The 203,723-nt window shown below is 41.7% G+C and overlaps 2 protein-coding genes and 1 non-coding gene across 5 annotated transcripts; 1 reads left to right on the top strand and 2 right to left on the bottom strand.

Annotated features, from left to right (window-relative positions):
- The first annotated feature begins 2,326 nt into the window (after positions 1-2,326).
- On the top strand, positions 2,327-115,555 carry Tshr (thyroid stimulating hormone receptor). 2 transcript variants are annotated; one of them, XM_041658690.1, is made up of 10 exons: positions 2,327-2,496; positions 68,526-68,597; positions 74,765-74,839; positions 78,310-78,384; positions 80,712-80,786; positions 83,671-83,748; positions 86,881-86,949; positions 93,052-93,129; positions 110,754-110,942; positions 114,142-115,555. In XM_041658690.1, exons 1-10 carry the CDS (start codon positions 2,327-2,329, stop codon positions 115,553-115,555), a joined length of 2,295 nt encoding a protein of 764 aa, XP_041514624.1. The 2 variants fall into 2 exon arrangements, with proteins under 2 accessions (XP_041514624.1, XP_041514626.1); XM_041658692.1 differs by lacking the exons at positions 110,754-110,942; positions 114,142-115,555 and adding an exon at positions 94,133-94,160.
- A 19,650-nt stretch (positions 115,556-135,205) lies between these two features.
- Gtf2a1 (general transcription factor IIA subunit 1) lies at positions 135,206-169,439 on the bottom strand. Of its 2 annotated transcripts, none has more exons than XM_041658322.1 (9): positions 168,975-169,439; positions 166,221-166,322; positions 154,947-155,151; positions 152,872-152,939; positions 150,227-150,302; positions 148,141-148,274; positions 147,536-147,856; positions 142,682-142,771; positions 135,206-139,790 (listed from the first exon to the last, which is right to left on the bottom strand). In XM_041658322.1, exons 1-9 carry the CDS (start codon positions 169,002-169,004, stop codon positions 139,683-139,685), a joined length of 1,134 nt encoding a protein of 377 aa, XP_041514256.1. In that variant the 5' UTR covers positions 169,005-169,439; the 3' UTR covers positions 135,206-139,682. The 2 variants fall into 2 exon arrangements, with proteins under 2 accessions (XP_041514256.1, XP_041514257.1); XM_041658323.1 differs by lacking the exon at positions 168,975-169,439 and adding an exon at positions 168,385-168,837.
- Positions 153,655-153,797, bottom strand: LOC121452610. The gene has a single exon (XR_005974859.1). It is a non-coding gene; the product is annotated as a small nucleolar RNA SNORA79 (small nucleolar RNA).
- Positions 169,440-203,723: the final 34,284 nt, after the last annotated feature.

Here is a 203,723-nt window from a genome sequence, read left to right as displayed (position 1 = left end):
ATGACAACACTAATTGACTATAATATGGGATATATGAGCCAAACATACACTGCCTTTAGAATATTAATGAAATTAGCAAAGCTCTAAATATGTCCGTGAGAAAAACAGAATGAAGACACAAAATGGCAATATCGGGTATGAAAGAATTAAGCATTATAACAGATTATGTACGTTCTTATAGTAATATAGAAACAATATTGTAAACAATTTTATGGCAATGGATACACCAATAGATAACTAATCCTTTATAAAATAAAAACTGCCAAACTGCTTCAAAGAGAATGAGAGAAACTATATAACATTACACTTTTGGAAGTTAAACTTGTAGTGAAAAACTCAATGTTTAAGTAATTTCACTGGTATATCCTACCAGATAATAACAAAATATTAAATTATATACAAACTAATATAAATGTAGACCGGAGGAAATATTTCTCAATTCATTCTGTTACTCTTGTCTTTAGTTTCTTTTGTATAGTAACAGATCACTTTCCCTTAGGGACATCTACACAAAACTCTCAAACAGAATTTCAGTCAAGTTACTGCAAGAATACATTCAGAACAGTCATAGGGCATTTATCCCTGGACTTTAGATGGGTCAGCATTCAAGATGCAAGCACTATAGTTCTTCACAGTTACAAACTGCCATGAGGCCACCACACTGAAGACTGAGAACAGTTTTATTTCCCAGAAAAAATCGCTGGGTGTCGGTAGCCAGCCTCTTTTGAGATTTTAGTCCTTCTAACTCTCACATAGCCCATGTGCCCTAGAACATGTTGTGTACCAGAGACCTTGGTCCTCCTGCCTCTGGTTCCCACATGTTGGGGTTACAGAAATATACCACCACACCAAGTTTGTGCTCTGCTGGGTTTGGAACCTCGGGCATGTTAGGAACCTTGAGCTTGCTAGGTGAGCACTCTACACTGAACTACAGTCCCAGATCTAATGTCACGTATATGAATGGTCACATATAAATACATGATTTTTGAATGTGGTTTCTTGCGCTTATCATTCATATTTAAGATTTGTATCTGTTGTGTAAACTAATGCTGGATTCATTTTACTGTGGAATGACATCTGTGAATGCACAATCTTCTTAAAGGACATGTGTGGCTGTTGGTCCTTTAGAATGATTATTAGTAAAGTTTCTATAAACACTGGGATGCATGTAGTCAATGGATCTTAATATTTGCCTGCCCTTTACCTCCAGCCTAATCAATCTTGTATTTTCAGAGTATTCTCTCTTCCTGTTTCCTTTAATTCTCAGCACCCTAGCCTTTCCATATATATATATACATACATACATATATATCCCTTGTGGCTTATCAAGATCCTAGGAGAATTTGTAAGCAGTTATATTTTCAAGAAGAAAATTGTCACAATCTAGTCTACATTTGCAATTAATACTTTTGGTTAGGGTGAGAAGAACCATGTAGCACTTAAATGTTCCTTTTACTCTTGTTTTCTGAAGAGGATGAAGGGGAACAAAAACACAATTTCTAGATTTCTAAGCAGGCTACCTCCCTTTGGCAAAAAACGGGACTTGCACCCGCAGTTCCCAGTTCTCCACAGCAGATGGCCCCAGAGCCCAGAGACTGACTTAACGGAGTAGCTCGGGTTAGGTGAGCCTCATCAGGACAGCGGGTTTTAGTGGCTCCAGCTTGAGAGCCACCAAGGCGCGAGACGGTCCCTGGCTGCTCCAGCGGGACAGCATCGAGAATCCTCCCGGAGTATCATATCCTCCTTCGGCTGCACCCTGAGCCTGGCCCCGGCTGTGCTGTCCGCTGTAGTTCTCAGCAAAGGTGACTTTAATTTGGAGAAGCCAAAGTTCCCGGGGGTGAAGACACTAGATTGTCCCACAACAGTCTCCGACTCCGGGGTGACATTAGACGAAGCCCATTTGGGTGGGTCTCTGGTCGCCACCGCTCTTAACGGCTGCTCAGCCAAGAAAGGTGGCTCCAGGAGCTTGGAGACAGGCGAAGAAGAGGGCGCGTCTATGAAGCTTTAGTAAAAGCTAATGGGTGGGACCGAGAGTACAGCTCCAGGACCGAAGTTGGGTGTCTCGGAACAGAAGGAGCTGAGAGGCTGATCGAGCATGACAAACTGGCTTGTTTGGATGGAGAGTTGCCTAGGCAAGCGGAGTACTTGAGAGCCTCTCCTGCCCTCTCTCCAGCATGCTTTCCAGAGATGAGGTCACAGCCCCTCGGAGCCCTCCTCCTCCCTCCCGTCCCTCTGGCTCCCGCTCTCCTCCAGCGTCAGGCGCTGGGCACTGAGAAATGAGGCGACAGTGCGCAAAGATGAAGTAGCGCAAGGGGTCCCTTGGAAAATGAGGCCAGGGTACCTGCTGCAGCTCGTGCTGCTGCTCGCCCTGCCCAGGAGCCAGTGGGGCAGAGGGTGTGTGTCTCCACCCTGTGAGTGCCACCAGGAGGACGACTTCAGAGTCACCTGCAAGGAACTCCACCGCATCCCCAGCCTACCACCCAGCACCCAGACTCTGTAAGTAGCCAAGGCCAAGACCCCTATAGAAACTCATGGTGTGTGGTGGAGTGCGCCGGTGTCTGGTCAGGCCCTGGACAAACTCAGTTGCTCATACTTGGGAAGGTTGTCTGTGCTGCTGACATAGAGAAACAGAACCTAAGTTGTGCTTTCTGAAGAGTTACTAGTCTGTCTACATTTTGCCAACTCCTAGTACCCGCTGGATTTTAGTTTCACTTCAAATGATAGTAAGACATAAAACAACTTAAGGACTAACTTTTAAAATTATCTTATATAGGGCTGGAGAGATGGCTCATAACCAAAAATTATCTTAGAAAATAAAATTGCTCCTCTCCCCCAATACCCCTTTCAATATCCCTAGGTGAAAAATTATCTTAATCATTTGACTCATCAGATAATAGTTTAAAACTTAATCAGAAATGGGCATAGTGGCTCTCACCTTCAATCCTAGCAGTCATGAGGCAAAGGCAGGAGGATCTCTCTGAGTTCTGGGCCAGCCTGGTCTACAGAGTGAGTTCTAGGACAGCCTGGGCTATGTAAAGAGAGTCTGCCTCAAAACAAAAACTTAATTAGGAGCCCATTTATAAATGTACCCTTGGACATGTTAGAACAAAGAAATGGGAGGGAATTAAGAGAAGGGAATAATGGAGAATATATATGTGTGTGTGTGAAATTATAAAAGAGTAAATTAAATTATTTTAAAATAATAAAAAATTGCAGTGTTCCCTTTATCCACTGTGTGTAGATCCTAACTTTGAACTGCCCAACCTGTATCACCATTTAGCATATCCAGAATTTCTTTTTAATATACATGAGGAAAAAGATGAAATTTCAAAAATCACATTTTAATCCTCGTGCTAAATGGTAGATTCTTAAGCAACATTTAATTTTTTTTTTTTTTTTGGATTTTTCGAGACAGGGTTTCTCCGTGGCTTTTTGGTTCCTGTCCTGGAACTAGCTCTTGTAGTCCAGGCTGGCCTCCAATTCACAGATATCCGTCTGCCTCTGCCTCCCGAGTGCTGGGATTAAAGGCATGCACCACCACTGCCCGGCTAGCAACATTTAAATTAAATCAGTTATTCCCTAAAACAGATTGGTTAAAAAATACTGCAGAAAGAACAGAAAGACAAAGTGACTAATTACCCCCAGAGGACATGGAGATAAAAAAAAAAAATGCAATCCTACAGAATTCACTGTGTAGGAGCAGTTGTCAGATGACTGACTCCCAGGTACACATTTCTGTACTGTTTCCACCGTTAGTTGAGACTCAGCCACCCACCCTTGCCTTTTTCCCCCAAGGATGTGTTACTGCAGTAACCTCTGAGTAGCGCTTCATTCTCAACACTGTCTTCACAGAATGAAACACACCCTTAGCACAGTGATGAAATCCCTACACTGGGTACAGATAGTCTCTAAAATAGAACTCTTGTACAAACTTCAAAATCCATAAGGACAACCTTGCTACCCTTAGTTCATCGGTTTGCATGCTTATCCAAGCAGGCTGGATACCTCCAACACAGGGACCCGACCCTGCCATGCAACCTCAGATTCCAAACCAGCCAGCTCTCACTCACACACAAACCAGCCTTAAGTGAATGGATAAATAAATACATATTCTTGTCTCGGGTTATGGGAAGCCCAGAGGCACTGCTTCTTCACAGAGTTACCAGTGAAGAGAGACAGCTTCTGTGAGTGCAAAGGAACTCATGAAACGTTGCCAAAGGGGAAGGCTGAAAGTGAGATCACTTTTTACTCCTAAGGGCTCAGTTTTTCTTCTACTAAAAGATGCTTCTGAGGCTGTGGTGCGGATGAAGACAGTGGCTGAATCACAGGGGATGACTGCTCAGGGATGGATGGATCTGACCTGGAGGGTAGTGGAGACCACGTGCAGGGTCCTGAAGAGTGAAGTTATTCTAAGATGAGGAAGATACAGCTGATGTTTGTTTTCAAGTGTGGGCAAATGGCATGCTCAAATAAGACTCGAGGGATGTTTGCTCACAAGATTTACATAGTTAGAGTGTATCTTGTCTTTCAACTTTCTTAGTGCTTTTTGTTGGCATAATAATTGCTTGTACATAATAAGAGATTTCATATGACATGTATGTAATGTATATGTATTTGATCATGGTCAAGCCCCATTGTCTCCTTCCCATTCCATCTGATCTCCTTTGTCTTCTGAACTAGTCTCCTACCTTCGCACACGTGTGTGTGTGTGTGTGTGTGTGTGTGTGTGTGAACAAGTTTAACTAGGCTTGCTTACAAAACATGAACGAGGAGTTATAGGAGCATGGATACCTTCCTATGATAAAACCCCTAAAGAAAATGTCTCTCCCTCCCAAAGTAACCATTAACCTCCTATAAATCCTCAGGTAGGGCTGGCGGCCTCATGATCCCCTATCCACTTGGTACCCATGCCAGGATGCTATGAGCCTCAATCAGGTCAGAGTCAGGTACAAGTAATCATAGCTTTTATTAATTCAAGAGCGCTCCAGCCATGTCATGCCCAGAGAGTGTTCTGCAATACCATCCTCTTATAGAACTGTTAAAAAGCCTTCTGGCTTAGGACGCAAAGCCTTGTGCACTTGCAGAGCTGTTTGTCTCAGTTTGCAGCATCCATCAGGATGCTGTACAAGAGGCGGGTGCCTGTTTAACGTGCTGCTAAGGTGCCGAGGGCTTGCGCTTTGGTGATGAGAGTGGAGCAGACCTCTTCTTTCTGCACTGCCCATGCTCCTGCACTATGGGCTAGGGATGGGAAGGAAAGAGTCACGGTGTGGCTCCGGATCTTTTCCTGACGTGCTTCTCCAGATGGGAACAGTGCACCCTCATTAAAGCAGAGGTGGTGACGAGGTTGGGGACACGCTGCTGTCCCTACTCTTTGTTTGCGGCATTCAGCTGTCTTTGAGACGCAAGAAACCTGGAAAACTTGACTCCTCTCAGCTGCCACTCACATGAGGGAACTCAGATGAAGCAGAAGAAGGGAATTAAGTATTTGGGCTCACAGGGACAGTGAGACGGCTTGGTGGGTAACACAGCACAGCAATCTGACACTCACAAGTTGTCCTCCGACCTCCACATGAGCACCAGAGCTCACTCACACATGCGTGCACACATTCTCTCACACACGCATGCGCGCGCACGCGCACACACACCTTGTAAATGAATGAATGAAAATTTACACTTCTGGAGGGGTTTGAAAAAAGTGGAAAGCTGAACAACAGCAAGATTTTGGCACATAATTATAGAGAATATTACTCTCAAGTCAAACAAGCCAAGCTGGGCGGGCCATCACTCTCTCCATTCAAAGGGTGTCCGTGTGTTGCCTCTCTGCATGAGAGAAAGCCATTTTGGGTTTTTACAATTTTTTTTTCTCCAGAAAAGTGCTGACTCATTTTGCCTTGCCCTTTAACCCAATAGCATGATAGAGCATGCTCCCTATCAGCTCATGATGGCAGCAATGACCGCCTGTACCTGCTACCACTTCTTACATTGTCTTGGAGCTTGGACTTCAGTGCAGTAAAGGGTTTCTCCACCTTGTGGGAGTATGTTCAGAAATGCTGTTGAGATGTTAAAGTTCCGGTCTTAACTGTTTGCAGGCCACACCTAAGGGTTTAATGAATGACTGTCTCTGAATTTTCTAAACCAAATGATCGTGTTCAGGATGTGGACTGCAGCTTCCCTTTGTGCCGTTTACCTTTGGGGATGCTTAACTTGTGGGTGGGCTATTCTCCACAAAGCCCCACAACCAAGGCCGCTTCTCTGACTGCCCAGGGCACTAGCATTTTTCTCCCAGGTACTGATGTGACACCTGAGGGGTTTGCACCCTTTTCACTCCTTGTCATTACTTCACATTTCATAAAACCATGTTCCAGAAACTTCGGACGTCCATCTCCTACAGCTATTGACTTCACTAGTGCTTTCTGAATGGGCTCTTTTGCTATAGTACTCCTAGGGGGAGAGATGGATCAGTGGTGATAAGGCCGGGCTGCTCTTCCAAAGCACCCAGGTTCAAATGCCAGCACCCACATGGTGGCTCACAACTGCCTGGTACAGTACTCCTCTGAGAAAGGAAAAAGTAGACACCCAACAATGGGGGCTCCTTAAAAGCAGCCAAAGAAAGTGGGACATTGCTTTGTCAACTCTGGTTTTTCTCCTTTTATTTTACAGAAAACTAACATTTTTTTGTGCTTCCCTCCCCCCCTCCCGCCCCATCACACAAATATTATATGATGCCATGCAGTTTCCGGGAGTAATGTTTCTGAACCTGTATGTTAACATAACTCCACTTCATCATCCCAGAACTTGACTCAAAGAGGTGACTTGAATGTCTAGAATGGCAGGCAGAGTGGGAGGACAGCAAGGTAGCTTGGGAGGCAGGACTAGGATTATTTACCAATCCAGTATCATCACAGATCAGGATACCTGGCATCGTCCTCTGGCTTCGGCAGGCATGTGAATGTGGACTTGAACCTGCACACGCATGCGCCCATGCACCAGATATGAGGTCCTGAGATGATGACTGGCCTACCTAGCTGGAGTTTTCTGTTGTAACTGGGCTCCTGTTTGTGTATGCTTATGTATGTGCGTGTGTGTTTGTGTGCACATGGATGTGCATGGGTACATGGGCCTTTGTATGTGCACAGGAAGCCAGTGGAGCTGGTCAGGTATCCTGCTTAGAGGCCTGAATCCACAGTTTTTAGTTTTTTCCATTTCATTTCTGCAGAAGAAGTGCTGGCTAGACTGGAGACTAATTCGATTTCCTTGTGTCACTTCTGACCAGGCAGTAAGCATAGAGAAAGCTAATTCCCAATGCGCAAAATACATCATTAAATAAAATACTCCTGTGTGAGTGTCACTGGACAGTCATCAAGGTGCTCTGTGTCCCTGTTAAAGCTCAGAAATTGCTTGTGCAGATCAACCTACTTGTTTTCTGATTGTACCGGTGTGTCATTTACACACATCAAATGAAAGCTTATTACTCAAAAGGTTCAGAGGTATCCGAGAAGTCTACCATGCTGCTGGGAACCTGGAATTGTATAAAATTTTATATTCACACAATCAGCAAATTTCTTAGATTTTTTTTCAAAGATATCCTTGACTGCCCAAATGTTGAGAAACCATGCATTGGACTAACCTGCCATTTCTTGTGGGGCTATACCTACACATTTGGAATACAGTATGACTCACTCTATTATGTTATGAGGAACGCAAAACTCGTGTTTTAGAAATAAACAAAACTGCCTGACCTCAGAATGTGATGCTTTTCCTTCTGAACACATCATGACGATGGTTACTTTGCTCACCTGTCTCTGAAAATACTTCCACATGGAAGTTCACCAAAGGCCCTCGGTCTTTTAAATCAGTGCTATGACAATATGTTTTGCACATGTCTGGTGCATTGTCTCTTAAATTCTTAATACTGGACTGGCAAGATGGCTCATCGGGTTAAGACTTGTAATTCAGCCTGGTAGCCTGACCACCATCTCTGGGATCCACAAAGAACCAACAACTCTGGCAAGTTGTCTACTGATTTCCACATATCCATGTAAGAGCCATGGTGCACACACGCGCGTGCGCACACACACACACACACACACACACACACACACACAAAACACAGAGGGGGGAGGGAGAGAGAGAGAGAGAGTTAAATTAACTATAGTAAGATATATTTAACGCAATATTTCCAAGTTTCCTGAAACAGATCTCTGTATTCAGTTACTCTTTGACTTTCATCACTGCCATTTGAAAATAACAGAGAAAATTATAAGAATGGACAAATAGTCCCACTTGTTCAAAACTAGAGGTTGGGTTTTAAAGCGTGTCACCGAGATGTCAGACTCAAGAATTTGTTTTGAAATTTTCTGGTGTTCTTGTTTAGATGTAAAGCGGGCTCTTGTGATTTGAAGGCATCCCGTTAATACAATTCTGCTATATGTGTACATCCAACCTGGATGTTTCTGATACAGTTTTAATGAAAATACTTTCTCATCAGAATACACCAGTAATTCAAATATTCTTTCATCGTCATAAAGTAAGCATCCCACATTGCTTTTGTGCATAAAAAACTCTCCCGAGGGTCCAGCTTTCTCTTCCAGTAGATATGACTTCTCCAGTTAGATAATACATTAAGATATGGGCTTACGATTGTCAGGCGTTAGTTTAATTTAACCCATTCCTGGTGTTACAAATACTCAGCTCCAAAGAGAGGACTGAACTAGTCTTTTATTATTTCTAGGTGTTGTCACATTGTGTCTTTTTATTTCTATCATTTTATAAGCTGAGAAACTAGAAAGCCAGTTTGGGGGAAAGTCTCTGCACACAGGATCTAGGGAACAAAGAGTGGCTCCTTGGGGCACGGCTGTAATGGACTCTTCAGCTGTGTTGTGTTTTTCTCAACTTCCTTCTGAAGTACTTCTGGGCCTATGGACATGGTCTACAGAGCTGAGAAAACCAGAAATTCAGCCTTTAAATAAACATATCTTTATTGTAGCTGATTCCCTCTCTCGCTTCCTCTCTTCCCCCTCCCCTCATCTTTCACTCCCTCACTCTCTCCTTCCCTCCCTTCGTCCCTCTTGTTTTTTCAGTAAATATTTATGCTAATCCTAGTATGGCATTGGTGAAACATAACAAATGACCCCCTTGACCTTACATTCAAACAGAGGAAAATTTCTAAAATGGACAGGGTAGACAGAGTAAAATACAAAGAATCCAAAGAATTGCAGGTAGAGGAGAGTACACTATCAGAGGAGAGAGAGAGAGAGAGAGAGAGAGAGAGAGAGAGAGAGAGAGAGAGAATAGGAATGCTGGAATTTGCCTTCATTGGTCAGATGTGATGGCTGCTGTCCTCTCCTTGGTTCATAAATGCCCATTTTCCTGTAACTCCGCATGGTAGAGATCTGAGCTCATCAGTCTTGCTTTTGTGAAGTTTTAGGACACTGACTTGGCCATGAAAGCAAAAGCATCACCCTTGTAACTTAATTACAATCCAAAAGACTCACTTCCTAAAAGTGCACATTGGAGATGCTGATTTCAACCAGGTAAATTTTCTGAAGGGGCTCAAATACTCAATCCAAAACAGAAGGCCTCATTGCAAAGTCGACACTCAAGCGGAGTGCTAAATGAAAGAAGTGAGGGAGAGTAGGCTAGCCCCACATCCAGAGGAGTAAAACTGTAAAGAAATGCAAAGACCCACAAGTGGGAGTGGCAATGGAGAAAAATGTACAGGTTATGGTCAGAAACAAAGAAAGCACAGTGACTGAAGTAGGGAGAGTAAAGGGGAATACAGTCCTAGGGAACACATCATGTTGTGTTTTGTAGGTCACTATATATGATCTACAGCATATGTAGAGTGTTTGTATGCAGTTCACATGCATACATACTAACACATACATGCATACATAATTATTTTCTGAATGGGTTAAGATGCTCATAAGCATTTTGAAGGACCCCCCTCCCCTGCCCAAAATAACGCAATGTCCGGTTTGCATTTTGCTAGAACTGCCTTGACTGATTTGCGTGTCAGTGAGGTTAAGAGGTAGCAACAGCTTGTACATGTTGATTAGAAGGAAGAGTGATGGAAAATGGTGGGATCCAAGGTTTATTGTCAAGGTCAACCCGACAGGATTTCCTAAGCGTGGCTGGTCTTAGCAAAAGGCAGTCGCTGGTGATGTCTACGCCCCAGTTCTCATGAAAGCAGATTGTGCATGAGAGTTTTTACTGGGGAGCTTGAGTCCATGGAACAGAAGAGCAGAAAGTGGGAATGAAGATGGCAGGATGGGGACTTGGCAGCTGGTGTGACCTGGTGGTTGCTGCATCCCACAAGGTCACATGTGCCAAGCATGTTGGAATTTTGACTATAGGAGGGAGGGTAAGGAAACGCACGTGCCCTGGTCCTTGTCGGGAGCAGGGAGTGGCACCAACTTTGCCAACCTTCCAGGTTTCTTGTTCACAGATGGTGAGCAATATGCTGGGCTACCCAATTCTTCAGTGATGCATTCATCTGTGATGAATTATTAGTTCAAGTAGACTCTCACTCATTTAACAGCTCTGTCTCTCTCTCTCTCTCTCTCTCTCTCTCTCTCTCTCTCTCTCTCGTGTGTGTGTGTGTGTGTGTGTGTGTGTGTGTGCGCGCGCGCACATGGAGGAGGCAAGGGTGGTTTCTTCAGTTACTCTATTTTAGGGATAGACTCTCTCACTGAAGCTGCAGCTCACTGACTCTACACAGCTAGCCTAACAGGTCACCAAACTCCAGTCACCCACCCCTGTCTCCACCTTCCCAGCAAGGGGATTATTGCTGTGTGACCCCCTTCCCAGATTTTTGTGTCGGTGCTGGGGATCTGAATGTGTGTTTGTACCACGACTCTTTACCAACTAAACCATCACCCCAGCCTCCATTCTTCATCATTTTTAGCTACAGCAAGGATTAAATGTCCTTTCTTGCCTGTCTTTACAACTCGCCAGCAGCATGTTTTCTGTGTTTCAATTATGTGTGCTGTGTCAACTCTGTACCCAGACTCATACTGTGTTTTCATAAACACATATGCCTCACTTGTTACTCAGGGGCTCTGGAAGGCCGGTGTTTGACTCTAGGTTACACTTTAAAAATAAAACCTAGAAAAACCATACACCCCTTTTATGTCATCACCACAGAGAAACTGTTAGTCCCCCTGGACAAGAATGAGACCCCTATCACAATTTTTGAGCAAAATTTGAAGTAAGATTTATTAAATACCGGCTAGGGCAATGGACACTGGCCAGGTCCATATCTGGAATTCCCAGAATATGACACCGAAATATGTTAGTCAGAGGCTTATAAAGGCAAAACGCACCCTCATCCAGTCAGGGGCAAGCATACATCCTGACTATGTGTACTTCATCAAGCACATCTTGTGCAGCTGGGGCTTGTTGTCTCACGTGAATGCATTCAGCATTCCAGGAAATTATCTGTCCTTGGGTAAGTGGGGCTTACAGGTTAGAGGCATTTTTATCACATTAATTTAAACTTCAAGCATAACTTTAGCCATCACAGAAGTAAGAATTCAAGCACAGACCTCCCCTCACGAATTCAAGGCTCGCTCTACTCTAAACCTATCTTCCTAAATCAAGCTCATTCTCTCCCCTTCCCTTTCTTCCCTCTCTTCTCCCCTCTTCACCAACTCTGTCCTCTGCCTGCCCTCAACTGTGAAATGCACACCACAAACCCTCTGAAATTTGGCGAGCAACAGCACTTGCTGAGTTAGCAAACCTCTCTGGTCATCATCTATCTTCATCTAGTTTCAAGTATTTGTCCAGCATCACAAAGGGAGATCTTAGGCTAATGAAACAGGCAATCCACAGCCCCTGCCCCTCTCAGCCTTTGGCAACTGCTAATTGGCTATCTTTTCCAATGTTTTACCACTCTTCAAAACTTTTTATGTAAATAGATATTGTGCATTTTGGGGGCTTGCTTCTCTTACTGAGAGTGTCACCACACTATAGGGATGGCCTGTGAGTGATTAGACAGTGGCCTGATGGAGAATTGAATGTGAAGAGGTCAATCTAAAGACTGCAAGACTTTCCAGGGCCCTTTAATTTTTAACATAGCAGTATAGAGAGCAAGCCCAAACTATTATTAATTTTTATTGAGCTCTACATTTTTCTTCTCTCCCTGCCTCTATCCTCCCCTTTAACCCTCTCCCATGGTCCCCATGCTCCTAATTTATTCAGAAGATCTTGTCTTTTTTTACTTCCCATGTAGATTAGATCCATGGATGTCTCTCTTAAGGTTTTCATTGTTGTCTAGATTCTCTAGGATTATGATTTGTAGGCTGGTTTTCTTTGCTTTGTGTTTAAAAACCACCTACGGGTGAGTACATGTGATAATTGTCTTTCTGGGTCTGGGTTACCTCACTCAAAATGATGTTTTCTAGCTCCATCCATTTGCCTGCAAATTTCAAGATGTCATTTTTTTCTGCTGTGTAATATTCCATTGTGTAAATGTACCACATTTTCCTTATTCATTTTTTGGTGGAGAGGCATTTAGGTTGTTTCTGGGTTCTAGCTATGACAAACAATGCTGCTATGAACATAGTTGAGCATATTTCCTTGTGGCATGATTGAGCATCCTTTTGATATAAACCCAAAAGTGGTATTGCCAGGTCTTGAGGAAGGTTGTTTCCTAATTTTCTGAGAAATCACCATACTGATATTCAAAAGGGCTATACCAGTTTGCACTCCTACCAGGAATGCAGGAGTGTTCCCTTTACTCTACAACCTCTCCAGCATAAGTAGTCATTAATCAGTGATTTTGATCTTAGCCATTCTTACAGGCGTAAGATGGAATCTCAGAATTGTTTTGATTTGCATTTCCCTGATGACTAAGGATGTTGAGCATTTCCATAAGTGTCTTTCAGCCATTTTAGAGTCCTCTGTTGAGAGTTCTCTGGTTAGGTCTGTACTCCATTTTTTTTATTGGATTATTTGTTCTTTTGATGATTTCAGAGGGATCGCTGGGAGTTTCTCTCCATTTCTGTTTGATGTTAGCTGTTGACTTGCTGTATATTGCTTTTTGTTATGTTTAGGTATGTTCCTTGTATCCCTGCTCTCTCCAAGACCTTTATCATGAGAGAATATTGTATTTTGTTGAAAGCGTTTTCGGCATCTAACGAGATGATTATGTGGTTTTTATTTTTCAGCTTGTTTATATGATGGATTACGCTGACAGATTTTCGTATGTTGAACCATCCCTGCATGTCTGGAATGAAGCCACCTTGATCATGGTGGATGATGGTTCTGATGTGTTCTTGGATTCAGTTTTCCAGTATTTTATTTAGTATTTTTGCACCAATGTTCATGAGTGAGATGGGTCTGTAATTCTCTTTCTTAGTAATGTCTTTCTGTGGCTTGGGTATCAGGGTAATTGTAGCCTCATAAAAAGAGTTTGGCAATGTTCCTTTTTTCCTAATATGTGGAACAATTTGAGGAGTATTGGTATTAGTTCTTCTTTAAAAATCTTGTAGAATTCTGAGCTGAAACCATCTGGTCCTGGGTTTTGTTTGTTTGTTTGTTTGTTTTTGGTTGGGAGACTTTTGATGACTGTTTCTATTTCTTTAGCAGTTAAATGTCTGTTTAATTTGCTTATCTGGTCTTGATTTAATTTTGGTAAGTCATATTTTTCTAGAAAGTTGTCTATTTTCTTTAAGTTTTCCTATTTTGTAGAGTAGAGGTTTTTGAACATGACCTGATGATCCTCTGGATTTTTATAGTGTCTGTTGTTACGTCCCCTTTTTCATTTCTGATTTTGTTAGTTTGGATATTCTCTCTCTGCCTTTTGGTTAGGTTTGTCTATTTTGTTGATTTTCTCCAAGAACCAACTCTTTGTCTCATTGATTCTTTGTATTGTTTTCTTTGTTTCCATTTTGTTGCTTTCAGCTCTTGATTTGATTTTTGCTGCCTTCTAATTCTCTTGGGTGAGTTTGCTTCTTTTTGCTGTAGAGTTTTAAAATAATGTCTTAATTCACTAGTGTGGGTTTTTCCAGCTTCTTTATGTAGGCATTTAGTGCTATGAACCTTCCTCTTAACACTGCTTTCATGGTGTCTCATAAATTTGAGTATGTTGTGTGGTCATTTTCATTGAATTTTAGAAAGTCTTTAATTTCTCGCTTTATTTCTTCCTTGACCCATTGATGATTCAGGTGAGCATTGTTTAATTTCCATCTGTTTGTGGGCTTTCTGGAATTAGTGTTGTTGTTGATTTCTAGTTTTAAGCCATGGTGATCTGATAAGATACATGGGGTTGTTCCAGTGTTTTTTTATCTGCTGAGATTTGTTTTGTTACTGAGTATGTGGTCAATTTTTGAGAAAGTTCCATGAGGTGCTGAGAAGAAGGTATATTCTTTTATGTTTGGATGAAATATTCTATAGATGTCTGCTAAGTCCATTTGAGTCATAACATCTGTTAGTTCCCTTATTTCTCTGTTAATTTTTTGTCTGACTGACGTGTCCAGTAGTGAGCATGGAGTGTTGAAGTCTTCCACTATTAGTGTGTAGGGTTTAATGTATGATTTAAGCTTTAGAAGTGTTATATCTCAGTTTCTTACCTTAGATTCTAAAAATACAAATACTGAAATAGTCATTCTTATTTTCCAAAGCTGAAGCAACAAACCCAAGAAAGTCTTGAGTGTCAACTTGCAAAGGACAGTATTTTTAGCCACTTGGCTGAAGAATAGTGTACGTTTGTTGCATCTGAGCTTCGTGGTGATGCTAGGCAAGACGATGACGTAAAATAAAGGCATATGTTATGGTATATAGTTCTTTAATGAGTCAACTTTTAAGTAAAATGCTTTTTCTGTTGTAGAGAAACTGAGAAATAACTCAACTGATATACCACTTCTACTGGGTTTTTCTTTAAAAGTTTTGACTTCTATACCTCATTTTATATCTCCATTAAGTATTTAGTCACTATGCAAAGAAAGGAATTATGCTACCTGGAGGTGGCACTGGAGGCATGCCTCCGAAGGGTGTACCTGCCCCTGGTCTACTCCTTTCACTTTGCTTCCCTTCCACCGGAACAGTTTCCTCTTCCACAGGATCCTGCTGCCATAATATTCTGCTTCGCCACAAACCCAGGATCAACAGAGTCAAGGACCCATGAACTAAAATATGGCCTTTTCCCATTAGATACCCTACATCAAGTGTTTTGTTACCTCACTGAGGAAAGCAACCGGATGACCTAGGACCTGCCTTGGTTACAGGTTAACTGCTGCCCCAAGAAGCAGCAGATCTGAGAAACTGTGCCATTCAAGTCTCATGGAACCTCGGATTATTTTATCATTTTATACAGAGCAAGCTTCCATGCGGAGACCATTCAGTATCTGCCTCCCATCAGGGCTGTGTCACTTGTTAGGAAAGTATCTGTCCGCCTTGCAAAAAAAGGCTTTGAAAAGATTAACAAGAACGAGGTTCCCCTTTCAAAGAACATCATCCCGAGAAGCTGCCATCAGCAGGGGACAGTGATTGGAATTATAATTTGCGGCTCTCTGTCCTAATAGAGCCCATAAATCTGGAAGAATTCACTGGCTCTGTGTCAGGGTTTGGCTAATAAGCCTGTTAGTATTTCCAGACCCTCCAGATGCCCGTATTTAATGCTTGGCTGGCCTTCTTATGTAGCATAACCAAACAGGCATTTCACAACCACCCTCGATCCCTTCAGTCTAAAACAACACAGCCAGAAGCTCTGAAATGTGTTCCATGAAACATGAAAGAATTCGTTAAGGTTCTGTCGGACTCGGTTCTGTGGAACAACACACGTCTGATGTTCTTATAAGGGTTCCTCTTGGCCCTTTACAGAGAATCTGTGTCTCACGACCAAAGCAAACAGGGTCACTTGGAGAGGCTATGGCTATTGTATTTTATATTATAGTTATATATTATATCCTATGTCTGACACATTCATTACTAATAGCAAAATGGGGAAGGAAAAATATCACACATAAATCTGACTTCTAGAAGTCCTGATGACAAGCGAGGACTGGTTTTCCACCTAAAAGCAAAAGTCATCTAGGAATATAGGAAAGTGTTACCAGTGAGGTGCCTAGGGCCAATCTGCCCTTCACAAATAGGAATGATGGGCAGATGAGGAAATTTTCTTCCAAAGACTGGCAATTATGAGCCCTTTGGTGCCCATGCCCTGGTGGCTGGACTGGGAGACGTAAAGACTTTCTAGTTACAAACCCGAAAAGTTAAGGGCTGATAGCTGCAGCTTTTGGGAAGTATAGGTACTCGAGTTGAAGGCTCATTGCTGCAGGCCTTGACTAGCAGCATGACCCATCGCGCACACCTCCCCCACAGGCACACCTAGCAGCTAGTATAATTCATTTCCAGGATCACAGAGCTGTAGCAGTAGGCCACAGCTAGCAGAATCAGGTATCACTTGCTTACATTACAGTTTTCCACCGGCCTCAGGCTCTGCGACTCTAAGCCTTGGAGTGTTCGCTCTTGAGATTGGTTAGTGTTCCGGTTCTCTGGCCAAGGGTATCTGGGACTCTCAGCCCTTCCAGTTTTGTAACTCACTGATTCTCTTCCAGTGACCAAGGCCCACGGTGTCTCTGCTCTGGTCCTTCACAGCCCTCTGTTTTTAGCCTCAGCTTTCTCTCGCGCGTGGTTTTTTTCCACTTCCATGTCTCTTGTAATCTCTGCTGCCTCTTCCGGCTGTGGTTTCCCTCCTGACTTCTCTCCACACTTCAGCTGCCCTCTCCTTTTTACTGCTACGCCTGTAGTTGTTAGGGTCAGAGCCTGGGCCTTGGCAATCCTAACGAGGTAGGCTCACCTACCCACTGAGAACACACCCATTAAACAGCTAGGCTTACCTACTTACTCAGAATACACCCATTAAACAGCTAGGTTCACCCACCCACTCAGAATACACCCATTAAACAGCTAGGTTCACCCACCCACTCAGAATACACCCATTAAACAAGGCAGCTAGGAGGGAGGAGCAGTGAAAGGAGATTTGTTCCGTGCAACCAGAGTGGAAGAAAAACAAAGATGTCTGTCTGGTGACCTCTCAAGTCCATTTTGGGGGTTCTAACATGGGGGCTGCAGACATCGCAGATGGTTTTGTGGTTAAGAGCTCTGGCTGCTCTGCCATGGACAAGGGTTCAATTCCCAACACCCACATGAAGGATCACAAGTCTGTAACTCCAGTTCCAAGAAATCTGATTCCCTCTTCTGGCTATTGCAGGAACTACACACACAAGCAGGCAAAACACTCATACACATGTAAATATGTAAATAAATATTTAAAAAATAAATGAAAGAAGGATGGATGGATGGATGGATGGATGGATGGTAGAGCAGTCCTGGCCAAGGTGAGGCCCCGTCCATCACTGACCCATCATTATCAGCTCCAGTCTCTCCTACATGGTGGTCTGACAAGCAGTTAGATCTGTGAAGACTCTTTTCTTGGCAGAAGTTTTTCCTCTTGCTGGCACAAGGGCTTCTGTCCTTTTCCTTCTCCCAGCAAGAGACTCCTGGGGAAATTCCAACTCCTTGGAATTTGTTGGTACAATAATCTGTTTGTCAAAGCGAAGGGCTCAAGTGTCCTGCCAGCGTGTTTACTCTGCCACTCAGCCACTGTCACTGCTGTTGTCCTCTGTGTTACCTCGTCGTCCTGTTTGCACTAATGCCAAGGACTAAGAGTGGGCAAGGAAAGCTCTTTCTGGGAAAGCCTTTTTCTGTGCTTTACTTAATGTTGCAACAGCAGGGGGCAGTGCAGGAGGGTGTCTCTCAGCCGACTCGAACAGCTAGCTCAACAGCCTGCAGAAGGGAGTGTGGCAAGGGTGTTTACACTGACTACAAAGGATCTACATGTGCATGAAGGACTGTGTTTTTATCCGTCACAGCATCGCCCTTCTGCAACGAAGTAGTGTATTTGCAGAAACTGACGTCTTCCGCTGGGCAGCTAGGGGAAGCATCTTCCCTCCTACACCTGGGTCAAAATGATGACGGACTTAGTTGTGTTGACTCAAAACACTGGTCCAAGATGCTTGAAACAACCATGGCTGCAATGTAGCTTGCTCAGGTTACTCACAAAGCTTCCAAAGCAACCAGGTCAGTCTGAGGGAGGGCAGTCCTACTCTAACTGCTTGGTCCTAGTCCTTCAATTTAAGTTATCAGAAACACCAGTGAGGGAATGGTCTAACAGCTGTCAATCAGTCCAGCCTCGAACATTAAAACTTATTTAAAGGAAACTACACAATTAAGAGGGTCCTAACAATAAAGGCTTATTATTAACAGTGCCATATCTATATTTAACGCTGCTCTAACAATGTTTAACTCTTGCCCTCATTGCTCCAGGGAGGAGTGGGTGGCCCCTTAATCTATCTCAAAGGGTAATTTACATATGGTTTTAATAGCAATGGGGGTTATGTCAGGAAAGCTTTAGGAAGTCACAAACCTTTACCAAAGCATTTAACCCTGCTGTGGCTGACCTTTGATGTCTGTTTACAAAAACTGTAAAGTGCTTCTGGTCTTCGAAGAACTCTTAAGCAAACCAACTAATTAGGGAAATATCCAGGATGCTTTTGACTCATCAAAGATGTAAAGTCATAATCTGATAAATATTTGGTTGTCTCTTGGTAGACCGAAAGAATAACCCAAACAGCCAGCTCTGCTAAAGACTGATTTTGAGAGATTTTGAGACTATAAAAAATGAAAAAGGCAACAAAAAAAAACCTGACTATTTGACCCCAAAGTCCCCAAGTTCATTTCTCCCTCCTCTACCGTTGTAATAACATACCCGTCATTTTCACTATCTGTCCTCTTCCCCTGCACACACTCACCAGGAATCTTTTCCTGAGCTGCTTTCTTGGAGCCTTTGTTTCCCATTCACCCCTTACCCAGTGTGATCTGGCTCTTGTCCCCATTACTCAACTGAAAACATTCTTGCTAAAGTCACTGCAATATTTGTTGCAAAATCCAGTGACCATTTTTAGATTCTGTTTCAGTTTGAATGTGTGGTGGCTTTGTCCTGCTAGTGGCATCCCTTGGTTTCATCCGCATCATTCCTCTCGCCTGCCTGGTGCCTCCGTGGGATTTGTCTGATCAGCACAGGAGGCACAGCTGCTGAGGCACAGCAAGGAACACGTTGAGCTTCTTCAGGGTGCCAACTACACCCTTGCAGCTGTCTAGTAAGCAGACTCCAGAAGAAAGCCCATCTTGATGACCGCCACAGTGCACTCCTTGCTAATAGAGATCGAATTCTTTGCATACATTTGAGAAAGGTTGTCCAGGATATCAGTTGGTTTCTCTTCCCTATGGGAATCTTCAAGGAGAGTGGCTGGGAAAAACAAAACAACAACAACCCCCTCCAAATTGCTGGGCAATTAGTTTTAAGGCCACAATTAGTAATTATCACCTCTTTCACACAAAGCTCATTCTAACTTCCCCCAGTTTCCACCTTTGGAAACATTGTGAAATGATCTGGTGATATGGTGAAGGCATTTCTTGCCAAGGATTCTGCAACCACAATTAGCATATGTTGTTTAAGCTGGGACTGTTGCAGTTGTCTATCTGCCGTAGAGTATAGTGGCATTCAATGCTTTTTCTATAGTGGTTGCTTTTGGGTGTTGGTTAAAATACAATCCAAAGGGGCTGGAGAGATGGCTCCGTGGTTTAGAGCACTGGCTGCTCTTCCAAAGGGCCTGCATTCAACCCCCACAGCTGATACAACTCTCTCAGAACCTGCATAAAGTTAGAAGTAAAGAGCGAATATCACAAAGTTTCTGCTCCGCCAGAAGACCAGAGTTCAACACCCAACACAGGCTCCCAACCACCTGGAACTCTAGCTCCAGAGAATCTGACACCCTCTCCTGGCCTCTGGGGATACCTGCGCACATGGCATGCACTCACAGATACACACACAGATAAAAATCAATGTAAACAAACCTCAAATCTCGAAGGACAGTTTTTACTGACTGTAGTTGCTTTTCCACCCTCGTAAGGTCAAAAATTATAAGTCAAACCATATTGTCACCACATGTAATTGCTGAGCACATGGCTTCAGAAGGTGAGCAGTAATTTCAGCTCTTCCTGAAAGCTCAATTATAAGTCTATGAGGTGCCCCGTCACTCAGGTACTTCCAGCTTTTCCTTGTTAGTGAGTTCATTCTTCTCCATTTGTTTTCTCAAGGGCCTTCTATCCTCAAAGCAACAATACTTCCCTGAGCCCCCCTAATAATGCCGCTCCATGCTTTCTCAGTCCAGCAGTTTATAGTTCGCCATGTCCTCAGCAGAGAAGTCCTAGCTTTCCCTGGTGTCAGTTCCAAATCAATACTGGTTGCACATAAAGCATTTTATTGTAGCCCTTTGACTCTTGCTTGCTGTCTGTGTTTATGATTGCTAGTTGTACTGATGGGTTTTTTTTCCTGGTGAGTCTTGGATCTTGTTTTTTTCTCTATACAGGCCTTGAAAATTGGCTCTGTTGTCTTCTATTAATTGATTCTTAACTCTGCTTCAAGTCTTTTGTGACATTCCACATCTTTTTGGAATACTAAATATGTAATATAATATAATAGCATCCTGTGCTTTAATTTGACAGGAATTGGGATTCCTCCACCAGGGGTCTGAAGTCTGGAGCTCTCTACTGCCCCCTGCTGAAAAGTGACAAACTCGCGGTTGGGTTATTTTAGGTTACTGGGGAAACAAGGTTACTGATGTAATTACCCTTCAGGTGCTCCCTGTACTCTCACCTCTCATGGCTACTGTTTCTTCATCTTCTAGTCATTTATCATCGTGTTTAGAATGACTTCTGAAGATCCTATACTTCTACCAAAACATGGGGTTCCATGGATACTAGGGTTTTGGTTTTTGATTTTTGTTTGGTGTAGTTTTTGGTTTTAGTTTTGTTTTTTTGGCTTTTTTGGTGGAGGGAGATTTTTTTGATCTGTGTGTGTATGTGTGTGTGTGTGTGTGTGTGTGTATTCTAGGTTATTGCTGTTTTTCATCTTCATTTACCCATGGTACAGTTGTTATAAGGACTAGAAGATAGTTTGGAAATTATGTGCTCTAAGGGCTTTCAAATCTGTTATTTTAAGATTTGAAATGATGTCTGGTACATACTCTTCAACATTCTTATATTGTATATCTGAGATACGTTCTAAATCTGGGCGCGGGAGACACTGCTCGGAGTTAACTGTGGCAACTGCTCTTACAAAGAACAAAACTTCAATTCCCAGCACCCCTGCTGGCCAGATACCAACCTCCCTTTAGTCCAGAGCCAAGGAATTCAACATCTCTGCTCTCCTCCACTCATGTGCGCATGCCACATGCCCCAATACATATAATAGAAAAGTAAACATTTTAAAAAAGAATTCTAAATCTGTATTCTAACCTATTTCTACAACCAGGTAAAACATGCTCTTGGTAAAACTTCAAACAATACTAAGGGAGAAATGCTAAATGTCAGCAATGGGGGCAGAAATAGAGCTTTATGGGCTCATTATTGGCAGCCTGGTGTGCCCCCTAATCTTTTAGCGGAATGACTGGGGGAAACCCCTGGCTTTGAAAAGAATCAGGTCTAGCCAGTTGGACGCAGAAATGAAGGTTTTCTTAAAGGTCCTTTAAAAAGGCTTTAAGCATGTGGCTGAAGAGAAAGAGGTGTTCAGAAATATAGACACACCCAAATGCTGCCACGTGGATCTCAGGAGTGAGTAGCAGAAAGGTACCCTCCCCTGTGAGTGTGGGCTCCCCAAGGTCAGCCACTTCACTGTGGGTGCACGCACGCATGCGTTAGCCATCTTCACCATTTTGATAGATCTCCTTACATCTCAAGAAGTTTTTAAGAAACGGTTTTCCATCCATTTGTATGCAAAATTCAAGAAGTCCTTGTTTTTTACTGCTGAGTAATACTCTAATATGTATATATTCCATACTTTCTTCATCCATTCTTCCGTTGAAGGGCATCTAGGTTGTTTCCAGGTTCTGGCTATTACAAACAATGCTGCCATGAACATAGTTTTTCTTTTTGGAAAAGTGGGAGTATAATGTGGCTCCCGAGATGCCCTGGATGGAATGATAATCTCACAAGGTGAGCTCAGTAGGTATAGACTTAGTACATGTTCTTTCTCTACAAAGGGGTTTCCAGTAAGAGCCCCAGAAAATTGCAGGCTGGTAGCTGGGAAGGGAGAAAGGCATCGGGCAACTGTAAATCATGCTGGAATTCTTACTTCACTGCTGGTGAGAGTCTTCAACCAGATTCAGGGGGAGGTCTTTCTTTCCTGCCTCAATGAGGAGTAAGTCTTACTCCCTCTGTTTCCACACTGCCTCCTCAAAGCACCCTCTTTTCAGGTCCTAGGGGATCCATACAGACAAGGAGTCAAGGCTTTTGTAAATCTTTCCACTGGTCTTATGGACCTGGCCCATCAGCCATGTGGTGCCTCTGATCTGATCCATTTTTCTTAAGGTTCTTTCTTCTCTTGACATGGTTTAAGCTCATTGTCCATTACCCTGCTAATCTTGATCCTTTTTTGATGGCTCATGCCTCTACCAACATGGGTATCACCTAAAGGCATTCCTCTTGATTTTTCTGTCTATATTTTTCTTCCTTGGCAGTTCTCCCAGACCTACAAGCTGCTCGTATAATACTGTCAAGCTCTCGCGAGATTTCAACCTAGCCTCAGCATTTGTCCACTTGTTAGGTATTTTTGCCTAGTTGGCTGGGAAATTCACTATCTAAAACAAATTCATTTTTTTGTCAATTTAAGATGTCCCTACTTCTTTGTGTTGCTCTCCTGCCGTTTTAAGTCTCCCACCGTCAGTTCTGCCCAGAACTATCCTACTTGTGTTTCATGTTGGTTTTCCTCGCTAGACTTTCTCACATCCACGCTACTCAGGACTCCCACACTCTGCTCACTGCTCATAAGCCCCGTGAGGGTTTCTTGAGAGCATAGACTCCATTACTATCCGTGTTCTTAGCACCTCACCCACTTTCTCTCCATAGTAAGAACTCTGAGTCTTAGATACAGATTGAAGGTTAGAATTTTCTTTTTTAAAAAAGGTGGAAAAAAACAAAAAAAAAAAAAAAAAAACAAAAAAAAAAAAAAAGGTGGCCAATGTTTTCCATTCTACTTTGTCAACCTCTTTCATTTAGGCACCTTCTTCTACTTGCTTGAGCCAAACTGAAATATTCACGGCTCTCTTTAGTGCACACCTACTTTTGGCTGAGGCTGGGGGATTGTTTTTTCTCCTGCTTGAAATGCCCACTAGCCCCGCAGCCGTCCATTACGCTCTTCCAAGTCCTTCTAGGCTTGGATCCAGTGTCTTATTCTTCACAAACAGCTCTTCCCAAATGCCACAGGTCCTGAGTTCCCATAGAATTTGAATAGCACCTCTCTTAAAAAAAAAAAAGGTTACAATCACAATCTTCTTTTGGACTAATATTAAATAGTAGGGCTTTGTTATGGAAGGCATTAAGAGTTTATCTAAGACAGCTCTGTGCTTAATGGCTAAAGACTAAATATCAGTCAGGCTTAGACTCCAATTCTTCCAAATCCCTGTCCAGGGCAATACTATTTCTGCAACTGTTCTACCTTTTTTTGTAGAGTGTAAGTACGGGGTTGAACTTTACTCAGGTCTGCTTCCTTCATGGTATCTACTGGGATCCCTTTCATATATATCCAAGGAACTTGGGGTGCTTTGAATAAGAATGCCCCCCATAAACTCATACATAGATGTGAATGCTTAGTCATTAGGGCACCGTGCTACTTGACAGAAATTAGGTGTGACTTTGATGGAGGAAGTGTGTCACTGGGTGTGGACTTTGAGATTTCAGATGCTCAAATCAGTCCTAATGTCTCTTTCTTCCAGCTTTCAACTTCTTCTCCAGCACCGTGTCTGCCTGTGTCTCCATGCTTCCTCCCATAATGATAGTGGACTAAACCTCTGAAGCTGTAAACAAGCCCCCAATTGAATGCTTTCCTTTATAAGTGTTGCCATGATCATGGTGTCTCATCACAGCAATAGAAACCCTAACTAAGCATAACTATACTTGTTTGAAATGAATATTTTATGTGTTAGTTAACTGATATTTTCAGTGGTATCCTAAATTCCCTGAAAAGCAGCATGAAGCAGAGATGTCTTCCTAATGAGTAAGTACCGAGGCAGGAATAAGAAGCACCAGCATCACCCCTGCTTCCCAGAAAACCACTGGAGACTCAGCAGGCAATGTGGAGAAAGTGTCTGCACACATAGACCAACTGTCTAGTAACAGGTCTTGTAGGAAAACCACGCCCTGGGCAGCCCCTGCATAAAGGAATTTGCATCCTTATTTCTTTTCACCGTTTGCTACTGATCAGAGCTCCACCCCTGTCACCTGGGTCTGTCCTTTGGTTCTTCAATGGCTCCCTGGAAAGACCTAGCCCATGTTCTGTAGGAAGGTTTCTATTGGAGTCCAGAGTGGAAGAGACTGCAGATAGACAGTGTCTGATAAAGCATCCCTGAAGTTAAGCCTGTTTCTTATACTTGTTACACAGGATTGTTGCTTGCTGAGTGTGGCAATGCTGATTTTGCAACATTAATCCAGTGGCATCTGTTTGGAGGAAACAGGCCTGATGAGGGCTGGAGATGGCTCAGCGGTTAAAAGCTCTTGTGGCTCTTGCAGAGGACCTGGGTTCATTTCCTAGTACTGACACAGCAGCTCACAACTGTCTATAACTATAGTCTCAGGGGATCCAATGCTCTTTTCTAACCTCTGCAGGCACCAGGCACACACATGGTGTACAGACATACATGCAGGCAAAACACCCATACATATAAAATTAAAAGTAAATAAATTATTGGTGCTAGTGCACGCCTTTAATCCCAGCACTCAGGAGACAGAGGCAGGTGGATCTCTGTGAGTTTGAGGCCAGCCTGGTCAACAGAGTGAGGTCCAGGACAACCAAGGCTACACTGAGAAACCCTGTCTTGAAAAAGCCCCCCAAATGGGGGGGGGGGAGGAAACAGTAAATAAATCTTTTTAAAACACAGACCTAATCAGAGGATATGTTTTAAATGTGCCATGCAAAAAAATTGCAAAATTCATGAATGATATCGAAAGACAGACTGAACAAGTTCTAACTTTTTGTCTCTTAAATAATTTGTAATTCCATATATGAGTTTCAAAAATAACTAAGTTTCAGTGCTTCATATTCTTCTTGTATCATGTTTCTACTTGAAAAAAATAAATTCTTCTCATTACTCAATAAAACGCAAATAAATCCATTCTTTTCTCTGTCTAATCTTTTTTTATAATTTTATTGAGCTTGTTTTTTTACAATTTCAGAATGCACATAGCACATACTGATTATTATAACTCCTGCCTCTCTCTCCCACCTCTTAATCCTTCCTTTAATCTGTGATGCTCCATCCTCAGATGGAACTCACGCTTCTAGTGTAAGTTATTCACCAGCACACCCTGAAGCAAGAAAGAGTGTTTCCTTTTCCCAGGGAAGTCATTTTACTACTCACAAGGTGGACTTGCGATCCCTCGTACACTTCCAGGCACCCTGAATACTTTAACAAAGATCCCAGTCCAGATGTTCAATAACCAGGTCGGGTCCATTTCAGAAGAGGAGGAAAAGAAACACATTTTGTAGATGGAGAAGGAACTTTGAAGGTAATTAGTAATGACAGGCCAGAAGATCGTGCTTCATTTTCTTGTTAGTGCTTCCCAGATTTTATTGTCAGACTCTTGAGAGGAGAGGGGAAAAGAAAAGGGTAGGAACGAAGGGTAAAGTTTAATGCGAGGGAGGCATTAAAAAGCCAAATGCAGAGCGGAGCAAGGACGATTTAAGGCTAATATGACACTAATATGTTCCAGAGGACACTGTCGAGTTAGCCAGTGATGACAAATGACTAATGTAGGCCAGGGAGACCCTCTGGACAGACTGCAAGCTGACAGGCATCCCATAGGCCGACAGCAGATGACACACAGCGTGGAATCTGTACTAAATGAACTACATGGGTTACAGCCCATAGTGCTACAGCGATCCAGTCCCAAGTCTGTAAGGGTACGACTATGTGGAATTCTGGGACTTTGGGGGAAATTGATGTGGGACCATAACACAGGAGCACTATATTATAGCTTGGGAATACAGGTTTAGTTTAGCCTAGATTTCTTGCTCCAATGTAGAAGATGTTTCATGAAACTCTTTTTTTAAATATAATAGCAAAGAAAGAAAAGTCACAAACTGAGGCACTTTTCAAATACATTTGTGGAAACGTTAAGTAGGTGGTTACTGCAAAGTGGAGAAAACCCAGTTATGGGCCTCAGGTATTGGCTGAGGACTCTTAGCAGTTTGGTCAGCAGAACCTATGGTGTGTCGCTACATTCCTAAAGGATTTTGTCTATTAGTCACTAGGTCTGCACAGAGGTAGCCGAGAAATGGCTATTTAGCAGGTGTCATGGTTAGAACATGAGTGTCCATCATAGGCTCAGATATCCGAATACTTGGTCCCTAGTTGATGGCACTCTTTGGGGAGGAGGTTCAGCCCTGGGGGCGGGCACTGAGGTCCTTCTAGCTTGCAAAAGTTTTCGACCAGAAGGTGCAGCTTCGTTCTGAGAACTTAGGTTCACAGGAACTATGGGTGCTTTCCTTCTGTGCAGGATTTTATCACAGCCGCCTCACTTGGCCAGATATTTTAGACCTTTCTTGGCTAACCAGCCCTCTATAAATCCCATGTGCTCTATCGCAAAGGAAGGAGCACAGTTTCCTGGAATTTCTATCTGTGTTTTGCAAGTCTTAAAGAAAACTATTCCAAAAGTCAGTTTCTTGCTGATTCTTCTTGACTTGCTCCAACTTCTCTACCTTCTATTTTATTATTTTTGACTAATAGTATAGTTTTTCATTTTCTTTTTATTTATTCTTTGTGTCTTTCACATCATGACTCTCCATGCCATTCATATCTACCCTCTGCCCTTGCAAGCTTTTACAAACTTCCCCCTAAATGAAATAAAATCAAATTTAAGAGGAAAAAAAAATGACACAAAGGAAAAATCAATTTCGCCATGGAAGCTGCAGTGTGACACCATGAGTCATGTAGTAAACCCTGTTATCCATTCTTCTATTTCAAAAAACCATATGCCATGCCCTTCTGAATACCCTACATTATATACAAGCAGTTGCTGTGTTCTGTTAGAAGGATAAAATTAAATGAAGACATCAGCAGGAATTGAATCAACAATCCTTGCTCTTTTCTCTGAAATTTCAATTAAATCCCAAGGCCCCAACGCAAATCTGGAACCCTTATTCGAGTATTCTGATGTTCTTTGCTTCACCAATAGGTTACCCCTTTCCTTTCAGATCTGAATCGCTTCTAAATGAATTATGGGGTTCACATGATGACACAAAGTCCCCGGCGTCTTTTCTCTCTATGTCCCTGACTTGTTAATTTGCAGAACATTCTGAAGGGCTTTGCTCTGCCGTATTAAGCGTTCGTCTCACCAGCAGAGGGAGTGCTGAGGATTCCGGGTCTCTTCCCAGGGCCTGGGTGTACCAGGAGCCCCTGCACATTCGGGTCTGCGCTCAGCAGGAAGAAGGGCTGGGCAAGCTGAAGTGGAATAAGGAAGAAAAGATCAACTATCAAATACAGATTTACTGATTTATTTGGTCATTTACTCAAAGCGCTGTTTGTGCTGCCCGTTTGCCGTGCATGACTTCCCTTGCTGCCTGGAGCAGAATGACCTGGAGAAACAGTTAAAACAATGGCCGTTGCCCTTAACAACCGGCCGATGGCTTCCGTGAAGTATTGCGTGCTTGCCTGCTCCACCGTATGGTTTTCCAAAGTGAGACTAGAGACCCGTCTCAGCACCAAAGCTGTCTCGGCTTCAGTTCCATGGTGACCTCTCCTCCCTTCCACTCCACTCTCACTGGTGTCGGAGAGCCTGTTCCAGAAAGATTTTCACAAGGAACTTTGGAGAAAGCTGGAGCTCTGTGTGTGGCACCGTCAGGAATCCATTCTCTTGCCTAAGCTCTTTAGAGGAGGGGGAAGTCTCTTTTGTGCAAGTTTGTCTTTACAGCTCGGTGGCTCTTGTTTTTTGAAACCCTAAATAAAGTGATTCTATGGCTCCCTGGAGGATTAATGAGAGGGAGAAAAAAAGAAACAAGCTCTCACCCAAGCTACTTGTTCTACGTAGCGTATTAAGATGATATTGGTTTGTAGAATCTCAAATTATTAAACTATCGAGTCTGTTTCTTCACCGTAAGAAATATGTAGTAATGATAGTAGTACTGTCCCCTGCCAACATTGTCGTGGACTCACTAATCTGTGTGCGTGTGTGTGCACGCACGTGTGTGTCTGTTTAATCTTTACATCATCCCTTAGAGGCAAGTCTCATCGTTCCTATCTGTAGAGGAAGAAAATACAGGCATAGGTCAATCAAGGTTACAAGCTAGAAAGGTCTTTCTGACTCCTAAACCCAATCAATATCCTCACCAGTGTTAAGGACAATGACACGGTCTCATAGGTGTTTGGGCTGTGCAGACTACTTTAACCACCACTATCCCCACCTCTGAGTCCACAAGGTGAACTGAAATAGTCGCATCCGACTCCCCCAACTCCTTCTTACCTCTTTAGCTTCTAATTTTAAAATTAGGTTGGAACCAAAAAAAAAAAAAAAAATGGCTCAGTGGTTAAGGGCATTGGCTGCTCTTACAAAGGCCCTGGGTACAGTTCCTAGGACCCACAGGGTGGTTTACAACCATCTGGAACTCTAGTAGCAGGGGATCTGACACCTTTTTCTCGCCTCTGTGGGCACCAGGCATGAGCCCAGCACACAGACATACATGCAGGCAAATACTCATACGCATAATTTTATTTTTAATCTTCTTAAAAATTAAAGAAACTAAAGCTCGCAAAACCAAAAGAAGTTTTCTAGCTTTACATAAAGAGTAGAGCTTGGCATAAGTAGGTGTTGTGTGATTGGGACATCACTCTGCTTTGGCCCCTACAGCTGAGGGGACTCGGTTTTGACCCCGACACCTTAATCCTAACATGACTATTTAAACCACGAGTTCTGTTTATAGAAATGAGAATTCTGTTATTTACAAAGATCAAATGAAATAATGTATGAATACATCTATCAGAGAAGTAAACAATATACAAACGCATGTGATCCTGTTATTAAGATGATCTCGGATTAGAGTCAGGAACCAAGTTAGGTGTATCTCCTGGAAAATGGCAACCAGAGCACATTCATCTTTTAATTGCTTCTTCAGGTTAGTGTTTAGTGTTACTCACCTTCTACTCTCTGTATCCCCAGTTAACCACCTTTCCTGCTCGCTGTCTTGCCTCCCAGGGAGGAATGCTGCTGGCAAAGGCATTAGAAGGCATTTAAGGGGCATGTTTATCCTACTTAATTGTTGATGCATCTGCTTGTCTGACTGTCCTATGAGGTACTATTCATGTATGTGGGAAGGCTATGAGGACATGTATGTGGGTCATGTATATTCATGAATGTAGGAAGCCATCCACTCCTCATTCTGTCCTCTATGAGCCTTGGGATCAGTCTTCATGTTCTTTGGAATGACACTCAAGAATCCGGTGCATTATCATCACCAATAGTTCCCAACTTCTATTGTAGCTACATCAACCCATCCACTGCAAGTCAAAAAGATCACAGTGGGAAATGCCCTTCACGTGTTCCCTACCAAACATCACAGTTCAGTGACACCAAGCTGCCGGTTACTGGGTGTTTCCCCATCGTGGCTCTCTGAGAGGAATTTTTGTCTTGCTACTCAGAATCAAAAAAGAAAAAGAAAAACGAGAGTGCTCAGTAGCCTGCAAAAAGACAAAAAGCAACAGTCTATTGAATAAATATTGCTTCTATACTGTCATAAAATCAAAAATTATAGGTCCAAACATCAGTAAGTCAAAGACAACCTGTGCATCATTATGAACTGCCCTTGTGCTCATTTGTTATACTTAAAACCAAGGAATTATGAAACAGCTTAAAAATGAAGAGCTGGAACCTTCACGCTGACCTCTGCACAGAAGCGTGAGACAGTAGTGCTTTTCTTCTGCAGTCTGTCTCAAAGAGTAGACTGCTTTTATCCTCCTGTGCGACCGTCCCCCCAAAGTGTGGCATGTGCCCTGTGATGTGGAGATATAGGAGGCACTGAATTAAGAGCACTGTGGGAGCAGACGCTCCGCACTTCCTACATCTATTTGTTCAATTCAGTGTTGTCTGAGTGCTAATATTGTTCTGGGCACCAGGAGTAAATACCAAGCAAGACAAATAGGTTGCTCACCCTTGTTCCTTACGTATGCATTCCAGACAGCTGCTCTTGAAGAAATTATTACGAGTTGGTGGGTGTCGTTAAGGTGAAAAATGACATTCTAGACAGCCGATGCTGATGCAATAATTGCAAGTTTGGTGAGTATGATAAAGGTGAAAAAAATAAGCTTCCAGTGACTCAAAGTTAATATTTGTAAAATCAGGTGAAAGCCTCTCTGTGAACTCCAAATGATTTACAACATCAAAGACTATTGACTTTCTATAACAGCAGCTGTTATAAAAAGAAACTAGACTGGCTAATCGTCACTCCATCTCTCCAGAACTAATAAAAGGAAATGGGGGTTGATAAGATGGCTCAGCAGGTAAAGGTGCTTGCTGCCAAGCCCGATGACCTAAGTTCAATTCTCAGGATTCACATGGAGAGAGTTCCCACAGATTGTCTTCAGGCCTCCATATGCCCACTGTGACACACGCCACACAACCAATGAGTGTAATGAAAGAGTTTTTAAAGTAAGAAAGCACAAATTACTTTTGAAAAAGATGTACAAAATGAGAGATTCCCTGTTTTGACCTCAGAGACAACTAAACAACCAAAAACAAATAAAATAAAATCCCAAAAATGCATGCAATAACCTAAGAGGAGATTCAAAGGGTACGTTCTATAAGAATGATGAATTCTGCTGACTTTTCCTCTGCTTGGCTGTAATAATTTTTGCTTCTTTTGTAATCATACCCTGTTGGAAACCCTCATGGCTTGAACAGATTTATGCCTACTAGAGATTTTGGTTTCCAAAAGTACGCGCCCATGAACTAAGTCAATGGGCAGTCTCAAGGCTGGCTAGCTTCATCAAGAACATTTGGACATTGCCTACAGAATCATATAACCAACTGGAATATCACATGACTTGGAGAAGGAACGCGTAGAGAATAATTCTCATGGATTCAGAGAATCCTGGAAGAGGAACTCATCAACTATTCCCTCTTCCTTCTCACTCTAAGAATATCCGGACGCCACTAGAAACCACTCTCCCTCTGGATGACTGTAGTGACAAGAGTTTACTCCTTTTGAGAATTCTGTTGTCAGGTTTTCTTTAAAAAAGAAAATCTTATGAGGGTGGAGGCAGCCACGCATGCGCAATAATACAAATGTGAAGGTCAAAAGGAAACCTGCAGTGGTGCCCTTGCCTTCCTTCTTTACTTTGGCAAGGTTTCTTTGTTCTGCTCTGAAAGGCACACGAGTTGCCTTTAGGCTTCCGGTGTTCCGGGTCCTCTTCCCATCTCCTCTTATGAGTGCAGAGTTTACAGACGCGTGCTACTATGCCCAGCTTACATAGATCCTAGGGATTTGAACTCAGATCCTCATCCTTAAAATGATACTCACTTTACCCATTGGGCCATCTCCCCAGCTCCTATTATGCTTCCTTACAGTAGAGAAAATGGGTAACTATTGGTCTTGGGTCTGTGAAAGCCCCATAGACAAAATCAGATGGAATCTCATTTCTTCTTAATGATCTTGCTCCTCTCCACCACTAACAAGTCCTCCTTTCCCAATCGTTCCAGTTTCCCCCATAATTCTTTTGTAACGTGATTCTCTAGACTGTAACCAGTTTGGGTATGGGAGATGGAAGAGGTGGAAGGAGAGCAAAGTGTTTGTGTCTGTTACCTAATGCATTTGCTCTTTCTCTCAGTCTTGTGACATTGTCAGATCTGATCAACACATCTTCTAATCTCTTCATGAATGTTGCCACATGAGGTGGCCCAACAACTCATTCTCTCAGTCTAGAAAATTTAAGATTATGTTAGTTGTAAAATTAAACCTGGGTTTGAAGATACTGCAATGATGTTGAGCCACAGAGATAAAGTATTGTTTTCATTTCTAACATACCATTATTTTGATAATACTGGCAAAGGAAATGTATGAACAAACAATCCACAGCTTACAGGGTTGTGTTCTAGATGCTGGTTACGTAGAATACATTTTACACAGATATTACATTTTCAGACCAGCTTACCAAAACCTTCTAACTCCTGAAATACCTGATGGTTCTAGAAATCAGTCAAAAAGCAAAACATAATCTTGGGCTTCTGTTTCGTTTTGATTTTTGGTTAACCTGTACCTTCCACATAACTAGAAATATTCTAGCATCCAGCACTCTGTGTAACAATGCTTTTCTGGGTTAATATGGTCAGCACCTCTCTAGAGGACTCCAGTGCTTCCCCCTCTTCTACCCAACTGGGTTAAAGCTGCCCTGGTTGTGTGCTCTGAACAAAAGTCCTAAGTTCCTTCCAACCTGAGCCCAGTGAGGGCAGGAAGATGGCTGCAGAGCCAGGTGCTTTAAATTTTATTTTATGTACAAAGGTGCCATTGGCTAGACAAGATGGCTCAGTGGGTAAAGGTGCTTGTTCTCAAGCCTGACAAAGTCGGACAGTATGTGTATGTGTTTAATTCTTGAACCCAAAATGGTGGACAAAGAGAATTGAGCCCACAAGTTGTCCTCCAAATGCCACACATATGCTAGCTCAAGCTGTGCGTCCACACACATGCACACACTCTAATAAAATATATCCATAAAGTTACATTTGCATTTATGTATATATTTTATTAGGTCTTCACTGGCTCTACTAAGGGTTATAATCTTCGTAACAGTTTTGGGATTTTTCTTTCTCTCTGTGTTTTTTTTTTTTTCTAGATAGGATTTTTTTTTAAGTAGTACTGGCTGGCCTGGAACTTGCTAAATAGACAAGGCTGGCCCACTGCTCACAGAGATCCACCTCTCTCTGACTTCTGAGTCCTGTAATTGAAGGCGCAAGAGATCATGTCTGCCCTTTCCTTCCCTATCAGCCCAAGTGGCAGTGTCTCACCCAAGCCGACTTACCTGTTTTCCTGAGAGTCGTGACCACATCTTCAGTTTCACATCACTTGTCCCGCAAACATTCTCCCAGACTCTAAAAGGCTTCTAATATGGTTCACGAATGATGAGCCCCAAGAACAAATAACTTCAAAGTGAACACTGCTAGCCACAGAGAACAAATGGAGCCGGAGAGCCTACCCAGTGGGAACTTGTGCCTCCATCCTCTGGCTATTCTTGGTGTGGCTGAAGCCTGGCAGAGAGAAGCCACCGGTGGGTCAAATTAAATTGCATTGACTTTTTGGAGGAAAAGCAAGAGCAAGCTTGTTCTGGACCTTAGAGGAAAGCTGAGGTCGACGTAGAACCTGACATTGGATAAGGGAGAAGAGCAGGGCTCCTCGTGGGACTGGGAATGAGGAGCTGAAGTCTCATCTGTTTGGTCTTTGACTTCTCTGTTCAGGAAGAAACAGTAATTTCAAAGGCCAACACATCACCCAGCCTCCTCCATCCAAGAAAGGCTCGGTTGTTGCAAGAACACAGCTCCTTATCTACAGTTTAAAAGCACTCTCAGCTCTGAACACGAATGATTTTTGGCAAGTCACATTGTAACGGAATTTGGCACAGGCTGTCATGAGATTATCTACAGTCTTTCTTCACTCTCATATTGACCCCAACAAGATCGCTTATCAATGTGATCATTTAGGAGCGATGCCCTAGATATTGATTGGGGCTGTATTAGTTACGTTCCTATTGCATGAAACAGCATGGGCAAGGAAATTTACAGAAGAAAAACTTTACATGGGCTTCTGGTTGCTAGGGGTTAGAGTTCAGTATGCTAAGTGTAGACAGCAGGCTGTGGGGGTGATGGCTCGAGCAGAAGCCGAGGGCTCACATCTTGAACTACAAGCAAGATGTAGAGAGACCAAGCAGAGAATGATATGAGGCTTTGAATCCCCACAGCTCACCCCAGTGACACACTTCCTCCAGCAACTCTACCTCCAAACCGTCCCCATACAGTGCCCCCATCTGGGGACCAAGTGTTCAGATAGCTAAACCTACAAGGGACATTCTCATTCAAACCATCAGAGATACAATAAAATTTACCTATATTAACTTTCTAAAATTTGTATCTCTCAGAGCATGTGTACTTGCAAGATTGTTGCCCTTTGTTTTCCATTGCTCTCCTTCTGGGAAAGTGAGTTAGAAGAGTTTGCAGTCTGGTGCTCTGAGCTGAATTCAAATCTTGTCTGTGGTCTGGCTCAGTGACCTTGCTCAATTGATTTAACCTCTCTGTGTAGTTGGTTGGCTTTTCTTCTTTTTACTCTTTGCCCTTTTGGGGGCCACCACCCAGCTCCCAAATAAATCACACAGAGGCTTATTATTTCTTCTAGATGCCCGGCCTTAGCTTGGCTTATTTCTAGCCAGCTTTTCTTTTCTTTTTTTTTTTTTATTTTTATTCAAAAAAAAAATTTCCGCCTCCTCCCAGCCTCCCATTTCCATCCCCCTCCCCCCACTCCTCTTCCCCTCCCTCTCCAGTCCGAACAGCAGTCAGGGTTCCCTGCCCTGTGGAAAGTCCAAGGTCCTCCCCCCTCCACCCAGGTCTAGGAAGGTGAGCATCCAAACTGGCTAGGCTCCCACAAAGCCATAACATGAAGTAGGATCAAAACCCCGTGCCATTGTCCTTGGCTTCTCATCAGCCCTCATTGTTCGCCATGTTCAGAGAGTCCGGTTTTATCCCATGCTTTTTCAGTCACAGTCCAGCTGGCCTTGGTGAGCTCCCAATAATGGCTCCCAGGTGCCCAGGGCGATGTCCCCAGTTAGTTCCTTGGGTGTAACACCCGATTTTGTGTTACTCCCTCGGTACAGTTCGCGTGCCACTGTACCGAACGCCAGTCGGGCAACGGCCTGGAGGTTGAAAAGAACACACAGGGAGACCAGGGTCATTCGAAAGGAGATCAGCCGAATGCCAGTTTATTCAGCATTCGGGGAGTCCTTATCTACCTAACTGCAGCACAAGGATCTCCGCCCAGGCTTGTGGGAAATTACCATATTAACAATGGAGTAAATGCCCTGTTGCTAACCACCAGGCGGGGCAGGGATAGCACAGAACCGCACAGGACGCTTAGTTAGTTGATCATAAACTGTCCCCGCGAATGCACTCCAGGAATAAGGGAAGACCAGGGCCCTACACTTGGGCACCTGAGGATAGGGAACCTGAAATGACCCTATCCTATAGCCATACTGATGAATATCTTGCATATCACCATAGAACCTTCATCTGGTGATGGATGGAGATAGAGACAGAGACCCACACTGGAGCACTGGACTGAGCTCCCAAGGTCCCAATGAGGAGCAGAAGGAGGGAGAACATGAGCAAGGAAGTCAGGACCACGAGGGGTGCACCCACCCACAGCTTTTCTTAATTTAAATGATCCCATCTACCTTTCGCCTCTGGGTTTTTCCTTTTCTTATTTCTGTGTATCTTGCTTTCACTCTTACTCCTTGGCTGGTTGTGTGGCTGTTTAGCTGGCCCCTAGCATCCTCCTCCTTTTTCTCATTGCTTGATAGTATTCTTCTCAGATTTCTCCTCCCATTTATTCTCTCTGTATGCCAGCCCCTCACATCCTTTCCCGCCAAGCTATTGGCCATTTCACGCCTCATCAGACCATCAGGTGTTTTAGACAGGCAAAGTATCACAGCTCCACAAAGTTAAACAAATGCAACATAAAAGAACAGCACATCTTTGCATCATTAAAACAAATGTTCCACAGCAGAAACAAATGTAACATATCTTAAAATAATATTCCACACCATCGCTGTGCCTCGTTTCCTCCTCTTGAAGATGGGGATAAACACAGCGGTTACCTCTGAGCTGTTAGAAAGATTAAGATAAATGAAGCTTATCTTCTTATTTTAGTTAGCGTACAAAGGAAAAGGCATCATTTTCATCTTCGTACCTATCTACCATTTTATTTTGCTCTCATTTTCCCCGACTGTCCTCCTTCATTCCCCATCCTTTCTGGGCTGGTTCCCTTCCTCTCCCCTGCTCTCACGTCACATGTATCCACCGCTCTCTCTGTTTGCCTCTCCTCCCTTTAGATCTCCTCCTCTCATTTTGTGCGTCCTACTTTTATGAATTACACATATTCATTTAAGCCTAGATTCCAGTTTTATAGAAGGCATTCACCGCTTTTGTTTCTGAATCTGGTTCATTCCGCTTAACGCCATGACTCCTGTTCGGACCATCACTTTCCTGTACCTGTTGCTATTTCACTCTTCTCCCCAGGAGAATAAAATCTGGTGTGTGTTTACACAACATTTTTTTTTTATCCATCATCTGCTACTCAATATCTAGGCTGATTTCAAATCTTGGCTGCTGTGACTAGTGCAGCAGTGAATCTGGTGTGCAAGCCTCTCTGGTGTGCTACTGGGATCCTATGGGTGCATTCAGGACTGAGTTAACTATTCAGGGTCTTTATGTTTCCATATGAATTAAGACTGCTTTTTTAATTCTAGAAAGAAATAAGATAGCATTTTTGATGGGGATTTTACTGAATCCATAGATCATTTTTGACAACATGCTATATTCATGTTATTAATTCTACCAGTGATGAGCATGGGAGGTCTTTCCATCTTCTAGTGTCCCATTCAATTCTCTAAAGTTTCAAATTTGATTGGAGAAATCTTTCACCTTTTTCATTAGGTTTATTCGTTGTCTTTTTAAAGATTTGTTTTATCTCTTGTTTTATGTGTATAACAACTACTGTAATTGCCTGCATGTATGTATACTGTGTGTATGCCTGGTACCTATAGAGTTCAGAATTTCCCCATTATAAATTTCCCCTAGTTCTTGACCCTATTTACCCAAAGTTAATCAATCCTCTACCAGCTTCCTTCTCTCTGTGCCTTAAAAAAATATTCTCAGTTCCTGCTTACTGTTCTATGATAGGTAAATGTGGTTTACTGTACTATTATTCAACTTTGTAGCAATTGCTTTTCAGTGAAGGTCCTGTAAGACTTAATTACCACCATAAAAGTCACTGTTTGGTTTGTATCCTGATTAATATTCTGCAACCTATGTGTGGTGGTTTGAAAGAAAATGGCCCCCAAAGGGAGTGACACTATTAGGAGGTGTGGCCTTGTTGGAGAAAGTGTGACACTGTGGGGGCAGGCTTTATGGTCTCTTTTGCTCAAGCTTCCCTCAGTGTGACACTAGTTCACTTCCTATTTCCTTCTCATCAAGAGCTAGCCAGCACCATGTCTGCCTGCACACTGCCATGCTCCCTGCCATGATGATAGTGGACTGAACCTCTGAAACTGTAAGTGAGCCATCCAAATTAAATGTTTTCTGTTATAAGAGTTGCCATGGTCGTGATGTCTCTTCACAGCATTAGAAACCCTAAGACAATATGTCAGTGACAAACTTAATTCTCTTTCTACTTAATCTCTATGTATTATTTTTATGACTTTCTCTATCATTAAAGACTGACCTGGAGACTACATCCTTTGTCTCTTTTATGAACTGCTCAGGCTTCTTAGAAACTTTCTTCTAATTTAGCATGTCTACTGTCACTCATCCTGAACTCTTCCTTGTGCTGCAGGCTACATTCCTCATTGCCTTCTGGACATTTTCACCTGGAAGGCTAACAGGAACTCAGATTCATCATATCTAACCAAATCATTTCACAGATACTCTGCCCCTTTTTCTCACTCAAAAAGAATTACACAGCCTAAATACTTCCTAATCCTTAATCTCAGTCACTGTCTACTAGCTTAAACCGAATAATTTGGTTCTTTCTTCTTTCTTTCTCTAACTTTTAAATGTGATTGTTCACTAAGTCCCACCAAAAATTAACCTGGGATGAGGATATTCCACCAGCCCTCCCTCTCCTATGCTTCTCACAGTGACTCAGTTCCTGAACACTTCAGAAGAATTTACAGGAATTCCCAAGGGTAGTAGCTATTTTTTTTATTTGACAAAAGAAATGTTCCCCATGAGGTGATTCTGCCAAACTGTATATATTCTATCCAGTTGTCAAAACAATTATGAATAGTTAGTTGGCATCTGATAGTCATAATCCAATACATGTGGCTTGTTGGTTTTGTATTTACATTAGCAATTAATAGAGTCCTCAAAGAACCTAACACTTCAGGTACTTTTACACCATTATACATTTACACATATTATTTTTCCTTCCTTTCATTAGGTAAATATTTACATTAACAAGTTAATAAAGATCTATTTTTTTCTAGGGGTGGTGGCACATACCTATAATCCCAGCATTAGGGAGACAGAGAAAGGTGAATCTCTGAGTCTGTGTGTTCAAGGCTAGCCTGGTCCACAAAGTAAGTTTCAGGAGAGCAGGGCTACATAAACCATCTTGTCTTTAAAAAAAAAAAAGTTTGTGTTTTCATGAGACTGTATTGGCAATAGTGGTACTGAGTCTTGTCCATGGGCCTCTCTAGCTATGCTGTTTTCTGGTTGACGTGGTCCTAAATAACAGAAATGGTTCCAAGCCAACCATTTCTGTCAGCTCACCTGCGTGACTTTTCACACAGTAGCCTGAACTCATTTTTCTCTGATTTGCTTTGACTCAGAGGTCTTGAAGTCATGATTTGTTAGACAAGGAGAAATTCGTACCTGCAACAAACAGCCTCAGTGAACACATGGCTTTCTGATTAAGAAAGTTTCTACCCTGGGGACTCTTCTAATTCTGCTCTTGAATGATGAGATAGTTATGGTAATGGCATCCTTAAGGATGAAGGAATTGAGATAGAGAGATGAAGTTACTCCTGTAAGTTACTCATAGCAAGTAGAAAAATCTCAGGATTTGAAAACAGCCCTTGAAATAAAACTGAGCTCTTGTCTCTGTCATTTTATTAAAGAAAAGAAGAATAAGACTCCAACTTAAGCCAGGCGGTGGTGGTGCACACCTTTAATCCCAGCACTTGGGAGGCAGAGGCAGACGGATCTCTGTGAGTTCGAGTCCAGCCTAGTCTACAAGAGCTAGTTCCAGGACAGGCTCCAAAACCAAAGAGAAACCCTGTCTCGAAAAACCAAAAAAAAAAAAAAAAAAAAAAAAAAAAAAAAAAAAAAAACTACAACTTAGTGCTTACCCAACTGCTATTTCCATTTCTCATTAATTCTAGTAATGTGCTCTCCAAATCATATGTGTGTACATATTTTGGGTTATCATAAAAAGAAACTAATTTCATCTTGGCATAGTCATACATATCAGTTACTTTTTCTTTATTCTCATGATCCCCCAGCCCTTTCTTCCTCCCACATACCTTTAACCTTTCTCTAGCTGGTTCCCTTTCTTCTCCCAGTTAAGTCTTCCCTTCTGCTTTCTTATTACATGTATTCCACAGCCCTCTCTCTACATTTCCTACCTCCATTAATATCCCTTCCTGTCCTCTTATGATTCTGTTTCTAGTGTTGTGATGACATCCCCCCATATATATCTAACTTTAAATCTTGGCTCCACATATAAGACAAATATGGTTTTCATCTTTCTCTGAACCTGGCCTTTTGTGCCTAACAATGATTTTCAGTGGCATCTGCTTTCCTGCAAACGTCATGGTTTAATTTTTCTTTAGAGGTGAAGAAAATTCTATGGTGAATTTTTCATAGTTCAATGTAAATCTTGGCTGGTTTCATTTTGAGTGTATCCCTGAGAACTAATAGGACAGGGTCATATGAGTAGCTCTGTTTTCTGGTGTTTGAGGAACCACTGTACTGATTTTATAGTCATTGTACAAATTTATACTCCTAACATCAGTGAACCAAGTTCCCTGTTTCCCTACATCCTGGCCAGCATTTGCTGTCATTTGCTGTCTTGATGGTGGCCATTGTAATGAGCTGAGATGGAATCTCCAAATAGCTCTAAGTTGCATTTCCTTGATTCCTAAAGATGTCGAATACCTGTTCAAGTATGTCTTGACCGAAAATTCGTATTTCATCCTTTGAAAATGCTCCTTAACTCAGCACATTTATTGATTGGACGATTTGGTTTTGGTGCTCGTTATGTATTTTTCTAAGTTTTGTGTTCTTCATATACTTTAGTTATTAGTTATTAATCTCCAATCTGATGTTTAGTTGGCAAAAATTTTTTTTCTATTCTGAAGGTTGTCTTTTCACTCTGGGATTTGTTTCCTTTGCTCTGTTTCCAAATCTTTTAATGTTTGTTTCCACTCTAAGATAATTTGAAACTTAAACAGTAAATCTATATATACATGTAGTATAGGCACATACTACTATAAGTGATACTACATTTATTTTATAAATTATAAACACCTAAAACATAAATTCAGAGAGTATAAATTTTCAAAATTGTTAGTGTATAAAACATAAATTCAGAGAGTATAAAACTTCAAAATTCTAACATTTTCTATACCACAGGCTATTGCTTTAGACATTATGTATTGGGAACTAACTGGGAAGTGTTATATTTAACAGGTAAAAAATATTTTCTTCTTCTATAGGAGTTACACTGATCCACCATCAATACTGTGTTGTTTACACCTTGTATCCTCCAGGACCTCACTGAAGACAAGCACTTGTAGTTTCAAACGGCTCAGCCTGGCTAGAAAGAACAGGCTGTCCCCAGATAGACTATGACTCCTACGGCCGTGGAAGCACTGGGTTAAAGAAGTCTTTATGTGGCCAGTCACGAGTGCCAGAACTGCACAAAGAGATGACAAGAATCCCTTTTAAAATCTCTACTCTTTGACAATTTCATACACGCTTGTAGTGAATTTGAGTGACCTCCATTACCCTCCCCTATCCCTTTCCCTCTCTGATTGAAATCCTTCACCTTCCCTGCAAGTCTTCACCCACTTTCATGTCTTCTTTGTATGTGATTCATTGAGTTTTGGGTTGCTTGCAGGGGCATGGGTAGGAGATTTACTGGATTATGGGTAATTTATTAATGGCTATACCACTGAGGAAACTGATACCTCCTCTCCTAGCAACCATTAGCTGTCAATAGTCTCTCATGGAGAGGATGTGTTTCCATGATAAAGTTAATTTTGGCAGGCTCAATCCTGTGGAGGTCTTTACATGGTAACGGTAGCCATAGTGAGGTCAGGAGTTCAATGACCATGTTAGGTCTAGAAGATACCTTTTTTTGAAGCATGCCTCCTCATCTACGGGCTCTTATATTCTTTCTGTCCCCCCTTCTGTAATGTTTCCTGAGCCTTGGAGTGGCTGATGTAGGCTGGGGCATTCCACTAAGAAGAAAGAGTTCTTGCCTTTTGACCCCTCTCTGCCAAAACTATGAGCCTTGCCAAGATATTTAATGGTAACAGATACTTTGATTAAATTGCTTTTGCCTGTATTAGTGTCACTGATACCATACAAACCCTGTGGAGTAAGTAGGGCACGTTCATTTTACAAATGAACAAATGTTTACGGGGGACAAATGGCCAGATAATCAGAGAGTTCAAGTTATCCATGGCACTTTTGACTCAGAGACTGTCTTGTTTGACCACCTTGGATTTCACTTCATTAAATTAAGTATTTTTATTTTTGGATAAATTTGATTTAAGAGAAAAATTGAGAAGTTAACAAAGGTATTATTACTCACATTTCTTGTGCTCTAGTTGATAACAGCTTCACAGAGATCGGGAGCCCTAAGCAATAGATACATACTTTTTCACTGTGCTGGAGGCTAAAGTTCCAAGATCAAGGTATAGGGAGAAATGGTTTCTTTTGACTCTTTCCTTTTTCTTTTGGACTTGTACTTTTTATGTTAGCATTGTACATTTGTTATAATCAGTATTGTTACTGATTGTCATAATCAGTATTGCTGATACTGTGTACTTAGATTCCTACATTTTTTTATCCAGTGACCATTATTTGTTTATAAAATGCTACCTAAAATACAGTTTTATATTTTTGTCATTGCTATGGACTGAATGTGTCTTTGCAAAATTTATATTGAAGACCTAAATAAAATATGATGGTGAGGGGCTGGAGCCTGTTAAGAGTATGTACTATTCAAATCTGAGTTTGGTTCCTAGGACCTGAGTTTAATTTAGTAGGACTGAGTTTAATTCCTAGGACCTGGGTTTGATTCCCAGGACCTGGGTTTGATTTCTAGGACATGAGCTTGATTATTATCACCCGTGTTGGGTGGTTCACAATTGCCTGTAACTTCAGCTTCAGGGGAATCCAATGTCTCTGGCTTCTGACGGCCCCTATACTCACAGGCACATACCTACACACATAGTAATTTTGTTAACAATTTGATATTTGGAGATGGGGTCTTTGGTAGATAATTAGTTTTACATGAAGCCATAAGGGTAAGGCCTCCATAATGAGATTTGTGTTCATATAAAAAGAGAAATAACAAACAGAACTCAACTTTCTCCACTATGTGAGGATGGAGAGTACAGAGGTTATAAGCAAAGGTGTGGACCATCTACAAGAGCCAAACATTCTTATATCTTGACTTTAACTTTCTGCCCTCCAACCCATGAGAAATAACTAAAGTTGGCTAATTCAGCCAGTCTTTGGAATTTTGTTTCGAGCTTGACAAGGATAGACTATCTAGACTTCTGACAAACTGAGAGTTTCCCAGACTTAATGGCTCCCATAATTTTTTTAAATATTTATTTATTTATTATGTATACAATATTCTGTCTGTGTGCATGTCTGCAGGCCAGAAGAGGGCACCAGACCTCTTTACAGATGGCTGTGAGCCACCATGTGGTTGCTGGGAATTGAACTCAGGACCTTTGGAAGAGCAGGCAATGCTCTTAACCACTGAGCCATCTCTCCATCTGGCTCCCATAATTTTAAGAAACACTGGTCTGGAATTTTTGTAGAAATACCCCCCAAGCAAAATATACAATGTTTCCTCATGATTAGACTAGGAGTATAGGGTTGGGCAGGGGCAGGACACATAAAATACCACTCGTCGCATCTTCCTAAGAATGCCTACTGTCAGTATGCTTTCTCACTGGTGATGCTAACCTGCATTGCCTGGTGGCAGTTGAGGGTTGTCAAGTTTCACCTGTCCCTTCCAGAAGGTTATTCTTTCCCCTTATTCTCCACATTCTACTCTTTATCAGTAAGTCACATTTGGTCCATGCTTCAGGAGGGGAAAGTTTCAAGGCTTCATAATTATTATCTATAAAACAAAAAGTTGAGTTCAGTTTTCCAACCCAGCCTAGTTTTTTTTTTTTCTTTCACCCTTGTAATTAGTGACAAGTACTTTCATGGATAAAAATAAAAGCTGGCTTCACAGAACAGAGAGAACATAATCACAGAGGTAATAGTTTTAAGCGTCTTCACAGCTACCCTGGGAGATACTGAGGACAGAAACATGATGGGAAAGTTCCATAGTTGGTGCTGAGAAAATTAATCAGCTCTGGGCAGAGCACGAATGCCCTCTGTTCAGACCCAACTCTGAAACTGTGTGGAAGAAATGGTGTGTGTTCATATTGGTGACATGGTTGTACATAAATTGGTTCTCCAAACTATGTGGATTTCTGCTGAGTTTTATCTGACAAATACAAGAAACAAAGATTATTTTCTAAAACAAAAAACATAAACTTTACTAGAATTTTTACTTTAGATATGAACTCCCTGTAATTTACATTGCTTTTTTTTTAAATATTTATTTATTATGTATACAATGTTCTGTCTGTCTGCAGGCCAGAAGAGGGCACCAGACCCCATTACAGATGGTTGTGAGCCACCATGTGGTTGCTGGGAATTGAACTCAGGACCTTTGGAAGAGCAGGCAATGCTCTTAACCACTGAGCCATCTCTCCAGCCCTTACATTGCTTTTTTAGCAAATGGCACAAACATTGAAATTCTACCCACACAAGAGTGTGAAGTGAAGCCAAACAATGACTCTCGAGTAGAAGCCCAAGTCCTTAATCATGCATGAATCATGCATGAGATGTGACGAATTGCTGTTTCATATATAACTTCATTATATTGTTATTGAAACACATAAAGAAACTTTTCCTAGAAGTTAATATATAACCAAATATTATCATTTATATTTCTTTTATACAGTAAATATAATAATACTATGTTTTAATACTACTTGACAAATAGCTATAAAAACTGATATATTGAAACAACTAATAGAATAAATGTCTAGCAAAATTGGTTGGTAAAAACAAAAAAGCACAATATATGTGTACAGATATGTGGGGGGGTGCATATAGTAATACATACATGTATAGATGTATGCACATCTATATACATCCATATGTAATAATAATTAATAAAAAAAGAGGCCATGAATTTGAGAATGAGTGAGGAGGAGTATATCGAAGTATTTAAAGGAAAGGAGGAAATTATGTAATGATATTATACTTTCAAAAAAAGGATTTTAAAAATTGGTGTATCTAGAAATAGATATAGAAAAACTTAATGAAAATAATAATTTCCATTCTCTCCCAGCCCCTTTCTCTCTGTCCTCATCCCTAAAAGAGCATTGGAAACACTGGAAAATACGAATTAAGGTATCTTTTCCTGTGTAAAATTTACTGCTAAACATTTTTAAGATACACGTGATTGTAAACAGATATAGTTGTGTTCCCCTCAACTAACATATGTTCGTATAAAGTGTATTACATAGGTGCCCTTGTGAGAAGCAGTGTTACTGTGAAGAAAGGCACACTTGTCTGTTCTCTAAGAATTTTCAAACCACTAGAAATACGTACCCACTCTTTATACTAATCTCTGCTGTGTGTTCCGGCTTTGTAAAGGAAGCTCTTACGGCTCAGTAGAGTAAATAAGTAACCAGCTAGGATCCACAGCCAGTTAGCCTGGGAGGTTGTGTTCTAAACCCAAAGGCACTCTTCATTTCAGACCATACACATGCCCAAGGGGAGGGATGTACTCTGAGGTTTTAGAATCCAGTGAAATATTGACCAGTGGTCTGGCATTATTTCTATTTACCTGGTCTGAATTAGTGTATTATATAACACAATCCTTATTGAAAAGATCTTCATGAATTAATCTTACGGAATTATTTTCACCCCTGAATGCTGCGTGTGGGAAATTGTGTTTTAATCCTTAATTTAGTATTAAAACAGATAGGCTATGAACCTATAATTTTAATCATAATTTGAGAAAGGAAACAAATAAATACTTCTATAATAACTTGATGACTCAATTATTTTAGTCCCAAAGTCAAATTGAGATCCCTTCTTTTGTCAAAGGTTCTGGGACCTCTTATGAGGTTTTTCATTTGGTTGCAGTCTGAAAGAACAGTGGGAGTGGTGCCAGAGATGGTCTCTGTGCAGCCTCAGAGGATCTGCTTGTGAGGGAATGATGTCATCGGAGGAGACATCAAAAGAGCTGAGCTTAGAGTTGTTCAAAAAGAGTGCTAGAAATCAACAATCAAAACACTACTACTTGCCAGGCGGTGGTGGCACACGCCTTTAATCCCAGCACTCAAGAGGCAGAGGCAGGCGGATCTCTGGGAGTTCGAGGCCAGCCTGGTCCACAAGAGCTAGTTCCGGGACAGGCACCAAAGCTACAGAGAAACCCTGTCTCGAAAAACCAAAAAACAAACAAACAAAAAAAAACACTACTACATTAAGGTGTCCTCATTGAATGACATGATGCCAAATGACAAAATTTCTGTGAATGATAAAATCTAGAATGGTGGAAGGTTGTGCCAAGCAGACGTAAAAGAGAATAAGTGGTGTGACTTATACGAAGACCCAGGTAGAATACCTGAAAACCCAGCCTTCGGTAGGTTCCTTTGCCGTGTTCTCCTTCCAATCTCAACTTTGGCATCCTCCTGGTCTTGTCTGTGAATGCTCAGGCTTTGAGTTGACAATGGAATCCTGCACTAATAAGGTCTTTCAATATGCCTCTGTTGCCACAGTTTCGCTGGGTGGGAACAAGGTGGCCGCCAAGATGAGGTGACTTTTGTCACCAAGTAGAAGTCATAGAATGTCTTGGAGCCTGAGTCATCTTTCCTGTCATTATTAGTCATGGTGCTTTAGTAGAACACAGTTGCAGAACACTATTGCCTAAAAGCTTTCAAAATACTTGACTCTTCACACAGATAGTTTAGCCAACTGTAACGACAGTAAGGAACCAAAGAGAATCCAAAAGAACAGAACTCATCCTTGAGTTTAACTTTGTTCTGGATTGACTCATCTTGCAAAATAAACCTTCAATCAGCTCCTTACCTTTAGTTCAATCCCATCACACACTGATGATCTGAGTGTTGGAGTCCTCAGACTCTGTTTATGTGATAGGAATTCAGAAATGGTCTGGTTTTGACTATTTGGGTCATGTTCAGAGTTTGAATATAAACTTTAAAACTCCTTTGGGTCATGTATAAATTTTTGAAGCATAAAAAAGAAACATTTCAGGCAACCTAAATTCCTTTGTCTGAGAAAATTTAAATAATCAAGTTTTCAAACCATGAAGTTCTGCACCATGTCAAGTTCTGAAAACCCAAGGCTAGCAAAGAAGTTGGCAGGTTGGAGAAAGTGATAGAGAGTTACTGTTGTGGTAAGTGGGAATGAAGAGAAGGAGAAGTGAGGAATTGATGTCAATTTAAAATTTTAGGTTAAACTTTTAGTGCATAGTAGTTGTCAAGACCAGCAAGAATTTTCTTTTATTCAAATACAGTTACAGCACTTTTAGATCTATGCTCAAAATCCAGCATGTGCATTTTAAATTATTTTAAATGACAAATAAGATTGTTTGTATTTTTGGCCCACCACATGGTTTTAAAATATGTATACATTTTGATAAGGTCAAAGTGAGTTAATGTATGCTTCATCTCAACATGTTTATACTTAAAACTCTCCTGTCAATAACTTCTACATTCATTGTTAATAACTGTAGTCACCACTTTGCATAAGGGATCTCCAGAACTCTTATTTAACTGAAGTTCTGTATCCTTAGTACATCTCCCCAGTATCCTCCCTGCCCCACCTCTTCCTCCAACCACTGGTACAAAAAACTCCATTTCCTGCTTCTAAGAGTTTATTTACCATTTTAGGTCTTTCTTTGTCTAAGTTGTTTCACGTCATATGCTATCATCCAGGCTCATCCGTGCTGTCACACCTGTTTTTGGAAAGCTGAATACCCTTCCCGTGTGTTCTCGGGGCACATCTGCTTTACCCATTCCTCTTTTGATAGCTATTAGGTTGCTTCCACGGCTTGCCCATCGTGAATTTTACTGCATTGAATATGGAAGGATAGCCGTCTTTACAAAATGCTGAGCTCATTCATTTGGTTCTATTCCAGAAGTAGGATTGACAGGCCATGTGGTATCTCTGTTGCTATGTATCTTTCTTTTAGGGACCTCTGTCCTTCTCCATAATTCTGCTTCCACTTTGTGGTTGCGCCCACAGTGCAGGCGGCTTCTCTCTAGCCCTTCCTTTCTCCGCCTTTGCTTTGTCAGCTCTTTCTCCTAAATGACGTCCGGACTAGTGTGGCTTTGATTTGCATTTTCTTGATAATAGAGAGAGCTGAGCATTCAGCCACACACCCTTGGCCTCCCTCTACGTCTGCTCTTGAGAAATGGCTGCTTTTGTGCTCTGCCCAGTCTCAGTCAGGCATACTTGCTGCTGAGTTCTCGAATTCCTTATACACTTCGAATATTAACCTATCAGATATACAGCCAGCAAATAACATCTTCCAATTTATAGACTGGCTTGCCATTCTGTTAATTATTCCTTTTGTTGAGCTTTTCAATGTAATTATTCCTATTCCCCCCCCACACACACACACACACTTTGTTTTCTTTTCTTCTCTGTCCTCCTAAGGTTATTTCAAAAACTCATTGTTAAGACTAGTTATCAAGAAATTTTCCATGATGTTTTCTTCCAGGGGTTGTGTTTAAAGTCTTAGCCTTGGATCTTTATCCATTTTGAGTTGGCGTCTGCATTTGAAATAAGAAAAGGACATTCCATTGTATCTGAATAGGGAGATAAAGTTTTCCCTAAACTATTTACTGGAAATACTATCTGTTTGCTTAAGAAGTTTGTCTATATCTTATGAAGACTTGGTCACAGCATTAGATATATGTCAGAAATGTAAAGTGTGGCTTTCCTCACATTTAAATAACTAAGGGGAAGGGACTAGCAAAGGGCTAATGGAAGAAACAGAGGATAAGATTTGACAGTCAATAAAACACGGAACATTAGATAGGTAAGGTAGGAAAATAAATGTATTTGGGTTATGTCTCCCCTTTACTTGTCTTTTTCTCTCTGATTAACAGAGACCTCAGTTTATCTTTCTGTTAAACATTCTTTGATAAATAATTTAATGCTTTTCTTCTTGTCCAAAATACATTTTTAAAAAAGATGTCTTTATTTTTATTTCATGTATATGCATGAGTACCTGTCTGTATGTGCACTGCAGGCATGCCTGCTGCACTCAGAGACCAGAACAGGGTGATGAAGCCTCTAAAATGGAGTTCAAAGGGTTTGTGAACTGCCATGTGGGTGCTAAGACTTGAACCTGCAAGTTCTCTTAACTATTGAGCCATCTCTCCAGATCCCCAAACATTTTAATCCACCTAAATAATTTAGCTTCACCTTGATTAAAATTCTACTCTGTGTAATTGAAATTTTGAGTTTAACTGTTACATTGGGCTGGAGAGACAGCGAAGTAGATGAAAATGCTAGCTGCACAAACATGAGGGCCTGACTGTGAATCCCCAGAGAGCCAGACATTTAGAGCAAGAGTCAGTAATCCCAGCATTCCTAGGGGGAGATAGAAAGCAGAAACTGGAGAACCCCCGGATACTCATGGGTCAGATAACTGGTGTCAAGGGTGGGAAAACAGCAGAGAGATCTTGTCTAAGACAAGGTGGAAGGTGAGGAGCAACATCTGAGGATGTCCTTGGATTTACATGCATGTGCTCTGGCAAGCACATACCCATATTCACATATATAAATGCGCACAGAACACGGAAACACACACACCAAATCAATCAATCAATCAATCAATCAATCAATCAATCAAATGAAATCAGGAGTCCTAGCCCTATGTTCTAGCTCCATGATGAAGTGTTCATTAAATTTGCATAAGGACCTTAGTCCAATCCCAGTACTGGAAATAATTAGTTAATTAAAATAAAGTGTGAAATCAGCAAATACTGTGAATGACTTTTGCTTTGGTTTGCACAGATCAGAACAGACATGCATGCAGAGAATGGGGGTGACATAATGTATCTAGTAGCATCTCAGCTAAATTTCTAGACAAGAGATCAAATCAGATGATAATGAAGGCAGAAAAGAGAGAAGAGAAATGGGGAAGAAGGGATAAAAAAGAAAGATGCTCTGATTGGTATGGTTACAGATCAATATCCCCTCTTTATATTCTAGGTACAGCTTTCAGACACATAGTAGACATCGATAATATTAAACAGAGTATCTGCAGAGAGTCAATATGTAAAAGTTATTAATATTTGTGTCTTCACGATATGTATATCTACATGTGTATACAGAATCTTATCATTCTTGAACAAGGCCTTTAAGGGGCTTCTTAACATTTTTAGCTCTCAGTTTCTTAGTCCAAAAGATACATTGCCATGGTACCTACTTCATATTGTCATGGGAATAACTAAATAAGAAAATGCATGTAACATTATTAGCTCAGAATCTGGGTCATAAAAGCATCCAAAGAATATTAACTATTACTTATAATTAAGATGGAGAGAAAAATGAAAATATGTATAACTTGATTTTAGGTTTCAAATTGTGCTGGTGAGGGAAAAAACCTCAAATTAATCTAGCTTCCTTTATGTACATTTTATGGAAATATACAATATCTAGGGGTTGGAAAATAACCCAGTGGTAGAATACTTGTCTAGCATGCAAAGTCCTGAGTTTATTTCTAACATGAAATGAGCATGAGCTATTCTTAAATTGGAAAACTATGCTTAAATTAGGGTACCTGATCACTTGTGAATTGATCAAGATCATTGTTAAGTATTTTCTGACCAAAAAGCCTCTCCGCCGATGCAATAATCCTAATCAGACCGAATTAGAAGAAACCCAGGTTTGATGGATTCCATTACTCCTGGGTGACACCCTGGGAAAACACAGAGAGGGGGAAAGGAGAACCAAAATGACCCCCCTCCAGAGGGGAAAAAGGGAGACCACGTGATCATTCTCTGGGTGGGCAGTTTAAATAGGCTGTGGGAGTGGTCTTGACTCTCCCTGGGAAGGGGTCATGTTTGGTGGGGTTTTTTGGAAGTGGCTGTTGAACTGAGGCAACTCCCAGGGGAGGAAGCTTTGAAATGGAACTTTTTACCCAACATTTCGAGATGGATGCCAGGGGGCTGGGTTAAGGCCCCCCAATCAAACATTCCAGACTTTTTTTGGATAAGGATTTTAAGGTCTGAGGTGATGCTTTTAACCAAACAATATTTGACATTTTCCTAAAGAAAAGAGGATTTTTTTAAAAACAAAAATACACTCAGGGACTCTACATCCTTGCCAGTTTATCTGTTGTGTAGTATATTGGGGCTTCTAAGCACTGTCTAGAATCTCCAAGCCTTGGATGTAAAATTCAGTAGAACGGCCTCCAAATATGTTTTTATTGTAGCCCAAAGTAGAAAACAGATGTTTTAGGAATTAATGGGATCAGCAGAAGCTGGGCAGAAACCTGATGTTGTGAGTAGCAGCCCTTGCTGACAAAAACTTAGTACCCACCATGAGGGCATGTTTACCGCAACATGGACAATAACCAAGGTGGTTACAAAAATAATAATGGCATTCCAATAGGAACCCTTTGGAGTTTTTGAGGAGAAAAAGGAAAAAACAAATCACTTTCACAGGGACCTTTCCACTGCCTGCTATCCCATACCCATGCAGCATGAAGCATGTTCAATGTCCTCCTCGTTTCTTGACGAGTAGAACACGACCCTTCCTTTAAAAAGAAAAAAAAAAAAAAAACGGATGCACAATGCATTACTTTTCATAGTTGGTTCATTGTTTTACTCAAGAATCAAGCTCAAGGTTGTCACATTAAACAAAATATATTTCGCTTTAAAACTCTCTAAAGTTTTGACTTGGATCTGGATACTAAAAGTAATTCTATTTGAATTGTGATACACTGTGAAGTATGCTCTTATGCATCTTTTCTATCTTTCTCAATGTATTGCGCAAATGTAAGCTCCTCTGAAAAGTCATGATGAGATGAATGTGAATTAAATTTCACATTTTTGTCAATGATTTTCCCTTTTTGTGAAACCAGATTGTCTAAGCCTAGTGCTATCACTCAGAAAGGACAGGTTATAAAAGTGCTTCTGAACGGAGCCAACAATGGCCTGCCAGAAGGTGATGGATATAACCATCCACCCGTTTAGATGATTCCACTCAAAACATAAAATCATATGGTTTCCTTATTATTTTTTTAAATGAGAAATGTGTTTGTCTTAGTTCTGGTTTTAGTGCTGCGAAGAGACACCATGACCATTGCAGTTCTTATAAAGGAAAACCTTTAATGGGGGCTAGCTTACAGTTCAGTGGTTTAGTCCATTATCATCATGGCAGGAAGCATAGCAGAGTGCAAGCAGTAGTGATGCTGGAGAGGGGCTGAGAGAGCTACAGCCTCAGGAAACAGGAAGTAAGAGTGAGCCAAGAGGCCTGGCTTGGACTTTTAAAACCTCAAAGCCCACCTCCCAGTGTCAAATTTCCTCTAACAAGGTCACACCTACTCCAATAAAGCCTCAGCTTTGATCGTGCTGTTCCATATGAACCTATGGGGGCTATTTTTATTCAGGCCACCATAGTGCTTTTACTGTTTTATTTTGTTTTTTGTTATAATCAAGATGATCAGTAGGCAATATGTTTTGGTTGTAGCACACGGAACAGATAAATGAACACGTTGCTGGTGGTAGTGTCCCTTTATGATAGTGGGGTATTTCCAGGGGAATACACCCATATTATAAAGCTATAACATCATGAGTCTGTGAAAGCTGATGTGTTTGGAGAAACAGGGAGCACTGGCTACTTACCTGGATGAATAAAATTATCAGGAAATGCTGCAGGTTTCCTGCTACAGAATTGAGAGTCCTAGGATTCCCTGCTGAAGTCTCCATCTTGCAAACCTCTATTCTTTTTCTCCAGGGGTAAAGGAGATGGAAACATAACCTGTATAGTCCATGAAGCTTTGTCTAGTTTGTGATCCTTCAGCTGTGCCTTGGAAGGAATTATACATCTGATTTCTTTTTCAGATGTCTTTTAGAGAAACTTTAAAGGCAGAATACTATTGCACTGAGTGGATGGGCCATCATTTACTCACATTCCCTTATCTGGATATTTCAGTTCTTTCTCCCTCCTTTTGTTTTGCTTAGCTATCAAGAATAAGCAATTTTTTTGCTTAGTTTTGCCGTTACAGGGGAAGAATTTTAAGAGATGTTACAAAGAATAGGAAAACTATAAATTACAGGCAACTAAACAATATTCAGTTGGCTAACTCTGTGGAAGACTTTCAAGTATTTAATTAAACATACATTAAAAATTTACAAGGAAAGTCAAGAAACTATACACATTATATCTGGAGACTGAATATATTCTGAATACTTTTTAATCTAATGAAAGAGAACAGTAATATTTACAGTCTCTCCTTTTCTTCCAAGTAGACATTCTGTAAGTAAGATTATAAATATAATCTCGCCTATGCCATTACCATCTTGGTGAATCAAACCCAATGAAAGCAAACTCAATAAATTCCACATCTTCTGAATGGCTCAGTAAGTTCAAAATGCAATGAGTAATTTAATGCAAACTGTCTATGTAAATAATGTTGGATGAAAAACATTTTTCTTGTCTATTACCACATAAAAAAATTTGCCTCAAAATGCTGAGATTTAAAATAAGAACTACTTCATTACCTTTACTTCTGTACTATGAAGGAGAGCTGGATTGTTCTCACGGTCTCAACAGCATTCTCTTTGTGGCATTCATGTGACAAATCGCCTTGGCTGGAGAACCAAAGATGGCTTCATTTACACGTTGGCAGCCGTGGTGACACTCATCTAAATGCCAGTCTCGGGTGGCACTTGGCAGCTCCTCCGAAGTTTCTCTGCACTGCGATCTCTGGGTAGTTATACTAACAGAACATAACCGAACTCTCAGAAGAAATTCCCCAAGGGACTCTCACAGAAGCTGCGCAGCTTCTTATCAAATCTCAAAAATCCCAGATCTTCACTTCCAGAACATCCTGTGGCCAAACAGCAATCAGAGCAATCCTGTTGCAAGGAGAGAGCCACTTGGTCGTTCCCGGCTGCTCAGTCCCAAAATAACCACACAGAAACTATATTAATTAAAACACTGCTTGACCCATTAGCTCTAGCATCTTATTGGCTAACTCTTACATTAATTTAACCATTTCTATTAATCTGTGTATCACCATGAGGTCGTGGCCTACCAGCAAAGTTTCAGCACATCTATCTCCCTCTGACTCTGCCTTCTTCCTCCCAGCATTCTGTTTAGCTTTCCCCACCTAGCTGTTCCCCTACAGGTCTGATATAGGCCTAAACAGTTCCTTTATTAGCCAATGAAAGCAACACATTGACAGAAGGACCTCCTACACCACAATCCCAGTTCAAAGAGAGATGAATTTGTGTCCATCTAACTCAGAAAGTCCCCTCTCAACGTTGTTTATCATACTGTCTTACATCTCAATCTAGGAGTGAAAAAGAAAAAAGTGATTCATAGGTAAGAGAAAATGCCATAACATCTCAACAAGCCCAGATGATGGCAATGACTTCACAAACCATGGCACCAAAACATCCACGCTAAGTCTTTCAAACAATAATAAAACAAATAAAGAATGATTATAATAAGAATAAAAAAGGAAACTCCATAGAAGACCTAAGTGACAGTTAGTAACATATAAAATCAAAACATAGACAGGATTTAGATGATTAAACACTCCAGAAAGAAAACGAATCAGAAGTTAGAAACTTAGGAACTGAAAGTAATCTAAAATGAACCATAAAGAGGAAAAGGGTTGAATATAAGAGGGCACAGCAGCTAAAAGCACTTGCTGCCAAGCCTCACGACAGGAGTTCTCTCCCTGGAACCCACGTGGGGAAAGAGAGAGGCAACTGCTCCAGGTTGTCCTGTGGCTTCCACATACGTGCTGTGCCATGCATGCACATGTATGTAAATGCACACATAAATAAATAAATGTAACTAGAAGAATTTCTTCATGAGTTGGTCTACACTCTAGTATGGAGGGGGAAGGGCTCCTGAGCTCCCATCTCGAACTAAGGAACTCTAGACCACTGATAGCATCTGGGGAGGAAGAGTCCACTTTTCTCTAAGGGTTTGGCTGCTGGTGGCTGCACCATACTCTAGTGGAAGGCCCTACATTCGTGAGTATGTGGGACACACAAGTTGTACACTCTAGGTTTTTTTTAAAGCACATGAAGTTGGGATTTTGTGAGATGACAGAGAGATAAGGATGGATCTGGAAGGAAGTGGAAGAGTGGAGGGTGTATATGAGCAAACATGTTTAAAATCCTCAAAGATTAATAAAAACTATTGTAGCCTTAAAAAATTAACAGTGTACCAGTGATCTGGGTGATGGTGTCTACCTACTGACCAAACTTCACTTAACTAGGTCTTTTTGTTTGTTTGGTTAGTTGGCTGGTTGGTTGGTTTCAGCACAGGGTTTTTCTGTGTAGCCCTGGCTGTTCTGGAACTCATTCTGTAGATCAGGCTGGCCTCAAACTAGGAGATCTGCCTGCCTCAGCTTCCTGAGTGCTAGGGTTAAAAGCATACACCACCACCATCTAGCACCACATAACTAGATCTTAAGAAGATGAGGAAGAAACAAAATAAAGGAAAAAGTTTAGAGTGATCTCAAATCAGTTTTCAAAATCTGGAAATTCTAAACTCACAAATTCAAAGATTCTACAAAATCTAAAAAAGAAGACATGTCAATAAAACTATAATGCAATATATACAATTGAGTTGCTGTGAATCAGTATAATGTGCTCTCAGTAGTAGCCAGGAAATACTATGCTCCCATTGTCTACCAAGAATAAAAACGTATGTTGTCAAAAAGCCCCATGAACTAAAATGTAACAGAGTTAAAAGCACTGAAGGAAAGTAAGTCTGTCTTTCTAGACTGTTCTATGCCCAGGGATGATGTCTTTCCCCATTGAAGCTAAAGAGAAACTCCTTCAAATGAGCAAAGACTTAGCAAAGTCACTGCCAGCCTACTTGTGTTTAAAAGGAAAAAGAGAAAGGGAGGAAGGAAGGGAGTGGGGAGAGAATCAAACCACATAAGAGGAAGTTCTTCTGCCAGAAAGAAAACAGAAACTTGAATTTGTATGCATGACTTGAAGAGCAATAGGAAATGTGGGTAAGAGGAGCATGTGGTTTGAGAGCCATGCCAAACAATTGAAACGCAAGAACAGTAACGAAAATTAATTTGTGCAGACCTGTTGACACTTGAAATGCAAATCAAGAATAAGAACTTTCCTCTTTGCCACCTTAAAATAACATTATTTTTCTCCCAAATAGCAACAGCGGCAACAACCAACCACACACCAGACGCACACACACCACACCACACACACTACCACCTACTTCCTCAACTGCTTGCTTCTGAGTAACCACATAGATGATAAATACATGCATGTTCTCTTGAATGATATCTAGCTCACTGTGTTGATCGATTTGAAAGGTCCTTAAGCCAAGCCTTTTCTCCCTGGACATAATTCGTGTGCGATCTTTTAAATTTCAACAAGAGGTGGTAAAGTTTCAAACTGCCAAGACACATGAGAACCAGGGGAGAAAATACAAGCCTGTGACAAACAAAGTCAATAGTGACATTTTTCTACAAGAAAACAGAATGCCAGCTGTATCTATGAGCAGGGTTGTCATTATTGTTATTGTTATGAAGATCAAGTTCGGGATTTGTGAGGGCAAGACAGTGCTCTGCCACCAACTACATCTTAAACCCTTGGTTTTCTGTGGAGAAAAGAAGTTGCTCTTTACTGCAGGCTAGCCCATGTAGATGAGACCAACCTTGAACGTGCAATTCTCCTGCCTCTACTCTCAGAGACTTAGATTGCAGGCACATTCCAGGATGCCCAGACGAACCCCATTTTAGATAAGATTACTTACATTATAATTCCTGATCATCATCAGGGTTTTGTATAATTTAATTCACTTTCATGTCTATTTTTCCATCTCAGGATATCTGATGAGAGGAGATAATATCACAACTCCTTAATTTCAATTTAGAAAATCTTGGCCTCCAGCTCATGATTCTGCACCATTTCTGGACCCTTCAGACCCTTCCAATAATCAGAAGCTTTCACTTCTTACCTGAAATAAATTGTTGATTTATCCTTTTATTAATTTTTTCATATACTATATTTTGATCATATTTTTCCCTCTTCCAATTCCTCTAAGATCCTACCCATCTCCCTACCCACCCAACTTTATGTTCTTTTTCTCAAAAAACAAAAATGAAAACAAAACAAAACCAAAAAACGCAAGCTGGGTGGTAAGGGTGAATGTCTTTATTCCCAGTACTCAAGAGGAAGAGACAGGTGGATCTCTGAATTTGAGACCAGCCTGGTCTACAGAACAAGTTCCAGGACATCCAGGGTTGCACAGAAAAACTCTGTCTAAAAAAAAAAAAAAAAAAAAAAGCCACAAAAGCAAACAAACAAAAAACCATAGAAGAACAAAAAATAAAAATAAAAGCAAGCAAGCAAAAGACCAATAAGACAAAAATGATAAGATAAAGTGAAGCAAAAAGTCCCCAGAAGTAGCTTTGTTTGTTTTGAGTCGGTCAGCTGCTCTTGGGCTTAGTGGTTGATACACGTGGCGACACTCCATTGGAGGAAACTGATTTTCCTTTTGTCAGTGGGTATCAACTGCAAATAGCTTCTTGGGATCCCCTGTCCACTTCCCCTTATTGAGCCAAGGCTTGGACCTGTGCAGGTCTTGTGCCTGTTGCCACAGTCTCTGTGAGCTCATACTGAATCAGCCCTGTTACATCAGAAAGATCCTGTTGCCTTGGAGTCACCCAATCACCTCTGACTTTTACAATCCTTCTGCCTCCTCTTTCACACAGATCCCTGAGTCTTGAGGGGAGAGTTTGGTGAAGACATTCCTTTAGGACTGAGTGCTCCAAAGTCTCTCACTCTGCACATTTTTTCCATTGGGGGTTTGCTGTGTTAATTCTCAACGACTGCTAGAACAAGATTCTCTGATGAGGACTGAACAAGGCACAGATCTATGAGTATTAACAGCATGCTCTTAGAAGCCATTGTATTGCTACATTCCTTTATCAGAATAATATTAAGTTTTCCCCTAGACCCACGACCAATCTAGTCTCAGGTTCACGGCTCCTTTATCAGTGTCAGGCATGGATTCTATCTCATGGAGTGGGCCTTAAGTCCATTTTTTGAAGCAGTTGGTTGATCCCATAACATTTATGCCATTATTGCACTAGAATATCTTGCAGGCACATCACCGTTGTAGTACACAGAGTTTGTAGTTGAGTGAATATTGATGATTGTCTTTCTCCCCCAGTAGTGTGCAAAACATGATCTAGTATCGTGGATGGGAATCAGGAGTAATGCTTCTACCTAAATACTAGCACAACTTCTTCCTTGGAGAAGATTTATACCACATAGATCTGTGGTCTTGTTCAAACCAATGACAGATGATAACTGCACAGTTATGATCACATATTAGTAAATATAATACATATTGCCTTCATAAAATTTTGTATTTTTTTCATATTTGGTTGATAAGTGGTCCAGAAGATGCCATTGCTAGTTGATGGAAGACTTGAACCAAGGAGCATGAGATCAAAGAAACAGAGACAAAAAGATTCAGGGTTTCAGGGTTCAATTGACTGAGAGAATTAGTAATTGAAGCACAGTCCTATGTGGCAGCATGACCATTTGAATCTCCATGATTTGGATTAGAAATCAGGCCAGTTTTAAGGGTTAGGGGAAAAGTGATTTTCTTCTAGCTGGAATATATCTGGATTATCCCTTTACCTGGGTATATCCCTAGAGCCAGAGTGTGATGCTTTGAATGAGAACAGCCCCCACAGGTTCATTTATTTGAGTCTTCGGCTCCCACTTGGTGGATTTAGAGGTGTGGCCTGATTGGAGGAAGTGTGTCACTGGGGGTGGGCTCTGAGGTTTCAGAAGCCCAAGCCAGGCTGTCTCTCTCTCCCTGTCTGTCTCCTTCTTATAGCTGAGAAGTAAGCTCTCCATGTAGCATGCCTACTTGCCTGCTGTCACACTTCCTGCAGGGATGGATTCACTCTCTGAAACTGTAAGCCAGCTCCCAATTCAATGCTTTCTCTTATAAGGTGCCTTGGTCATGGTGTCTCTTCACAACAATAGAAAAGTGACTAAGACAGAGAGGCTAGTTGTAAAGCCCCACGAAGCCCCAGATGGATTCTGTCCATGTGTTCTGGGAAGCTATGCAGGAGAATCTGGCTAATGTCACTCAAGGTCAACCACATTGGTTATGAGTCAAGGTGGTGACTGTTGTGTCAGGTTGTATCTGTAAACCCTGAAGCACACAAATTAAAATCTCCCTACCTTAATGTAAGTAACCAAGATGAACCATTTCAAATGTTACACTTACTAATGAACTAAAATTTGATATGTTCAGCAACCTGGAGAAATAAACCATGAGTTCTGAAAGAACAGCTCTTTCCCTGAGGGCCCTAAATTCAAAATTTCCCACAAGTCAAATCTATTGAACTCTCGCTGGTTTTCTAAGGGTCAAATCAACCTTAAAAGGAAACTCTGTCTGTCCCAAAATCATATCTCAGGCACACTTGAATTCTTAGTGGTCTATAGCTCCATTAAAGCTGCAATGTTATACTTTACACTGAAGTTATCTTAGTTTTTGTATTGTAATATAGTTCAGTCACAGCATGGAAATCCTACTTGCCTACCAGCATTTTAAAAAAAAGTTTAACAAAGTACAGATTTGAAATTTGTTCTTATTTAAAAGTAGTCTATATGCAAATCCTCCCAGGTGTTTGCTTGCATGATCTATCTTGGTCTGCAGTCCCGATCTGAAACCCCATGACGGGGCACAGCTTGCCACAGCATACCAAAATTGCACATTTAAACATATTCATCATTAAGAATTTCATCTCACAAAATAAACCCCAGGCAAACGGTAAATGTCACATCGAGACTACACTAATGTTGTCCAATCCAACTCCATAATATCTATATGAATTATTTGCACCAATTTCCTCTCTCTATTGGCAATATTTTCAGTGTTTGTGTGGACTAATTTAATGCTGGTTAGTAGATTGCCACAACTCAGAAGACCTTTGGGATACAGACCTTGCTACTAAACAAATAGATCTGATATAAAACTACAGAATATTCTCAGCTTCTTTGCCAAGAGATAAAGATATGCCGTATGACTGAGAAATCTGTTGTGACCAGACTACATAGGCTGAGCCATCCCAAAGAATATCTTTAGACTCAGGTACTGGCATCCACTCAGCCTGCACAGTCCTTACCAGGCAGTGATGTGGAGCACCAGTCAACTCAAATCCCCCGCAGGTGAGCCTATTCACACACACTATGCAATTGAAATTGTAGAAATTGTTGTAGGGTCCAAGAGTATGACATCCCAATATATCTTTAGCTGAACTTAGTTTGAGACAGGTATCCTGAGAAAGTGCAGGCACAAGGTTACCTTGGAAAAACTGTTGGCAGACTAGGGAGACAGCTCACTTGGCAGTCTGCTATGGAACCATCAGCTCCCGAGTTCAGTTTTCAGAGCTCACAAAGAAAGAAAAAAAGAAAGGAAGGAAGGAAGGAAGGAAGGAAGGAAGGAAGAGAAAGAGCAGTGTATGTTGGCATGTATTTGTAATCCCAGTTCTGGGAAATGGAGAAAGGTGGGTTCCTAGTACTCACTAGCCACCTAGCCTAGCCTACTGGCTACTTCAAGATCAGTGAGAGATCCTGTGGTTTTCTTCTAGAACACACACACACACAGAGAGAGAGAGAGAGAGAGAGAGAGAGAGAGAGAGAGAGAGAGAGAGAAGGCTGTTCATTTGTAAAAGAAATTTATGTCTACCTAAATCAGTGGAACAACAGCAGATTCAGGCAGAGACTTGCTTGTGAGAATCCCCTTAACTGCCCAGCAACTCACAAGAAGGTTATGAAAGACCACCCCTTGTCCAAAGACAGATCATCACCCACTACCAGGCACTATGTGAGCTGCTTTTTGAGATTTCGTCTATGTTAGGAGACATCTTCCCTTACTCCACCATAACCCTTGACCTTGCCTCTCCAAGAGCCCCTTAACTATCTTGCCTTCCTTTGAGTCCTGTACTTCATCTATGGCTTCCAAAGTTTTGTATGTTTGTGAATTTATATGCTTTTTCCCTGTTAGTCTTCCTCCTGCCAGTTTATCCCATGGATGAGAACTTCTGCACCTTCAGAAAGAACACACAAACTCCATAGTTTCTCTACATAAGAAGCATTAAATATGAGTCTTTTCTATGAAATACTATAAAATTTGTGTTTAAGACAAGTGTCTTGGCTACTATTCCAATGCTGTGATAAGACACCATGTCCAAGGCAATTTATAAAGGAAAGCTTTATTTGGGGCTTAAAGTTTCAGAGGGTTAGTGTCCACAGCCAGGATACTCTGGCATGGTGGTGGAGCTGTAGCTGAGAGCTCACATCTTGAGATACAACTACCAGGAAGTCAGAGAGTCAACGGGGAATGACACAAGTCATTTTTTCTCTTTAGTATTTTATTATTATTTTTCTTTTCTCGTTCCTTCCTTCCTTTCTTTCTTTCCTTCTTTCTTTCTTTCTTTCTTTCGTTTGTTTCTCAAGACAGGGTTTATCTGTTTAACCACCCTGGCTGTCCTGGAACTCCATCTATAGACCAGGCTGGCCTCAAACTCATGAAAATCTGACTGTCTGTGCCTCCTGAGAGCTGGAATTAGAGGCAAGTGCCACCACCACCTAGTGGTCCAGATCTTTTGAAACCTTTAAGCCTTCCTCCAGTGGCACAACTCCTGTAACTTGGCCGTACTTCCTAAGCCATCCAAAATGGTAACACCAACTGGGAACTAATTATCTAAATGTATGGGCTATGTGGCCATTATCATTCAAACCTCCATAACAATGATGCGAATCTTCATCTCTCTCCCAATTGATAACTGTTACACAGGTATTTCATTCTCCCCCACTTCCTTACTATTGTAAAAACCTTTGTTTTTTTTACAAAGTCCCTGCTCTGTTCTAGACATAAAGTGATTGATTTGTCCTTTCCCCCCTTGTTTTCTTTGTGCTAATTCTTTAAAAACTGACCAATCTTGAAAGAATGTGTGAGGTCAAATCCCAGCCAAACAAGAGAAAGACTCAGTCACCACCTTCATTAGAATAAAAATCTAAGTTCACTTGCTGCTTCTCTGTGCTTGCTCCTCCACTTTTGGGAGCAGTGTACCCTCTTGATCAAGACTAAAGTTTTTCCCTGTGGAGTCATTCAATTGGCCTCTCTCTCTCTCTCTCTCTCTCTCTCTCTCTCTCTCTCGTCTCTCTCATTCTGTGTGACCCCAAACTTACTTCTAAACACCTATCCTCCATAAGAAAGAAGATGTTAAGATTTTGATACTACTCATGTGTCAATGGAATTTCAGCGAGATGAACCCATGAGGGAGAATACTGTGAACAGTCTAACTGCACACACCTTTCTCATTTGGAGCATGGGTACAAGCAGGCCACCTCTATATCATTAGCTGGGTGAGTTTTCCCCATTGCTGCTGCTGCTGCAAAAAAAAAAGGACCCTTTTCAACTGGATCCCATTCTGCAAAATCTACAGGTCAAGCCATGGCATTTCCCATTGATTTCTGTTTTACATTTTATCCACATGAAGCAGACATTTGAGACATACATAGCTTGCCCCCCACCCCTAGTGCCTATCAGTTAAACTCAGAAACATGGAGGTTAAATGAGTGTTTGTTGGCCTTAGGAATTATGACTCAGGATCTGTTTAGATGGTTCTGAATCAGTACTCAGAAGGCAGGAAAGACAGGAAATTAAAGGGCAATTGGACCAGCAAAAGAAGCAGATAAACTGAACATCTGTAAGACATGAAACCCAAAATCTCTTGATATACATTGCAAGCCTCTGGGCACAACGTATTTGTACTTCTGGTCACTTCAAATATTTGTGACCAGAGGGCTATGACCAAAGTTCAAACTCCAAGTAGCAGTGGATCAAACATCTTGCCTCCAGGAGTTCCAATAAGCTAGACTTGACCGGCTGTCCCCAGCACACCAAGTCATGAAGAGTAATGGAGAAAAGAGATTTAGCTAATGCAGTTACATTGGGGAGGGTTCAGTGATGCTCCAACCTGTCTTTGAGGCACTAACAGGAACCTCATGAAGAACTGGTTGATCAGGAGTAGCTCATTTTCTACTTTTAGTTCTTCAAGATAGGTTAAAGAAAGTTTTTCCTTAGAGGGGTTCAGTCTGATTCCCATCGGGTGATTAGCTCAGGAGCGCAGCCTCACAGTGATAGATAACCACCTTCTATGTGAGGGTCATTTGTCTTGTGAAGCTAGCAGTGGCTCCTGTAGTTGGGCGCCAATCTGTAGTAGGAGGAGTGGGCTGCATCCCGCCACCCGGCTAGCTTAACCCCAAAATAACCACATAGAAATTGTATTAATTAAATTACTGCCTGGCCCATTATCTCTAGCCTCTTATTGGCTAACTCTCACATTTTGATTCAACCCATTTCTAATAATCTGTATGTCACCACGAGGTCGTAGCTTACAGGGAAAGATCCAGCATGTCTGACCTGGCAACTCCATGGTGGTAGCTCTGTCTGACTCTGCTTTCTCTCTCCCAGAATTCAGTTCTGTCTTCCCCACTTATGTTCTGCCCTATCAAAAGGCCAAGGCAGTTTTCTTTATTCAACCAATGAAAGCAACACAAATACAGAAGGACCTCCTACACCAGGCTCCATCTGCTTTTGTCCATTGTCATAAGGTCACTTATCCATCAGCCCTGAAAGGGGACTCCAAAGAAAAGGTACCAGGGACAACACCAGAGTCAGAGAAGGACAATGTGACAATTACACTAGTGACTAGCTTTGCCCATCACAGGCAGCAACGGGAATGATGCAGCATGCAGAACATACTCCTGTCTCCATTTTGAAAACTTTTATAGAGCTTTTTTCATACTGATTTTGAATCATACAAGAAGGCCCCAAGGAAACATTTGACTCTGTCACATGCTCAATGACCTTCCATTGTTAAGTGGATCGCAGAAAACTAAATTTAAATTGTACCACCAGCTTAGATTTCTTCACACTTGCAATTTCAATGTCTTACTGCCAGCTTAACTATGAAATTACAAAATTCACCGAGGGTATGAAGTGGTAGCACTGAACTTTTTCCCAGTGACTCCATATACACGGTGCTAAGATGGAATCATTAACAGTAGATGGTCGTACTTAGCAGAAAGGAAGTTTTCTGAGAGCTTTTTAACTCTATTTACAAAGAAACTATTTTTATTTTTGCTGACCCTTTTTGTTGAATTTATCCCAAATCATCAGAGGCAAATCAAAAGCAGGAATTCTTCAACACCTACGAAATGACAATCCAAAACAAATGGCTTGCTGTTGATTCTTTATAGAATACAAAAAAATATCCAGACGTTTTGTTAACACTCTTGGTATAAAGTACTTATATACTTCTTTTCCCACAAACAGTCAAAATAAATTCTGAAAATTAAGATAAAAAGTTTTGGCTACTCTCTACTCGTTCTTGGGGCTTTGTTGTTGTAGTTTGATTTTTTTTTTTAATTTTGTCTTGTTTTATCCTCCCTCTAAACTGTAACCACAGTGTCTGGAGATTCTTTGACTAGAAAGTTAGCTGTGGGGAATGTAGGCTATGGAGAGACCGACTAACCACTGAGCTCCAGCTGTGAACTGAGGTACAGAGAGCAGTCGTAAAGCAGCAATTAGACCCGATTTCACTCGCTAATGTGACCACTGGAGATCAATGTTCTTCCATTCCAACCTAAATTACTAATATTAACTGATATAGATATGAATAACTTGCATTGGTATGGATTTTAAGGTTATGTTAAAGTTAAAGCCTTTCTTTTTTGTTTAAACAGAAAAGGGGGAAATGATGTGGGAGTCTTCTGTTTTGTGTTGATTTCATTGCTTAAATAATGAAACTGCCTTTGCCCTTTAATAGAACATAAAATTAGGTAGGCAGAGTAGACAGACAGAATTCTGGGAGAAAGAAGCCAAGTCAGGCAGTCGCCATGATTCTCCCACTTCAGACAGACGCAGGTTATGATCTTTCCTGGTAAGCCAGCTCATGGTGCTACACAGAATATTAGAAATGGGTTAGATTAATATGTAAGAGCTAGCCAATAAGAGGTTAAAACTAATGGGCCAAGCAGTGTTTAAAAGAATACAGTTTCAGTGTAGTTATTTTGGATAGAGCTAGCTGGTGGCCGGGAGCTAAGCGGTGGGAAGCGGCCCGCAGCTCCATACAACAATTAACTCTCGGATCACACATCCCACTTCCCACAGAGATGCACAGGGTGGCTACAAAAGGGTAGTTTTTGTGGTCCACAGAAATTCTGTGAACTACGGAGCAAACAAGAGCTCCTGAAGGTACAGTGTTATCCAATGCGGTTCCTGATCCAAAAGACCTTTGGAGGGTCCGTTTGAAGTGGGCTGGTCTTTGAGGACAGGACAAACTGTTCTCAAGCTGGAGCCAGGGACTGAGGCAGCAATCCATCACTGTGGCAACGCTCTTGGAAAAGGCTCCCAAGTAGCCAGGTGACAAGTTCTTGTCTCCCCTGACTCAGGGCTAGGGCACTCCTTTTCTAGTTATAAGTGAGAGATTGTGTCTGGTGTGTTAGGTAAAGTCATGGACCTGGATTTTCTGATAGTGTTCATATGTTCTCAATGTACTTACCACCTTGTGTTCATAGAGGGTAGTTTTTGTTGTTGTTGTTTTGTTTTTTTACTTGTGTGAATAAGTTAGCACCTTGTGCCTTGTGGTGCATTCTGAATAGGTGGTGAACATCTATTTGCACAATCAGTGCAAATGAACAGTCACCCTGCGTTTGCACTCCCAAAGCCACTGTCCCACAATATGGAACTTCGGACAGGACAGCCACTTAGAACAGGACATAGCTTCATCTCTGGGCCTTTCTTATTAAGAGAATATGAGATCTGTTTGTAGATATTTTGTCTTCATTATTTCATTACTTCGATGCCACAGTTTCATCTATCCTTTTTATCTTTACCTGAAGAAATACAAATGTCTGGACAAGCACTGGGAAGCCATCCTTTCAAAGTGTTAATTGTAGTTCATCAAACTAACCACATTTCTCAGAAACAAAAGTGAATATGAGGTGAATTGTAGAGACATAACCAAGACTATTTAGACCAAAAGTAAAAGAATTCAAAGTTGCAGAGGTGTTTTGTATTTTATCTATATATTGTTGTGAATATGCACGCACGGCAAAAAAAAAAACTTGTAAATTACATTGTTATTGAATTTGAATTTATGTGATCATTTTTCACTCTGAAACTTCAGTAAATGTTATTGAAATCAGTCTCTTTTATGATTATCACTGCATTAAATTCACCCAACAAATAAGCTATTTGTTTTCATTTAATGCTAAGACGGCTGGCATCATCTTCACTCTAGAAGATTTATTGAGCCTATTTTATTGTTACAATAAGTACATAATTTGTATTGGTTGGTCTATACATGATGAGTAATCATGACAGATAAACAGACAGAAACAGAGGCAGCAGAAAGACACACTAAGAAAGAATAACTTGTTCAGCTTTAAGTGTATATAAGGTTTGATGTCTGAGAACAGAAATACTTTAAGAAACAGGTATTATGGGCCTGGAGAGATGGATCAGTGTTTAATAATAAGAGCATTGGCTGCTCTTGCAAAGGATCCAGGGATCAGTTCCCAACACCCACATGGTGGCTCACAACCATCTGTAAGTCTAGTTTCAGGGGAATCTCTTACCCCATTCTGACCTCCACAGGCTCCTGTGTGCACATGGTGCACATAAACTCACAATCACATACACATAATATTCTCTCTCTCTCTCTCTCTCTCTCTCTCTCTCTGTCTTTCTCTCTCTCTCTCTCTAGGAAAAATATAAATACAATTTGCATTTTAATTGAAAAATATTAAATTTTATTTATATGCTATTTCTTTTATCATCAAACTTCTAGAAACCCTTTTAATTTTATTATAACTTGCAATTTAATTTGACACAAATCATTTATTTTTAATCTTTTTATTATTATTACTATAATTATTATTATTATTATTTTGAACTCAATATGTACCCCAGGTGGGCTGGAACACACAACTGTCCTGCCCCATCTTCCTGGATACCAGAATTATAAATGTGCACCAGCAAGCCTGACCAATTTCTCTCCTTTGGAGAAGGCTGAGTGCCCTAATTTTTAGTCAGTGAAAGTTGCAGTTTAGTCCACATTACCTGCAGACAATGTGAAATCTTCTGAGAGTATGCCCTCAAAAGGCTTGCTGCCAAGCAGCTCTATAAGACCACCTTTGGACTCAAGAAACTCAACCTCTTTTCATAATACCCAACAGGTGTGCGTATTATCCCTTGTTTGCCTTCTGCATGGCCCATTTTTTACACAGAGATTTTAATAGAACGAGTTGTTCTCATATGTTTTTGACTCCAGAATCCTGGATCTGCATCAATAAGCCTTTAATCACCACAGTTAAGGGGATGTAACTTCAAGTGAAGGCAATTTACGGATCTGAGTTTCTTTCCTTTTCTTTTTCTTTGGTAAAAATAAAAATTGCATTATTATAATGAACACACAAACAAAAACACCACACAGCTAGATTAAGGTGCCACTCAAACACTGACTTTATCCCCCCCCCCACACACACACACACTCTCTCTCTTTTTGTTTTTGTTTTGGAGGGATTGAGACCGAGTTTCTCTCTGTCACCTGGGACATCCTGGAACTCACTCTGTAGGCCATTCTGGCCTACAACACAAAGATTCATCTGTCTCTGCCTCCCAGGTGCTCATATTAAAGGCATATTCTACTACCACTGCTTGAATTTCTTAATACTAAAGCAACATTGGATCTCATAGTCAAATACTCAGAGGTTGAGAAGGAGTAAAAGCTCTATCTCGTTCATCCACCTACCCCCTTTACATTTCACTAAAGTTCCTAAGTCCTTTTACAAACTAAGTTGGCCTACTGGTGCTTTGATCAAGCATGTTACAGATATTTTTTTAGTACTGTCAAAGGAAGTAGTGCAAAGTAAGCATAGGTAGAAGAAAGGGAGAAAAGAAATGAAGGGAAATAGTCTGCACTCTGGAAAGGAAGATATACAATATTATCTATTATCTATACGTAAGTTAGTAAGGACTGATGTGTGATTTCCAGTTCAGGGGCAAAACTAGACTTGGGCAGATGGGACACAACATTGCATTTTTTTTTTTTTGCAAAATGTGTTGGGATATTGGGCACATATTTTCCACATGGGATTCTATTCAAGTAATCACTATGTAAAGAGAGGAAGCCAAAAAATTGAATACCTGGATGAAGACCCATACTGAGATATTTGAAGATGTTTTCTTACTTATGAGGTGTCCCAGAAAGGAAAGTTGGGGAATGCCATAGTGTTGGCAGAGGCTGCTCATTCATTTCCCAGCTGCCCAGACCCAAAATAATCATACATAAACTATATTAATTATAAGATTGTTTGGCAGATAGTTTAAGTGTATTTCTAGCTAGTCCTTACATCTTAAATTAACCCATTTCCATTAATCTGTGTATCGCCATGTGGCTGTGGTCTACCAGTAAGTTTCTTTCAGGTCTTCTACGGTGGCTCCATGGCGTCTCTCTGACTCTGTCCTCTTTCTCCCAGCATTCAGTTTAGTTTTCCCACCTAGCTCTATTCTGCCCTTCCATAGGCAAAAGCCTATTTATTCATTAACCAATGATATTCCCAGCATTCAGAGGGGAATCCCACATCACCATACCTTCAATTTGCAGGTTCAACAAAGAATACTTATGGTTCTGAGAAAGTGTTGGCTGGTTATCAGCATCGATACTACAGTAGACCTGACATTCTCATGAATATACTATAGGAATACCCTACCTTCCTTTTCAGTGAGCAAATGCAGTGTGGTGGTAGAGAAAGCATATTGCTCTCCATTCAATTCATAGATGAAGTTTGAGGATTCATGTTCCGCATCTGAATCACATTCTCAGTTCTTATTTTCCCGAAGGAGAAATCATGATGGCTTTGTTGATTTTGTTTGTGTTTAAAGGTGAAACACTTCTGATAAGATATTCTTTTAATTAGATGAGTAATTAGGAAAGACCAGTGATGAGGACTCTAATCACATGACTGTCGTTTCCTTAGGAAGCTCATCGAGACTCACCTGAAGACCATCCCCAGTCTCGCGTTTTCAAACCTGCCCAATATTTCCAGGATGTAAGTAATTACCCTAGTATACAGAGAACTTTGCTGTTGTGACATACTTTCTAAATGGGGTCTGTCGAAAAAGCAATTTCTATTACACTTGCATATATCAGTGACATCTGCCTTTTTAGCATATTTGAAATTTATTTATCTAGTACTTACCTGCTTAGTCACACCTCCATGTTTTGCTTCCTTTAGGACCTTTTAAATCCAATGCAAACTTAAATTCATTTGGTCATGTCATATTCACCACTTATGTGTATTTTAATATATCCTAGGATGTGACAAAAACCTTAGCTAAGAATATTCAGACATTTCTGTGTCACTCTCTCTCTCCTACTCACTCATCCTAGATTTTTGTTGATTCACTTCCACCACTAATACAATGCAAACATTTACATTTTCTCCCAAATGCAGCCAATCATTTGAGATTTCTCTCGCTTAAACATGAATTTAAAACAATTCTAAGCCTGAGAAACAGAAATGTGGTATGAAAACAGATGAGAAAAGCAACTTACATGTTAGACTGATGATTACTGTCTGTGTGTAGATTTGTGACCAACGGTGAGTCACCAATAATTTGTGTCCCATTACGGAAAGAAATAAAAGTACTTTCCTCCTTAAAATCATGTAACCAAAAGCAAGTTTAGATTTGAAACTTCTACTTCATGCTTCCCATGTCTACCATCCTCTGTCTTCCTGTTGATTGAGTCTGAATCTGTGCCTGGTTGAAGGCTGTCTTGATCTGTTCCCGCGTTTTGTCTTCCATCTGTGTGCATCCATGAGTTCTGCTCTGTGGCTGTATGTATCTGTTTGTGTCTCCGTGTCTCTCTCTCTTCCCACAAAGAACTCTGCCCTGTATTTTCTGGACCACATAGAAATCATCCACGGGAAAGGGATGGAACACTTCTCAGAAATTTTGAACAGTGTTTTACAAGGATCAAATCACTAACTCCAACTGATCCCAGCGGACCCAGACAACAAACAGTTCTACAAAACCATTGTTTATCAACAAAAATCCATAAATGGATGCTTTTAACTTTTAAGGAAGGTTTTAGGAAGTTGCTTTCAACTTTGGTATTTACTATTTTCAGCAAATAACACATGTGTTCTTCTGGTTTGGGGCATAGAGAAGTACATGATTTAAGTTTACTACTACGGGTTAGCTTGGGTTGAAAAAGTTGACTACATGGGAAGTCCAAGGTAAGGTAAGGTTGATTGTTACATTGTTCTCTTAAAAGAAGATAAAACAGGTTGAAGACACAGTACCCTAGTGGTTAAAATCTCAAGTGACCTCAAGACGTATTATTACCTTTGGCTGTGGTGTCCAACAAAAATTCCAGTGTCTTAGAATGTAAGAGCCACTTTCGGGATTTCACATTGCCATATTCTGCACATGAGATGAGTGAGGTATTTGTCTTTTTTGGTGGCAGTTCAGGTTAACTCAAACACACCCAATAATACCAGGAGTGACCTGTACAGTGCATAACTCAACTTATTCCACTTCTGGCCATGTGTTGAACATCTGTTGCATCATTTCAATGATTCTCAGCCAGAATGAACTCTGACATTTGACTGTTTGCCAGAATTGCAGAGGAGAATGTTACTGGCCTCTAGAGTATGGAGGTAAAGGATGTGAAAGACATCCTCTCCTGCAGACACATGATATAGACATTTTTTATTCAGTCATCAAGCATTTGTTCCACTTTGGCTATGAACACTTACTAAAATTATATTCAGTTGGGAGGAGACAGATAATGAGTCAAACATAATAAAGTAAATTATATACTGATTCAGACAGAAAGAATGCACACGAGAAGGGGGAAATGCAAGGTATAATAAAGGATATTGGACGTTCTGGGCACGTGCATGGTCAGGGGAGTGATGTAAGTAGAAACTGAGGTTCTTGGAAGTCATAAAAACAGTCTCAAACTGAGTGATGGTGGCACACGCCTTTAATCCCAGTACTGCAGAGGCAGGTGGATCTCTTCGAGTTAGAGGCCAGCCTGGTCTACAAAGCGAGTTCCAGGATAGCCAGCGCTACACAGAAAAATCCTGTCTTTAAAAACAGTCTCAAGTACACGATGAAGATTGTAGAATGGGAGATGCTAAAGGACAAAGCAAGAACAACCTTAGAGCTTGTGGTCCTTGAGGAGGTGGAGGATCGCAGCCAAGCAGAATTAGGGATGTAAGAAAACAGTCCCTTTCTCCACTGTCACAAGAAAGTTATTGGTGGGGAGGGGAGTCCAAAGAATTCCTATCTCCTGCTTCAACGCTTTCTATAAAGTTTGTCTGCTAAGATTGGTGGTGAGCAACCAGAATTCAAAATATTATATAATCAAGAATAGGCAGTAGGAGGAGGGTGGCTGAGAAATAGACAATATTCGTGGAGATTTGAAAGTTTCCTTGCGGCAACCCCCAAGCAGCCCGCACTGGGTTTGCCAGCCTAAGATCTCCTGTACCGTCCAGAGCACTTAATACTTGCTGCACTAATCCCATCTGATAGTTTGAATCTCCTAATTCTGTGGGTTCCTTGAAGCTAAGGAAGAAGTCTGTTTTATCAATTTCCAGAAAGATACTGGTATAAAGTAAATGTTCAACAGATATCTGCTGGATGCATGGGCATACAGTAATAATAGTAAGATATCCCAGGGGAAGCAAGCGGAGATCACCAAGATGACCTAGGTTTGCCCAGGAAATTAAAAATCTCCACCAGTGACTCTGGCAAATGTTTCAACAGGAGAAAAGTACCCTAAATTTTATAAGAGGTTGTATAGTCATCATAGTAATTGAGTAACATTTACATGCAATAAAGAGATGTCTTAGTTTTAAAATGGAACAAAATAGAATCATTGCTTCAGTCCTGGTGAATAAATCATTCCTATATTTAAGCTTATAGCAAGCCCAGAGGTTAGAGAAACCAGAACTTCAGCTCAGTGTGGCGGGCAGAACGAACTTCTCTGAAAATTCAGTAGGAAATGTGGGGTAAAGGCTGTGAAGCAAACACAGGGAAGTAAGTCTCCAGCTTTCAGAATGACTCTTGCCCCACTTTCACCCATGAAAATTTCTCTATGGTCCCTAAACAGTAAACCGATCCTGTAAAAAGTGTTCTGAGATAATGTTCGGATGAAAACAATTTGCATGCTGTTGCTCAGCCACAAAGGACAAAGGGCTGGGAAACCTGATAAGTCAAAGGCTGTTTGTTCATAGAATAAATAATTCTAATCAGCATAGGACTACCAGAATAGCAATGAGCAACCCTGTTTAAAATAAAAAAAAAAGATAACCCTAAGTCTAACAATTACTATCCCTCTTATGAAGAATGTCATTCAATAAAAATTACCAAGGAAGCTTTTGAAAAAATATAAATGCTTGGCCCAGTCTTCATGATCCTGAATCAATGATCCTGGGATGGGTCTTGAACATCTATGTATCCCAGTTGTTCAATTCTAGGTTCAGGGCTGAGAATCTCTGTTACGACTATGCTAATCATTGATTTTCTAAAATGCCATAGAAATGCCTCTCAGTAGATGATGGTCATTGGATCTGTGTGGATTATTCTTGTTGCAAGAGAGATTTAGACAAAACCATCTAAAGCAACCTAGCTTACATACAAATCCACAACTGCTCATGCAATGGAGCTTGTCGTTTTCCCCTCTCTTAGTACCTAAAACGTTTATTTGCATGATATTTTTGCTTAATAATTTCAAGGCAAATCCTGGAACTTTTTAGTTTCATTCAAAATCAGAAAGATAGGTCTTAAGAGATAATGTAGTCTACATGAATAAAATGCATTAGTGATGATCTCTGATTGCCAAAGCATTGTGTCTTATTCAGGAAAGAAATAAAAGCTCTTCACCTTGGAACCATTTACCAAAAGGAGTTCAAATCTGGGTTCTTAACTTCATGTGCTCAATGTCTTACATCCTCTGTCTGTTGTTTGAGTCTTAATCTGGGCCCATCTGCACTGACTGTTGAGTCTGTGTACATATGTGTGTGTGCATGCGTGTATGTGCATGTCTTTGTTTGTGTCTCTGTCTGTTGTGTGTCTGCCTCTCACAAAAGGTTTCACTCTATTGAACAGCGCAGAAGGCATCACATGGGGAGCAATGGGCAACTCTACAAAAATCTTTAACTGAGTTTTACAAGGTATTCTCACTGGCCCCAGCTGATCCCAGCTGATCCAAATAACAAACATTATTTATCAACCAATATCCATGAATGGATACCTTCAACCTTCATGGTAGATTTTAGATTGCTTTCAACTTCTGTATCTGCTACTTTCAACAAATAATACACACGTATTGTTATAGGACAAAGGCAAGGAAAAGCACATAATATTTCTGTTGTTGTATGTTTGGGGTTTTTTGTTTGTTTGTTTTTCAAGGCAGGGTTTCTCTGTGTGATAGCTATGCTATCCTGGAACTCCCTTTGTAGACCAGCCTGGCCTCAAACTCATAGAGATCCACCTGCCTCTGCCTCCCAAGGGCTGGCATTAAAGATGTGTGCCACCACGCCCCGCTATAAAGCACATAATTTAAGGTTCCAGCTATTCATTAGCTTAGGTTGTAAAAGTTAATTACATGGGAAAGCCAAGGCAAGTAAGGTTGGTTGTTCCACTGCTCTCTTCAAAGCAGGCTAAGCAAATAGGCTGAGTACTCAGGAGGCTGGCCATCTTAAGTCTTAAGTGACTTCAAGGTGGGTTGTTAGCTTTGGCTGTGAAGCCCAGCAGAGGTTCCAGTTTCTTAGGAGTTAGGAGACATTTTCAAAATATTGCATCAGCACTGTAGTCACCGCCCTCTGGAATGCTCCACCAGGAGAATGCCCGTTAGTTCCTTGGAAGTTTCACTTCTATCCTCATGCTCTTAAGCCCACTATTAAAATGCTTCTTATTCTCTTTAGTGTTCTTTTGTGACACTTTCTGATTTTGATATTTATTTATGTATTCACTGAGCATGTATTTAGTGAGTCTGCTTAATGCTAAGAACTATGAGGACACTCAATTCGGTGGTCAAAAGCAGACACAAACCTCCACATTAGGTGACTGACAGCTTAGTGGTATGACATAAATCATGTGTGACATAAATCAAATGCTGTCCAAATAATTAGGAAGATGCACTGTGGTTATCCATGAAAGATGAATTCATATTGCTGTAATGATGTATCATGATAATGGTAGCATCTTTGGGAAGCTGGTCAAAAACTCCTGAAGAAAATGACATTTGAGGCCTGCAGAGAAATGAAACATAAAGGATTGGGAAGTTGTAGACATACTGGGATTTGGGGGGAGAGGGAATGTGGTTAGAGACTACATATGGGCTTTGTGCATGGTCCATGATTTGGGAAGGCCCTAACAAAGAAGTTATTAAAACATTGTGTTTGAAATTCAGGTGTAGTGGCACATATTTATAAATCCCAGCATTCTCGAGGTGGAAATGCATGCATATCTGGGGACAACTGGCCAGTCAACCTAGTCTACTTGGGTGTCCCACGCTAATGAGAGACCTCGTCTGTAAAAACAGTGTGGATGGCATTCTGAGTTATGAGAGCCAAAGTTTCCTCAAGTCTACACACACACACACACACCACACACACACACACACACACACACACACACACAAATACACTTGTTTGCCTGTTTACACATGAACACATGCATATATGTACATAAAAATATTGTGCTTATATCACAGATACTTGCACATCCATGGTTACTGTAGCACTTTTCACACTACTGAAATTAGAAAACCAACCTTGGCACTCATCAATAGGAATGGGTAAGAAAATGTGGTTTGCAGACACAATGGAATTTATTTCAGCCATAAAGAATGGGGGGTTAAAGCAACTGAAGACCATGTTGTTAAGTGAATTCAGGCAGTCTCAGAAAGACACATATTGCAAGTGTCCTCTCATTTATGGGTCCTAGGCTTTATAGATACCTAGAGCCACATATATACAGATGGTAGGAAGGTGGAAGCAATTCTGTGCAGGGGGACACAAGGACTAATGAGGAAGGGGTGGAGCAAGAGAAGAGAGAGCAGTGGACTGTGGGGGATATGTTGACAGCACAGTCTATGCGTGCATTGCAATGGCCTGTGTAAGCCAACGTGATAAAATAAAATAGAGTGCTTGGAACCCATTGCTAACTTCCTGCTGTGTCTTATTTCTATAATGCTCAGCTATTTATCTATAGATGCAACTCTGCAGCGGCTGGAGCCACACTCTTTCTACAACCTGAGCAAAATGACTCACATGTAAGTACAACGAAAAGTACCCAGTAGAGCCAGACCACAGCCACCAGTACAAAAGGTCGTTTACATTCATTTATTTTATTTTTGCGGTGTCTGGTGTGTCACAATATGCAAGAGGAGGTCAGAAGACAACCCGCAGAAGTCAGTTCTTCCCTTTCACCAAGTGAGTTTTGGGGATAGAACTCAGGTCATTAGACTGGGTAGCAAGTGACCTTCCAGGCTGAGTCATTTCTCCAAATCCACAAAGAAAGTTCTTGAGAACTTGTCAGCATTAGACTTAAAGTAAAAGAACTGCTCCAGGGAATGATTAGGAAAAAAAAATAAAAGATGACCCAATCCAGCCATATACTCTGTACTGAAGAAAATGAACAGAGGCAGAGGGGGTAAATGTGGAGGGAAATAGAAATAGATTTGACTGCACAGGAAAAAAAAAACAGTGGAATTTAAATAAGGGTAACCTATGCTCTGCATGGTAGCCTGGCACTCTAAAAATAAACAAACTGGAACTGGATGAAGAAACTCAACCATCAATGAGAAAAGTTTGAGTACTTTGTGACATTTAAAATTTTTGTCAAAACATTAAAATTTGTCTTACTGGTGCAAACATAGAAGAAAAGAAAAGATTTAAAAAGATTTAAAAATCTAATATTGTTTGAATGCACAATTTTAGGCATCAAAAATAATTAGAATTACAGTATTGGGGGAGGGGTTGTAAATGCTTCTTAAGAAGTTTAAACTGCCCTTGCCCATTTTTGCCTTTGTTACATGAGTTACAAGAAAGTATCTTTCTAATGTTTTGGAAAATTCTAGGTCTGGATGCTAACAATACTCAATCCTCTTTCTTTCGATATAATAAACTATCTCCAAGGATTTCTTTAATGTGGTTTTGTTTTGTTTTTGATTTTTTTTTTAAAGGAGATTGTTGGAGGTTGGGAAGCTTTACATAGTTGTTATGGTTTGATTTGGTTTAGTTCAGGATTTTGAGACCAAGTCTCCTTCTGTAGCCCAAGCTAGCCTCAAACTTACAACAATCTTCCCACCTCACTCTCCTAAATGTTCAGATTATAGGTATAAAACACCATGCCTTGCTTTGAGGTAGACTGTTGACTGGGGTAGTTTTCTGTCCTGCCTGGTTTCTGTCCTCCCACCAGGTCCCACAGCCATTTAGCCCCAAAGAAATCACACAGAGGTCTATATCAATGATAAACTGATTGATCCATTAGTAGAGAAGGGGTGGCTGAAACAGGGTTTCACTATATAATCCTGGCTGGTCAAGAACTGTGTGCTACAGGCTGGTCTTGAATATGTGTTCCTCCCACATCGGCCTCCATGTGCTAGGATTATAGCCGCATACCACAACTGGGCCCTGGCTTTTTATTCATTTCAAATACATCAATTCACTCTTTCATCTAACTCATGTCAAACGGATCTCTTACTAAGAAGCTCATAGGCAACACACTGTGTTCTTTATCGTCTGTGAGTAAAGTGAATTACGATGACAATTACCAGTGACTGAAAGAGTAATGAGATTGGTCACCTACTATGAGTCCCATCTGTTAGCCACCCAGTGATATGTGTGGTAAAGATCTGGCAGTAACGCTTGTAACTGGATTCTCTTATTCAGCTAGACTCCAGTAATAACCACATTTGAAACTGTTACTAAGGCTAATTGCTTGACTAGAACACAAAATTCACACCCGTGGTTCAATTAATTTTTTGGAAACTTGGTTTCCAAACGTGGTTCAATAATTCACAGGTCTGTGGTTCAATAATTTTTTGGAAACTTGCAGAATTGATTATCATAACAATCCGGTTTTAGAACACACATTACTATCAATGACAAAAGCATCATTGTGGATATTTGTAGTTTATCTCAACCTTCTCTTTTCTGCCAGATCTCCCCCTCCCCTCTCCTCCCCTTCCCTCTCTTCTCTCCTCTCCTCTCCTCCTTTCCCCTCCCCTCTCCTCCCCTTCCCTCTCTTCTCTCCTCTCCTCTCCTCCTTTCTCCTCCCCTCTCCCCTCCTCTTCTCTCTTCCCCTCTCCTCTCTTTACCTTTCTTTCTCTCTCCTCCCCTAGCCTCCCCTCCCCCTCCTCTTACCTCCTCTCTTTTCCTCTCCTTTCCTCTCTCCCCCTCTCCTCTCTTCTCCCCTCCTCCCTTCCCCCCCCCCCCCCATCCCTTCCTTAGGGCTAGGGATCAAACCCGAGTCTCTATGGCTGCTAAGTACTTGCTATGTCTCAGATCCTGCTCTAAAATATTGCTACAACTTTGTCTTACATGGACCTTTCCTATTAATGGATGCATATAGTAAGTGGCCTTTTTGTGTTTTACTTCTTTCAGTTAGCTTGATGCCTGTGAGATGCGGCTCATCTCCTTTATAGCACAGATCTGTAGTTTGTTCCTTTTATTGCTGAATAGCCAGGCTTGCTGTAGACTCTTGACTCTGTCACCTCTGGCCACATAACTTTGGATAAGGTCCCTGGAGTCATAGTTTCCTCATCTATAAATCCAGACAATAATAGCACTTCCTCCTTCTACAGGCTCTCATGAGGTACTGGATGTATCCTACAGCCGAAAGCTTCCCACAAATAATTATCCTAGAACAAAGACGCTTAAGTATTACAATGATCAGATTCCAAGCTTTCCAAATAATAGCATGGATGACTGGACACAGTACTCTCGGTGGCCAAGCCTCAGGGGACATCTGCAGAACAAAAGACTACAGACCTCAGTGGGTTCTCACTGACTTTCCTTGTAAGCACAGAGAGTGCTATGAACCTCTTCTAGCCAATCTAGGTGTGCCAAATTTTTAATTTTACTAGTTACGGCCCAGGTTTAACAGTTGTTATGACACTTATGTTAACTATTCCTGATGAGTGAATGCATGAACCTAATTATATAAGTTACAAACTCATATGATATCACAACATATCACATATGCTGAGTCTTAAATTATTGGCATCACAAAATAAACCCAAGCAAGCTGCTTAGGCTTCCTCTGTCCCTTTCACCTGAAACTGCAGTCAACAGACTCTTGGCCCTTTCTGCAATGCTGTCATTTGACACTTCACTTACCCCTCTAGTGCTCATCATCATGGCAGCATCACTGGCTCCTGTCACTATAAAGACGCCTGTGCTCATCAGTTTGTCAAACCACTAGAGGAGTTTTCTTTTCTACCAAAATCTAGGGAAAAAAAGCAAGGAAAATAAGAAACACAAACAACAGACAAACAAAGCTTTGAAACTACAGTTAAGAGAAAGGTGGTCCATAAATTCAAACTGACTGAGACCAAGTCCATGAGGAAAATCATGTCCAGGGGAGGAGCTAGGAATCAGTGGCTAAGGACATAGAGTTTCTGTCTTGCCATATAAATGTATCCTCATCTTTTCATGAACTTTTGTTAAACTTGATTTATCTTTAGTAAAAACTGGAAGGGCTGTATTTTGCTGACAGCACTCTCGTTAACTCTTGCAGAGAAATCCGCAACACCAGAAGCTTAACTTACATAGACCCTGATGCTCTAACAGAGCTGCCCTTGCTCAAATTCCTGTAAGTATTGACTCCTTCCTTGTTGGTGTGTGTGTGTGTGTGTGTGTGTGTGTGTGTGTTTTAGAGTTCTGATGCTGTTGTCTATCAAGAATCTCCTTAAGATGATATTGTCTAACATCATTTTAATGGTGTATGGCAAAATCAGATCGTTTCTTATGACTTTTCACCTTTCCCATTGGGCAAAGTGCCACATGAAACAGCTCACGTTTAAAGCCTACCCCAAAAAGTCAGCATATAGTTCTGGGACCAAAGAGCTGCTCCCAGAGCGAAGAGGAAGGAGACAGTAAAATATATACATGGTCTTATCCTGATAGCCAACTTGTCAATAATGTTTAGAAACAACAATTTTATATTTATTAACAAAAACAATATCAGAAATTTCAAAAGGCAAAGTCTCAATACAGAAGTGATACACTTCTACTTGGCTTTGGCAATGACTTATGAGCTGGCCATAAACTCCACCAGAGCAGGGGGCATATTGGTTCTATTTCATCCTTGCTGCCTATCACACAGTAGGTAGTCCAGGGAAATGTCTTGAATGGATGTGAATATTTGACCCAAAGCCCTTTACACACCAGCTGGAGGAGCCTTCTTTCCTGTTTAAATACAATTTTTAAAATTAGAAAAGCAACAGTATAATGAGAATAAAAATCAATCTTCAACCCTGTGCCTTGAAATAATCACTATTAACATGTAGTTTATTTACATCCAGACTTTTAAAATAAAAGTATATCTCACCGACATTTTAAGGCTGGATAGAAGTTATTCAAGAACTGCAGAGACATTATGTCAGAAGGAGCCTTAACTGGATAGGGTACCATGATAAAGACAGAAGCATGAAGCCACATGGCCCACTTGGGAGAACTAGAAACAGCCCCATGTCCAAGGGGTGGGAGTGGGAAATTCCATGTCTAATGGTGTGTGCGATTCAAAGGCTTCTTGTAGGACAAGGCAGTCAATCCTTTTATGGACTTGCTTTCAACTCAGTGGATGGTCAATCAAGTAATTAAGGAGGAGATCAAAGAAGAAAAGGACTCATTTAGTGGGTTTAGAGAGTAGAGAGGTCAAGGTTCCAGTCTCATTAATCCAACATTTATGGTCTCCACTGGACTCTCTGGCCTTTTTGTCCTACTCTTTGTCATGAACCCCAATCATGGCTGAACTGCTGCTATGTTTCGTAGACACCCATGGAACATCACTTCTCTCCTTCTGGATCATCCCCTTTATTCCTTTTTGAGTTCTCTGGCTCCTGCTGCCTCTTCAGTCCAATGTCTTTCCCTTTAGAAGGAGTCAAGACTGAATGGCCTTTGAACATGTCTCAGGGAAACATGAGTTGTTTCACACTAGAAGAGCTAGGTCGGGTCAAAGTCTCCCCTGCTCTGTACCAAGCCTTTCCAAACGTACTTTGTTTCCACTTCTATGGTCTTGTAGCTGAGGAATTAAATCCTGGAGGCATTCGGAGCCTCAAACTTTTGTGTTCGTGTTCTGTTTCACACATCTTTTAACCTTGACATACTCTTTCCTTGATGGCATGAATTTTGGAAGGAGAAGCTATCGTCTTTCAGATTTTCCTTTTTTTCTGCAAGTGTTGGTTAAAGACTGCTGTATACCCACAGGGTTGTTACTACAAAAAAGGAATTCTTAGCAAAATAATAATGCAGTAGGATGCAGATTTGGGGGTTATGGAAGGGACAGGGCCTCTCTGCTTAGTTCTGGCTGTCCTGGAATTCACTATGTAGACCAGGCTGGCCTCAAATTTATAGGGATTTTTCTGCCTCTTGAGTGCTGGGATTAATGGCACAAACCGCCATGCCACAATGTAAATCTGACAACAGGAAAGCTGACTTGGAGCTGGATAGTCATGTGTTCTTCTTCCACTGGACTTTGACAGCCCATCCCCCAACATACACATAACATGCGTGTACACCACACAGACACATACAGACGCACACACAGAGAGAGACACACATACAAAGATACATGCCACTTGCGCAAGCACATATGTCTTCCAATTAAAACAGGGAAATATCCACTCCCCCACCTCCTCTCCTCTCCCTTGTCTCTTCCTCTATTTCTAGGCATCTCACTGGGCTCAAATAATCCACATTTAATTCTAAGCAGGCCATCGATATCACTACTATTGACCAAATTAAATTATGCTTTGAAGAAATATCATCTCATGTCAGGGTTGGCACTTGCCACAGTCATGAGGTATTGGGTGGAGGACTTGGGATTTACCTCCTAGTCTCATGATTTCGGCCATTACACTATACTTCTTAGGTATTGATTTTCTTACCTAAACTTTCATTTCTTCTTTTTTAATATAGTGGCATTTTCAACACTGGACTCAGAATATTCCCTGACCTGACCAAAATTTATTCCACGGATGTATTCTTTATACTGTAAGTAAGCTCAACATGCAGTATTTGGTAAGAATTGGGGTGCAGTCATAGGAAGTAGTAGAAGCCAGGAAAAGCAATGGACTCCAAGAGAAAGCAGTAAGCAGGGTAACTGTGCTGAAGGATGGAGCGAGGCACAAGTAAGGAACGGCCAGAGTTCACAAGCTGTGGGCCACTGCTGATTCACACAACATCAGCTTGTATAGGATGGTGGTGGTAGGAAGCTGGATTGGAACGGGTGTGGACTGGCTAGTTTCATGTCCACTTGACACAAGCTAACGTCATCTGAGAAAAGGGAACCTCCATTAAGAAAATGCCTCCATAAAGTCAGGTGGAATGTGGATGTGGGATGCCCCTCTGTAGGTATCTGTAGGCTGTGAATATGTTTTATTACCATTGATTAATAAAGAAGCTGCTTTGGCCTATGAAAGGCCAAAATAAAGCCAGGTTGGAAATCCAGAGATAGAGAGAGAGAAAGTAGGTGGAGCCAGGGAGATGCCACAAAGCTCCTAAAGGAGACAGATGCCGGAACACCAAGACCAATAGGCCACACCCTGTGGTAATACATAGATTAATAGAAATGGGTTAATTTAAGATGTAAGAGCTACCTAGAAATATGCCTAAGACATTAGCCTAACAGTGTTGTAATTAATATAGTTTCTGTGTGATTATTTGGGTCTGGGTGGCCAGGAGATGAATGAGCAGTCTCTGTTTACAGTAGGCAGGCCTGTAAAGCATTTTTAAATTAGTGATTGATGGGGAAGGGCCCAGCCCATTGTGGGCAGGGCCATCTCTGGGCTGTGGTCTTGGGTTCTATAAGAAAGCAGGCTGAACAAGCCAAGAGGACAGTAAGCAGTATTCCACCATGGTCTCAGCTCAGCTCCTGCCTCCAGGTTCCTGCCATGCTGGAGTTCCTGTCCTGACTTCTTTTGATGACGAACTGTGACATGGAAGCACAGACTGAATAAATCCTTTCCTCCCCAAGTTTCTTTGGTCATGGTGTTTCATGACAACACTAGTAACCAAGACAGGGTTCAAAAGAGAATTTTGGGAGAGAATTTTAGAGAGAGAAGAAAGCCAACTCTTCAGGTTTACTCTTGTTTTAATTTCATTTCTGTTGTCAAAAGACAACAGTGGTGAGGGGGCTGGAAAAATGGATCAGAGGTTGAGAGCTCACTCTTGTGGAGGACCCGGGTTCTGTTCTCAGCAGCCATGTGGCAGCTCACAACGGTTCGTAACTCCCTTTCCAGGGCATCCTACACTTTTTTCTGATCTCCATGGGCATGAAGCATACATACTGGGGAGGGAATGATTTAATTGGCTACAATTTCAAGTTACTGGCCATCATTTCAGGGAAGCCAAAGTAGGCAGTCAATCAGCTGGTCCCGTCACACCCATTGTCAAGAGCTAAGTGACAGCAAACATATCCATGATTCCTTGCAACTCCGTGGGCTTCCTCCACTCACATAAGATTCTGAGTTCAGCCCATGAAATGGTGCCAACCACATTCAGGGAGGGTCTACCCACTGCACTTAGGTAGAATAATTTCTAGCCTGTTTTATTTCATGTTTTACACTTATTTAATATGTATGTATCTTATGTGGAATGTGGAGGTTAGAAGACAACACGCAGGAGTTGGTTCTCAGAACCACACTTAGGTTGTCAACCTTTACCCACAGAGCTGTCTCAAGACTCCCCCACCCACATTTAATTTTTAAATGGGAAAAATGATCAAATGATTTCCGAGGGGAATGGCCAAATGGGGAAGGGGGCTACTGATAACAGTGATACTTCATTTTTCATATTTTCTGATAGCTTTTTCTATACTTGCTTCACTCAAAATATAAAGGGAAGTTTTGTTTCAATGAATAGTGAAACAAAGGACTAGAAAAATCCAAATGAGTATGTGATCTGATGTCACAGAGCAATCAGGGTATGCTTTTGATTGACTGATGTTTTTGTTTATATTTTTGTTTTCCAAAAGCAGTGGCATAGACCAGCTGTCTTACCTAATCATGCAAATGAAAAAGTATGTATGCAGGAAAATTGCAAAGGTTGAGTTTGCGCTGCAGTCAGCAAAGTATAGAATGATTCTCCTCTCTCTCTTTTCTCTTCTCTCTTCTCTTTCTTCTCTCTCTCTCCTCTCTCTTTTCTCTTCTCTCTTCTCTTTCTTCTCTCTCTCTCCTCTCTCTTCTCTCTCCTTTCTCTGTCTCTCTCTCTCTATCTCTCTCTGTCTCTCTCTCAGTTTTCCTTTGAGACCAAGTTTCTCTGTGTAGCACTGGCTGTCCTAGAACTCACTGTGTAGACCAGACTCGCCTCTAACTCAAAGATCTGCTTGCCTCTGCCTCCCAAGGACTGGGATTAAAGATGTGTGCCACCGCCTGGCATGCTGCACACTCTTAATTTTTTTCTAGGAAAAAAAATGAGCATGTTTCTTTGCTACAGCTAAACTCTGTTTAAACATAAGCAGCCCTCTAGGAACACCTGCCTGGCAGCATTTTGCAAATAGACTTTCTAATGATCCTCATGAAATCCATTGATCCTTTTCCTTTCCCCTTATCCCTATATTGACAGAGAAAATTCTAGTTGCTATGGACATTGTGATACAGATTCAGAAGTCTCTGAGCTCCATCTGCTCTGAGATAAGGAGTAAGGCAGAGACCTCAGCTCACACTGGAGCTTGTTTGCCTGATGCAGACTGGACTGCGAATGTGTATCCACCTAGAGCAGCTCTCGTTACCTCAAATGGCCACCAGCGCTTAGAAGCAGGTCAAAGAAACAGCAAAAGCTGAGCTATCTTCCGGCCAGTCCTTTGAAGTGCACACATGCACCAAGAACCCATTTCCAGCATTCTTCTCTCAATTGCTTTCATCGTTTTCTCTTGCAGGGAAATCACAGACAACCCTTACATGACTTCGGTCCCTGAAAATGCATTTCAGGGACTGTGCAACGAAACCTTGACCCTGTGAGTATTCCCGGTTTCACTCTTGCCGGCACCTGACTTTTATCTGAGGCTATTGCCGTGGTTTTTCTGGCCAAAACTGTGTCGGAGTTTTACAGAAGCATGCCACCTTATAATGTGTACTCTATCTGGAAGGGTTTCACACAGATGAGTGCTGCCTTGTGGTGTGATATTCGGCACACCTCAAACAGATTGCGGTAATGAGAACTGCGTATTCTCTGTGGCAGGGGTTGGTCATTTGTTCCAAGAAGGGCCAGGTAGGCTGTAGACATTGCCTCGGAGCAACTGCCACTGCAAAGCAAAGGCAGCCAAACACATCCATAAGTCAGGGGGCAAGTCTGCGTCCCATTTAAGTCCCTTTATAGAAACAGAATGTGGATAGGATTTGGCCTGTCGGCTTTATGGTACATCATCCCGTATCCAAATGGCCCCGTTCTATCCAGGAAGAAACACCATGGAGTAAATGTGACTTTCAGAGTCACTGACAAGCGAGTGGTGCCACGGGGGGCTTTTCATGTTCTGTAATTGCACTTTTGCTCGGAGATCACAAGCTATAACACAGCTCCTGTAACTGCTTGTTCAGTAGAAAACACAGTGCTATTGTTCAGAAGTCATGACCTGCTCTTTGGTTCTTCAAAAGTAGATGCTGAAGGATGGGGATTGTTGTTCTGTCCGTGTAGTGTTGGCCTGGCCTGAGTTGGTCAATTATCTTTCCAGATGATATTTCTTTAAAATAATATTGTTATAAAAGCCCTTTCTTGCGCACGCCTTTAATCCCAGCACTCGGGAGGCAGAGGCAGGCGGATCTCTCTGGGAGTTCGAGGCCAGCCTGGTCTAAAAGAGCTAGTTCCAGGACAGGAACCAAAAGCTACGGAGAAACCCTGTCTCGAAAATCCAAAAAAAAAAAAAAAAAAAAAAAAAGCCCTTTCTTCTGTTAAGGTCAATCAGATTCAAAACTTTAAATGTGCAAGGAAAATGCCCAACAGCAGAGTGGGCGCCTCTTCCCTTCTCTGCCATTTGCATTTCTCTGGACCTATTCCTCCATGAAGTTTTATTTAGTCTCTAACCATAACTCAAACCAAGAAAACTTTTTAGTGTGTATGTACACGTGTGTGTGCATGTGTGTGCATGTATGTGTGTGGTGTTTGTGCTTGTCCGTGTAGAAATATGCACATATGCATGCAGATATATGCATGGATTGTAGAGGCTTACAGATGGGCATTGCTTTTCCTCGATCCTTCTCCACTCATATTCTTGGGGCCAGGGTCTCTGGCTGACCCTGAAGCTCATCGATTTGGCTAGGCTGGCTGCCCAGTGAACTTGAAGCATCCACCCATGTACACCCCACCCCCAGGACAAGGGTTCCAGGCACATGTTACTATGCTTGATGTTTTAAGTAGGTTCTAGGAATCTAAATTCAAGTCTTGTGCTTGCGTGGCTGGCATTTTACTGGCTGACCCATCTCTCCTGCCCATCAAGAACAAATTTGGAGAAAATGAAAAAGTGCATATTTTTCCACATATTTGTAAGAGTTGCAGTTCAGGAGAAGAGGACTTATCCACCAACACCAACATTTTTTATTCTCTGGACCTGAGTCCCTGGAAAATGGATTGCAGTCCACACTTATAATCCTTTAGGAACTACAAGTAAACTCAGCTGTTTAAAAAATATCTGCAAACAACAACAAAACCATGAGATCATTCCCCAGTTTCTCACAGCTATCTAGAATGGATTCAAAATTTAGCGTTCTCCTTTAACATGGTCATCTTTTAGCATTCATCGTTATTAGATATAGTGACTGGGTCTCCCGAGCAACCTGTAATGAGACATTAGCATCGTATTTCTAGAGATTAAAAAACAAGATAGAGGAGGATGTGAGAGTCTCAGGATCACCCAGCTACTGAGTGGCAGAGCCAGGCCTGGTTGTAAACTTGGAGACTCCCCTGTAGTTATTGTCCTATCAAGTCCATATGTAGTAGATTAAATTATTGTTGAAATTCACCCCACCTGTCCTGAGGAATTCCTGGGGCCTGCTGCTTCATTGTGCCAATAACTACCAATAGCCATGAGTGCCACACAGCTTGGAGTCCCAAAGACTCGGTTCCCTTCTCCTGCAGAGGTGTGTTTTTGGTAGATGAGAAAATTTGAGGTCAAGGATCCAGAACCCTAACAAGTTTAGACTAACAAGTTCTTGGCAAGCCACTCCCATATCCTCCGTAACTTCACCAGGAAGCAGGGGTGGTAATATTTTGAGGATGGCTCCTGGAAATCAAGGTAAAATTTAATAGATATTAAAACATTCAAAAAAATTGCCACAAAGGGGCATGGTCTCTCTACTTTTTAAAATTCATCTATGAGTATAATCATTAAGTATTTGCTTTATGGTTAAACAATAAAGACAAGTAGATGTTTTAAGAGAGAGACAGAGATGGGGACAAAATGGCAATCTATGCGTTCAGATGGGTGTCTTCTTATCTGGTTCTCTTAAAGTGTTGTAACTCCTCCAATGTTGGCATGAGCTTAAATGTCATCTGAAACTCCCTTCCCTTTAACATGTACACATCTTTTAAAAGAGTCTATGGGCTGGAGAGATGGCTCGGCAGTTAACAGTGCCTACCTATCTTGCAGAGGACCTGAGTTAGATTCCCAGCGTACACATAGGACAGCTCACAGCTGCCTATAACTCAGCTCCAGGAGATCCAGTGCCCTCCCTGTTCTACCTGGACATCTGCACCCACATGCATGTGCATGCGCATGTGTGTGCATACACACACACACATACCAAAAAAATAGCTTCTGCAGAAAGGCTGACTCACGGGCCCCTAAGTCCGGAGAATTAGGTTTCAAATTTGGAAACATCTTATGTCCCAAACAAGGCATACTATAAGGGATTTTGTCTTGAGGAATGCATATGGATGACGAGTGAAATTTTATGCACATTTCTGATACTAAAGAGATGAAGACCAACTATTTTAAAAAGGACAACATATATCCCACAGGTCATCAATTTTATTTACTTATTTACTCATTTTGGGGGATCCCGTGGCCCTGAGCCTTACATGTGCTAGGCGAGTACTCTACCACCGAGCTGCATGGCCACTGACTTTTCTCTCTCCCTCTTTCTCTTGATTTTAGGAAACTATACAACAATGGATTTACTTCAGTTCAAGGACATGCTTTTAATGGGACAAAGCTGGATGCTGTGTAAGTTTAGGGTAACCATGGAAACTGCCACCATTCCCGACATCGCATCCCTAGAAGGACCATCCAGAGAGTCTGAATTCTGTTGGGATCTATTTTAAGTATCTCAGGTCTTGAAAGTGATACTAAAGGAACTTGACATGGGCCATCAGAAGTGGACACAGTGTTGGCCCCAGTTCTAAATCCCAAAGCTCTCATCCTCAATAAAGTGAAGACATATACTGTCATCATCAGTTGTCTTATAGGGACACAGGTATGTTCGTGTGTGTGTGTGTGTGTGTGTGTGTGTGTGTGTGTGTGCCTTTGTGGTACTATGTGCATCTGACACTGATGATAATGTTTGAGAATCAGATCCTACCCTCCATCTTGTTGAGCTAGGATCTCTCCTGCTGTCTCCTTCCCTTGCTCAGTCTACTCTACCCTAGCTAGTGGTCCACAAGCTTCAGGTAGATTCTTGTATCTCTACTTCTGATCCCACCATAAAAATGCTGGGATAACAGAGTTGCACTACCACTCCAGTAAAAGCCTTTACTTGGGTTCCAGAAATCAAACTCAGGTAGTCAAGCTTATATGGGAAGTGCTCTTAGCCTGGGCCATCTCTCTAGACCCTCACTCTATACTTTTAGCACAGTTCCATCTTGACTGTGTTTTCAAACTAAGGAAAACATATTAATAATTCTTCTGTAATAATTACCCTTGCAGGGTTCAAAGATTAAAATAGCGTGATCTCTCTAGAACTGTGTTTACATATCTCTAGGTTCTAGTTGAAAGAATTTGTTATCCAAAACAGCAATCATCCCCTTCATGCTGATGTTCTGAAGTTATCGGGTCTGACCTCAATTACACTCTTTGTTTTAGCCTGGCTGAGTAGTGTTATTGCAGCCAGACTGGACCCATCCCACACTGCAGACAAGCATTGAAGCCAAGCAGCAGTTCTGGTGTTAGTTAGGGGGTTCTGAAAATCCTGGCAAGTGGGTAAAAGCTGTCGCTCCGTGGTTTCGCTGCGAGCCAAGCACATTGTCATCACTCAGGTGGCAGATCGTTGAATACGAGTGTCCTTGCTCAAGAGAAGTTGAGCTGCTCTCAATCATAAGTTCAGTCCCGTGTTCTTTCTCTGGACCTCTCTGCTCTCTCTTTATCCAGTCTTCTAGAACCGAGTGGCGTCTCACACAGTGTCTGATTCCCTGAGATGAATTCTCTATTGTTGGATTCTAGTTTCTAGGTTTCTACCTAACAGTAAACATTCAGACCCAAAATAAATACAACTTGGATGTGTTAAGGACTTACCAAGACAGTCATCGTTATGAGCAGAGAAGTCAGCACAAACAATGTGCTAATTAGCATCACACATGAGCTGATTAGAAGTAATTCAGCACAGCCTGGAGCCACTAGGGAAAGATGACAGTAGAGAAGATTATAGGATTAAGCAGGCTGCTATTTCTCACGGGGTAAGTATTTGAACAGCTTGTAGGATATGCTCCAAGGTTGGCGGCCTTCTGCAGTCTTGAACACTTTCTCACCTGTTACTGTCGATAAACAAGTGTCTCCATCTCTCAACCATCAAGATTTCCATGGGGCAACCCAGCTTCCATTTAGACTAATGTAAGAGCGAGGCGGTGGATCCCTATCAGTTTTTGAATAACAAGAGCTGTGTGGAAAAACAAAACAACAACAACAAAAAAAAAAAAAAAACATAAAAACCACGGTTCCCCATGTAAAGTACTCCCATGTGAATGTCACAGCCTAGCCAGAAGCCAACCCCACTTTCCCCTAAAGGAATTATGCAGGAATGAGCTGAAATTCGATCTTGGAACTGAAATGGATCCTTAAATTCCTCAGAGAACAAAACCCAGGAGCAACAGCAAATTTACTCTGTGCATCACACACCTCTCTGGGACACTGACTACTTCTGTCGCTGGGCAGAACCTGTCCTATCTGTGAGTTACCCAGAAACTGAGCTTTCATTTCTTGTCAAACAAGTCTTCACTGAATGGCTGCTGCGTGTCAAGAAGGAATCCAAGAGCTGGAAGGATGGCTCCGTGCTTAAGAGCGCCGACTGTTCTTGCCGAGGACTCAGGTTCAATTCCCAGCATCTATGTAGAATCTCACAACTGTCTACAATGCCAGGTCCAGGGAATCCGAAGACCTCTCTTGACCTCTGCACGCATCTACATGTGCATGGTACACAGACAAACGCGCAGGAAAAACACTCACACATATAAAATAAAAATAAGTCTCACAAAAGAAACTTTTCAAAAAATGAGTCCAAGCTGGGTGGTGGCGGCACACACCTTTAATCCCAGCACTGGGGAGGCAGAGGCAGGCGGATCTCTGAGTTTAAGGCCAACCTGGTCAACATAGTGAGTTCCAGGACAGTCAGAGATAGACGGAGAAACATTGTCTTGAAAAAGAAAAGGTGAGTTCAAGAAACTAAGCACACACACACACACACACACACACCTCACAGTACTGAGGCTGCCAATTAAATGTTTTTCCCCAGCTCATCGCTGTCTTCATTTTCCCGGCCCTACTGTTCAAAGTAAAGATTCTCAAGTCCTGAAATATGGAAAATTTGACAACTGTTTTCGAGGACAAGCTTAATTTCTTCACCAGCATCAAAAAGGCAGAACCCATGAAAATAATAAAGCATCGTTATCCAGGCAGAGATGGCAGCATCTTTTTCACTTTGGAAGGAACTATTGGAGCTTTTCTGGAAGCCTATCCCAGTACTCACATTAGCAATCTGACTTTTAGGAAATCTCTCCTTTCATCACTTCTTCAAGTCCTCCCAAACTTTTGGACCTTCTTTGCCTTCATCTTCTATTACCATTCGCACAAAAAGAGTCATTGTCTAGAATAGGTTCCCATCTGGCTTACCAAGATTTGTGACTGATTTAGCCAAGTCAGTGTACACAGCACAGACTCGGGATAAATCGTGATCAAGGAACCAGGTTGCAGAGAATGGCATTCCCAGACAGCAGCATGTGGCTAAAGAGGTTAGTGAAAGTTCTTCCTTTCTCTATGCTAATGTTTCTGGGTCTGTAATTCCTCACCATTAGCTTCTGCTGGAAGGAGAAATCAGAACCCAAGATTCAAAGCTAAGAGAGGCAGCCCCAAAAACGACCAGAGACTCTCAAGATGTGGGAATAAGAGGCTCACGAGTCCAAAGTCAGCCTGGGCTTCATACTGAGACCCTGGCTCAAGAAACCAACAGACTGAACAAGGAAGAGAGGCACATGCATTGTTATCACTCGATCATTTTCAGAGGGCAAGCAGCCAAACAACCATGCGTACTGTCCTTTAAGAACGGGGCCTCCATCAGGCTGGCTCATCTCCATTCACATTGGCTGTGCCTCCTGCTGTGCTCTTTCTTCCATTCTGGACTCTGGCTGCCTTCTCCAGTTTGAAGCCTCCCGCAACATTTCTGGTAAAGTGCTCTGCATGTGGACTGATCTCCTGGTCCTCGGGGATGTATTAAGTATCAGACGAAAACGCTACAAAATTGGACAAGTGATAATTTTGTTTTACAGTAATTTCTGATGATTAGAGCAAGCTGATTTTTGCTCTCAATCACTGGGAGTGAAGAGGAGGAGAGAGAGGAGCTCGGCAGAGCTCACTTGATTTGGCACAGCCTGGGAACTACATGTGACCTATAGTTACACTGGCCCAAGAATAAAGAGTTACAAGCCGCTATGGCCACTAAGCCCATCATAGTCGTTAGGATGTGCTCATCAAGAGCCTCTCTCCAGTTGTTGCTGTTTTCTCCTCAAGGTGGGTCTTACCCACTCTAGCTATAACCAAACAAAAGATCTTCATAAACATAATGGGTTTATGGCAGAATCAGTCTGTGAACACGAGAGTGCTTTGACCCAAGCCTTCTATGGCATTAACCCATTGGGAATGCCTACCAATGCTTTGGCATCTTACTCAGGAATCCGAACATATAGTGGACTGGTCTTTTCTATGGGAGACTTCAAAACACCCTCTGCTATAGACGTTATCTGGAATGCCCCGCAAGGCCCATGTGTTAAAGTCGACCAATTGTCAGCTTGGTGTTAGCGGGAAACAGTAGAACTTTTAAGATTAGTGGGGGGGCGGAGGGGGGTATTAGGAACATTCCTTTGAAGGGGACACGGTACCAGGTCCTTCTTTTCCTCTGTTACTGGCTTCTCAGAACCTGTAGAGAAAGTAGCTTCCTCTGCCTCATGCCCCTGCTGTGGTGAGCCATGGTACCACAAACCAAGAATACTGCAATCAGCTCCTCCCCATGACTGTGAACAGAAGTAATCCATTTCTCTTCTTACGCTGATTGTTTGTGTCCATTTTGTTATAACCGAGAGCTACCTAACACACGCCATGAGCTGTGTGCTCAGCCACCCCTTAAAGAGGCCTCGGGTGGGCCATTTGTAAACCAGCTGCGTCAGCATTCAGACGTCAGGAGGGTCAATTTCCCCAAGGCCACCATATCATATGCTGTCTTCTTTTATTTTTTTTCCTTATTTTTTTTTTAGACAGTCATATGCGTCACCCTCAAAGTTTAAAAGTATCAATATCACCATATTAAAGAAAAGATATATTTATTTGTTTGTTTGCTCTTTCACGGTTCCCACCCAGTGAGTATTCCTGGAGCCCTGAACTTAGCAGTGGGTACTCAGCAGTAAATACGGCGCAGAATTTCCATTCTGGCTGAAACTGGGTGATCACAGATTCTGATAATGTCAGGAGGAAACAGAGAGCACAGGCAAAAGGCGTGCTACTTTAGACCAATAGTCCCCGACCTCTATTTTAAAAAATAATCGAAAGACTCTAAACTGTATTCAAACATATAAGGCCTCCACTCATTGCCTGTTTAATCCCTTAGCGTGCTCAGAGAGGAGGGTGAGAAAACTCCTCCGCACTGGGGGTCGCTTGCTCTATTTTTATCCACGCGCTCCAGTAAAGACTCAGCTGGACCCAATCAGCTAAAGGGCCCTTTCTTTGTGAATGCTCTGGAGATGGAATTCTGACCGAAAGTCTTCAATTGCTCTACTATTATTAGCCCGCAGCCTTCAGCAATAACCACCCTGCAGCGAGAAACTCGCTGATACAACGCGAGAAGCATTTTCTATAATTAAGCAGACCTCCCAGCCGTCCCCACTGTATGTATCCTGCACCAAGTCACGGTCACTCACTAGTGTAAATTTCCTACGCTATGCTGCAAGTTATTGTAAATGCATAAATTGGGGTCATTTATGTCAAAGACGGATGTACTTTATTTCATTTTAGATGATTTTCCTCTCTAAAAAAGCTGTGCGGGGGAGGGAAGGACCAATTTCTAAATCCTTGGATGCTTTTGTTCACTTGGAGGAAATCTTATTTCAAAAGCACTCTGCAACTTAAATTGCCTAGGAAATATTATCCTTTCAAATGGCTAATGCATTATAAAAACGGAAAGATCAACACATTTTTCACAAAAGGTATAGCAATCTTACTTATACAAATATCCCTACACCAAAACTGGTGTTGTTGGATAAAATGCATGCCATTCAATTAACTTTGAATTTCAAATAAGCAACAGATAAATTTGCATGGGAAATATTTACTCTTGAAAATTATTCACTGCTTATCAGTGATTCGAATTAAACTGACATCATGTGTTTTAATTTGTTAAATCTGGCAACTCTGCTTTAAAAAAAAAGAACTGAGCCTCGCACCATTTTTGCCACCTCCCACCACCCTACCATCTCCATCCCACCTCTTAACTAAGTTCTAGCTTCAAAGCTATATGGGAGTAATGGTCAATTTTGAAAAGCAAACTTTGAGTCAAAGTAGAAAAAAAAAATGATTGCCAGGATATAGGAAATTTGGGCAACTTTGATAAAATGTAGATATGCAAACTAGGCCCAAAACATGATTAATTTTCAAATTCCTGCCACAATAAAACCTTGCATTCCTGACACACAGATTGGTGCTTAAGCCAAGAGAATATAAAGTGACTTTGAAATTGATGTGACCTTGGTTACAGTGTATTTTGATATTTGTTCTGTTGTGTGATGGCTAATTTTGCGTAATTCATATTCTCTCTCCCTCTCCCTCTCCTTCCTCCCCGCCCCCTCCCCTGTCTAGTTATCTAAACAAGAATAAGTTCCTGACAGCTATTGACAAAGATGCCTTTGGAGGAGTATACAGCGGACCAACCTTGCTGTGAGTAGCACAAATGAATGGCTGGTAGCTTTTTAGTAGTTTTCTCTTTTATTTTTCTGGAATGAAAGAGGTGTGAAGAGAGGCAATGTCAACTGTCTTAGTTAGGATTTCTATTGCTATGACAGAAGAGGCACCACAGCAACTATTACAAAAGAAAACATTTCATGGGAAGCTGGCTTAAAATTCAGAGGTTTAGTCCATTATCACCGGGGAGGCAAGCATGGTGAGTATAGACAGACATGGTGATAAAGAGGTCCCTGAGAGTTCTATATCTGGATCTGAGAGCTGGAGAGAGGGAGAGAGAGAGAGAGAGAGAGAGAGAGAGAGAGAGAGAGAGAGATATCCTGGCTTGAACATCTGAAATCCTCAAAACCCAGCCCCCAGTGACAGGCCCTCTGACTAGGCCACACCTCCCACCTCCCAAGGGCACCACTCCCTATGAGCCTATAGGTGTAGTTTTTATTTTTAATCTTTGCTCTTCGGGGGCCCGGCACCCAGCTTCCAAACAAACACATAGAGACTTATTCTTTCTTACAAGTGCCTGGCCTTAGCTTGGCTTTTTCTTGCCAGGTTTTCTAACTTAATTATCCTGTTTCTCTTTAACTACATTTGCCTCTGGGCTTTTTAACCTTTCTTTATTCTATATGTCTTTTTTCCCTTCTTATTCTGTGGCTGGCTGTGTGGCTGGGTGGCTGGCCCTGGGCATCTGCCTCTCCTTCTCCTTTTCCTCTCTCGAACCTCAATTTCTCCTATTTATTCTCTCTGCTGCCAGCTCTGCTTAGCCCAATCCTGCCTGGCTATTGGCCGCTCAGGTCTTCATTACACCAATCAGGTGTTAAAACAGACAGGCAAAGTTACACAGCTTTACAGTTAAACAAAGCAACATAAAAGAACGCCACACATATTTGCATCGCTATCAAATATTCCACAAGACATACAAATGTAACACATTCCACATCATATAGGGGCCGTTCTCATTCCGACCACCACACCAACATTCAAGACAAGAGAAAGCTGCTATCTTTGGGTAAGGCTTTTGCCACTATTCCCCACTTGACTGTATAGATTACCTCTTAGAAGAAAGAAGCCTTTGAGACTCAGAAGGCCCCAAGTTATAGGCCTTCTGTTTGTGGACCAGTGACTGCTTACGAAATTGTAAGATATGAGATTCCTAAGTAAGTTGAAAGTTAGGAAGTGCTCTGTCTTTACAGAGAAATTGTACATGAAGGCAACCCCCTGATGCCCAACACAAAGAAGAAAAACTATAAATTATAGTCTGATTCCTATCTGGAAGATCTTACATCTGAGGGAAGATGGATATACTTTTTTTAATAGTTAGCCAATGCACCTGTTTGTGCATCTATTCTAACCACACCCCCGACATGTAGTTGGCGATCATGTCCTACCAAGTCTATTTTCCTCAAGCTTCTGTATCATTGCCACCTTCTTCATTTCCTTGCTTTAAGAGCTCATCATCGACCATCTAATTAGTCCTTAGTGAAATAAAACCCAGTACCCTACAGATCCACAAGGCCATCCATTAGAAGTGAGAGGAAACATTTACTTGTAAAGCTAGAACAAATTAAATTGGATTAACACGTATACAGATGACAACGAAAACTGGTGGACAATAGGTGTATGCTAAGACGGTTGCCAGTCCAGACAGAAGAGCATGCAAGAGGTAACTGTTGCAATCATGAGCAGAGCATGCAAGGAGTACCATCTGGAATCATGAGCTCACACCAGTGATGGCTGTCTGCGCCGAGTCTTCACCACAGTGGCCCATCAGTGGTCAGGCTGGATGAGGAAGGAGCTTGGAGGCCAGCCCTCATAATTGAACATGGGGTTAGGGAGAGATTCCAGAAGACAAGCATTATTTCCCTCAGTCATCTAGGCACCGGTGAGCCTACTTATAGTCCAATGTTTTTTTTTTTTGCAAACCTGTGACCAAGTAGACAGCCCTGGTTAAGTGCAGTGTGTCATAAAATGAATAAAAGAGATGTAAATCTGAGAAAGGGAGGTGTAGGGAGGAGGGGGGAGTTGATAGGGATGGGAGGGGATGAAGGAGAGTAAACAGAATGCATTATATACATGTATGTATGACATTGTCTAGGAATAAGCTTAATTAATAAAAAACTAAAATGAGGAGCAATGCTGGTCTGGTTTGGGAGGTGTTTTATAAAACATTAGAGCACACAGGAGATTTAGCAAGAGGTCCCTTCAAGCCAAGATGTACAAATAAGAAAGAGGCAAAGACAGAAACAGCTCATTACAAAACGAAAAGCTATCGTTGGGGAACAATGAGGTTCCAACACACAGGGTAACCAGTCAAATCCTAGATGTGGCTTTGATTAAAGAGGTCCTGAAACTACTAGGCAAGTAGAGCTATATGAGGAAGGGGAGTGAGTGGGTAAAGGTGACAGAAGAGTGTATCACTCATGTTCTATAGAAGAAAACCAGCCGATGAACTCTAAAAGAAAGACACGAAGAAATGTTGACCGAATGGAAGGAAACAGGCCAAGCTGAAAGTGATCAACTTGGAGGCCTTAGAAACTAGATTGGAGATATGGATTACAGAGAAATTGGATGCTCAGATTATAAAGTTTCCAGGGTTTTCATTTACTTCTTAGAAAATGGGGGGGGGGGTGGGCACTGGAGAGATTGCTCTGGAATTTAGAGTGCTTGGTGTACAAACATGGTTTGTGCGCAGACCACAACCTCCGTGTAACTACTATAGGCAAGAGTACAGTAAAGGGATCACCAAGATGTCCACTCCATGATTTGGTGGGAAGAGTTTTATTGGAGGCACAAGAGGGAGAACATCCAGAGGCTTCTGGAAGAGTCCAGAGCAGAGAGAAAAAGAAGCAGACTGGACAGGGCCAATGCTATCTACGAAAGAAGTGAGAACAGCAGAAAATAGCAAGAGAGAGAATGGGGGAGAGGGGAATCATTATCATTTTAAAGAAATCAGGAAATGAGCTATAATCTAGAAGACATAGTTTATTGGAGGAGGAGAGGAGGAGATAAGAAGGGCCAGGAGGCCAGCAGGGGCTGGAAGATGTATAACAAATACAAGTGAATACAGACTTGAGAAGTCTAAACTTTAGCATTGGCTTTGGTATGTGTCAAATGGGAGCAAGATGCCTCATCTGCCAGAGAAAGGAAGAGACAGGGAAGTGGCTCTTCCGGGCAGACAGAAACCCGTTTCCCAGGTTCCCGAGAAATGCTGAAAGTATCCACCAGCAATCCTATAGTCCAGTGTGCGCTGAGCCGAGACTGCTATTTCTAGACATGTGCACTGTCCTTTGGAGTGTGAGACCTAGCAATAACCAGCCAGGTGTGTTTCCGTGCTGGCGTGTAAACCAGCGCTGAGGGAAGTAAGGACAAGAGGATCACTGCGCCTTACCAGTTTTCAGTCTAGATGGGGGAAATAAAACAAACAAACTGGGGGAGACCCCGCCTCAAAGCAACAAGACAAAGTGAAAAAGGAAGACACCTGAAGCCATCCGATGCCCTCCTCTGGTCTCTCAGAATACAGAGCTACACCCCCCGATATATACCACACATAGATAAACACACATGCACCCACATAAACTGTACTTACACAAATACATACCCACACATATACATACACAAAATAAAAAATAAAGTAGGGGTCAAGAGAGGACTCAGCAGTTATGACCACCTGTTGGTAGGGGACCTAGGTTAGTTCCCAAGCACCTATCTGGTGGTTTGAAACCATTTGTAACTCTATTTCCAGGGGATCTCTTCTAACTTCTGAGGGTTCCAGACACACATATGGTGCACTTATATACATACATGCAGGCAAAACACCCATACACATAAAACAAAATACATAATTTTTTAAATTTTTAATTAAAGAAATAGTACTGAATGAAAAAAATGGAATAAACGGACAAGTATTGCTGTGGAATAATCTTTTTGTACACTATGAAGATCTGTCACTCAGATTGGTATAATAAAAAGCTGTATAGCCAATAGCTAGGCAGGATTTTGGGAGCAGAGAGAAAGCTGGGAAGAGGATGGAGACTTGAGGAATTGCCAGGCAAACAGAGAGAAAACAGCATGTATAGAGTAAAGGTAATAAAGCCACGAGACAAAGGGTAGATTGATACAAATGAGTTAGTTTAAGTCATAAGAGCTAGTTAGAAATAAGCCTAAGCTATTGACTGAGTTTTCATAATTAATAATAAGTCTCTGTGTTGTGCTTTGGGAGCTGGCAGTCAGGACAGAGAAAAACTAGCTACAGAGTATGGAGAAAATTTTTATTGCAGATATAAAGGAGAACATGGCCAGTAGACTATACCACACCATGAGAGGAGAGAGGTAGAGGGAGGGGAGGAGAGGAGCTGCTAACCAAGAGAGATGGCTTAGGCCAAGAGAGGAGTAGCCAAAAGAGTTACTTAGGGCACAGGCTAAGGGAAGGAAGCAGAAGCCTATCCTTTAGGAGGGAGAGGTTTGGGGGGGGGGTGTGAGGAGTGCTGGGAGGAGCCACTGGTACTGAGTGGTGCTGAGAGCTGGGAGGAGTCTCAGGTACCCAGTGAGACCTGTCCTGGGTTTGAGACCTAACATATCCCATGCACTACATTAAGAAAAATTTTAATTGAACCAAATAAGATGCAATGAGAAAGTTAATGAAATTGTCAGCGCTTGAAGGTTCCATAAGAGCAAAAATAAGAAACAAACTATAGCATTCTCAAATGTGAAGCGTGAATATTCTTAAAATTGTGTAGGCACAACCTGTGACAGCTCTTAAGCCTGCCTGCATCAACACCTTCGTTTTCTTTCCCACAATCCTCCCCTAATTAGATTTGAAGATTCCCATAGGAAAAGGACTGTACTTCACAGTTTTGTGATATCCTCACCAAAACAGACATTAGCAAATAATCAAGGAACATCAGATGCCTTGTAATTGAGTGTCAGATAGCCATGGCATGGTTGCCATTTGGTGGACATGCTAAACTTGAAAAATCTACAAGAGCCATCTAAAGAAAAGGGGATTGTGTGTTGCGTATATTCTGCCCTGTGCAGTGTCTCGGTAAAGGAGTGCTCATCCCCACAGTCAACAGAGAACTTGCCTCTGCCTTGTCTTCTTTTTCAAGGTCGTTTCTACCAGAAGAGTCTGATTTCTACCAGGCACAAAATCGGAGATGCCATCTATTCTGCAGTCCTTAAGACCTTCTTTTTCTACGAAGGCTTTTTAATTTAGTTGGGAACTTAATAACATTTTATTGACTGATTGTTGTCACAGAGACAGTCCATCTCCCTTTCCATTTTTATACTTTCCATTTTTTGAGTGCCTTGTTTCTGCCCCACTTTATTTTGAAAGAGAAGCTCCTTGTGTTTATAACAGCAAAGCAAACCACCCGGCGAAATGCAATGCTTTCCATAATAATCAGGGCTCTCGAGATTCTAAATTATGTAACTCGCCTGAACAGCATTTAGCGAGCTGGTGATAATTACCATAACAGTGCCAATTACTATTATAAGTATGTCTTAAGAAGAGACCGTCTTTGTGTTTATATCCTTGAGTTCATATTACACTTATGAACTAGAATAAGCATTTGTTGATGTCATCTCTTTTCAAATTAGTCGTTTGAAAAACCCTAGGCATGGTACTGCCAACTTTTTTTGTTTGCATAGAATAGGTTTTTGTTTTCTTTGGCTCTTTATGATCACCCCAAGGTTATAGTCTTAGCAGAAATTTGTGACGAAGTTCTCTCTGGCATGCCTGAAACCCACAGGTGTATCAAATGCACTGTTTTCTAGGTAGATCATGTTTGAAAAATTTTTTTATTGAGGCATAATTGAAACAACAACCATTTTTAATTGTACCGCTTGATTACTCTACCCTGGCTAAGCCTGGGAACATTCTCATTCCCCGGGACCTTCTCTCAAGTCCTGATCTCTTATAAACAACCACGTATCTTTTGAATTTTCTAGCATAAAAATACAGAAGCAAAATTACCAGGCCACAGGGCAGATAAATGTTTAACTTTGTTGGATGTACTACCAAACTGTTTTCCAAAATGGTCTTCTCATCTTCTTTTCTTAAGATTTTTTTATTTTATGTGCATTGGTGTGTTGCCTGCATGTATGTCTGTGTGAGGGTGCCAGATCCCCTGGAACTGGAATTACAGTTATAAGCTGCCATGTGGGTGCTGGGAATTGAACCCAGGTCCTCTGGAAGAGCAGCCAGTGCTCTTAACTGCAGAGCCATCTCCCCAGCCCTGATTGTTTGTCTCATTTTTTATTCTCCATCAATAATAGATGAGAGCTTCATCCCAGTCAACTTTTTTTTTCATTCTAATCAATCATGTGTTTGTGTGTGTCTGTGTGTGTGCTGATGCAGACTGAAGCCAGGGCTTGCATGCACTGGACAAACATTCCACCACTCAGCTACATCCCAAGCCCTTAATTTTTTGAGACACAGTTTCACTGCGTAACTTAGGCTGGCCTCAAATTCAGGCTCCTGCTAGCAGCCAGCTCCCAAGTGCTGGGATTTCAGGCATATATCGCCACACCTAGGTTTACGGTCCTTTTGTTTGAGTCTAGTTATCACAGTGTGTATGAATGGAATCTTGGGTCTCAGTTTGTGCTTCCTTGGTATTAATGATGTTGATCAGCTTTTCATGTGCTTACTAGCATTTGCATAATTTCTTTTGAAACGTGTCTGCTCAAATCTTGTGTCCAGTTTTCTATTTGGGTAACAGCTGGTCCGAAAAGAAGTCAGTTGGAGTTCTACCTGCCGTCCCTCTGCCGTCACGAGTTTATACTCTGCCGTTTCCTTCCTTTCCTGAGGACAGCTGGCTGATCTAAGTGGCAGACGCTTGTTCACTCATTTTTGTCTTGGGCACTTTGTTGAACAAAGAGATGAGAACTCTTCTTTGAGAGAGGTCAAAACAAAATTTAAGAAAAGGTAAATAAGTGGCTATGGCATAAATTTAATGTCAAAGAGCCATAAGGAGGTGTTTCGAAAACCAAGGTACTAGCTCTTGTTAGTGTGGTTTAGCAATGACCTTATTAAAGGAGGCGGGCTTTAGGCGGGGGGGGGGGGGGGGGTGCTTAGCTGAGGAAGGGCAAAGGGTAGACTAGAAGTCCATGACAGCTAGGTTCAAAACATAGCATTTGAAAGACTCTCTGAGGTCATATTGTGGAGAACCTGATCTGATAAGGAAGAAGGGCTGAATGTAGGATGGCCGTGAAGACGTTAGAACCCTTTACAGGGTGTGACCTCTTCAATTCACCCCACGCCATCCTTTCTTTGCCTCTAACCCTGGCTTTATTAGGTATTCAGTTCTAGCTCTTCTGGATCTCCTAGCTTCTCATAAGGGATTGTACCTCCCTCAAAGGAGAGAACCTAGCTCTGAAAACCACATCGGCTTAGACCCCATCTTTCTTTCTGCGCTGCACAGAGGAACGCCTGTGGTGGTTGTCTTGGAAAGGGGAGCCTCCTAGGGATTCAAGGTTAGAGGATGTTAATCTGACAGGCCTCTGTGCTTACTGATTGTGGCAGTGTTGCAAGCCCAAGACCAACAGATCTGTTGCAGTGCCCGACTCAGAAGCCAAGTTGCTGAGGCAACAACTCGAGTACCTCATGCCTCTTAAGACGCAGCCCCACCTTCATGGTCACAGCAAAGGCATTGAAAGAGGCTCATGGAAGTCTGTGCAGAACTAATAGAGACAGTGAAACCTCCTGCGCTGTGTACTGGCTTCTGGACAAGATCCAGGATAAACAACATCAGCCCTAGAAATCGTCAGATCCTAGAAACTAAGGATACTGACTTTCCCCCCCCCAAATCCTCATTTATTAGTGAGATCTCTTACTACTGTAGTCACTGGCAAGGGGAAAAAATTAATACCTTAAATCACAGCCATCTATAATGCTAGCATTGCTTTTGTTGTTGTTGTTTTTGTATTGTTTTTGGAGACAGGGTTTCTCTGTGTAACAGCTCTGGTTGTCCTGGAACTAGTTCTGTATGCCAAGCTGACCTCAGACTCACAGAGAGGCACCTGACCTGCCTCTGCCTCCCGAGTGCTAGGATTAAAGACGTGCACCACCACCACCCGCAACTTGCATTACTTTTTAACAACTAGTGAGATATCATTCGCAAAGTGGACACTAGCTAGTGGCTTCCTTTGGGTAGGAGAGAGGTGACGGAGTTAGTCTGAAGATTCTCAGAGTCAGAAAAATACTTATTTTTCTTTAATCAACTAAAAATATAACCATTACCATTCTCCAAGAGGAAAGTTTTTGTTTTCTTGTTTGTTTTATATCTTAAATAAAGAAAAATTTCACTAAAATCTTGGGAATTCTGTCCTAAACCTAGAGATTCATTCAGAATAAATACTTTCATATATGCTAAGTACTAGTAGAATAAGGTTTTATCTCTAAGAAAATAATTTACAAGTCATAAGCTCTCTTAGAGCACAATTTAATCACAGTTTATTGTTCAAGCAAAGGGTGGTTCTGTGTTTGTCCTTTGGCATGTTAAAAAACATTTAGCCGGGCAGTGATAGCAAAAGCCAGGTGATGGTGGTGCACACCTTTAATCCTCGCACTTAGGAGGCAGAGGCAGGCGGATCTCTGTGAGTTCGAGACCAGCCTGACCTACAAAGCTGGTTTCAGGACAGAGAAATCCTGTCTTTAAAGAATGGGGGGAAAAAACGGAACATGAAAAGTTTTGTTGAATAAACCCCAGGAAAACAAAACTGGCAAAACGTCCTAAATGTCATATAAATTTATAGTTATTAGTCAACATTTTTTAAGATTTATTTATTTATTATATATAGTGTTCTGTCTGCATATATGCCTACTCACCAGAAGAGGGCACCAGACCTCATTACAGATGGTTATGAGTCACCATGTGGTTGCTGGGAATTGAACTCAGGACCTCTGAAAGAGCAGCCAGAAGCCAGTGCTCTTAACCTCTGAGCCATCTCTCCAGACCAACCAGTCAACATTTGTTAACCGTGATCTCTCCACAGTGATGAACCTGAAGAACAAACAGTACAGTTATGTTTTTCCTTCCCCTGTTTCATATCTTTAAATATAAAAAAATCTGCTTTTTGTGAATGCCAGTGAGACTCTGCTAAATATGTTCACACAAATTTTATCTTGTACTTTCAATTACAAAAAACTATGGCCTTTTCCATCACCATCCACTGCATAAGTTTTGATTTTTTATGCATATTGATTCAATGACTTATGTTTAACAGAATTGAGGATGCATAGGATTTGTAGCAAAGGTAAAACAATCAAGTGAATTACACTCTGCAACAGCATTTACTCAGGACACCACCATTAACCAGACAATCCTGGCAGGCTGTTAACTGACGGGGGATGTGGGTCTGTCTGGATATTATTATCTGTAATAATATTATTATTACAAATAAGCCACCAATGTAAGTACAACATGGAGGTTTTAGTTCATAGAATTATGCGCACGATTTGCCCCATGCAAACATGGGTAAATACCAACTTCTTTGTCTCTCTTGCAGTTCTATTACCACAGTAGTGGAAGGAAAGAGGAAGCTGTGGGCTGTCACGTGTGCACACTCTCTCTGACAGGACATAGAAATCTATCTTGTTCATTAAATTGTGACTCAGAGGCCCTGTGTTCTCATCTCCTTGTGGTAAAGCTCTTCTCTTGATTGATCCTGGCTTGTGAGAAATCCTTCATTGTAAGGTTCATAACGCAACAGGAAGCTTCATGAACTCTCGTGGCACAAATTATGGAACCCGTGGGCTTTAACTGTCAGCTGAATGCCTAGTTGTAAGTAAGAAATTACACTAAGGAAATCTAGGATGCAAAGTGATCAAATAAAAAAAAATGGTGTAAATAAGACAAGATACATATTCAAATTTATTAAAAGAACCCTAAGTTGTAAAGCTTGAGGATTTTCTTCAGACTAATGCTCTTTCTCCATCCACACCAGAGACGGGAGGCTGTCTGCTCTAGCTCGGCATTTGGCAGCATTGTCAAAGCTGTTGAAGAGTCCACATGCCCAGCAGAGTGGCGGCTAAAAGGAAAAGATGATAGGTTGAACCTATGCAAAGAAGACGGTAAGGGCGTGTCCACAGTCGGGAGAGTTATGAAAGAGAAAGGCAGGGGAAAAGGGAAGCAAAACGCAGAGATCTCCCAGGGAAAGACAGCCAGAGGCAACTGTCTTGCTCTGCCCAGGACCCTTTTAGTACGGGGTTTAGAGGTGATGTGTGTGGCCTGTTGTTGTCCCCGGGTTAGAGACAACATGGAACTAAACGGTGGAGGACTGGCTGAATGTGTCTGTCTGGTAACACTGAGCCTCTGTATTAGTTACTCTCCCTGTCGCTGAGATAAAATCCCCTGACAAGCAACCTAGGGAGAAAAGGTTTACTGTATTGCCTCCTGGTTCAAGGGTACCCTCCATCATGGCAGGGAAGGCGTGGAGATGGCAGCTGTTCACACCACATCTGTAGTCAGGAACCAGACAGAGATGACTATATGTGCTTGACTATATGTGTTTGTCAAGCTTTCTCGTTTTTTTTCTTTAGTTCAGGATCCTTTCCCATGGAATGGCAGGTTTTCTCACTTTTAGGTAGGATTTCTTACTTCATTTAACCCAAATCAATAATCCTTCACAGGCATACATATCCAGAGACTCGTCTCCTCAGTGATTTAGATCCTGACATGTTGACAATCAGCTTTGATCAGCATATTTGCTAACCCATTCATGCAAAATGCTGCCATCATAACGTATCCTTATTAGGAGTTCAGAACTTTAGATTTCAAGTCTCCTTTGTAAAGACATTAGAAAACAGGGAAACAAAAAATTAAATTAAATTAAATTAAAAAAAAAAAACAGGGAAGCAAAAACGGCACCATAACCTGACCTTTTATAAATACAATACTTTCGTTAATTCTTTGGCAATTTACTACACACATCCAATTATATTCATTCCCCACTTCTCCCCCTAACTCTTCCCAGAAACACTCCCTTCTCCCTGCCTCCCTCCCAACTCAGTGTCTTTTGTTTTTAAAAGTAATCCAGCGATCCCAATTCCTGCTGCCAAAATATCCCTGCATGTGGGCCGTTTGCTGGAGCGTGGAGATCTACGGAGGCCGGCCACACCCTTCCAGAGAGCTGATTCTCCTCACTCCAAAGCCACCAAGTATCAGTAGGTCATCAGCTGGGGTAGGGGCTCATGTGCCTCCCCCCCACCCCCCGCCCCATGCTGGAATATAACCTGACCATTTTGGAGTCCAGTAACACAATGGCCATCTTTCTTTGCAGCTGCCCAAAAACAAAGTCAGCTAGCGGCCAAGCTCACTTGTGTTAATGAGTAACCACGGGGCACCAGGGCAAAGAATGCTTCTACCAGGAGAGCTCAAAACACAGGGAAACAAATGGGAAAGTGAGTCTGAAGAATCAGACCCTGCAGAGAAGAGCAAGGCACTCACTTTTCACAGAGCAATTAGTGACCTGATAGATCTGATAAGACATTTCATCCCCACAACTCTGTTGAGGATGGTGATGGCTGCTGCTAAGCAACCGTGAGTAAATGAGGAAGCCAGAAACCATACCTGAATTTCAAACTTATCATCTGTATTTGTTCCTTTGCCTTTCTAAAATCCAGTGTGGTTATATCCACATTCATTAGCATTGCTGGGTTTCGCAGGTCATCCTGTTACCGGAAGAACGAAAGAACAAGAAAGGCTCAGAAAGATTCTCTTGCACTTGACAAACCATATCACCAGCCTGAAGTCTAAGTATCAAAAATACTGCTCTAAACAGGACAGAGTACAAGCTCTCTTGAAGCTAAAGTGAAAAACTCAGTGCAAGAGATGGGCAATACGGTGAAGGCATTCTACCAGAAGACTACAGAGCAGAAGGTGATAATCACAAGAAAAGAAGGACGTGTGTCTGGGGAATACAAGAGGTTCCTTTCCCACTTCCTGGAAACTCCAGAAAGGAGGAAGAGAAAATGGGAAAAATGAGTCTTCCCAAGAAGAGTTCCCAGAGAAGAACATGTTCTAATGGTTCAGACTAAGCAGGATCCAAACCCCTGTGACTAGAAGAAAAAAACGGTAAAAGGATTCACAGCATGGCACAGCTTTGAGAACTCTCACACTGAGGATAAAGAGACGTTTCTAAGGACTTCCGAGGCGGGGACTTAGAATGTCAGCTGTAGAGGGTTTAAAACTTGAGTTTAATCATCATCACGAACATATGGGCAGGTACACAAGCACACATGGCGGGGGCGAGCGAGAGAGAGACAGCAGACAGAGAGAGAGAGGGAGGGAGGGAGACAGACACACAGAGTTAAAGCTAGTCCATATCATAGGAACTTGAGTGGCATCTTATTTATGAAAAGCAACAGTGGTGTTAGACTATAATAAGACAAGTAATTTCAATTTTGAAAGAGGGATTTTTTTTAATAAAAGTTTGCAACCCAAAATACTAGCAAGGCAAAGAATGAAAATTGCAAGCAAGCTGAAAATCTCTTTTCTAGCTGGTCTTTCTAAGAAGTTGTTTGAAAGTGTGGTCTAACTGAACGAGAGCGAATATCAAGACAGATGACAGAGTTTAGGGACAGTCTCCCTGTGGAGGGAAGGGCAATACTCCTTGAGCAGCTGGATGTCCTGAGGGAACTGTGCCTCGCTCGCTGCTGCAGTAGTGTGGTAAGATTATGTTTTGGGGAGAGCATCCTATTCTAAGTGTTAAGACAGGGGGGATCATTAGATTTCCGGGAGACCTTCGTGACATTTTTGAAAAACTCAGATGAAGTGTAGTTGAGACCTAAGCTATGGTGGTAAGAAGGGTCACTGTAGTGCTATTAATAAAAACCCAGAGACCGATATTGGCGTTCAACCTGAAGGTCAGAAAAGCAAAACAAACAGCCAGACTCTGATTCTTACCTCTACCTCAGACAGATACGGCGATCCTGCCTCCAGGAATCTCAGAATGAGACTATGTTTGAGAGCTATCTCCTCCCATCCTTTATTCCTCTCTAGTGCACCACTACTGCCTGGTCTGTAAGGCTGGTTAGTGGAGCTGTTTTACTCTCTGATCTTCAGGCAAGCTTTATTTATTGAAATACAAATGAAATATCACTACAGGTCACAAGTATATGGGCACATGGACAACTGGGCTGGTATCTGATGGCTGGAGGGAGCTCAGTTTTATTTCACTATAGATCTTGAGGGCATGAATGTAGAACAGGGGCAAAGCAGACCATATGAAAGAACTGTAGCTTCAAACCCCGGAAGCTGGTGTATAAAAGGCAGGAAAGATTCCCTTTGATACTGGTAGGAAGGAAGGGAAGATCCATTCCAGTCGTACTATTTCCAGTAGAGATGACTCGTGGGGTCACCTGGGAAGTAGAAAGGAGCTGCTGCCTTTGTTTTTGATAACATTCTAGTGTCTGTTGAGAACTTCAGACCTCGGCAAGACAGGGTCAGCATAAAACACGGATGAGGAAAATAACAACAAACCCCACTCGACTCTGCCGCCTTGACCCCGTGAGTGTGAACCAGGGTGGGCGGAACAACCTGCTTCCTGAGAGTCACTCTGCCACCCCTCAGTTTCAGCTCTGTTTAGCTGGAGGTGTCTGCAAGGCATGCAGGTGAAGGTGTCAAATGAGCAGCCACACAGACTGCTTCAGCTCCAGGCTCGAGTTGTGTTGACCGCATCCTTTGCTTTGAGTTCAGATAAACTCAGAGTTGAAAAAGAGAATGAAGATTTATTGAGTTCCAGTAAATTCCAAACACACATCATGCCACAGAGGTTTCTCAGGTATATAACTCCTGCTCCAACACTGACTCTGTCCGCGCCTGCTGTTAAGAGTTACTATATGTTATGATGAAATATCATGACCAAAAGCACAGGAAGGATTTGGCTTATGCTCCCATATCATTGCTCATCATTGAAGATCGTCAGGACGGGAAGTCAAACAGGGAAGGAAACTGAAGACAGAAATTTAAGCAGATGCCGTGGAGGGGTGCTGCTTACTGGCTTGCTCCTCATGTCTTGCTTTCTTACAGAACCCAGGATCACCAGGCCAGCGATGGCACCACCCACAATGCAAAACCAAGTTATAAAAACAAAACAAAAAGAATCACACATCCACATCTCATAATATTTTCAGCACCTTTACAGTGTTTGTGTGGGTCCACATTCATATGCTATGCCAGGCACACTCGCCCGGAAGAGAGCAAGACAGGGCAAAGGAGCTAAAAGATGCTATCCTCCTTCAACATGACGGACAGATGGATGAACCACAGGGTAGAGATACCTAACTTGCTCCAAGAGAAGCTAGAACTGAAAGATAGCCTGACCTTGACGATAGAATGGCAGGGGGGAGGGTTGGGGGGCGGGGAGGTAAGGGGATGGGGGTGGGGAGTGAGGGGCATTCAAAGGACAGGAGAGGCCACACTTCACAGCTGTGCTAAAGGCGCTTTCTCCTCCCTCTGCTCCTTCCCCAGCTGCAGAATTATTTATGCCAATTTCCCAAACATCTTGTGCTGGTGTTAATCATCTGGAGAGCATTCAGGGACAAGTGCCAAAGTTCATTCTCGGTAACAGGCAAGGTTGGAGAACACAGAACCGTAAAATTTTAAATAGAAAACCAACCAAAATAACTAATATGACACCTTCTCCCACAAGAATCATAGCTCTATGGTGACAGCAAGGATAATATATATGAGCTTTATATTTGTTTAAAAAAAGAAAAAGAACAGGGGCTGGAGAGATGGCTCAGCAGTTAAGAGCACTGGCTGCTCTTCCAGAAGTCCTGAGTTCAATTCCCAACACCCACATGGCAGCTCACAACTGTGTGTAACTCCAGTTTCAGAACATATGACTCTCATACCAATGAACATAGAACAGTAAATAATAATACTAATAAAATAAATTTTAAAAAAGAACAGTAACAAGTTCTGGCAGTCTGGAACCTTGATGATAAAATCCCAGCTAAATCCAATTGTAATGGAAGAGTTGACAACAGTAGATTTTATTTGCTAAGCAGACACTACTAATTGTTTTTTCTTCTTGTTTTTCTGTAAATTTTTGAGATTATAATATGATTACATCATTTCCCCCCCTTCCTTTCCTCCCTGCAGACCCTCACATATGCCCTTTCTTGCTCTTTCAAACTCGCGACCTCTATTTTTCATTCAGTATTGTTACACGCATATATGCACAGGTACATACCTCTGTATTTGTAAACACATTAACTGTAACTTGCTCAGTCTCTATACTGTCACTCATATGTATGTTTTAGGGCTGGCTGTTTGGTATTACATACCTAGTTGGTGTGTGCTTTCCTGGGGAAGACGACTTCTTCCACTCCCAGCTTTCCCTAGTTGCCTGTAGTTCTTTGTGTAGGGCTGGGGCCTATGGGCCTTCCCTTTACCAACATCAGCATGTCCATTGTTGGTGTCCTTGTTCAGCTCACATTTAGGAAGTCTTGATGGTAAGACTTTATGGGTGTACTTCCTGACATTCCTAGAGACGCAAGCTTCCTGCTCCTCTCATTCGCAATCTCTCTGCCCCCTCTTCTGCAGTGATCCCTGAGCCTCGGGTTTAGGAATTGTTTTATAGCTATATATGTTGGGACTAAGCTTCACAACTCTGTACTTTAACTGGTTGTGGTCTTCTGTGCTGGTTTCCATTGGTTGCAAAGAGAGGATTCCCTAATGAGGAGTAAGGACTAGATTTATCTGTGGGTATAAGACAAGTATTAACAATATAGTTATGGATATGCTGGTTTAGTAGAGTGACATTGTGGGTTTTTCTCCAAGGTCCATGACTTCACTAGCCCTGTTAGTTGGCTAGATTTCCAGTAACAAGTATGGTTTCCCTCTTGTTAAGTCAGTCTTAAGTTCTATCAGAGAGCTATTGGTTACCACATAGGTATATGGACAGGGTTTCTTGTAGTCCAGGCTGGTTTGAACTCACTGTGTAGCCAAGGACGATGGCCTTGAACTCCTGATCCACCTGCCTCCAAATTCCAAGTGCTGATGTTACAGACATATGCCACCAAGCCAAGTTAATATTAATTTTTTTAAATTTAGTTTTGCCTTTTCTTTTTGAGACAATGCCTCGCTATGTAGTCTTCGCTATCCTGAAACCTGCTTTGTAAACCAGACTGGCCTAGAACTCTTAGAAATCCACCTGCTTTTGCCTCCCTTGTACTATGATTAAAGGCATATACCACCACACCCATCTTAATGTAAATATTTTAAGTATAAATATATGCCTTGGATAGGGAATGCATAGTGACTATTTAAAGAAGAGAGATGGCAGGTTAAATATTTATTGCTTTATTCAAGTTATTTTGCAATGCAAGAAAAATCATCAACAAGACATACAGTCTCTACTCTGTGTAGATATCATCTGTGTGTGTGTGTGTGTGTGTGTGTATATATATATATATATATATATATATACATCAACAAGACATACAATCTCTACTCTGTATAGACATTAATAAGACATGCAGTCTGTACTCTGTATAGACATCATCTCTGTGTGTGTGTATATATATATATATATACATACATACATCAATAGGACATTTAGTCTCTACTCTGTATAAGCATCATCTATATATATATGTATATACATCAACAAGACATATAGTCTTTACTCTTTGGGACTAGAGAAGAGATAATTGTTACTTAAAAGTCAAAACCATTCTACTTTAATAACTAACATTAATATTAACAACCCCTTGCCCCACCACATTTCCCTCCCACAGTTTGCAGAAGTAATGTTAGATTATTAATAAAATAATTGGCTTTTTAAAAATAGGAATATATTTACAGTTTTCTAAAAGAACTTGTGCTGGGGAGAGTTCTCTTAGCCATGACTCCCTATGTAACTATGTTCTGCATTTAATGGAGAGTATCTTCATAATATTGATCCTAATCCTACAAATGAGTACTTTATGTGTCTCCAGACATAAGCTCCCAACCCCCAACCCCAGAAAGTGATAATAGTTTAGGTGTCATTGACTTTGTTTGATTTTTTTTTTCTGGAGATCTTTTAGTAGTTGTATGATGTCATTTTACAAAATAACGTTCCTGTCCTCTCTGATTCCAAGAGTTTATCAAAAAGAATAAAATATTTATGGCGTTATGCTGATTAAATGCAAGACTTCCATGCAATAAAAACAGCAGTTCTAGGCTGGTAAGATGGCTCGCTAGGTACAAAGCACTTGCCACATAAGCACGAAGACCTGAGTTCCATCTCCAGGACCCACGTAAAGATGAAAAGAGAGCGCTAACTCCACAAATCTGCCCTCTGACTTCCACATGCACACCACGACATGTGTGTGCTGACACACACACAATAGGCATACACACAACAAAGATTGATGAAAACTTTTACAAAACGGGAGTTTCTTGTAACCTTGACTTGGACAGTCAATGTCTGCTGTGGACCAGTGGGTGCAGGTAATGAACTCAGATTACCTGTCAGTCCATGTCATCTGGAAAGGAGCGTGTCATCTGCCCATCAATCTCAGGACTGTGTGGTTTTGGGGAGGCGAGGGGTGGCAAAGACTAAAAGGCCCTGGCTGCTCACTGCCCGTCTGTGTCGTTTTGTCCCCGGAATCCCAGAGATGTGTCTTCCACCAGTGTCACCGCCCTTCCCTCCAAAGGCCTGGAGCACCTGAAGGAACTGATTGCCAAAGACACTTGGACTCTCAAGAAGCTCCCTCTGTCCTTGAGTCTCCTCCACCTCACGCGGGCTGACCTCTCTTACCCAAGCCACTGCTGTGCTTTTAAAAACCAGAAGAAAATCAGGGGGTAAGTACTAGAGGCCTGGAAGGAGCAAGGAGAGGCCATGACAGGAGTTGGATTCATTTTAGATTTGGAAATGAATGGGATTTAAAACTGAGGAGGGAAAGAACCGCAAGCTTCCCCCCACGAGCAGCAGGAAAGCCCTGGGCCTAGTGGCTGTGGGAGCAAAGTGGTTGCAGATAAGAAATAAGGCCAACATTGTTAGACTGTGGTGGGGGAGGGGAGACAATAAGAAATGATGATGTCATGGAGAGAGGGATCACTGCGCAGCTCATTTGTCCGGTGTGCAGGAACAGTGAAGCAGGTTCGGCTTGCATCCCAACCCTATCAGCTTCTAGCTGTATCATCTCGGTGTTCAGTGTACTCATTCAACTACCCCAAGTTTCTAAGGTTCGAGACCATCACCCATCATCCATAGGGGTTTTGAGAAGATAAAGCAGTTTACTGGAAACATCTGGGATTGAATTTCTAGAATGTCACAAGTAAAAGAAGGTACTAGCTATGACATGTATTATTTCAGTAGCTAGCTACTTGCAAGAGTGCCAAGGAGATACTCCATCACACTTCACACTTCAAGCTGTCCCTGACCTGTGACCTATTTCCTCTTTTGGCCTTGTGCCGCCTGCTCTAACTCCACCTTCGTTTGTCTATTTCCATTTCTTTTAGTTTCTACACAAGGATCTACTGGATGACTTTCTACACTCACAATTTTACCAGAAAAAAAAAAAAATCAGGACATACTCACAGAGGCAGATGCAAAGAGAAAGGTTGAAGAGCTAGGTGAAGGGGACTATCACAGCCATAATAGCTGCATGGGGCACAGGGTGTTGATATCGGGTGCTATACTAACACTACATGGCATTGAGTGGAAAGGGTCGGAGATGGAATGCATGGTTAGAGGCGACCTCGCTGGTGATGTAGTAAAAATATAAATCCTTCCAGTCCCAACAGATACATCTACAATATAACCCTTGCTCCTAAGGTCTAGAGATCACTGAGGAAGAAGCGATGGAAAGATTATAAGAGACAGAGGAACAGAGAGTCTACTGTGTTGTATCTCCTAGGAATGTCAGAAGCCACACCCATGGAGATTCACCAACATAACTACCAAAGCAGGAGCTGAACAAGGACAACAATAGACAGGCTGATGTTGGTACAGGGAGGGCCTGTAGGCCTCAACCCTACACAGAGAACAACAGGCAGCTAAGGGATGCTGAGAACAAGAGCTAATCTTCCCAGCGAAGAGCACACCAATTTGCTCTCCAATAACAAATGGTCAGCTCTGAAATCATAAACATACAAATAACACTAGACAGGCTGAAGAGGTTGTATTTATGTATTTAGGCATATACACACATAATAACAACTACAATTAATGAAAAAAGTCATGAAATTGAAAGAGAGGAAGGAGGGGTATCATGGAGGATTAGGAAGGAGAACACAGGAAGGGGAAATGATGTGATTATATTATAATCTCAAGAAAACAAAAAATAAATTGAAAACGTAAATCATTTCTATGAGTATACCCGTGTGCTGTGGCCATTTATTAATTTGTTAGCAAATATTTTGTGAGCATCTCCTGTGTACCTGGCATTATCCTAGCCACAGCAGGGGTATGAGGAAGTCAACAAACAGAAGGAAATGTCAGTCAGGGCTGGGAAGGGATGAGACAATGGGGTGGGGTGGTTTATTTAATAGACAAGGAAAGGCTCCCATGAAAAAATGCGGCTATGTCTAAAATTGAATAACCAGTAAATGTGGCCATGAGCTTCAAGGCAAAGGGAGTGTGGAGTTCTGGAGCTGGGAACAGGAATAGTATTTAACAGCACTCACAAACACATGTTCCTGGTCCTGCTGTAACAGCTCAGAAAAGCTACTCCTCTGTTCATTTAACGTTCTCACTCCACTCACAAGTGAACGGGTGTCACAGGTCTGCCCCACGTGGCACAGCTAGTAACCACGGGAGCCATATTCTAAGTGGGCTCCCGTGTCGTGATTTTCAATCATGATTCTTCTGCAAGTGGCTCAAGATGGTGAGAAATAAGATCAGTGTCCTTGGTCACAATAGCAGAGGGTGGGAAAGATGGCTCCAAGAGGCCTGAGTCCCATCCCCAGCACCCACATAGTAGGAGAAGAGAATCAACAACCACAAGTTGTCTTTTTGGAGAAAAGAAAAGAAAAAATAATAACAAGTATCATAGAGGATTTACCAATGTTTGCTGAGAAAATACTAAGCTACACAGTAGAATTTACCTGAAAAAGTACTGCCTCCAACACAACTCTAAGACAAATAGCATGCTAATCAAACTTAGAAAGTATACAATAAGGAAGGCAGAGGTGTACTAGTACAGTAAATTAGAATTCAGACTCCCCCAGGACATATTTCTTTAGAACTGGCTCATAGGGAGCCCCTCTTCTCATCAGAGGAACGCAAAGAGACAATGGCCTTGGCTGCCAGCTGTTCAGACAGCAAACCTTGTTTGTTTAACAGAGAACTGCATCTGTGCTGCTCAGTGTAATCTAAAGATAACCAAAAACTGCTGCTTCGTTTTGGTTCTAGAAAATCCACCTAATGAGCCGGGCCGTGGTGGTGCACGCCTTTAATCCCAGCAGAGGCAAGTGGATCTCTGTGAGTTTGAGGCCAGCCTGGTCTACAAGAGCTAGTTCCAGGACAGACTCCAAAGCTACAGAGAAACCCTGTCTTGAAAAAAAAAAAAAAAAAGGAAAGAAAAAAAAGAAGGAAGGAAGGAAGGAAGGAAGGAAAAGAAAACCCACCTAATTGCTCAGAAAATATAGCTTGGGATGGGAGCTTTAAAAGCCAACTCAATGCATATGTAAGGTTACCATATTAGAGCTCAAGACTCGGAGCTGTAGACAATTTCTGGTCATGGCTGGGATCCCATAGGCTTAACCAGAATCTGGATGCATGCTTTTATTAAAGTGTTCTCGTTGATCTTTGAAGTGCTTGGAGTGATTTCTGACTAGGAAGGTTTAATTCTGCCAGTGAAACTCTACGCCATGCTGTGGTGCATGCAACATAACAAAGTCAATGTTTTAAATGGCGTGGCAGAGGAGGGCCCATCCATATCACGGAGAATCAGTAGCACAATAACATCAGGAGAAGTAACTTGCATATCTTCCCAGAGTTTAAGGGGCTCCAAGGTGGACTTTAAGCAAGAGGTGACTCCTATCTGTTGCCTTACAGAATCCTGGAGTCCTTGATGTGTAACGAGAGCAGCATCCGGAATCTGCGCCAGAGAAAATCAGTGAATGTGCTGAGAGGTCCCCTCTACCAGGAGTACGAGGAAGATCTGAGTGACAACGGTGTTGGGTACAAACAAAATCCCAAGCTCCAGGAGAGCTCGGGCAACTCTCATTACTACGTATTCTTTGAAGAACAAGAGGATGAGATCCTCGGTTTCGGCCAAGAGCTCAAAAATCCTCAGGAAGAGACTCTGCTAGCCTTCGACAGCCACTATGACTACACTGTGTGTGGGGACAATGAAGACATGGTGTGCACTCCCAAGTCGGATGAGTTTAACCCCTGTGAAGACATCATGGGTTACAAGTTCCTGAGAATCGTGGTGTGGTTTGTCAGTCTGCTGGCTCTCCTGGGCAACATCTTTGTCCTGTTTATTCTCCTTACCAGCCACTATAAACTAACCGTGCCTCGCTTTCTTATGTGTAACTTGGCCTTTGCCGACTTCTGCATGGGGGTATACCTGCTTCTCATTGCCTCTGTGGACCTGTACACACAGTCCGAGTACTACAACCACGCCATCGACTGGCAGACTGGCCCTGGGTGCAACACGGCTGGCTTCTTCACCGTTTTTGCCAGCGAACTATCCGTGTACACGCTAACAGTCATCACCCTGGAGCGATGGTATGCCATCACCTTCGCCATGCGCCTGGACAGGAAGATCCGCCTCCGGCATGCGTACACCATCATGGCGGGGGGCTGGGTTTCCTGCTTCCTCCTGGCCCTGCTCCCCTTGGTGGGAATAAGCAGCTACGCCAAGGTCAGCATCTGCCTGCCGATGGACACTGACACGCCTCTTGCTCTAGCCTACATTGCCCTGGTTCTGCTGCTCAATATTGTCGCCTTTGTCATCGTCTGTTCCTGCTACGTGAAGATCTACGTCACGGTCCGGAATCCCCAGTACAACCCTCGCGATAAAGACACCAAGATTGCCAAGAGGATGGCCGTGCTGATCTTCACGGACTTCATGTGCATGGCCCCCATCTCCTTCTACGCCCTGTCAGCACTGCTGAACAAGCCCCTTATCACCGTCACTAACTCCAAAATCTTGCTGGTTCTCTTCTACCCCCTCAACTCCTGTGCCAATCCATTCCTCTATGCCATTTTCACTAAGGCCTTCCAGAGGGATGTGTTCATCCTGCTCAGCAAGTTTGGCATCTGCAAACGCCGGGCCCAGTCATACCAGGGTCAGAGAGTGTGCCCAAACAACAGCACCGGGATTCCGATTCAAAAGGTTCCCCAGGACATGAGACAGAGTCTCCCCAACATGCAAGATGCCTACGAACTCCTTGAAAACGCCCGCCTAACTCCAAAAATACAGGGGCAAGTTGCAGAAGAGGACAGGCAAACGGCCTTGTAAAGTGGCGCTGCACAAAAGTCTGGCTTCTTGAATGCACATTCTAATCTAGGGCACGTGGATGCGTAGCTTCAGGCAGGTGGTGTTTCATAGGGACACAGTTCATCTCTAGTATTGTCTCCAAGAAGGGAGAGAAGCTAGCAGCATATCCAAGTCCCAGGTAACATGGAAATAGTCCATGCTCTCCAGGAGACATGTCCGTCTATGACCCTGGGCGACATGCTCCACGGATACCAACAGAACCCTTCCCCATCTGCCTTCTCTGCTTGTGGAGTGTTGTTTAATACTGAAGATCGCCAGTGTTCAGTTACTTAAGCAGCTTCATGTTGGCTCCCCTGATATAACCAAAGAAAGCTTTTGTCCCTTAAAGCTAAAATGCCACACTTGAGAGGTAGAGGCAGGGCGGATCCAAAGTTCATCCTTAGCTACAGAGTGAGTTCCCAGCCTGTCTAGCCTACATGATATCCCATCTTGAGACCCAAAGAACCCTGGAAAGCCAAACACGACTAGATGTTACATAATTGCTTCCACTAAACATGAAAAGGGGGAAGCTTAGCTGGGAGAGGTTTTTTATTCCTTAGACTCTGAAACAAGTGTCTCTTCACCAGCATCTACCTGCTGTGACCTGGCTGTCCTGCATTGGCTGGAGAACCTGCTGAGATCCCATCTTTTATGGTTGAGCAATCTAAGAATTATCTTCTTGTAGAAGATGAGAGCTCCGGAAGACATGTCTAAGCAATACGTGAGAATGAGGTCAGAGCACACTTGTTAACACTGTTAACACTGTTAACTTGTTAACACTGTGACTACACACCAGTTAACTGCTGGGCTTCAAGCAAGTCCCTGGAACTCCAAACTGAAATGGAGGCGCTTGTTGCCTTTTCCATTTTAAAAACTCTAGATATATCTCATCTTTAAAGATACATTTTCATGTATCTTTAAATGTATCTTTAAACCTGGTTTTTCTATCTTGTGGAGCTGCTGTCTACTTCTTTTTGGAACCATGCTATGACCCAAGAAGATTTTCCTTTATTTTATTTTATTTTATTTTATTTTATTTTGATCATCATGTCTGAACCAAAAATTCTTCTGAGTGACTGACTATATGGAGAATGATCCTAACTATTCATCTAATTGTTATATCTATACTGCTGTTAAGTCCAAAACAGACTGTATGCAATAGACTAATAATACAGCCTGGCGTGGTGGCACACGCCTTTAATCCCAGCACTTGGGAGGCAGAGGTAGGTGGATCTCTGAGTTCAAGGCTACCCTGGTCTACAAAGCAAATTCCAAGACAGCCAGCGCTACACAGAGAAACTCTGTCTCAAACAAACAAAACAAAAAAATATAGACTAATAATAGAGTTATTATGTGACTGTGTAGACTCACTTCAAAGCATTTACCTCATCCTCACAGGTCGGCTTCTTAGCACTCAGCATCTCCTACCATACTAGCATTGTCAAAAGAGAAATCTTTTTCATCTAACGCTGCCAGATTCCTTCTAAGCCTGTCAGCCACTGACATAAAACATTTATGGCCAATAGTGAGCTTGCTTCAAACGGCCAGGAGTTCGTGTCTACAGGAGTACCTTCTGGGTTTCCTGACTGGATAGCTCCTTACTACACTGTTCTAGTGCCTCACCTCAACCTCCAAGCAGATCTGGCATTTGCTTCTCAGTGCTCATGACCCAAAGCATACAATAAAAACGTTTTGTCACTTTAAATCTGTGAAGTAGGGTTTTGTGGGTCATCTCACTCAGCCCTTCCATGACGGCCCTGGCGCTTTGTCCATTAGCACTGGCTTTCCCGACAGTTGACTCGTAACTACTGAAGTTAAGCAAATGTGTTACCCACGGCATGTGTTTCTCTCTTGTGATGTCTTGGTACCACATCTGGACAGACGATTGTGTTTCATCTTGAGTAGCTGATCTAGCACTTTGAAAGCAAAGTCCTAGAGGAGTGACTCAAACAAGATTGTTACCAAAATTCACATGGGCAAAAGGCAATACATTTTCTTCCTGTACTAAGGTATATGGTATTTTTTTTAATTTGTTGATTTCTTTTAAGATTAACATTATACGTGTATGTTAAAATCAAAGAGGAGAAAACACTGTGCACAGCTGCTGAGAAATCCACCTTGATTGATTAGCAACTCCAAGAATGTTAATTAGGATTCATTAGTAAGCATCTATGGATAAGAATAGAAAGATAGTAAAACAAATACAGATTGGAATTTCAGCATGGTGGAGAGGTGGGAATTTTGTAGGTTTAGAGACTCATTGCTTAACTTGGGCTTAGTTTTAGCCAATCTGGAACAGCCACTCTTTGTCCCACTCTGTATCTGAACTAACACCTTGTGGTAATAAATAAACATGTCTTAGAAGCTGTAACGTAGCAGAACACTGACTTCCACCAATCCAAGAGCAAAGAATGCAATCAGATGACCTCTGTGGTCTACAGAATGGTTCCTCCACCCCATTGCACCCCCCTCTCTGGTGGACCCACCAAGGGATTTTTAATTTACCTTGATTTATGGTTTTCTCTGTTCTGTAAAACTATTTTTAAAAAAAGACTTCATAAGGGGCTGGAGAGATGGCTCAGTGGTTAAGAGCATTGTCTCTGTGGGCCCATATTTCGATATGGCACAAAAGCCATTAGCCCGGTCCGAGCTGACCACGTAGCTCTGCCGACAAGCTGTCTCTGCCCTTAACAAAGGCCAGGATGCCTGCTCCTAGCTTCTTTTGTTAAAATGTGGGTTACCTGAGAAGAGATGTTTGACTGAAGCTGATGACTTAAGAGTTCAGATATTTGGTGCTTCCTTCTTTTTGTAATTTGGAAGGATGTCTTATAGAGATGCTAATTCAGGGCCTACCTGACTGCTAGATGCGGATGTGACTTGAGCCCAGGCACCTGGTTGCCTAGGTGATGGCGTAATTGGTTTTCCCCCTCCCCGCTCAATTTGGTGTGGGTATATAAAATGTTTGGAGAATAAACGGCGATCTGGCCATTTTCCATGATGACGGTGTAAGCTGTGTCAGTTCTTTTCCTCGCGACTCCGTTCCAGCCGGTTTGAGGAATTAGGGAATTTATGTTGGACCCTCACGGGCCACGACAGTCTCGACTTCCAAAGGTCCTGAGTTCAATTCCCAGCAATCACATGGTGGCTCACAACCATCTGTAATGAGGTCTTGTGCCCTCTTCAGGCCTGCACACAGACAGAATATTGTATGCATAATAAATAAATAAACAAATAAATATTTTCAAAAAAAACTTCATAAAACTGTTTTCATGTTGGAACACAGAATTTGCAGTAATCTAAATCTGTGTTCCCAAGTCATAGTCACTTATAATGGCTCCAGAATAAACTATTTCTTAATCCCTATAAGATGAGAGCTAAGGTTCTTACATAGACAGGGGCTTGCTTACAGTTTCAGTGGGTTGTTCTGGTATCAACATGGCAGGGAGCATGGCAGCAGAAAGGCAAGCATGGTGCTGTAGAAGTAGCTAAGAGATATACCCTGATCTGCAGGCAAAGAAAGAGACTGGGCTTGGCATGGATTTTTCAAACCTAAAAGACCGCCCCCAGTGACACATTTCCTCCAACAAGCCCACACCTCCTAAGCCTTCTAATCCTTTCAAACAGTTCCACTTCCTGGTGAGCACACGTTCAAATGTATGAGTGCATGGGCTTATTCAAACCACCACAACTACCATGTGATCCAGAAACCTGTCTGTGGGTAATAAACTCAGAATCCTTATGTGAGCAGAACTAAGGGGCTGAAGGGATGGCTCGGTGGTAAAGAGTGCACGCTGTTCTTGCAGAGGACTATGTCTGATTACCAGTGCCTATGCCAGAGGCTCTCAAACCCCTGTAACTCCAGATTCAGAGGCTCGGATGCCCTCTCCTGCCCTCTGAGGGTACAGGCACCCACATAGTGCACCCATACATAGATACATGCATATGTAGTCATCAATTCAAAATAAATCCTTTCTTAAAAAGATTTGCATTTTCATGTTCATTGCAGTACTGTTTACAATGATGAGACCACGCAGAAGCCCAGTTAAGAAACATACTTTGAAAAAACATATAGTCTTTAGGCAAGAAGGATTTTGACAACAATCTAGCTGTAATGTATTCTTTCCTGAGATTCAATTTTCTAAAGACCCTAGATACTGCATCTACAGATCAACCCTAATGAGAATTACAAAACCCTCATTTTCTTATGATGCTTTTCAAGTTTTTCACCAAGAACCACATTAAAGAAACAAAAGTTCACCTCTCTGCCCATCAATGCCTGAGGCAGGTTGGGAGAGGGGCCCTGAGGTCAGAAGGGCTGAGAGCTGCTCCTGCCTGTCACCAGCTGCAACACTTAGTAGAGCAGGCTTGCACCTTGCCTGGGCAGCACAGTAGAGCCAACCCCATTGGCAGAAGTGTGGGTGAGCCAATCCTGATACCATGAGCATGGAAGAGCTGTCCCCATTATTCATCATCACTGTGATGTCATGGGTGAGAGAGATTTCCCCCACCTGCCCATCAATGCCTGAGAATAAAAGCTGGCCCTGAAGTCAAAGAGCGGTAGATCTAGCCCTGTCCCTCATCGCTGCAGCACGCAGTAGAGCTGGTCCTGAAGGTGTAGATGTAGAAAATGCAACCCCGAGGACATGAAAGCAGAACCGGCCCTGCCCCTTGTTCATCACTGCAAAGAGTAAACTCGCCAAGGCAATGCAGGGGAGCGCAGTCTGGTGGTGAGGACAAGGAAGAGCTGGCAGGCTGACCACTATCCAGGCCCAAGCCAGGGTTATGGGGTGGCCCACCCCAATATCCACCCTGCCTTGTGATCTGCTGGAGCAAGTAAAGGGACCGGTCCTATAGACCCAAAGTTGCAAGATCTCTACAACCCAGGGGCAACAGCAGGATAGCCAAGAGGAGCTCCAGTAAGGGCCCAGCATGGATAGTATAGCAAAATCTGGGGTCAGGAAGAGCTGCAAGGGCAGAGGCTGGATACGCAGGGACAGGAAATGAATGGGATCAAGATTCATGATGAGAAAAACACAATAAATAAGAAAGTAAAAAAAAAATCAACAAAAAGAAAGGAGATAAACTTTTGAGAAAAGCAAGACTGTTCTTCCTAGTTTTTGTAGGAAATTCAAATTTAAAATTTACAATGTTGTATCTCCTTTTCCTGACAGCAGGTGGAAAGGGCTTTAAAATGATACAGGTTATAATGAAAAACTCAAGGTAGACACTGACAAACAGTCCATAGGTCTATGCAAACACGGGACTCACACAATTACATTCTGTTTGCCGAGGTGCTTTTCTGCTTTCTCAAGAGTTCCCTAAGCACTCAGACAGAAGCAGCACTAGGGTAAGTATTAACAGCTCCAACAAATGTCAGAAAAGGGATACCCTGCCAATCAACGCCCTGATCCAGGGGAAAGAGGAGATGGCCGGCATCATGCCTGTTTTCACCATCTCACAGCCAACTGTAGCGAACGAGAAAAACTGACCATGGCTGTGACACTCACAAGTCCTCCCAGACATGCACACTGCCACTTGGCTTCATTTTAATTAGTACAGGGGAGCCAGTAGTGGGAGAGATACTTGAAATCCAAGCATGTCCTTCTGTTTCTTTGTTTGTCCATCCGATCTAGAGAGCAACCATTCTCTTCCAATCAGCCCCATCCTGTGCTACACTAATCTTCCCAGAGTACACACGTCTCAATTACCCCTGCCAACCTATTCCATTATGTCCCTGTCCACGTCTCTGTCCAAGTGGATATACTGGGTGGGACTCCTTGCCCCCAAACCACCACAATGGTTGATGCTGTATCTAGGAGAAATTGTAAAACTTTCAAAGAATCATTCTAGGTTGCAGAAAGTGTGTGTAGTGATCACGTGATAAGAATGGTTCAGCATGGGGCTGGAGAGATGGCTCAGTGGTTAAGAGCATTGCCTGCTCTTCCAAAGGTCCTGAGTTCAATTCCCAGCAACCACATGGTGGCTCACAACCATCTGTAAGAGGTCTGGTGCCCTCTTCTGGCCTTCAGGCATACAGACAGAATATTGTATACATAATAAATAAATAAATATTAAAAAAAAAAGAATGGTTCAGCATTGGAGACCTTAATTACACATTGGTTAGTTCTAACTGTCAACCTGACACAGCCTAGAACTTCACCTAGAAAGAGTCTTGTGAAGAATTGTCTAGAACAGGTTAGCCTGTAGGCATGTCTGTAGGGAAATACCTTGGTAACTGATGCAGGAAGACCCAGCCCACATTGGGTGGCACCATTGCCTAGGCTGGTGGGGTGGGCTGTTGGTGGTGGTGGCAGCTGTGGTGGTAGTATCCTAAACAGTGTAGGTGAATGAGAAGCAAGCTGAGGGCAAGTGAGAATCCATGTATTCTCTCTCTGCTCTTGACAGTGGATGCAATGCTGTTAGTTCCTGCCTTGACTTCCCTGCAATAGTAAAAGAAGTATAAACCATATAAACCCTCTCCTCCCCAAGTTGCTTTTTTTTTTGTTTTGTTTTGTTTTTTTTTTTTTTGTTTTTCAAGACAGGGTTTCTCTGTAGCTTTGGTGCCTGTCCCTGAACTAGCTCTTGTAGACCAGGTTGGCCTCAAACTCCCAGAGATCCGCCTGCCTCTGCCTCCCAAGTGCTGGGATTAAAGGCGTGTGCCACCACAGCCCAGCTCCCAAGTTGCTTTTATCAGTGTATTTGTGAAGGCAACTGAAGTCATCTAGAAAATATACGACAGAGAAAGTGTGGCAGTTGTTCCATAGCACCTGCCTTGGGTAGAGGCAAGTGGAGGGCAGGACTGGGAATTTCAGACATATGTGGTTAACTCTTATAGCAGTTGCCCGGTATTAGCCATTTCCAGAGAAAAATTCCTTAATTTTTTAGTAAGTTAACAGCTCGGCTAGTGGTGGGAAGAAATGCCCAGAAACATGTAGCCCTTTTATTTCCAGAAGCAGCTCTCAGTTTTGTCCTTTAAGAACTGAGGCAGGATAAGGAGATGGGGAGGGGAGGAGCCGGGGGGGGGGGGGGGGGGGCGGGGTTAGCACATAAATGAGAAAGGAGAGGAGCTCTCCCTCTAGAGTCTGGTTGACGCCTCTTGCCAGCTGAGAATCAACAATTTCAGCACATTTAAGGACATTGGCTTTTCTCTTTTCACAGCTACAAACCTGTAAGCTCCTAGAATTCTCACCAGAAACCCCATATATACTACAAGAAAGTGCTCTACACCCCATAGGCAATGAGAATCCTGACAGGTCTAACTTTATCTAATGAGGTTATCTTTTCCTGTGAGAAGCCCTGTTTGGTCCCTGAGGTCAACATTTCTTCCTCTTATGCATAATTTCAGAATATCACATCTCCGATCACTTTGGACACCTGTCTAGTCTTTTGGAACTTGGTTTTACAAGCAAAGGTATCATACACCTGTTTATAACAGATCTCTCATCAATTAGAGGTTCCATACCTTTCAATGTCTCATTCAGTTGTCCAAATACATGCCTAGTACCTGAGAAGCCAGAGGACAATATCAGATCCTCAGGAACAAGTTACAGAGTGTTGTGAGCCACCATGTGGGTGTTGGGAATGGACCAAGGACTACTGGAAAACAGCCAACGCTCTTTACCACAGAGACACCTCTTTGGTCTCTCCACAGAAAGAGAGAGGGAGGGAGGGAGGGAGGGAGGAGGGAGAGAGGAAGAGAGAGAGAGAGAAACCAGAAAAACAACAGGATCTCTCAGTAAATCAATTAGGGTAGATTGACTGGCCATCAGCCCCAGTGATCCCCCAGTTCTGGCACACCCATGCCCTGCTTTCTGTGTGGGTTAGGGAACTGGACTTGGGTTCTCCTGCTTGCATGGTAGGTGCTTTATCCACTCATCCATCTTCACTGAACAACTGAGTGTTTCAGGAGACTACAGGAGACACACTCACCCAAGGGGGCCTAACCCACGACCTGTGTTACAAACCAACCCAGAGTGGTCAAGAAACAATCATTTTAGTCTCACACGGGGCCTTGCTGTAATTTCTTCTCTCTAGTCTGTGAATCAACAGGCGGGAAATTAGCCATATTGCAGTGTGCTGGCTGAGAGAGTGACATCCAAAAGTGAGTGGTCTAGGAGACAAATCAGCTGTGCACAGGACCACAGGGAGAACTGCTCCTCTGTGCGTCTGTGCTGCTGTAGCGGGAAGAGTGTACTCTGTGCAGGCGAGGACTTGGTGTGTAGCATCAGTCTACTGTGAATAGCCCAGCAGGCACTTAATTCTTTGGCAAGAGCAAAGAAGTGGAGAAAGATGTATTTCCAAGCAGTTCCTAGAAGCCTGTGCTTCACCCTTCAGGTCAGAACTACTTAACTTTCTACCTTCTTCTCCTCCTTCTGTTCCACTGGTTGACAAGGATCCTTCAGTGTGACTTAGTTCTTGACCTTATTCATTGACCTGACAGGCTGCTAAGTGTCTTTACTAAGCACCTGGTGATGGAGGTGTATTTCACTAAGCCTCTTTCTGACTTCTCTGCTGTCTTAGTTAGGGTTTCTATTGCTGAAAAGACACCATGACCACGGCAATTCTTACAAAGAAAAAACATTAAATGGGGTGGCCCACTTACATTTCTGAGGTTCAGTCCATTAACATCATGGTGGGACATGGCAGGGTACAGGCAGACATGGTGCTAGAGAAGGAGCTGAGAGACCTACCGACATCTTGCAGGCAACAGGAAGTAGTCTAAGACACTGGGAGGTATCTTGAGCACATGAGACCTCAAAGTCCACCTACACAGTGACCCACTTCTTCCAACAAGGCCACACCTCCTAGTAACACCACTCCCTTTTGGAGGCCATTTTCTGCCAAACCATCACATCCGCAAAGGTCCTTTGCAGAATAGCCATTTGTATTTGGTAAAGAACAAAGGAGTTATCATTTAAGACCATGTTAGCCTTGTCCACATATGGAGTTTCATCTCTGGCCTCATTTTGACATTGAGGTTGAGACTTTGGGGTCCTTTTGGGTAGAGCTCAGTTTTCCTACAACTGATCTGGCTGGAACACAGGTGATCATTTAGATGTGATCACACACACCCTATGTTTACAAATGTCCTGAGGAAGTACATGTGTAACATGGGGGACCCTCTCATGCTTGCTTTACCTGCACGACAAAGTAGAATTTCCTATTGATTGCTAAGAAAAGCTAGTGCAGATTGAACTTGGCCAAGAAGCATGACAAGGTGAGACACTGAACTTCAAAGCTGCTGTTTCTGGGATAAAAACCTGCAGCTATCTATCTCTGAATTAAACAGACAGCCTATGGCTATGCTATTCTGTGCTTGTGTGTGAGTGCAGAGGCATATGTATGTGTCATTCCTCAGGTTCCGCCCACCTTTTCTTTTTGAGACAAGGTCTCTCATCACCCTGGGCCCTGCCTAGTAGACTAGACTGGCTGGCCAGTGGGTCCCAGGACTCACCAGGCTCTTCCTCCTCAGTACATACTACCAGGACTGTCTTAACATGGGTTCTCGGCTCAAGCTAACCACTTTACCAACTGAGGCAGTTTCCTGTCCCTAATATATTTTTCTATTGTCTATTTTTGAAGGCAAGGGGTTGGGCTGGATAAGAGAGTAAAGACTGTGTATTATGGTGAGTGGTGGTGAGAGGATGAGTCTAGTTCTTGGTAGCTCAGTGACAGAAGTTAAGAGTAGATGCCTCAGGAAAATAGGTCATCAAGTGTGGTCAAAAGTTAATGAGATCTGTTACCACTGAGGTAGATCCTAAGGTTCCAGTGCCACACTAAACACAGCAGTAGATACAGTTTTTACAGAAGGCTAAACTATGTATTAAGAACCATCCGATTTCTTATTTGCTTAGGTAATATTCCTTCTGGAGTCTTTGATGGAGTTGAAGAATGGTTAGTTATAGTTTTCCTTAGTTATGATAAAAGAAAAAATAGATATACATATTGTAACTGTAATTCTTGCTTGATAATTGTTTTGCTATATGTAATTTTACTATGTTAAAATGAAAGCCTTCTTTTTTGTTTAAACAGAAAAGGGGAAATGATGTGGGAGTGATTTCTTTCTAATCTGTTGCTTTCATTGGTTAATTAATAAAGAAACTGCCTAGGCCCATTTGATAGGCCAACCCTTAGGTGGGTGGAGTAAACAGAACAGAATGCTGGGAGAAAGAAAGCTGAGTCAGTGAGTTGCCATGATTCTCACTCCCGACACAGCCGCAGGTTAAGATCTTTCCTGGTAAGCGCACCTCGTGGTGCTACATAGATTATTAGAAATGGGTTAAGAGGCTGAAACTAATGGGCCAGTCAGTGTTTAAAAGAAAAAAAAAGAACCATCCGATAGGTTGCCAACTAAAGAGCCCAAGGACAGAGTGTCTGCCGGAAAGCTATTCAGGTGCCTAGCTGGAAAAGGGTGCACCCTTCCAGGGTTATGATGAAAGAGTTGAATCAAACAAAAGCTCTAGCCATTTCCTTCTTAGATGTAGATGACCCAGTCTTTGTTGTGATTGAATTTCGGGAGCTTAAAAGGTTTTCAGATTGAAGTCATAATGTTTCTCAACTCTAGGACTGAAGACTCAATAAACAGGCCTTTTAACCATCCCTCCTCCCCCAAGGAAATGGTACAAGGCAAAAATCTTTTCTCATAGTCTTTGGGAATTTAATGTAAGAGCAGCTGTAATTTTCAACTACAAAGGATACCCAACTATGTCAGATAATGGTCAAACAGTTTTCTATTTGTTTGTTTGATGGATTTTGCCTGTGTATATGTTTGTGTACCACTTGTGTAACTAGTGCCCAAAGAGGCCAGAAGAGGGCATCAGAACCCCTCAAACTGTAGTTACAGACAACTGAGAATCACCATGTGGGTGCTAGGAAATTGAACCCTGGTCCTCTGAAAGAGCAATCAGAACTCTTGACCTCTGAGTCATCTCTCCAGGCCATGTTCAAACATTTCTGCTGTACCAGAATTATGATAGTATAGTTGGAAGGTGTTTTTTAAGTGCTCACTGTCAACTAAACAAATTATGACCACAAAGGGTGATATATTATTCAATTCAAATCAAACAAATATTATTGAGCATCTGCTATGGGCCATCACTGTAGAGGGCCACTATAGTCTCTTGGATCTGCCAGTGATTAAAGTCAACCCAAATACCTGTTCTTATGGGGCTTGCATTTGGCACACAGCCTGTTAGATGAGAGTGGTGTAATACAAAAAAAAAGTTTGATTAAGGGGGTGAGATAGCAAGAGGGGTCAGGGCAGGCCTCATTAACCTTGCTATTTGGGCCAGTGTTTGAGGCAAGGGACTCATTCAGTTACAGGAAGAAAAACATTCTAGACAGCAATGAACAAACAGCTGCATTCTAGGTAGGAGTATGGTCTGGGAATGGGAAGGCAGCAGCTAGGATGAAACCACAAGAAGGAGCTCTGTAAGAGATAAAAGCTAAGAGGCAATTGACAGCATCCTATACACCTCATTTAAGAGCCCTTTGCTGCCAGAGAACTGGAGAGTCATTCAGAGGCTTTGGGAAGAATGGCCTGAGCAACTGGAGTGTTGACAGAAAAACTCGGCTTGAACTGTTGAGAAGGCACTCGTTGAGACGATGATCTGGAAAGAGCAAATGTAGCCATGTCAGACACTGCGGGCTGCACACTTCTGCCACAGCTGTCTACCTCAGCTGTTATGGCACATGACAAGCTGTGCAAAGTAAGAAAATGAGCAACTGGCTGGCTTCCCTTGGAATGATTTAAGAGTGCTAGCATTGAATGTCACGGTTTGTCTGCCAAAATAGTCTGTCTATTTTCCCAATCATTTAAAAATATGAAGCTATGGGGCTAGGGAGATGGCTCAGTTGGTAAAGTAGCTGCTGCCTGTGCACTACAATCTGAGTTCTGATTCCCAGGACCCACGCAAAAAGCCAGGGGTGGTAACTCTGCTTCTATAACCCTAGCATTGTTGGGGATTGGGGGAGTGATGAAAGATTCCTGAAGCTCATGGGCCAGGCAACCTAGCCTAAACAATGAGCTCCAGTTTTTAAACGCTGAAACGCTGTCTCAAAAACAACACACACGAGAGAGAGAGAGAGAGAGAGAGAGAGAGAGAGAGAGAGAGAGAGAGAGAAACTGGTTCTGGAGAGATGGCTCCGTGATTAAGAGCACTTTCTTCTCTTGCAGAGGAACTGGGTTTGATTCCCAGCACCCACATGATAACTCATAACCCTCTAACTCCAGGTCCAGGGGACACAACAACCTCTTCTGGCCTTTATAGGCACTGCACACACACGGTGCACAGACATTCGTGCAGACAAAGCACCCATGCACATAAAAACTAAAAAAAATTTAAAATGGTTTAAATTACCATCTTAATTTTAAATATGCTATCCAGTATTATAAAGTATATTCCTATGGCTGCAAAACCACCCCCAGGATTTTTTCCTTCTGCACGGCTGAAACGACATACCCATTCAAGCATTCTTCACTTCCCAGCTCTCGGCATCGGCAATGTTACTATTTCTAAGACCTTCACTACCATAGGGGCCTCAGTCAAGAAGATTCACACACTACTTCTCTTGGATAGTACCTATAATTGTTTTTATAAAACTTGAGAAAACAATATACACTATAAGTAGGATTAAAATTCGTCACTGATGTATTTAACATCGCTGAGTTGTAATAAAAATGGTTAAGTTTTATGTGAGCTCATATATTAAAAAAAAAAAATTTAAAGCCCTGAGTATTCTTGCAACAGGAAATTAGAAGCTACACTGCTGAAAAGCACCGATCCCACTTGAACCCAGGAGGTAACTAAAAAGCAAGAGAGGCTCAAGAGAACTCAGTTGGTAGCATGTCTGTCCAGCATGCACCAAGCTCTGGTTTGAGCCATAGCACCACATAAACCAGATGTGGCAATACACATCTGTAATCCCAGCATTTGAGAGGTGGAGGCAGGAGGATCAGAAGTTCAGGGTCATCCCTGGCTACGCAATGAGTTTGAGGCCAGTTGAATGCTCATCTCGAAAAAAATGTTTTTGATTAAAAATTTTTAAAAAGGCACGCTGAAAGGTTGGCAGCTGTGCCTGCTGTTCTTTGGGTCGGATTCCTGCCACACTGCATTGCCATAATCACTAAGGACTGTCTAACAACCCTTTCCTTTCCCAGTCAAAGCTGACTGCACAAACGTAGGTCTGTCCTAAATCTGCAGACACCTCGGATTCCAGGAACAGAAATCCTACTGACTCTAAGCTGAGAACAATATCTGAGGTAAAGAGGAAAGACCCTGGGGCAGGGGTATCACCTCATTGGAACCAGATTGATCCCCTCTGGCAGAGACAGCACTAAGCTTCAAAACACCTGGTAGATTAGTGCCAAGACAATCAGCCAGACCACACCTTGACCAGACTGCCACTGCCTACTTGTGCCCAACTGCGGCCCCTTCACTGAAATTGAAAGTTCTAGCCAAACAGAAAGCTCATGGCATGCCATAACTAAGGGTTTAGTAATCACTGGATCCCTGCATCCATCTTCCCAATGCAGCCATGCACTGCTGCTGCTTCTTCTTCTTTTTACCTTTGTTTGTCTTTAACTGGTGTACTGGGACAGGTGGCTGAAGCTAGCCTGTTGAGGCTGGGTTGTTTTTGTTTTGTTTTGCCCTACAGCTCCGTTACACTATGGCAACTAACCCTGCCTGCTGGAACAGATAATTATTTCTTACGAAGAGGAATTTTTCATAGGCATGATGTAGGATTGATGGAACGTCGTAAGAAACATACTGACTTTAACCAGCATTTTAATCGTTTATATGTGCTTCCAATCTCTCCTCTCCTTGCCTGCTCCCAGGACAGAGCACACCCCTCGCCCCCACGCACACACAAGCCCTCTTTTTCCTTTAATTTTACTGTTGTGAGGTCAAATCCTTTGGCTGCACACTTTGCTGACTCTCACACAAATGAGCAGCAGTCCCTCTGCCCTCATGCTCCCAGACTTATGACTTAAGATCACATACTTATAGGAACTGTTAGGGTTGAAGACTGGGCCCTGGCAGCCATAAGCTGGGCTCAGCCACCTGTCCTCACCAAGCCAAGTGAAGAGAGCAGTATTACTGAAAGATGTAGCCAGCGTGGCCACACTGGGAAGAGTAATAAATCAAGTGATTCAGTGACATCCTCCCAAGCCCATATCTGGGGTCCGGACTTGAATTAGAGAGAGAAGGTATGCACTTAGTAGTCAGGGCAAGCTGTGCTGTAGCCATCAACAGACCCATCGTTTTAGCTTTGTCTCCTCCAAGGTGGTAGGACACCTCTCTCCAGGAGACAAGCTCCCCTCTCTCCCATGGGCTGGCATCCAGACTCAGCCTTTCCCTTTTCCCAGCGTGAGACCCAGGGAAATTCTAATTCCTTTGGGGACTACTGTTTCAACAACTTGATAGCCAAAAGCAGAGACAAAAGTGTCTCTTTAGAGATCTTCCCTCCTGCCAAGATGATTGAAGGAAAAAATCTACGCACCTCATTGATGGAGGAAGGTCATTGGCTAATAAAGGCACTGCCCTGGCCCATTTTATTGGTTAGAGGATAGGTGGGAGGTAGGCAGAACAGGACGCTGGGAGGAAGAGGAAGTGAGCTAAGAGACTCCACAGCTCTGCTCTCCGGAGCAGACACCTCAGCAGAGACGCCATGCCCCGCTCCCGGGCAGACACACGCCATGAAGCTCCGACCCAGGATGGACTAGGCTAGAATCTCCCCGGTAAGCGCACCTTGGGGCGCCATACACAGATGATTAGAAATGGACTAAATTAATATGTGAGAATTAGCCTAGAAGAGAATGGGCCAAGCAGTGATTAAATGAATACAGTTTGTGTGTTATTTCGGGGCATAAGCTAGCCAAGCAGGCGGGGTGCTCGGAACGCAGCCCCGCTGCCTTTATTACTACAGTTGGCGCCCAGACGTGTGGACAACTAAACCCATTTAAAAAACCTGAGAAGGCTTAAAAATAAGGGAGAGAGAGTTTAACACAGATTTTTGCTGTTTGTTGGTGGCATGCTATAGAGAGATTTCCTGATTCGGCAACAGTAGCAGAAAAAACGCTGTGTCATTTTAAAGCGCGACTTCCTGGGGCTCTGCTGCCATTGCAATCTCTGTCTGGCTCCTGCGGGAGACAGAGCTTTTGAATGGAGCATTTGGAGTAAAGTGCTACGATTTGTTTGATGGCAACTAAACTCGCTGTGTTCTCGGGTCTGCTCTGCTTGCTAACAAGCAAGCACTTCATCTAAGAGAGGCTTCCTGACTCAGCTTCAGCTGAAAAACCCTGCAGCTCTGAAGAGGTCCTGCCACAAAACACTTAAATGGTGTTGACAAAAATCTGAACGCATGCTTTTCGGTTTTCAGCCTTAGCAGGAAAAAAGCTGCACCGTTTAAAAATGCCGGCTTTCTGGGCCATCCTGCCAGGGCAAACTCTGACTGTTTGAGGCAGGAGGGCCGGCTACCAAGAGAGGACGTGAGTGTTGTCTGTTGTAGCTCACTTGCTGGCAGGGACCTTGAAATGCCATACAGTTGTTGCAGTAAACATGGCTACAGCCTGTATATCAGCCATGAGGCTGGAAAGCTAAGGAATGGACTGGATCTAGCTGGCAAAGCCACGCCTTTAGTCCTACTGAGATTGCTTGGTAAATTAAAGATTCATGTGGTCAGAAAAAGAGAGATATACAGTAAAGAGAGATTCAAAGACAAAGAAAATTTTTAAATGGTTTACAGTGTGTTAAAAATATATGCAGACTAAAAGTTGAAGTTCTTAAAGTAAAAAACAAAAAAAAGGAAGAGAGTTGTTATGTGTGGTAGCACACGCCTTTAATCCCAGTGCCTAGAAGGCAGAGAAAAAGAGATCTCTGTGAGTTCAAGGTGTAGTAGTGTACACCTTTAATCCTGAATGCCTGGGAGGCAGAGACAGGCGGATCTCTGAGAGTTCAAAGACAGCCTGGTCTACAGAGTTACTTCAGGTCAAAGATACAGAGAACCTGTCTCAAAAAGCAAAAAGTTAAAAGTAAAAATAAACGAAATAGAGGTTAAAACAAAGCTGTACAAAGATGGAAAATAAACAGAGAATTTTGATACTGTATGCTATTATGCTCTCTTTAAATTGTTTGAATGCTGAGGAAAGAGCAAAAGCTACTAAAAGATATTTATTTATAAATACTGCTGAACTAATCCAACATAGATATTATGAATTTGGATCTAAGGACATGATGCTTTGGAAAGGAGTTTCTTATTTTGTTTTCACAGAGGATGAGACGCTGTTCATTTCTTCTATTCCGATTTGGTATGATGGACCACGTCCTCCTGAATGGTTCCTGTGCACGCCTTCAAAAAATTGCTTCGCTCAACTGCCAACTGAGATGAAACTAGCACACAGGTTATACCATGAAAGACCTAGTTAACGACGCCCCCATTCAGCAGGAAGCAGTTTGGAGAGAAAAAACTGCGCCCATATTCCCAAATATGGTTTATAAACGTTCTTTTACATTTAAAGGGGGATATGATATAGATATGAATAATTTACATTAGTATAGATTTTGCTTTATTGATAGAGATTTAAGGTCAATTTTGTTATATGTATAAGTGTTTCTGATTTTGATTAAGGTATTGTGATTGTGTAGTTCATTTAAAAATGTACTGTATAATTAAGAAATATAGGTTGTTAATGGATAATCATTGATAATAGTAAAGCTTGTAGTCATGTTAGATTTTCTAGATATATAGAGATATATTTTAGATAGACATTCTTCATGTCTTTCAAAGATTACAGAATAGGACATTTAATGTTTTAATAACTTAGGACTTTTCATGACAATGAGACACTCTGCTCCTGGCAGCACCAATGTACTTCAAGAGGAAGATGGGCATCGAAGAGGCACCTTATGGAGTTTGATAGCCATTTGGGCAAGAAACTGCTCTTGCCTGGACTATTGCATAAACTGGACACAGAGAACCCGCAGAGAGAGGACTACTGAACTTGCCTAAGGTGAGATGATCTTTCGGGGTTCCTGATTCATTTTGAAAGAGTCTGCGAGATATTCTGCAGGACACAACAGATAGTGACTGAACTGACTTTGAATTTTCCTGCTTTATGGAAATGTCTGCTGGATACCATGGGCCTGAAGGCTGAAGATGGATGCCCCAACGGTACAAAAGAACTTTGGGTGACTGTCCAGGCAGCGAGATGTCTTTGTCATTTCTAGAGTTTGAAGTTTCTTAGTTCTTGTTTACTTAGGTAATATATCTTTCTGGAGTCTTTGATGGAGTTAAGAATAGTTAGTTATAGTTATAGTTTTCCTTAGTTATGATAAAGATTATTGTAACTTTTACTTGATAACTGTTTTGTTATATGTAATTTTGCTATGTTAAAGTTAAAGCCTTTTTTTTTTTTTTGTTTAAACCGAAAAAGGGGAAATGATGGAGGAAGGTCATTGGCTAATAAAGGCACTGCCCTGGCCCATTTTATTGGTTAGAGGATAGGTGGGAGGTAGGCAGAACAGGACGCTGGGAGGAAGAGGAAGTGAGCTAAGAGACTCCACAGCTCTGCTCTCTGGAGCAGACGCCTGAGAGAGACGCCATGCCCCGCTCCGGGCATGAAGCTCCGACCCAGGATGGACTAGGCTAGAATCTTCCCGGTAAGACCGGTTCTCACAGATTATTAGAGATGGGTTGATCGGGATGTGAGAATTAGCCAGTAAGGGCTAGGGCTAAAGGGCCAAGCAGTGATTAAATGAATACAATTTGTGTGTTGTTATTTCGGGGCATAAGCTAGCCGAGCGGGCGGCTGGGGTGCTGGGGAAGCGGCCCCGCCGCCCTTATTACTACACCTCATAAAGAGAAGATCAGGCAGACAGAAGGAGAAATTATTTCCAAGTCCAGCTTGGTGAACTCAAATTAACTGTGCTTCCTTAGAAGAGCACGGGACTACATCATTGATGTCTCAACCCCCAAATAACCGCCCAGCTCTTATATGCTCTCACCCCTACACTAACACCACCTTAGGGGCAGGATGATGTGCAGCTCAGGCTGGAGGTGTAGTGACTGCCATCAAAGGAGGGTATCCTGACCCTTCCCGTTCCTACACGGATATAGCAATAGTCTCATTACCATTACCTTCTAACCCTGTCAGTGGGTACTCTTCTACTTATTCTGTTATTATGGCTGCCACTCAGTGTCTTCTCTAAGTCATCATGGAAATTCAGGTTCTTGGTAACAGACACACAAAGCAAACAGTTACACTATACACTGGACGATGTTTTTATTCACTCCCTTGACTGTTGAAGGACACAGAGACAATGAAAATTGCAGAAAAGGCCCCGCAGCTACAGCCCACAGGTCTAGCCAAGATGGAAAGCAAACTGAGTCCAAGGGCGATCCCACCTGTACCGAGCCTGCCTGCCCTGCCCCCACTGCACCCTCGCTATGGCATCTTTTCTACTGTTTCACAATTTCACACACACACACTGAATGTACATTGATTTTATTCTCTCTCTTATCTCTTAACTTCCCCACCCCCAGTGAATCTTCTTGTCAAGTATCACATAGCTTAAAAAAAAAATCCCAGTACGATACAGGCTATGTGACTTGGTCAGAGGGCCATAGCACATTAAAACACAGGCTATTGCATTGTTCTTGGATACATCATTAGCATGGAAATTCCACGGACTAGAGTAAGTCAGTGGGGGCTTTGGCAAAGGAGAGATTACCTCACACTCATGGATTAGTGCTTGTCACCTCCGTGCTTTCCCTTCACATGACCCACGCGTACTTGGGAAATTCATTTTTAAAATAGCGTAGCTCCCAAGCTGATGAGATGACTCAACCATTATGAATAATGGCTGCTCTTGAAGAGGACCTGGGATTGATTCCCAACACCCTCATGGCAGCGCCCAACCATCCATAACTCCAGGTTCAAGGGATCCAATGCCATCTTCTGATCTCTGTGAGCTCATGGTGCATGTATATACATGGGGGAAAGGGGGGGACAACAATCATACACACAGTAAAAAAAAAAAAATGTATAGTTCTCTATTAATTTCAACTTCGAAAAAAAATGTATAGTTCTCTATTAATTTCAACTTCGAAAAACAAATCTAAGCCGGGCGGTGGTGGCACACGCCTTTAATCCCAGCACTCGGGAGGCAGAGGCAGGCGGATCTCTGTGAGTTCGAGACCAGCCTGGTCTACAAGAGCTAGTTCCAGGACAGGCTCCAAAACCACAGAGAAACCCTGTCTCGAAAAAACAAAAAAAAAAAAAACAAAAAAAAAAGAAAGAAAAACAAATCTATTTCAGACATGTAATTCAGTGCATAAAGTCTTCCCACTCTGATGCCGAGCCTTTCCTTTCCCTCCTCTGCCTTGAGCTGCTCCTAGTAGCCGCAAAGGTCCGCCAACTCTCCCGCTGGGCTGCTTTGTGAACAAACATTTTGTCTCTCAATCACACGACAATTTTTATTTTGATGATTTACTTTTTTTATACTAATTTTAAATTATCCAAATAACTTCATCCTCAAAACCTTGCCACTGTTATTTCACAGATAGGAACTCACGTCACATGAATTAAGATCATAATGTAGGAGCTTGAATTAAACTGCAAAATACAAGAAATGCTGGCAATAAATAAAATATCTTTATTAGGATTATTTAATAGTTAAAATCTGCATGTTTCCTTAGATAAAGTAGTTTATAACAGATAAAAAATTACAAAAGGCAAGCTCTTAATGATTCATTTGAATTAACTATAAAATCAAAATACTGCTAGTAATTTAATATCTTCTAAAGTAACACAAAATATATTCAATATGTAATACAAACCTCAATAATCCAAATCTCCTAATAAGCAATTATTTACAAACTCTGAACTGAGAGAAAACAGTTTTGTCAAAGAAATGAAATGATGTTCTTAGTAACTTCATCCTAAGCAATCTAAGCTTTTGAGTAGAAATACTCTTTCAATACAATGCTAATTATATTAACCTTAATTTACATTTAGTTGGTGTGAATTTACCCATCCTAAATACCTCTGTGCCTGGAGAACACAGCTTTTAAAAGCACTTAAGATATCTAAGACAGTTTAACAATTCAGTCTGGCATCCCAAAACCACTACCTTAAAGGTACAGAATTTAACTAAGGGTACAGAATTTAACAATATCCCTATTTTTGTTGAACTTTTCCTGTCTAAACTGTATGGTTTTCGTCAGTTGTCCGTATGCCAATGTCATAGACCAGTAAGCAAAGCAAGCAACATTACTTTTTTTAAATAACATCTTTAATTAAAGTTTTTGCAAGGTAAAATATTAAACTTAAAATAGGTCTTAGTACATCAAAATACTAAGCTCTTTAATTGTATTCCAAGATGGTCTTTAAAACCTAACAACCCATATTATCACAGAAGAGCAACCTTGATCTGCAAGTGCACAGAATGAATTTTACAAACATAATAAATATATTTATGCCCTTACACATAACAGTATGTACAACAGCAGTTGACAATAGTAGTTCCGAAAAACTAGGGATTAACCCTCCCCGACCCAATGCATACCGGACTGATTTAAGGAAGCTTGGCTGAAGGAGTACTTGTTGATTCAATGTTGTTTTGTTCTCTCCTCAAAAAGGAAGCTTTTGTTCCTCAAAATAAGCAAAAAAAAAAAAAAAAAAAAAGAAAGAAAGAAAGAAAATAAAGAAAAAAAAAAGACACTTTCTTCCTTAAATCATGCATGTAGGAAAGATGACAAAGAAAAGACAAAGGCAGATTTCCAGGAGGAAGACTACAAACCAGAATCATTTCCATAGGAATAACAGATCAAAATCCAAGCCTAACAGTAAACACATGAGAAAACACACAAAACAACCATTTTTAAAACAAAAAGTCAGTATCTGCTACAGCTGATTCAAACAGGTAGGCAGGAAACAAGAAACAAAAACGTACAAAGATCAATAAAATAGCACATTGCACAAAAGCTCAGTTCAAGATGAAGTAATCTGAGAAAATAACTCTCAAGTAGAAGAAAACGCTATTATAAGGGGGTTGCTAAGAGGAGATATGTCTGTTTTCTTATACAAGGAATACTTACCCTCTAATATGGTGACATTATTGCTATAAGATAATAAAAAAAATTCTCAGAGGGAGACAACTCTGCATTCGTCCATACAAGCCACCAAAAGAAAACTCCTGGATTTTCAATACAGCAAAGAAAGCCTCTCTATAAAAACTAGTATATTTTACACTGTTTCCTAAAGCCAGAATCTGTTAGGTTTGTCCAGAACACATTTCAATCACTGTCCACACGTGACTTAAAAGGCAACAGTGTAAATGTGATGCGGAGTCAACAGAAATGTGCACACTTCAAACATCAAGCTCCCGTCCTATCATGTTTGCCTGCACAGACCGCACGTGACCAAGCTGTGTCCGTGCTCTCAGGCATTCCAGTGGTCTCAGAGTACAAATGACACCAGGCAAGAGTTCAGACACTGGAAGGCACACATCTCCACTTCCGTCATTCTGTGTAAATTTACCTTAGCACTACTGGTATCATGTTATGGAAAAGGTGCAATCACTACTGATACAAATCTAAACAGATCACCTTCTGAAAACACTGCCTACTTCAGGATTCCCAAGTCTGAACTATATCCACTTTTTGGATAAACATGCTACTTAAAATTCTGCAAGTGGGACCCCCTTGCCTTTCCAAAGGAATGACATTTTAATTGAACTTAATGACATCATCTGTTAAATGTAATGGCAAAACATGATTAAGAATTCAAAGCAAGTGACATTTCCATAGCAAAAGCTAGTGTAATAAAAAAACCACAACATGCTACTTGATTTAAAAAGGAACACAATATAACAGCATATAAGAGCACAACCTGGTGTGCAGGGTTGTTTGAACCAGCTTTCATAATTTTTCACATATAAAACCATTTATCCAGGAGGTCACCATTAATAGGCAATACATAGGTACAGATACAAATGGTTACTTCCTGATTCAAAACAACCCCGTATGTTACTCTGAAAGAAGTGGTTGTTCATGTTTGAAAAAACAAGCCCACCGGTGTACAATGCTAACCTTCAGTATGTTTGACTACACAGAGAGCCCAGGGTCATGTGCTGAATTATCATAAAGTCATCCGAATTGCAGTAACAGAGCAGCTCCTGGGGAGCCCGAGTTTCACTGAAGCAACACTGGTGCACCGCCATGGGTAGTCCAGTCCCTCTTCACTCGGTAAACACAAATCTTCGAGAACAACTGAGAACAGAACTCATGGGATTTTACTCCCTCTGTACTCCAAGTGTTATAATTAAACTGAACTGCATGTGCTTTGAGAACAGAGAATAAAGAAACTTTCCCCAAAAGGCTGTATTAATAATAGAACAAGAAACTGTATTACTAGTTATGGGATAAAGCAAAATCTAACTACTATCATGTTAAGACACCACCACTCAGACTGAATTCCACAACATAAACTGGTTCAGTGGGGTGATAAGTGGGGAAGGGGAATCAATTGCATTAAGAAATTTAAAAATATGTGCTTTAAAGAAGCACTATATATATATAACTCACTATATATATATAACTCACAGTTTTTCTTTTGTAATATACTTTAGTTCATCTGTTACTTCTGGAACTACATAAAGTCAAATTAAAGGAAGACAAAAATGGAAGACAAAAGAACCAACAGGCAAGTTAACTTGAGTCAAATGTTGTTAGTCACTAGAAGAGAAGGTGAGTGAGCATTCCTGCAGTTCCCAGGAAGCTGACCCACTGCACCGCCAAACTGTTGAGAGCCCCTTACAGGAACGAACCAGAGCTACACATTCTCATCACATACAGCAAGTATCTAGAGTTTTTAATATACAAGTCAAATCTCTATACTTTCTTTCCAATGTGCAAACTGGAGCCCAAGTCTAGATCATCAATGGCCTGGAAGGGCTACCCAATGAAAGAGAGGTAAATTTGTATTTAGTGGCCCACCTCCCTTTACCCCCTCCACCCCCAAGCATTCCCCTCAAATTACAAAGTGTTTTAAAAAATTTGTTCAATTAAAATAATTTCTAAAATTCTTTACTAGTAAACACAAGAAACTTTTATAATTACTAAATTGTTTAATAAAAATCCAGTCCTCACCACCTGCCCTTATGCTTCTTAGACCAATGTACAGAATGCCATCTCAGTGTTACATAAAGACTAAATGAACAGCTAAGCACACACTGTAGCCCAACAAGAAAAACCTTCACATATCAAGCATACTGTACAATTTCAGCTCGGTGGTACCTTTGTGAATAAACATATTCCTGAGGAGCCAATTTGGAGTCTCTTAAAGTATGTGACTGAGTACAGTTTTTCTATGGAAATCAAGCTGTCACTTTAATTCTACTAAACACAGGTAAGACCCAAGTCTTAAGTTACATTTAACAAGTATGAAAACCTAATTAAAACAAGCATCCATTCCTGGGTCGACTTTGTTTCCAAATTGTGACCACTGATCCTTTCTTTAAATCTAAGGTAGATGTTTTTCAGACAGCAGGGAGCAAGAGGTATGTATTACTGAGGGAGAATAACAAGTAAAAATGTTTAAGACCTATTATGAGTTTTAAATCTTCTCACACAGTGAATTGAAATTCAACACCATAATTCTTGCCCTTCTGTAAAAAGCTTACACGCAATTTGTACCAAATATAACCACATACAATAAGCAGTTTCAGTTCAATCTATCAAAAGGGAAATTTCTTCAGATCATTCCAACAAGTATCTTCTGACTGAGCCAAACTTGGAGAAAGTAATATAAACAAAGCTTTACATGCTAATTACCAATGGCAGGTTCCTGTATTTAAATCAACAGTTACAGTTTCCTACACAACCCCTCCCCCCGCCCAACAACCCCAGGTGCTACAGTTCCATGGCTTGCCAGTTAGTAGTGTCTATGTTGTCAAGGTCTAGCTTTGTTCCAGTAGCTTTGCTTCTACTGCGCTGTTCTGACATGCAGAAGTGAAGTTTTGGTTGATATATGTCCCAAGTTTCAAACCGTCCATTTTAACTTTTTAAGTTTCTTTTATCTTACTTATAAAAGGAAAGAAGCAACTCTTCACCACTCTGCATCTCCAATTGCTTTGGAAAATATATAATCTCTTCCATTAAGATTCATAATGCCATCCTTGAGATGAAATTTCCATTTATTTTTACTTCTGTGTATCTAAACAAAATTGAGAAGGCAAAAGATGTAAAAGGAAAACACAACAACAAAACCCCATGGATAATAAAACCACAAGCTTGTCTCGTATAATTACTGTATTTGGAAATTGGTCTCTTAATGTTTAGCAAAAAACCTCTAGATTTAAAATTTTCTTGAATTCATGAACACCTCTCAGTAACTCATATTCACTCAAATAGTTACAAGCTATCTGCAAGTAATACAACTGGGGCCTTCTTTCTTTTGGTAAAATAAGCCTAGTGTTCTCAAAACCTAGCATGGACATTTCACCATAACGCAGAAATAAAATGATCAGTAGATAGACATTTCTGAGCTCTCAATTCTAAAATCCTATGACCTATACTCTTAGCACAGACACCCTCTGGCATATTTAGGACAAATGGCTGTTCAATGTCTACCTGACTATAATTAGAAGTTTATCTAGACTTTTTACCCTGTCCTCAAACCTGTTTCTTCTACCTTTCACTTACTGATCCTGGCGCTGCCTTTTGATATAAAAATCGTGTTTTATGAATTTCCCTTTCAATCTTCCTGCTCTAGAGTCAAACTTTTGCTAAAATAAAACAGATAGCAATAATGTTAGAAGGAAGAGACTCTCACATTCAGAAATAAGTCCAGAAATTCAAAACTGAAGTTATGTTGAGTAATAAATAATACTTTTATTTACATAAAAGTATAATGTAAAACTTTAAAAGTATTCCTTTCCTGGCCTTAAGCCTTTCATGAACACACTAAAAGCCAACAGAAGGGCTAATGTCCAGTGAAAATTTCTTAACGTGAAATGAGCTATAAACAGGTTGAAACGTCACACTAGATACTGTTTTCACTATGCCCTACAGTCCTTCAATTACCTAAACCTGCCATCCTGATAGCATTTCAACTAAGACATACTTGTCTGGCAATATAAACGTCATTACTCCTGTGCTTGTCTTAGAATAAACTCACTACTGAAATATAAAGCTTAGGCTTCAAAACAAAATTCCTAAAACTCAAGTTGGCCCAAACTACATTTATCCTCATTTTAACTAACCACAGACTAACTCACCTTTACAGTCTGTCAAAGTTCTGACTATACTTTTCATCTTTCTGATTCTTGAAATACAGCTCTGAAAACTATGAAATTAAGCTACATAACCAACCCAAGTCTCTATTAGTTTAAAACATGAGCGTATCTGTGAGCAAGATAAACCAACTTTAATAACATTTAAAACACTATATAGCTTATCAAGGAGAATACTCTCTTACAATAGGAAAATACTTTGAGAAATATCCTGTAGGCAAGTTCTCATTTGGTAATTTGCTATCATGAAATTATGCATTGGAGCCGGGCGAAGGTGGCGCACGCCTTTAATCCCAGCACTCGGGAGGCAGAGGCAGGCGGATCTCTGTGAGTTCGAGACCAGCCTGGTCTACAAAGCTAGTTCCAGAACAGGCTCCAAAGCCACAGAGAAACCCTGTCTCGAAAAACCAAAAAAAAAAAAAAATTATGCATTGGGTATTTGGCTACAAGCAGGTCCCTTAAGACTTCCTGCTGTTTTAACCTCATATACCTTTTTCTACAGATTAAAAAAAAAATTCCATTTGCAGTACTGTTTGTGGTCAAGGGTAAGTCACAACGTACAAAAGTATATACTATCAGAGTATCAATAATGTGTCTGACCTTAGGTAACTGGCATGCAACTGGCCTGGTTTTACCTTTTACTAAGTAAGATCCATTACATTGGCATTCTATAAATCTGTTTCATGTAAGCACTACTTATCATATTCATTATAACAAAAAATTTAAGATTTCTTTCAGCTAAAAGATACAAATAATCCATGTTCATTATCACAATCCTTGTCCCTAAGTACTTACTCCCTGCTACTCAATAAACATTTCTTTAAAAAAATATACGGTTACAAAGAAAAACTAATGTAATATGTGAAAGTGTTATAAACTTCATGATAGGCAACAGCTTACTGCTTAATGACTTACTTATAAAAACCTCAACAAAAAAACTAATACGATGGTTCTCAACCTGTGGGCTGCAACCCCTTTGGGAGTCAAATGATCCTTTCTCAGGAGTTGCCTAAGATCATTTAGAAAACATGATATTTAAGTAATCTCTTAAATCTCATCTGTTTTTTGGTTTTTGGTACCTCTTATTTTTCTGGTCCTCTTAGTAATAAAATATCAATTGGGTCTTTCCAGACTCAAGGGCGCTGAAGTGTGTGAAGGTAAAGTTTTCTTTTGAGTTTGTGTCATTGAAAGAAAAGGGGCTATTTACAAGCTGATGTAGAATGAAAAGAAAATTATCATCTTGGAGCTGGAGAGATGGCTCAGCGGTGAAGACCACTGGTTTCCCTTCCAGAGGACCCAGGTTCAATTCCCCGCATCCACATGGTAGCTCACATGGTCTCAACTCCAGTTCTAGGAAACCAGACACCCTCACATTCAAGCAAAGCACCAATCTGCATTAACCAAAATTAATTTTTTTATAAAAAGAAAAATGATCATCTCTCACCATTTTACTCACTACTTACTTTTCAAAGGTAACACTAGAGAGTTCATTTTACTCAGTCTCTGAAGCAATGACAATACTCTCTTTTACACTGTCTATAAAAGTAAAGAAAGCAAGCTGGACAGGGTAGTGTGCACCTCTAATCCCAAGTTGAGGCAGGAGTACAACTGACTACGAAGCCACCCTGAGCTAGCCACCTACATTGTTCCAGGTCATCCTTGATTGTTACTATACTTCATCTCAGAGGTAAAACACAAAATTAAAATATGGACAGTCATCGTCTCCCTAAACCTTTCTCTAAGACTGAGAAGATGGTTTAGAGGAGGACACTACAACAACAAAAACGTCCACAACTGAAAATGAAGTCCGTACCTTATCATATTGGCATACAACAACATTTTCTGTGTCAAACAGTTCCTGTCCTTCCTCGTCACTCACATCATCTTCACTGTTGAGGGGCTCCTGCAAATAAAAGGAGAATTTACACATAGATCTCATGGATTGCTATAGGGTTTCCCGTAACATATAGTAAGAAGCATGACCTTGATGCTCTTTGAGAACTAAGTGTTATCAGGTGTGTCTGCACACACTGAATGTAGTGCTGTCAATACAGAAGGTTTGTCGATGTTATTTCAGCAAGAAATTCAATAAAAGTTAAGCTATAGCACTCATAAAAATCAAAAGGGATTAAAATGTATTTTTTTTCGGAGCTAGAGAGATGGTTCATTTGTTAAGAGCACTGTCTGCTCATGCATAAGACCTGGGTTCAATTCCCAGAACCTACATGGCAACTCATAACCATTTCTAAATCTAATCCCAGGACCAAATGCCCTCTTCTGGAATCCCTAGGTACCAGGCACTCATGTGGTGAACAGACATACATGCAGGCAAAACAGCCATACACATAAAGTAATTTTTAAATTTTTCTTTATGCTTGCCAAGTGGTGGTGGCACACACCTCTAATCCAAGCACTCAGGAGGCAGAGGCAGATGGATCTCTGTGAGTTGTTCAAGGCCAGCCTAGTCTACAGAGAGGGTTCCAGGGAAAGTTCCAAACCTACAGAGAAACCCTGTCTCAAAAAACCCAATAATAATAATAATTCTTTATTCTTTAATAATTGCACAGGATAAATTCTCATCAATAAATTTTCAGGTACCTAGAAATAAACCTGAGGAAATATGAAGGTTGTGTTGTGAGGTCAAAACAAAGCAAGCCAATAGTAACGTCAGAGAAGCAGAAGAGTACATTAAGTTTGTAGTGTGGTCTTAGGACTATACTAAAGACCAAATCAGTACTGTTTGTCATTATGAAGACATTATGTTGGAGATATAATAATTAAGATTTAAATTACTCTTAAATGCAGAGAATGAAATATCTCAGGGCCAAAAATAAAACCAAAGAAAGGGATAAAATAAGGTTGAGCTTCATTCGTGGTATAAGATAAAAATAAGGAAGAAAAAGACAAGTCAAAACAGAGGTAGAAAGGAAAATAAGCAAGAATGATAAAAGCCTAGTTGTATTAGGTGTATGCCACTCAAACATAGGTGTGTATGGATATTTAAATAAAAATATCTACGCTAAGTGGGAGGAAATAATAGAACTTTAACCCTTTGGGAATGTACATTTCAGCTGCACCACAGACATTCCTAATGGAATCATGACTGCTATGTAGCTGCAGAGCACTTCATGAACCATACCCAGAAACTATCACTCTACAGGCCCTCCTGTCTCCTGGCAACCACCAATCTGCTGTCTGACTTCATGAACTTGCCTATCCTGGATACATAAATAGAACAATACAAACTGTGGGCTTTCAGGTTGTCAATGTACTCAGTTCTTCATGCTTCCTTACAGCTAAATGCTATTTCACTGTATGGCTATGACATGTTTTACTTGCCATTCAGAAGATACTAACAGACACCCAGATGCTTTTTCTGTCTGAATAGTCAAGGGGTGCTGCCATGAGCATTCATGTACACCTGATTTTAATTCTTCCCTACATGTACTTGAAAGTGAAATTTGGCAAATCCTCACCAATACACACACACACACACTTACTTTTAAAATTATACCATCCTGTGCTGGAGAGATGGCTCTAGCAATTAAGAATACTGGCTGCTTTTCCAGAAGACCTGAATTCAATTCCAGTACCCACATGGCAGCTCACAACCATCTATAACTTCAGTTTCAAGGGTCTGACGCCCTCTTCTCTGGCCTCTGTAGGTACTGCATGCATGTGTTACACGGGAATATATGTAGGCAAAACACCCCTAATTGTGGTTTAGAATTGCATTTCCCTAATGACATGATAATGTCATCTCAAACCTTTCATTCAGGTCATTGGCAGAACTGAATTGCTTAAAGTTTTAAGAATGAGACCTTACTTTAGTAAGGGCTCTCATGAGCTGAGGGATAGACAGGTAATGGCAGAGCAAAGTAACAAGCTTTAATAATACCCACAGATGCTGCAAATGGTGGCCCATACGTTTAATCCCAGCACTTGGGAAGCAGAGGCAGGCAGATCTTGGTGAGCTATAGATTAGCCTGGTCTATGTACTGAGTTCCAGGACAGCCAGAGCTACATAGTGAGACTCTACCTTAAAAAAAAAAAAAAAAGAAAAAAAAAAAAAGACAACAAAATTCCCCAAACCCCAAATTTAGCCAGGCACAGACAGTTGTGCACAACTTTAATCCTAACGCTTAGGAGACATAGAGTTCCAAGCTGGCCAGGGCTACATAAGACCCTGTCTCAAAAACAACAATAAATTAATAATGACAAAAACAAATACATAACAGATTCGCATGACCTTTAAAACAAAAAAGTCCAATTTCTTTCATAAATGTTACTATAAACATGAGAACCAGTGAGAAGCTTATGAGAAAGAAAAGAAGTTACAGAAGCACTCATGCACACTGATGCAAAACTCTGTTAATGTGATTCTGGCAGTTACACAGAATACAATGTACAGGGCCCACAGCTTGTCATATCCGGGAACTCAAGACTGGTTTGTCAATTAAGATCAATCAATGAAATTTATAAATGACATTCTGAATCAGACATTGTGACTATCAACTGGTTACAGAAAAGCAGAAAACAATAAAATAAAATACATTTCCTTATAGTTTAAAGAGAAAAAGCAAAGCACTTGGTTAATTACAAAGAAATGAATTCCTTTAGCCCTAAAAGACATCTACAAAAGACAACAAATTACTTAACATTTTACTTAACAAATAACAGACCATTAAAAGAAGCTCCATCTACATATAAAACAAAAGAATCAACAAAGGCATTTTTACAAAAGGCATCAGGCTGGCTCAATGATGGCAATTAAAAGTTCTATGCACATCTATAACACTGGCAAGCAGGAGGAAATGAAATAGAAGTATCACTTAGAGAAGGACCAAAACTGGAAAAAGGATAAGAATAATGCTAAATACGTACTTCCACATAATAAAAATACAAACAACAAGTAGATATTGAAAAGAGGCTGAAGCTCCTAAGTATTGAGGAAGTTCAAACTAAAACTAAATTAAGACACCATTTTTCTGCCAGACTGGGAAAATTCAAGTCTGCCAATATTAGGAAGTGGTAACATGCTGACATCTACAAATTAGACAAAACTGGCAGAGCAAACTCAGTACAGTAAGTTGGCAAGTTCATGTTCATGTGTATTAGTGAAGAGAAATACATGTATGAGTTCCCAAAAGACAGTATCTAAAATGCAGTATAGAATTAGCCTGTTCCTCTAGTTCTCAAAAGGATAATCAAATAATGGTACAGTCAACAGTAAAAATAATTACAATTATATGCAACAACCTGGTTGAACCTCAGGATTTTCATTTTAAGACAAATTAACAAAAACTACATTAAAAATATTGGAGTCATACTATTCATGGACAAGAAAAACTCAAGCAGTATTACCTTTGGAAATATAAACACATACTGAAATACAAAGACAAATTAATGATTAAGTCTGGCACATATGCTTTGAAAGCAGAAGGAAGAGGCTGTAACTGGGGAGGGAACACCAAAACACTTAAGTAATAGAAAAAAAATTCACCTAAATGGTGGCTGCCAGGATAGTAATATTTTAAAATACTTTATTCTCTTTCATTCCTCAAATATTTAATAACTATCTTTAACTAAATTATACAGAAAAAAATGTTTAGATCCAAACAATGGCTCATACCTATAATTCCTGGGAGGCTGAACTAGGGAGATTATTACAAGCTCAAGGTCAATCTGGGCTATATAATGATTTCCACTCTAGGCTACAGTGTGAAACTGTCTCCAAAAAAACCAAAATAATAATAAACAAATATAAATAAGTAAATTGAAACAGAATTTAGTATTAAGATTTAAAAGACAGAAGACTCCATTTTATGCCAAAGCAATTAACCATGAAAACTATGGTGGGCTAAATAATCACCTTGGACAGAGTAACTATCCTGGAAGAATGGGGCCATGTTTACAGACATCAAGAAAAAGGTATGAAGACCAATTACTGAGGGCCTGGTATGGAACAAAACAAAAAAAAACCAAAAGACAGCTTTGGCTGGAGCTGTCACATTCAGCTTTTCTCCTCAAATACGGCCATGCCTTTTTTTTGGTTTTTCGAGACAGGGTTTCTCTGTGGTTTTGGAGCCTGTCCTGGAACTAGCTCTTGTAGACCAGGCTGGCCTCAAACTCACAGAGATCCGCCTGCCTCTGCCTCCCGAGTGCTGGGATTAAAGGCATGCGCCACCACCGCGGGGCTCGGTCATGCCTTTTTAATCACTGAAACAAAAGATCAATTACATCCTTCTGGTCTACCAATATCTTATGTTTAAGCCACATTATGAATAACTAGTGCAAGAATTTGGTTTGTACTATCGCTATTAATATATTTCCATTTCATAGTCATACCTTTAAGAAATGCACCTGTCATGGCTGGTCACTGCTAATATCAACCTAGCAGGCTCTGTAATCACAGGACACCTATGAGGGACAGGTGATCTAGCTCCTGAGAATGCCTATGATGGTCTGTAATGATGTGGTTAACTGAGGTAGGGAGACCCACACTCAAAATGGGTAACACCTTTCCCTGAGGTTAGCTGGGTTCAAGCATCCTCCTCTCTCTGCCTCTGAAGACATAGCAGGTCATTTGTCTGTTTAACACAAACACAACAGTAAACAATGAGTGGCTTCTCTTTTCAAGTCTCTTTCCTTTCTACTAGAAACTTACTTCTTCCACCTGCCCATCTTCAGCTCCATCTTTCTCTTTATCTTCCTCTTCATCATCATCATAGTCTTCTTCCTCATCTTCATCTTCCTCAGATGATGTGTCCCCTGTTCCATCAACCTGCAGCACCAATGGAGCCTGCTGCTGAGCAGGCTGGGCCTGTGGCTGCTGCTGGCCAGGGGCAGGTATCTGTGCTTGGGCTGGTGTGGGTGCTGCCACTGTAGTAGGGATGACCTGAGTTTTATTTCCTGCAAATAAGATCTGCTGTGGCTGGATGATGACACCTGTCTGTGGTGAAATCCCTCCAGGAAGTGGGGCTAGGACCTAGGGCAAATAAAACCACCTATTAGGAACTGGTAAGCAGGATCAAAACAACAGAACCAAACTAATAATAATTCAGTTTTAAACATGAAAAATGTAAATTGGGATTGGAGGCATAATAATAATGATGATGATGGTGATAACAACAACAACAACATAGTTCAGAATAAGATTGTCTTGACTACTGTGCACATGTGGACTTGTGGGGAAAGAGTGGGGAACCACACAATAAATTCATACAGCTATAGCAGCAGATGGATCCTCGGGGATGGTTAACATTGCTTTACCTGCTGGATAACAGGAGCTTGTACTCCACCAGGTTGCATCTGTGGTATAACTTGTTGTTGTAGAACAACTGATTGCGGAGGTTGAAAGATATACTGGGCACCGTTGGCTGCTCGAACCACCTGAAGAATCTGGCCTAAGGCAAAAAAAAAAAAAAAAAGAAAAATATAGTCCAAATTGCTATTTCAGCAGCAATACACAAAGAAACAAGTTTATATTGTTCTCAAGCCAAAGAACCAAGACCACCAAGTTAGAAGACTGACCATCTTACGAAGGACTATCAACTATACATGATAAACTACAACCACTGTTGTTCCCAACTTCCCTCTATGTCCTCCAAAAGTTTTTCCATATTTATTATCTTCATTAGCTTTTTTTTTTTAACATGCATTGGTGTTTTACCTGCATGTATGTCTGTGTGAGGATATCAGATCCCCTAAAACCGGAGTTACAGACAGCTGTGAGCTGCCATGCGGATGCTGAGAATCAAACCTAGGGACATAGCCATCTCTCCAGCCCCCTTCATTAGCTTTCTTTTCTTTTCTTTTTTAACCAATAAAGCGTTAACAACAGACTGTTAAGAGCTGTAAGGACACTAGTGAGATAACGCAGCGGTTACAGCACTAGATGCTCCTCCAGAGAAGTGGAGCTCCATTCCCAACACCACACGGCAGCTCACAGCCAGCTCTAACACCAGTTCCAGGGAATCTGACAACCTCTTCTGCACTCCCAAGGAACTTCAAGCACGTGGTATACAAACAAGCAGGTAAAATAGCTATACATATAAAATTAAAAAATGAAATAAAAAAGACTTAAAGACAGTCTTAATTACTTTTGCTCACATGGTAGGGGTCTGTGTAGTAAATAGTATTAGACATTTAATGATTGCTTTTAAAATTTAAAGACACAAGGCCGGGCGATGGTGGCGCACGCCTTTAATCTCAGCACTCGGGAGGCAGAGGTAGGCGGATCTCTGTGAGTTCGAGACCAGCCTGGTCTATAGTGCTAGTTCCAGGACAGGCTCCAAAGCCACAGAGGAACCCTATCTCGAAAAACCAAAAAAAAAAAAAATTTAAAGACACAAAGCTATAGTATCTTGTTTATATCTTAAACCAAAGCACAAGGCTTTGCTTCAAACTTTCAACAAGCAATGAAAATTTGCTAAGCCAATTAGAACTGCTGTAATTTTGACTCAATAACATATACAGAATATGCTCCTTACGAGTGAAAAACAATGCAAGCCAATGTGGTGGTGGAGCACACCTTTAATCCCAGCACTCGGGAGGAAGAGGTAGGTGGATTTCTGTGAGATCAAGGCCAGCCTGGTCTACAAGAGCTAGTTCTAGGACAGGTACCAAAGCTACATAGAAACCCTGTCTCAAAAAAAAAAAAAAAAGTGAACAAATGCATGCATCAAGACAAAATCCTAATTGGTTCCTCACAAATTTAGAAAGTAATTAACAAATAAATAGATAAATAAAATAAAAATGATACACATCAGTCCATATAATAATCTGTGTAAGTCTTCCAAAGATAAGATGAAAAATATGCATTTGACATTAATGCAGAGACAATATGTCTAAGAATACACAATGAATCGGCTCTTCCAGTCCTGTGTAATTTAATTTTGTTATCACAAATTAATTAAAATATTTCATTTAGCTCATTTGGCAAAACAGATGCTTAGTTAAAAAAAAAAGCCTCAGTAAATAACCATTTCTAAACAATCCCACTTCTTCGGCAGAGTGAACAAAAGATCCATCATTCCCATTAAAAATTTTTTTTTTTTTTGAAGCAGGGTTTCAGCTGGGCTCCAACTCACTATGAAATCAAGAATGGCATTGAAGTTCTGATCCCCGACCTCCAACTCCCAACTGTTGGTATCATGTGTGCTACCATACTGGCTACAATTCTCATTTTTTCAACTGTACCCTCAACAAAGATTACAATTCTCTATTTTAAAGCTCTTTTAACAAAAGCTAAAAACAAGTGTCAGTATTGTCTCCCTTCAGCAACAATAAAACATTAAGAGCTACTTGGTGCTAATTTCAGAACAATATTTAAAATTGCTTCCCTTGTTCTAATTACCTGAATTCGTGAATATCTGTTGAACAGGAGTCACGCCTGCAGGGAGTGCCAAGGTAGCAGCCGTAGCAGCAGCACTCTGGAATAACAAAAACAAAGGGGAAATCGCATCTGCAACGTGAACCTAATGAAGCTGCAGACTTTACAGTGCATGGGAGAATGGACTGAAACGCCACTGAAGCTCCGTGTGGCACATGAAACAACCTACTCAAGTATCACAGGAAATTACAGGTCTGATTGTTTGCTTCCCCTAGAGAACTTAACTCTAAGCAACCTCACAAGGACGTATACCCGATTCAAGTTGTCACAGCCTCGGCCTAACCGTATGTCTTTTAGAAATGCATGCACTAATGGTCATGCTGTACCACAGATCAGACCACCATTCCGTGACTGCATCCTTCCACGTTTTTACATCCAATTTCCTGCTTCAGTAACAATGTACTAAAGGTCAACGTCAAACCATTCTTTCTTCATTTTGTACATTTCTACCAGAATCAACATGTCCCCTTACAAAACAATCTAAAGAATTCCTTTGTTTCTGTAACTGGCAATTCTTCTAAGATGCAACATTATCTAAAAATGAGCACAATGACACAATAGTCTAGGTAAAATATGTATTAAGCTGAGTGTTTCTTATTCCAAAAGCTTGGAGCCAAAACTATCTCAAACTTCAGCTATTTCCCCCAGATTTAGTGTACACACACACACACACACACACACACACACACAAACACACACATCATCTATCCTGGATACGTGAACTCCAAGGTATATGGATGGTATTTTTCCTACATATATTAGAGAATAGAAATATAATTTCATATTTTAGTAGCCTGTGGGTTTATTCTCTTTTCTGGGAATAGTCTTATATGTAATCCTCTCTAGCCTGTAACTCACTACTCAGACAGACTGGTCTTCAACATGAAGTGAGTTCCCTGCCTGTGCCTCCCAAGTACTGGAATCCCAAGTGCATACTAACATGCATAGTCTTGTTTTGTTTTCTTTCTTCAGACATAGTCTTTTTTTATAATTTGCTTTTATTTTATGTGCATTGGTGCTGTTTTTCCTGCAAATATGTCTATGTGAGGGTGTTGGGTCCTCTGGAACTAGAGATATAGACAGTTATGAACCATCATGTGGGTGCTGAGAATTGAACCTGTGTCCTCTGGAAGAGCAGCAAGTGCTCTTAACCACTGAGTCGTCTCTCAAGCCCTTTAGTCTTCTTTTTTTCTTTTTTTTAAGACGGGGTCTCAATGCGTAGTCCAGGCTGGCCTCAAAAAGATGATTTTCTTGCCTCAATCTCCTGAGAAATGGAATTACAAAAGTGCCCTACGATGGCCCCAGTGAGACTTGAGGTAAAATTACTCCATTTATTTCTTCCAAAGATATCATTTCTCTTGCTTGCCCCAAGAGGTTTCCAACACTCTTTTAGCTTCGTTTTGTACCTGAAGTATTTTTATGCATCTAACCATAACTACATTTAGGTAGGGTTTCATTCCGTTATGCTTACATATTCCTTAAGACATCAACTGCTACATACTCTGTTCAACCTATAAATTTTTAGAAAACTCACATTTGGATTAAGCTTAGGGAAATAAACGCTGTAGAGAAACTAATGCCAAAGAGATCAAAACGACTTTGCGCAATTCAAAGGCAGGAGAGAAGGCTCAGTGGTTAAGGGCACTCACTGCTCTTGAAGAGGACACAGGTTCTATTTCCAGCACACACCCATGGCAGATTACTACTATCTGTAACTCCAGCTTCAAGGAATCTGCCACCCTCTTTTGGGCTTTATAGGTAGGCACCAGGCATGCATATGGTTCACAAATACACATGCAGGCAAGCAATCATACACAAAGAATTTTTAAAAAAATACAAATAAGTAAAAATAAAAATTGTAATAGCTAGGGCTGGAGAGATGGCTCAGTGGTTAAGAGCATTGCCTGCTCTTCCAAAGGTCCTGAGTTCAATTCCCAGCAACCACATGGTGGCTCACAACCATCTGTAATGAGGTCTGGTGCCCTCTTCTGGCCTGCAGGCATACACGCAAAACAGAATATTGTATACATAATAAATAAATATTTTTAAAAAATTGTAATAGCTAGTATTTAGCAGCACTGTAAATATTGTCTAGGTAGCAAGACTGTACACAAGGAGTCATGTGACTAGCAGCTGACCTGCTTCTTATGGGCTTAAGGGTAGGTAGAAAAGAAGGGATGGATCTGGGAAGAATTGGAGGAGGGGGTAAATATGATTAAAATATATCACATGAAATTCTCAAATGACTAATAAAATTAAATTTAAAAAGAAACAGCTATCTTGAACTGTCCAGAACAGTTAATTTTCAGCAAGTTTATAAATCTTAGCAGTTTAAAAAATATACTCTTAAACTTAACTGATTTCTGAAACAGAGCTATGGGTGCTAGCATGTTTGGCTGGTTCCCTACAGTTTTAATAACATATCAACCACAAAGTATTTTGGTATTTAAGAAGAAAATTACATAATTTTATGAACTTTAATGTTTAAGATTAAGCTATTCTGCTCAAATCTTCCATAATCCTGAAATTGTTAAATACAATACACACAAATAATTGCAATTTTAAATTAAATAACTAGAGCCAATGTAAGTGTCATGTTCAAGTCTTACCGTAATACTTGATGCATTCATATGCTGTATCAACTTAGAATCAGGGACAATAACTTGTGGTGCTGTAGCTACAAAGATACAAAGAAAAAAAAAGACATTTGCAAACAAGGACCCACAAGGGTACTACTCACACTCACAGCAATGTTACAAAACGACAGCGACGTCACTCTTTTCATACTTGTATTTCTACAGTAGAATATTCTCAAACTATTTTCCCTTTTGGAAGTTTTTTTTTTTTTTTTTTTTTGGTTTTTCGAGACAGGGTTTCTTAAATTTTTCTATGGAAATCAACAGCTGGGATATATTCATTTTATACTGAAAAACATTAAAATGATAATACCAGGGCAGGCATGGTAGTGTATGCCTTTAATTCTAACACCCAGTAATCAGGCAAGCAGATGTCTGAGTTCAAGGTCAGCTTGGTCTACACAGTGAGACGCTGTCCAAAAACAAACAAACCAAAAACCAAAACCCTATAACATCCTTTTACCAACTTGACAACTACACAATCGAGGTATTTTAACTAACTATTTAAAATACAAATCAAGGGTGTAAGTGCTTGCTGTCCCAGAGCACGAGCGCTGCAGCAGCACTGCTCCATGCAGCAGGCGGGGCAGAGGGTGATGACAAGAGCGAGCCTGAGAGAGACCCCGTCCATCTCAAACACCCCACTTGTCTTCTGACTCCATGCATGCACCATGTCCATGGGCACCTACATCTGCATGTACACACACATCACACACAATCCAGAAACAATGGCGATGTCAGTTAAAAAATTCAAATAATTGTTTGATCCCACAAATTTCAGAGAATACACAGATAATCCCATTATCTTGATACTCTCTGAATGAAAAAAATCAATTTTAATTTATGATGATCTAAAATCCTAGTGCCATGCCTAAAGGCAATAGGAGGAACAATCATCAAAGATGGAAAGGATGAGATTATGTGGTACAGACTTAACATAGGTAAGAGGTGCTGAGGTAGCTCAGTGGGCAAAGGCGCTTGCTGCCAAGCCTAAAGACCAGAACTCCACCCTTAGAACTCATGGTAGAAGGAGAGAACAGACTGCTGTAAGTGGTCCTGACTTCAACATGTGTACCAAGGTCTATCACTCCTCCACAAACACTAACTAAGTAAATCTTAAATTAAAAAAAGATATTCAAAATCTCTTAGCTATAAACAATATAGACTTTTCTACTACATATCACTACTTGTTTTGTATTTCTTAGATGAGATGAAACAAATCCGTCACCAAACAGTTACCACCTTAAGCCAAGCTTTCATGTATCCTGTTTCCTTTCCCAGTCAAGATTCATCTAACTACAATATTGAGGAAATTTTGTAACTGGATAGATTTTGTCATATTTAAAACAAAAAGTTTTGTATGATAGATCAAATGCTTTCTTTTTCCCTGGGTTTTTCAAGATAGTTCTTCAATGTAGGCCAGGCTGTCCTGGAACTTCTATACTATAGACTAGGCTGGCCTTGAACTCAGCCTCTACCTCCCAAGTGCTGGGATTAAAGGCATGCACTACCACAACCTCGCATGGTTCTTTCCAGGGCTCAGATTTTTCTTCAACTGTGAAATATAGCTAATAGCTATTCTACAACATCCCAGTAAAAGATTAACAAACAGAACCTATAAAATGATTTGTATATTGTAAAAACCTACCGTCTATAAATGAGTTTTTTCTTTAAACCAAGCATTAAAATTTAGCATTAAGCTAAATTTCATATTCATTTTCTACTTAAGCAACAAAATTTCTCTAGTATACATGGATAAAAATAAAACAAACATATCTTTGAAAGAACATGTTTTATAAAGAAACCATATATATATACACCTTATATAACATAATGAAACCCTTCAGAAATAAGCCTCTACAGATCAGGATCCCCATTTTTTTTCCTTAAACAAATACTTTCAATCACAAACTCAGCCAAAAGAGAGGAATAGAACAATCAAGTATTTATTTAAAAGCATGATACAAGAAACCCAAGAGTCAAAAGAATACTTTCCAAAGACAAGTGTAGTTTGTAAGCCATGACAGGGACCAATCTAGTTCTCTCACCTTGCTGTGATGCAGGAATAAGGACCTGCTGGGTCTGTGCTTGCTGAGGTACCGTTTGCTGAGGTTGCGCTTGCTGGTGGTGGTGGTGGTGGTGATGCTGCTGCTGTTGGGGTTGATGTTGCTGCTGAACTTGCAACAAAAGCTGCTGCTCTTCTGAATGAAATCCATCTACTGCCCTAGACTGCATTAATTTATTCTCCCACAACTAAGACAGAGAACAGTAAAGTCTTCTCAGTAAGTCAAAGAAAACTCTTGACATATGGGCAAAACATTTATTAGGTGTTTATAACTTTATTCTATTTTAAGAAATGATACAATCATAAAAAAAATAGCCTGCAATTCTTACACAAGTTTTATATAAGGAAAATAAACCTTTATCAAATTTCATCTTTAATAAAGAAGAACATTCCAAGAAATGTTAATTGGCAGGAGTTGCTTAACCAAGAGCCAATACCTTAAAAATCACAGCTTCTCTTTTCATTTCAAAACACTTATTAAATTACTTTTATAGAACTTTGCTCAATATCTATTTTCTATCTCATCAGGTGGTGGTGGGACAAACCTCTAATCCCAGCACTCAGAAGGCAGAGACAGATAGATCTCTGAGTTCCAGGCCAGCCTGGTCTACAGAACCGAGTTCCAGGACTGCAGGACTACACAGAGAAACCCTATCTCAAAAAACCAAACCAAAAAACAAAACCAAAAAAAAAAAAAGCAAAAACAAACATCCCAAATTTTCTATCTCTTAGATAGCAGTCAACAGAACAAATATTCATCTCTCCTTCAGTAGAATGAGAAGTAGAGGCATTTTAAATTAAGATAGACAACTTCCATTTGTCTAATCTTATAAGAAAAAGAAATTGAGGCCTCAATGGTCACTCTACACCTCTTGAAATTTTGTTCCTAGCAATATGCTAAAGATTGACAACCACTTCCTGCTTAGTCATTTCTATAGGCAGAACATATATAACCTAAAAATTCAAATTCTGCAACATTCCACAATCTGTACTGACTGCTACTAACATGTAGTCTACTAACACGACACCACCAGTTGAAAATTCCACCTGATAAAATTTTACTCTAAGCATAAAATTTAAAATAGTGTGTGAAATTAGTTTCTAGTAATGTATATAAGGTATATATAAAACGTAAGTGAACTTTACTGCATATTATATGCAAGTATTTCAAAATCTGAAAAAAATGTGAAAAGAAAATATTGCTGGGTAGGTGACACCTTTCAGATTAGGGATACCCAATCTGTATCTCCTCATTTCACTGCAGGGTAAATTCTATAATGGGAGGAGGAGGGAAAGTCGCCCAAGAAAGAAGAAATGAAAACATTTCCAACTATTTCATTAACGTATTTGCTTTCTGTTATGCTTAATGTTTAATTTAGAGCCTTACTCCCAAATGAGCCTTTAAAATGCAAATGAAACAATTTGGTCATTTTCACACTTGCACGTCTACACATACTGCTTTTAATGCCAGGAACTGCTCTTGGGATACTGCTAATTCACAGGCTTCTCCAAGATCCTCTCAGATGACTACATGCTAGTGACAATTCCAGCATCCTTCCAATAGTGTACTGAAAGAATGAAGTAAAGTCAGATTTACAGTAAAACTATTTCTCTAGGAAGCCCAATACTTTTTTAATATCTAAAAAGATACTAAACTCTATTCATAGCTTCAGAGTTAAAGACAGTGACCACTGAATACTAGCTGCTATTATTACTGTAGTAGTGGTTTTAAATATGTAACAGCATTACGTCACAAGTTGGGAAACCAGTTAATCCTGGTTTGTCTACTAATATGACTCAATCATGTAACATTCTTAGACACTTTCCTCACCTAAAATTAAAGGAAAATTGATTTACATTACTCCTAAACTTCTAGCCAGCAATAGAGGCTTCTACAAACCCCACACTAAAAACAACTGGTTTCTTCCTGTAGCAACAAAGTACTACTTCCTAAGGGTCCAAATTGTGTCTGGCTGATCTCCGCAAAGTGGGCTAAAAGCAGGTCAAAACAGGTACCTGCATGACAAGTAAGACATGAGTATATTATATAAGTTTCTCAGATATACTAGTCACCTGAACCTCCTGTCTTCCTCTTTTTCAAACTCAAAACCTGGTTTCATGAGTCAAAATCAAGGTGAAGGGGTTGTTGAGATGGTTCAGGGGGGGGTTAAGGCACCTGTCACCAAATTGATAATGGGTTTGATTTCTGAGACCCACACGGTAGACAAGAAAATCAACTCCCACAAGTCATCCTCTGACTTCCACATATACATGGTGGTTCATATCCATACATATATGTGCATGCATAATTTTTTTCTAAAAAAATTAAAATGTGAAGTAAAAGAGCAATTGATGTTTAAGAAAATGGTTTTTAAGGTTTTTAAGCCAGGTGTAGAGGCAGATGCCTTCAAGGCCAGCCTGGTCTACATAGTAAGTTCCAGGACAGCTAGAGCTACATAGTAAGATCCTGCCTCGAGGAGAAAAAAGGTTCTCTGCACCACAATTTTCTAATTGAGATGAGGACGAGGATCCAACCTAGTTCTTTTTATTTTTAATTTAGTTTTTTTTTCATTTTACGTACCAGCCCCAGTTCTCCACCTCCCCCCCCCCCATTCTCCCTCTCTACTACCTCTCCCTATCCCATCTCCCATCCACTCCTCAGAGGGGGAGCCCAACCTATCATACTTTAAAAAAGTGTTAGGAGTTCTAACACTGACTGGTAACAAACCCCAACCTATCATACTTTAAAAAAAAAAAATTATCTTACTACTTGTATGTGAATTATATTGTGTGAATATATGTCACATGGTTATGGCTGCTCTCCCTAACCAAAAGAAGGCTGGATCCCTTGGAACTGGAGTTACAAGAGGTTTGGAGGTACCTGAAGTGGGGTCTAGGAACAGAACTCTGACTGACTCATTGTTCTAGCCTCCCCTTCACACTTTTCTAAATTCATGTTTCATTTTTATTACTATCAATTGGTCTACCCACTGGAATGAGAGCACATCATTCCAATGAAGCCTCAAATAAACAGAAATATTGACTACATGTAAAATGCAGTTGAGTATTAGGGAATACTATTTTTATGTTGGGGAATATTCTTTTAAGGTATGTGACTTTTGTTTATGCTGCTTTTAACTCTGTGAAGCTATGATTCTTTGCCTGTCTAACACTTAATTGTCTAATAAAGACCTGAGCAGGATAGCAAGGCAGAAACAAGGCTAGGCAGGGCTGGCAGGCAGAGAATATAAACAGAAGGAGAATCAGGAAGAGAGGAGCAAGGAAACAAAGAGAGGACATCAGGGGTCAGCCACCTAGCTACACATACACAGCAAGCCACAGAAAAAGAAGTAAAGAAAGATATACAGAAATTGAGAAAGATAAAAACCCCGAGGAAATTTTTGGTAGCCGGAAAAGCAAGATGTGAGGTAACAAGCCATGAGTCTCATGGTAAAATATAAACTAAAAGAAATGCGTTAATTTATAATTAGAGCTAGCCAGCAAGAAGCCTAAGACACTGGCCAGATAATTGTAACTTAAAAAAGAAAGAAAGAAAAGAAGAGCTGGCAAGAAAAAGCCAAGGTAAGACCAGGCATTCCTAAGAATAAGAATCCGTGTATGATTTATCTGGGAACTGGGTGGTAGCCCCCCAAAAGCCAAAAGAGTCAAATATCACAAAACAGCTGAGTGTATGTTCAACTCCCCTACTTTCCCATATCAAGAGCCTATCAATCAAAAAATCATAACTGAGAAGGTTTCAAGTGTACTTCAGTGGTTAAGAGTGCTTGCCCAGTTAGCATGAAATGAGAACCACTAATTCAGAACAAGAAAATAAAGAAAAAAGAAGAAAGTAGGGTGGAGGGGAAGAGACAGCAGCTGCAGAACAGTAAGTAATTCTGAGGTGTGATCCCAGACCTCCTCTATCAGCAGGTTTAGACGTGAGCCACAAGAACTGACCACATTATTCTGGGGTGCTTCCCAGTGAGTAGTTCAAGTCAAAACCAATGCTTTTCAAATTGAGGATTGAAACTCATTAGTGGGTCATTAAAAAGTCAATGTTGAATTTTGTATGAGAACCAAAATGAAAGGGAAATGCAGCATGAAAAGTAGCTTCTGTATTTTGTTATATTTTCTGCCATGTTAACAGGACTAGTTCTCTGAAGTTTACAAACGCATCTTCTGCTTAATTGTAACCACAGTAAATCATAACCTGTAGGTTATACAATATGTACTATTGTATATAATGTAGTATATGTAGCCTATGATATATTCACCCTTATAGTTGAGAAAATAGTTCATGTTCCAACTGAAGTCTAAAACTACACTCGACTCAAATATAATATTTTTCCCTACATACATACAAACCCATGATAAAGTTTAATTTGCAAATTATATACAGTGCAAATAAAATTAGTGAAACATAACTATAAGGACCTCCTGTGATAAATCCTATGTGACTGATCTCTTTCTCAAGTACCTTACCGAATGAACTGCAGTCTTCTTGTGGGTTGGTGTGGGAAGTCCTTCTGACTATGTTTTGCTTTTATTGGTTAATGAAGAAAGCTGTTTCGGCTAGTGAAATACAGTGCCTACATGATAAGATGGTGAAGCACACGGACACTTTGATGGAACAGCTCTATGTAAGGTTAGCTGAACATAAACACTGCGGCATTGCAGCAGGGATTCTGACAACTGGGTGGACACAAAGTGATTAATGGATGAGCTGCATATGCAGAATGAATAAACTGCATAGAGGAATGACTCAACCTCGACTATGCAGCTGGCTGGGGAGATTTCATCATTCTAGTCAGAATGCACACAACTTCAAGCCCACAAATTGCTCATTCTGGAATATTTCATTTAATATTTTTCTAATAAAACTGACCAAAAGTAACTAAAACATCAAAAAATAACAACAGGGGTTGGAGAGAAGGATTAGTAGTTAAAAGAACTTCTGCTCTTTCAGAGGACCCAGGTTCAATTAACAGCACCCACCATGGCGACTCACAATAGTCTGTAAACCCAGTTCCCAGGGATCTAATGCCCTCTTTCCTGCCTTACAGGCACCAAGCACATGATGCAGACATACACACGTAAAATATATTTTTAATAAAGAAGACCATAGATAAGCGGAAACTAGTACACTTATTTTGAGGAACAGCGAGCCATTTAGTCGGACTCTAGAGCAGAAGCTTAGGTAGTACAGCCTATCTGCCCTAGACTAGCGGATACTCAACTTGAACTATAGTTTTATAGACTAAACTACTTTCAGTGAAATAACCTTAGACTGCTTTTAATCTACAGTCTTCTAAAATGAAACATCAAAGTCCCAAAGCCTGAAAGAAAAGCCAGTCACTTATGCTACACATGGTGGTACGTGTCTTTAACCCACAACACTTGGGAAATAGAGGCAGGTGGATCTGTGATTTCAAGGCCGACCAGGGCTCTACAAAGGGGGTATGGTGGTTACTTCCTGTGTATATTAGAAACAGTTTTACTTTTGAATGAACTCCTTCATGAAGATACTATTTTACTAAGGACCTAACAGATAACTAAGAATTTACCAGTCATTTAGTATGAACTTCAAACAAAATTGGAAAAATAAAACTGTTTTCTATTTTCTATATAGCATGCTACTGCATTTTAGGCAGAGCCTGTCTGTATCATCCAGCATGGCCCCATGGGGAATGCAACATTCCTAATTCTTGCCTACTAAATGTCAAAGGTGTCGGTTAGTCTTTTTTTTTTTTTTTCGAGACAGGGTTTCTCTGTGGCTTTGGAGCCTGTCCTGGGACTAGCTCTGTAGACCAGGCTGGTCTCGAACTCACAGAGATCCGCCTGCCTCTGCCTCCCGAGTGCTGGGATTAAAGGCGTGCGCCACCATCGCCCGGCTGGTGTCGGCTAGTCTTGACACAAGGTCCCATATATTCCAAAAGCTCTGCAGGAGTTGAGCTAATCAATCAAGAATTAGGACTTAGCCAGGTGGTAGTGGTCACGCCTTTAATTCCAGCACTTGCAAGGTGGAGACAGGCGGATTTCAGTGAGTTCAAGGCCAGCCTGGTCTACAAAGCAAGTTCCAGGACAGTCAGGACTTGTTCCCCACACTGTTACAGAGAAACCCTGTCTCAAAAAAAAAAAAAAAAAAAAAAAAGTCATGATAGGTATAACTAAACAAATATAAAAATAATAGTCTACAACTATGCACCAAGCATATACCATCAAGTAAAATTTCATTTATTCAATGCTTATCTTCATTTTTTAAAAAAGATTTATGTTTACAACTGTTTTGCCTGCATGCATGCATGCATGCATGATACCCAGAGAAGTCAGAAGGCATTGGATTCCCTGGAAAATGGGAGTTAGGGATGGCTGTGAGCCTTGATGCGGGCACTGAGAGCTGAACCCAAGTCCTCTATAAGAGCAGCAAGTTAACTGCTGAGCCATCTCTCCAATCTTTTAATTTTACTTCAACACAATTTTAACTGTATCAAAAAGTTCCAGGTTCTAACTGTCCGCGGTTAAAACAATGTTACATTGTTTTGGCAATAGTAACTGTATTAGTAATGCTGAAACTAGGAATACCAAATTTCTTTTGCTTAGAAAACTGGAAGAGCCTTTCACTTTATTATTATTAGCTCCCTTTCCCACAAGTAACTATTAATTCTGGTAAACCCATAATTCAGTAATTTTTTGCCTAGGCATCTAAAATTGACATGAAAAACATTAACTTCTGTTCCCAAAAAGGCTGAGGTGTAAAACTGTGTGTATGTGTTACTGAGACAATTTAATAACTAAACTTTATTTGGTTCTATATAAGTACATATGTAGACATTATCACCTCCTTTAGAGAAAAAGAACCTGAAGAAGTTAGGCAAGATATCTAAGATCAACAAATAATAGAAGGCAAAAATAAGATAATTAAAATCCAGAAGTCTATTTCAGCGTCTCTGAATATTGTATCCTGGGCACTTCACTTGTCTCACCCTAATGCTAGCTCTAATCCACACTTCTCATCTAACCACACTGTTACTTCATCTACTGTCTATTTCGTTTGGGAAATGAGTTCCCTAACAGCTTTTGGAAGCTCTGAAATGATTAGTTGTACACTTTATCCAGTAGCTAGATATTTTGTGGAAACAGGAGAGTGGTTTAAAATGTCTAGCCCAGCATGCTGCTGGAGAATGGGCAGTTCACAGTGGGATTCAAAGTGAACTCTAACCATCCCGTGACGAGGGCACTTAGCTAACAGATGGTGGAATGTGAAAGGAGGGCTTTCAGCTCAAGGCACACCTAGGTCCACATTTCTACTACCTACTAGCTAAATGCTCTTGTCAAAGGACAGAAAGTAGGTAATTACTCAATTTATACTCTAGATATTTTTATCAGTGTATCAAGTATCTATGTACAATTAGCGTATGTTTAGGAAAGTGGTTCTCAAGTTTGGGGTGATTTTGCTACTACTTCCTTAGGGAGACTAGCAATAAAGACATTTCTGAACATAACTACAAAGTGCTATGTAGTGAGCAGAAGAATCTGCTAACATCCTACATGAAACAACTAACCAATCATGTCAACATGCCAGAAGCACCAAATCTGAGGCCCTAGAGCCACATGGAACCTGAATTTTCAGACACATCTCTAACTGAGGAACCTATTTTATCAACACAGAAACTTGCTTAATGGCAGAGCACTAGCCCAGCATGCACAAGGTGCTTCACTTAATCTCCAGCAATGGTAGGAAAATGTATATATTTCAAGTTGTACTTACTATTTAGATATAGGCAGGTCTGACAAATTGTTTTTTATCATTTACTTTAGACTTTTGTTTGTTTTGAGACAGTCTCACTATGTAGCCCTGACTGGGGCCTGCAATTACACAGACTAGGTTGGCCTTAAATTTGTGCAGATTCTCCCACCTTCCCCTTCTTAGTCGCTTATTATTCACTTTGAAGAGAATTTCTGTTTTTACCACCCAGTTAATTGCCAATCCACAATCCCTTAAATACAAGTTTATCGACAATGTCTTCCCTAGTTCCCACATCTAAGTGAGCTCCTAACACTTGAGAAACCATCCCAAGAACTGAGCTGAATTTTTTTTTTTTAAGTCATGACATTACCTGCAGTATCCAGTTAACCTTTACATTACAGGCATCCTCACCATGTATCTCAGGTCATAATCTAATTTCCCACTGTATCTGACAGCCTTAGCAACCTTTTGATAACCTCTGTTGAACAGTTAAAAAGGGAGAAGGGCTAGTGTTAAATTAAAGTCCATTATAAATCATAAAATATACACTGACTGTTAACCTTGTTAACGAGAAAATTTGTGTGGCTCAATGTGGTAATAACTAGCCACATGTAGTGATTTAAATTTAAGTAAAATTAATAAAAATGTATTTCTCGGTTGCTCTAATCACATTCCAAATGCCTTACAGTCCCATGTGGCTAATGACTACCGTGTAGATGACATACAGACACAGAGCATTTCTTCCCAGCACTGTAGACAGCTGTCCCCTGGACAGGACTAGCATCCAACTGCGAAAACTAGGGCACATTCTGAAAATTCTAACAAGGTCCTCAAGAAATTTAATACAGAGAATTAAGTTCATTCTGGTCTAACAGCTTTAACTCTTATTACAACCCAAGATATAAGAGTATGCCCCACTTAGCAATAAAAATAGCATTCTTAAGATTCAGGAGCCACAGCTACTATTAACCAGTTCACTAAATATTTAACTGAATGCCAGCCACACATGGCAGGTACTATGGTAGAAACTGAAGATCAAAAATTGAGTCTCTTTTAAATGTAAGAAGCATGCAAACGCAGAGACTTGATTTTTCCGAGGCAACGCAGTTTCTCTGAATAGAATGTCTTATAGTTATGGGGACCAGTCAGAAGACTGAAGTGTCAAGACTGTAAACTTACAAAACGAGCAATTAATAAAGATCCAGAATTGACCTCTACTGTAAATCAATTAAAGTCTTTAAAGCTCATTTCCACACCTACAGAAATTATGTCTTCTACACAGTCTGTATAAAGTTACAGAGTGTAAGAACAACATCTGAAGACAGCAAAGCACTTAGTCCAGTAAAGGACCATGCTAAACTTCTGCATTTACTCTCCGTGTAACTTAGGTGCTTTACACTGTTCCAACTCCTGTTTCAGAGGAGGTTCTCTAACACTAGCATCCTTAAGCATCAATCAATACATTTCCATTTCTCTCTCACTTGATATTACTCACCCCACTAAAACTTACATTTGTTCCTTTCTCACATCGACAAATTCTTACTGAATATTCTAAAAGTTAACAAATTAAGACATATTTCATCTCCACAATAAAACTCAGATTTACTTTACTTTAAATGAGTGTTAAATTCTAGCTTCCACATCTGAATGGAAAAGACCACAGCTAATGTCCCTAGACCATTTATTAGCTGTGATAATTTCAACACACCTCTAAAGGAACTGCTTCCAATTTCTAAATCAATAGTTCTAATATCTTGTGATCTCAAGTTCCTTATCTCTTTATTATATTGTGTATGGATGATGGGGGTGCATATACCATGCATGGCACATGGAGACAACTTTATGCAATCAGTTTCTGCTCCACTTATCTCTTTTCAAAATTACTGAGAACTTCAAAAAAAATTTAGGTCTATGTTTATACAAACGACAGCAATTTTTCCAGAATTAACAACAACAAAAAAGTAGTAGAAAGGACTTAAAAGAAGCTAGATGTCCCATCTGCCTCTGTATTTTGCTCTTGTTTTGGTTCAAGAATAGAAAGAAAATTTTCTCTTACAGTTACACAGTTGAGAAACCAAAAGGTATTTTAAAATATTTCTTAATAGTTCAGCAATATCTCAACCTATAACAATGAAATTTTCAGAGTAAAATCTATTAATATATATTGTATTTTAAATGGATCTTCCAACATGCATTGAAAATAAATTATGCATATCTTTCCAAAGTTAACACGTTTCCCTAAACAACAATGAGTATAAAATAGTCATCAACACAATAAATACACCTAAAGCAAGCCTGCGGCTCTCAAGGAAAGGGACAGTAAGTACTGTGCACACAAGTGTGAGCTGAGCTGCCGGCTTCTCACTGGACAACTTGTGTAGGTATGCATGTGGAGCCTACAGAAGGATCTTAAATTTTCCTCTATGACTTTCCACCTTTGCCTGGAAACAGGTCTCTCATTAAAACCTGGAGCTCCTGGGATCCAGATGTCTCCATCCCCCAAACACTGGGGTGACAGGCACGTGGTGATGGAGATCTGAATTCAGGTTCTCTTAATTTCAGAGTAAGCACTCTTAATGTGTCTTTTCTCCAAACACACTAGATATAACTTCAAAATTGAAGAATGATAAACTATGAAATTTTCAAACTTGGGTACTTAGTCCAACCAGTATAAAAATACTCCACAGATCTATGCAAACAAAAATACTATCTCTTTAAAATTTATTTTTCTTACGTATATATGTGTCTTGCCTGCATGAATGTCTGTGCGGCACTTGTGTGCTGATGCCTGTGAATGCAGAAGTGAGCATCTCCTGGGACTGTAGTTACAAACTATTGTGAGTCACCATGTGGGTACAGGGAGTTGAACCCAGTTCCTCTGGGAAGAGCGGTCAGAGCTCTTAATCACTGGGCCATCTCTCCAGTTCCCACACAAATGTCATTTTAAAAAATCTAAGTATATTTGCATAAATTCAAGAGAAAAACTAGCTCTCAATGTTTAATATATAATAACTGGAACATTGAGCACACATAAAGGAGTTAACGCTAGTGCCTAAATTCTTTTATCATAGCAAGGATTTGTTCAATCCCTGTAGCAAACAACTTTTAGAACAGAAATACAGTAAGACTACAAAAACATAAAAGCTGTTACTGAGACGTCAAGTAATTGAACCACAAAACACTACATGTGAAGAAGAAAAGCTATTTGGGGGCATTCTGGTAGGTATCCCTACATTTACTGCATTTAATCCTGAGAACAACCAGCCATTAAGTCTGTGCTACCAATTCCTGTCTTGGAGGGAAAGAAGCTAAAATGCAAGTCCTCTGCCCACAGTCAGAGGGAGATGAGATGGTACAACTGGGGTTTAAAACGAAGCCCTTCACTAGACTAAGGCATCTCTTCGCCTCTCCTTAACGTCAAACATCCAGACTACGGAAAAGCTACCTCTTGGTGACAAAGGAAATGGGCTTTTCTTGAAAGTGATATTATTTAAAAAGAGCCAAACTCACAGTTTTTAGTTCCATCAGGACTTGTTCATCCACTCCATCATCCAGAAAGATGTCTCGTACATCATTAATAACATCTTCAATCACAGATCTATATAATTTAGGCTTTAAAGGAAAAATAAGATTCAATAAAAGACTGATTTCAAGAGTTTAACAGCCTTTAAGAAATTCTTAAATACAAGCCATTTGGCCAACTGTCTAAAATTTACTTTAAATTGTGCCTTTAAAGATATGGCAATCCTAAACTAGGCTTATCACTCGGGAGGCAGACAGGAGGATTTCAGATTTCCAACCTAGTCTACAGAGACCCTGTCTCAAAAACAAAAAACAAAAACAAGCAAACAAAAAACATATTTTGGCTTCATTAAACTGGATTTAATAATTACATATTTTATAGAGGCATAAGGCTGTGCAATGTAGTTCAGAAACCAAAGTTCTTTATGCACACGCAACCCATACAAATTCCTGTTACAATTTCCTTGTTTGTGAGCAAAATAACAAACACCGTGATTAATAGTTTATGATGTCTGGGTCCTACTATTCACGCTTGGTTTAACCCCCGTCCTATCTCATAACCTTTCCAATTATTGAATTTTGAGGAACTTTCAGTTCACTAGCCATCTCCTGGTCATAACCAGCAATCTAATCAGAATTTGATCATATAAATGCCTTTGTCCCCCTGCCCTAGTTTGTCCTTCAAGCTACCCCACTGAGCTGTACATTGGCCGTGTAATTTTAAATTGGTATGCTTTAAGGTTTCAAGAAATCAGTTACCCCCAAATCTTCTGAGATTCAGACACTTGGGTACAAATCTGGTTTCACTATGGCTGAAGGGAAAAGGGAAATGCTTAAATTCTAACCTCTTGGGCCAGGGTTTGTCTCTACTGCATACAAAGTCATTTAGATCTGTCCTTTCAAAAGGCAATATTCCAAACTTTGAAAGCCGTAAATTAGAGGCCTCCTGTGGCATCATCAAATGATTCACTGGAAGGTTCTTTTCAAAAAGTACTAATTTTCTAGCACAATATTAAGTAAATTGGGTGGGTTGTTATACTGGACCCCATGTTAGCCAATGATACAATTAAAACCACCACCTAACCTTTAATGCTTAAAATCCAGTTTAGTACCCCATCTATCAATGTATTGTAGGCAGAAAGATCTCTCGAGTGACTAAGCTTCTGTCACTTCGTGCTTTGTGTGTTTGTATTAAGAAAACACGATGAAACGTTAGGCGCTGTGTTTCTAACATTTCCTGAATACCTGGTGAACAAAACACTACCAAGTCCTCTGTGAGAGAAACATTTAATGTACAATATTCTTTAAGCAGAGAATGTTTTAAAAAAAAAAAAAAAGTTCAAGGGGACAAAAAAATCATGTGGTCTAAAATGGTTTAAAATTTAAATTCTATAAATAAAGAGGAAAAATAAAACGATGCTGCAATTCTGGCCTACTTCCCACTACAAACAAAGGCAGCATACCCTAGCTTTTACAGGAAAACACACTCGGATCTGTGTAAGCAGCCTCCCGGCTCGGAAGCGAAATTTCGGCGTGAAAGGAACCTAGAAATAAATTGAGCTCCGCACGCGGGCGCCTCTCGCCTCGGGAGCACGCACCTCCCTGCCCCGCGCTCAGCAGCTCTCACTATTTAAAGCCGGATCTGGTGTTTAAATGGAGAGGCGGTGACGTAGGCCTGAAAAGCACCTTCCCATCCTGGCAGAGTCTATATTAGAGAGCGGCAATGGCTCTATATAAACAGGGCAGCCAAAGGGAGGAGGGCCACAAGGCGCAGGCACTGAAAAGCAGGGTAAGCGGCCGCAGCCATGATGGATCGACCCGAGTCGCCAACGGTACGGTGTCGGGCGGCAGCGGGCTGCTCTGCGGCGTTTGGGGCCGGGCAAAAGAAAAAAAAAAAAAAGAAAGAAAAGAAAAGAAAGAAAAAAAGAAAACAAAATGAAACCAAAAAAGAAAAAAAAACAAGTGTTTTATTATAATTAAAAATTAAAGAGTTGGGGTGGCCTAGTGATCACACTGCATTGGTGACTACGGAAAAGGTTTTTATGTGACTGCTTTTTGCAAACCTACGTGATCGCAAAGAACCAAAAAAATGGAGCAGCGGGAAGAAGTAGGCAAATTTCAAGGCGAATGCGGGGACATTTGGGCCACTCACTGTAAGGCTTTGTTTGTCCTGGTGCTTTTGCTAGTCGAAGTTACCACGGGGGTTTTGCTTCCCCTTCGCCATTTTACCCACTGGGGAGGAACCGAGATAAGTGCTTTCCAACCTTCATTTTTTTTTCTTGTCTTTTTTTTTTCCTTTGGAAGATTAGCAAAATCGGCCCCAGTGCAGGCTTTCCAAAGCACCACCTCCAGAGTGCCCCCAAAGGCACGCCGGACCTTGGCAGCGTCCGAGCGGGCACCCCAGGCGCGGGGCTAGACCCGCGGCCGCTCGGGGGCTGGCCGGGTTCGGACCCCGCGTGGGGTCGCCGCCCGCCTGTCCTCGCCCCGGGGTCGGCAGCCAGGGCCCAACGGCCTGCGTGGCCCGCCCCGCGGCACTCCCGGCCCCGCCGCCCTCCGCCCGCCAGCCCTCGGCGCCCCCCCGCCAGGCCAGGCCCGCGGCGGGCAGCGGCGGTGGAGGGCGGAGGGGGGGGGTACCGGGTCGGGAGCGCCGCCTCGCCCGGGCCCGCCCCCGCCCGCCCCAGCCGTTGCCTGCCGCCGCCGGAACCTTCGCTGCCCCCGCCGGCCACCGCACCACGTCCTTACCACGGTGTTTGTGTTTGCCGAGTTCGCCATTTCCACACACAACACAAACAAGAGGGAACGAGATTTAAAAAAGAAAAAAAAAAAAAAAAGAACCCTCAGACCCGGAGGGTGACCCAAGTCACCCGCAAGAGTGGGGCAAAATTTGCTCAACAAAAACCGATCCCGAAGGAGTGAGAGGCGGGAGACCAGGAGGAGGGGGGCACTCCTCCCGCGGCTCGGAGCCTCGAGAATCGCCTTAAAGAAAAAAGCAAAAAATAGGAAAAAAAATACAAGTCACGACCCCTCGCGGGGTTAGGGGGCGTCGCCCGCTCCCCACACGGCGCCGCGGAGGGAAACCAACACCGGTCACCGCTCCCAGCGCCGCCGCTGCCGCCACCGGCTGCAGCTCCAGCCGTCCGGTCTGCCTGCTTCTCCCCTTTATATAGCGAGCCAACAAGCTGCGCGAGCTGCCGCCGCCGCCGCCGCCGAGAGACAGGGCGGAGGGAGGGAGGGGCGGAAAGGGCGGGGGCAGCGGGGGGCGGGGCCGAGCGCGAGACACCGCGAGAGCCGCGTGCGCACGCGCGCCGGCGCCGAGCGCGCCCTGGCTGGGGCCGGGTGGGCGGGGCCGCGGGGGGGGAACCAGAGTAAATACGGCGCCGCCGCCGCCTACCCACCCCTCCACATACACACACCCCAAGTCTCGCGTGATCACGTGCTGGGCAGACTGGCGGAAGCGATCCGGGCTGGTGTGGCGGGATGAGTCGGCTGGGCGATGGAACTGGAGGAGGCTGCTAGTTGTGCCACCCCGTTCACCCCCGCAGAGTTTAAGGGTACCTCGCACGGCTTCGCGTGGGCGCCCGGCCTCTCTGGAGGGACGGAGAGGGTTTGAGGGGCTCCCCGCTGTCTTGAGGTTGGCGGGCATGTCACGTGATTCGGCTGCCGTCCCCCGCGCGCTGGGGCTTGGGACAGTTTTTAAATGCGGAGTCATCTTTTGATTCGTGAGCTTAGGTCAAGCGGAAGGGAAAGTTCGCGCCTCTTGCCGAGGATAGACCTCGCGAAATTGTGTAGAAGTCTAAAGGAGACGAACGCTTTTGCGCTCACTCTATCATCAGTCCAGAATTGAGAACTCCTGAAGGCGTTTGGAGCTTTGTCTCTACAAATTCAGGCTGTAAAGTGATTTGGCTACAGTAGCTCCTAAGATTCCACTCCACCATCTCAGGTACTGCTTCGGATGGTAGAGATGACGGAAGAAGAAGGCCACCTCATCCACTAGAATGTGGACTACTACCCGACAATTTTATTGCTTTCGTTTTGTAGTGTTATCAAAGTACTGTGATTTGCACATTGGCCAACGCATAGTGACTAACACATCTGAAACCCATGCCCCTGACTCACCAGCTTGCCTGACCTGTCACAAGAGGTCAGGCAGAGTGTCCGTATCTTGGAGTGTAATTTATTAGCAGTTTGACCTGTGACATCCAAGCAAACCCTGCCTTGGCATCAGTATTTCATCAGTAATAGACTTGTGTTCCGTAGACAGAATTTACCGTGCCACTTTTCCTAATCCTAGGGATTTGGGAAAAAATAAAAGGTAATGTGGAAGTATGAAGTTTATATTCAAAAAGCAAATCAAGCAAACGACGTCATTCTATGCCGGTGAAGCTAGATAAATGGAATATGGACTAGCTGAGCAAAGAAAGGATACAGCCTGTCTCCTGGGACCTTGGGGAAGGCATTAGAAAGAACTGAGAAACTGGACATAATAGGGTCGAGAGAGAGAGAGAGAGATAGAGAGATTTGTTTTTGTTTTTGTTTTGTTTTTTTTTTTTTTTTTGGTTTTTCGAGACAGGGTTTCTCTGTGGCTTTGGAGCTTGTCCTGGAAACCTGGGACCTTGGGGAAGGCATTAGAAAGAACTGAGAAACTGGACATAATAGGGTCGAGAGAGAGAGAGAGATAGAGAGATTTGTTTTTGTTTTTGTTTTGTTTTTTTTTTTTTTTTTTGGTTTTTCGAGACAGGGTTTCTCTGTGGCTTTGGAGCTTGTCCTGGAACTAGCTCTTGTAGACCAGGCTGGTCTCGAACTCACAGAGATCCGCCTGCCTCTGCCTCCCGAGTGCTGGGATTAAAGGCGTGCGCCACCACCGCCCGGCTCTTGAGAGATTTCTATGGGATTTGTTTGTTGTTGGTTTGGGGTTTTTGTTTTGTTTTTTGAGACAAGGTTTTTCCCATCCAAGTACTAACCAGGCCCGACCCTGCTTAGCTTCCGAGATCAGACGAGATCGGGCGCGTTCAGGGTGGTATGGCCGTAGACGAGACAAGGTTTTTCAAAGCTGTTCTGAACTAACTTTGTAGACCAAGCTCAGAGGTTTGTCTGCCTCTCCTGGAATTAAAGGCCTGTGCCACCCCACCCGACTCTGGGATTTCTTCAATACCAGTTCTATCCTCTGCTTTAATTTTTTTTGAGTCACGGTCTACATGGTTTCGGGAAAGCCAGGATTGCTTAGAGAGCTCGCAGACCTTGACCCCACAGAGATCCTCCTCCGGCTGCCTCCTTAGTGCTGGGATGAAAGACACGTGCCACTCACTCATCCCTCCACTAAACACTTAGAGGCTCAGCAGTTTCCTGCACAGGCACTTTAAAATAATTAACAGGACATAAGTGTTCTTGGTATATGAAACTGCGATCCAGTCAGCATTCTGAGCATGTTTAACATTTCGATAACGCCTGGGAAACCGAGGAGGCCCATTCCTGATGAGTCTCCATGTTACGATGCATACATACTAGTAACTTTTTTCACCTAGTTTTTTCCCCTCAACGTGGTATTCATAACTACATAATCAAGTGTTTTCCCATCAGTTAAAACTGCTGAAGACAGAACATAGAAGAGAGTCTATAAATATCCTACCCTACAGAGTTAACCTTCATAAAGGATTGATGAGATCTGTGTCGTTGGTCTGCTCTGTGAAACCAGTGCTAATTGGATTTTTTTAAGGATTCCTTCAAGGTCTTGAGAGATGGCCCAGCAGTTAAGAGTACTTGCTGCTCTTCCAGAGAACTGAGTTTGTTTCGCAGCACCCATATCAGGAGACACACCAGCACCACTCCTGCAGCTCATATAGTGCCTGCACACAAGGGGCACACACATGTATATACATAAATAAAAACAGTCTTGTAGAAAAAGACCGTACCATCAGACTACTGGAGGCTCTACGTTTCCCTAACTGTACAGTCTCGATTGCAGTATGCCTGGCACTTGATTCATGTTTTCCTAACACTCGTCCCCTCTCCAGTACCCATGTATCTGACTTCTAAACAGTCACTATGGATTCCATTACAACATAGTTCCTAATTCTTGGTTTAGCTGTAATACCCCTTCAGCCACAATGTGTGTGTGTGTCAACAAGTTTCAGTTATTTTCTGATCTTATATCACAATTCTGGAACTTGGGTTAGGCAGTGATGGCCCACACACACACTCAAGAGGCTGGGTGGTGGTGGCACTCGCCTTTAATCCCAGCACTCAAAGGCAGGTGGATCTCTGTGAATTCAAGATCAGTCTGATCTACAGGGCTAGTTCCTGGACAGCTAGGGCTGTTATACAGAGAAATTCTGTCTCAGAAAAAAACAAAAGAAAAAAAAGAGAGAGAGACCTGCATAAACCAAGCATGGTGGGCAAACCTTTAATCTCAAGCAGAGGCAAGAGGATCCCTGTGAGTTCCAGGACAGCTAGGACTACATAAAGAGACCCTGTCTCCAACAGGTGTGGGGGAGGGGCTGTATAGTCTGGTCTTACACTGCTGGTTCCCGAGATTTTCCAGGCCTTTGGAAGCACCCTGGATTACACCATTGGGTTCCTGGCTCTTCAGTGTGCAGATGGATGGTCATTAGATTTCTCAGGCTCAATAATGACGTGTGCCTCTTCTCAATACGTATTTCCTACTGTCTTGTTTCTTTGTGACTTTCCCTTCCTTGTTTATTCCCAGACTCCCTGAACTCATGGAAATCCTCCTGCCTCAGCCTTTTGAGTGCTGGGATTGCAGGAGTGAGCTGCCACGCCTGATCCCTGGTTTCTGCAAACTATTCTCTCTTGTTTCCCCAATTTCCCTTTTGATAAGGACACCAGTTAGGTTGAATTGCCGCATTACCTAGATAGTACCTCAATCTAACAAGAACTATCCTTAAAAGAGGATATCCTTAAAAGACACACCGTGGAGCCAGGCAGTGGTGGTGCACGCCTTTAATCCCAGCTCTCGGGAGGCAGAGGCAGGCGGATCTCTGAGTTCGAGACCAGCCTGGTCTACAGAGCTAGTTCCAGGACGGGCTCCAAAACCACAGAGAAACCCTGTCTCGAAAAAAAAAAAAAAAAGACACACCGTGGAGCTGGAGAAAAGGCTGAGCAGTTAAGAGCAGTTGCTGCTCTTCCAGACAACCCAAGTTCAGATTCCTGCACACATTAGACAGCTCACAACCTACAGCTCCAGGGGTTCTGACATGCACTTCTCGCCCCATGGTCTCTGTCTATCTCTGTCTCTCTCCAGACACACACCTACACATAAATAAAAATTTAAAAAAAGCACATCTAAAATAGAACAAACAGGCCCGGCGGTGGTGACGCACGCCTTTAATCCCAGCACCAGGGAGGCAGAGGCAGGCGGATCTCTGTGAGTTCGAGACCAGCCTGGTCTACAGAGCTAGTTCCAGGACAGGCTCCAAAGCCACAGAGAAACCCTGTCTCGAAAAACCAAAAAATAAATAAAATAAAATAAAATAGAACAAACAGAAGAGAAGGGGGAAATATGACAGTGGTGGAAGAATGATATAGCACTGACTATTGTTGAACACAGTTTAAAGTGAATGCAGGGTAGAATGGGTTTCACTACACTATTTTATTTAGTTAGTTTATATTTTGGGGCCTGGGAGCTGAGACAGGGTTTCTCTGTGTAGCCCTGGCTGTCCTGGAACTGACACTGTAGACCAGGCTGGCCTGAACTCTCAGAGATCCACCTGCCTCTGCCTCTTAAGTGCTGGGATTAAAGCCATGTGTCACCACCCGACCTACTCTTTTAAGCATTCCTTTTTTCTCTAGGGGTTTTTGAGTTGGGGGTCTCTCTATTATATAGTCTTGGCTGTACCAGAACTTGGTATATAGATCAAACTGTCCTCAAACTTGTAGAGTTTTCTGCCGCTGCCTCTCAAGTGCTGGAATAAAGGCACATACCACCAGATATGACTCTTGTTCTTATTTATTTGAAATGTTCTATTAAAGGGTTTTAATAATAAAGGGCTATCTGGGTATGGTGGTGCACGCCTTTAATTCCAGAATTTAGGAGGCAGAGACAGGAGGAGTTCTGTGAGTCTGAGGCCAGCCTGATCTACCATAGCAAGTTCCAGGATAGCCAAGGCTACATAAAGAGACCAAATAAATAAATAATAAAGGGCTAGAGAAATGACTCAGTGGGGAAAGTTTGGATTCCCAGATCCACATAAAAGCCAGGCCCAGTAGAAGGCATGGTAGAACATATCTATAAGCCCAGTCCAGGGAAACAGACGGGATCCTCCAGGGCCAGCTGGTCAGCTGGGCTAGCCAAAATAGGTCCTTGTTCAATGCAAGACACTATTTCAGAAAGCAAGGTGAAGAGCAATAGACAAAGAAACATGCCATTGACTCTGCATGGGCAGCCACACAGACAGGCACATGCACACAAACATGTGCACAGACATGAGAAATACAAGTTTAGGGAGCTAGCGATAGTCCAGCAGTTAAGAGCACTTGCCACTTTTGAAGGGGACTGGGTTTCAGTTCTCAGTACCCACATGGCTACTCACAGCTGAATGTAACTCCAGTTCCAGGGGATCCTTCTGGCCTCTTAGGGCACTACATGAGGTGATACACTCATAAACACTCATTCACATGAACTAAAAATAAATCTTTCTTTAAAGTAAAACTTTTACAAATAAGCACAATGAGGCATTATTTTACCATTGATAGTAGTCCCATAAAAGACAAGGTTTATCTTCCAGACTTGGTGGAAATTCTCAAGAAACCTGGTACTAAATGTAACCACCACTAAATGTCGGGTTTAATTACATCAGTTTCCTCGATATCTGATTCTTGGGTCTCAGCTTTCTAGGCCCACTGGAATCACAAGTGCAGTGGTTTAGGAGAGGTAAAGCGGGTAAAATTTAGGGTGCTTGTGTTGCTGTCTTAGAGAAATACTACCTATTACAGCTTGAGCATCCCTTACCCAAGATGCTTGGGACCAGAAGTGTTTCAGATTTTTCCAGATTTATCAAATGAACCATCTTGAGGATGGGACCCAAGTCTAAACACAAAATTCACTAATGCTTCACACAGCCTGCAGGGAATCTCACACAGTATTTCTAGTGTGCCTGTGCCATTGAGGACGGTCCTTCAGGTGAGGCCAGGCATGGAGTTCTCACCAGCAGCAGCATTTTGGCGCTCAAAAAGTTTTTAATTTTGGATCATTTCCACTTTTAATTCATCAATCAATTGATATATAGGCATGATCTTGCTATGTAGCTGGTATAAAACTCAGACTCTTCCTACTTCAGATTTACGTGTTTCAGTAGTGCAGATATTTCCCAGCAGGCCCAGAGAGTCTTCAGATTTGTTCATTAGGGGTGCTAAAGCTGCATGAAAGCTGGGAATGGTACATATTAGTTATTTCTCTCACTGGCAAAGTACCGGACAGACGCAGCAAACGTGGTAATGAAAGTGCAGTGGTCTGATAAGGATGGCCCCATAGGTTCCATATCTTTAAATACTTAGGGAGAGACTCTTTTTTTTAAAGGAATAGGAGGTGTGGCCTTGTTGGAGGAAATGTGTCACTGGGGTTGGGTTTGAGGTTTCAAAATCCCAAGCCAGGCCCAGGGGCTCTCTCACTGATGCCTGTGGATCTAGGTGTAGAACTCTCTCAGCTTTCTCCAGCACCATGTCTGCCTGCACGCTGCCATGCTCCCCATCATGCTTATAATGGAATAAACCTCTGAAACTGTAAACAAGACCCAATTAAATGCCTTCCTTCATAAAAGTTGGCTGTGATCATCATGTTTCTTCTCAGCAATAGAACATCGACTAAGACTAGAGGCTTCCTTTAGCTACAGTTTGATTGCAGCCTGTCCCTGCGTGGTGGGAGGAGCCTGAGGCAATTGGTCCCATTGTGTCACATGGTAGCACAGAACTGAATGTTAGTTCTCACCTGGCCGCCTCCTTTTCAACCCTTCTGCTCAGTGTAGATCTTGCCCATGGAAGAGTACCACTCATACTGTCAGGGTGTATAGTCCCCCAGTTACACCTAGCTGGGAACTCCCTCAGAGACACACCAGTGGGACGTTTCCAAGGTGATTCTGAATCTAGTCCAGGTGACATGATTAGCTAGCACATGTAGGTAATTGTTCTCCAATACTTTCTTCCTTGTAGAAGCTACAGTTCTAAGTAAAGGTTGTGAAGAGTTTAAAGATAGGCAAAAAGACCATTATCATAGACCCCGTCTAGCCAAAGTATTACCTAGGGGGCTGGAGAGACAGCTCAGTGGTTAAGAGCACTGGCTGCTCTTGAAGACATCCTGAGTTCCATTCCCAGCAACCACATGGTGACTCACAGTCATCTCTAATGAGACCTGGTGGCCTCTTCTGGCCTGTATGCACATATGCAGGCAGAACACTACACATAATAGGTAAACATATATTTAAAAAGAAAAAGGAACAGGACAGGAACCAAAAGCTATGGAGGAACCCTGTCTCGAAAAATCCAAAAAAAAAAAAAAAAAAGAAGAAGAAGAAGAAAGAAAGAAAAAGGAAATATTACCCCAGCATCTAGGAGGCAGAGACAGGTGGATCTTTGCAAATTAGACACCAACTTGGTCTACATAGGAAGTCCCAAGACAGACAGGTACATAGTGGTGATGTGGAAAGTCCTTCTGTATATGTATTGCTTTTATTGGTTAATGAATAAAGAAGCTGTTTTGGCCAGAATAGAGCTAGGAGGGGAAAACTAAACTAAACTGAATGCTAGGAGAAAGAAGGCAGAGTCAGTGAGCTGCCATGGAGCCGCCAGAGGAGAAAGATGCAAGTTGCTAGATGGAAACTTGCTGGTAGGCCACTGTTATATATATTATAATATTTAATAATTATTATAAATTATTATATAATAATATAGTTTTATATAGTATATAAAATATAAAATAATGGAAATGGGTTAATTCTAGATATAAGAGCTAGCTAGCAATACACTTAAGTGACTGGCCAAGAGGTGATTTAAATAATATAGTTTCTGCATGGTTATTTCGGGAGTCTGGGTGGTCGGGAAATGAACAAGCAGCCTCCTACAACATAGTGAGACAAAAATTGAAATTAAGATTAAATTATTAAAAAAAAAATAAAGGTAGGGGCTGGAGAGGTCGCTCAGTGGTTAAGAACACTGACTGCTCTTCCAGGGGTCCAGGGTTCAATTCCCAGCACCTACATGGCAGCTCACAACTGCCTGTGACTCCAGTCCTAAAGGATCCAACACCTTCACACAGGCATGCATGCAAAGAAAACACCAATGCACATAAAATAAATAAAAATAATTAAACAAGTAAAGGAAAGTAATAAATCTGCATAAATACTTAAGACTCATTTTTTTATAACAAAATCAATTGGGAAAACCACACAAAAACTAACAGATGCCATTCAAATGTTTTTTTTTTTTTTTTGAGAACCAAGACCTACTGTGTAAGTAAGTTTCTTTTAGTAGGCAAACAGAATAGATATTTTAACAACAAAAAAAGGCATTAAAAGTAAGAATGGGGGGGGGCTGGAGAGATGGCTCAGTGGTTAAGAGCATTGCCTGCTCTTCCAAAGTTCCTGAGTTCAATTCCCGGCAACCGCATGGTGGCTCACAACCATCTGGAATGAGGTCTGGTGCCCTCTTCTGGCCTGCAGACATACATGCAGACAGAATATTGTATACATAATAAGTAAATAAATATTTTTTAAAAAAGTAAGAATGAATAGTCAACTTGGCAATCAATTTAGTGGGAGTTTATATGACTGTGTTTAGCATTTTAAAAACTTCTTTAAGGACTGTTTTGGATATGTATGGCTTGTATGCTTGGTGTCCCTGATACTTAGAAAAAGGCACTGGACCCCCTGAAAACAGGAGTTATGGGTGGTTGTAAACCATCACGTGGATGCTGGGGATTGAACCTGAGTCCTCTATAAGAGCCGCAAGTGCTCCTAACTGCTGAGCCATCTCTCCAGCCCCATTTTAAAAACTTTAATCATATACTGTCTCCTTTAGATTTATTGCAGTATTGCTGTTGGACATGAAATGGTTCCCCAAGGAGCCTTTAATGGGTTGAGCACTTGGTCCCCAGGTGGTATGTTTGGAGAGATGAGTGGTTCATGCATTAACCCACTCTTGAGCCCATAGCTGAACAGCCTAGCTGGCAGAGGTGGGTCCCTGCCTTCGAAGGGTCTGTTGTCCTGAACCCTAACCACTCCCCTTCTCTGTTTCCTGTACAATATGAGGGATGCAGCCTCCCAACCCTAAGTTACCAACACCAGGATGTCCTGTTTCATCTTAGGTCCAACGTGAAGAAAACAGCCCACCATCGATGACACATATAAAAAACTTGAGCCACAATAAATATTCTCTCTTTTTAAATTGTTTTTCTCAAGTGTTTTGCCCTAGCAGCAGAAAGGTAAGTGAGGCTATTTCTGTCTTGTGGGCAGGAAGCTGAAACTCAGATGAAGCAACAACTATCCAAGGTCATATTGTTATGTGTGAAATTTTACAGGCACAAGTTCAAGGCTCTTTGCACCTGTCTTAGCAAGTGGAATTGCCTAGGAGCACGTGAGGGTTTTGCATCGGAACATCTTGTTCTCCAAAATTGTCAGATTTCTTAATTATATAAAATACTTCTATAAATTATATAAGTTTGGGATAAGAGAAACTTATGTAGTAAATAAAGTAATTAAGGCTTTACCCCAATTAAATATAGTTGTCCTAGTCATCAAAAAAATATTTGCAATTGCCGAGCGTGATGGTGCACACCTTTGATCTCAGCAGCTGGATCTCTGTGAGTTCAAGGCCAGCCTGGTCTACGTAATGAGTTCCAGGTCAACCCAGGCTACATAGTGAGTGAGACGCCATCTCCAAAAACAAACAAAATGTCTTTGTAAAATCATTTGAATAACTGATTTTCCCTGCTTCTACATCAGTTTGCAAAAGTAATTTCTCAATTACTGAATTTGGCAAAAAAAAAAAATAATAATAATAATAGTCATGGTCTAGTGAGATTCTTTCTATTGGAAAACATTGCCATCTAGTTCCACTATGAATTGTAAATGCTCCCATAAAACAAGAAAAATGAAGGATGGTAGGATGGTCATATTTAGTGGTAGAAAATTGGGAAGGAGAATTCTTTTTATTTTACTTAATGGGCCAATGGCATACCTTCCATTATGGAAACAGAAAAATAAATTGTGCCTGGGCCAACGCTGCTCAGTAATCAGAAGAGAAAGTGTATGTTGGAAAAGATCCTGCTATCTCAAGTTCCTGGGAGCCTGTGCCCCAGAGTCAAATGGTTTCAAGCTCGAGTCCTCCCTACTGGCAAATTACTTCATCTATAAAACGGCATTCACCACTACCATCCTTCCCATCCCCCACTCCTCTACCCTGACCCCTCCTGCCTGTGACAGATGGGAGAGCTGTCCTACACCAATTTTTCAAGTGTAAATCTATTGCACTCTTCCACAGTAACTGTTAGATTAAAATGATGGGTTTTTTTTTCTTTTTCTAGCCTTCAAGCATATTGTGTTATAATATGTGAGGTAAATGACATTCAGTACTGTCAGCTGGCCATGGGATAGCAGAATATGCCTGATCCCAGGGAAAAAAAAACACACCAGGCCCTGAAAGCACAATGTCTGGAAACATTTCACATTTCCAGGCTCCGTGGTGAGATGTGTTCATAACAATGGCTTCATTTTTTAAGAAAATTCCACACATATTTGCTTCTAAATTCTCTCTAATTTCAGGCAAAGACTGGCAGGTCTAAATCCCTCCTTCCTAGCTCTCCTTCTCTTCCCCTCCACTGGCTTCTCCCTTGCCTCACTCCTTTTTCTCCAACCCCTGTGTGCTTGGCTTTAAACACTTGGAAAGTGATGGTATAATTGCTGTATGTTTTGATTAGACATATACATTCAAAGGACAATTATGGTGAATGTGCTCATGGTATTTTTTTTAATCCTTGTGTTTGTTTTCTTCTGTCCCAAGAGGAAAACTAAAGTTGTCCCTACTTCAAAAATTTCTGGAAATACTCCTTTTTCTAATCTTTGTATGTACTCCTGTTTTAAAATATATCTTATGACTATATTTTATGTCTAATTATCATTAAATTATTTTTGTAGTCGTTCAATAAAACAGAACATACATTTTGAAGCAGGTCTCATGGACCCCAGGCTGGCTTTGAAGTCGCCGCGTAGCCACAGATGACCTTGAACTCTGATCCCTTTGCCCCAGCCTCTTCAGAGTGCCAGGATTCCAGACACTGAGTCCAGTTTTTCCTCCCACAAATGTTTATGGAGTCTCATAGAGTATTCTGGGCCACAGTGTCTTACACTGTGGGTGGTGAATGTGTTTGGGGTTGCATGAGTGAAGGTGGGTATCACGAAGCATTTGGCAAAAATAAAAAGGTTGTGAATGCACATTAACCAACACCTAATTTCAAATCCGAAGGGTAAGACTCCTGTATCTCTAGCAGGGCTTGCTTGTGTGGCATCGTGTGGTTTTGCCGTAGGCTTAGTTCTGAGCACACAGTGTGCGCTTTGCACTGTGTGTGTTGTCACATCATGCATGGTCAGGCAGTGCTGCCTGAAACACTTCAGCTCAAGGCTGCCCTTGCATTCCCTATATAATTGAGGAGAATCTTCTGAATCTCCTGCCTCCACCTCCAGATGTGCTACTAGGCCAGTTTATGTGATACTTGGATGCAAACTCAAGGCTTTGCACAGGCTAGGCAAGCACTCTACCGCGTGAGCTACATGCCCAGCCCTCTATACCTAATTTATGTGTGTATATATGAGGATACATGAAAAATGTTCAGGTGTGGGACTGGAGAGATAGCTCAGCAGTTAAGAGTATTTGCTACTCTTCCAAAGGACATGTGTGCCCATAAAATTGAGATGTAATCATGAGATTCCATGTACACTTTACATGAAAATGCATGGTAATGGAAGCTATCATAGCTGTTATTGCACAAGCGAAATTACAGATGAAAGCAGCAGTTTCCAGAGTCGGTGGCCCCGCCAGCTTTGCCAGGCAGGGTTCCTCCATCTGAGAATAATCTCTCGGGTGGGTTGACATCTGAATTATCAATTGCTATAAGCTGTAATTGCATCATGACCCACCATAGCTTGTGATAAATGCTCCCAACAAGAGAGGATGCTTAGTGACCTTTAGATGCAACCTCAGAGCTACCATGCTAATGCTAAGAAAATTAATGACTTCCTCCCCCTTGAGGGGCCCATACACCTAGTTTCACTTGGGAACTGCACGTCCCCACTTGGGTGTGCCTCATCTTCGTCTGTTCGCATCTCCTTCTCTTAACCTGTGAGCCCAAGCAAAGTAAAATATCTTTAGCATGGTTTCTAAGTTCTGCTTCCCTGTATCAGCTGAAATTCTAGGTATGCTAAATAACTGAATTCTCTGTATTCTAAATGGTGAACATTCTCTCTTCAGCATTGAAACCTAAATCAAGTTCCCTGAAAACAGAGGAGAACTCCTCAGGCTAGGGAGGTTAGCAGCTAAACAGGTAAGTAGCCAGCAAAAGGTGTGTGTGAATGAGCATTCCCCTTCAAAGGGTGGTACACTGGCTTCCATTGTTATTTCAGCTGTGGTCTCTCCCGAATGAGGTGGCCTGACGTGTTGTCAGAACTATGTAAAATCCCTTTCCCTGGGGATTGGCTCTTCCTCTGGCTGGTGTCTAGGATCCGACCTTTTCCTTCTCCCAGCAGAAGACTCCTAGAGAAATTCCAATTCCTTGGAGACAATTACCTCACTAATCCGACAGCCAAAGGGAGGGGCCTGAGCGTCTTTACAGCCAGAAGATTGGCAAGATCACTGGAGGAGCTGCAGGGAGAAAGTGGAAGTGGTCTCATACTTACATGATGAACCCCAGAGGAGAAAAGGCCCCCTCAAACAGAAAGATGGGAAAGTAACCGTGAAGGAGCATGTCAGTCAGGAGGAGGGTGGGGAAGAGAGGGAAGACAACAGAGAAGGAGAAGCGTGTCAGGAAGAGAACCGTGAAACGTGTCAAATGCTGCTGAGAGGCCCATCAAGTGGCGGCAGATAGAACCTTAGATCTGTCATGTTAACGGACTATGACAAAAGTGTGTCTTAGCGTGATAGTAGAGATGCACAATAAACTAGAGTGAATTCAGAGGGAAGTGAGAAAACGGTGAACATCTTAAGAAACTTTACTGTGAGAGCACCCACCCCCAGATGGGGTTGTATTTGGTTGGGGTAGGGACATGGTATCAAATGATTTTTCTCTATTTTCATTGTAGTAAAGTACACACAAGGTGAAGTTTACTGTCATGTCCTCCTGAAATGTAGCATTTAATCATGTCGAATATATTTATATTGTTGGGCAGTCAGTACCAGCAACTACCTTTAGAACTCTGTGTTTTTCATATCCTATACCTAATAAACAATGAATCCCCATTCTTCTCAGTCTACTTTCTGCCTGTATGACTTTGACTAATTACTTTCATTAAGAAGAACCATATCGGCCAGGCAGTAGTGGTACATGCCTTTAATTTCAGCACTTGGGAGGCAGAGATAGGTAGAGATCTGTGAGTTCGAGGCCAGCCTGGTCTACAAGAGCTAGTTCCAGGACAGGCTCCAAAGCTGTCTTGAAACCCTGTCTCAAAAAAATGAAAATGAAAAGGAGGAGGAGGAGGAGAAGGAAGAGGAGGGAGGAGGAGGAGGGAGAAGAAGAGGAGGAGGAGGAGGAGGAAGAAGAAGAAGAGGAGGAGGAGGAAGAAGAAGAAGAGAAGGAGGAGGAGGAGGAGGAAGAGGAGGAGGAGGAGGAGGAGGAGGAGGAGAAGAAGAAGAAGAAGAAGAAGAAGAAGAAGAAGAAGAAGAACCATGTTACATTTGACCTTCTGAATTAGGCTTTCCCAGATGGTTCATATATGTTGCTGCGTGTCAGAACACCTTTCCTACCTAAGGGTGTATGTAAAAGGAGCAGCAGGCCGCTTCCTGCCGCCCAGCTCCCAGCCACCGGCTAGCTTTACCCAAAATAATTACACGGAAACTATTCATTTAAACACTGCCTGGCCCATTTGTTCTAGCCTCTTATTAGCTAATTCTCACATCTTGATTAACCCATTTCTAATAATCTATGTAGCACCACGAGGAGGTGGCTTACGGGGAAAGATTCTAGCCTTCGTCCATCTCAGGTCGGAGCTTCATGGCATCTGCCTGACTCTGCTTTCTTTCTCCCAGCATTCTGTTCGGTCTATTCCACCTACGTAAATTCTGCCCTATCAAAAAGCCAAGGCAGTTTCTTTATTAACCAATGAAAGTAACACATAGACAGAAGACCCTCTCACATCATTTCCCCTTTTTTCTGTTTAAACAAAAAAGAAAGGCTTTCACTTTAACATAGTAAAATTACATATAACAAGTTATCAAACAATAATTACAGTTACAATATTTATATCTATTTTATCTTTTATCATAACTAAGGAAAACTATAACTATAACTAACCATTCTTCAACTCCATCAAAGACTCCAGAAGGATATAATATTTACCTAAGCAAACAAGAAATAAGCAACTTTCAAACTCTAGAAATGACAAAGACATCTCGCTGTCTGAACAGTCACACAAGTTTTTCTGTACCACTTCAGCCTACAGGTCAATAGTATCCAGCAAACATTTCTATGAAACAGGAAAATTCAAAGACAGTTCAGTCACTTCTTTTTGTGTCCTGCATAATGTCTTACAGACTCTTTCATGAGTCAGGAACCCCAAAAGACCATCTCACTTTTAGGCAACTTCAGCAATCATCTTTCTGCGGGTTTGTTGTGTCCAGTTTATGCAACAGTCCAGGCAAGAGCAGTTTCTTGCCCAAATAGCTAACCAACTCCATAGGGAGCCTCTTTGATGCCCATCTTCCTCTTGAAGTAAATTGGTGCTGCCAGGAACAGACATGTCTCATTGTCATGAAAAACCCTAAATTATTAAAACATTAATTGCCATATTCTGAAGTCTTTGAAAGATATGAAGAATGCCTATCTAACTGAAATATATCTCTATATATCTAGAAAATCTAACTAACATGACTATAAGCTTGATTATTATTGATGATTATCCATTAACAACCTATATTTCCTAATTATACATTATATTTTTAAATGAACTACACAATCACAATACCTTAATCAAGAGCAGAATACATATACATATAATAAAATTGACCTTAAAATCCATACCAATGCAAATTATTCATATCTATATCATGTCCCCCTTTAAATGTAAAAGAACATTTATAAACAATATTTGGAAATATGGGTGCAGTTATTTCTCTCCAAACTGCTTCCTGCTGTATGGAGGTGCTGTTAATCGGTTCTTTTATGGTGTAACCTGTGTGCCAGGTACATCTCAGTCGGCAGTTGAGTGAAGTAATTTTTTGAGGGTGTTCACAGCAGCCTTTCAGGAGGGCATGGTCTATCATACCATATTGGGATAGAAGCAATCCATAGGGTCTCATCCTCTGTGAAAACAAAAGAACTTTTCCAAAGCATCATAACCTTAGATACAAATTTTGAAGTCAAGGTATTTTCAAAATATCTATGTTGGATTAGTTCAGCAGCATTTATAAATAAATATCTTTTAGCATCTGTTGCTCCTTCCTCAGCATTCAAACAATTCAAAGAGAGTATAATAGCATACCGTATCAAGATTCTCTGTGTAGGGCTGGAGAGATGGCTCAGCGGTTAAGAGCACTGACTGTTCTTCCAGAGGACCTGAGTTCAATTCCCAGCAACCACATGGTGGCTCACAACCATCTGTAATGAGATCTGGCGCCCTCTGGCCTGCAGGCATACATGGAGGCAGACTTTCTATACATAATAAATAAATAAAATCTATTTTTTAAAAAAAGATTCTCTGTGTATTTTCCATCTTTGTGCGGCTTTATTTTAACCTCTATTTTGTTTATTTTTACTTTTTGAGACAGGTTCTTTGTATATCTTTGTCCTAGAATAACTCTGTAGGCCAGGCTGTCCTTGAACTCACAGAGATCCACTTGCCTCTGCCTCCCAAGTGCTAGGATTAAAGGTGTGTGCTACAACACCTTGAACTCACAGAGATCTCTGTCTCTGCCTCCCAGGCATTGGGATTAAAGGTGCATACTACCACATTTGAAGTCACAGAGGTCAATCTACCTCTGCCTCCCAAGTGTTGGGATTAAAGGTGTGTACCACCACACCCAACTACTCCCTTTTTTCTTTTTTACTTTTAAGAACTTTAACCTTTAGCCCGCATATATTTTTAACACACTGTAAAACATTTAGAGGTTTTCTTTGTCTTTGATTCTCTCTTTACTGTATATCTTTTTCTGACCATACGAGTCTTTAATTTGCCAAGCACTATGGGTAGAATTAAAGCCGTGACTTTGACAGGTAGATCCAGCCCATTTCTTAGCTTTCTGATTTCAGCCTCATGGCTGAGGTACGGGCTGTAGCCATGTTTATCGCCACAACTCTATGGTGTTCCAAGGTCCCTGCCAGCAAGCAAGCTTCAGCATTCTGCTCACAGACCACACTCGAGTGCTTTGGGCTGCCTTCTTGAAAGAGTCAAGAGTTTGCCCTGGCAGGTTGGCCCAGAAAGTCAGCATTTTAAAATGGCGCAGCTTTTTTCCTGCTACAGCTGAAAACTGAAAAGCATGCGGTCAGCTTTTCATCAACACCATTTAAGTGTTTCGTGGCAGGACCTCTTAAAGAGCTGCAAGGTTTTGCAGCTAAAGCTGAGTCAGGAAGGCTCTCTTAAATAAGAGTGCTTGCTTGCCTCTAAGAAACAGAGCAGACCCGAGAAATTGCTGCTACCAAGAAAACATGTTTTACTCTATTCTTTCCCAAGCTTTCTCAGGCTTTCTGTGGATTCAGTTATCCACGTGGGTGCCACTCTGTAACATGAGGGGAGCGGCTTATTGGAGTTAATGTCAGCCTGGTACCCCACAGTCGGCAAGCCCCAAAGAAAATCACACAGAGGACTCCATAAGATTATAAACTGATTGGCCCATTAGCTCAGGCTACTTATTAGCTCTTGTAGCTTATATTAACCCAGTATTCTGATCTATGTTAGCCATGTGGCTCAGTACCATTCACAGTCGGACAGATCACATATTTCTTCTTTGGAATCTAGGCAGGAGTGGGAGGAATGGGCTTCCTCCTTCCTAGCATTCTCCTGTTCTCCTCGCCCTGCCTCTACTTCCCCTCTGGTTGGCTCACCTATACTTCCTGCCTTTTATTTAAATATGATTGACAGAATACAGACAATTATCCCGCACCAGGTGTATACCAGTCCATTATATGTATTAACAGCCTTTTATTTCTTCATTTATGTGGCAATGGCCATTGGTCTGCTTTCATGTGTTAGATGTCACAAATAGCGCTGCTATGAGTATACAGACAACAGTGTGAAACCCTGCCTTCAATTATTTTGGGTGTAGATCCAGACATGGAATTAACTGATAGGTCACATAGAAATTACATTTTTAACTTTCTAAGAAAGCACTGCAGCATTTGCACAGTAATTGTGTTCTTTTATGCAGGAATTGATGCTGCACGCAAGTTCTAAACTCTCCATACCTTTGCATTCATTTTCTGGGTGTTTCTTAAGCATCTAATGCCTATAAAGTGGTACCTTTTGTTTTCAGTATACATCTGCCTAAGTTCTAGTTATGTTGGCCATTTTCCATCCATTACTTGCCATTGGCATCTTTGGGGAAAATCTCTACTCCTGTCTTTTGTTGCTTTTTGAATTAGGTTGTTCTGTTGAAATGTCAAAGTTCTTTCTATGTTGTGGATATTAAAACCCTGCCAAATACATGATTTACAAATTCATTTCCCATTATATGGGTTGCCATTTTACTCAATAGTATCTTCTACACACACCTTTTTGGGGGGTGGGTAGAAGGTACTAGGGATTGAACCTGGGTTCCCAGGCATGCTAAAACTATATTCAATCACATTTAAATTTATTTTCCATTACATACAATTTATCTATTTTTTCTTTTGTTGCCTGTACCTTTACAAACATATAGAAAACATCACTAAATCTAAATGTGAAGTTTCTGTTCTGTACTTTCTTCTAAGACTTTTAGATATTTAGGTGTCTGGTTTATTCTGGACTACTTTGAAGTATTTATTTTATGTGTATTTGTGTTTGTTTTGCCAGCTTGTGTGCTATGCATCACTGACATACATGGTACCAGTAGAGGCCAGAAGGGGGCATTGGATGTCCAGTCTCTGGAAACTGAAGCTAGACATTGTTTTGAGTTTCTGTGTGGGTGCTGGGAAATCAATCAAACCTCAGTCTTCTAGAAGAGAAGCCAAATTTTTAAAAACCTCTTTTTCCAAATTAATTCCTTAGTATTTTATTATTTTGTTGCTATTATTTCTTTGCCAATTTCCTTTTCTGATTGAATGCTGATACAAAGAAGTTTAACTAGTTTTTGTGTGTTGATGTGATCTCAACTTCACTAAATCTGGGATTTTTTTTAGATTTTATTTATTTATTTATTCATTGATTCATTCATTTTTGTTTTTTGTTTTTTTTTTTTTTTTTTTGAGATGGGGTTTCTCTGTGTAACAGCTCAGGCTTATCCTGGAACTCACTCTGTAGACCAGGCTGGTCTGGAATTCACTGAGATTCTCCTGTCTCTGTCTCCCAAGTGCTAGGATTAAAGGCATGTGCCACAACTGTCCAGCTATTTTTAATTTTTAAGTGTGTGTGTGTGGTCTATGGGGGGGTATGTGCATGGGAGTACAGGTGCCCACCCCGGTCAGAGGTGTCCGAAACTTCCACCCATTGTGGATGCTGACAGCTGAACTGGGGTCCTCTGCAAGAGCGCCATGTATGTTCGACCTCTGGGCAGACTCTCCAGAGTGAAATTTGCCTTTTTTAATTTTGGCAAGTTTTTACAGGGTTTTATACACACACGATCATACCATCTGGGCAAGAGGTCAATTCACTCTTTTTCCTTAACAATTGGGATGCCTTTTGTTTCTTTTCCTTTCCTAATTGCTTTTAGTCAAGCTTCCAGCAGCAATGTGATAGGCAGGAACTGTGAAAGCGGGCAGTTCGGCCTTGTTCCTCATCTCAAAAGGAAAAGCTTTCAGCCTTTCACCACTGAACATAATATAATGCTCACGGTTCTCACGCTCGTGTGGAGAGTCTATGGGGCATCTCTGAGAGCCCCAAAGTGTTCTAAAAATATAATCTGTCCGAACTGCTATTGACCACTGAGACACAGATCCAAATACTTCAATGGCAGGGTCTTTTGTACCCACTGTGGCTCCCACAAGCTATACGAGCTGTTCCTGGAATGACGGTCTGGCTCTCTGCCAAAAGGTTGGGTGGTAGTGGAGTAACTGTTGATGTACCAAGAGCTGAAAATGACCAAAACTAATAGCCATTTGCTCTGTACGGCTTCCTTGTGAAGTTGCAAGTCTTCACTGTGCTTCAGACATTAAGGCCATTGTCTATCAACGTTATTGCTTGAAGATGGGCGTGAACATAAAAGGAGGGGTTGGCACACTTGTCTGTTGGTCTAGGGGTCCAGAAATGCTCAAAACAAGACAGACTATTGTCATGGCTCTTGGTTGACTGCCAGAATGTGGTAGCTGAAAGGTTTCTGTACCCCGATATTAAGTCCCCACTGACATAGTAATCCAAATCAAACTAAATTTAAAAAGGACGAGGCTTAATGAGCAAAGCGCCCCACGGTGATTCTTGGGGGAAGAAAACAGAAGAGAAATCACAAGGCAGACCTATGGGCTGGGTCTTAAATATCCTGTAGGCATGGTCTTGAGCATCTCAGGGGGAAGAGCTGCCATTTGATGGACTTTCTCAGGGGTGGAGTCTGGAGGGGGGGGCAAGCAGAGCTTCCACCTAAAGAGTAGTGAAAACACCACCCACTTTGGACACAGGATGTGAGGAATCAAGGGGATACTGGTCAGGCAGCCTCCTCCGCACTGGCTAGCTCTTGAAGTCTGTGTAGGTTGTGCCGAAGTTGAAAAACCAACAGTCTTATCCAGCTGTCAATCCTGAGAGCTAAAATCATGCCCAGACTGGCAAGATATGTCTACTGATATGATAGTGACATTACCTGGGTAACCAAACACGTTTTGATTGGATTTAAGGCTCAAGTCACAGGAGGGAATTTAAGCCTGTAAATGTGGCCAGAAACCCATGGCTGTGGAGGTATAAGCCTTAGGGGTGAACTCAATACTGTTGTCTTGCTAAACGGACAATAGCATTAACTTAGCTTCTTTTTTTTCTGGCCTTATTTTTTAATTGATTTTTTTTATTGAGCTCTACATTTCTCTCTGCTCCCCTCCTTGCCTCTCCTTCTAAATGTTTACCTTTTAACCTTAAAAATAATCACTACAGGGGGCAGGGCTAACACGATGCATGCCTTTTGAGCCCAGCAGAGGCAGGGTTCAAGGCCAGTCTGGTCTACAGAGCAAGCTCCAGGACAGCCAGGGTAGTTACACAGGGAAATACTATCTCAAAAAAGATAAAAAAGAAAAGAAAAGAAAAAAAGGGAGAAAGGAAGAAAGAAAGAAAGAAATACTATCTCAAAAAAGAAAAAAAAGAAAAGAAAAAAAGGAAGAAAGGAAGGAAGAAAATTACAATTGTTTATTCTTAGGAGGGAGCCTGTGAGTGGCAGTTAGAGGCCAGGGTGCAGGAGTCCTTTCTCTTTTCCTCCCAGCAATCAAATTGAGGTCATCAGGCATGGCTCAAAACATTTATCTGAAGGGAGCAGGCAAAAGCACCTTGGCCTGAATACTGCCATTTTGGCTCCAGACTCCAGATTCCATTTTACCTGTAGGGTGAAATAAAGTTCAGGTTCCCAAGCCCTAAGGGAGCTGAGGACTTCCCAGTGGCTGACCACCCTCCTCCCTAAACCACAGACACAGTCATTGTGCTTCTCTAGTTCTCTAGAAACTTTCCGGTGCCGCAGCAGGAGCAAATGAATCTGATTGGTTAGACTAACAGGCTTGCTTTGTAAGTCAGTTGACCTTGATAGAACACACAAGGAAAGCCCCTCATCTTTGATTTCTGATTGGGGAAAATTGTAACTGTAACTTGGCAATAAATGATCGTGCTTTTTGTGCTAATAAACCCCACTTCTGCACTGCTGGCGCTGTCAGGAGAAACAAGACTCCTGAATCCTTGTCCTGCAGCACTGATGGATCAGTGACCTGTTTAAGTGGTGAATTACTGAAGTCTGAAATCTTTGGAAACCACAGTGTCATCTCTCTCCTCCTCGTGGTGCATAACGGGCCTGGTGTGACAATATTCTTATATCCATAGGGAAGTAAAATTCTGGGGCCTTATCATAGTGGTTCGCTATAACACTCACAGATGGTTAAAGTGCAGACAATAAGTTCCCTGGGGAATGTTAAGCTTTAAATGAATATTCATGGCACCCACCCCAGCCCCACCAGGCCTAGGGAACGTTTTTGGAAGAGGTGGAGAAAAGTTTGTAAGAGCCAGAGGCCAGGAGGCTGAAAAAAAAAATCACTATTTTTCCGGAAGTGTCAGGACCATCACACTCACAAACTCACAGCAGACGTGGGTTCCAGGAAAACACCTGCAAGGTCAAACCAGTGAAATATATATATTTCTTTTATTAAGTCCTTTTGTTAATTCCTCATAACTTAAACACCCCAAAGCCTGACTTCCCAGCATTGTTACTATGGTGATTTCTTTCTTTTTCTTCCTTCCACCCATCCTTCCTTCCTTTCTTCCTTTTTTCTTTCTTTCTTTGACCAGGTTAGCCTCAAACACACAGAGATCCGCCTGCCTCTGGCTCCTTAGAGCTGGGGATTAAAGACGTTTGCCACAACTGCCCAGCAGTGATTGAATTTCAACACACAGATTTCAGGAGTCATTTTCAGATCACAGTGCTAGTCTTGCCTAGTAAGACAGTGTATTTGGGATTCTTGGTTTCTATTTTTTGTTTGTTTGTTTGTTTTGAGATGGGGAGGGGGTGTCTCATCACGCAGCTTAGATCTGCCTCCAACTTGATCCTCCTGCCTTAGCCTCCCACCTGTTGGGGTTACAGGTGTATAGCGCCACACCCAGTTTAAGAGGCTATTTGTGAACTTCCTGTGCCCTTGTGATTAAGCTTCATCCAATGGGATGTGAGCTGTGAGGCCAGCAATTCCTGAGTCATTCCCTTCAAGAGGACACTTGCCTGACCTCAGGAACTATGATAATGAACAATTTAGCTTCAGGGGAGGGATGGGGAGTTCAGACTGATGAGAAATAAAATAATAGCCTCGTTGAGTTGTGAGTTGTAATAAATAAAAAATATTTTGAAAGGAGATTTTTTGTTTTTTGGAAGATAGGGATGCTGATCGCCAGTGGTGCTTGGATCAAGGACAGTACTTCTCCCAAGTCTGATGGCCCACACCTGCCCTCCTAGTTCAGGAGGCTGAGACAAGTGCTATCAAATCAAAGGTCAATTTGGGCTATATAGTGGGTTCCCATCTCAAAAAATTATATATATATATATATATATATATATATATATATATATGTGTGTGTGTGTGTGTGTGTGATATTATATATATATAATCACTCACATATATGTGATCACATATATCCATATAATATATGATATGGCAAGAATGAGCACCTGAACTAAAGAAGGAAACAAAAACCTGTCAAGAATGTCAAGGAAACAAACATTATCTGCAGGAGCTTGACTTGATATTACAATAGTGGGCAGCGGCGGGAAAGATAGCTCAGTGGTTAAGAGCACTTGTTGCTCTTACAGAGGGCCAGGGTTTGGTTCCCAGTACCTACAAGATGGCTCACAACCATCCAGTTCTAGAGGACCCCGTGCTCTCTTCTGGCCCCTGTGGGTACTGCAGGCAAATGGTGCCTATTTTTTATGGTATATGTAGGCAAAATACTCATAAATGTAAAATAAAAATAATCTAAAGAAATTATGGGTGGGTAAAATGGTTCATCAGCAAGGCTGACAACCTGAGTTTGATTCCTGGAACCCACACTAGGAGGGGAGAACTGACTCCTACAAGATGCCCTCCGAACTCCACAGGCACACACACAGAAGTGGTGCTGCAGAAGGAGCTGAGAGTTCTACCTCTGAACTGGCAGGCAGCAAGGAGAGAGAGAGAAGAGAAAGAGAGAGAGAGAGAGAAAGAGAGAGAGAGAAAGAGAGAGAGAGAGAGAGAGAGAGAGAGAGAGAGGACCTGTCTTGAGCATTTGAAATCCCAAAGCCCACTGCCAGAGACATACTTCCTCCAAAGAGGCCACATTTTGGACATTTCCTCCAAACTAGGCCACATGCCCCAATCCTTTCAAATAGTGCCACTCCCAATGAGCCTGTGGGGACCATTTTCATTCAACCCATGACACTGATAGGCAGTTTTCAAAAGGAGAAAAAAAATGATCAATAAATACTTAGAAATGTGATCAACAACGTAGCTCTCAAGGAAATCCAAACTACAGCAACAAAATCTAAACTTACTTTATGACTTACCTATACCTGTCAGGGAATCAACCCAAAGGATTCTAATGCTATGTACCACAGAGATAACAGCATCTTATCGGGGAGGCTTTAATAGCCAGCAGAAATCATTTAGGGAAGTTGAAGCAGTAAGCTACAGTTCCCAGCTGAGCCTTCACCCCACACACCTGGCCTTCTGTTGCCTCTGCAGGCTTTATTATATCATGAGATAAAGAAAGGTAACATCTGTGAGAAATGGTTTACATTCTCACTGTTCTCAAGGCCGTGGTGTTTTTAACACCTTATCTCCCTGTTACAGACTTCAGTGGCCAGTCTGCCCCAGGACAGGGAGCTTGGGAGGGCAATGAAGACAAACATGACTGAATCTGAAATGGGGGTGGAAGGACAGCCCCACTTCCAGAGCCAGCTTTTCGGTGACCTCAAACAGTACGTGACAATTACCTGTGTAGTTTACATTAGTGGGTATTCTGGCACTGAGAGTCAAGCAGAGCAAGGTCAGGGATCAGCTAGGGAGACCGCGTGTTCCAGCATGCCTGTAGTCCACTGTAGGCTGGAAAATCAAAGAATGAACAAAAACATCTTCTTAAAGTTTGGGTTGGTTTCCTAGGTAGTTTTCAGTGAATGCAGGAGTGGAAAGTCCCAAGAATGGCGTCATTCATTAAATTGTCCCCAAACTTCAGAAAGCTCGTTTCCAAGGATACTGAGCCTGGGTTTGTCAATGAAACGGATGAAATTGGAACAAAGATACTGACTTGGTGATTATGAAGGGTATGTGTGTGGTAAACTACTGACCCCAGTCTGTTACCTGCTCACATGAGTATATTTTATGCCTATAATCTTATAGTTCACTAAATAGGTAAAGTATGTTTTCTTACCTCTCTAATTTAGGTCTGGCCACATGACTTGATTTGACCTCCAGGAGGTCACAGAAGTAGTGTTGGGTCATGTTTCAGCAGAGCTGTCAAGAAGCCCTGTGGGTTTCCAGCCTCATCCTTGTGCTTTTCCCTTCCCCCCAAAATAACGTATTCCACACAGACCATTGGCTTCGAGAATAGACATATCATGTTTGTCTATATTAGTTAAGATGCCCAGTCAAACTCAGCTTACAGTAGAGTTCCCAGCCAACTTAGACACATGAGGGAGACCAATGCCTTGAGGACCATGGACATGTGGACTATTAGGAAGGAAGGGAGAGAGGGAAAGAGGAAGGGAAGGAGGGAAGGAGGGAGGGAGGGAGGAAAGAGGAAGTGAGAGAGGAAGAAGGAAGGAGGAAAGAAGGAAAGAGAAAGGGAAGCAAGGAGGGAGAAAAGAAGGAGGAAGGAAGGAAGGAAGGAAGGAAGGAAGGAAGGAAGAAAGGAAAGAAAGGCCTTTCTTTTTTTAAAAGATTTATTTATTTATTAAGTATACAGGCCAGAAGAGGGCACCAGATCTCATTACAGGTGGTTGTGAGCCACCATGTGGTTGCTGGGAACTCAGGAACCTTTGGAAGAGCAGGCAGTGCTCTTAACCACTGAGCCATCTCTCCAGCCCAAGAAAGGCCTTTCTAAAGCTTGTCTTAATTGGGGCTGCTATTGCTATGATTAAATATGACCAAAGCAACTTGGAGAGAAAATAGTTCATTTGGCTCACACTCCTACTTTGTAGTCCATTCCTGAAGGAAATCAAGACAGGAATTCAAACAGTGTAGAGCCTGGAAGCAGGAGCCGATGCTGAGGCCATGGTAGGATGCTGCTTGCTGGCTTGCTCCTCACAGCTTGCTCAGCCTGCTTTTTTATAGAACCTAAGACCATCAGTCCAAGTATGACACCACTGACAATGGGCTGGGGGCTCATCCATCAATCACTAAATCAGAATATGCCCTGCAGCCGGATGTCATGAAGGCATTTTCTTAATTGAAGATCCCTCCTTTCAGATAACTAACTTGTGTCAAGTTGACATAAAGCTAACTTGCATAAAGCTATTGATATTTAGGATCAGTTGCTACTCAGAAATAATTTAGTGATGGAAAACAAAAGGAATCAAATACTATCAAATGATAATATCAATGTTCTGTTTACCACGTGAGTGAAATGAATGAAGTTTGGGAATAGTACTTTCTAATTTGAAGATTAACTCCGAGATAGTGAATTGATGATGCTAGTCTGTTACCCTGTGCCTGAGAGCCATTTATTTTACTATCATTTCCTAATATACTTAAGTAGGTGAAATATGTTTACTTACCTCTTTGATCTGAGTCTGGCTACAGGACTTGATTTCACCTCTAGAGGGTGGCACAAAATGGTGGGGTGGGAGTTTGGGTAGGGTTTAATGGGGATGGTTTCCCTTGGTTTTGTGACATCTGGTACCTCAGCCAGAAGACTCAAAGTCTGAGGCCTGTTCCATCTGCAGGTTCATGTATTCACCTGTAGCGGTGAGCTCTTCTGTTGGCCGATGCTCTTGCTAGGCTATCTACTATAGCTATGTGTAGACTACCCATGGGCCTTGGGATCTCTGAGACATGGCAGCAGGGCTCCATAGGGGGATGTCTCAGGGAGCAGAAGATGTATCTTTTCATGGCCCTGTCTTGGAAGTCACATCGCAGTATTTCCTCTGTTCACGTGGCTGGACCCCCAGTGGCCACAGTGGGCAGGGATTTAGAAGCACTCACTCCTTACCATGCAACCTGCAGCCATCACACCCTTCTAAGGCCCAGAGTTGGCAACAGGAACCAAGGAAGGGAAAACCCACCCAACAAAGACAAGGCCAGAGCCGGGCATGGTGGTGCAAGCCTTTAATCAGAGCATTTGGGAGGCTGTGGCAGGCAGATCTGTGTGAATCTGAAGCTATCCTGGCTTTCGTAGTGAGTTAGTTCTAGGACAGCAACAGATACATAGTGAGACCCTGGTTTTTGTTTGTTTGTTTTGTTTTGTTTTTTAAAAAAGCAAACAGGAAGGAAAGAAGCCAAAGTATATTTATTTGCAAATGAGGTGATCATATACATAAATTGTAATGGTTTAGATAAAATGTTGCAGCTCCCTGAGGGGCGGCAGCAGGCCACAAGGGGCAACTGGGTCCCACCTCTCCACCACTCGAGGCTTCTGTAGGTGTCAGGTGGGTGGGAGGCAGTGGGTAGGAGACCTCTGTGGGTCGTTGGCAGAGCAGCCGGTCCCACAAGGAGCCCTGGTGGGTGAGAGACAGAAGACAGATAGGCACACCATGTGGAGAGAGGGTTTGGGTATAGTTTACTCAGTGGGTTATGGGAGGAAAGGGAATGGGGGTTGGGGAGAGAGAGAGAAGAGAGAGAGAGGAGAAGGGAGAAGAAAGGAGGGGAGAGAGAGAGAGAAGAGAGAGAGAGAGGAGGGGGGAGAAGAGAAAAGGAGAGAGAGAGAAGAGAGAGAGAAAGAGAAGGGAGAAAGAGAGAGAAAGAGGAGGGAGGGAGGGAGGGAGAGAGAGAGAGAGAGAGAGAGAGAGAGAGAGAGAGAGAGAGAACAGGCTGAGGGGGCAGTAATTCTGTTTCCCTAGGTGGAAGGGGAGGGTTTGGGAGAGGGTGGGGCTTGTCTTTTAAAGGGACAGTGTATGCCGGTGACCAACCAGGCCAGCAAATCATAACATAAGTGACTTTAAATTTGTACCAGGAAACTCCTAGCTGTAAAGGAGCAGGATACAAAATTAATACAAAAAACTCAGTAGCCTTCTGATATACAGAGGACCAGTGGTCTGAAAAAGAAATCAAAACAACACCTCAAAAAAAAAAAAATCTTCAGGTAACTCTAAACAAGCAAGTGAAAGACTGAAAGACTTGAATAATAAGATGTAAAGACAACAAAGAAGAAATTGAAGATATCAGAAGATGGAAAGATTCCCCCATGCTAATGGACTTGTAGGATTAATATAGTACTATAGTAATTAATATAGTAAATGGTCATCCTACCAAAAGTAATCTACAGATTTAGTGTAATCCCCATCAAAATTCTAATACAATAACTCACAGAATTAAAAGGAGAATTTTCATCTGCATATGGAAACACAAAACCCCAGGATGACTAAAACAATCTGTTATACTGAGGTCACGGAATCCCTCAAAACCCTACAAGGAGACTGAGTCCCATATGGAAAAGCAAAGAGCCTTTTTTCTTACACAAGCTTACGGACTCTGGATGCTCCATGTGCCCAGCATTTTGGTGCGCTAGGAGAGCCCTGAGCAAAGTTGGGGTGGGGTTTTTATAACAGCAGAAAGATTTCTAAGTTCAGGACCCCCGATTGACTGATATTTGTGTAAGGGTGCCTAAGGGTGCCCTGGCTAAAGGGGTGTGTGTGTGTACTGGGCAAAAGGACATCGAGTGATTCTATTTACAATAGTTGGAAAGTTAGGAATTTCCTTTGGATGGTCTGTTCCTGGGTGAAGCATGGGTAGACTCAGTTTGTGGTCTTTCTTGGAACCAGGTATTGCCTTAGGGTAAACTGAGACTCAGGCCTACCTTCCTGATGGTCTATAGAGCCTATGTACCAAGCTGCCCTGGATCTTGGTACACAATCCTGAATAATAAATGAACTGCTGGAGGATTCTCCATCCCCAACTTCAAATTTTACTACAGAACTATATAAAAAAACAAACAACAAACAAACAAACAAAAACATAGCATGCCTGTAATCCCAGCACTCAGGAGGCAGAGGCAGGTGTATGTCAGTGATTTTGAGGCCAGCTTGATCTACAAAACAAATTTCAGGATGTCCAGAAGAAGCCCTATCTAAAACAAACAAACAAACAAACAAAAAATCCCTTCCCCCAGAATACAAAACAATAATGACAACAAACCAACCCCTCCCCCCAAAAAAAACCCTCAAAAAATAAAAATAAAAATGAGCTTGGCACTGGCATTAAAAACAGACTCATTGAGCTGGGCCCCTGCTCATACCTTTAATCCCAGTACTCAGGAGGCAGAGGCAGGAGGATCTCTGTGAATTCGAGGCTAGCCTGGTCTACAAGAGCTAGTTCCAGAACAGGCTTCAAAGCTACAGCTAGACCCTGTCTCAAACAAACAAACAAACAAACAACCCAACAAAAACAAAACAAAAAAACATTTAATTGGAGTGACTTACAGTTTCAGAGGTTCAGTCCATTATCATCATGATGGGAAGTGTGGAGGGGGCAGGCAGATGTGGTGCTGGAGCCGAGAGTGCTACACAGGAAGTCGCTGTGTCAGGGACCAGCCTCGACAAAAGTACCTCTTGCCAGGGTAGAGGCATGGGGATAGAAATATAGTAAATAATATGAAGACGCGAATTAAAATACTAAAATGGAGAAACAGAATAGTATTGGGAGTTCCAGTGAGTACTGAAATTAGCCCGTGTTAAATTTCCAATTGCTTGAAAATACCCCTGACCACAAAACGTAGGAGTAAGACAAAAAAATTACATTACCATGATAGATACAAGGAAAGGCTACATCCAAAGTTAAACACTCTGTTGCTAGAACAAAACAAGTCATGCTCACGTCACAGGAAAACACTCCTGGGGTAGAATCCAATGTCATCTCCATAAAGGAACCGGTCCCTTAGTTGGATCCTTAGACTTTTGTTTGAGGTAGAAATACACCTACTTCTCTATTCCTGTAATACAAGGTCTGGCTATTAGCACACCTGTTGACAATAATCTTTTTTTTTTTTTTTTTGGTTTTTTTCGAGACAGGATTTCTCTGTCCTGGAACTAGCTCTGTAGACCAGGCTGGCCTTGAACTCACAGAGATCCGCCTGCCTCTGCCTCCTGAGTGTTGGGATTAAAGGCGTGCACCACCATTGCCCGGCTGTTGAGCTTTTTCTTTGACTTTTTTCTTCTGTTTTGTCCTATTCTGGTTTGTTTTATTTTATAGTAATAATAATTAATAGTTATCATTATTTTTAATAATTTATGGGAAAGTGAAGAGAATCTGGGAGGAGTTGGGGGGGGGAAGAAACTGCAACCAGAATATGTTGTAAGAAAAAAACTATTTTCAATAAAGAAAAATATTACTTGGGTAAACAGTGTATTGATTAGCTAAAGTTTGGTTTTGTTTTTTTGTTTTTCCTGAGAGGTCAGAAAAGAACCTAGAATGGGGTGGCCTACTCACGACTGTCCTGTAGGTGGCAGACTAACACAGATGGGAGCCCAGCCTCCACAGATAAGCTCTACTTATCTGCTCTACTTTGTACTCTTCCTGGGAAATCAGTTAACCTTCCTCCGGCTCTGGTTTCCTTTTAATCTGTGAGATAAGGGCATCAACAGTGTCTGCTTCCTAGGTGTGTAAGAGGTAAATATTGCAGTGTCTGCTTCCTAGGTGTGTAAGAGGTAAATATTGCAGTGTTCTGCTTCCTAGGTGTGTAAGAGGTAAATATTGCAGTGTCTGCTTCCTAGGTGTGTAAGAGGTAAATATTGCATGCAGAGACAGTAGAGTGCTAGAAACTACAGGACTTTTGAGATTGTTTATTTGTTGGCAGTCTTGTACATATCTACAATGTATTCTGATTAAATACACATGCAACAATTACCGTCTGTTATTTCACTCCCACTGACCCCTCTTTTCTTCCCAATAAGTCCCCCTCTTACTTCCATGTCTCTCTCTCTCTCTGTGTTTGTGTGTGTGAGTGCATATTTGTGTGTGTGTGTCTGTGGTGAATATGCATTCTGTGTGTGTGTGTGTGTGTCTGTGAGTGTGTCCACTGATTTTTGATTAGGGATTCTTTCATGACTGTGTGTGTGGTTATTTACTGGAACATGGACAACAAACCAGTGACCACATCACTTGAAGAAGACGGCTCTCGGGTTTCTAGGCAGCCATTAATTGCCAATGGGTCTTTCTGGAGCCTCCCAAACCTCTCCCACATCACAATTTTTTTATGATATAGAGAGAAGCACACTGGGTTAGCAAAGAACTGTAGAGATTAAATGCTAAGGGAAATTGACATCAATTTGTAATGGAAAGCATACACTTTGTATTCTATGTGTCTTTAGTAGAAGCAAGGGAGAAGAAAGGTTAAAGCATTACAATGATATTAACGATGCTGGCTATCATTGCCGTGGCAACTTATGGAGCTATTATCTGCACATCTTGCAGTCCCTGAAAAATACTCAGAAAGAAGTACTTGAAATTTTTTTAACCAAAATCTAGGATTGTTTATGCTATACTTAATTCTCTCTTCTTTGAGGGAGGACTTTAGGGTACACTGTATTAGGAAACTAGATTAGCTATGGCATTATTGGAGCACCAAATTAAAAAAAAAATAATGCAGCCAGGCAATGATGGCATATGCCTTTAATACCAGCACTAGGGAGGCTGAGGCAGACAAATCTCTGAGATTTGAGGCCAGCCTGGTTAACAGAGCTAATTCCAGGACAGACAGAGCTACACAGAGAAACTCAATCTCTAAAAACCAAGTTAATAATAATGTTCTCTCTCTCTCTCTCTCTCTCTCTCTCTCTCTCTCTCTCTCTCTCTCTCGTGTGTGTGTGTGTGTGTGTGTGTGTGTGTGTGAGAGAGAGAGAGAGAGAGAGAGAGAGAGAGAGAGAGAACAGTATGTCAGAGGATAACTTGTGGGAGTCAGTTGTATGTGGGAACCATATGGGTCCTGAGAACTGAACTAAGAATTCTCCTGTCCACTGAGCCATTTCTCTTGCTCTGGAGTACTAAATGGTTCATAAAGGCTCTAGAATCTGGTTTAGAGAGAGATAAAAGGAACATAGAATTTCACATTCTACTCCCCATTTGAGCTTGCCCTTTTACACAGAATATTCTTACCTGAAGTAATCCCATCACTAGAATTATGAATAAGGGGTCAAAGACCTTGGGGTTGAAACAAGGTCATTTCATTCAGTCACAAGTTGAGTGTTCACCATTGTGGGATTTCCTGAGATCCAGTGCTGATTTTCCCTTGGTTACACAACTTTTCATTATCTTTATGTTGTTCTTGGCAATCATACTTTGTTGGCTCATTTCCAAAGACGGCGAACTGATGCCTTGGATATAAGTTGAGCTAATAATTTCAAAATCTCAGGAAAGAATAAAAGGCATTTTGGCAGCAATAGAAATGACAGCTTATATTTGGTCAATCATTGAGTTTCTGCTAGACTACTTATAAGGTAACCAGGTTCAGTGCAGTCTGGCTGGAATTAGATGGAATCAGAGGGCACCCCTATGTAGAATCTGCTGAAGTGTTGAAATATGTGGGTGTCTTAGTTAGGGCTACTATTGTTGTTTTAAAACATGATGACTGAAACAACTTGGGGAGGAAAGTGTTTATTTGGCTTACACTTCTATATGTTCATCACTGTAGGAAGTCAGGGCAGAATGTCAAACAGGGGAGGAACCTGGAGGCAGGAGCTGATGCAGAGGTCATGGAGGGGCGCTGCTTGCTGGCTTGTTTCTTATTGTTTGCTCAGCCTGGGACACCAGACCAGGGGTGTCCCACCTACAATGGACTTGGGCTCTCCCACATCAATCACTAAATATGAAAATGCCTCACAAGCTTTGCTACAGAATGATTGTATGGAAGTATTTTCATTGAGGTTCCCTCCTCTAAAATGACCTTAGCCTCTGTCAAGTTGACACAAAGCTATCCAGAACAGTGGGGAAGACCCCCCCCCCCCAGCTAGTGTCAGAAATACTAAGTGATGGTTTGAATGAAAATGATACTGCAGGCTCATCTGTTCGAATGCTTGGTCCCCAGCTAGTGAACTGGAGGGGAAGGATTAGGAGGTGTGACCATGCTGGAGAAGGTGTGGCTTTGTTGGAGGAGGTCTGTCACTGAGGGTGGGCTTGGAGGTTTCGAAAACCCATACCAGCCCCCCCCCCCATTTCTTTCTGCCTACAACTTGTGGATCCAGGATCTTCAGAAAGAACAACCAGTGCTTTTAACTACTAAACCATCTTTCCAGCCCCCAGAAAACAAGTATTAAAAGTAGCAGAGGAAGGGCTGAGTTACTGAGAGTGCTTACTGCTTTTTCAGATGACCTAGGTTTGGTTCCCAGCACCCTCATACCCTCATGATAGCCCACAACCCCCTGTAACTCCTCTTTTCTGACTTCTGAGGGATCCTGCATACACACAGTGTTCATAAAACTCATGGAACACACACACACAGCTGAGGACACGCACAAATGGAAGCAACAGAATGGAGTCAGAGATAATCATAGTGTTTTAGATCACTCGATGTGCCCCATTTCTCTACCACTGCCACTAGATTCTTCAGGACTAACTAGATTCATCTTGTTATCTTTACCTGTTTAGTAGAGAGGAGAGGCGAAGGAGGTGAAAGGAGAGGAGGAGATGTTGGGGAAGAAGAGGGGGGACACTGAAATCCCTGGTCCTTGGATTTTGCTCTATTGACCTACGTTGCTCAGAAGGAAAGTAGTCTGTTTTTTTTTAATAGATTGATTAAGAATTGATTTTGTGTGTATACATGCTACAGTGCACATAGGGAAGGCAGAGGACAGCATCTGGCAGCCAGTACTCTTTCCCACCTGGTCTTGGGGGCAGCATCTCTCCTGCTATTTCTGCTGCTCTTCTGCTGTGTGGTTTAAGCTTCTCGTCTCTGCCTCCCTCCTTGCAGTAGTACTGTTGGGGCTGTAAATTCAGATGTGCTCCACTGCCTTCATCGTTTCCATGCGGATTCTGGCTTTGAACTCTAGAACTTGGGTCATCAGGACTGCCCAGAAAGCATTTTTGCTTGTCGAGCCAAGTCTCAGCTCCCAGGTCAGACATTTTCACGCCAACTTTTCCTGACCATTTTATCTGTAATTTTTGAGCAACTTTGTATTTTTTGGCAATGCAAGATGAACTCATTTTGTTTGGAAATAGCCTTCACTGGGTCCAGGGCGGGATGAGACAGGATGGAACTAAAAGCTTTGTACCATAGAGTGAATGAAGTAGAAAGCAAAGCGATTTTTACTCGCCTTCAGGTTGTCTGGCCAGCTATCCTGTTTGCTGTGCAGCAGACAACAGATGCTGTCAAGTCTGGTAGTTCATTTATACCAGTAGGTTTCATTTTAATGACTTCCTCCCACTGTTCACAATCTTGGCTAGTGATGACTTGGTATCCACACGGGAGAAATTAAAGAGTGAGTCGAGGGTCATAGAGCAACTGTCATTAAAAATTGTCCCTTATCTGCTCCTTGGCTTCCTGTGTGAGCATTTATATGAGGTTTGAGAGTGTTCACTTAAGAATACTATCGCCGCCAGGACAGGATATTAAGTTTTTAGTCTTCATTGGCAGAGAATGGCTTGGGAACTTGAGCAGTTGGTCTGCTCAGGTTGGGGCTTAAGAAGACAGTGCTTCATAGGGAACTCCATCAGTAGGGTGTGGCCAGTGACATTTAGGAGCAGGAGTGTCTGTTTCTACAGTTCCTTTTCTATTGCTGGGAAGGGATGGTGCAACCAAAGCAACTCATAAATGAGCATTTAACTGAGGGCTTGCGTACAGTGTCTGAGGGTGACCATTACAGCGGGGAGCACGGCAGCAGGCAGGCAAGGCTCTGGAGCAATGCTGAGAGCATATATGTAGAGACAACAATAAGGCAGAGAGACAGAGCAAGCTAAGTGGGAATGGTGTGGGCTTTTTAAACCTCAGAGTCCAGGGACACACCTCCTCCAGCGAGGCCACGCCTCTTAGTTTTCCAGAGCAGTTCACCAACTGCAGAAACGAGCATTCAAGCACAGGAGCCCATAGGAGCCATTGTCATTCAAACCATATCATCAGTCCCTAACTTTTGGTAAAGTTTGTTAGAGCCACCAGCCAGTCACCAGTCAGAGAAAGGTGATTACTTACATTAAGTGAGAAAACACACTGCGAATCTTTGTACTGGTGGTCACAGAGTATAATCAGTACATAATTTTGTGAAAATACTATGTTTTTTTTTCCTTGTTTGTTTTGTTTTGAGTCAGGGTCTCACTATGTAGCTCTGGCTGTTCAGGAACTAGGTAGAACTGGCTAGTTTTGAACTCACAGAGATCCA

This window comes from Microtus oregoni, unplaced genomic scaffold, assembly GCF_018167655.1.
Source record: "Microtus oregoni isolate MIOR12 unplaced genomic scaffold, Mior012 000009F_ref0000495, whole genome shotgun sequence".
NCBI classification, from domain to species: domain Eukaryota; kingdom Metazoa; phylum Chordata; class Mammalia; order Rodentia; family Cricetidae; genus Microtus; species Microtus oregoni.
Note: the sequence above shows the minus strand (reverse complement) of the source record. Positions and strands in the feature narration are given on the sequence as shown.

What these genes read in the sequence shown, in the direction of transcription:
- Gtf2a1 (XM_041658322.1), bottom strand. Translation starts at nt 169,004, where the DNA reads ATGGCGAACTCGGCAAACACAAACACCGTG. An exon ending in AAGCTCCTGTTATCCAGCAG is followed by an intron (nt 147,857 to 148,140) that starts GTAAAGCAATGT and finishes TATTTGCCCTAG; the next exon opens with GTCCTAGCCCCACTTCCTGG. An exon ending in AAGATGGGCAGGTGGAAGAA is followed by an intron (nt 142,772 to 147,535) that starts GTAAGTTTCTAG and finishes TTTTATTTGCAG; the next exon opens with GAGCCCCTCAACAGTGAAGA.
- Tshr (XM_041658690.1), top strand. Translation starts at nt 2,327, where the DNA reads ATGAGGCCAGGGTACCTGCTGCAGCTCGTGCTGCTGCTCGCCCTGCCC. An exon ending in CTGAGCAAAATGACTCACAT is followed by an intron (nt 74,840 to 78,309) that starts GTAAGTACAACG and finishes TAACTCTTGCAG; the next exon opens with AGAAATCCGCAACACCAGAA. An exon ending in ACGGATGTATTCTTTATACT is followed by an intron (nt 80,787 to 83,670) that starts GTAAGTAAGCTC and finishes TTTCTCTTGCAG; the next exon opens with GGAAATCACAGACAACCCTT.